The 234,535-nt window shown below is 33.6% G+C and overlaps 5 protein-coding genes, 1 long non-coding RNA gene and 1 pseudogene across 35 annotated transcripts; 5 read left to right on the top strand and 2 right to left on the bottom strand.

Moving 5' to 3' along the window:
- The first annotated feature begins 12,430 nt into the window (after nt 1–12,430).
- Nucleotides 12,431–132,235, top strand: LOC127880227 (uncharacterized). 30 transcript variants are annotated; one of them, XR_008049476.1, is made up of 4 exons: nt 12,431–12,657; nt 42,235–42,318; nt 42,739–43,089; nt 43,770–43,890. XR_008049476.1 is itself a non-coding variant. In XM_052427528.1 (3 exons), exon 3 carries the CDS (start codon nt 24,101–24,103, stop codon nt 25,031–25,033), a length of 933 nt encoding a protein of 310 aa, XP_052283488.1. In that variant the 5' UTR covers nt 12,486–12,657; nt 22,802–22,888; nt 24,052–24,100; the 3' UTR covers nt 25,034–26,396. The 30 variants fall into 30 exon arrangements, 18 of the variants coding, with proteins under 18 accessions (XP_052283482.1, XP_052283488.1, XP_052283485.1 ...); XR_008049469.1 differs by having other exon boundaries at nt 12,431–12,704; XR_008049474.1 differs by lacking the exon at nt 12,431–12,657 and adding an exon at nt 17,413–17,619.
- Nucleotides 51,071–65,325, top strand: LOC127880238 (fibronectin-like). Its single transcript, XM_052427550.1, has 6 exons — nt 51,071–51,473; nt 52,775–52,902; nt 57,084–57,131; nt 58,021–58,371; nt 63,170–63,271; nt 64,619–65,325. Coding segments are annotated over exons 2-6 (510 nt in total). The 5' UTR covers nt 51,071–51,473; nt 52,775–52,895; the 3' UTR covers nt 64,621–65,325.
- LOC127880239 (uncharacterized) lies at nt 109,906–111,003 on the top strand. Its single transcript, XR_008049481.1, has 2 exons — nt 109,906–110,049; nt 110,206–111,003. It is a non-coding gene; the product is annotated as an uncharacterized LOC127880239 (long non-coding RNA).
- On the top strand, nt 111,327–120,233 carry LOC127880231 (putative nuclease HARBI1; annotated as a pseudogene).
- LOC127880236 (uncharacterized) lies at nt 118,740–122,791 on the bottom strand. Its single transcript, XM_052427546.1, has 6 exons — nt 122,410–122,791; nt 121,934–121,993; nt 120,400–120,438; nt 119,878–119,910; nt 119,534–119,645; nt 118,740–119,242 (listed from the first exon to the last, which is right to left on the bottom strand). Exons 1-6 carry the CDS (start codon nt 122,630–122,632, stop codon nt 119,116–119,118), a joined length of 594 nt encoding a protein of 197 aa, XP_052283506.1. The 5' UTR covers nt 122,633–122,791; the 3' UTR covers nt 118,740–119,115.
- A 45,962-nt stretch (nt 132,236–178,197) lies between the features above and the next one.
- LOC127880234 (uncharacterized) lies at nt 178,198–184,042 on the bottom strand. The gene is made up of 5 exons (XM_052427541.1): nt 183,985–184,042; nt 181,994–182,048; nt 181,194–181,544; nt 180,351–180,505; nt 178,198–178,525 (listed from the first exon to the last, which is right to left on the bottom strand). Exons 2-5 carry the CDS (start codon nt 182,040–182,042, stop codon nt 178,364–178,366), a joined length of 717 nt encoding a protein of 238 aa, XP_052283501.1. The 5' UTR covers nt 182,043–182,048; nt 183,985–184,042; the 3' UTR covers nt 178,198–178,363.
- Nucleotides 184,043–205,653: 21,611 nt separating this feature from the next.
- On the top strand, nt 205,654–222,411 carry LOC127880226 (WD repeat-containing protein 41-like). Its single transcript, XM_052427515.1, has 14 exons — nt 205,654–205,722; nt 205,852–205,913; nt 207,925–208,043; nt 208,772–208,940; nt 209,142–209,204; nt 210,474–210,588; nt 210,886–210,951; nt 211,249–211,341; nt 213,578–213,732; nt 215,937–216,061; nt 216,609–216,743; nt 217,329–217,410; nt 218,607–218,675; nt 222,219–222,411. Exons 2-14 carry the CDS (start codon nt 205,860–205,862, stop codon nt 222,288–222,290), a joined length of 1,317 nt encoding a protein of 438 aa, XP_052283475.1. The 5' UTR covers nt 205,654–205,722; nt 205,852–205,859; the 3' UTR covers nt 222,291–222,411.
- The last annotated feature ends 12,124 nt before the right edge of the window (nt 222,412–234,535 follow it).

Genomic DNA, 234,535 nt, shown 5'->3' with positions numbered 1-234,535 from the left:
TTATTAGCGGTTCTCGCATCGGTCAATGATAACCGCTGTCGTCACACCAGATCTTGTAGTAAATCTGTTATAGCTCGACAACATTACCAAGATGCTCCGGAACTCATCATACGTAGCGAATATTTATTCTCGGATTTTTCGTGTTGTACTCAATTAATAACTAAGGAACAGAAAGAGATTATGATATTGTTATTCCATTACGACAAGATTAACAATAATCATTAAGAGGCAGGTAATTCTTAACGAGCTATACGTGTTCGTTACTTATTTCGATGAAATATTTTATAGAATTAAATTTTGTAGTCAACCTAAGCAGGCAATAAAGAAAAACGACCATCACATTCCCAATTGAATTAATAAATGATAGCACTTTCGCAAGACATTATCACGTAATTTGTTATAAATGCAGGGGTTAAAGCTGTGAATCATTTATATCTCATACTTAAACTCCCATCCATCCCACTCACGTCTGGATCCGGTCCGGTGAGATGCGCATAACACGGTTATATATTTATGTGTCAACATTATTATATGATTGTTAAGATATGGATAACGAAGGAGTTGAAATTGCAGAATATTCAGTTGCAAAAACAACAGCTTAACTGATCAACAATGCATTGAGTTGATGAATATCGTTTTAAAGGGGCCTTTTTACAGATTTTGGCATGTATTGAAGTTTGTCATTAAATGCTTTATATGGATAAATTTTAACATTGGATTTAAAAAGCTTCATTAAAAACCAACAAGAATACACTTTAAGAAAGAAAAAAATTACCCCTCAACTGGGCTCGAACCACTGACCCCTGCAGTAAAAGTCTATCGCTTAGACCACTCGGTCATTCGTGTTAATTCAATGAATAATGTATTTTATACTTTATATAAGCAATCCTCGTAGTATTACACAATATAACGACAACAACAGAACTCTCCGAATTATTCCATCGTTTCGCGTCGCAACGCTTTATAATTTTCAGGTTTTTAATCGTCAAAAGATGCAAATAATGGGGGTTTTAGAGCATGGTAAATGTTAAGTATTACTGTTTCCATACAAATATCATAACTACAAGGAAACTTCGCGAATCTGAAACATTTTTTTATTTTGTCAATTTAACAAAATGTGAAAAGGCCCTTTTAAGAGGTAGATTTATCAATAACAAGGCAATCTGCAGAAAAATTAGTTCATGCTTGACCATTTACTTTGCATCATAATTTAGAAATAAAGTACCGGTATATCAATTTATTTCCGATATGTTTTCCCTTGGCACAAATAACAGTCACGCAAAATTCACTTGAACAATACACTTAGTATTTGCATTCAAATACTGTGCAAGCTTTATTAGTTGTGTTACATTAAAGGGAATTTTTCACAGATTTCGACATGTATTGAAGTTTGTCATTAAATGTTTTATATTGATAAATGTAAACAATTGGATCTAAAAAGCTCCAGTAAAATAAAACAAGAATGAAAGAAAAAAATAACCCATATTTTTCTCTAGCCACTGACCCCCGGAGTAAATGTCTATCGCTTACACCATTAGGCCATCCGTGCGCATACAATGAGTGGGTGGTGTATTTTATACTTAATATAAGCAATCCTCGTAGTATCACAAAATATAACGTCAACAACAGAACTCTCAAAATTTTTCAATCGTTTCGCGTTGCAACGCTTTATAATTTTCCGATTTTTAAATCGTCAAAAGATGCCTATAATGGATATTTCAGAGCATGGTAAATGTTCAGTATTACTGTTTCCTTTGCAAATAGCAGAACTACAACGAAAATTAGCGAGTATGGAGCATTTTTTTAAATTTTGTCAATTTACCAAAACGTGAAAAGGCCCCTTTAACAATCGTTTACCCGTTATTGCGTGGATTGACCGATCCACGCATTTAAAATTCCAATCACAACGAATAAGCATTGCCAATGTGTACATTGTTATATACCGACGTATAACCCACAACGGATATTTGACTTTGATTTGTCAGATCTAACACAAGCATGATGTTATCCTTTTGTACACGGATATGTGACGTTGTCACAGTGACTTTACTTCTTAATATGCAATCCCCACGCAGCGTTGTCGTTCCATGCTCTGACATACAATATCTGCCATCACAAGAATATCCTACCAGATTTGGTAGGATTTTATTTTTTCGTTTAAACATTTTAGTATGAAAAGTAATATTATTTTCTGTTATAGTTTGAAAAATGTGTATAAGTTTAGATTCTTTATAAATCATAAATTACATAAATGAAGAATAACATATAAAAATGGTACAATTATTGTACGACGTTGATAGGTTATGAAGGCAGGGATTTGATCCAGCTATTCTGTACGACGTTGATAGGTTATGAAGGCAGGGATTTGATCCAGATATGCTGGTTCCAGTCAAATCTCTGTGCGGAGGTTGCTTGATATGATGGCTTACACCGTCATAACACTCGATTTACAAGTGTTTATTACAACAGCAAGGGCCTACGTGTTCGTCCTTTGACATCCTGAACATGCGTCAGGATAAGATACAAATCTACAAGATACTCATATTTCGATGATGAATTATATACACTTCGAGATTTTTCTATCCCACCGCTTTTCAAACTTAAATACCTAAATTATAACTTAAAATGTTTAATACAAATTTCACTTTTGATTATTTGACTACATTACGGGCAAGCTCACGATAAAATCATTCATCAGTGACCATCGGACGCTTCGCACGTGGGTATGTATGGTTTCATCTTTTTGCAGGTGGAAATGGTGAAACGCAATATCATTCTAAATTTATTTAAATTTCATCATTTAAGTTGAGTTTTTACACCAGGAAAACATCATATTAATGTAAAACAAATGTTTGGGTCATTTGAATATTCAAAAGCACAACTGCACATTTGGGCAAATTGTAGGCTTCCTACCCAACGTAAGCGTCCGATCGTCAAGGATGAATGATATTATGATTAACTGAGATATTAAAGTTTGAAAAATGTTATGTTAGAAAAGTTACCAAGTGTATATAAACACACAACACAAATTGATTGATGAGTCCATTTGAGCAAGGATGTACCTCTTGACCTAAGAGATTATTTTTCACCACTTACATTGCATATCTTCATTTTAGGGCCTCTAAGGATATACGATTCAGTACTTCATGTATACATGTGTCGTTCAAGGTAAACCAATGGTTTTGCTAGTTTGTTTCATTTTCATGAATGCTCGAACGTAGAAGAGCTGCCGTTTAAAAATTGAAGCAGATGATGTTGTTTAAATGTTATGCTTTTTTATTTGATTACTAAACTGATAAATTTTTACTTACACTTGTTAAAAGAACTTACGTCTGCACATGATGCAACTTGAACTTCATATACATGTATATTTAAATCCTTTTACTTGTGATTTTGAGTGATACATATTCAACATTTTATATCATTAGAGGTCATTTTTTTCCTACAATATATTAACCTCTATTACCGTCAATTGCCTTTTATAATGATGTTGTTTCATGAAGTGCCAAAACGTACGATCTTTATACGTACGCAATGAAGGGTTTTAATTTAACCTCTAACAACATAAACTTTTAATACAAAATGTGAACAATCTTACACATTTATGTATCAAATAATAATATTTAAATGACTAAATGTATATAGCTTCTGATAATCAGTTTTGGAGGAATGGCTTTTAATTTTATAATACGTGAAATGTTTTTTTTAACTTATTGCTATTTTTTTAACAATTGATATTTCAGACTGACTGGACTGACTCAACGGAAGGGATCCCTTAAAGTGCAGCTCCGTTACTGTCAGAAACGAACTCCAAACTCCATCTTAACCCGTTTTATACGTCTGAGCCTAGCATGATTTTGCTTGTTTTTGTTCCATTTAATACCGGGCGATTTTGTAATAAAGCCTAAACAGTTATGCACAATAATCTGCCAGTCAAAACATTAACCCATGGACATAACGATGAACATAACAGGATATAAACACGTAAAAAGATGTTTTTCCCTGTATGCTATTAAAACTATATATTGGGAATGAAGTACCGGAACTTATCGACGGATATCAACTAGTGATATACGACCTTCTGGGTACCGTTTTACTAAGCAACTTACGCAAGTCTTAGACTTACGCACATATTTTTAAATAATTGAATTTCGTTTATTTTAGATTGATGCAAATTAATTTTTACTTTCAATGTAACATTATATTTTGAATTTCATGAAAACATACCATATGTCAATGTAGCAAGAATTTGAAGGAACTATACAGCAATTAAAATATGTGCGTAAGTCTACGAATTGCGTAATTAGCTTAGTAAAACGATATCCCGGTCCTTAGCGCCACCTCGGATATAGCATTGGCTCATGTTTAAATGCATCTTCCTTCCTGGCCCTGTTAAGTTGTCACACATTTTTATATTTATTAAACATATGTTTAATTACTGAACGTTTGCATGCAATCTTTACAATGTGTGTATTCATCATTTAGTAAATAAAAACCACCAACTTGGTACCGTTTTACTAAGCTAAGGACCGGGTGTTTTGAAATTTCATTGATAATTCTTCATGGTGAGTTGGTTTTATATGTTTTTTCTAACAAATTTCACGATATTTTAAAAATCAGGCATTGTAGTGAGATTTAGCGAAGATTTACAAATGTACATACACATACAACCACAACCTATTTGGAAACTTTAGGACCTTTATAAGTTGAGACATGGTAGAGTGTTTTTTTTTAAAGCATATGAATGTATTGTGCCTGTGTGACGAGCAAAATTCAACCCAATTATTCGCAAACGACATCAAACGATTGCGTTCAACATATACTAGTTGCTGCATGCGAGGACACATTGAAATCTTGCAGATCTATAAGACAATTTTGTATTTTTCCAAAAGAGATGGAGCCAATGCCAAGAAGGTGGAGCTAAGGACATGAGGTGGCGCAAATGCTCAATACATGAATCATCACATGACTTACATTTGATAGATCATATTCTTGTTTCAGATTTATTTTTATTTTTTCAACGTAAAAAATTAAACCCAAATCTATACAGAACATATACACATTCTATAACAATCTAGATGTAATTATGTAAATATGTGAATAGATAAGTAACCAACTCAATTAAGAAGTAAATAACCGGAAAACATATTGTACGATATAAATCCAAAATACATAGTATTCCATAAATCCATTAACTAAATTCTCAACATTTTCAAAAGATGTTCTCTGCAACAATTTTGTAAATACAAAATCAAAATTCACGAAATAATAAAACGATATAACTTCTTCTTAAAACGGTGAGTTTTGTTCCCTCTTAAAATTAATAATTTACTAAAAAGCAAAGGTAAACAAATCTTAAATAGACTAACATATGCCATTCTTGCCTTCTAATATCTGCAAAACAAAGGATAGCTTCGGCTCTTAGCGTTACCTTTTTGTTTATTGGACTCAATATATACTTAATATATTCTTAATATCACTTGAATATATAGAGAATACTAGGTAAACGTTGAATACAGAGAAGTTTATGTTGCGAGGCTTAGAACGCCGGAAGCGCGAGCCTTGGCGAGCGCTTTCGGTGTTCGAGCCGAGCAACATAAACTTCTCTGTATTCAACGCTAATCCCAATTTGATTTTTTTTCAACGTGACATTTAACATAAATAGATCTAATAACCTTAACAATAATTTTAATTCAGTCATAAAAGCGCTTAAAATCTAACAAATGTAACCATGCGTAGTGATATACATGTATTTGTTCTGGTACGCAAAATAGTCTTTAAAAAATTCACACACAAACTGTAAAACAAGTAAAAATATCACCATATGCCTACATTCAATTTTACGCAGTATGCGAATTTTAACACATTACGACCGCGAAAAGAAGATTTTACTTTACTATAATTCATTTTATTTCCGAAAGAAAATGATCAAAATACAATATGGCGGCGATTGCTCCTGACAAAATGCTGTCGATGTCAACATACATGTACACCATCAACGACCTAGTTCTGGCTACCTTTAAATGTCGCTTTTTAAGATTTTTGACTGGCGCGACTTTGTACAGGTCTGTCAATACTAAATAAAGTGTACACTGAAGTTTCTTTAGCTATCGACGACCTTGACAATTTTGACGAGTAAACAGACAATTGCAGCGACTGACACTTTATTTTACAAAATATACAGGGCAATACGTTTTCCGACTTCGGACGACGAATTTAAGGACGCGCAGAACGTGTTTTTTTTAATAATGTTATGGGTATGCCGTGTGTGATCCGATGCATCAATGGCGCCCATGTTAAAATCATTTCCCCGAGAACAGGGAACGACAAAAGTACAAACAAAAATCAAAACACGTAAGAACTAGTATCTTACCTTTAATAATCCTTTAAAATCCATCTAATAATCCATTTAACTCAATAATTGACGATTTTGCCTCTAGGGTCTTTAATAATTATTTCAGCATATTTAAATAAAGACCCTTATGCCATTCTATCACTTTATTCAAATGAGTTTATGAACGCGATAAACTTTCTTCTTCGTCACACGCTACGTCATGTGCTCTACATTACTGCTGTTCAAATGAACCGGAGCAGTTTATCTAATAATAGCCGTTGGTAAACTCGGTTGCATTTGCAGATTTCTGCATACAAACATAATTATGTTTAAACTTGCACAATGTTTTATTTATCATTGGTAAATGCCCTTATTGTACAAGAAAATAATTTAATATATAAATACACAAAGAATGGAAAACATTCCAGTACACAACAGATAAATGAGTAGAAAATACCCGTGTACAAAATGGGACGTTCCCAATTCAAGTGTGGTGCTATTTTTACCATCTTATACTTTACACAGCTCTATGCCTAACGTGAATTAAATAGGAAAGCAAACATAGCAGATTATTCATGAACTGTGCGATATGTGTATGGCTTGTTGTACATTCTTAATATTTAAGTTAAATGTCAAAAGTATATGGTTTGGTTATCAACAATGCACATTACACGAAAGAAGGAAAATGTGATCAATTGACAATTCAGATATGTCGACATACAGTACATGTAGAAAACACGTGAAATAAGTCGCGTTTATAATAAATCGTCAAAAAAAAATTGGGAAAATGACGCAATAAGTATGTCATTTTATGACGCCATCAATCAGCTGATTCATTATACGAATGGCGAAAAATTATGTCATATGACTAGATTTAAAGGTTGAAACAGGGACCTATACAATTTGTTTCTGAAAAATCATTCAGTGGTAAATATAAATAAAAAAATAAAACACAAATCGTGTAATTTTATATTTTATTTCAACATTTCTTTTGGTGAATATTTCATAAATATATTTTTCTGCAAAATATGCACATTTTCTTCTAATGGGTGACCTTAAAATTCGATCAATGAACCAAACAATATCGACCTAATTTTAGCGCATATCGCATGACGTCATTTAAAAAGTAGTCCGTGCACGCGACAGGTATATTCCACAGTGTTGAATACAAGCAAGTATATTCCACAACGTGTTATACCGTCAATGTCGCGGTGAACATGGGATAAAAGGTGCAATTACCTTTGAAAGGAGTAGTAAAACATTTATCAGTTATTTATCAAAATCATCACGTAATAAAGGCATGACAACCGAGTAGCTGGGCTTCCTGTAACTGTAGTATACAGTTCTCATGTTTTTCCTACTTAATGATAGAAAAGTACAACACAGTACTTGCACTCTATTAAATAATAACATTATTATAAACAGCATAATCACGTGCTAACTTCTGCATATTTGCGAATCTTTTGCCTGTGATGAAACATTCATTTTTTTAGTTAAATATGTCGGAAATATGAATCACTTCTTCGCAAAAACAAACGATAAATACATATAGATATAGACTCACAGACAAATTGTCGTTGCTGTAAACAATGGAAACATCTTGCACAATATGGCACATTTAATAATACTGGTATAGTAAGTATGGCTTTTTGTTCACGCAAAGAAAAATATGCTCGTGAAAAAAAATCACACAAAATGTGATTTTAAGTAACACATCGAGTTTTGTATATTCTATTTAATTGTATAATAAGCGGAAACACTTTTGTTACTGAATTCGATTATCCTTGTTTGTTGTAATCTATACCACTATGGGACGCATTGTTCCGCATAAACCGTACTTCTTTGCATGCCCGTGCCTACCACTCTTTATCATACTTCCCCAATGAGTGACATAATATCGAAAGATAACTAAACCTTACTCTAACTCTTTTGGAAGTTAGCCTGTAAGCATACGTTGCTTGCCATTATTAACTACATTTGGAGACTTTTTTTGACGCAACACGTATTTAAATCAATATAGCTCCCTTATTTTGGAACGGATTTAATTGAAATTGAACAACAATAAAATACCTTACATAACAAATTTAAAAAAAATCACTGAAAAAGTAAAATTCTCAAAACAAACATCGTAAAATAATAATGTGAAATGTAAAACACATTAACTTTCACGTCTTAATGACCAACAGGATTGAAACATTATATGAGCCATATTGTTTTTCTAATTAATGTTATGTTTTCCTGTTGTAAAAACCCACCTAGAATGATGAAATTGAAATTAAATTGGAATTATATAGCGCGCTGTACTACACTTGATGACTTTTCGAAGGCAGCATTTTTCAAACCTAAATATCTCAGTTATGAGTAAATATTTTGAGTTAAATTGGTGCATGTGATAATTTGACCACAATATGTACAAGCAAACGATGAATTCATTCACCCGTGATGATCGGATGCTTCTGCAAGTGGGGAAGGTAGACTGCAAAATGCCGGTTGCGCTCCAGAAATTTTATATGAGACATATTGGTTTTTTAATTAATTTTATTTTTTCCTGATGTATCAACCCACCTTAAATGAAGAAATAGAAATCATATTTGAATCATATAGCGTTTCACCATTTTCATGAAACTTCACCTACCACACGTGTAATGGATGAATGATTTTTATCATAATCTTGCACAGAATATAGTCAAATAATCATTTGTGAAATTTTAAACGAAACAATTAACTCATTTCTGAGATATTCAGGGTTGAAAATTGTTGCGTTAGAAAAGTATCAAAGTGTATAAGGCGTCTCAGGGCCGTACCCAGGATTTTTTTTACTGGGGGGCCCATCCGGGGAGGGTTTGGAAGGGGTCCCCCCTCCATATACATGTATATATACTTTTTTTTAATGTGGCACTTTGCAAGGTGAATTTTAATGCTTATAAAAATCGTATTTTGTGATATAAATTTATGGAATACAACAAGTAAATCAGCACATTTCGGAAGTCTTAAGCTTTAAGCTATACACATTGGTGTGAATTCACAACAATATTAAAAGCTTCAGATTTCTGAAACTTACAGGTTTAAACTAATGACGATTATCCATATCAACTCTCTAATTGCTTCCACCATTCTTTTTACAAATCAATAATGTCACAGGTATTTTTCATCTGATTTTTTTAAAAAGACCTTGTCTTTTAATGGAAAAAATTGCGCGAAACACATTATTTTTGGGCGAAATAATGAAAGTCTTAAATAATCAATTACACATATTTAACTGTTTTCAAACAAATTCAAGGCCACATATAATTTAATTATACAATATTTTTCTACACTGGATCAGGTTAACTTATATAATGAGATCGATTTGTTGTTTCATTTTTCCTTTTTATTACCAATGAGCCATTAATAGCATGACATTACTCAATTATTTTAAATACAGAATTCTGCCAAATTCTTATCTGTTGCTCGGAACATTTATTAATCTGTTTTTCTTTTTAACAAACATGTTAACTATCTCTTCGTAGTCTTTTTCAGTGATTTCCTTTCAAAAAATATAAATACTCAGTTGTAATACCTTTGTCAGTGTTTTTGTTCCCGTTCAAATTCAGGGCCCAATTCCCAATGTAAAAAAAGCATATATTATTCCCGATTGGAACCTAAAAATTTCCAATAAAAGGTTTTACAAAAATCAAACTTTCAGAGGGGAAAAATGCGTCCAGGGGAAAGCGCCTTCTCAAAGAAGGAAAAAAAAAACCTGCGTCAGCAATTTTCAGACAAAGTCTACGACCTCCTATAGCAGTTGCTTCCATTCCATGCTATTCTTTCCTTGACTAATCAAAATACATGTTACATCAACCATCGATAGATAAGGCATTCATGATCACAATGGGGGACTGATCGGGGATGTGTGTACAAGGCGATAAGAAAACATTGCCTAGGGGCTTTTCTCCATTCGCGAGCGCTAATCCCCTTGTTTATCAGGGACTATAACACATAGCTGCTCTTTTGTATTGAAGGAAAGTGTACTGTGGGCCCTTTATTAAAAAAAAATCATAGTTCGACAGCCAGCTGGGGGGGGGGGCCCGGGCCCCTGGGCCCAAGGCCTGGGTACTGGCCTGCGTCTCTCCACTCAGACAGAAAGTAACGTCAAACATGATGACCAGACCCACCATTGCAAATGTAAGGGTCAGCCCAGGACGGTCATAAATTGTTTGGAGTTTTTGTATTTCAACCAGGAAATATTCATAGCATAACGCACAAAAATCGATTATTTTCTAAGGAAAACATTCGTTAGTAACTTTATAATACATTCATGCGAGTGAAAAATTCGTGCGTGTGAAGACAACATCATTTCATCTGGCTGGTAAGATTGTCCATGATTGTATCACATCATGAACATTGAAATTGAGCATTTGATATTAAATGGTTACCTAGCGACATTGTAAGTTCACACTACCCTGGGGGCTCTGTTCACACAAACCCGTATTTAAGGAAGAACGCAGCGTTCTTCCTTACTAATGATGGTCGAAGTACGTCACTACTTAAATATAGGACGCGCTTGGTGTCGACACAATAAGTAGCTTTCCTGTTAGACTATTGCCCGTAAAACGCTAAATCCCCTTTTCCGGCACATATGAGCATCGCTGGCGGTCATCATATCGGACAGGTAGTGTTTCATAGTGGTGCTTTGGTTAAACCGCACAGCACAAGTCCACGCCAAATGCAATATCTTCCAGTACATAATTAATGCACACTTTGACTTCGTAAATCTTATACAATAAATAATTCAAATGGCGTGCTGAGACACACTACTGGTTCTCGCGTACTGCAGACCCAGGCGCAGAAGGACATCATAGTTTCAGAAATAAAGACACATAGTATGGTTATGATTGCGATAATGCTCTCGGTGTTTGTTTACAATAATAAGCATGACCCCCCCCCCTCAAGTTCTGCATGATCATCGTACATCGTAATATTTTTATTATGATCGTCATCAGCATAATAATATCATCTTTGTTCATTTGTAAAATCATTATCATTTGAGTTATGTTCTATTTTGGGTCGGTTCTTTTAATCTGAAAATACCTGTTTCAATGTCAATTTGCGCACACAGATCACACCTTATCAAGTTTTTCAAGTATTCAGTAATACCACAGTATTAAAACATGGCGATTTAGGTCAAATGCGCCTGTTTATCGAAACAACGTAGATAACGCCTTATAGTGATCTTGATAATACGACGCCGCTGCTAGCACTGAAGCTGCTATGATGATTATGTTGACAGTGATTAATTATATGATGATGATGACGCATGCTTATATGGCTGCTTATGCATTTGATATTGTCTGAAATGGATAAAATACATGTAATATATGATAAAATGTACTGAATTGGTGTGGCATTTGTGTGCTGGGAAACAAGTTACTTCATACGAAGATCAATTAAGCTATCTCTCATATTTAACTTTCGTTGCAGCCCTATGCCACTATATATCGATCAAAATTGCAAATACGAAATAACATTTCAATTAAAATTAAAATCAAACAAAGTAAATGCGAATTGTCGTTTATCCTGTCACATGCCTTTAAATCAGCCCGATAACCAGGTAACCTAATATCCCAAAAGATATTAGGCTAAATCACCACGTGACCTCGAATATCAGTCAGTTGCTGTCCGCGCATGCGCACGCCTGTACTATTTTCTATTTATAAAATATACTTGTTTTCAATTAAAAAAAATACAGCATACGTGTTAAGTACTGTTTGTTTAAAAAGTATTATTTTAACATCATAATTTAGTCTTTGTGTATTGAATTAATAACGATTGACTCGATTTCTGTGTTGTTTAACAAGACGGAAGCTAGCCTGAGCGTTTTGCATGACGTGACGTCACATTTTTTTGCTGCGGCGTTTTATTTCCCATATTAAATATTTAAACACAAAATGCTGGAAAACTATATATTTTAGAAACATTTCAACGAATGTTGTAAATGTGACAGGATGAATAAAATAATAGGTTGGTGACGTGGATGGAGAATGGTTATCTGCTCGTCGGAGGATCTTATTGGGTTCGCCTTCGGCTCACCCGATAACTTCCTCCGTCTTGCCAGATAACCATTCTCCATCCACGTCACCAACCTATTATTCTCTATGTATTGACTACCTTGAACCACATTAACTGAATGCAACTGATAACGGTTTTTCAGACATTCAGAAACATGCAAGGATGGCTAGAGGCGTAGTGTAGATGAAATGAAATATGTTGAATCCATTAACAGTTAAACGTATACTTAGGCAACGCTTATTTAATGATAAAGTGTTAAACTGAAGGATCTCAAAGTAAGTACGTATATATTCGGAACAGTGTTAGCTAAAAGGATCTCAAAGTAAGTACGTATATATTAGGAAATTAGGATAGATTTAATACTCACCAACACTTGGTTTACCATTATCATTATATACCACGAAATTTCTGATTCTCATTCGCGCAGCAATAACAAACAAAAATGTAGTTTGATTTCAATAATCTCTTCAAAATATGGAAGGTAGGTTAGTATAAAGGCTAAAATGCTTTTTGTTGACCTTTTTTTTTATACACGTGCTATTTCCCACTTTGTCAAGATTATCCCATGAAATGCAGATATTTCAAAATCACTATTTAGAATCATTTCTTTAGTTACTTTTTACTTTCATTTCTTCATAAAGCTATGCCCGAACTTTGTAAAAATAAATATAACATCACTAATTAATTTATCGAGCATGATCTAATGTAACAGAAACCTTTCAAGTTTTAAGACGATGTTCAATATTGACTGAAAATGCTCAACGTGCTTACACATTTTTATAATTGCTCTGCTTAATTACATCTGTACTCGCATACAAATATATGTGAGGTTTCACAAGGCCACTTGGTTGTTATGACTGATACCACACAATGACACCGGCCATTTATATACAAACATACATTTGGCCATGGAATCGTTTTGTATTGTTTGAATGGGCATGACACCTGTTGCAATCGATTTGAGGATTGTCGCCCTCTGAATTAACGATTGTATAACAGTAAAAGACAGCCACACTATTTTAAGACAAACACTATTATCATAGTATGCTGTTGTTTTTCATGAATACCCTCAATCTCAATACTATTATGCAACATTTCTTAAAAATATCAACACATTTAGTTAAACATTAGAATGAGAACAAGTATTATCCTATTATGCTATTGTACTTTATAAATACCCTCAATCTCAATTATATTTAAGAACCTTTCTTAAAAAATATCAACATATTTAGTTTAAATCTAGAATGAGAAAAATTAATCATCTTTGAATGTCAAACTCCTCACAGTGGTTACTTCCACATGCGGGTAAACGGTAAAGGGTTAGGGTAAGATAGATTTAAATAGAGCATACAGTCTGAAAGGGCTGCGCTCTGAACCAGTCAAATCTGTTCGCAAATGAGCTGGTTGAATGTCTCTCACATAACGATTTATCAACAAAGTTTTATCAATTTATTAAGACAAACAATGCAGCAATGCAAACAACGTTTTACTAAGTCTAAACAACTCTTTTAAACGTTCACAAACTATTCCAGTTAAATGTACTTAAATTCCAATATGCCCACTCGTTGCTAAGGTGGCAGGTTGCAACCTGTGTTTTATCGAGAGTCATAGTCTCTATTAAATGCCTGTGTATTGTGTAAACAGTTTTGCGATAACACATATGCTTATCTCCTCGCGCCAAAGGGACATATTCTTGAGATCACGTGATGTTGATAGCAAAGCTAATCTCGTAACGTTTAACCCATTTATGCCTAGCTCTAGAAAAAAGGCTTTGACAAACAACGTAGACCCAAATGAGACGTGTATCTGGGCTTCCTGTTACTGTAGTCTACAGTTCTCATGTTTTTCCTGCTTAATAATAACATAGTATAACACAGTACTTGCACTCTGTTCAATAATACAATTATTATTAACAGCAAGATAAATCTATTTAAATTATTATAAATAGCATAAGCACGTGCTAACTTCTGCATACTTGTGCACCTTTTGCCTATGATGAAACACTCATTTTTAGTTAAATATGTCGGTAATATGAATCGCCTACTTCGCAAAAACAACCAATAAATACATATAGATATAGACACACGACATAAGACATATGAATTTTTGTTCACGTACCCCCCCCCCCCCAACAAAAAACAACACAAATATGCTCGTAAAAAATCTCATAACAAGATGTGTTTGTGATACACTTTGGCCCCCTCCATATATTTGACCTTTGAACTTGAAGTTGCTTTCTTCAATATTGCAAAAGCTATGGCCAATGTTAAAGTTGGACGCAAAAGTCAAACCAACAAACAGACAGGGCAAAACAATATGTCCCCCATTATAGACTTGGGGACATAAAAATGTGATTTTAAGTAACACATCGAGTTTTGTATATTCTATTTAATTGTATAATAAGCGGAAACACTTTTGTTACTGAATTCGAATATCCTTGTTTGTTGCAATCTATACCACTATGGGACGCATTGTTCCGCATAAAACGTACTTCTGTGCTTGTCCGTGCATACCACTCTTTATCATACTTCCCCAATGAGTGACATAATATCGAAAGATAAATAAACCTTACTCTTACACTTTTAGAAGATAACCTGTAAGCTTATATAATGCTTGCCATTAACTACACTTGGAGACTTTTCTAACGCAACACGTATTCAAATCAATATAGCTCCCTTATTTTTGAACGGATTTTGTTGAAATTTGGACTCAGACATACTTAACACATATCTAATAACCCAAGTAAATTTAATTGAAATTGATCAACAATAAAATACCTAACGTAACAAATTAAAAAAAGTCATTGAACAAGTAAAATTCTCAAATCGTACATCGTAAAATAATAATTAAATGTAAAACGCATTAACTTACACGTCTTAATGACCAACAGGATTGTAACATTGCGCCCATACGAGCCATATTGATTTTCTAATTAATGTAATATGTTTTCCTGGTGTAAAAATCCACATAGAATGATGAAATTGAAATTAAATTGGAATTATATAGCGCGCTGTACCACACTTGAGGACTTTTCGAACGCAGCATTTTTCAAACTTAAATTTCTCAGTTATGAGTAAATATTTTGAGTTACAATTGTACATGCGATCATTTCACCACAATATGTACAAACAAACGATGACATTATTCATCCGTGATGATCGGATGCTTCTGCAAGTGGAGAAGGTAGACTGCAACATAAATTTTATAGAAGACACATTGATTATTAAATTAATTTTATGTTTTCGTGGTGTATCAACCCACGTAAAATGATGAAATTGAAATTAAATTTGAATCATATCGCGTTTCACCATTTTCACATGCAAAAAGATGAAACTACACCTACCGCACGTGTCATGAATGAATGATTTTATCGTTATCTTGCACAGAATATAGTCAAATAATCTTTTGTGAAATTTTAAGTGAAAATCTTAACATATTACTGAGATATTAAAGTTTGAAAAGCGTTGCGTTAGAAAAGTCTCCAAGTGTATAAGGTGTCTCTCCACTCAGAAATAAAGTAACGTCAAACATGATGACCAGACCCACCGTGGTAAATGTAAGGTTCAGCCCAGGACGGTGATTCATAATTTTATTTTTTTTTCAATCAGGGACAATTCCTAGCATAACGCAACAAAATCGATTATTTTCTTCGCAAAATATTCGTTAGTTACTTTATAATACACACATGCGAGTGAAAAATTCATGCGTGTGAAAACTACATCATTTCATCTGGCTGGTAAGATTGAAACAGTTCATGAAAATTGAACTTGAGCATTTGATATTATATGGTTACCTAGCGACATTGTAAGTTCACACAACCTTGGGGGCTCTGTTCACACAAAATCGTATTTAAGGAAGAAGGCAGCGCTACCTTACTAATGGTGGTCGTAGTACGTCACTCCTTATATACATGTATAGGACGCGCTTGGCGTCGACACAATATGTAGCTTTCCGGTTAGACTATTGCCTGTAAAACGCACTTCTCACCTCCGCAACCTGGGCTCAATCCCCACTCCCGGCGCATATGAGCTTGACTGGCGGTCATCATATCGGACAGGTAATGTATCATAGTGGTGCTTTGGTTAAATCGTACAGCACAAGTCCACGCCTAATGCATTATCATCCAGTATAAACTTAAAATCGCGTTATCTGAAATTTGCATAATTAATGCAAACTTTGACTTAGCGTTCGTAAATCTTATACAATACTTAGGTTGGCACGCTGAGACGCACTACTGGTCCTCACGTAATGCAGACCAAGGTGCAGAAGGACATCATAGATTTCGAAATAAAGACACATATTTTGGTAATGATTACGATAATGCTCTCGGTGTTTGTTTACAATTATAACACTAACACGAGTTGTAGTGTTCAATGAGCATGATCCTTCCTCAAGTTCTACATGATCATCGTACTATTTTTATTATGATCGTCATCAGCATAACAATATCATCATTGGTCATTTGTAAGATCATTATCATCTGATTTATCTTCTATGTTGGGTCGGTACTTTTAATATGAAAATACCTGTTTCAATGTCAATTTGCGCACACAGGTCACACCTTATCAAGTTTTTCAAGTATTCAGTAATACCACATGTATTGAAACATGGTGATTTAGGTCAAATGCGCCTGTTCATCGAAAAACGTAGATATCGCCTTAAAGTGATTTTGAGAATACGATGCCGCTGCTAGCGCGGAAGCTGCTATGATGATTATGCTGACAGTGATTAATTTAATGATGATGATGACGCATGCTTATATGGCTGCTTATAAATTTGATATTGTCTGAAATGGGTAAAATAATATTTTAAAAATGTACTGAATTGGTGTGGCATTTGTGTGCTGGGAAACAAGTTGCATCATACGAAGGTCAATTGAGCTATCTCTCGTTTTTAAGTTTCGTTGCAGCCCTCGGTCACTATCGATCAAAATTGCAAATACGAAATAACATTTCACTTAAAATGAAAATTTAACAAAGTAAATGCGACTTGTCGTGTATTCACTACCTTGGGGCCTTAACCACATTATCTGAATGCAATTGATAACGGGTTATCATACATTCAGAAACATACAAGGACGGCTAGAGACGTACTGTAGATGAAATGAAATATGTTGAATCCATTAACAGTTTAACGTTTCATTTGGCAACGCTTATTTAAAAATAAAGTGTAATGCTAAATTATCTCAAAGTAAGTACGTATATATTCGGGAAAGTGTAAGGCTAAATGATCTCAAAGTAAGTACGTATTTATTAGGATAGATATAATACTCACCATTGCTTGGTGTGACTTAATAATAATTTACTACGAAATTTCTGATTCTTATTCAACAGCGCCAAACAACAAAATCAGTTAGTTTTCAATAATCTCTTTTCAAATATGGAAGGTATGTTAGAAGGTAGGCTAATTTGTTTTTTTATTGACCTTTTTTTATACAAGTGTTACTTCCCACTTTGTCAAGATATGCCATGAAATGCAAAAATTTCAAAATCACTATTTAGAATAAGTTTTTTAGTTACTTTTAACATTTTTATGCTCATAAAGCTATGATCGAACTTTGTAAAAATGAATATAAAAACGCAAATTAATTTATTGAATATGATCGAATGTAACAGAAACCTTTTACGTTTTAAAACACTGTGACTGAAAATGCTCAACGTGGCTTACAATTTTTAAAATTGCTCTGCTAAATTACAACTGTACTCGCATACAAATATATATGTGGGGTTTTACACGGCCACTTGGCTGTTGGGACTGATACCACACAATGGCATCGATATACAAACATAAATGTTGCCATGGAATCGTTTTGTATTGTTTGCATGGGCATGACACCTGTTGCAATCGATTTTAGAATTGCCGCCCTCTGTATCAATGATTGTACAACATGTTAAAGACAACAAAATTTTAAGACAAACACTATTATCATAGTATGCTGTTGTACTAAATGAATACCCTCAATCTCAATTATATTATGCAACATTTCTTAAAAATATCAACACATTTCCGTTAAAATTTAGAATGAGAACAAGTATTATCATATTATGCTATTGTACTATATGAATACCATCGGGGCCGTCCATAAAGTATGTCACGCTCCAGGTGGGGGGGGGGGGTGTAAGAAAGTGTGTCAGCTTGTGACATGGGGGAGGGGGTGGGTCAGGCCATGTGTGATGTCACACATTTATTAAACAATATTTCTAATTTATTTATTGTTTCTTTAGTAGAATTTAAAAATAATTTTCTAAAAATTTGTGAAACATTTGAATTAGTTTTGTGTCAAAATAAGACGCATTGCGTATCTCCTGAATGTGTTGTTCGATTTTTCAATAGACACCTTGGCACAACCTCCACGCAGATTTCATTAGTAAATGACAAAATAATTTATTGGACTGTTCCATTTTTAAGATAGTAAAAGGTTGAAAGAAAATCTAAATTATAATTTCGTTTTTATTAGAGATTTACACATGAATAAATATTCATTGATGTCAGTAGTAACTATGGATGAACACTTCACTTCACCATGCATGGATGATGTCCACAGTGAACATTTTTGAATTAAACATGTTGTTATTCGATGAAAAACTGTGACAACGGTTGACAATTAACTATTCTAGTATCAAAGTCATTTTAATAATGTGGAAGTTATTTTCTGTTAAATTTTAATACGGTTTAATAGTGAATTGTGTTTGTGATTAAATTTGAAAAAGGTATTAATTAAAAAATATGTTCGAAAGTGTGAGTTTGTGACGTACTTTGGGGGGGGGGGGTCAAAGATTTTGTGACAGTTTGTGACATGGGTGGAGGGGGGATTAAAAATGGTAAAAAAAGCGTGACATACTTTAAGGACGGCCCCATCAATCTTAATTATATTAAAGAACCTCTCCTAAAATATATCAACACATTTAGTTTAAATTTAGAATGAGAAAAAATAATCAGCTTTGAATGTTGTCCTAACAGTGGCTACTTCCTCGTGCGGGTAAACGGTTAAGGGGCTGCGCTCGGAACCAATAAAATCTCTTCGCAAATGAGCAGGTTTAATGTCTCTCACATAACGATTTATCAACCAAGTGTAATCAATTTATTTAAAAAACAATGAAGCAATGCAAACAACGTTTAACTAAGTCTAACAACTCTTTTAAACGTTCACAAACAATGTCCAGTTCTAAGTGCTTAAATTCCTGTATGTCGACTCGTTGCTAAGGTGACAGGTTGCAACCTGTGTTTTATCGAGAGTCATAGTCTCTATTAAATGCCTGTGTATTGTGTAAACAGTTTTGCGATAACACATATGCTTATCTCCTCACGCCAAAGGGACATATTCTTGAGATCATGTGATGTTGATAGCAAAGCTTATGTCTTAACGTTTGATGTCATTTTGCACAATTTCACGTTCTGCATGAGCTCAAATACATAGCTGTCCTAACAATCGACCAGTTTGGAATGTAAGTTTGTGACTAAATTATATATTCAAATTAGATGACTGGTATAAGAGCACACAATTTGATATTTATTGTGAACACAACAAAATATGAAACTAAAATTTTGAGACCTTAAACCATTCGTTTAAATGAGAATATTATACATTTAGCGTTAGATGTGTGATTGGTTAAACACAATGTTACGTGCACCGAGACTAAATTACTTATATTCCAAATTATGCATTTTATGTACTTAAGTCATGAATGACAGTACATCTTCTACTAATGATGTTGCAAGTTTTCTCCACGTGAACAATTCATATCACTTTTCATCTGAGTTTAAATAATACGCTATAAACACGTTTTGAGGTCGGTCTATTAAGTGCCAATTTTACTTTCGGGTTATTTTCAATCGAAACGGACATAACACGCGTGTTATCTGGACATTCAAAGCTTTCTGTATCGGGCTTTAGATAAAAGTCAGTTGATCATCACTTTATCACTACCTAGCTTACATTCTAGATTGTGTATAAGAATGTCATGTTAAATTAGTTTCAATCGTTCTTGAATATATTATTTAAATGTTTGTACAGTGAAAACGTTATATGCACTTTTGCATAGTGGAGTATTTTGATTTGGTCATTGAGTAAAATATTATACGCATACTTTTTAAAAGACTATCTAGATCTACATGGTTGCTTGTCGTATATTACATTTATTCGTTTTAAGGATTTTAAAATAATTTATATTACAACGCAACATTCATTATTTTGTATAAGAAAGTGTCCATATGTGCGTAAAACTTACTTTTGTCTTTTTGTTTGAATAAGAATTCACGTAAAACTGTTTTGTGTTCAGATTTCTATTATTACGCAAAATTGGGCTAAACATGGCCGTTCCGTAAATGCAATTATTAAATAATATTGAATGCAAAACTTAATTACTAACCTCGGAAACGCCGGCAATTGTGGCAACCACGTTTTAGTGGAAGATGTTCGTTTATGGGTAGCCCTTTCGTTTTCCTTACCAGTAAAATTGCATTTTTCCTTTGAAGGACATGTTTGTCGTTTAAAAAAATGTAAATTTGTCATCAGACGTCTTATTGACTGCTGTACAGATATACGCATGACTATAATGTTGCTTCGAATGGCGTTCGAACCTTGGCCCCCTAAACCAATCTGCTAAGGCGTTACCTCTAGACCATTTCGCTATAGATTATCATTCGTGATTTTTCATGATATGTTAAGTCACAATTTGTCAACAATAAAAACCAACAACTTAACTCTCTATTCTTTCCCAACGGTTAGAATTAAACACGCAAACTTTTTTTTTTACCAATTTAAGTCGATGATTCTGCCTATCTCGGCACTGTACTATCAAGTGGCGGGTCATTTATACAAACTACTCAAACTTTATCAGATAAAGGCTTAAAGGCTATGGAGTCGCTTTTTGCAATCACTTAAGACATGCATGTTCCTGTTAAAATAATGTTAAGTTTGTTCGATTCTTATGTTACTTCAATACTGCGTTATGCTTGTGAGGTTCGGGGGTTTGTAAATGATGATGATATTGAAAGAGTTCATAGTAGATTTTTGAAACGAATACATGGTGTCAAAATGAGTACCCCTAATTCAGCTGTTTACGGGGAACTAGGGAGATACCCATTATATATAAATCGCTATGTACGAATTATAAAACATTTCAAAAAATTGTTTACTGTTAAACAAACTAATTGTATATTATATAGCACACTATGTTACATGAGAAATGGTGATGAAAATATAATACGATGTAACAATTAGATTACCAAAGTACGGAACTTGCTTCAAAACACTTATTTTGTAGATGTTTGGATGTATCCAGAATCAGTTAATGCAAATGTAGTTATTCCTATATTTTTCAAATAGACTAATTGACGTGCACATAGGTTTGTGGATAAATGATTTAAATGTTAAAAGTTCATAAACATTATACAAAGAATTGAAACATCGATTTGAACTAATGTTTACCTTAACATAATCCAAAACTTTAATTAAAGAAAATACATATCAAAATTAAGACTTTCGTCCCACATGTTAATAAATTGAATCTGGGAGACATATAAATATTCCAAAAAACGAACGCAAATGTAATATATGTTACTCAGGTGCTATTTAAGACGAATACCATTTTGTAATTGTATGTCCTCTTTATACAGATATAAGAAAAATGTATATTGACAAATTCTATTATAACCGACCTAGTAAGCATAACTTTATTCTTTTGTTAACGAATACTAAAACCAATGTCCTAAATAAACTCGCGATATATTGTTATAATGCTTTACTATGAGAACCGATAAATTGAATGCAAGCGTTGAGTAATATGATGGCCGAAGTGCATTTTAAACACCTTTTCATGTACTATTTTGGTCACTTTCGCATTGCTATGCATGTGCTTATTGCTTATATATTGTCAGTTTTGTATATGTAACGATGAACTGGACATGTTCAAGTTATATGAATAAACTTTCTGTTCTGTTCTGTTTAATTTACTTATTAAACTTAAAGGTATTAAAGCGAGTATGTACGATTTAAATGTCACCAGGTTGCTATTAAACTAACGTATGAATATGGCAGAAAAATGTTGAATACAATTTATTATCAATCTTTATATGCTAACATCAATCAAATATTGATGACTTCAATGAAACTAATAACGACACGTTAGCGCTGATATCGATTAGTTTACTCGCATTTGTTGTAGAAAACTATTAGTCTATGTGTCGTACGAAAATGGGGATTTCTTAATACAACTTTTCTTTCTTTTATTATTTGGTACTACTTCTGATGAAATTCTATTGTAGAATGTAAGCACATTCAACATTCCTTGCTGCGTAGCTTACCCGATATTTGATAGCAAATGAGCAAAATGGGGGTTGGGGGTCAATCATTGAGATTTGTAAACTAAATTCTAAAGTTAGAGGTAGGCATGCTCATATGCGAATTTTATATTCAAGATTGCATACCACCAATCTCCACGCAGAGCTGCCGTCCCATGCCCTCAATACAATCTCTGCCATCACAAAACAATCCTACCAGATTTGGTAGGATTTTTTTTTTAAAGTTTATTTTGTTGTTTTTGTTTATATTATGCAAACTAGTATTAGTTTATTTTATATTTTGAAAATAGTGTATAAGTTTGGATTAATAATAAGACATAAATTACCTTAATTAAAAAAGTAAAAAAAACGGTAAAATTATTGTACCCTTAGGCTGGGCTATCATCACGTAGTTGGTTATGAAGACAGGGATTTGATCCTTCTATGCTGATTCCAGTCAAATGTCTGCATTGAGGTTGGCATGACACATTCCATTGTTTTTCACATGGCCTTTTTTCCGAATGATCTCATTATGCAATTACAAAACAACAGCCCTTGTTATGAAACTAAACGTTTGAAATGATATTCAATAAATGTGTCCATATTTATTAGAACTGTTAATCTCGCAAGTACGATTTTATTGTTTGGCTGAAACCGGAAAGTGCTACCTAATGTGCTGTTTGAACAGATCACAGAATAATGTCGATGCCCCAAAGCGTATAAAATCATGCTTTAAAAAGCAAAATAGATTATCAAACACTATTTCACATGATGGTTGAATACTGGTAGCTTTGTTTGGTGATATTTCAATTATGTCTTATCAACAAGTAGAGCACTACATTTTTATTGGTGACATTCTAAACAATTAATGCGACTGTTGCATTATTTTTTTAATATTAAAGCTTGAAAAAACAGAACATGAAGAAACGATGAAATGATTGTATTTTACTTACTTTGCATATTTATATCATATGGATAAATTGCATTTATTTATTCGGGCATACTGGCGTGAACAGTTCTTAACATGTGATTGCATGTTAGCAAAGGTGAAAACCTTAGATAGAAAGCTATTTCTAAACTATAGATGTGGCAAAACAACTTTAAAAAACGCGAGTGTCAAACAATCTAAGACTTTCTTCTCACATAGAATACATGAAGGTTAAGACGCTATGAAACGATTTAATTTAAATGTCTGTTGTAATGAGTTTGTTTAAAAGTGTACAACTCTTACCTTTATTAGGAGTTATGATGTATATGAAACGGTACCGAGAACAAAATGAGTATTAAAAACGTGTACTAGATGACCACTGCAAAATTATTACAAACTTAAATTGCTATTATAATTGATTACTGTTGCATTCTGATAATCTTTGCACTTTGTGTTTTAGGTATATTATAATCGCTCCTGCAACATTTAACACCTGGACAAAACGTCTCATGATGAAGAAATGGTTTTTAAGGATTTTGATAGCGTGCCTTCTTTCATGTCTGATGTCGTTTGGGATGTTTTTTTATTATCAGAAGGATGATTTGTCTAGCATCAGAGCTACATTCTTTAAATTTGACAATAACAACCTGATGTGTTCAGTGCTTAAAGAAAGGAACACTAAGATCAAATACTGCAATGGATCAATTCCAGTACTGCAGCGCGATGTGCGGCATTTTAAGAGGTGGTCAGTTTACAAGGCGAGGCTTACACACAGCGAGTATGAGGCACAAATGGGTGTGATACGACAAATCCAAACGGTATGTGAGACGAACAGCATACCATTTTTCTTCTACGGAGGGTCACTGATTGGTTCGTATCGGCATTTTGGGCCGGTGCCATGGGACGATGACATAGATATACTATTGAATGTAAGCGACAAACAGAAGCTCAGAGACAGCGTTCGTGGTTCGACGGAATATACGCTGCTGGAGTTCAAAGAAAATCTCTGGAAGTTTTTTAAAACCAACCGCAGTAAATCGCTTGAAACTAATAAAAATTACATGTGGCCATTTATTGATGTACTATTTTACGGAGACGACGGGAAGAATTTAACGCTCCTCTGGGACAATGTTGTACCATATCCGACCTTTTATAAAACCGACGTTCTGCCATTGTGGTACATGCCGTTTGACACGCTCGTCGTGCCTGTTCCGAGAAAGCCGGAAATAGTGGTAAAAATCGTGCACGGGGATATCAGTTTGTGCGTTTCCGGGTTTTGGAATCACCAAAACGAAGAGCCGCTTTTAAAGGAACTGAGGTTACCGTGTACGGCGTTGTACTTAATATACCCGTTCGTACATCGGACTATGCATAACGACCTCATTAAAGAAGAACTTCGAATTGGCAATCAAATACATATGACGATTGTTAGGACAGCTTGAAAGACTGTTTACGTACACGAATGCATGACTTTATAGACGTATTTAACAAATACTCAATTCCTGCACAAGCTAATCAGGGGCGACACGTTCCGCCTAAACTGGATTTTTGCTAAGAAGAGACTTTCTCGAACCGAACAATATAATAAAAGCGGAAAGTGTCGTTCCTGTTTAGCCTGTGCGGACTGCACAGGCTAATCTGGGACGACACTTTACGCACATGCATTAAACCCCCTTTTCACATGACACGGCTCATATAATCGAGTTTCAATCCACCAAGGCGGTGATCATAACCGTAATAATGTTTTTAGTATTTTAATTGTTGTGCTCTATGAATTTTATAAGCTATATATTTTTTCACTTGTCTTGAGTAAAAAAACAAGCGTATGTTGAAACATTTTTTCTCTTGATAATATTTCTGTTTCAGTATTCCTATGTTGTAAAGAGCCACTAAGGCCAAAGGAATTTAGTGATATAAGTTGAAACACTATTCGTATGATACCTACATTTTGAAGATGGTGAATTAACCTTATGAAACAGCTTCCGTTTCTGTTTTAAACACACATAAATATACGTTGTCAGTAAATTTACGTTGTCAGCATTTTAAGTTGTATTGTTAAAATACTTTTATTGAATGAGATTTCAAACGATAGTTTATTATTGAGTGTATGGGGTTAGTATTTTGTGGGTGATTTATTTAAATATGGTATAATTGAGTGGCTATCATTGTCAGATCTTTATTTTTCGATGTTTTAAACGGTCAAAACCCCTTCTTGTATCACTGAGCTATGTTAAATAAAGATATCTTTAAAATGAAATCGCTAAGAATATTATCTTTACACGTGCGTAAGAAAATGTAATCTTTCAAACTGGTGAGATAAAATATTTGTAAGGAGTGAAAATGTTTCTCGGGGATTTTTTCTGTCTATATTAAACATGTATGATCACATAGATAGTTGAATGTGCAAAAAATGAGCATCGCTCTGTGAAAAGGGGGTTAAATACATGTGCGTAAAGTGTCGTACCAGATTAGCTTGTGCATTTCGCACAGGCTAATCAGGGACGACATTTTCCGCTTTGATGGTATTTTTCGATTAAAGAACGTCTCTTCTTAGCAAAAATGCAGTTTAGGACTGCGCGGGCTAATCTGGGAGGATACTTTACGCACATACATTAAACCCCATTTTCATAGAGCACGGCACAAATAAATTGCGATTTAATATGAATGTTTAGTCAAAATAATGTATGTGTACGAGAACGTTTGTACTAGACAGAGTCTACATAGACCTTCAGTGTGTGTTTTGAACGAAGTTGTACCATATTTAACGCTTATAAGGTATCAAATATATTTGCCGAGTTCAGTCAATCTAGTATTTGTTTTAGATTTCATTAGCATTTGTGAAATATATTAGTCTAAATAAACAACTTCTCATAACAAACGTACACCATTCTTTAGGGTTTAAACAATTAAAGCGTTCAAGCTTGTAAAGTATTAACCAATAAATGTACAGTATCGGAAAAAAGTGTCACCGTAATTAGCTCACTAATCTCCCTCTAGATTTAAATCATATGTTAATTCGTTAGATAAGCCATCTAATACGCATTTAAATTTTATCCTTATGGGGTCAAAATTCGTACAAATTCAATATAGTTGAAAGTTTTATAACAAACAGTTCACTTAACTGGAATTTGTCGTTTATACACTCCGCTGTTAGTGCGTGTGAAACATAAGTTAAGGAAACGAAACTGAATTTTGGATCACTTTAGCGACGAGTATGATAACATGTCGAATTCCACGAGCTACATTGATGCATTGACTGAAACCTTCCTCGCTTGGTTTCACAATGATATTCTGCCGGTGTGCAGCGTCATCTTCGACCTCGCTGTCATCATCGTCGGCGTGATATTGAACGTGCTACTAATGGTAACATTCAGGAAAAGAGGGTTGTTCCAAGAACCGAGTTCCCACTTTATGGTGTTTTTCAGCATAGCTGATTTTGCGAGCTACATACTCTTGCTGTTTCCTAACATCGTGACAGCGATCGCAAAAGAATGGTTACTGTCACAACCAGTGTGCGAGATACATGGCGCCGTTTTGTTTTTGCTAGTTTCAGTCAACTTTGGAATTGTGAATATATTGGCGATCGAACGGTGCATCAAATTATGTAAACAAAAAGGGAACCTGTACGACAAGATTTTTGAGCGTGCTAGAAACAGAAATATATTGATTTGCATAGTTGTCGTTTTATCTGCGGTCATCGCATTTCTGCCTGTCACTGGAATCGGCCATATTGAATACGACTATTATCACCTAGGTGGGAAACTTGACTACTCGAAAACCCCTTCATTTCTTATTACTCATTTTCTACTTACAATAATCGTTTCCCTTGTCACGGTCACGGTGTGCTATTCGTTGATTTTTGAGCACCGAAGAAGAACTATTCAACGTAACAGAAAAAGCGAATCAGGCAGAGATGGTAATGTAGCCTTCGCAGAAGCAAAAGGCAATACTTCCGTTCGTCATTCGTCTACAAACGAATCACTCGCTGTCATCACCGAAGTAGAAGATGAAGTTTTTCGGGAAGATGATCAGTCACTCGTTGAAAGGAGTACGGATGCAAAACCAACTTCAAAAGCTCCCAAGAAACGCTCGTCTATTGCGTCGAGTCGACGGAAATCCGTCTTTCAGGAAGTATTTAGCGACGACGCGGAAAACCCAATCTTCCACTTGGCGATAACGTACCTTGCCCTCTGGGGAACTTTATTTGCCTGCTTTCTTCCGTATATGATTATTTGCTTCATCGGGGTTTACGACAGCGTGCCGCTGTGGGGAGGCTTCTATACCATATCCTTGCTTGTCCTTCATGTCAGTTTTGCTCTGAAACCGATCGTGTACCTGGGTCACAACCGGAACTACCGCGCGCTCACCACGGAGAACATCCCCGAAAGTTTCCGAAAGCGGGCGAGATCCGTGAGGAATTCCATCTCGAGTGTAGGCGGAAAGATGGAAGATTTCCTGTTCAAGTCCAAGGCCAACAGACAGTTAAGTGCGACAGTTGCTGCTCATAAGGCGCTACTGAAATGGAAGGGCAAAGCCGCTGTAATATCCTTGAATCACGCGAACGGATCTCCTGGAAGTGGAGAATCTACAGAAATGATGGGAAGAGGAATGAACAAGTTGCAGAGCAAGCCGATCACTCCTTCCGAAGTAAATATTATAAAATCTCCATTGAGTTTTGATAAACAAGATGCAAGGCAACGTTCTGGGCTTCCAGGAATGATAGAAGGAGAAAAACTATGAACTTGAACATCTTTTTTTTTATAGATCTGGTTATATATTTCGTATAAAAAAGAGTGTAATTGATTTTTAACGACTTTGTTTTACAAAGATATTCAAACATATTTACATCATTCGTTCATACTTTTTGAAACTGATTATATCGGTGTGCATTTAATATTCTGTTGTTTTCTTTTTATATTAATAATAAAATCTTGGCCATTTCACTTAGTGACAAAATATTCACGGCTTTATATACTGGCAGTAAAGGTTCAGCATGAAATAACTTATCCTATGCTACCGTGATTTTGTCGTTAATATGTTTTGTTTATCTAAACTAGACTACAGAAGGAAGTACTGAACCAAATCGCAATAATCCTTTTCATCGATAATCAGAGTGTTATCATTTGTTGACTTGTGATTGACCCCAATAGTATTTATGATATTTATTTTACACTGTATTGATGAATAGTATATAAATATAAAGCAATGAAACAAAAATTCCAACTGTAAGGATCATTCATCTTTCTTCATTAGTTAATGAGTGGATATTCGTTTATCAATGTGTTTACTAGATTTGAGCAGAATTTGACACCGTGATTTAAATTATTTATAATAAAATGTAATTTAATTTTATAGGGAAATTCGACAGTAAAAGAGCATGGCTTTTTCTCCAATATCTACGGCGTTGTTTTATGGTCCTATGCGAATCATATTTCTATAAATACTGACGGCTTGAAAATGCAACGCGATATTTTGAATATTAAATAGAGCAACAGGTATTGTTTTTTTTTCATTTGCAGAGCATTACAACATTACGAATAAAGAGTTTAAAATGATTTTCTTAGGCCATGCAGAGTACATGAACTATTCTTTAAAGTAAAACAAGATTTCAATACTTTCTAAGACGACGCCTTCAATATTTTAGGTTTAAATAAGACCTGGGCTTGCGGTCAATGTATATTCCAAATCATCGCCTTATGTTAAGCTTTGCAAGCTATGTATGAGAAAAATCTTATTTCAAGATAAAACAAAGGAGACTGTGTGACTATTACGGTGTTCGATAATTTCACATACGAACATATTCAATTGCCATTCTGAATAACAAATTACATGAAATTTAATTAATAACCCTTACAATCGATTTACCGCAAACTTCAAGTACAGTACATTTAAAATAATATCATACCTGTTCGTACATAGGCTGGTTGTTATTTTTTACCCTTAAAACCACAAAATATGAGTGTCGGCGATATGTTACGTTTCTCTGAAATGAGCATGTAACATTTAACACCTATGCCGTAAATTCGATTGGTTTGTACCGAATGGTTGTCAAGTGATAAGTATATGTTGCTTGATGACCATAACGTTGATTATTCCATCAAATCGGTTGACTATTCTGAAATGCCTGTTTACTATTTTAAATTACCTGTTAAGTATTCTGATAAGCCTGTTGACTATTCCGATATGACCGTTGACTATTCCATCACTCAGTTTGACTGTTTTAACATGCTTGCCAATTGTGACCTTCTCGTTGATTCATTTTATTTTTACTGACGAATGCATTATTTTTACACCTGCCTAAAGGTTATAATAAGAATGCTATCGAACATTAGGATAGGATAATATCATGAAAATGGTTTAGTATTGTTATAAGGCATACGAATTCCATGTTGTTCACGTGTATTTATTAAATCAGGCCTTAGTTCTCCAAAGGCGATCTCCACTATCACTTTGAATAGCAGGCTCTTCTCCCGACATCCTGTTTGTTACTAAACCATTCTTCGCTAGGAAAACACATCATGTATGTGTATAGGTACAAGTTCGTTGGATCCATCACCAACAACAACTAATTGCCAGCGGACAAGATTTAGATGCTCCGATATTGACGCTAATGATTTCATTATAGAGCTGGAAAATGGCTTTACAACTTATGATATGACTTAACACCAAGTGTTCGTGAACGATACATTTCAAACAATAGATGTAACAGCACATTTATGGTATAACACGGATTATGCTAAGCGCCGGTAGGGTAGTCAACATACTATATATGCGAGCTTCGTGTCATTATCATGAAAATAAAAATAAAATATTTGCACAATTCCAAGCTCTCCCTTCTTAGTGCGAAGAGGGATGATCAATTAATTATATATATTTTAAACTTAAATGGGAAGGTATGTAAAGTCAGAAGGTTGAATAAAGTTCATATGGATCCCGTGTATGACATACTCTCTCAAATAGTTTGAAATGACCCACCCACCAAATAAAGGTTGAAAAAACATGAATGTCATATATGTTTACAATTTTACAAAACATTTTGAACCTCATATATGAGGCTCATACTAATTCTAAAAAATGGGCGCTGCCCGATATCATACTTCTCAATGCAATAAGACATTTTACTTCAGAGTTAACTTGAATCAAATATCAACATGTATTAACACGAGTATCGCGAATATAAACCTGCTGGATTCTCGTAAGTTCTAAGCTAGGTTTCTTTACATCTTTATTGCTGTAAGAATTACAATATCACTTAACATGTTCAACGTACTTAGATATTGTATCGAAGGCATTAGGCATGTTATTCAAATCTAGCGAGGAATACGCCACAGTTCAAAAGTATATTTGGTAACAATGTATATTCAGAAGAAGTTAAATTTCGGAAGACGTAAAGCAGCATAAAACTTTAATATAATTGTCATTTACTCATCCGAAGATCTGTGTTGGGGTTTGTAATAGTTATGTCCCTTATCAAATTTATAATGTATTCAACAGTTCAATACTGTTAAACTATTGGGTTATTAATTTTAAACTTTGAACATACTTTCTCTTTTTCATCACCTACCAGATTAGATAATGAATCGCGAATTACTTTGCTGGTTTTAAAATTACTTATGCAATTGATTCTGAGGGAATAGTGATGTATTACAAAGCCGTTGTATTTCCAAACTGCTTAGGTTATTTCACTTGCAAAACGAGATACAGCTGTTTAATAATCTCCAGCAACAGGTATTACTGTCCTTATGACTCAATTTTGTGACGATATAGTGTAATTTTTAAACTACATTGCGTATTTTTCTTGAAACTTTGCATATATTGTTAAATTTAATTGCGAAACCAGTTTTGTATTTGAATAAACATATGTCTTTGTAAACTTTTCAATATCACCAACTTTTCACTCTTTCCTGGAATATTTCGAATCAATACGATTTTTATAAGTATATGATAACTGACCTTATGGTAATGGTGTTTATAGTAGCGGTGATGATGGTGTTACACTTAGTAGTACTTCTATTAGTTTGAATAAGTTACTGTTATGAATGGTACAGTTATTATTGTTATCTAGTTTAAAAAAATAAAGTGAGTGTTTTGTTTTTCTTTTATATGCATTATCATTATTATTATAACAAGGTATTCGTATAAATAATTGTACAAAAAGAATAAATGTTAACGATTTTGTTGCATGAAACAATATGTTTAATGCAACAGGAATTAAATGTATACTTTCTACAGTATTTCAAATAGAATTTTAATAAACTTTGGTGCTCTAGGTTATCGACGGTAAAAATCATAATACGAAACCTATTTATATCCCCAAAACGTGTGTGCAATTTCATCAAAAGAATACGGCTAATACAAGTTAGTGTATGTGTAAGTTGAATTGTATTTCATTATGTGTTTTCTTTAGGTCAGTATGTAATAACAATTACGTTTCTATTGCATCGTCACTCACAAGTGTAAAGACAACTTGTCATATAGACAATAATTTACCTAAAACGGCAAAACCACATGCGCAGCAAGGCAACACAACGCTATTTAATCTGTAAATTTCAGACGAAACATTCCTTGTGGATGGGTAAAGCAAATATTCTAGGTGTCTGATAAAAGCGCCTCTGTGTTAAAACGAGTTTAGTTTGACCCGGAGTTTCATGTTTGGTATCATTTTTATCAAAACTTGCCTTCTGTGATAACGATCAAGCAACCCGCCATATCATTCTTAAATTAGATAAATTCAATATTGTTGTCATCCTTATACAGTTTTTATAAATGTCTTGGACTATTGAGATGTGTAGGTGGGTAGGTGGGTATGAAAATATTTTGCAATTACGGACCATTTTAACCAAATTTACAATCGCCATCCAGATGAAAATCAGACTGCTCGAGAAACAGGCAAAGTTTTAGCATTTGTTTGTCATTTACAGAGAACATTGCATTCAAGAAGAAAGTCGATGGTCAGATTAACAAGCATTGTGCAAGCCATCTGGCAGAAAAAGCATAACACAATCGTGTCATCCTTAAAGCAATTACATACATTAATTTCTTCGGATAATGTTTGATATAATAAAAGATATAAATTCAGAATAAAGTGTATTACTAATACAGGTGTATGGCAAGCGGTTCGACGCATAATCCCAAGAAACTAGGGTTTTCATGAGAACCTAGGTTCTCGTGAGAACTATGGTTCCAAAATGAAATCTTAGGTTCTCCTGAAAACTTTGGATATCCTAGAGAACGACGCGAAAAGCTGTCAAGAGTCTAAGTTCTTGTGAAAACCTTGGATATCAAACGAGAACTTTGGTTCCCAACATTAGAACCTAGGTTCTCATGAAAAACCTAGTTTTTAATGGGAACCTCAGTTCTATGTGTCTATGTGCGTCGTCTCGCCGAGAACTAAGGTTTTCAAATGAGAACCTATGTTCTCATGAAAAACGTAGTTTCTCATGAGAACCTAGGTTCTCGAGCGTAAACTAAGGTTTTCAAATGAATGCTTGTTTGAGCACAAAGAATATTTGTATAGATGTATATATAATTATTTTCTGTATGCACTGGATAAAACGTGTTTAGACTATTTTAAATATACATGCACATAACGCTAATGAGTAATTTATACACTTTAAACTATAATGAGCAACACGTGATATTTGTCTACGAACACAGCTGTTATATGACTCGCAAGCTAAGTGAGCATTGCATCCAGGATTTACTTAAAATCAGTTTTAATGGTCGAAAAAAACAACCCAATACACCATAGCGTCACTTCTACACTCGTTGTTTAAGCCTGCCTTCAGTGTAAAACTATAATTGCATTCAGGCTTGCGAAGGGCTATTCTTTTTTTTCTTCTCTATTATTATTCGTTTGTGATCGTATCTCGCAAGCCAATCGTCAGGATCTTTCTTAAGCGTCGGCAGGTGTTTATGGAGACCTGGATTTTCTCCATGTTAATGATGGCGGTCTTCCTGTTCTGGTAAAAAAGTAGTATTTGCTTCGCGATTCCCAACGTGGATTGTGAGAATCAGCCTAGCTCAACTGATAACACTGTTTAAACACTTTTCAAATAACTGATTAGCATTGCAATATTATCAGTAAGGGGTTTATCTTGCTGTTGCACTCAATTTGCCACACGCAATATGTGGTACGATACATGCGATTGTGTCTTATTACACAACTTGAAAGAATAATTCTGGATTTCTGATTTTTGGTATGTTTATTTATGTTATTTTATTAAAAAAACATTGTATTTTTATTCGTTTTATGAAGAAGGCACACTCAGTGTTATGATCAATTCTGACATATTAATCGAACGCGGATCACGTAGTTCACGTTTTTATCGATATGTTATCGAGATGTTTATTTTGATATCAAATCAACAATTTTGATATTTGAACTTAAGAAATTTAATTGCAAGCAGTGTGTCAAATACAAATACCGACACATAAATAAATGGCTAACACAAACAAGAGATGTGTTTGTCAGAAACACAATGCCCACCATCTGCGCCGCTTTGCTACATGTTTTTTTTACCTTTGACCTTGAAGGATGAGCTTGACCTTTCACCACTCAAAATGTGCAGATCCACGAGATACACATGCATTCATAAATATCAAGTTGCTATGTGAAGGGTCATAGAAGTTATGAGCATTTTTCGAAACCTTAACGCGAAACCTAAACGCAAAGTGTGACGGAAGGACAGACGGACAGACAGACGGACAGACGGACGGACGGTCCGATCACTATATGCCCTCCTTCGGGGGCATAAAAATACGCAGCAACATAATGTATATGATAATGGCGTTATTAGACAAGATTATCCAGGGCTGAATTGTTAGACATTTTTGGAATGAGGAGTAAATTAATAAGTGTATAAGTTAATTTCATACAGTAAATATAAATTTATACTGTTTTGTAATTGATGTGTAACCTTTGAAAAATGTTAAGCGATGAATAAAAAAACTATTCATCGCTCATCTTTCACAATAAAACAAGAAAACACAGTCGTTTCTTATTGACATATGATATTTTAATACACAATTCTATAACTTTAATTCGATGAACGCACATATGTGTGAACTAAAATTTGTTCGAAAAAAACAACTGACAATTGTTTGTGAAGGGTATTTTACTGTTATTTTTGTATCTATAACTCACATATAATAACCATTAATCTGTTAGAACCTAATAGCATAAGCTTACACCTTCTGATTTTAAAAGTGTTTTATTTGAAGGGACTTGTTTAGAGATGTTCTTATTACCAAAAAGTTGATTTAAAAGGTTTACTAAAAAATCTGTATCTATAATGTTAGCAAAGTCCTCACTTATTCTAATAGAAATGAAACAACTTTGAATAAAAAATATTCTTTATCTCAGACTTAAAACACTAACCTTAGGTAGATTAAGCTGCACACTGTGAGGATCATATCTGGTGTAATAACCGTAGACGTATTTTTCAAAATGATACATAGTTTTGGGGCGAATCCAGGATTTCTGGTTGGGGGTGGGGCGGGCGGGACATGGAATGATTTGCTGGGGTTCTACCCTGGTGGGTGCAGGGAAGCTCCACGATTTAAGTTATTTTGGAGGCTTTGACAACTACCTCTAAAGCCTAATGTACTTTCATCAAAGTACTTTCTTATAATGCCAAAAAGTGAATAGTTAATACGTAATACTGATGGATATAGCCGGAAGAAAAGCTGTTGTGTACAAAAAAGATGATAAATGAGTTTAAATAGGTGATTTAAATCTAGTTAAGTGTGAAACATCAAATGAATGGACTTTACTTTGGCGATTTTAGGGGGGGGGGGCGTACGCCGCGTCCGCCTCCTTTGATCCGCCTATGCTAAGTCTATAAACGAGTTGTATTTTGATCCAATTTCCAATTATGATTATTTAATCAGATGTCTTTTCTCCTGATTAGACATAATGCATACATTCTTTTTTTCTTTAAATCTATAACGATTATTTTGAAAATCTTAATTTTATCAAACTTAAACATGATGCGATAAAGTTGGTGATATAATTATTCGGATTTTTTTTTACCAGTGATCGATTGTACATGTAGGTAAATAATATGTGATTCAGTTTAAGCGACTAAAGCAGATTTCATACCAGTCAAATCGATCATGATCGCAATTTCGTGAAGTGCAGACAATTTTTAAATGGTGCATACGAAATATTGAATCTTTTTTTTCAATTTGTAGCGTTAAAGCTTATCGCAACATTGATCAATTTCAGGTGGACCTGGATTATAAACGATCGAGCATCGCATACAATATGACGAGAAGAGGCCCCATTGTTTTTATACTTACCGCCCTCTCGTTTTTGGCCGTTTTCTTCTTTATTTACTACAATTACGTATCCAACTTAAATAATGAATTTAAACGTAAACTATCAAATGACAACAATGGCATAAAATTATGTTTGTTGCTGAAAGAAAAAAATCCGTCAATCAAACAATGCAATGGATCATTACCTGGAATCCCACGAGATGGGCAGAGTATTGATAGCTCATCTGTTTTCAGGGCGAAACTTAACCAAATTGAGTATGAGGCACAGATGGGTGTTATCAGACAATTTCAAACGGTCTGTGAGACAAACAATTTATCATATTTCTTCTACGGGGGTTCACTGATTGGCTCGTATCGGCATTTCGGGATGGTGCCATGGGACGATGACATCGATATTCTATTGAATGTCAGCGACAAACAGAAGCTCAGAGACAGCGTTCGTGGTTCGACGGAATATACGCTGCTGGAGTTCAAAGAAAATCTCTGGAAGTTTTTTAAAACCAACCGCAGTAAGTCGCTTGAAACTAATAAAAATTACATGTGGCCATTTATTGATGTACTTTTTTACGGAGACGACGGGAAGAATTTAACGCTCCTCTGGGACAATGTTGTACCATATCCGACCTTTTATAAAACCGACGTTCTGCCATTGTGGTACATGCCTTTTGAAACGCTCGTCGTGCCTGTTCCGAGAAAGCCGGAAATAGTGGTAAAAATCGTGCACGGGGATATCAGTTTGTGCGTCTCCGGTTTTTGGAATCACAAAAACGAAGAGCCGCTGTTGAAGGAACTGACGAAACCGTGTACGGCGTTGTACTCAATATACCCGTTCGTACATCGGACTCAGTATAATGACCTCATTAACGAAGAGCTTCGAATTGGCAATCAAATACATATGACGATTGTAAGAACAGCGTAAAAGACTGTTTACGTACACGAATGCACGTCTTAATAGATTTATTACTCAATTCCTTCACTTGTGTACTTGTGAGCATGCATATACTCGGGTTTAAATCACCAAGGCGGTGATCACAACCGTAATATTGTTTATGTTCAATGTTATGTTGTAAGCATTCTATAAGTATTTTTTCAACTTGTCTGAAGTAAAAAAAAAAACTAAAGTATGTTGACACGTTTTTTTCTCTTGATAATATATCTGTTTCATTATTCCGATATTGTATAGAGCAAATATGGACAAATAAATTTAGTGCTGTAATTTGGAACACTATTCGTATGATACCAACATTTGGAAGATGGTTAATTTACCTTATGAAACAGCTGCCGTTTCTGTTTCGAACACACATACTAGTACATACACGTTGTCAACATTTTAAGATTTATTGTTAAAAATACTTTAATTGAATGAGATTTCAAACCATTGTTTATAATCGAATGTTTTTGGTTAGTATTTTCTGGATCAGTTTATTTAAATATGGTATAATTAAGTGGAAATCATTGTCGGATATTTATTATCTCATACATAAAATGGACAAAACCCCTTCTTGCATCACTGAAATATCTTGAATAAATATATCTTTAAATGAAATCGCAAAGAATTTTATCTTAAAACGTGCGTCAGAAAATGTTATCTTTCAAACTGGTGAGATAAAATATTTGTAAGGTGTGAATGTCTTGCGGATTTTCGATATATCTAGCAAACCAGTGATTGAAATATCACAGGAAAATAATCTGAACGTCAGATAATCATATTCGGATTGTGTTAGGTGTTTTACATTTTATCAAAGCGATTAAGCTTATGACTTAATAATGTATTGAATTTAATAAAAATCATACTTCAAAAACGCGAAAAAATTGTATAAGTTTATTATGTGTTTCTTATGAATTTTTGTAAACATAGATGTAACTTAGATCCCTAAATTATATCGTATAGAATGCATGACGCAATATAATATTTGCAGATGGCTGATATGTTAAGTCCAAAGTCTTTTAATCAGATGCGACAATTGTCGTTTTCCTTCCTTTTATAAAAGTTGTTTTGCTGCTTATAGTATTGTCATCTTTCTCCATGTGACGAAATCTATTAATGTATGAAAGTTTAGGACAGCAATAAAAAAAAGCCAAACATGTTTACAGGTCCGTAAAAAATATTGTCATTATCAATATAATAACTGTTCAATTACTGTTTTTTTTATTGACTTTATTTCAAAAATAGTTTGAAAACAGTTTGAAGGGTGGCGCCTAAAGGATAGAACCTTTAATTAAAATCTGAATGCATTCCAGTGTTTTATCAATTAAGTAATGAAGTAAAAGTTCTTGTTTAATGTTGTTCACCGTTCCTTTGTGGAGATGACGTAACTGCTTCTTTATGTTCAAGCATCCTTAAACGTTATACCTGAACACTCATGTCTTGGAAAACTGACAAGGAACCTTCGATTATCAACAACAAATGGCTTTATAATGTCTGTTTTTGAATGAAAACTACTCACTGTCAATGAACGCCAATCAAATTGTATACGTTTTGAATTGATGATAGTTTGCAAACCAAATCGGTTAAGTTAAAGCTTTTTAGGTTGATTTTATTATTTCGAATACCGTGGAAATTTACAGACAAATCTGCGTTTGAACCGCGAAGGTTCTGCGTTAAGAAGGTGAACAGAATTCGATGAATTGTGATTGTTCGATGAGTTATTAGACAATCTCTTTTTGTAACAAAAAATACCTTTAAAAATAAATAAACTCACATTTTTACATTAGACAATTCTTGGTTTGACTTGTACGAGTTGACATCATGGCGATTTCATCTCATACAGATTCCGTACGTTTTAAAAATCACTTAAGTACTCAATTTCGTGTTTGATTTCACAATGAGTGTCTTAGGTTGAGCAAAAACACACCAAAGAATTTAACCGAACATTTGAAACACATTGCCGACTAATTGCGAACTAATCTCAAACCAACAAGCCGTATGTTCGACTACGCAAAGTCCAGTATTATATCAAAAGCCGACCAATGTCCAACAAATCGACGATCGGTACCCGACAACTATTACAAGGCATTTCTTTCAGGTCGAAGCTCTCAATGGTCGGATAGTTTTCTTTTAGCCTTACTTACGGATGCCGAAACGAAAGTGTTATCTTAAATTAGAGTGGATTGTGCATACAAACGTTTTCATCCGAATTACATCATTTAACTCATGGCGCTATAAAAAATATTTTGCATACCGAAAATTTCAGCCATTCTTTCATATGATCAATTAACGTCATTACGACGCGGACTTTGCGTGTGATTGTTTACTTCAATAGAAGTTAGTCCCACGTACTGCGTGTACATGTGCAGGTACCAATAAGTAGTATCCAAGAAATTCACGACATCATAAACACAATTCCAGTTGTAACAACGAGTACTTATACTCAACCTGTGTTTTCGATTATTTCCTGGCCTGTTCCACTACCGTTGAAAAAATGAAATCGTTGTATTTATCAGTTTGTATATTTGATATTTTATTGACTAAAAATGATAGGTAAAACATTTAATTGTGTTTGTACAAAAGACCTAATGAATTATTTTATATCACTGTATATTGGGCTTAAATAGGTTCTGATGAATCTAGATCAATCTATCTATAGGTCAGACGGTGCAGACAATCCTCTTGATATGTTTTATTAAATGAAACAAATGTGATTACAACTTAAGTGGTTCTAGATATAAAAAGGCCTACTTCGATAGTTTTTTTAATGCAATAACGCAATATAGTCTTAAATTTTTAATAATGCAATAATAAACGTAGAATAAAGAATAACTGTTTATTCATTTGGTTTCAATATATTTATTAAGAAATGTGTTTATAGCATCAGTTACAAACATTTTTAGTTTATAGGAATGGAACGTTAGCTAAGCTATTGGGTTGCTTTCCTCGGTTATACATTTACAAATATACTGACGGTCATTGTATTTTAAACACTAAACAATCAATCATAATTCGGGGTTGAACAAGTGTGTGAGTATAATTGGAATCAAAGTTGTTTTAAAAATGTTGAATTAGTATAGTAAGTCAAAAATATTGATGTCATTATAATCAAAGAAAATACTTGTAACAAATGTTGAAACAAAGGGAACCGATAGTTATACCATTCTGAACCTTCGATGAAAATATGGATTGCATCAAACACAGCAAAATTATATATAAGGGAAAGATTATCATCAGATTATCCATACAGAAATGTGCGGCGTGATATATCAGTGTATTGTTCTATAGTTCTCACTCAAGTTAATCATAAAGTTGCATGTAAGGGACAGACCAGTAAAAAGTGAAAAGTGTCTTCTATATTTCCGTATTGACAAAGTTGCGATGAAACCAGATTTCTATCATATGCATGTTTGTTAAAAGAACAACTGTTACAGTTAATTCTAAGACGTGTGTGCCGTACGTGCTGTCTTTGCGTGACATAATAAAACAATGAATTACTACGAGGTGTGTAAAAGTCAAGTGCCTGTTTGTTCATTTAACATCGCATATGAATGCAAAATGTTCACATTTAGCAATTCGTGATGTGTGTTTATTCTTTCAAAGCTGATACTTTTAATAACAGTTTAAAGAAGTTTTTGTTGAGTTCAGGGTCTCTATAACCATGGCAAGATTTACTAATACAATGCTTATAATCGTTGTTTATGGCCTGTCGATTTTTGTGTTGTTGATTTAACTGAAATGCTTTTTATATTTGTTATAAACAGCGGTCATTATTTCAGTACCAACAGACTAGCGCATCTCTTTCAGATCTACAATATGAGTATTGAAACGTAAAAACGACACTAAGGAATCATGAAAAATAACAATGCGCGAGCCTTTAAATACGTACTCAATTACTTTTACAAAAAACGAAATTAAATACAGATCAGGATTTCAGTTGGATTGATCACATATGAACGGCAAAGCATTGATTATTAAAACTGAATAAAAGGCTAGAAAAATGTCACATTGAGAACATATTTTAACTCATTTATATGAAGACAAAAAAAATGAATCACAACAATCTAATACCAATGAAGTTTTAATGTGTCCCAACATTCGGATTAAAAACTTTGTTTTGGATAAAAGATTAAGATGGTATTATGCAAATGAAAACTAGACTAGGGCTATTGTGTTTGAACGATTAGTTAAAATATTTAAAATCTTAAAGGAAATGGATATATTTTTAACAAAAATTCGTTTCTAGCTAACATAAGCGGAAGGCTTACATACCAATTCATCCAACTCTTGTCGTGTTAAAAAGATATGTACCGTGTAATTCATAGATCATTAAATGTGTCCAAAGATGCAACAATTTCAAAACGCCCACCACCTTTCACTAAGCTCTCAGTGGACACGATATGTATCGATCATAGAAGTGCAATGGAACAAAAGCCTATAAAGTGTGCTCGAAACCTGAAGCGCACCAATATTGCATTAACGTAGTTTATTTTCACTGAGGCATATTTGCAACAACGCAAACTATGCAAACAGGCGTACTTTTTGTTGATCTAGCCAAGTTGTTTCGATCACAAGAATTCCCTAAGTCTTGTCTGCTATTCTTTTATTAATGGCTAATGATCAATTGCCTATAAAGCACGGGCCACCACACAATTTACAACATTAAAACATATCCTAATTTTACATCTTTGGTCTCTGACTTGAATTATCACAATTGAGCATTTACAATTTAAAGCAGTCTAACCGAAATCTGAACATCAAACTTTTCCCTTGAAGATTATTTTTACAAATGAGGACATTTTTTACAACATAGACATTACAAAACGATTACAAAAACAAAAACGGCCTATTACTTGGGTCCCCGATTGCGATTGCGCAATTCACTTTAAACCACATTGAGGTTTAGCAAAATATTCAAAGCCTGAACGCAGACCCAGGTAATCGAAATAACACGCATAAATATAATCGAAAAATACAAAAATTATAAAGCAATAAAGGTGAAAATAAAAACGTTTAAATTGCATTTTAATTACTTAATGGTGTAATATTCACTAGAGCAATATAAAAACAAACGTCTGCAATTGACAGGATTTCAGAACCTACATTCATCTTTATACAGGAAGAAGTAGTATACGATGGTGAAAAAATACCTGATAAGTGATAACACATATTGGATGTATATTTACATATATTCATATTCATATATGAATAATCAAAAGCAATGCGCTGCAAATTGAACTATCTGTTTATTTAATTAAACGGTTAGCTATTGGTGAAATATGGATATTCATTCAAAAAATAAAAACATGCAATTTTTGTGAAATAAAGAACAAAAATATAAGTAAATTATACAAGTGTATTTCTCTCATAGTTTATGTATCGGTATTGATTAACGTCAGCGAAATAATATAGTTCAACCTTGTTCTTTTTCAGATTCTAATGAGTATGACAACACGCTTGCTGATATATAAAATCCTGCGGGAAAATGTTATACGTCTTTTTAATGAAACATTCAAAGTAGGCTTTGCTTATTATTTATCTTCAATTTATACATCTAAGGGTTTTATAGTCCATATCATTGTGTGTAGCAATGTGCGTTTGTTGGCGTAGTTTTTGTGAGTGTTTAACAACTAGCCATATGATTGGAAGAAAGACTTTACCATGGCTTGAAGTTTGGATGCAGTTGAATTAAATACAGAACATAGAAATATAATAGTGCTTTTCGTACATCTACTTATTCTTGTTATAAATTAGCTTATTTAATATTGATAAAAGAGTACCAATAAATTCAACACATGGGTCAGTACCCGATTAAACATTTGTTTGCACAAACGTTTTATCCAAGTCCGAGACTACTTAATAACTACCAGACAAATACACAATTATTTACATTAAATGGAATAACAACAAAAAACAATGTCCGTGAATTTATTCCAGTCCGACTAGTATCTTACCCGTATGTCGATGAAAAGACTAGTTCAATCAGAATGACGTCAACGTCAGTGCGTATTACGGAGATGATTGTGGAGATGATCAACCCGACAACACTGAACATTGATTGGTGTCCCGTGCTAAAAGGCGACAGTCTACGAGGTTATAAAATCCGTTATGCAATGAAGGACATATCGTCTTATAATGAAATATTTGTAACGCCGGGCATATCTAACTATACACTAAGTGGCCTAAGACAAAATACAGAATACGTAATTAGTGTAAATTCTGTAGACGAAAACGAGGTCATCATTCGAAACTGCGGCTTCGGGATACATAAAACGGATGTACTAGAAGGTAATCATGTAACATTCAGTGTCTAATATATATGTTAGATACGTGTACAATTGTTATTTGAAATAAACGGAAGTGTATAGGTTCGTGGTTATCTTGGCTAAAATAGAAGGCACTAGCGGTTATGTATATATAGTGTTCGTTTTGATGAGTGATATCAAAAATTAATGATGTATTGTAACAGCACAACTCCGTATGCGTAACGCAAATTGAAAACATATTGTCAAATAAGCAGGGATTTATCAGATAATCTAATTTAATTTCATCTTAAATAAAAAAGATGCTTATATGCTATTGTAAACAAGTCAGGAAATAAATCGTTAAGAATATATATGTGACACGCAATTTTATTAGATTAATGTTATTTACACGTGTAGAACGAGCTACACCGATAAATAATGGATAATGTATCCATTCAATTATAATATTTAATCTCATTTAGTTAAATCTGTTTATACGATTTAAATCCAGTATACGTATCCAATGCAATTTGCGTATTCATGCGGTATTGTTCGCAATATTCTTTTATGTCAACTACCTTCTCTGATATTTTTTTTATATTTTTTTTACAAAAGAAATAAATTTTACCACGAGTTTGTATAGGATTTGATGGAAACTAATAAAATTATTATCTTTAAACTTTCCACTAAATCTATGATTGCATTGAATTATTCTGGTTTCAGACGAGAGCCGGCGACGTCACGAGTCCCCATATGTCACTGCTATAGCGGCCGTTCTTTTGCTGTTGCTAGCTTTGGTGGTTCCAATAACATTTCTTTTTGTGCGCAAATGTGAACCTTGTATTATTTTATTGCACCTTTTGACAGATTCATGATATATTTTAATTTTCAAAATTATTTGTCACATATTCTAAAATACAACAGATATTAATAACTTAACGCAGGTATAATTGTGCACGAATAGAAGTAGTCTAGAATATGAGCAGCCGAATGTTTATGTTGTCACACATTTGAAGCGTATTAGTTTTCTTCGAGCCCTAATGGGTGCCCATTTCGTTGAAAGTGCATGATCTGTTTCGATGAAATTGTTTAATTTTGAAGTCCTTTAATGTGGTAGTAAAATATGTATTAAAAAAAAGTGTCTGAACAGGTTTCTCTTTAAAATCCGTGTTGTATAAGTACTAATACTACTGGTAGTATTAGTTTTAACATATTTATTAAAGCGCGATTGCATCTATATCCAAAACGCAAAAAGCTGTTTGAATGCTATTGAGTCCTTTAGAAATTGGGAGATCTTCAAAACTCTTCAATTGTGGGAATATAATTCCTTTCCTCCCAGTCGACAGGCGGACATCATATCGACTACGCCACAGCGACAAAGGACTACGCCACAGCGACAAAGTATTATAATTATAGCTACAACTTAATGAAATGCCTAAGTGTTTTAAATTAGATATTGCCTTATTCTCATAGCTTGCTAACGTAATTAGAATTTAAGTGAATGAAGTTGGGGGAACTTCTGGCATAGTGGTGGGGATTCAAGTCTGTTCTATATCAGTTTTGCGTTTAATAAAGTGTTTTAAGATATAGGTTTGATGAATTCCGTTAAAAAGTGTTCTTACTTTACATGATTTTCATATTTTTGTATTTTTCGACTCTGCGTGTTAAACTTATATTTTCTTGCATGTTTATGAAACTATAGAGGTCCATGAAGGTGCATAAATAAATAAATATAAATAAATAAATATATATATATTTCGACAAACTTATGTATAAATATATATATATATATATATATATATATATATATATATATATATATATATATATATATATATATTTATTCATAAGTTTGTCGAAGTGCTGACAACTAATAATCAATTGATAAATAATACTTTATGCACGTTTCAATAAAAAAAATTCACATCGATAGCAAATTAAAATTGTTAGTTAAAAAAAAGAAAATAATTGCACCGTTTTAGAGCTAATTCTTAGGGCATGGGTTCTGTTAGCATAATTGTGCCAGCTAAGTCAGCCCGAAACGTTCAAAGGCCGATGTCCGTTTTTGGTTTGCGGGCTGACTGAGTGGCAAAGTGCCGTTGCACCCTAGTAGGGAAGAGCTGGCTCCCATACGAACAGTGAACTCTAGCTGCGGGCACTATTATATAAGCACGTTTAAATTGCATTTGGTAATAACCCCTTAATGACGACCTGAGAGGTTGATATAAATTATAAAAAGCAACAATTTATGTAAAGTGTAATAGTGTATGTTAAGTGTATGCTTAAATAAAAAAATATTAGAAAGATAGTTTTCAACATAAATTGTATTTAATCAATATTTTTTGTTTGTTTTAAATCATGTTGGTATATCAAATAACAGTGATCCCTCTAATTATGTAAGTGACAAACCAACGTCCAGTTTTCATGTTCATATACATCAGAGACTTGACACCATGCGGTCAACCAGTGTGCCCAACAGACGGACAGATGAAATCGCCATGATGGATAAGCCATGAGAGTAAACCCCTTATTCGTGATGATTCTTATCATTTACTTTTCCTATTCTGTGTTTGTGTGTGTTTGAGTGTTCCTTTTGCATTTGCAATTATGTTATGTATACAATATTGTTGTTTTTCATATTTACTAGATATCATTTTGAGTCATTAAATATGTGATAATTCATATGTATTCATGTGCCAGAAATAAAGAGGCATAAAATTTGGAATAATTCAAATTGGTATTTTTAAATAAAACAAGGGACATGGGGAATGTACTTTGTAACAAGTGATATAAAGTATTATCAACACAGAAAATGAAATGTCAGCCGAGGCGTAAGCAAAGTTGAGCGTTTTCCATATGATTAGCTTACTATACGATTCTCAAACAGTTAAACCAAATTTACAGCATTTTTATCGATGTGACGTAAACAATACAGAAACTACGAAAACCTTCGTAAAAAAATAGAACGTTTATGTAAAAAGTTAAAATACAAACAAAGGCAAAATCCCAGTAAACGTTATTTCTGTGACTCAATAAATAAAACACGTATCCATTGCTTACCGCAGCACTTGCGAAAGAGGTCGTACCTCGGACGTTTCTTATAAACTCTACTGAGGTCCCTTATTATAACCGAAACTGACAAAACACTTTGTTAAAATTAGTTTTGGTTAAAATGAAAAAGAAACTAGGAATACGTTAAAAAAGTAGGTACTTTAAGAGTTAACTTCAATAAAAATATGTTTAACATATTGTATGTATCGTTCGTGGTTGAATGTCATCACACTCAGCACCTGTCAATACAAAAAACATGTATCAGGGGAATTACAAAGTATTATGCGTTTTCGACAAAGCATCAATTATCCCGCAAGAAGTATCGGTTATTTGAAAGTCATAAACATGTGATTGGTCGTTTTGAAGTATAACCGGCTTAAATAGATTCCATATGATTAATATCGATAGTTGACAAAATATTATCAAACCATTCGCGAAGCGATATTTTTCATATCACTATGATACTAGTTCTAAGTAATATTTAGATCGAAGCCATGTGTTTATGAAACGCTCTAAAATTAATTTCCTACGAACCGACACCTGGTGTCGTTAGACATATTTTTAGAACTGTGAACTTCTCTAGTCACATAGGGTATCATGTCCATTTGAACTAAGTATGCGTTATTTAGGTTTCGTAATTTGTCTTATTCGTAATGAACAGTTCTTTGCATTGCATTGAGCTGGCTTGGTCCTCGCTTTATTACTCTTTAAACTATAGACAATTGGAAAAAATATATATGTCACGAATCCTAAGATTATTTGTATGGAACTGTTAAACTTTTATTTCGACAGAGCATCGTTGTTAAACTGACTTTCTGAATTCATGTGAAAAGCAGAATTTTGTGTATACCCTTGATTAAGCAGCTTTAATAATACATATTAGTCCAACAGACAACAGACTTAGTCGTAAAACCTTGATATTTTCAGGGAAATTATTCCGTTTCCTTTATGGACGAACAATGGAAATTAATCGTTAAAATGGTCGGACTGTCAGTTTTATTATGCCAATTTTACAGTGTATGACTAGATATTCGTGGAATTAAGTGCCGAAAATGATGCAATCTTGAACGCCTTACATTGGCAGTTATGTTCTCTGTAGCTAACCGAATTAAGCAAAATTACAGGTCCGTGTATAATAATAGGTGACAGCTAAGAACAAGATTTGCTTTCAGTGCGTTCTAGTATATCTCTAACATAATATAAACATCTCTATATCTTGGTTATGTATCGAAGAATATTGCACACCGGGTACAGAACCTATATTCTATTTTAATCATTCATTTGAACGTGCATTCTTATTAAATTTAAAATCGTCTATGCTGTCTTCTGCGTGTTGTTAAACGAATCTAAAATAAACAGATGTGGAACAACATTTATACAGTTTCATTGAAAGCCATATTAAGTATATAAAAGCGCTCTGACATGTATTTCCCTGGCAAAACCAGAACCTCGTGCATTTTGAAATATTTTGAGAACTCTTCCCGACGGGATGTGTCGAGTCACATGGCGGATATCGTTTCCATTCTATTTCATTCTTTGACATCTTTTGTTGTATATTAATGTCTTATTTTAGCTCCCTTCTTGTGACCTTACCTACATAAGTAACTTGTGACATAAACTTCATAAGTAACTTGTTACCTTAACTACCGGTACATAAGGAACGTATGATCTAAAGTACATAAGTAACTTGTGATTTGAACTTCATAGGTTACCTGTAAACAAATCTACATAAGTAATTTGGTACCTAAACGACATAAATAACTTGTGACCTAAACTACATTAGTAACTTGAGACCTTAAGTACACATGTAACTTGTGACCTAAACTACATAAGCATCTTGTGACCTAGACTACATAAATAACTTTTTACCTAATTTACATAAGTAAATTGTAACCTAAACGACATAAGCAATGTGGGAACTAAACTACATAAGTAACTTGGGACCTATACTACATAAGTACCTATACTACATAAGTAACTTGGGACCTAAACTACATAAGTAACTTGTGGCCTGAACTAAATAATAAACTTGTGACCTAAACTACAGAAGTAACTTGTTACCTAAACTACATATTACCTGTGACCTTCACTACATGTTAAGTAACTTGTGACCTAAACTCCATACGTAACTTGTGACTTGAACTAAATAAGTAACTTGTGACCTAAACCACTTTTTACATAAACTTCATAAGTAACTTGTGTCCTAAACTATATAAATAACTTGTGACCTAAACTACATACGCAACTTGTGACTTAAACTAAATAAGTAACTTGTGACCTAAACTACATAAGTAACTTGTGACCTGAACTGATTAAGTAACTTGTGGCCTAAACTACATAAGTTACTTGTTACCTACAATGTTTTGTCTTTAATTACGACGTCATCATTTATATGCAGCATTATTATTAATGAGCATATGTGTAAAGGAAAACGTTATTATGTGTTATTTAATTTATATAACCTCTAGGCGGCATAAATGCTTGTCTAATGCTTATAATGAACTTGATTTACATCTCGAGATTAATCCTATTGTGGTTAATAGTTCTGAAAATTAATTTAAGTTTAAAATATATCAGCTGTATTCGATTGTTGTGTTTGCTTCGTGTTTGAAAAAACTATAAAGATATTGACGTGGTATACAGATATGTCTTAAGATGGCGTTCTCAGATTACCTATGATTGCATTCATAAACTCCAATGGCTTCATCGTCGCTTCGTAGTTAATCAATACAACCATCAAGTTGTTTACATTAAACCATTCAAAAAAGCCTTAAAAGGTGAAACTTACCGACATTTTATATTATTTAAATGCTGTTATTAAGGAAGCTTTATAACCAAACATTCAAGACGACATTCAGTCTAGACCAAATAATACCCTATTGGTGTAGCAAATATACATAAACAAAAGTATGGTTTCATGGTGAAACTATATAAACAGAATGCAGGGTTGGTGCCGTGATAGAACAAATTTAATCGTTGAGGCTCAGATACGCTTTCTCATTCGCGACAAATAGATCTATCTGGTATTATATTCATTTATGTTGTACATGAACTAAGTTAATTAAAAAACAATAATATCGAACAGCATATAGCTATACGTTAAACGATTAGTGTTTCAACTAAATTCGCTCGAATACTGCGTATTTTTCGATAAAATGGTTCTGTCAAACTTCCTATCCAGTGATTCGTGTCGTAAACATGTACTTCAAGACGCTAAATTCATATCAGTCTTAATTGTAAATAAACTACCGGCATTAATAAAATGACATTTTGTTCCGTTAACATCATCATTCAGTTTAGTTGTTTACACACTATACGCAATCGTGTCAAAAATTTAAATGAAATTCTTATGAATATATAAGGTTTTTCTGTGCTTTTTAATGGACTTAATGAGTAGGATTTCAACTTTAGTTTACTGATAATACGTATTTAGTTGAATTTTTGAGAATAATTCTAGAAATAATTTTTTTTTTAGAAATCACTCGCACAATCAAGTTCATTTGTTCACAATGGGGTGGAAATATTGTTCACAAAATGAATATGTAAATGTTTGGCAATGATCTGGATAATTTGTTAAATGTGATAAGGCATACATTATTCAATTGATTAGTTAAATTCATCTTTGATCAAAGAAATGCATACTGAAACCGCTCGAGCACAGATTGTCAAGTGCTGACAGTGAATGACTTTTACTCCCAGAGTCAATGGTTCGATACATGTTGAGGATTACCCTTTTTCTTTCTTTAATTGTATTCTTGTTTTTGTACTGCAGTTATTTAAATATTATGTGTACCTTTATCAATTTTAAACATTTAATGACAATGCAAGCCAATATCTGTTAAGAGGTCCCTTTAACCTTTTGGCAGCACAATTATGACATGCTTTAATGTATTAAATACGTTTTAACCAATATCTAGTAATCAACACTTACGGTAGTGCTGTATCGGACAAAACATAGAAATATGGTTTATATTTAAGGCAAATAGCCTTTATTCAGTGATGTTGAAGATATATAGTTTTGTCTGATAAACAAAGGATAGTACACCTTCAGATATATCCATTTTCAACCGGACTTCTTTTTCAGATTATTCATTAAAAAAAATCTGCTGTCGAATGTTTCTCGTTAGGACGAACTGCCACAATTAATTCATATAATAAACGTTATAGAAAAACTGTAAGGATTATCCACAAATCGTTGTGTTTTTTTTTTACTGAATCTTTCTACTGTATACTGTTTAATGAAACAAAACAACTAGTACGCTTTTATTCACACATTTTAATTACATTTAACATTTAAATATTTTAATAATTATTAATTTCTTAATACTGAACGCAAGTTACAATTATGATCATTTTCAATCTCATAAACCATAACTATTTTCATATTGCTCTGGAATTCATATGTCGCTTTTTTATAGAACATTCTGTAACCAATAAGTTGGTCCGCAAACACGACTTGGTAAGCATTTCATAATATGAGAATAATGGCATAACTCATTATATGTATTGTTAAGATCTGATTAACGTACGAACATAGCTCAATCAAATAAATAATTCGTCGTCGTGTAGTAATATTTAAAATACAAATTGTATTTTTTTAATAACGATTGAACATTTGTTTTCAAAACACCGTTAAAATTATGTCATTGCAGAGACGTAAAACAAAGCATTACTGATGATTACCTGCACCCAATACACTTTATATGCATTCATTAATTAATATAATAATACAATAATGAATTGACAAATGCTTGTTTTCTTACTGCAGTAGTTGTTAATTATGCGTCTACGCAGGAAAAAGTACTTGTTATTCAAGTCAAGTTGGTTTTCGTCAGTCCGATCTATTAGCAAACGCTTGTCTCTGAATGTTATTAGTTGGAATAACACAAAATCGTGTTTTCGGCAAATTGCTCTAGCATCGCATCTTTTTAACTTATTCTGACGAGGAATTGTACCGTACTGTATGCGCTGAACAAATAAAATATGCAATGTTTTTACATATGTATTAACCTGTGCGTATTGGATGACCAAAATAACTTTTCCGGAATATAAAACGTTCCTTGAATGGAATGTTTTAAACCATAGCAGAAAAATACTGCATCAAGCAATATACTTCCAGGATTCAACTGTGAAGAGAAGCGTTCAAATCGATATGTCTGTTTCTAAAATAGAAACGCGCAAGCACAGAAGAAAACATTAGTGGTTAGATTGTCAGTTGATATGTTTAACATATCTTGCTGCAAGGAGATTTATACAACAATTTAGGTATTTAAAACTTAACATACCAATATTTACAGAATATAAAGTGGTGCACAGACTGGATATTTCAGTGAAATCGTTTTACAAAGATTGTACTTTCTTCTACTTTCCTGCAAGGTAATTATACACATCAAATGTATTTATTTATGTTTGCATGACATTTATTTGAGACTATTGTCATAAACTTGTTCAATAAATATCAAAGTCATCAAAGATATGTACTTTTAGTCAATGAACACAAAAATACCTAACCATGGTCATTTTGTCGATATAAATCATCACAGAAACATACATAAACAGCTTCAAAGCAAACAGCTCATTAGTAATGTTATGTATATTAAGGGTTTATCATCTAAAAGATTTCTTTGTGAAAAGCATGTAACAAATAAGTATGAACATCAAAATGCGTGCAGATTTATTTTCAAATGACACATAGAAGGCAAACGCGTAATAAGACGCTGCATAGCGAAATAAGCATTCGGTTTGAGGAATGAAACATCCCTGGAAACTAATCAAGGTGCTAATTATAGAATGCACACTAGATGGTTGTGTCAGACCACGCTGTTTGAATGACTACATTCTTTTTAACAGTTCGAAATACAAAAAGGAATATATGAATGCATTACATTGAATATCAACCCCGATTGCAGCTTCAGTATCATTCTGAAAACATATGTCGGTTCAGGCTTTTAACCATGTTAACAATAAAGGCAAGTTCAAACCAGTAGATTAAGAATATACAAAGACCGGTGAATTGAATGAATATATTCACAGACATAATTTCATTTATAAAAGAAGTAGTATAATATTCACGATTCCAAATAATGTGCCTTTAATCGATTCAGTACATGTAGTGTCATATTATTCAGTTATTTTCCGTCCCAGGCCTGATATGTCTCCCTATATGACACCAGTTTGTCAAATTTTAACTGACGGTGCACATTAAATGCACACACAAACCCGCATCAGATTGGCATTGAATGAATGCGTCTTTCCCCAGAGATTACATGTTTTATATAGACTACATAACACAAATGTCAGGCATTAAATAGGATACTGCAACATTTTCTACGTCCAGACAAAATTTACGTTAACATTTCCATTCTGTATAAAAAATTTAAAGCAATCTTTTAAATAATATCATGTGAATGAGTAATATCGGAAAACATAGATCATGTGAAAAATAGTGGAAAATATTAAACATTTGTCTAAGAAAGTACTTTAATACTTTATTTATAGAAATATAAAATGGACTTTCTTAGATGAACTTGTCATCTGCATCCGGTATCAAAACAATGTAACATAACAAAATGTTGCCCGCTTGTTAAAACAAAGTGGTAAACAGTTCATAATGTATAATAATCAAAATGTTTATAGCGAAATAAGTAATATTATTTATGTTACTATTTCACACACAGGATGCTGAACAGGGACAGATATGACTACATTTAAAGACTAAACAATAGCATTTTTCCGTTCGAAGACAGACGTGTATGAATTCTGTAGTGCTGTAAATTGAATGCAGTTGGACTCCTAAGGATGAAAGGTAAACATAAATGAACGTTCTTGTAAATAGCCTAATGTAATAGATTAAAGAACATGAATCTATCATCCGTGCTGTAAATCAGATCAACGGTTACGTTCGTTTTAATACAGTATATGAAGCCTACTTATTTGTTATGGCGAAAGAAGAAAATCTTCTAAAACCATGTCAAAACACTAACTTTTAAATTAATTAACAGTCTAACAATGTATTGTAATTGTATTGAGAAAGCTTCATTCAATGAGAAAGTGGACTTGAACAGAATTTAAAGCGATCATTTGGCATGCATTCAAATCATGTTGGAAATAACATATCATCTATGAAATGCTGCTAATATAGTTTTGCTTCATGCAATATACAATCCGCAAATTTCACGTGCGCTTCTTGAGTCTTGAAAAGTTTGTCATGTGATTCAGTTAAAGGATATAAGTGTTAAATGCATTTGGATTGAACTATGACGTTTGTGCGTTTAAGATGTATTTTGTTATAATGATGTGCTTTATAAGGTTTTGAAAAGATCAATTGGCATTAAGAAAACGTGACATGCATTCTTAAAGAGATATTTTCAGAGATTTTGGCAAGTATTGAAATTTGTAATTAAATGCTTTATATTGATAAATGTAAACATTTGATATAAAAGAAACTCCAGTAAAACAAAACAAGAAGAAAATTAAACATAGATAAAAGGAAACCCTTATCTGGGCGCGAACCATTTACCCCTGGAGAAAAAGTCTAACGCTGCGACCAATCGGCCATCCGTGCTCATTTAATCAATGAGGTAATTTTTACTTTAAATAAGCAAACCTCGTAGTGTCACAAAATATAACGCAAAAAAAAGAACTCTCCAAATTATTCAATTGTTTCGCATTGCAACGCTTTATAATGTTCATGTTTTAAAATCGTAAAAAGATGCATGTAATGGGTATTTAAGAGCATGGTAAATGTTTAGTATAACTGTTTCCTCACAAATACCATAACTACAACAAAAATTTGCGAATCTAAACCTTTTTCTTTCAGTTTTGTCAAATTATCAAAACGTGAAAAGGCCGCTTTAAATGATAAATACGTCACGTTTAGTTGGTTGATGAAAAGGTATATAAATCAACTGCTAAAGCCGATTCGTATAATAGATAATAGATAATAGGGATGAAGCTGTAAAAGTCAATGTATCAATTGTATCCTGTTCGGATTAACCCCACGGATGCGAAAATGTGTACGCATTAAATGGGTATTCCACTAAGACCCGATTCCCCACGATGTGTCCCGATTTCCAATATTTTGAGGTCGGGGACATTCGTAACTGAATCGGCGAAGGTCCAAACTCATTTGTAGCTAGTCGCGGGCGAGTCGTGAGGTCCCAAAAAATCGCGGCCAGTTTTCAAACGTGTTTAAAATTTGACCAAGACCTCCAAGACTAAATTTAATCGCAGTTAACTCGTAACAGTGTCTTAGTGAGTTCTTGGGCGTCGTAATGGAATCTTAGGTAATTCGTGACTCAATCGAGATATCGGTGATCACGTGATCTGTCTACGAATCATTTACGACTTTGTCAAGACTCTCAAGAGTTCACCCCGATTGAGTTGCGAGCCCGCTAAGATTCTCGCGATTTAGTAACGAAACAGTTACGATTTTGTAAAGAATGATAAAGAAATAATATTTTTCCATCATGTTTTGTTGTCGAATAACTCACAGTAAGAAGTATAGATGCGTAGAAATTAAATCACGAATGCGGAGCACGAAAGCTTTGATAACACGAATCTATACTCCTTACTGTGGGTAATTCGACAACAAGCCATCATAGAAAAATATTATTTCTATTCTTACACGATTCTGATTGATTTGCTTCAAGCTTTTGGACGTGAACTATATTTTTCAATACTCCGCCCTTCTTAGTACAAAGTTCACTATTTAGTGACGTCATTGAATTGTACAAACATTTGACGTCGTTTTCATTCATAAATATTTTGCAAATTACGTCACTTTCATTGAGAACAACACTCATAGAAACTAAATGACGTCACACGTGTTAATTCTTCTGAAAAGCTGACATGCTATAAATGTTTTGTTAATTACGTTTCTTAACAAACAAATTCTTAGCAGGCGTGGTCATGCCACTTATCACCAAATATACAATTTGTTGTTTCATTACATTTATATACGTGCTACATTTCTTTAAGAGCGGGATTAAAGCACGTGCATTTTACTGCAATATTTTCTTTATTTATTCGGAACTATTTTCGAAACATTAAGTTCCGCCCATTATTTATTGCAGAATAACCCACACTTTTTTTCCTTCTTTGTCTATAGAAAACAAGTCGCGTGCCGTGTTAGAATCAATATCAGTAGATATTTGCGCCGATTTCATGGGTGCGTTCGGTGAGGTCCTAGCTTAGTCGTGACCGATCTGCATCGTTCGTAGTACAGTCGCAGTAGATTCTTACACATCGTAGTGAAGTCGCGACCCTATTCGCAAGACTTCAACCGAACCCCAATCGTACCACTGTCGTAACTGAATCGCAGACTTTCTCGAGTCTTCCCGATTCAATAAATGTGAGAAATCGTAGCGAAGCGTGGGCTTGTTTTCGTAGTGGAATAGGGCCATAACACAATTTTACGAAAATAAAGATGCTGTTCCACTCCATACACAAACGTTGTTGAGTAGAGCTAGACTCAGTAGAGATTTGAGGTATTTGAATGTCATTTAGAAAGGTTACTTTCGTCAATGTACTAGGAGAATAATTGGCCGACTGATATTCACACTTACGACGGATATCGATCCTGAATGTAAACTTGTAAAGTTGAAAAACCCTGCAATGTTTGTTTTTGTCGACATTGTGAAACTATAATTTGAAAACAAATTTGCATTTGCTTTCTAAGTATGCAACAATAAACATGCTGATTTAATTTACAATCTTGTCATACAGAGATATTATGTGTGTTTTAACTGTGTTTGCATTGCAATTTTAAGCAAATTTTGGAGTGCAGAAAGAAATGTTCTTTCTAAAGATCACATTAACTGCGCAAGGTTAGGTTCTCTTATTTTAAAGGGATCTTTTCACGCTTTGGTAAAATGACAACATTGAAAAAAGTTGTTTCAGATTCGCAAATTTTCGTTTTAGTTATGATATTTGTGAGGAAACAGTATTACTGAATATTTACCATAGTCCAATATAGCCATTATATGTATCTTTTGACGATTTGAAAACCTAAAAATTATAAAGCGTTGCAACGCGAAACGATTGAATAATTTGGAGAGTTCTGTTGTTGTCGTTTAAATTTACGAAACTACGAAGATTGCTTATATAAGGTATACAATTCTTCATTTGTGTATACACGGCGGAATAGCCGAGAGGACTAATTTTACTTCAGACTAGCTCCAGGACTCCGGCGGTCACTGGTTCGAGCCCTGCTACCGGCTACTTTTTTTCGTTTTTTAATTTTATTCTTAATTTTTACTGGAGCTTTTAAGATCCAATGTTTAAATTTATCAATATAAAGCATTTAATGACAAACTTCAAAATATGCCAAAATCTGTGAAAAGGCTCCTTTAAGCGTTCTGAAAGTAGTTCTGTTATTTTAAACCTTGCTTTTGTGTTTTTAAAAACAAATAAATATAAAATAGGGAATGGTTTATATAGCATTATAGTATTATGCTAGCTTCTTAAAAATTATTATAAATGCTTTATATGCATATGGTTTTTACACAGACTACTTGAAAAGTAGGGTAGCATTCAACCTTGGAATTCATACAAAGCATAATGTTTTCTCTCTACAAATGTGTTTTTATATCGTTCAAAGTACACTATTATTACCCTACTGTGTTGTAAAAGAACTTATAGCTAATGGACACTAAAAAGACACAATAAACTGCAAATAGTTTCACCGGCACCTTTACAGACTTATTTGTCTTATTTTACGTATTTGTCTTATAGTCGCCAGCTAGATCGTACAAAAGTAATCTATAGAAAAGGAGCCATCCTATATCAAATTTTGATTATCCTCTAACAAACAATACCTTTGTTCAGCGTAGGTTAATACAATTTCATGCATTCCTTTATAGAAACACATTTTTTATTGTTGGTTGACAATAATTATTTTCTTTACATATTTCCCAATACCAATTAGTTGAATAAATTGTCAAGAAGTACTACGAAAGCTTCTTTTGATAATGTTTTTGATTTCAGATTTTGATGACAATGACAACACGGAAGTCGATATGTCCAATCAATCAGGTAAAACGCTTTTGTCGTGTTGTATATATGATCTGAGCAATTATTATCAAGTTCTATCATTTTAATTGTTTTTAAGATATTCTATGGATTTATACTGAACTTATCAACGTGTGTATTTGTGGAAATACAACGTAAGCGTGAGCATTTTTTAGTTATTTGTATATAAAGAAAAAATTGTACATTAGTATTTATAAGCAACATGAGGTACCGGTTGAATGCAATGCAATGAGGGACTACTGAAACCCCAGAAACATGTCCAGGAGAAAAATGTTTTTAAAACAAGCTTGTACTTGGCCTTAAGCAATTGACTAATATTTTGCCATTAAATATAGGTCGAAACATAGTAAACATTAAGCACAGCAATGGTTAAATCTGGGTTCAAATTAGTGTTATGGTCAGAACGAAGCATTTAAAGGAACATAACGATATTAGCGCTTGGTCAACTATCACATTGTGCATAGCAAAAGTCGATAAATACGAAATAAACATAACTGACAACAAACACCCAAAACAAAGAAACATAGAAATAATGAAACTCCAATAAAAGTATAATAGGAGAAAAGTTTGTTACCATACGATTGCCCTTTACCTAAACCTTAGATGATTGCAAATACAAGAAAGGTGACAAAAACACAAAACAACATTTAACATGAAACTGGTTTAAGCTCGGTAACCGAATGCGAACGGTAAGTGTTGGATTTTTCTACTGGTTAAGCTGCCCGCAAAATATCACAACTATGCCATAAATACTCTTTTAACAAAACATCCATACTTGACAACATGTACATTACACAAAATACGTAACTCAACTAAATGATTGCTCAAGTTATACGTTTTCACAAGGCCGTTCTTTCAATTGTTAATCGTAATTTCCATGAATATGTTCCAGAGAGACTCGTCTCTGACACGGATGTCGAGATTCAGACCAGCCCAAGTAGAATGAATCCCACGTCGGTGCGTTTTGAGGGTATGTTGGTAGAGATTATCAACCCGACAACACTGACCATTGATTGGTGTCCCGTGCTCAATAGCGACAGTTTACGAGGTTACAAAATACGTTATGCCATGAAAGACATGTCCTCCTATAATGAGAGATTTGTTTCGCCAGGTATATCAAACTATACAATAACTGGCTTAAGACCAAATACAGAATACGTTATAAGTGTATATGCTGTAGACGAAAACGAGGCGATACTTCGAAACTGTGGCTTCGGAACACATAAAACTGATGAAATCGAAGGTAAATAAGCAAAATTATTTTGTTATTGTGTTATTTATATTTAGTATTTTATTTGTGTTAGTAATTAACGAAGTGACCGTTTAAATGTATTTTTTCTATGTTCGACATAACTTTAATATTCGTTGACTGTTGTCATGCAGCCATTATCCAAAAAAAGCCATACTGTTGCTAACATCGAATTCAAATAATTAACGGCAGTGTCAACATATATTGTTAAACTTGTTACGCCCACGCTTTTAAAAGCGTGTGTATATTGTTTTGGTCACCATCTTTCTGTCCGTCCGTTCGGCCACTATCTCCTCCTACACTATTAGCACTAGAACCATGAAACTTACACGCATGATAGCTATGACCTTATGTGCGACGGTGACGGCGATGGAATTTTGATTTGACCCCTGGGTTAAAAGTTGTGGGTAAATAAAATGGTTAAATGGGCAAAATACAACATGCGACGAACATGATAATAACTTTTGACCCAGGGCTCAGGTCAAAATTCCATATAATGCACCGTCGCACATATGCTAATAGCTACCATGTGTGTAAGTTTCCAGGTTCTAGTGCTTATAGTGTAGGAGGAGATAGTGTCCGGCCATGCCCACCCAAAACTTTAAAATGGGTAAAATAAACCTCATTTTACCAACAACATGCGACGCACATGATAATAACATTTGACCCAGGGTCAGATAAAAATTCCATAGTGTGCACCGTCGCACATATGTTCATAGCTACCATGTGTGTACCTTTCAAGGTTCTAGTGCTAAACGTGTAGAATGAGATAGTGGCCAACCACGCCCACCCAAAATGTTGTTATAACATAATTTCTTCATTTATTCATCAATTGACTTCAAATTAATACTGAAGTTATGACAACACGGTTTTTCTCGACCATCCATTTCATCATTACCCACCCCAGGGCTCCGCCCACTTTGGTGGTAAAGATCCCGAGCTATTTCAGCATAATTAAAATCCAAGCCAGTTTGGTGGTCCAGACCACGAACTTTTTCTTCATAATTAAAATCCAAGCCCGTTTGGTGGCCGAGACCCCGAGCTATTTCAGCATAATCAAAATCCAAGACAGTTTAGTGGTCAAGATCCTGAACTATTTTAGCATAATTAAATTCCAAGCTAGTTTGGTGGTCAAGACCCCGAGCTTTTTCAGCAGAATTAAAATCCAAGCCAGTTAGGTTTTCAAGATCCTGAACTATTTCGACATGATTTAAATCCAAGCCAGTTTGATGGTCAAGACTCCGAGCTTTTTCATCATAATTAAAATACATGTCAATTTGGTGGTCAAGACCCGAGCTGTTCAAGCAAAATTAAAATCCAAGGCAGTTTGGTTGTCAACACCTTCAAGCAATTTCAGCATAATACAAAATGAAAACCAATACGGCGGTCATGACCCCGAGCTATTTCAGCATAATTTAAATCCAAGCCAGTTTGGTGGTTATGACCACTAGCTATTTCTGCATAATAAAAATCCAAGCCAGTTAAGTGGTCGAGACCCCCAGCTATTTCAACATAATTATAATCCAAGCCAGTTTGGTGGTCGAGGCCCTGAGCTATTTCAGCTATATGAAAATCAAAGCTAGTTTGGTGGTCCAGACCCCGGACTATTTCAGCAAAATAAAATTCAAGCCGGTTTAGTGGTCGAGACCCCGAGCTATTTCAGAATAATTAAAATCCAAGACAGTTAGGTTGTCAAGACCCCGATTTATTTCAGCAAAATTAAAATACAAGCCGTTTTGGTTGTCAAGACCCCGAGCTATTAAGCAAAATTAAAATCCAAGCCAGTTTGTTGGTTAAGACCCATTTCGGCATAATTAAAATCCAATCTAGTTTGGTGGTCAAGACCCCCAGCAATTTCAGCATAATTAAAGTCCAAACCAGTTCAGGGGTCAAGAACCCGGAATATTTCGGATTAATTAAAATCCAAGCCAGCTAGGTTGTCAACATCCAAAACTATTCTGACATAATTAAAATCCATGCCAGTTTGGTGGTCAAGACTCCGACCTTTTTCAGCACAATTAAAATCCATGCCAGTTTGGTGGTCGAGACCCCGAGCTATTTCAGCATAATTAAAATCCAAGCCAGTTAACTGGTCGAGATCCCCAGCCATTTCAACATAATTAAAATCCAAGCCAGTTTGGTGGTCGACACCTCGAGGTATTCCAGTGTTATGAAGAGCCAAGCCAGTTTGGTGGTCAAGACCCCGAGCTATTTCTGCAAAATAAAATACAAGCCGGTTTGGTGGTCGAGAACCAGAGCTTTTTCAGCATAATTAAAAATCCAAGTCAGTTTGTAGGTTAAGACCTCGAGCTATTTCAGCATAATTAAAAATCCAAGCCAGTTAACTGGTCGAGATCCCCAGCCATTTCAACATAATTAAAATCCAAGCCAGTTTGGTGGTCGACATCTCGAGGTATTCCAGTGTTATGAAGAGCCAAGCCAGTTCGGTGGTCAAGACCCCGAGCTATTTCTGCAAAATTAAATACAAGCCGGTTTGGTGGTCGAGACCCAGAGCTTTTTCAGCATAATTAAAAATCCAAGCCAGTTTGTAGGTTAAGACCTCGAGCTATTTCAGCATAATTAAAATTCAATATAGTTTGGTGGTCAAGACCCCCAGCTATTTCAGCATAACTAAAATCCAAACCAGTTTTGGGGTCAAGAACCCGAGCTTTTTCGGCATAATTAAAATCCAAGCCAGTTATGTTGTCAACATCCCAAACTATTTTGACATAATTAAAATCCAAGACAGTTTGGCGGTCAAGACTCCGACCTTTTTCAGCACAATTTAAACCATGTCAGTTTAGTGATCGAGACCCCGAGCTATTTCAGCATAATTAAAATCCAAGCCAGTTTAGTGGTCATGACCCCAAGCTATTTCAGCATACTAAAAATCCAAGCCAGTTAAGTGGTTGAGATCCCAAGCCATTTCAGCATAATACAAATCCAAGTCAGTTTGTTGGTCGAGATCCTGAGTTATTTCAGCATTATGAGAATCCAAGCAAGTTTGGTTGTCAAGACCCCGAGCTATTTCAGCAAAATAAAATGCAAGCCAGTTTGGAGGTCGAGACCCCGAGCTATTTCAGCATAATAAAAATTCAATCTAGTTTGGTGGTCAAGACCCCCAGCTATTTCAGCATAATTAACATCCAAGCCAGTTTGGAAGTAAAGAACGCGAGCTATTTCGGCATAATTAAAATCCAAGCCAGTTACGTTGTCAGCTTGCCGAACTATTTCGACATAATTAAAATCCAAGCCAGTTTAGTGGTCAAGATTCCGACCTTTTTCAGAATAATTAAAATACATGCCAGTTTGGTGGTCGAGACCCCGAGCTATTTCAGCACGATTAAAATCCAAGCAAGTTCGGTTGTCAAGACCCCGAGCTATTTCAGCATTATTAAAGTCCAAACCAGTTTGAGGGTCAAGTACTCGAGTTATTTCAGTATTATTAAAGTCCAAGCCAGTTTTGGGGCAAAGAACCCGAGCTATTTCGACATAATTAAATCCAAGCCAGTTTGGTGGTCAAGACTATGAGCTTTTTCCGCATAATTAAAATCCATGCCAATTTGTGGTCAAGATCCCGAGCTATTTAAGCAAAAATAAAATCCAAGCCAGTTTGGTTGTCAACACCCCCAAGCTATTTCGGCATAATAAAAATCAAAGCCAATACGTCGGTATGTGCGACAGTGCACTATAGACATTTTTATCTGACCCCTGGGTAAAAAGTTATGGTGATTGGGGAGGGGCCGGGTCAGAGATTTTCACTCATTTTACTAACAACATGCGGCTTGGGGATTCGCGTCGCGCATGGCCACTATCTCCTCCTACACTATTACCACTAGAATCTTGAAACTTACATACGTGGTAGCTATGAACATATGTGAGATAGTGCACTATTTGGAATTTTGATCTTACCCCTGAGTCTAAAGTTATGGGGATTGTGGTGGGGCCGGGTCAGAGATTTTCACTCATTTTTGTAGGTTATTTTACATTAACTTCTTCTTCATTTGTACACCGATTTACTTCAAATTGATACTGAACACCTCTTATGACAATACGGTCAATCTCAACTATGCATGACCCCATTACCAACCCTGGGGCGCCCCGCCCACATAGACTACGCTCACCCAAAATTTTATTTTAACATTACTCCTTTATTTATTCACCAATTGACTTTAAATTAATACGGAACAGCTCTCAAGACAACACGGTCTATCTCGACCATCTATATCCACATTACCCACCCAGGACCACGCCCACATAGGCCCACATAGGCCACACCCACCCATAATTGTCTTGCAATATAACTTCTTTATTTCTAGACCGATTCATTTCTAATTGATACGGAATTTCTCTTATGACAATACGGTCAATCTCAACTATGCATGCCCCCATTACCAACCCTGGGGCGCCCCGCCTACATACACCACAACCACCCACAATTTTTGTTTTAACACAACTTCATCACATATTTCTTCATAATGAACATCTTTTACGACAACACGGTCTATCTCGATCACCCATGTCCACATTACCCACCCCGGGCTCCATCAACATTGGCCTTTCCCACCCAAAATTACCTTTTAATATAACATCTATGCGGCGTGGGGATATGCGTCGGCCTCTGCCGCGCCATTTCTAGTTTGTGTTTGTATTTACCATTCATAACGATTGTACAATACATATTTTGTGTTACGTATGTTGTTATCTGTATTGGACTTAAAATGCGTAAATATAGTTTTGATGTTCATATAACTTCTTTATACAAATACGCTGATTCTCCTGTACGTTACAGGGACGGCAAATGCCGGCCCCATGCCTTATATTGCTGCGTTGATAGCGGTCGTATTGCTTACCACAGCCATAGTGGTGCCCCTATCCATCCTCTTCACGGCATGTAAGTCAAACACCAGTTTTCCTGTTAGGCTTCGATAGTGCATATTATTTATAGTTGAATTAAGAGGGAATCTTTAACATGTACTTTTATAAGAAGTCCTTTAAGAACAATAAGTAACGGATTAGAAATACTCGTTCCATTTAAAGTTGTATGAAACGTAGCTTTATGCCGTAAATATATTTTATCAGCATGTTTCATACATGTGACGTTGAACTGTCTAATGTTTGCATCATTCAAATAATATTGCCCACTTGTGTTTTATCTACATTTACTTTAAGTTTTCTATGTGATTTAAGTTACCTACATGAAAGTTACATACTTACTGTTCAATGTGTTTCATGTAATAATATACATATATAAAACGCATCAACACCTTCATTTTCCAGACTGGAATGTAAATAGAATTTTCTTGATTCAAATCACAGAGTTCATTTAACAGTTCTAGTCTAAGTTAATCGTAGAAAGAAACAAAGCTTCTGCGTTTGGACAACTTGAAAAACAGGGCTTGGCAGTTAGCAATCTTCACTTGAAGATAACTGCGTGGCAATCTGAATTTAATTAATGCTCGCAATAGCACATCCACATGCACAAACTTAATGTTCATTCAATATTGAACGTTCAATCGCGTTTTGTAATTTAAAAGTTTATACTGCAACATAATCAACTCATGGCCTTGTAATAAGTTTCAACATATACAACAATTGGTCGTTGGTTACAGATACATACATTTTGTAATAAAAATATCTCACCTGCATAATACATGTTCAATTGTCTATTGTATACATACTGTTTTGAATAGGCGAACGGGCGTTTGCATTAAATAACAAACTACCAGACGCTCTGGTTTTATGTTTTATATTTCGCACGTTGATATCGTTTACCTCCAAGTTAAAACCATTAAATGTACTCAATGTCGAATAATATGGGTAAGGTTTTATTTAAACAAATGAATTGACCAGCCTTCCTTGAATCATATATTAAGCAAATACTGGCAGAATCGGAATCAACAATTGATACCAGAGAAAATATATCTCATAAACTGTCTTTTTAAAACGTATTATATTGTTATCAAAGAATGAATGTCAGTAACAATTAGTTAAAAGAATCGATATAAAAAGTGTATTCGGTATCTTCATTATTTTGCAAAGACTTTTGTGCATGAATTGAACAGTTCGTAAAATGAATTTAAAAAATGTGTCATGTGTCAGCGATCTACCATAAGTTCTTAATACATTATAATTGAGTATTGCTATGTAATCTTGATTAATTTATCACACTTGATTGCTTGATTGAACACCAACATGCACATATAATGTTGGTTAATTCATACACATATTTTTGTTCCAGGAGCCGTTTACTGCCTTGAGCTTCACCAAAAGTGGCCCTACTAAATATTAAAATCTCAAGGGAAACAACGTTCATTTTTAACGCGAAGGAGAGAATTTCAATCAACAAAAGTGTAGTATTACAGAAAGCAAAGAACGTCATAATCAGCGACCATGGTCGCTGACAATTAATTCTTCACGCACTTTTGTTTGAAAACAAAATTGCATATTAATAAATCCCATACATAAATAGGGCGGCAAATAAAAATCGATGTGTGTTATAATGTTATTATGTGTGTTATAAACATGAAGGACTTAAACGATATCACACCAGGTATCAATCTTAAGCATGTAAAAGATTACTCGTCTGATGTTTTATTGTGTTAATGTATTACTTTAACTGCTTATGTACATTTAATTAAACTTAGATTCTGTACATTATGAGTGTTACGGTTGTCAACAATGCAACCTCGAATGGGCTTTTTGTGTAATTCTTTCCCTAGTAGATTTAATTTATCTTTACACGTGTAGATGTGGGCTGGTGAATATCGCTGTAGAATCGCTACACTGAGTAAAAACCCAATCCATGCTGTTCCAACAATCTTCGTATAGTATAACTTGGTGTTGTCCTATCTTCAATCAGGTTCGTTTACGTTAGGTAATGTGGTGTATGTACTGGTCTGTAGTGATTAACTATATGTCATTGTCGACACCTTATTCTTTTCTGATATTATTTATGGGTATTCTATAATCATAATACAAATTAATGTATTGATTATTTTATAAATGTCATAAATCATGTTTTTACATATGTTCTATTTTGTAAGATCGTCTTTGTAATGCTATCAAAGGACGTTAACGCACGTATGTATTGTTTTTATCTTCGTCACTGTTTAATGTGGTGTAGTTATAAAGCACAAGACAGATACTTTATTTGCAAAATAATCATTATTTATTATTACTGACATGAACTATTCATATTCGTTAAATGCATAACACGTTACGGATTTAGTATATGGTACAATGGTTATTTTAGTAAAAACTGTGTATCGAAACGTGTTTTCGGCCCCAGTTAATCTCACTTTTTATCATACCACCGCCTTGATATCTGCCTGATATAACGTTGCCTGATATATATTTTTTTATCATAGTCAAAAGGAAGTTCTTATATCAGTCAATGTTTGGAGTAACGTGGAATTTGCAATAAAGTCAACTATTTCTATCAACATAAATCAGGTTCAACAAAACAAACAATTTGATACCAAGAACGTACATATTTTATTCTAGTTTAAAGTCATAAATCACAAAAACGTTTATTAAAAAAAAAATCACCACAGCCCGCAATACGGAAGTTAAATGACGTCATCAATGAGACAATACATCTTAAATATCGATATAGTCATTGCACTCGCAAGTGTTGCACAGAAAGTCAAGACAAATGATAACTGTATGCTAATCCTCAACTATTTAAAGAAACGATTTAACACGCTTATGTCAATATTGACACCATCATCAAAATGTCAATTTCAATACATATCTCCAAAATGGCGTCTCCAAACTATTTGGTGAAGTGTATTCTTCGATTAAATTTGTCGCTGCAGTCCATTCCTAATCTCCAATTCAAGATGTTTAAAATTAAAGCGGGTGTACTCTTCCAATTCGTAGTGCAAATAACTCTTTTTTCCATACGATGTTAAAAATAAGCGATTTTTCGTGTCGTCCTTTCGAACGCCGTTGCTACATGTGTGTCAACGTGTAAAAGCCGGATCAGCAAAATCAGCGTACATTTTAAATATACAAAATGGATTGTCTTGCAGATTTTTACGAAAGTGTGGTATAATAAATAGAAAAACAGGTCACTGTCCCATCGTTTTGTAAAATATCAGGCTCGGTACGAATAAAATAACGGCTCGGCAAGCCTCGCCGATATATTATTCTAAGCCTCGCCTGATATATTACAAAACGATGGGACAGTAACCTGTTATTCTCTATATATTCATTTGTTTCCAATGTCCTAAATATCAGAATCCCCCAAATGTCAATAGCCGATCTATTTTTACATAATAATTGCTTATATATAACCATTCCGAGAAAAAAAAAATCAAAACTCGTATGTATGTTTTTTTTTTTTGCTATACCATGACTAAAGTGTCAATAGGGTAACAACTGTACTACAATATGGCATAATTGATTGTCAAAGATCATAAACTTTACATAATGAATTAAAAAAATATGTCTGTTTTCTAGCTGTTGATTATAATTTCGCAAGCAACAACTCAACAACCATATTCGTGAAAACTGAAATATCAATGAAAATGTGTTTCGAGGCTTTTGTTTCGTTTTCATCTGTAAACTATAGAGGGACTTGAGAGGGGGATCAGGCAGGCGGATAAAATACTATCACTCTAATCCGGAAATCCCATCTATACAAGAGTTTAATCATGGCCCTTTGCACGCCCGGTTTAGAAGGTTCCCATAGTACATAGGTGAACAGTTTTTATGTGGTGAATTTCCTGTGTTTAATGCATTAAGGTCGGAATGTTGTACATAAAACAAAACTGTACTCATTTAAATATTAGACGGTTTGAATGTAAATAATGCAACCAGTCGGATGTCCGTTAATGGTTATCACATAACCAAAAATAATAAAGTCACATTTACATTAATTTTAACTTCAATCCCACAATAACCTGTTATTGTCAGTATATATGTCAGTTAACTATTGCTGAAGAACTTTTAACGTCGATTTGTTTTATTCTTATTAGACTAACATCGTTTCCGGACAGAACTAATGTTGCTAATTATTTTACTTACCTCGCTGTGAAATGAAATATGTTTTACAACATTGTAGAAATAATGTTCTGCCTTAAACAATTAAAGCTAAGCTAAAAGTAGTTCAGATCGGGACTTCTTTTATCATCAGCGAGAACGCATGTGTGCTGTCTTTATGAGAAAGGCAATGAATCAAAAGATATAATGATCCAAATACAACTTTTCAATAATTTGCGCTTTTCGAAGAAAACAGTTCCGTTAGTTAGAATTTTTTAGTTATGGGATTTTGCACTGCGGTTTCTATGATAAATATTGTAAATATCAAAACGAAAAATAACTCATTCTGGTATCCTGGATTATATAAAGCAAATTTTACCATTGATTCGGACGATCTCCTAGCAATACGTAAACTGTCTCTTCTTGTATTTATTATCAGCTCAGCTGCTTTAGCGATGGCGATGTTACCACTGATTGGGCCTCTGGTGTATTTGTTCGAAACGTCAGTTGAAGCTATTTTCTTCAGCCTTTGAGTTACCGTTGGTAAAGTTGCTTTATCTGCGTAGGCGACTTATACAATCACATGTTGCTTTCAAATGTACAATCAAGATATATCTATACACTCACGAGTGGGTATTTATTTAATATTTGTATTTTGGTATCACTTGTGAGTTTAATTTTAGTATCCTAAAGTGGATTTTATTAAGACAAATATTATTCTGAATAACAAATATCAAAATATAATTATATTTTATTTAGTTACAATATGATTATAAATATTAAGTACATTTTACGACGTAAATTGTCCTGTTTAAGATTCACGCGTATTTAACAAATCTTGATCGAAAAAACAGAGCGTGCCATTGTCGACAAAAGACTTTGATTTTATATAAAATGATCCAACCTACATCGCATCTTAAATAACAATTTAAACATAGGATTCAATACACTTTGTGGTGAAGGAAATTGTGGTTCAAATAAATATTTAAAACAAACTTCCGGAGACCGTTTTATTTAAAAACTCATCAAGTTCATCTTTCCGTAACGACATCACAAAAAGTCATATGTCTTATCGGTATATTTACAATCGAAGCTCGATATTGTTGAATGTAGAGGTCGTTTTAGAACGATAACAATCGAGTGATATACATGTATGAACTAACGTGATTATTTCTTACTCTAATACATAATTATATCGGTCCCAGTATTGGTCTTGTTGCGTAATCTTGACAATAACAGTTGTTTTTCCCCTCCAAAGAAACAAGTGCTTAGATTGTGCGAGAATATTTATAATATTCTCTATGAAAGTGAACTTTTACATATAATGTAAAATTACATTCACTAAATAATGCATGATAATTTAAGTATTAGTCAAATGGTGGACACATTTTGGTTTAATAAAAACTTTTACACTGTTTTTGTTCATGTTCTTAAATTAATGATTTTGTTGCATAATATACAATATAAAATGTGTTGCCTAAATTGCTATTTTCGTGATTTATTACGCTATAAGATCAGTTTTACGTTAAATCAATTATCCAAGCCAAGTTGGTACGCAAACAACGTCAACACAGTAGTAATTTTATACATAGTGGTATTGTCATGTATTCTGTCAATTATACATAACATTTACAATTAATAATTTGTTTTCGTATTAATATCAATTTAAGTGTAAGACTTTGGCAAATTAACAATTATTGGTCTGGTTTATTCAGGTTCATTCTGACGTATCCGGTATATGAATCTGTTGACATAATCTTACCAAACAATCTTTTTTCAATATCGATAGCTATATATATAATTTAGCCTCCCATAACTACAATATGTAGATTAATTGCAGCTGCTGCATATACTCTCGTTTGTATTGCTAATGCGTCGAAGCGGTTAAAATACAATTACCTAGCGTCTCCCGTAATTGTGTTTTTGATTTATTAGCACAATTTCGACCGCCTTATATCATATAGAATATAGCACACGTGGCATTCTCCTAAACACGTTGTTGATTTGAATAATTGCGATCAATAAAACAGGGTAAATCGACATCCTCATTCAAAAAGATACCTCAGTGTACCTAGAAAGTATGATCGAACTTTTTATCACCATTCGGCATAGTATTCAGTTTTCATCAATCTTGATGAATAACAGAAAAGCAAACATTATTTCACAAAATAAGATCAGTGTAATTCAAACCGTGAATACAAGTGTTGCAAATCAATATTTATTAAGCTAAGGGAGTTAAACACAAGCGCCGAAACAAAGTGTTAGTTACGATCTGGGTCTTATAGACATGTAGCAAGGGAAATATAGATCGATGTAAACTTAAGTAAAATTCTATATGCCCGATCCATAAATCTTGCTCGATTACCAATCCCGGGAATAACCGAGGTATCTACATTACAAATACACAATCTCCACGCAGAGTTGTCGTTCCTTGCTCTCACATACAACTCTGCGAAAGGCTCAGCCCTCCATTTTGTCTATAAAAGAGATAAAACCGAACAAACGCATTCAACGTATATTTGATTGGATATTTAAGATCGTATGCATTAAATTAAGAAATATGACTTTTAAATGTACGATAAATCGTGCAAAAACTTGAGTTTTAATGCAACTCTTTGGAACTAATTTATTGCCCATTTATGCAGATGGAATCATTCCACGCACTTCACAAATGTAAACAACTGAACATATTTTTTTGAGTGACGTTAGGAATTGCTTCGACGTGTGTATGTATGTTGGTTTCTTAACATGAAAAAACCATATCAATTTTATAATAATGAATTAAGACTGATATAAGATATCATGGTATGAGATGGTTTTCTTTAATGCAGTGAATGCAATGTAACCGTCGTGCAAGAGATTGTTTAGTATTCTGTAACCTCAATGATGAACGCTTTGAATGATCATGAAATAAATGAGACGCTTTCATAACAATAGTCCGTTCTGAGCCCAACACAGAGGTGAATGTAATGTAACCGTAGTGCAAGAGATTGTACAAATACAATGTAAACGATATTTTCCAGTATAATTTACAAACGCTTTACGATTGGGCACAAGCGTTTAATAAAATTGACGAATCTCGGCCACGATTTCGCCAAGGCTATTCAGCAGTCGACATTTTTTTTCTTCACGCAATGATTATAAAATATCTCACTAAAACAAAGGGCCGGTTTTATTGTTTATATGTTGATTTTTTATAAATGCTTTTTTTTAAAATTAATCACATTGAATTATTTAAATGTATTGAAAAAAAGGTTACATGGCAAGTTCCTCTACCTTTTTAAATAAGTGTATAATTACTTATAGTAATGTGTTAAGATGTATTTCTCAGGAAGGGGGTGTCCTCGAATTCATATACAACAGAGTTCTTCCCCTTCAACATTGGTACCAGACAGGGAGACACAACAAGTTCAACTATCTTCGATTTATTTAGTAATGAATTAGCTGCCCTTTTTAACAAATGTGGATCTGGTATTTTTATTAATAAAAAATACCTAATGTTTTATGTTTTATGTGTGCAGATGATATAGAAAACTGTTCAAAGGTTACAGCAACAATTAAATGTAATAGATACATATTGCGAAAGAAATGGAATGGAAGTCAATTTAAATAAAACCGAAATCATCCTCTTTCGTAAAGGTGGTATCTAACATATGCGAACGTTGGTATTTCAGGAGACAAAAGGTTGAAACAACATCTAATTAAAAGTACATGAGATTCGTGTTTACCCCTTTCTCATCATGGTCAGTAGCTCTAAATAAGTAGCCGTGCAAGCACAGAAAACTATTTCGTTCAATAGTTACGTGTCGAAAATCATATGATTACTTTACCCCCAATGCATATGTTTTAAATATTCGACTCAATGATAACATTGATTTAGTGTTATGGCTCTCAGGTCTGGGGCAATAAATTTAAGCAAAAAAAAAATCTGTTCATAATCTCTTTTGTAAAAAATATGTGCAGTTAAATAAAAACTTTTACACCTGTATTGTATTCTGAGAATATTGACGACTATCTATATGTATTTCGTACTATACTAACTGTATTAGGTAATTGCGCAAATTACTGCAAATGCCCAATAATCGTTATCCTAGAAACTGTTATATAATGCTTGTATCCTAAGACTATATCGGTAGGGACTGTTGGGCCACTAAACTAAAAATTATTCTGTTTACAACCGGATCGTGTTACGCCTGGATAAATCAAGAAATATGCGATATCACCTTCTTCATTAATACATTCAAACAACATATTATCGACTGTCGTACACATAGCCGGCATGACTCGATACAAAATTCAAGTCGATGTTATCATTATTAATACTTTAAAACGCATCTTGATCCCGAGAGATACTTTTCCCTGAATATCCAAACAAAATGTAAACACTGCTTTGCTAAATTCCGCAGTGGTAATAAGAAACTCAATGCTGAAATTGGTACACATTTCAACTTACCATTTGAATCACGATTATGTACAAAATGTTCAAATGGTGGCATCGAAATAATTGATTGTCAATGCCACGCATTTTGTATTGCGATAAGTATTATTATATAAGGAATTTACATTTATATTCGTGATATTCATTTGCAGAGACATTAGCCGATTTTTACAACATCATGTCTTTGAAAAATTGTAACACTAGTAGTTTTGTATCTCTCACAGACCATTAACACTTTACTAAATAAACTAATATGTATAACTGATGAGCTTGATATGAGTACTCGTGCTTTGTAGTAAATCTTTAATTTAAACTTAACTTTATAAATTTTACAGTGGCGAGTGCGTTATTGCCTGATATTCGATTAAAATGTGTTATTACTCAGTCATGTCAGTTGATCTTCTGATTTTGTGAGAAATTAGTGGATAAGTGCTTTGAAACAGATCTTATCAAAACATCTATAACCCATAGTTATTTAATGAGATTTCGTGAGATTCTTTTTTGAAAATCCATTAAAACATAGTTTATATCCCATTCATCTAAACAACACACTGTTAGCTGATTATCTACCTCTCTGAATATAAAGCCAGAGACAACATTTTTTGTTAAGAAATGTTTATAATTAAAAGCTGGTGTAATACTGCTCTTCTCTTTTGAAAAATAATGAAACAGATTTGAGGTCTGGCGATTAAAAGCTTAAACAATAATTAAATGACTTGCAAATAAAACAATAAAAGAATATCACATTTAAGGTCTTATCGTCTGTCTCTTATTTTTTATTCTAATCGACGCACTTACCGAAATTGTCAGTTTTGACGTTTGTTCGGTCCTCAAAGGAATCTGACTAATAGCTGCTGTCAGAATAAAATTCATTGGACTATACAAGTAAAGACATCTTGGTCTGTGGAAAGAGAATAAACGCGTGGCCTTGCTTGGTATATAGTCAATCACCATATTTCAGCACCACTTGTCATAACCCTTGTCATGCTTTCAAAAGATCGGATGCAACAGTATTATCTACACAATCTACACAAAGTATTTATTAAAAATGTTGTCAAGATGCAGTGAGCGATCGAAAGCTTTTGCTTTGCAAATGACTCTCTCTCGCCTGTTCGGAGTTTGGTTACACATGAGTTAACAAATGGGTTCAGCAAATGTTGTTGTTGGAAGATTTGTTTAACTCGTTGTTACAGCATATAACTTTGACAGCTTTATGTGAACAAACCCTTCTTTGTCACACATTATTGTTTTGCACATGCTTTGTTAGCGAAAGACTACCTAACAAGTCATTCTAAGTCCGGTGCAGGAATGCATTCAACAGAGTAGGAAAAATGCCTCACATTTTGTAAAGGAAGACGCCAGTTTATGGTAGATTCGAACGATGTTCAAACAGTATTAAATATCATGATATTTACAATGTTACACCAGTTTATTCAAAACATAACCACATAATTACATTGAAAGAATACAGATATGCTTTGATATTTGATGCGTTATCCATCGCACAATTTGATAATGAAATGTTTATGGCTTAGAATAAAATAACAATCAAACCGCAGTTTGTATATTACACTAGTTTATTTAATTTCAAAACATCACTGCGATTAAACAAACATAAAATAATAACTGTTAGACCCTAACCGTTTAAAAATAAATGTGTGTTTCAAGGCGAAACACATATTGCAATAATGATGATATATTTATAATTTAAAAAATAGTTTATATATAATACGAACCCCAGCTGTCCGTATTAATTATTTGTATTTACTTGGTGATAGAGTCGCATAGGAAAACTAAATATTTCCCAATAGCATATTGTTACGTTATTATCAATACATGACATAATGACAGATTGTATGCATTGGCAGCGTGTCTAGAAAATCTCATCTGTTTGGCAGGAATGATACATACGTATTATAACCCTAATGATGTTATGTAAGTGTTGCCCTGAATAGCAATATTTCCCAGCATTGAATGATGCTAATTGAAGTATCAATGTCATAACAATCAAACAAACCACAGACTTTGGACGTTTGACGGCGACCCAAGACGCGGTTGAATCTTCAAGGACGCTAACGGAACTTGATGATCCATTTTGCCAACCTCAATCATATTGTGTGTCCCACTCCTTTTTTTGTTCGAGGATAACTTTTTGTCTAAGTGTGTTGTAAGTGTTCAATGAGCCACAATTGTTTCAGTTTCATCAGCCTGTTAGTGTAGATCTATTCTAAACAGCTTTCTACTTTTGTGCATGTATCGGGCATTTTATACATCGAGAACTGGCGTTCGTATTGACCTGGAAGCAGTCTTTCACTGCTAGTGTACTGTGAAACCAGCCCATAACCTCTTTCAAGGGATTACTAAGGTGCCTTAATTCCTGTCAACGACCCTAAGAGTTTTTGAGTAAAATTACAAATAATTAAAACTTCTGTCACATTCATAGTCTGCATTCTGATTTGATAGTTTGATCACGTGACCGGTTTTGCAGTTTCCGATAAACCCACTTCGTATATCAATGTAAACATGTATATTCATGGCGCTGGTCATAAACAAGTTGCCAAAATGACGTTATGCTTTGCGCGAAACTTAATGGCTGTGTTTTGTATCGGTCAATAGCGAAATTACGTTATATGTTTGCGGGAAATTCAACGATATACCCGTTTGACGGAGATGAATTGAAACTGAAAATATATTCATACGCTAGAATAAAAAGGACTTTCATGGCCCTTTCCATGATAGAATTTCAGCTTTAAGATCATTTTGTATAATTATTATAAGAATTAAATAGCATATTTCAGCAATCGGCGTTTATATAAATTAGGCGTAATTTTCCCGACAGTTCATACACCGATGAAATGCAGAAAAATGCTATTCAATTCTTAACTAAACGACTCTATCAAGCAAAAAAAATGTATACATTGAATAATCTTGGTTTACTCTCAGTGAAAATGCTAATGTTGCAGTAGTGAAGCATAAAACTCGTCAGAAAAAAATGTGGATATCGTGATGTCACCGATAGTTAACGCATGAACGCAAATGAGATTCTTTTGACGTTGCTTTCACGCGAAAAAAGAGATAGCAGGACCACGGTCGTGATTATTGATGGAATACGGATTGCTTTTGAAACAAAACAATTTGCGTCCTTACTACTCCATACTTAGAGTCTTAAAAATATGTACTGGCTTTGTCGTGCAGATGACGCCATTCAGTGTGACTGTATGACTGTATGACTGTTAACGGGACGAAACATTCATCTGTCTTCAAGTTAATAAATATAATCATTTTAATTATTTCGTTCATTTATTCGCCTATTAGGGAACACCATCTGCATAGAATATGGACATGCAATTATACTCTAGACAATCAAATATTGTTTATCGCAAAATTAACCACTTGCCACAAGTTGTGTACCAAAGGATAGCTGTAAGATTTATCATCTCCGGCAACTGCAACTCATATTTCAATGCCTTCCTGTTGTGTTTCAGTTGATGTGACAATAAGGTTTCCAAGGAGAGAATGCACTAACTTTTTGAATTAGTTTATTTCCTTTGCATAAAATAAAATGAATTGTGTGACTTTATTACAAACATGCCCAAAAGAAAGCAACCTTATTTGATATTCTGTTCTACACTTTATTGCCTTTTTGTTTCTCGAAACAATCACTTCAGTTTCTGTTCAGACTCAGAATATACCGTTTAGTTAATTGTATTGTGTTAAATGGGCGTAAGGTAACGCTGATATGTCGGTTACTATTGCGAAAACTTCTGATATATAATGGGCGACTTTTTATACAAACCATCATTTCAGTGTTATTTACGTAGTCTTGAGAAACTTTTTCATAACATAAATGAATCATGTTGTATATTTGAATTGTTATTGACTATCCAAATGCTTTAGTTTTAAACAGTTAGCTATCGTCTATTTGTTGTGTTGTTTTCGATTTCATTAACGCATAAGAAACTTGATATTAGCCAACGTTCATACACAATCCGCTTGAAGATTCATTATTATGATATGCAAAACGTTATTTTATTATCAGAGCATCATCAATACATGTTTTACTGATTCATGCAAATCAGAAGAGTAGAGATCGTATTGCTCTTTAATAACACAATTTGTTTCACATGAATATTCATTTAATCCTATAATCTAAATAACATTGAACAGAACACAAGAACTTATTTCAGCGCGATTCGGATCTGACATGTGCATTCATTGTCAAAAGAGACATAACAGTTAATAGCTGTGTATGAAGTGATGGGAGAATCATGTTTTATCAGACAGACATACAGACATACAGAATTTAATAAAAACACAAACAGTGCGAATAATTGATTTGTCACATGAAACTAGTAACTTGTGGAATTTATATACATATGGGTTGATACGAAATTTATGGCTTATATATTTCTAACTGAGTGAAACAGCGGCATATACATTAACAACGGTAGTCATCTTCTTAAACAAAATGCGCTATAATACTATTCACAAACATATACATATCGCATAATTTAACTTTGAATAAATGTTACTTGAGTCTCATCATTGGAATCAAGCATATCGATTTTCTGTGTTGTTGATTTAATCATTTTTGAATGTTAATATCGTCGTTCATGAGTCTATTGGTCATATTTAAAGGCAATAGTATATAAAAAAAAGCGTTATTGAGTATTGGTATGGATATTTTACAAAAGAAGAAAGCCACGATGCTAAAATACAAAAATATGATGATTTCACGTGTTATAATCACTGATCATAGTAAAAGTGTGTCTCTTATTGCATCTGTAGAATAAAATTTAATGAACATAAAGAGTGACCCCTAAGAATGGACATAAACAATACGATTCTTTCAGATCGCGAGTTCATCCATATATAATATATACTTGCCCTAACACAGTATCTCGTTATAAATTAGGTAAATTAAGTAGCTAAAGTAATTGTATTTCGGAAATAACATAGGTGAGTTTTTGGTTATACGACAAAGCTTGATTGTAAATGACCTAAGTTGTTTTATTTTTAATATTTAATTATGGTGGTAACAAATACGATATTGTTACAAGAAACAAATGCGCAATATATTAATTTAAATACAGCAAAATCTTGTTCTTCACAACGTGTTTTAAACAGTTATACGCAGTATATGCTTTTAACATCGTTTCTTCAAGGTCAAAGTCTTTACAAACAGTCCTTCTCGACAGCGGTAGGTGAATTTTGTTTTAACTGTTCACACTTTCACTTTCTTATCCAAAATGTAATAGTACAATTTCATCAACATTTTACGTATAAACTGTATTGAAACAATTACGTGATGATTTCTCTGGATTGATAAAAAAATCTCTTAAATCTCAATTATTCCGTTTGACATATACACAGTTAAACTCCTTCTGCAGTGTACATCATATTGTTTCGCGTAAAAGTACTTTACTCAACATATTCAGACCCAGGAATGAATAAATATGTTAAATACGTCGTAAACCTGTAATGGACGGACGAAGATTAATATCATCCACCAGAAAGTGTGTACAGTGAATTTCCAATTATGGTAATGTTTTCTACCGTCAAAGTTCAAAATATCAAATAAAAAGCCATTCAACAAACCTGTGCTTTGTTTCATCACCAGCAATTTTTATTTTTAACAATGATTACAGCATCTTAATCATAGCATGCCTCAGTAAATTTATTCCTTTATCTATCAATTTCTTAAATGAAAGTCGATATATCTGCATATATATACTTTTTACACTTCATTCACTTGTTATTTCATTAATTACATAAATGCTGATCTCAAACTTTTCTTAAACTAATGCAGGATTTATTGATATACATTAAATAATGTTGTACATGTAAGTTAGTTTTTCTAACACATGGAACCGTCTGCAATTCGCTAATTAAAGTAAAGCATCTTACATGACTTCGAAAAATTGAACTCCACATAGGTATTAAGACTCGAGAGCAATACATTCTTGGTAAATAACCTTGTCCAACCCAGGATATATATATCACATTATGCAACGCACGATCATATATATATATATATATGCGTTTTAATGTATGGTGTTTTGTCATTTAAAGTAATTATGAGGCAATTATAATTGAAATACAATACTTTAATAACCCACATTATTAACCAAATACGCTCGAGATCTACCCAAATACGCTTGAGATATATATATATATATATATATATATATATATATATATATATATATATATATATATATATATATATATGTGTGTGTGTGTGGGATACGCACAATTATAACGCCAACATGAACACATAAAAGAGAAATAGGCCATATACTATAAAATGTATGTTAAATCTAAGGATCATCAACTATTGTACTTATATAACTAACGGGTTACATCCGTTTTTACATGACGTTGATATTTTGTCAAATAAAAAATCAGAATTAAAAAATGCGGTTTTAAATAACATAGTCAATTTTAGATATTATTCTAAAGATTTTTAGTTATCGTTAATGAGCTTATTTACAGTGCGGCAAATTCTAAGTATGCCCATATTTGTACATTAAAAGGTATCAATGTATTATTTAAAATGTTTTCGTGCTCTATTGAACGGAACATGGCAATTTGTCTCTTACAAATAAGCTCGAACTGTCAGTTCTATTATGTCTTATCAGAGTGAATGACCGAATGTTTATGGAAATTTTGTGGCGATATTATGTCTGCTTGAACGAGTTTCTGCGGGGTTTGATGTTTTTATGCAGACAAAATGTACGTATATTTATAAGTCAAGGTTACAAATAAAAAGGACCATGTATATTTGCTCAAGTAAGTGAAAGGAAAATTCCTAAATTGTACCGTTGTCCACACAGTAATTCTTTGACATGAAATAGACATTAGCATACTCCACTTTTAATATTTCAAACAATTTTGTACAGACAATCATATAATATTCGTATAATGTAATACATCATTTGATGATAAATATCTCACATAAATAAGCATTTTAAAGTTTTATTTAATAACATAGTACTAGTTTGAAAAAGGTATATTATTTCTAAATTTCTGGTGACAATGCATCAAACATATTTGCGTCTGTAATGTAATCACTCAAACTTATTTCTGAGAATGTAAATTGACCTTATCGCTCATATAAGTGAACATGCTCAAAAGTGTATTTCGTTTAAAAAACAAACATTATGCTGTGTGTGCGGCATCCAGACTAGAATACTTCATAGTTTAAAGGAATTTGTTTGCAAACGTGCCTGTATTTGTTGATTTGTCATCACTTTATATTTTAGAACCAAATCTATACTATTTAAATAAAATAAGATCAAAATCAAACTTGAATTACATTGTTTATTGGCCTTTATTATTTTGCTTAAATCACTATTATGTTTTACAAATCTTAAGGGTTTATCGATAAAATACATGAACATAGAATAACAACCCGCGTGATTCTTTGGTAGGTCTTGTGACGGCCAATGACGAAAAAACCATTACATTATATAAATTAGATCATGGATGCAAACAAAACTGTTGTTAATTTCTAATTAAATCAAGATTCGACAACTGTTACCCTCTGCGTAATAGCCTATCTAACACAAATCAGAATAATCTATTTATTGTTAAAAAAATACAGCAGCACGTGACGTGACATAAGAAGGTCACCTCCTTTCGATCACAGCACTGAGCTTTACGTTCTCCTATTGTATATACGTATTTTCGTAATGTGTTTAAATGATGACGGAAATAACTTACATATTATTTATTGTTATAAATATCAAAGTACAAACTGTACTCGGCATCTTGTAAAAAAATAAAAATAAACCTCATGTTTGCTTGTGTATAAAATCTTTATATAAAACCAAACATTTTTAAATAAACCTATCGTTTTCTGGTTTCTATGGTGACATGTTTCTTAACTTTTTCTATAATTGAAACCCACATAGAGCCACAAATAAATTCACGTTAAAGATGTTAAAACAAAGTGTTATTATGTACTTACTGCCTGATAACATGTACTTACTGCCCAATAATAGCTGTATGAATATAATAAAGTAATTGGAAATAGTTTACTTCTTACAAAGTCGTTAAATCAAACTGTTTACACATTACTTTGCACAGCATTGTATGTCTTCTCATAGAATTCGATAACGTGAGTGCATTACGCAATACATGTTTTTCATTGCAGCATTTGATCGTCTGCTACTGGTGTTAATGCATGTGATCCATAAGCAAATGTGTGCCTTTTATTATACAAATTGGATACGCACAAGATGTTATCCTCCAAACATAATAATAAAATCATATGTATGGATGAATCTGCCTATAACTTAGATAATAATTTACAAACCAGCTTAAAAGTAAACTAGGTTTAAATAGAAATAAATGATATATAATGCTGAACAAATATTAGGATAGTATATGTTTTACCCCCACAAACACAGACAACCTCTTTGTGTATTTTGTCAACTGTAAAGTATTGGTCTGAAAATAATGTATCATACTTATTTATCCGTCGATTTTCGTTCATATAAATCATTGTACTATACAATTTCGATGCATTATCATATGCTTTATCAATAAGATAATACATCGGTTAATTATGTATTGTGATTGCAGCTGTTGCACATTATTCCGTAATGAACAATTCAATTCAGCGGTTTTAATGACTATTGCTTGTGTGTAAATGGTATTTATTGGTATTATGTATTTTGTATATATAGATTAAACAATATTTTGTTTCTTAAATGAAATGACATTATTATCAGTAAGCTATCGGAATCAATAACTACGGAATATCTCACGTTATTCTGTATGATTTGTCACTATTCATAAACCAGACAACGGAAAACCCATTTTTCGGCATAGCTGTTTAAAGTCACCTTTGACCTTACCTGACCTTTGTTAGTGTCCAATAAATTCAAATAAAATTTCCCGCGGCTAGACACGAATGAATACACTTCATTTATTCCATTGGCTGATTTGAGCATACCACCAGAACATTGGAAACATGACAGCGACTTGTAACACTGTTTAACTGCGTGTTCAGCAACAATTTTATCTCTAACGAAAGGCTTGATAACTTTAACAGTTTTACACTCAACTCTGACATCAATACAGTTTGTGCGTGCACCTTTTATTTCAGAGGATTGCCAGCGCCAGAGCATTTGTACTTAAAGGCTATGTTCTCATATTAAGTGATTACTTCCATATTCCTGTCTGTGCACTAGTATATTTAAGTTCATAAAAGTATCGTTTTTTCCATATCCTGATATTCGTTTTGGCAAAACAATTTTAAATTAATTTCGAAATTGAACATTTAATATGTAAAAGTATAAAGATTTAAACCCCGCAAGGTATCAGGGTCAGTTCGCGGCCAGTAAAATTACCGATATATCATATAGACGCTATCGCGTGAACTAGGAATTTTCTGAACTGTTAATCGAATCAAATTGCAATGCCCGAAAAACCACTATAGCAGGTTTGTTCGAAGAATGCGCGTATAAATATTTAAAATATGTACGGTTGACTCATATTTTGAATTTCATTTCCATTCTTCTTTTGGTTTTCTGTTTTGTGTCTATAGGTTTATGGTCAGCAATATGTAATAATGTAAAATAAGCCGCGAAAACTCCGCATACTATCCCGTACTGCGCGTGATGTAGCTAAGAACTGCACAGAAAAAGACATTCGCTATCTTTGATCTCATTCATTGAACTCTTTACCATTAACCAACTCAAACCACAATCAACGCCGTATATCTTTTTTAAAATGATATTTCTTGTTGCATTATGTAGTCTTGCTTGAAATGTTGCTTGAACACATGATATACACGAATAGCCAATTGCAATCAGAAGCGGAGAAAGTTGTGAAAAATGTGAAAGGTAAAACACTGGGAGCAAGTCAAACACGACAAGGCCTATTAGCAATTTAGTTGCTGTAAATTGCCTACATGCGCATCTCTGTCAAAATAAGTTATTACATACGCGCACTAAACGATTGTTCAAAACACAACCCACTGCAATTCATCAAATAAAATCAGTAATTTAATACCCCGCATATATTTATAAGTTTTCTCTCTCTTTCTCTGTGTTAATATGGTAGACGTTTTCGCTGACGGACAATAGCCAATAGATTAGATTACAAATGTGATTCGCCAACACCTTTATAGCTCAATAATGTTAACATAGTTTGTGTTTATGCTTCCAATTTGTATAATTGATTGTATTCACCACATTAATGCGTAAAGAAGGGCATTGTGGATATATGCTATGAAGAATAATACATTTATTCGCACAATCAATTGGATGTAATTGGGACGAAACTAGCCTTTGCACAAACACGTCCTGGCTATTTTGATATATTGATTTTATTATTGGCTTTAATTAATTAAAAATGTGCACATACGTGGTTATTAAGTTTAATAAACATATTTACAATACCTGGTCAATCATACTAATTTCAGAATCTTATTCTCTTTCATTTTCAACCGTATAGTGTACTTTTTATATGATTAGGCAAAACTGCATCGATGTTGATTTTCGATAGCCAGATTTTGCTGATATGGAGATCTTTCTCGAACTGTTGATAGATCGTTAATAAACATGCAAGACAAAAAATGACCTTAGACTAATGTCATACCGACTGTTTCACCAAGATGGTGTATTAGCCGGCTTCTGTTTATAGAGTCTTGTTTCGATTAAGTTTCTCTCAACTAAATCAAGAACAAAGGTTCCAAATGAAACCATATAACCACCGGTATAGGATTGCAATTTTTCACCAAATATGCTTGCATGTTTTCCTAAATTAAGTCGGCATATAGTTGTCGCATTTTTCCTCTGAATGCGTGTCCGGATGTCTGTCCGACAATTCTCACAACAGTTAAAACTTTGTCATATGCACATGTATTTATGGATTTTAAAATAGCTTGGAACACATTTAAGCCATCACAAGACGACGTGTTACATGTACCACCCGAATCCCTAAACTTCATTTCATGGTCACACTTTGACGTCAAAGTTCAAATAAGGCCATAAAACAGCTTGAACATTGATACAAAAAATAATTTGGTATTACCTGTGCTCTATGGATGTCTCGTTTTTACGCAATATTCAATAATTGTATGGTGTGTTTTTTTCAGTTGTGTACTTACCTATTTTGATACATAGTTCTTTTCTTATTATTTTGTAAATACATACATTCCATAAAAACGTAAATGCAACTAATATTATTAAGTCATAATCTGGCGTCTATAAAGGACATTCTCAATACAAACTGTTTTATCATAAAGATGTTAGTTAAAAAAGAGGAGTGGACGATTTATCACGAAAACATATAATCTCTGGTTTAATATTGATTTTTTCTTGGAAAGTTCTTAAAACAGGATTGAACTGTAAATTGTTATACTTACTTAGTAAAATACATTTTTTTCAAGAAATTTTTGTATAGTTTGCAATTTAGTTATTTTTTATTTATTTATGTGTTTGAATAGACGGAACACACGGAACACATTCCGTATTCTTTAAACCTTGCTGTTTAAAAATTCAAAATCTTGAAAAAAGATAACGTATCAAAAAGGAATGAACCCGAACGTCGAAAAAACATATTCTCTTCAATCCTTTCATAAATTTCCAATGTGTATCCGGGTAATAAAATGCAAAAACATCCATATTTTATAGATCTTGTTTCAGATATTATATAACAGACATTTATATATAAAACCGTCATAAAACGTCACACGAAAACAAGTTGTTACAATTTGTTTACCAAAAGATATGTGTGATAAAATTATTCCACACTTTAAATGATATATGCTTTCGTTTTTTAATTATTATCTTACATGTATGTGCAATAGAATATTGCAAGTTTTGACAGTTTTTCTGTCCTCAGAAGAACATTCTATACGATTGCTGTCCATATAACATTTTTTAGAGAGATGCCTTTAATGAAACTCCGTTTGTATACATCAATGTCTGACCTAGAGTTTTGTTCGTATTGGAATTGATCGTGAACTTGTTACACCACGTTGGTTGCAAAACGTTGAGCCGAAAAACATCAACAATTTCCAATATCGATAAATCTCAATAATTATGATTGCATTAAAATGCAGTCCTGTATGTTGATGATTATGATTATGCATCCAAGACTTTGTTATTGGTATTTTTACATCGCTCATTACGGCGTCTTCGTGAGTTGCATAAGGATGATTATGGTTTAACTAAAAAGGATTACTTTTGATATTTATATTTACTCTATTTCCCGTGTCCCATAAAGATCGTATGATCTTTGATAAATTGAATTACAACTAAATTTAATAAAATTATCATGTATTAATGAAAAGGTTAGTTGTAACTTTCCTTTAATGCAAAGCTACATTTAGCATGAATTAGTAAAAAAATTCTCTCTTACTATTGATTCTTGGGAATCATTATTCCTTATATATTATTTGAGCAGAAGTTCTAATCTGCCTTTAATGAGGTTTTCATAAATACACTTGCTTATTAAGTATGACACACATGTTGTTCACAATATTGCAGTTTCGCACAGTACAGGGGACTTGAGTTCATTTACCTTTTTTGAAAGTTTAAGTTCTATTCATGTTCATAATGCTGTTATGTTTTGCGTTTAAATATGTAACATTGATTTAATTGAACAAACAGTTAATAGTAGTAAATGTACACTTAAAACTTCAAACAATATTAAGTAAGAGTGCTGCAAAAATATTTGTGAAAAATTTATATATTCCTTAATGAAATTTGGCAATCAGCTAGTGATAGCGGAGCCATTAAAGACAATTTTTCAGTATTTAAGTATTATAATAATAAACTTCGAAACGCTTTTACAATTAAACATTCAGTGTTCGGTATTTGAATACGCGTGTTAATAAAATATCGCATTAAGTTGGTGGAATGAATTTCATCTATGTGATTTTTAGTTAGTTATTAAAATGTTTATAGTGATAATCATACTTGATGCCACTGGCCAATCCGCCTGATCAAAGTTTGACTTTTAAAGTAACATTACTACTCAAAATCAACAAAAATTTCGTACAACATTTCGTAAAATAAAGCTTAACAATTAAAAATCATTGTTCGTTATGGCAATTGCCGAAATTTTTACACCAGATGTGGTCTGGTAACATAGATGTTTGTGGATAGAAAATGCTCGTTTTTATTATGGTTTTAACATGGTACCATTTAAGTTTTCGTGTGTCGTATGGATAGATATATTCGCAGGAAATTAGCATGGAATTTATTGTTGTAAAAAATCTACGTAATCATACCACATCTAGCGTTGAAATTGTGATTTTGCTATAAGGAACACTGATTGTTTAGGTGTTAACTTTATTTTACGAAATACTTTCCGTTGATTTTGAGCGTTATAGAGACTTCAATCATTTATTTTAGTGTAGCAATTGACGGAAACGTTTCTGCTTGTTGTTTGTTTTGAACGCTTAGTAAATACATGTTGTTTATATTATTTAAGACAACAATAAATCGTACTTTCTCGGCAACATTCTGAAATTTTTAACAATTAATTTCAGTGATAAATCCGTACGAAAAAATATGTGGTAATTAACGTGATTTTGAGTTGCGTAACTTATTATTTATATATACATGTATATATATTAATATAATATTGTAAATGAACTTCTAAGTACCATCTACGTATTACATATTATTCAGAAATATGCCTTCTTAATTGGATAATTTTAGTACTACTGAAATTATTCTTATATTTATCTAACTTTGATAAACCTGAATCTATTATTTCTAATTGATTCATTGAACTCAGCAAGTTGCTCAAATATTTTATTGTCCATTTGTATAATAATGATCACGTTATATGTTACAATGCCGTTAAGGTGACTTATAGGCCTATAAGGCCGGGTGTTCTTTTATGCATTGTATATATGTCTGTCAACACCTTGAACGTAAACACATGTCACTATAATAAAAGATTATCTTATCTTATCTTATCTTATACAATATTTGTGTTTGAAACAGGTTGCACCTAACTAATATAAAAATGATGCGCACGTTAGTTTAAAAAAAAATCAAATGATTGGAAACTGCATGTAACAATAAAAATAAAAGATTGATGGAGATTTATTGATAAACTGTAGTTTGTGCTTATACAGATAGCATTTACGAAGTGCAAGTAGAAAACTTTTTTTTCAGTAAAATACTTCGAAACGTTTTCCTACACCATTGCCATGACGATGGATTGTACAAACCGATTTACTGACGAAGTGTCTAAAGACACAAATCCGTATAAAGGCATGATATTACTGAAATCTTAAAACCTAGTGTTTATATGTTAGGTAAGCGCTGTATTACATATTTTGTGTTGCATGGCATGTTGAGATATTGAAATATCCCTTTATCTTAAAGTCAATAATTAACAATAATAAAAAACAAGAACACCAACATCTGCCTCTTAAATAATCCGTATACTCTGTATGGTTTGTAAATCGTTGTGTTATTGGCTTTTTATCAGTTAACAAATGAACCATCCAACAGTAGAGTTATCAAGAGTAACACTTCTTCCACGTTTTGTTCTATTAATTATTATTATTAGCCTCGCTTTTAATCGAAATAAAGCGGTAAAATTATTACCCGCTTCTTCGGAGATGTACATGTCTTCGCGTCGATACAAACAATACGTCTACGAGAATGTTGATTGGCAGCTTATCGTTAATGATGCCGATTCAAAAAATGAAGCATAAGGCCACAATACTGTGGCAGTTTCTTGGTTTCTATTTTCAAGTGTTTGTTTTTTCATCATTTGTTGTTGTTGTTTTTTTACTTTTCAATTACATGTATACCGGTAAGGATTTATTATCCATTGTTAAAATGCAAAATTGCCTAAATAATGGTTTGACAAGAGAGTTAACAATCCATTTCTGAATAGACTAATCATCTTAAAATCAACGCGTGTTAATGATCGCTGTCGCTTTTAACGTTTGTTTCATCAGCTCACATAAAGGTCTTTTACTACAATTCATCAGTATGGCAACAAATGAAAGCCAACGACGTCACGTTTCCCAGTATAACCCTGCCATAGCGGCCGTGCAATTGCTGTTAATAGCGTCCTTGATATTTTCAATCTATTTACTCTTGTGCACCTTTGTGGACCCAACAGCAAAAGTCTGGAAAATACATTGCAAAATTTCATTGCGTGATTAAGTGAAATACATGCAGTATACGTGTTTGCTTCGGGGTTAAACCGTGAATTATATTTCTGATCAATTATAATATAAAAAAGGTGAAACTCATTACAAGGAGGGAAATTTTTATTGGTAGTCTTTTATTCAAAGCGAATATTGTTCGCAATCTTTCATATTTATAATTATTCACAGTCATAATTAATTATTTTATTGAAAAACTTCATGTTTGTAAATGTTTAAAATAATTATAAGACCAATGGAATATATATATATATATATATATAATAAACTGAGCTTAACCTGGGAATGAACCCGCGAACTAGCTTGTTACCATAACGCCATGCAGGTTTTCAACAATGTAAGGGTAGTTAAAACCACATTTGGGTAATACCCGTTTTTGCTTAGTTGTCGACGAAAAATGATACAAACCCCATATTTTTTAAGATTTTGATTGACGTTTATTTTTAGACGAGCATGTTTTTGACATTTTAGTCGGGTTTGTTATTTTGCTTGTGTAGACACATTTCATACCTATTTTTGAATCTTTGAAAAAAGTATTTTTTGCTTAACCTCTCGCGTACACAATGCAGGACAATACATGCACTGTGCGATAACAATCACATATTAGTTAAGATGTTGTCACTTCATCGAAACGTTAAGGGGGTGATGCTAGTGGCCGTTGGTTTCAGGCTACGACCCGACAGTTTGAAATAATGTTGATTGACACAGCTTAAGTTTTACTCTTTCCTGATATATTTCGCCTTAATATGCTTTTTCAAAGTTCGGCTCACCCGATAAGATCCTCCGACGAGCCAGATAACCATTCTCAATCCACGTCACCAACCTATTTTTCTATTAATCGTACATAAAACATTCGTACATAAGGCATTTTTCAACGTTTATTTACATTGTAAAAGAGTTCAACTGGAGAGTTTCGCTGGAATTATGACGTCATTTCGTAAAAAATGACGTCATTTTGTAAAAAATGACGTCTTTTCACAGAAAAATACTGACTGACGAATATTTGAGGTCACGTGGTTAACTAGCCTAATATCTTTTGGGTTATTAGGTTACCTGGTTATCAGGCTGACTTAAGGCATGTGACAGGATAAAGAGAGATAAATTTAATAATATCGTAAACAATAACAAAGTTAAATTGCAATACATATGGCAATTTAAGAGTATTGTTGGTTGCAACATTTAATAAGCAATTATGTATGAAGCCTGTATATCTACGTGAGTGATTTATTGTCTGTAGTTTTGCTTATAGTTGTTTTAATCTAATAACGTCTTTAAACATGAAAATGTGTATGGTCAGTATCATTTACATATGTTTTTCACAAAGAGGAACACTTTTATAAAAAAAATATAAGTGTGAAATATATGTTTTATCAAATAAGTAAATTTGTATTAATTAGTAAATTAAATATGCTTACCTTATTATACAAATAACTGATCTTCTGATAGAAATGATAAATAAATTATATGTATGTCTAAGAATATAAAATGAGTAAGAATTCATAATTGGGCAATAAAAAACTAAAATATATTTATCTTATAATTTACACGAATTATTTTCAAAAGTACTGCACCTAATTTTTAGTTTATGAATAAGCCCATGTATTATTATCAACCATTTCAAACCAAGTGTTTGCATTTATAGAACATTCGATAATATTTGCTACTGAACGTTTACTGATACAAGTGCAGCTCAAGCCATTTATCAAACATGCAATTTGAGAGTGTGGCCCGTGTGATTAAATTTGAACCTAAATGAATCATCAATTAAAATACTTTAAAATTGTTATTGAGGTTCTGATTGACACGCAGGATTAAGTCACTGATTAAAAATTCATTAAGCAATGTATTTTTTGTGAAAGGTAACGGGCATAATTACCACAAGCGCTACAATATGGTTTCAAGATCATTTACTTTCTTGATCAGTAGTATCCATGTTTCTATCATGATATGCAAATAACGAGAAACTCATCATAACGGTGTGTGATCTTCATTTTCAATAGAAAGGGATTCTGTGATATTCATTCATGCTCTTAGTACGTGTGGATTGCGACAAACTATCAACGACCAAAACGAATTGGTGACGTACTTCAGATGCTGTGAAAGCATGTGCGTGGTTTATCAATGTCTAAAATCTATTGTGTAAGTTACTGATCCCGGGCTGTGTCCATTCCAAAGTCACTGTTATTGTTAAAGCATCAATACATTTTCATTCAGCAAGACGACTGTTTCATTCAGGATACATTTGTATATCGCTCCATAAACATTATTTTAAACTGATATACCAACGTCAGATATGATACAGGAAGATTCGCCATACATGTACATCCCTTGATGATACTGTCATATGTGTACATGGTTGAAATGTTATCACTTATGCAAAATAAGCTCCGTAACATACACAGACCTTCGTTCTCTACTTAAGTTGTTCTTTGCTAAATTAATAAGAACATGAGGCTCAACACTTCACACGTTAGCTAGAATGACAATTTTCTGTTACTAGCACACCACGATTTACACAGAGAACCGTGTGAAGCAAACTAACACACTACTTCAACAAAGTAAAATAAAGTTTTAAATTGACAAAAAAAAAATATGGTAACGACCAGAAAATTTTCGTTTTAAGGTTACAAATCATTGTTAAGGTGTTTACAATTATATCATATTGCCCTTCGAAACATTATGTAAAAAAGGTACATTTTTTGTAAATGTCACTGGATGTATTTGTTTTTCTGATTACACAATAGCATTCTGTAAGTCAAGAAAATCATCTTTAAATCTCCAGATATATCATATCTGGATTCAGCATTATACATAGGTATTTATATCTGCAAGTACAAGACCGCTATTAAAAAATCTAATTACATCAACACACAATGATAGATATTCACATAATACTCATATCATGAATACATGGCTAAAACATTTTTGTAATGGCAGCAACTGTTATAGATTATACATTATTCAGAGAAGAGTGAAAAGAATAAATAATTTTCAATCATGCTGTTCGTCTACTACAGGTGTTCTTACCTGTGAAAAAAGCAACCAATTTGCTCATATCGTGTGTGTGAATAATGACTACCAAGCATTGGTCTAAAAATACTCTTCATGCTGAATTAATCGTCGATTATCTTTCATATAAGTCACACTGCCAAAGCATTTCGCTGCTGTTCAAATGCTTTATCAATAACGAAGTATATACGTTAATAACTTGTTTTGAGATTGCAGCTGTTGCAACTTACTACGTAATGAGTTATGCGTATAAGAGGTTTTTAATGACTGCTGAATGTGTTTATATGGACTTCACTGAATGGTGTTTTGTTGGTGTCTTTTATGCTGAATATACAAATTTAACAATAAAAAAATGTTTAACTTAATTGTATTTTATTTGCATATCAATTATTATTTATGTCATTTTTTCTTTTAAGCACTGCTTATGTTGAACAACCAAACTTATTAAATTACATATGTATGATGTCCGAATTAGTAATTTCGGAATATGCCACGTTATTGTATTAATCAACCGGGCGGCATATGGCAAAACATATTTCTGCAACATGAACTCGTGTTCAAGACAAATATTTTTATAATAAAATTGAAATTGATATCACTTGAAAAATAGGAAAAGCAAATTGAAATCAGTATCGGCGAAAGTTGTGGAAAAACTGTCAACCGTACAACACTGGTAGCACTCAGTGGCTTCAAATGTAACGAGCCATGTAAGCACGCTACGGTATGCTTAAAGAATATCAGGTTTTTTTTCAAACAGTCATACTTATAACATATGCTAACAAAAAAAAATTAAATAAAAAAAATAATTCACTGCAATCCGTGGACTAAAATCAGAAATTAAACAGCAAGACGTTCTCTTTCTATCGGTAAGCGTGGTATTCATGTTCGCGAACGGACGGTAGCAAACAAATTAAAATGCAAATGGGATTCATCGTAGCCTTTCTATTATGTGATGAACAATGTTACTATTTCCGATAAGTATCTTATTAATATCGTCATTGTCAAAATACAAACAGATAAAATAGTCAATGAATACGTATGCTGTTCTTCGAACAAACAAAAAATATATGATACGAGGAAACTAGCATTTGCACAAACGCAGTCTTTCATTTCTTACAAATTGGCTCTTATATTGCTTTAAATTGATTGACATATGAACACACGTGGTTATTTTAGTTGCATTACACATTACTTATGTGTGGTGCGTAATGCTATTTCGAGAATCGTATGTTCTTTCAATTTAAATTGTTAAGTTCACTTTTAATATGATTAGGCATTAGTGCATCGATGTGAATTTACCATTGAGAGTATTCGCTATTGAGATTGAGAACTGTCTCGAGCTGCAAATTAACCTTTTAAAAACATGCAAGATAAAAACATATTATGGCCTTAGGCTTCAGTCAAACCCTCTGTTTCCCCGAGATGATGTTTTAGCCGGCTTCTTTTTATAGAGCCTTATTTCGATTGATGTTTCTCTAAATTTAAATAAAAATTAAAGGTTTCACAGGAAAACTTATAACCACTGGTTTAATATTGAAATACTGTCCGCACAAACAATTCTGTAATAGTGTCATGAATTCTATACTTGTGACATTATCAGAAGTATAAAAAAAATCTACAAATGTGACTTAATTTTCGGTTTGGAAAGTTTAAAGAAGAACCAAAACACTGTTAAGCTGACTAACACAAAAATATTCGAATTCTTTCAACATGGAAACATGCTTAAAATTGTATCAGAGGTGAAAGTAACATGTATGTGTCGCATTCGGAATTAAATGCGCTTATGGATTAATGAAGTATAACATGATTAAAGGAGGCATCATATAGTAGGTCCCTCTGTTCAAAGGTCTGGATTTCCGTTCGAAAATTCTTGCCCCAGCCATAAATTTATAATAAATTGCTGGGTTTTCAAATATATTGGCACACATTTTTGGAATTAAAAGACGACATGTGACGTGCACAACCCATCTGCCTAAATCAAAGTACAAGGTCAAATTTAGACGTCAATGGTCAAATAAGGTCAGGAAACAGCTAAAAATTGAGACAAGAAATGGAAATGGGTATCATCCATGCCCTTCTCGTTTAACAGATAAGATTTAATAATGTTTTGCTGTTTGTTTCACTTTTGTACTACCTCGCTTTTGATTCGGATTTTATTATTTTATATATAAACATACTCTACAAGTATTCATGTATAAATAATTTGCATATCAGAAGATGTTAACAGGTGTAAGTTTTCTTTATCTGGCGTCTATTTAATATTGAATTCTTCTTGGAAAACCGATGGTGTAATATTGAATTCTTCTTGGTAAATGCTGACAAAAACGTATTGCGGTTAACATTGAAATAATAACTACGGCCCAATAAACTTTGCTAGTTTTAAGTTTGTAATTCATATTATATTTTAATAAATTTGTTTGAATGTTAAAACACTGACCTTTTCTGGTTGCACGTTGTTTGAATAAAAGTATAATTTATATGAATGTTCGTCTCTATGAATGCGATTTTAACAAAAATAGCATTTTTTTATTTTCCATTTGTTAATCCTGTTTGAAAAGTTGCGAAATATTCAGTATCAGACGTGAATAAATAAGAACGTCGAAAATTAATATTACCTCTAATATTGTAGTAAATTACCAACATTTACTTATGGCGTACAATGTAAAAAGCCGGCATATTTTATATATAATGGTTTGAACATTATTTATAATACAAACGTGAATTTAATAAAATCACTGTCGGCGCTGAAGGCCTGGGGCTAGATTTAGTGTGACGGAAAATGCATTTAGGGTGTATTTTCCGAATTTCTCCCTTTGTACGAATTTATACGGATAGACTCTAGCGGTTGAGTGCAGAAGCTCAGAGACTGTTAGAAAAGACAATAATTGTGTATATACTACAGTGTACATAAACGGTCGAGGACTACACGATACTGGTGGTGGGAACGATAACCTTTTGTTCAACTCTACGGATCAGTTAGAGGTTCGTATACATAGGTGAAGATATACAGCAACAACAACATGGCTGCAAAAACGGTTATGGTTGGCGTCAAATAAATCACAATCAATAGCCTAACATAGCTTTCTATCACATAATTAACAGTTCTGGAAAACACTCATACTTCCATTGTAATGTGTATACAAAAGAAACTCCACGTTCACTGATAAAGAACGGAGTATAGATTATGTATTTTGTCTCAGGTAGAACTTTTCGCGCTCGATTTGCGCGATCAATCTGCGCAGCGAAATACCATATTCGGTTACTTCGTTTATTTATTTCCGAGAATAATCGTGAATATTTATTGTGTTGTTTTTGTTTCATTTTCTTTTTTTCTGGAATTTAACGATAAATAAAATAACACTTTTTTAAAATATGTTTATAAATACCAAATATAATGTCTGCAAATATTGTCTTAGATTAATTCTTCATCTTGTCTCCGTAAACACTCGTATCTTTGCGGCCTAGACCGTCAAGTGAGGAACTTATTCTCGCATGAATATATAAACAATAAAAACTATATCGTAGTCAATACTTAGCAATTTTGCTTTTATAATATTTTTTTAAAACTTTGTATGACACTGTCATGTTATAAAGTGATGTTCTGTATTTACAAGTCGGGTTATTGAGATCTGCGAAGAACAACTTTTATTGCACATAAATTAAGTGGTAATTCGGAGTTTTGGGAATATGGTTTTTGGCAGCCAGCCAATTCGGATAGGCTCAGAAATTGATGTCATTACTATGGCTTTGGGGCTACGCCCCAGGCCAAAAACCGCGGAAACTTCACGCGGAAACAAGTGTCAACAATTATTCGCCACAAGCAATGCACTATTTCATTCAATGTGCGCAAAAAAATGTTGTCAGTTGCGACAGTTTCTCTGTCCCATGAAGAATAATTTTCAAGATTTGCTGCCAAAATAATTCTATAGAGAAAAAATTGTCATCAAACTAGGTGTGGTAAATCGTTGTCTGATCTGGGTCTTAGTTCATATCTGGTTTCTCATCTGTATTCAACGTGAAGGAATAACGTAAAGGTAAACAATATTGTTCATATGTAAAGTTAGCGCTTAATAACATATTTCCGGTCGCATGCCATGTTCCGATATTGCAAAATCCCTTTATCTTAAAGTCAAAAATTATGAAACGATAATGAGTACAAAACAAACAAAACACCAACACCCGTGTTTTAATTACTCCGTATAAACTTTATGGTTTACACGTCTTTCTTTTATCAGCTTGTTCAAATATATCTTAAAATCTGAATGATTGACATGTATTTTACGGAGAAATCAACAAATCGATTGTTTAACAATATTAATTGAATGATTCCCGTGATAATTGGTAAAAGGTCCTGGTCTAGTACTTGACTCAGAATACCAAATGTAGGTCCTCATCGTTAGAGTTAGTTAGGTAGAAGATTGAAAAGTTTGCACTGTCCACATGTTTGAATACCGATTGCTGGGGCTAAACGTAGTAGACGATAATTATGTTATGTAATAAACTAAATATTAAAACCCTGGTCTTTTGAAGTTACATGACATTTTAAACGCCATTTGGTTACTGAAATCTGTTTTAACAGTTTGACAATCGGGACATGTCGAGTTTTGGCTATATAGGCATCACTTGAACAAACTTGGTTGAGGACCGCTGTACGATGCCTCATACCAAAGGTATGGGGCGTGAAGTTTCAGCAAAGAGTTGTGAGTTATAATGTCACGTATCTACATGTATAGTGTTATATATCTGATTTGTACAATCTTAGTAGAAAACCACTATATTATGTCCAGTACCAAATATCAAAGCTCAAGAACATGTGGTTTCAATGAAGATTTTAATTCAATATGATTTATAGTTATATACATAAATAGTGTGTGTGTGTGTGCGGGGGGGGGGGGGGGGGGGGGGGGCAAGTTTTGACCTAGGGCATCAATAGAAAGTAATAAGTAGAGGGCCACTTTAAGATTTTATCTACCAAATATAAGCTGCAAATGCTTTGCTTAAAAAACAACTTATATATTTATGTCTGATTTAAGGATAAAATTGAGGATGCATTCCTCATTGGGCGAAATAAAATCTGTATCTTATTTATTTAATAATATGCTTAGTTAAACATTTCAAAATTTAGAAATCCTGCACTCAATTTTAGTAAATGAATAAACCTCTGTATTCTCAGCCTTTTTGAACCACTGAGTTTAAAAGCATATCAAATGAATTATAACTTACGATTTCAATGCAACTAATAAGCGTGCAGCTCGGATCATTTACAAAACCTGTTTTATCAACAATTGCAGCCGATGTGTAAGCAACGTTTGACTAAATTGAAAGCCAAAATGAATCGTCGATTGAAAATACTCATTGAATACGATAAAACACAACATCGATGGTTAATACTTGTATAGAGAGAGTATTGGACATGGAAAAATTCGCTTCTTTATACAAACTTCATTTTTATTGTAAAGAATTTCACATATTGAGATACGTTTTATTGCGTAAAAATAATTAATAACCTATAAAAATTGGCAACATGTAGATATTATATAGGCTAAGATAGATCATATACCATTTAATTAAACCACACACATGGAGTACACAAGTTAAATGTAAAGAAAGTTTTTTTAAAATAATTTTTATGTCACCATAAAAAACGGCATTGTTTAAATATTGCAACCACATAATTGGAATTTAATTTTTTTCTGTCAGATAGAATTCTGCGAAACTGCTCAAATATGTTCATCTACGTATTGTCATCATAAAACACAAATAAAAAAGGGGGTCACCGCACTTTTAACAGAGATTTTTTGTTTTAATTATCCATACCGTCTAGACGTTAAATTTCATCAAATACAGCAATAAGACAAAACCCAAGTACCGGTACATAGATTGTTAGAAATATGCATAGACATTAGAAATTGTTTACAATTTTAACTGGGATCACACCAGCTTACCAAAAGACATTACTAAAAAAATAATTTTTAATCACAAACATAATACCATACAGTATCAAACTCGACCTGAATCATTAATAACTTACATTTTCACAGATTTCGGCATGTTTTGAAGTATGTGTTTAAATGCTTTAAATTTTTAAATGTAAACAACGTGACTAAAGAGCTCCAGTATAAAACAAGAATGAAATTAAAGAAAGAAAAAAAAACGTAAAAAAAGTTAACCCCACCCGGGATCGAACCACTGACAATTGTATTATGAACCAACTCGGTCATTTCTGATGATACTGATAACAAAACTATTTAGTTGCGATAATAGCATCATCGGTGTTGCTATAAATATATCCTCGGTTAAATAAACTGCCGCAACACCCCTTAAACGTAAACTATCAAATGAAAATTACGGCATATGTTCGTTACTGAAAGAAAAAAATCCTACAATCACATTATGCAATGGATCATTTCCTGAAATCCCACGAGATGTGCAAAGTATTCATAGCTCATCTGTTTTCAAGGCGAAACTAAACCAGAGTGAGTATGAGGCACAAATGGGTATGATACGACAATTCCAAACAGTCTGTGAGACCGATGGTATTGCATATTTCTTTTATGGAGGGTCTCTGATTGGCTCGTATCGACATTTCGGGATGGTGCCATGGGACGATGACATAGATATACTATTGAATGTAAGCGACAAACAGAGGTTGCGAGATGGTTCGAAAGAGTATACTCTGTTAGAATTCAAAGAAAATTTATTGACATATTTAAAAGCAAACAGAAGTGAATTTCTCGAGAATAATAGAAATTACATGTGGCCATTTATTGATATATTCTTTTTAATGACGATGGGCACACGTTGTCACTTCTCTGGGACAGTGACCCTTTACCGACATTTATTTAAAACGACGTGTTTCCGTTGTCGTTCGTGCCCTTCGAAATATTTTTTGTTCCAGTTCCGAGGAAACCTGAAATAGTTCTTAAAGCAGTTTATGGTGATATTAGTCTGTGCGTCTCGAATATTTGGAGTCACCAGCACGAAGAGCAACTGAATATAGAAAAAGTTCCGTGTTCGAATTTGTACTCCATATACCCGTTTATATATCGGACAGAGAATAATGGTACAATACGAGAGGACCTGCGAATTAAAAACGAAACCTACATGATTCTTGAAAGAATGGTATGACAGAATACGTAAATTTTTGAAACAATATATATATATATATATATATATATATATATATATATATATATATATATATATATATATATATATATATATATATATATATATATATTTTACCATGCATTTAGGTAACAATTAATTTACAAATGTTCGTTTTTGTTTATTTATGTTTTATTAAGAATAATTGTTTTGAAAATTATACTCTGCACATTTTTTTGCACGTGCATCTATATACAAGTATTAATCATCAATGTTGTTTTTTATCATTTTAAATGAGTAAACAAGTTAAAAGGCAACATTATAGAAATAACAAAGAAACATAGTTTTAAAATATTTTGTGTTATGTTTGTTTTTAAGGAAGTGGCTAGAGGTACGGATCCGTATCTCTAGAATCTGGTTCTAGAGATACGGACCTGTATCTCTAGCCAAACCACTAGGTTTTTGCTATAGGTAAGGACCTCCCATTATCACATATTGTGTGCCCTTTTTCAAAGTTAAATTGTTCCACACTTATGTAAGATCGATAACAACAAAGTATGTACCATAATTTTAAATGAAATGCACTTTATACGTTCAGCGGGACTCGTTTGTTTGCATTGTTCAGGTAAGCGATAATGACCGTGGAACACAGGTTATGGTGAATATAAGTATAATATATTACTGCTACTGTAGTGAAAGCGTTGTCGTCTCCCGGATGGGAGAGCTTTCATATCATAAAATAACTTAAATTATTTGTATGAATTGCTTATTATTTAGAACTTCAAGATATTAAAATGAACAAAGGCAAACATTACACGCGGTAAGGCCTTACAACTTCGGTCGTTTGCACGTGCATGCACTTAGCGTGTCAAACTGTCAAACATCTACCGAACTGAAACAATGTCTGTTTTCCACGAGTTAGTAATTGCCTTTATAGAAGTTACTTTTTACAAACAATTTAAGCTAAGTGTGAACATTTTAAGTGTCTTTAATAGGACCGACAATGTCTTTAATGTGCTTTATAAAGTGCGTTAGCGCATTTTTGGAAATGTTAATTACCTTTAATTAATATTCAATTATGGCTTCCGTCTCTTTTCGAGTCGGGAAAAATTTCCCTCTTTTCTAAGTCTGCAAAGTAAATTAGAACAATATCAAAGCGCTAACAAAATTCAAATGTACAAACGCAGTTCGCGTAGTATGCAGCTGCTAAAAGTAGGTGTCCAAATAGAGTGTTCAAGGAAGAAATAAAACATTGGGAATTAGCATACAGTTGCATAAATGGCGGGAAGCAGTTTAAGGCACGCGGAACCGGTGCTCGCAACCGAAGGTAAGTGTCACTTACTGAAATTGTCGGATACTTTATAGGATAGGTGCCATACGGCATATGATATGTTGATATTATATGATATGACGATGTTGATATGTTAGATGTAATATTATATGATGATCATTTGACATGACGTGATGATACTAATGTTGTATGATATGTTATGATGTGATGTGACAATGATATGTGTCATACGTTATTTTCGTGCGCAATTGGATTTTCAATTTTATGTTGTATGTAACGGGATCTTCATAAATTGTCGTATGACAGATTATTAAATTCTGATTAATTAATGGCTCTATGCGTCCATCTATTATCTGTCTTCATATCATATTGCTTAACTTACGAATATTATTTCTACCATTTTTCTAGTTCAGTGAGCGCTAAGCGCTAATACTCTCTGATTCATGAGACACGTAAATAACTAAGTCGACGTAAATCAGCCCATTTTATTCTCTGAAATAATAATCTATGAACAACTCTGTATAATATTATCAAAACAACAAATATTTCTTATCAGTTTATGTATTAAATATTCCTATAACTTCATAAATTAAATGCATGATGTGAACTTCAAAATGGAAAATGTGATTACAAAAATGATTAGTGCTCTGGGAAAACGGGGCTTAACGCAAGTAGGTAAAACTGTTAGCGATTGTATAGCTTGTTATCAGAAAATAAACTGCTCAATTCCTTACATAAAAATTAGCGTTTCTAAAATTATACAATAACGATTAAAAATTTTGTTTATTAAAATTAATTAAAACTATGTTAATTAGGATTAATTAAAAAAATTCGGGTGGTGTCGGATGAATGTCTGAAACCCGTATTTTCCACCAGGTTGTCATACGTTATTTTCCGATATTTTCGTGCGCAATTGGATTTTCCATTTTATTCAAATATAATTCCACCGTGTTGTGTATATCGGGATCTTAATTAATTGTCGTATGACAACAAATTATTTAATTCTTAATAAAAACTAGTTCTATCCGTTCTTCGATTGTCTGTCTTAAAGGGATCTTTTCACGCTTTGGTAAATTGACACAATTGACAAAAGTTGTTTCAGATTCGCAAATTTTCGTTTTAGTTATGATATTTGTGAGGAAACAGTAATACTGAACATTCACCATGGTCTAATATAGCCATTATATGCATCTTTTGACGATTTTAAAACTTAAAAATTATAAAGCGTTGCAACGCGAAACGATTGAATAATTTGGAGAGTTCTGTTTTTGTCGTTAAATTTTGTGAAACTACGAAGATTGCTTATATTTGGTATAAAATACGTCCAGCATGTGTACTCGGCGGAATAGCTCAGTAGGCTAAAGCGTTTTTACTTCAGGACTCTGGCAGGACTCCAGGGGTCACTGGTTCGAAACCTGGTCCGGGCAATGTTCTTTTCCTTTTTTTAATTTTATTCTCGATTTTTTACTGGAGCTTTTACGATCCAATGTTTACATTTATCGATATAAAGCATTTAATGAATAAGTTAAAAAATGCCAAAATCTGTGAAAAGGCCCCTTTAACATCATATTCCTTAATTTACGAATATTATTTCTACCATTTTCTAGTTCAGTGAGCGCTAAGCGCTAATACTCTCGGGTGCATGAGAGACTTAAATAACTTAGTCGGTGTAAAACAGCCCATTTTATTATCTGAAATAATATCAGAACAACTCTGTATAATACATCTAAACAACATGCATATTTAATATCAGTTTATGTATTAAATATTCATATAACTTCAAGTAAATGCATGAAGTGAACTTCAAAATGGAAAATGTGATTACAAAAATGATAAGTGCTCTGGGAAAACGGGGCTTAACGCAAGTGCGTAAAACTGTAAGCGATTTGATATATTGTTATCAGAAAATTAACTGTACAATTCCTTACATAAAATTAAGCGTTTCTAATGGTATACAATAACTATTTAAAATTGTGTTAATTGAAATTAATGTTAACTATGGTAATTAGGATTAATTAAAATCATTAAATTAGATAATTCATTATTTTATGAAATTGTAATGTTTGATTGGATTACATATGGCATAACAATGATATAACACGATGATGATATGTTATGATATGACATGACGATGGCGACGATTATATGATATGACTTGACGATGATATGATGATGGTGATATGGTATAACATGACCATGATATGACTTGACGATGATATGATGATGGTGATATGGTATAACATGACCATGATATGACTTGACGATGATATGATGATGGTGATATGGTATAACATGACCATGATATGACTTGACGATGATATGATATTACAGTGGTGAAATGATATGATAAGGCGATGATGTGATATTATGGTGATGTGATAATAACGAGTTTATGCTATGATGTGATATGATATATGTCAGACTATAACTGAACGCTCTCCCATCCGTGAGACGACAACGCTTTCACTTAAGTAGCAGTAATAGATTATACTATATACCATTTACCGGTGTTTCTTGGTTATTATCGCTGTTTTTAATGAGTGAACACGTACAAAGGCAACAATATAGAGATAACAGAGAAAAACATGGTGTAAAATACTTTATTTTTATTAAGTTATCGGACTTTACTTTGCATACGTGTACAAACTATAAATGTACAGGCACCTAAACACTGAACGGAGAGTAAACAATCAAAGCAGCAAACGTGAATACATCATGAAACCTTACCCTTTATATAAACATAACTTCAATTTGAAAATAAATGATTCTTTTGTGAAACAGACACTTATTCAAGGGAACACACAGTTCACAGATTCGGCATCCCCACTATAAATTTAAGTTACAAAATAAGCATCCTTAAGTGCTAAATTATGTCCAGGGTGTTGCCGAAAATAAATTATTGCTTTATGTCTTAATCGGTGGTAAAATATAGCGTGTTTATAGTAATCTAACACTCAAATTTAAATGTATTCTCAATCGATGATTCAGTTTGGTTTCAATTAAGTCAAACGTGGCATTCACATGGCTGCAATTGTTGATAAAACAGGTTTTATAAATGATCCTATCGGAGCTGCAAGGTTATCAGTTGCGTTGAATTCATAAATTATTATTCATTTGCTGTGCTTTAAAACTCATGGGTTAAAAAGGCTGATAATACGGAGGGTTATTCATTTAGTGAAATTTAGTGCAGGATTTCTGAATATTGAAAACATAAACTATGCACATTATTAAATTTATAAATTGCAGTTTTTATTTCGCCCATATGAGGAATGCATCCTCAATTTTATTATTGAATCGGACATTAATATATAAGATGTTTTGTGAGCAAAGCATTTGAAGCTTATATCTCAAGTCTTAAAGTGAACCTTTACTAATTAACGTTTCAAGTAATGCCCCGGGGTCAAAGACTGGCCACGCTACACACACAGTATTTATTTAAATACATCATAAAGCATATTTAATTATAATCTTCTCTGAAACCAAATGCTTTAGAGCTTTGATATTTTGTATGGGTTTTCGTTTTTCGTAATTTCGATGCAATTTTTTAGAACGTTTCCATGTTAACATTATTTGAATATTTTTTTGTGTCTGCTTAACAATGTTTTAGTCTTTAAAAAAAAACAACTGTCCGAACCAAGTTCATGAGTATAGAATTCATAACACTATTACCGTATTGTTTGTGCGGACTGCAAATTGGATCCCTGCTTAAATTGAAATACATTTTAAGATATATTGAACAATACTTGGTAAATAGGATTGGCGTCAAGAATTTCTTAAAAAATATTGCAATACTAAACCTGTTGTTATATGTTTTCATGTGAAATCTAATATTTTTGATTAAGATTAGAGAAACCGGCTAATAAATCATCTCGGGAAATCAATCGGTATGATTTAAGTCTAAGGTCATAGTATTTTTTTTATCTTGCATGTTTATAAAAAAAAAATTTACAGCTCAAGAAAGTTCTCAAACTCAATAGCGAAAACTGTAAATTCACTTCGATGCAATAATGCATACTAATATTAAAAAAGAACTTAACAATTTAAAATGAAAGAGAATACGCATCTTAAAATAGCATGAGGCACCATACATAAGTAATGTTTTATGCAACTTCAATAACAAGGTATGTACATGTGTCAATCAATTTAAAGCAATTTGTGAACCAATTTATAAGAATAGCAAGGCTGTTTTTGTGCAAATGCTAGTTTCGTCTCAAAAGCATCATATATTGTGTTGTTCGAAGAACTGCATACGTCTTCAGTGACTATATCTACAATCCCGCTCTGTTTTTTTTGCAATGACGATATTAGTATGGTACCTATTGGAAATATTTTATATATTTAAGACTTAAATGTGAACGTACGCAAGCTAAAAGGTTGAATGAAGTTCATATGGATCCCGTGGATGACTAACCCTCTAATATAGTTTAAAATGACACCCTTCCCAATAAAGGTTGAAACATATGAATGTCATATATGTTTACAATTTTACCAAACATTTTGAACCTCATACATGAGGCTCATACTTATCTGAAAAATTGGCGTTTCCCGATATAATACTTCTCAATGGCAATAAGGTATTTTGCTTCAGAGTTAACTTGAATTAATTATCAATTAAGTATTAACACGAGTATCGCGAATATAAACCTGCTGGATTCTCGTAAGTTTTAAGGCTTCTTTACATCTTAATTGCTGTAAGAATTATACTATCACTGAACATGTTCAACATACTTAGACATTGTATCGAAGGCATTAGTCATTTTTTAAAAATCCAGCGAGGAATACGCCACCGTTCAAAAAGTATATTTTGTTACAATGAATATTCAGAAGAAATTAAGTTCAATTTCGAAGAAAGTTAAGCAGCATAAAACTTTTCTATAATTGCCGTTTACTCATCTGCACCCGATTGTATAAACAGTTAAACCGGCGGTTAAGGATGTTCGATCGTTTCCACTTTACGGTAATTGATTCTCTATATCGTGAAAATTAAAAACCTTTATATATCTTCGCGGTTTCAAAATATTAGGTTGGAATAAACGAGTGAAAATTCTAGTTTTACTGTTTTGTTTAAATTTTCGGCATTTACATATTTTCGAGATTTACTGCAATGAAACCAAGCGTTCGATTGCTTGACGTCACTTCGTGATCGACATCGATGAAACGCTTGCTTATGCTGTAAATGTTATTTTCTGTGCAAATACAAGCGTCTATTGATAACGAAACTATAATTTGTCAACAATGAGAATCAGATACTTGGCTTAATAATTTTCATTTAAAATGTCTAATTTGGATATAATTCGGAATACAAAACGAAACTTAAAAGTTTTTTTTTTTAAAACGTTCCAAAGAACAATATGGATTTCAATAGAAATACTATTTTCTATTTTCTATAGTACTATTTCCACCGACAATCAAGATTTCCGGTATGACCACTGTTATTTTGACGATTTTTCTATCGGATCGTCGGTAAGCGTGACCACATGTGTCAACAGCGATGTCAGTTGGAAAATTAGTAGACGTGTCGTTGAACTCGACACATTGGCCGAATCGCTTTCAGCATGCAGTTCTTGCCAAGTGCCCATGAATTTACTTAACACAGTAGGAAGCACGGATTTCGGACAGGCATGTGTTTTGGAAATACAGTGTAGCAATTGTGGTGCAATAAATAATGTGGCTACTGGACGGAAACATGACAGAGTTTATGACATGAACACAAAGCTTGCATTGGGTAAGACTTTGTTTGTCTTTTTGGTACATTGGTGCATTATATCATGATTTATTGTCTAAATTACTGATACTTTTGAATACATTCAGATAGTTATCTCAAAGTACATGTAATTCCTGTGTAGTCTACATGCATACATTTTTTTATATTGTACTTGCTATATTTTTCCTTCATATTTTGTCTGGTTAATCATTTACTGCCAGTAAACACAATTACAGTAGAATGGGAATGGTTCATTGGTTGTCCTTAGTTAAACATGTATATTTTAAAGTGACATAAGTTTATTTTCTTTCTGGAGCCCTATTTATTAATACCGGTAGTAAAAATGAAATTTTTCAAGTTTACAAAACATAAATATTCTCAATTCGTCAAATACATATTGATTTTGAAAATAAAGGGCTTAAATTAATCATTATTCATGTGTATGTATATCTCTAGGTCTTATAAAATGATGTAACATTTGTAAATTATTGACATTATTTCATATTATTTTATTCCGCATAAGCATATTCTAGCATTGTGGATTGTACACTGTTCTGTCATTTACTGCAATCTGTTTCAGGTAAATCATAAACTGGGTGTTTCACCTGGGACTTTCACATAATTACTGGCCCTTCCCCGTGACCTTCAGCACAAAAAAAGAAAGGCTATAGCTGATGCTCGTGCAGCAAAACAGCGACGCATAAGACTCGAAACTGGAACGGTATTTTTAATTATGGGCATTTTATTTTTAAAACACAGTATTCTTCATGTGTATGCCCCAAATTGGCGACTTAGTTTTCGCACTGTCCGTGGGTCGGTCAGTCAGTCCGTCATACTTTTCGTGCCTGCTCTCTAATTCAAGTAGTTTTGATCCGATCTTCACCAGACTTGGTCAGAAGCTGTGTCTAGACCAAGTTCGAACATAGCCATTTGGGATCCTGGGTTTCTTACAATTGTATGGATTATTTTTTATATTGTTACAAAGTTGGAGTTTGGGGCATCCGTGTCGTGTGGACACATTTCTTGTTTGAGATTGTTTCAATAGATTCATCAATTATATATGCAAAGTAGTAGGAACATTTAAAAGCATATGCTAATGTTTGTAAATTGATTATTGTAAAAGCATTAATGTGCTGTGTAATCATTTCTTTAAATAAAAATCGGAAATAACCCATGAAGGTGCAAGCACATTTTCCAATTTGAAATTCTGTTTTCCTGTTCAGGCATTCAAAGAACAGTGCAAGAAGTACGAGCGCGACCAACATACAGTTCAAACATAGAGGACCGAGATGTTGAAGTTACAACTTTACCCCCACCTGTACCCAAGCCTGGTCCAGCAGGGCTAGACACTACTGGGAAGGAATTTGTTTTCTTTGATTTGGAAACAAGAGGGTTAGGTAAAGTTTATTTTTAACATATTCCTTATTCACAGTGTTGCACATACAAAAGTTTATCTTGGTCCAATTCAGGCATTTAGGTACTCTAAATCTCCAAAATTAATCTTCTATTAAAAAATATACATATTTACTTACATGTTTTACATAATTCAACCTGCTACTGCTGAGTAACTCAATGTGAGATATCGTGTGAATTGTTGGTCAACCTAGCATATGATTGAATTTCAACAAGAGTTATGTTCAGACTAATTTCTCATTTTGCTTTCATATAATAAATCATTCTTAATCTTTATTGATAAAATGATAGATGCAATGTTACATTACCCACAACTGGCTATAGTATATTATTGTGCATCATTTACGAATTTAAACACTCTTCTCTTCGCTTCTTCAGATTTATCAATAAATAAGAAGCCAAAAACTTACTTTGATATATCCATGAATCGAAGAAAAGAGCGTTTCAATTTTCATAATAACAGTTATTATGCCCCCCTCGGAAGAGAGAGTTAATATTGTTTTGCTGGATAATGGTCTGTCGGTAGATCATTTAGTTTCCGATCAATAATTTGTCAACTTTCTCACGGATTGGCTTTTTACTTTCCATGTGCATAGGGATTGGACAGTATATAACACCAATTTAAATTATGGTCACTTAGTCAAAGGTCAAGGTCACAATAAGTGTGGAAATTGTTTCCGATCAATAACCCTTCAACTGAAAAACTCTCTTAAACCACAATGCATAGAGAATGGATGTGAAGGAACCTCTTCTACGATTGTTTAAATTAAGCTTCAAAATAAGTCCTGTCCTGGGGAGGGGGGGGGGGTGGCAATGTTTTTCCCTTTTATGTTTATTGTAAACACTGCAAAAGTATTTTAAGAAGTTTACATTGTACTTGGGCGAGCGACCCAAGGCTCTCTGATTAATGGAGCTAAAATGGATTTTGTGCAATTTCTATGTAAAATTTTTGTTTTGTTTTTTCAGAGCGTACTTCTCACATAATTCAGATAGCTGCAGTGCATTCAACTGGTCAGTTTTCAACATATGTGATGCCTGAGAAGAAGATGTCCTTGAAAGCGTCAGAAATAACTGGAGTGACAGTTGTTGGCGACTCTATGCTTGTCAAGGGACAAACAGTAACAGCTGTCCCCATCAAATCTGCATTGACAAGTTTTATAACATTCTTACAGAAATTTTCACAAGTTATTTTAGTTGGGCGTAATATAGAGTGTATTTGATTGTAAAGTGTTGCTCCATGCTGTCCATACTTGTGGAAAAATGTTTGAGTTTCAGCAAAATATTTGTGGCTTTTTAGATACTTAAAAATGTTAAAGGAAATATTACCAAATATGAAATCATACAAGCGGGAACATTTAGTTAAAGACGTTAATGGTGAATTATACATGGCACATGGCGCTCTACAGGATGTTTTAGCTTTACAAAAGTTAGTGAACTCTGTTCCTCTTGACCAAAATACTGTAAACAAATATTCATTCAGTTATGACTGAGCAGTATTAGCATACAATGTGTAACTAAATGTTGCTTCCAACATCAAATCTTTGCAAACCATGATTGATACAAAAGTTATAAGTCAAGGTGTTACAAGGAAAGTTGCAGGAAGTGGATTGCAACTTAAACATTTGAGTATTGAATCAAAAAGAAAAGGACTGAGTGGTTTGAGGAGCCCCCTGTCAGAGGTTACAAACGGACAAATCAGAGTAACAAAATCAGAGAAAATAATATGTGCAATAGCGAGTTATTTGTTGCCTGACATCTAACCAATTGTAATTTGCATCTTGTATATAGATTAGCAATGAAATCTAATAGCTGTTTCATAATTGTTTTTCCTTCTCGATGTTGTGATTCTTATGTCAGTTGTATTTCTCATGTTTCACCTAAGTTGTAAGATATTTTTGGCAGTGCATCAAACCACAGATGGTGTGTGAAACATAATTTCCCCGCTTATTGTATTCAATGTTGTTTTTATCTCCACTGGCCAAAGGCCAGCAGGGCTTATGACATGATCCTGTGTCCGTCGTGCGTGCATGCGTTAACTTTTCCTTTAAACATCTTCTTCTCCTAAACTACTGGTCCAATTCTGAGGAAATTTCTTCAGGAATGTTTCTGGGGTGAACCTCTTTCAATTTTGTTCAAATTATGCCCCTGGGGTCAAATTTGACCCTGCCCCGGGGTCACACAATTGAACATATGCTTATATAGAGTCTATTTTGTGAAAACTACAAATATTCTCGTCCATAACCATTGGGCATAGGGCTACCAAATTTGTTATGTAGTGGCATCTTAAACTTCCTGTACCAAGCTTGTTCAAATTATGCCCCTGGGGTCAAGTTTGATCCTGCCCAAAGGGTCACAAAATTGAACACATGCTTATTTTAGTTATATAAAAACTTTGTGAAAACTTTAAAATACTCTTGTCCTTAACTCTAGGACTTAGGGCTACCACATTTTGTATGTAGTGAGATATAGCAGTCCTCTACAAAGTTTGCTCAAATTATGTCCCTGAGGTTAAATTTGACCCAGCCCAGGTGGTCACAAAAGTGTACATGTGCTTAAATAGGGCCAATATTTAAGTATTTGCACATGCGTAGAATATTTGTTTCAGACTTTTTTCAGCAGTGGAGCGATACAGGGCCATCATGGCCCTCTTGTCTTTAGAAACACATCTCACAGTTCTAAAATAATAATTTTAAAATAATACGTATGTTCAATTTACAACCCACAACATGGGTAACAGGTGGGTGGGGTAATTTAAGATGTTTTTTTAAATTTCACCATTGTTTTTTCATTTGTTACATCTGAAATATTTTCATAACAATGAACATTATAAATATTTCTACGTGTATCACATTCCAGTTGATAATTTGATTGTTATGGAGCAGTTATTATATAGATATGTTTTAATTACTATTACAATGTTAGTCATTTTATTTTTGAAATTAAGTCCATATTAAAATGTCTGTAGCAAAAAAAAAATCCACGGTGACCTATCAATTTCTTTACTTCATTTTAATGCTAAGCTAGTTTCCTTGAATTATTGAGAACCTGAAATGAATATGAATATTACATCAACAGAAATTTGTATCTGTATTGCATGTTATCTATTTTGAACTGTGCAATAAAAAATTCAAAACAAACAAAAAACTAGTCATACTTATTTGCAGGGGTTTTTTTAGAGAAAGGGGAAGACGCTGGACGCTGGGTGAAAGGGGAAAAAAGAGTGCGAAAGAGACATATTAGGGGAAAAATAAAAACTGTTCATTTCAATGTCTATAACTCATCAAAAGAGGCTTGTCTCTGTCCTTTTTTTTTCTTAAACACATTTAACACGTATTAAAGTCAAAGTCCTTAATTAAGTTGCAGGTGTAGATCTAATTATGGGAAATGTTTTCAACTATATTTCTGTACTGGGGCCCGAGACGATGTCAATTTTGTGATTTCAAATTCATGATGAATGGGTTGACGATCTTGATCTGTTACAGTATTGGAAGGGAAAGGAGCGGCAACTGCCGATTGTCTACTTTCACTTTCACAATGTTTGATGTTGATTACCTCAGAATCCTGCTGGGTTATAACGGTTTTCGATGACTCTTTCTTAAAAAATGCCTCGATGCGTTCAGTATCTTCCGAGTCCGATTGTTTTATTTTGTTTGTGTAAGAACGCCAAATGTGAGACATTTTTTTCTGTTTTCACGTTTATATCTTGGCTTGCACATAGCCCGGATGAAAATTCGACTGGTTTCCGGTAATTTATTGATGAAACACCCTTCTCGCGCAAGACCGGTATCCAGTAAAATAGTCACATGATTATTACAATTAGTTGCCCAGTTTACATGACGTAAGTTAAGAGCTATATTTAGAATAACTGGGATTCCCAGATTTTTTGTGTTCGTCTGGAGAGAGAAAGAAAGATCGTTGTACATGGTGCAAATTGGATAATTGTCGAATGCCCAAAGGAAAAATAAACATTTCTTTAAGAGAAAATATTATATTTTGGTGAAAAATGATATTTTTGGTGGGGAAATTGTATTTTGAGGGGAAAAATTCTGGTAGGGGAAGACGCCGAATATCGGCGTCACTTTCTTAGTAAAAAACCCCCCCTGATTTGTCATTATTTTTTTCGATTTCCAATATTTTTGGTTTTAAAAGTGTTCAGTATGATAATACAAATGTTACAGTTGCTAATCTAATACAATCTCAATATTACTATGCCATTTTAAATGTATTACACACAAACATTTTAACGTACCTCCAATTTTATGCCCCGCAAAAATGACCTTTTTTCAAACGCACATGGCATTAAAAAACCTTCGTTATCTCAAAATTATTCACGGTGACCTCCCTTTTTATACGCCCGTATAAAATACGGGACGTATTATGTGAAACCCCTTGGCGGGCGGGCGGGCGGCGGGCGGGCGGCGGGCGGCGGGCGGAAGGCATCACTTTGTCCGGACTCTAATTCAAATTGTATTCATCCGATCTTCACCAAACTTGGTCAGCAGTTGCATCTAGTTGATATCTAGGCCAAGTTCGAATATGGGTCATGCCGGGTCAAAAACTAGGTCATAGGGTCAATAAGTGCATTTTCAAAGGGGCCACTTTGTCCGGACTCTATTTCAAATTGTATTCATCCGATCTTCACCAAACTTGGTCAGCAGTTGCATCTAGTTGATATATAGGCCAAGTTCGAATATGGGTCATGCCGGGTCAAAAACTAGGTCATAGGGTCAATTAGTGCATTTTCAACGGCGCCACATTGTCCGGACTCTAATTCAAATTGTATTCATCCGATCTTCACCAAACTTGGTCAGTAGTTGCATCTAGTTGATATCTAGGTCAAGTCCGAATATGGGTCATGCTGGGTCAAAAACTAGGTCAAAGGGTCAATTAGTGCATTTTACTTTGTCCGGACTCTAATTCAAATTGTATAAATCTTATCTTCACCAAACTTGGTCAGTAGTTGCATCTAGTTGATATCTAGGCCAAGTTCGAATATGGGTCATGCCAGGTAAAAAACTAGGTCATAGGGTCAATTAGTCCATTTTCAACAGCGCCACTTTGTCCGGACTCTTATTCAAATTGTATTCATCCGATCTTTACCAAACTTGGTCAGTAGTTGCATCTAGTTGATATCTAGGTCAAGTTCGAATATGGGTCATGTCGGGTCAAGAACTAGGTCATAGGGTCAATTAGTGCATTTTCAACGGCGCCACTTTGTCCGGACTCTAATTCAAATTGTATTCATCCGAAACTTTTAAACAACTTTTTATCCTGCGTCAAAGTGGTATGGGGGTCTAAACAATTATGATTTAAATATTGTGTTTTAGAGAACAAATGAGACTAAGTGTACACTTATTGATATCAATGCATATATATGAATATATCAGTTATATAAGTTGTTGTTGTTTTTTTTTGCTTATTTCCAAAACAAATACATCAATCATCAGTGTATCATCTCCAATGGCACACGAATCGGGCGTATATTGCTCCGTCATGCGGCGCTCTTGTTTATTTTATATTTGTTTCAGATACAGATCCATTAATCACCATACAAAAACTTATAGCATTCCGGATATTTTGAAAATTTTCACAAAACGATCGAACATCCTTAACCACATACCGGCGGTTAGAAGTCGGTAACATGTTGGTTACTGGTCGGTAAGCGTTTGTATAAAATTTGGTTAGGTATACCGATCGGTTAAAACCCAGTTAAAACATAGACTACCCTGCTTCCCTAGGTGGGTAAGTTCAAGTAACCGAGAGGTAACTTACACAAAATGGCCGCGGCGCGCGACATTATGGACGCTGACCATAATGACCTAGACAATTTCGACGTGTAAACAGACAATTGACAGATTTCGACGACGATGAACTACGGAGACGGTACAGATTTTCGACGGCAAGCATCGACAAACTAGAAGACATGATAGGACATAGACTACAACGACGTACCAGACGCAACCAACCCTTGACACCGCGGCAACAGATAATGATAGCTCTTAGGTTTTACGCATCGGGGAACTTCCTTCAATTGATAGGGGATTCTTTTGGGGTAGATGTTGCCACGATGTCAAGGGTTGTGACGGCAGTGACTAACGCTTTATTCGACCTTAAAGACAGGGCAATAAGATTTCCGACCTCGACGGACGAACTTTAGGAAGCGCAGGACGGTTTCTATGCTCAGGGGTGAGAATGCACATTTGTAAAAAAAGAGGAAAAATTTTACCTGGGGGCCAGGGGGCTGGAAGGCCCCCGGTCAGGTTCAGGGCGAAGCCCTGACCAGGGGCCCAGGGGGCCGGAGGCCCCCGGAAGCTCCAGGAAAATAGCATTTTAGATAGCCAAGGAATTCACTATCCTGGCTTCATATTTAAATATACAACTCAATTTCAGCAATGAATAAATACTGTTATCTTGAGTCACTTTCATAACAATGTAATTTCATGAGCACTAAGAGTCCATGATAACTAAATATAGTTAACATAAATTGTTAGTAAAAAGTGACAAAATACTTTGTGGTTTTTCAACTTTTAATTTTATACTTTTTAACATAATTATACATAGCACAAACAATATAGAAAGAACTAATTTGGATCCTTCTTTTGTTATAGTATATATGATTATAAATGGACTAGATTTTAAGTATATTAATCTCAGATACATGTAACTAAATTTAAATATGATAATTATGTATTTAAAAAAATGTAATTACTAAAAGGTTATGACCAGCTTATTATTATTAACATTAAAATTGAAATTATTGAATAGAATAACAAATAATACTCAAACAGTTTTTAACTTAGACTTGTTGACTAGTAGATATGAGTCTAAACATGTATGTTTTCACAGAGGAAACATATCATTAAAACTATATCACTTTGACTAGACATGGGAAAACAACAAGCATCTTTAGAAAACATAGCATCATTGCACAAGGAATAACTGAACAAAACACATATTATCAGAGAACAATAAACCAAACAAAGTTCATGTTTTGGCTTGATTCTAGCATTCATGATTTCATTTTAAAATAAAGTTTACACAATATGCAAGAACTGAAGTTAAATTATCAACAGATCTGCTTTATCAATAATTTGACATGTACTCATAAAATGAAACCCATGGCAGCTTAATAAGTGAAAAGGGAAAAAAACATGCATGTTATTGAAAAACTAAAAATGCAACACTGACCAGTAAAATTACAAACTTATGACATAACTGTTGTAAAAAGTACAGGTTACTCTTGAAGCTTTATCAAAGTACATGTTACACAGAAGCAACTAAAAAAGAATATGAATACAATCACAAATGTTCACTTCAAAATTCAAACACATTTCCTACAGACAAACTTGGGCTTATTTTTTTAATTTCCTTCTTTTGTCATTTAAACACTCAAGTTTTGCCTTCAACTGTCTTTTCTTGGCACGGTGTGCTTCCAAGTCCAGATGGCTTAAGTAGCTTTCTTTCTCTCTGTCAACTAGCTTGGACTTCATAGCAGTCTTACTCGAAACAGTTTTTCCAACAACACCAATTTTTCCAAGCCTGTCATCTTTCGCTTGTTTGGCTTTCAGTCTTGTTTTCTGCACTCTGGCTGCTGCTGATCTTAACTTAATGGCCATGTGCTTGTCTACTGGGTCTGTCAGAGGATTTCTCCGTCTAAACATTTTGATAGCTGTTGTATTCCTCGATTTCAGTGCATATTTCACTGTCTGAATTGCGCTGTATGTAGTTATGTTCAGACTTGCCGTTTTGCTGCCGATAACATCTCCCATTACGTTGAAACTCGATTCAACCATGGGTCCATGAAAAATTGATAACGCAGCAAACACCACTTTGCACAAGGTCGGATATTTTCCGTTCTTTTCAACTGCATGCCACCATACAACAACATCTTCCGAACTGAGTACAACAGAGCTATCAATACTGTAGTCTTTAATTTCTCTAAGAATTGTATCTTGCTCTCCTTCATTCAACATGAATTCAAAATAATTTACAAGACCCTGAAGTCCTTTAACACCTTTTGAGTGGTGCCGAATCAAAGGATCAATGCATGACAATGCTCGCAACAGTGGACTATTTAAGGGCAGTTTTGTCTGCATTGTGACAGCACAGCTTATGTAAGCCGAAGCTGCTGATTCAAGAAATTTCTGTATCACTTTATCTTCCTTGTCGCTTGCACGTACTAATGTTTTGACCTTATGTCCACAATACATGTCTTCAAGTTTCATTAATCCATTGGTGTTGTCCTCCAACTTCAATTCCTGCAATTGCTTAGCAGTTTTGTCCACTAAAAACTCTGATTTAATGAAACAAGCCAGGAATTTTCTGAATGTTTCCAGTTGCATATCATGCAGTCGATGAACTAACACTCCACTGGACTGAAATGTCATCACATAGCACTTTAGTGTAGGAAGTGCTTCCTGGTAAAAGGCGAGCAACAACTCAGTTTTCTTCTCAGTATGAAATAACTTGGCTACTATTCTTTTCTTTCTGGATTTGCCAAAGTCAGTCATTTTCTTTTTTCGAAGCTGCGAGTGCAATTCTTGCAGTCTGTTTAGTCCTTCTGTTGTTACACCTTTTCGTTTGTAAATGTCACACACTTTACTATGGTACACAGTCAATTCCTCTTTCACAAGAAAAGCATAGTAAAAAACTACATATGCGTCAATCATAACCTCTGTGCTCAGGGCCAAGTCATAGGCTGCAAGCCATCTGTGTTCAATAAATCGTTCTGGTTTTGTAAATTTGAGGCCAAGAATTTCACAAACCTCGGTCATTATCTCACAAAGATCACTCGACCATTTAAAGTCATTATACACGTCTGTGAACATATCTTCAAGATAGCCCTCAAATGGCTGGCAGAATTTCTTGCAGCTGTTGTGTAGATGGTGACATGAATCGCCGTCAATATTCAACAAATGTGGAGCTTTATGTTCCCTGAGCCTTGCTTCCACACCCGATTTACTTCCCCTCATTACATTGCAAGAGTCCATGAGTACTGAAACTAGATTTTTCCATGGAATTTCATTCTCTTCCAATAAATTCACAAGGATACCGTAAATGGACTCCGAGTCAACTTTTACTAGTTCTACAGATTTCCAATGTTCGCACACTACAGAATTTCCATCATAGAAAGAAACTAGCACAGTAAGGACATGCTTGTTACTTTTAGAAGTGCTCTCATCTATGTTCAAGGAGAATGGTCGAGCACGGAGTCTGTGTACAAGTTTTTCTTTAAAGCCCTCGGCTAGTCCATGCGTTGTTTTGTAGGAAGCTGTTGTACGATCCATAGACAGCTGTGACAGTGCTTTTGGATCATCAGCAAGGGCCTTGGCAAGCTCAACCAAGACTGGTGCATATGCGAATGGCATAGAATGCTCACTCATCACTCCCAATAACATCGCCTGAAAAAGAAATTATTAATTTCAGATACAGCAATACTAACAGTGTTACTATGCTCAAGAAATGGTAATTGAAACATGTATTTTTTAATGTTGAAAAAATGTCATTTAATGAGATCATTTGAAAGGCAAAACAGTGCTTTTTGCTAAAGATATTTCAACTGGGTATGTGTTGATGTTTTGTCACGAACCAAAATATGATAAATTATATTTTTTAATGTTGCTGTGATTTGTGTAAACAAATAATTATATATCACATGTGCACAGAAAGTATAAATATTGCCAAGTTTAAAATGGAACAAACAATTCTTTTAAAATAACGCACTAAACTTACTTCCGCATTTGAAACTCTGTCACACATTGGAGTCAATGGTTTTGGGTGTGGTCTTGAAGTTGCATCATCTTGGGCTGATGTAGAAGCTTGTGGGCCTGAATCAGCGATGAACTGTTTCATAACAGAATCAACCCTGAAATAAGTGAAATTTAACATTAAATTTAGTCATATTTTTACTGTCTAAATATTGACAGTAAATGTCATCATTGTCATCCTACACCGTTTGCAGAGCTCCAGATAAGGATTTGTGAAATTAGTAAAGGTACTGCCACTGACAGAAAGAAAAGGAGTAACGCTTAAAATCAATTATTACCTGTACTACCATATCCAAAAATACAGGTACATGTTTATATGACAACAAAGTGTTGTTTTAAACCGCTTTCGGTTAAGCCGGCATTCAATTGCACGCAGACATATTGTTTTTGGCAGATTTACAAGTTACAGGAAATCACGCGACAGAATAGATGCGTAAATCTTCATGAAAAAGGCGTATTTACGGCTGTACGGCCCTTATCTGGAGCTCTGCAGTTTGCTAAAAATATTTGAGTAATTTCCAAACAAAAACAGTAGTAGACATACTGTGGTGAATAATTTCCAATATTTTATGTTTCAATATTCTCTTAAGTAATAATAGTTCCGTGTTTACAAAAAAATTGGCGGTACTCAAATTTTCTGCATAAATTTCAAGACTCACACAATTTTTGTCAATTACGAAAATTACCTGTAATTGGAGTATCTTTGCTTCAAAATGTCCATGTGCTTCGACGATTTAATGTGGTCTTCCAGTGCAACGCAACCGCGACTTCCATAATTTATTTGTTTATGGCAAAGCTTGCACATCGCAATTCCTGCACAGTTCAGTTTGACGAAATCACCACCTAATGAAACTTTCCGCGTGTCTCCACCGATTGTCACATCAATTTCTTTTTCAAGCCATTTGAAATTGAATTTGTTTTTTACAGATTTATCACATTCTTTAACTTTATGGGCGTCTTTTAAGTTTATAACATCCATTTTTTTGCCAAATCGCAAGACGATGTTCTCAGTAATCCGCCATCTTGAATCGAAATGATAAATGCAGAAGAGACGCGAATAGTGATTGGACGAGCGAGATATACGATGCTTTATCATTGGCCGATATGAAATCTCGTGTAAACTGATGCTTATGTAGAAAATTTACCGAATGGACGCTGGCTGACAATCGATATCGTCGGTGGCTGACGATTGAAAAATATTTGGGGTTACCCCCCCCCCCCCCCCCCCAATAATTTCTCCTCGAATTTACATCGATCTCAAAAACGGTCTTGGGCACTTAAAAATCCGCGGAATTCCGCGGATCCGCGGAAAATTCTCACCCCTGTATAATAATAATGCTCTACGTGGTATGCCGTGTTTGATCGGGTGCATCGACGGCACCCATGTCAAAATTCTTTCTCCGGGTGGAGAATCTGAACACACATATGTTAACAGAAAACGGCAGCATAGCATCAATGTTCAAGCAACATGTGACCACAAAGGTACTGCAACTAGCTCATTCTTAAAATTTAGGCATTCACTTGTCAAAAGACCGAATTGAATAAACAACTGCGCTGCATCAGTCGATTGAAAATCTTATCGAAAGTAATCATTATTGTATAAATTAGTATTTTCACCTCAAAAATACACAAAAAACAATCGAAATAGTATCTTACCTTTCATTTTGCTATAAAATCCATAAATAATCCATTAAAAATCACTGACGATTTTGCATTCAGGGTCTCTATTAATTATTTAAGCATAGTTAAATACAGACCCTAATGCCATCCTATCACAGCTCCAAGAAATATTCAAATGTGTAAACTTATGAACATGATTAACTTTCTACTACGTCACACTCCAACGTCATGTGCATCACTGCTGTGAGTGGCCTATGAGTGGTTGAGATGGTGAGGCACATTGCAGGGTAACTGCCTATCTGTAATTCACTCAGTTAGTTTTCTTCCCAAGTATCAAAAAAGTAAATTTTCTGTAGCTCGCATTTATTGTTTGACCATGACATGGTATTCAATTTCTTTTTCATATTTATATAATCAAACTGTAAAGTATATCACAATGTATTGAACCCCTAATTACATTTTTCAATTTAAAAAAAAAGCAATGCAAAAAATGATTGGAATTAAGAATTTATTACATGTATATGCATCAGTGGTGTCTTTCACACGTAGTTAAGTTTTAATTTTGTTTTATCAACGTTCATTCAATATGGACACCATGCTTGATTATTATTTCAATTGTGAAAATTATACGTTGTGTATTTCTCTACAAACAACATAAACAAACAGTATTTTTAGGACGATTCACCAGCATTAACGCCGCCTGGCCCGGCTCTTGTCATGACGCTCATGTGTTCAGGGTGTCCGAGCTTTGTCGGAACATGGAAGCCAACCATCAAGGTAATTTTTAATGATGTCATTTTTAATCATCATTTATTTAAAAGCCGTGTCCGGCTACCTAATCTAATCGTCACAGCGCTTAACTTTTCCTGATTCTAAATATCACATTAATACCTAAACCAAAACACGTTATTTCCTGCTTTATGTGTACTTAATGCTCTCAAGGCTACTATTTTGATATCCCTGCATAAACATGGTTTGTCATCCTTATTTGATAGAAATAACAGGATAGACGTTGACATTTGTATTGTAGCTGTTGTCATGGTTTTCAATTAAAATGCAGATTTTCAACGAGGTGTCCTACTCGGAGACTCGGGTTACCCGTGCAGACCTTTCCTTATGACACCGTACGCAAATCCAGGTTATTTTATTATAAATCAAACATACTGGTACTGTTGTACCGGTCTTGCTAATTATGCGAATGATACATGTTTTGTAAGATATAGTATTGTTTTACGCAAGTAATTCTCTAAGAAAAGCGTTAATGACGTATCGAAACTATTGAAATTATACGCCAATGTCTAAGGGGTTTATTTAGTGAATGTACGTGTATATAAGTTTCAATAATATTAAATCATAACATGTCAATTGAATTTTTAAAATGAATTTGTAACATATGCAAACAATTGTGCTTCTTTACATGCAGGCAATGAAGCGGAAGAAAAGTTTAATCGGTCCCACATGGGTACTCGAAACCTCATTGAAAGAGTGTTCGGTATGTGGAAGCGGAAGTTTCACATACTTCACTCAGAGGTAAGCATATGTTCAATCAAGTAAACAGTTGTTTGTATAAAACATTTCCTAGTCATTTATGAAATATCGGTACATAAATGCGCTCTATAAATCAAATTATATTTACTGTTTAAGCACACAAAATAATGACACATGTTTAATGTTAATTTTATGATTAGAATTCAACTGTGAATCTCTCAACAAATTAACAATAATATGCATTAAAGACATGTCAACTAACAGCATTATCGTTGCATGTAAGCATATTTGTAATTATTTTATGAGCAGATCAGAATGAAGCCCGAGAAATGTTCGAGGATCATTGTTGTTTGTGCCATATTGCACAACATATCTCTTCTGTGGAAGGAGCCAGATGTCCCCGATGCCGTTCTCGACGAGCAGCCACCGCCTGAACAGTTTCATGGACAGATGGACGGACGCGGCGTGAGAGCGCATATCACACGCACATACTTTATATGAGGTAAGTAGTTATGAGTTAGAACAAACATAAAAACAATCAGATTGTATGTATTTAAATAGTGTACACCATTTTAACATTGGCAAATTTAAATACAACAAAACACGTCTTAGTCCCCCAAGCATTTAAGCCATCTTCTGCAGCATTGCAGAGAAACATAAAAACAATCAGATTGTATGTATTTAAATAGTGTACAACATATTAACATTGGCAAATTTAACACAACAAAAAACACGTCTTAGTCCCCCAAGCATCTAAGGCATCTTCTGCAGCATTACCTCTGCCAGACGAGAACACTTTGTCCAACACTCAAGTTGTGCCTCTTGTACCTCTATGCATTTTCGGTAATACCGCATTTGTAGTTCTTTTAAAGTTGTTGGTCTGCAATAATATAATTATCTATGTTGTACATTGTGGTTTTGAAAATTGTGAAAATTCTGAAAAACTTTCATTAATTCAAAAATGCGCCCGCAGCCGAGTGTTGGCACCCGTTATGCGGTTCCCTTGTTATTTATCATTTCTGCACCCATAGATTTCTTCGCAATCAATTCAGAAGTCAGTAATACAGTATAGATACATAATCAAACGTATGATTCTGGATAGTTTTAAGTTACGTCCTATAAATATAATTCCAATTATTAATAACTAATGAAGACTATAAAATAAATATACGTTTCTTTTGATATGTTTCCAGGTCGAAACTTCTTCCGCTCAGGTTCTGGTGCTGGAGCGTCAACTTCGGACCCATAACCTGCATTGCAGTTTTCTTGAGCTGGAGCTTCGTCTGAAATTGTTTTGCAGATAATAAATAGGTGGCTTTATATGTAATGACTGCTGTGTGTTGCTCATGCAGTTACAAGCAGTTTACATGACATCATACTCTGGGAATGTTCATTTTATTAATTAACTTGAAACACAGTTAGCAATTTTAACACTGAATCATAACTTGTTAATTACAACAATAATTCCATTTATGTTTGCTTTTAAATATGACGATTATAATGATGCATATCTACCTGCAATCTTCACAACAGGAGTTTGTGGCAAACCTGTAAATGATAAATATGAACAAATATTTAATTAGTCATTGTAGTGTTTTGTTACGTTATAACAGTAATTGTTGTCGTTGTAGTTGAAGATGGTCAATAATAAGTAATAACATTTGTGGTAAAAATAGTGGTATATAGTAGTAGTTGTATTTGTTGTAGTAGTTGTATTTGAAGTAGTAATAGTAGTAGTAGTAGTAGTAGTAGTAGTAGTAGTAGTAGTAGTAGTAGTAGTAGTAGTAGTACTTAGTAGAAGTAGTAATAGTAGTAGTAATAGCAGAAACAGTAGAAGAAGTAATATAAGTAGTTGGAGTTGTCGTAACATAAGTAGTAGCAGTAGAAGAATAGGCAACAGCAGGTGTAATATACAGCATGTATTATTATCAAAAGAGGGCTTTCATTTAATATTGCGTTAATGAACAGACAAATGAGTAAACATGTGCTGTTGTTGTTTTTATGCTGTTTTAGATTACATAATAGCAATTGCAATACCTCCTTTATGGACAGCAGTAACTGTTGTACTCGGAGTACCTGTAAGAAACGAGTGTTAATTAAATATTTGTGAAATAAATAAATTTATTTCCCTGTGACGTACCCCAACCAGTTTTCTATACTTTTGGATTAGTCCATAACATATTGTGTATGTGTTTTTTTAAATTCTGAATTCAAGTATGTCTATATCAAAAAGACAACGACATCCCTTTAAAACTTTCGTATTATCTTTTGATCATGTTAAATAAAGACTTGTTAATAAGTATCGCTACGCTCATTCGAAAGATGAATACACGTCTGTTTATAGTTTTTTGCTTATCCGTAATTACCCGTGTAATGTTATGAGACGTTCCAATGCTTATATTGTGCGACTTCACTTCAGTTATTGCAATGTGTGTACGGTCAGTGACATGTGTCTACGGACGTTTTACAATTCACCAAATTATACCCTCACGGATTTAAGGTAGTGCACCTCTAATGATTTCCCGCGATTTCTTCGAAGGTTGAAGAGCCTACTATTAGGTGCCGTAGCCTAGTGGTTAAGGCGATAGACTAGAAATCTTTTGGGATATTCCCGCGCAGGTTCGAATCCTGCCGACGACGTATACTTTTTTGCGACGCGTTTTATTTATTTTCTAACGTAATTTGATTTAATATGGCATATAAGCTATATTTATTGTTAAATATGTTGCAATTTTTATGCACATTTTTCAATTATTAAAATTAAAACAACGTTATGGCGAAATTGGGTGATTTACTGTTGAAAATACGAACCATGCATGTTGCATTTTTATTTTTATTTCAAAAAGTAAACGGTAAATCTGTCTAGTTCTTGGTATTTTTGCTGTATATAGTGTTTCTATAAAAACTAAGTTTAAAATATGACTTAAATGATACTATTTTGAATTTTATGACACTTTGTTTTTAACCGACCCAATTTTTACTTGGCTGAAATCACTTACATTTCATGGTGCTCTTCCATAGATAAAAATTTGTAAAAAATAAATGTCTGTAAAAGAATACTTATTTCATCTTGTTTAAACTTTAAACACCTTTACAGCATCTGTACACACCAACTGCATGCCCATATTTGGAAATTTGAATGAATTATGGAACTTTTATATACCCCAGGGGTGAAAATAAACTGGACAAAAGCCGAGCGTGGGGGTGGTATTGAAAAAATCGGTATATTTTTTTAAAAAGCATGGAAAGCCTACCTACAAATTTGCATGTAGTTCAGTGAAATGATGCTGATTAAGAAAATGATTAATTAGATTATATTTGGATATGTGCCCATTAGAGGTGCACTACCTTAAAGTGCATCGTAGATATGGTTAAGTGCATATTATACAGATAAAGAGTACATGTATTCGTCATAAAGTGGATTAAAAAAAACACACTTTTACATGGACATTAGAGTGATAAAAACTAAACAGCAATCGACAGTTCAAAATGTATTTCGGATATGAGGTACAAATCAGGAAATAGGAAATAAATGAAATTGCAAACGGATATTATGAATAGAAAAACAAACCTTCCCACAAAATGATCTGCACATGGCTGTCTTCTACTGGAACTGAAGTTGAAGTTGGAGCTGCAAGGACATTAACCCATTGTGTTCATCTTATCAAAGCTTTTGTTTGTGTAGAAAATGTGTAAATGTAATTTTTCAAAATAACAAACATGTAATGCAGTATATGCACATCTGCGAAAGAATATATCTATTGGCAGAATAAGAGATGTCAAAATATCATAAAAGAAGCTAAATAAAGTCTTGTATTATCACAAAATGGGAACAGACATGTACAATCTAGTTAAGGAAACCAAAGTAAATGAAAACATTTCTGTAACACTATGATAATGTGGTATTGTTGGATACATATCGACAAAGACAGTCACATTTGTGCCAAACAAAAAAACTTAATTACAAACAAAGAAAGTGAATATACGGAAACAACATACCATTTTAAATATCAAAGACAATGTAAACATTAAAAAGCTAATTTTTACCAGAAATGCAGCTCTTACAATTTGAAGCCCCAGGTATTCCACTAAAGGAGGCTAGGCCAGACATCATGTCCACTATCCCCTGGCTTGTTACAGACATTTCTGGAAGAGGTGGACCATCCCCTGTCTGGGTCAAGCTTTTTTTTTCATCGGTGAACTCACGTATGGCCTTTTTCACCTTTAGTATACATTTATTTATATAAATTGTCATATTTTGTAATTTCATTATTATGTATGTTATGTTTATTGATATAGTTAATTCAGTTATTCAAGGGACAATGCAGCGACAGGACACGTTTAAATAAACTTGCATCAATTTAAACAAATATTAAATTAATAATTTCATAATATTTTGTACAACATGACCATTTTTGACTGTATACAATTCATTATCAATTATTCAAATAAATATATTGTTTTTAAATATGTTTTTTGTTGTTTTACAATTTGATCCATACACTTTTAATCAATCCATAAATATTAGAATAATCAAAAAAATATATCCATTAATGCATCGATAATCCTAAATAGAATATTAAACATAGTAAAAGCGTTTGTCAAAACAATCAGTGGTGAAGAGGTAGAGGATAAAATATTGCTTCAAGAGGTCCCTGGTTCGAGCCACAGATAGGGCGCATTGTTTCAGTTGTCCATTTTCACTGTTATCATAAATATTTGAAAATATTTTAAATATTAAATATTTGTTAATTAATCCATTTAATGACATTAGTTAATCATCTGTTAACAAGTCCCTTTAAGTTGCATTTTTGATAAGTATTTTAAGTAGGTTGATTGGATAATGAAAAATGTTGTTAAATGTCATATAGACGAACAATACTATTTGGATATGTAGTTACATTACATACCATGTTCGTCCACCTCTGTTTAATTTGATCAATCGTTCGCGGCCCATTGCCCACTGCATTAACGCGGTCCCTGATCTCCGCCCACACTTTATCCTGAATTGCCTTGGTGTTAGGATTACTTCCACCGCTGGCATGTTTAGCGGTGAGTCGCTTGAAATGAGTTTCCATGCACTTTTGCAGGACTTCGTTCTCCCGATAAGAAAACTGCCTCGACCGCCTAATTTTACCGGTACTATCGCTACAGTCACTGTCAGCCATTTTGTTTGTTTACGAAATCGCCGTCTGACACATCGCGCGGAAAATACGTCATTAGAAAATGCATCATGGGATTGTTTTCGGTAACTTTAACCAGCGTTTATACAATACGGTGCTGAAGATCTGTGTTTGCGTTGGCATAGTTATGTCTCTCATCAAATTAAGATTCTATTCCAAAGTTTAATACTTCTAAACTAATTTGGTTATTAATTTTAAACTTTGAACATACTTTTCCTTTTCATCACCTACACGATAAGATATTAAATCGCGAATTACTTTGCTTTTGTTTTTATATAGTACATGTATGTAATGGCATTGCTTATGCTTTTGATTTTGAGAGTATAGTGATGTATTTAAAAGCCATTTTATTTACAAACTGCTCAAGTTATTTCACTTGTTTAACGGATACAACTGTTAAACAAACTCAAGCAACATGTATTATTATACTTATAACTCAATTTTGTATCTCGACAAGGTCTTATGACGATTTATATTGTTCTTGAAACTGTGAATGTATTGTTAAATTGAATTACCAAAGCAGTTTTATATTTGAATAAACATATGTCTTTGTTAACTATCAAACATCACCCACTTTTCACTCTTTTCTGGTATATTTGGCCTAAATAAAATCTTTTATAAGTACGTTATAACTGACCTCATAGTATGATGGTAATTGTAGCGATGATGATGATATTAAACTAAGTATTAATACAATTAGTTTGAATATGTTACTGTTATTAATGGTAAGGTAATAATTGTTATTATCTAGTTTAAAGAAAGTAAGTTTTGGTTTTGGTTTTCTTGGTATTACCACAGGTGGGTAGCGTGTGGCTATGATATTAATTAGTGAAAACATCATTTTGAATGATAAATTATCATATTATAACGAAAAATTAACTTTTCTGAAAAAAAATATTACACTATCAAATATATATATAACAAGGTATGCAACTCAAAATCAGCCCAAAACGGGGTGCATCGTTTTGAACAGCCATATCTTCATCAATTTTGCAGCGATTTTCACGATCTTGGTCTCATTCAACGCAGAAATGAATTTACTTTCTGGAAATGTATATGTTTTGCATTTTTTTTACAAATGCTGCGTCAACTTCTAAGAAATAACACGATACACAACTCGCATGACCCAGTTGACAGTGATCATGCTGTCTTTAAGACTGAAATCTTCACGGAGTAAAGGGCAACTTCCCTACAAAGTTCATGTAGTTCGATACCATAATTCAATAAAACGTATGAAAAAACATTATTACCGTTCTTGTCGTTACATTCTGCATCAAGACTAACTGTCCAGCGCCGTTTGAAACCTTTGTTTACATAAATTTCAACTAACTGACATTTTAAACATACGAGTGATTTCATTGGTCCAATGCGGAGGTGTGTCTTTACAACTGGAGATTTCATTCATAAAGAATGCATGATCACTGTCAACTGGGTCATGCGAGTTGTGTATCGTGTTATTTCTTAAAAGTTGACCCAGCATTTGTAAAAATATTGCATGACATATACATTTCCAGAAAGGAAATTCATTTCTGCGTTGAATGAGACCAAGATCGTGAAAATCGCTGCAAAATTGATGAAGATATGGCTGTTCAAAGCGATGCACCCCGTATTGGGCTGATTTTGAGTTGCATACCTTGTGATATATATATTTGATAGTGAAATGTTTTTTTTCAGAAAAGTTAATATTTCGTTATAATATGATAATTTATCATTCAAAATGATGTTTTCACTAATTAATATCATAGCCACACGCTACCCACCTGTGGGTATTACCATTATTTTTATAACAAGGTATTTGTATAAGTACTTGTACAAAAAAGGAAAAAAAATGTTTTAGATTGTTTTTGCATGAAACATTATATATAATGAAACATCAATGAAACGGATACTTTCAACAGTATTTTCCAATAGGATTTTTATAAAATTTAATGCGGTAGGTTATCGACGGTAAAAAATCATAATACGAAACAATTGCATATCTAAAAAAAAAACGCATTGTCGCAATGTCACCAAAACAATTCGGCTTATTATAATTTAGTCTATGTGTAAGTTGAATGGCATTGAATTATTTGTGTAAGTTTGATCACATTTTAATAAAAATGACGTTTCTATTTCATCGTCACGAAAATTGTTTAAACATAGTGACGGCGGAGCCATTTCGAGGGTACTTTACTTATACAATACTTGACATAAAATAGCATAACTCAAATTCGCATCCAGGCAACACAGCGCTATTTCAGTTGTTAATTTCAGACGATTCAGAATTTTTTTTTGGGCGGGCCTCTCTGTTAAAACGAGTTTAGTTTGACCTGGAGTTTAATGTTTGGCAACATTATTATCAGGACTTGTCGTCGGTGTTAACGAAAAAAGAAGCAGCCATATCATTCTAAAATGAAACCAATTAAATCTTCTTGCCTTGAAGAGCTCAAACCTCTTTCGTTTTTAGTTGTTCGCGTAGCGAACAGCTTATGTCGTTGACGAAAATTTTAAGTCAGTTTAATGTTATATACAGAAAGCCTTCTACCCGCCTCTACCACATATGCCGTATCCGCGCGAGAAAGAGTTGTATCATTTATGAAAGAGGTTTGGGCTCTTCAACTATATTCATTCACAAATGGAAACATTATGTGAATATCGTGTTGAATGGAATATTTTTGAACGTAGCTTATATAGAAAAGAATCAATAAACAATGTTTGTATTATACGTATGGCGAAAAGGAGATTGTTTATGAATGATTAACATAGTCCGCTATCTGCTTTGTCTAAATGACGTAGTAGAGGTCATTCATTATCTGAGGCTATTAATAGATTCGGGAAAACAACGCAATAGTTTAAGGTTACGCTTGTTTATATTATCAATTTATAAAACGTTGAACATGAGTTCAACAATAACTTCAGGGATACGACAGACAACAACAAAAATGCTTCATAATCGCTAAAACCGAATAAAAAAAACAATTAGATATAAAAAGAATTATCTGTTTCGTAACCTCGCTCATGCTTCTACAGCGGGTTAAATTTGATATTTCTGGGAAACGTGTTTTTGTTCGCAACTGATATCGGCGATCTTTTGTATTTTGTATTTACGGGTGCTAACAACGCAATAGTAAAAGGTTAAGCTTGTTTATATTCACAGTTCTCAATTCATAAAACGTCGAACATGAGTTCACATATTACTACAGGTATACTATAGACAACCTCAAAAATGCGTTATACTCGCTAAAATCGAATATTAAAAAACAACTAAATATAACAAGAACATCGTTTAAAAAGCTAGTCGGCGTAAATACTGACTTTGAAATAAAGTTTGCAATTTAGGTTTGTAAATAAATAAATTGAAAACAAAAGTTTAACTAATGTGTTATTTTTTCAAATGTAAGTCTTATGTTCATCGCATGAAATGTGTGTTATGATTGTCAAACCACACATTTGTGTAAGTAGATGAAAAATTATACTAAGGGATTGCACATCATATGTGTCCTCACATGCCTTATTATGAGTATATTTCTTCACTATCGAAATATATCGTATGTTAATATTTGATTTAAACGCAGTTTTCTTTCGACACATTTAAATTACACTTTCATAGCCGCCTCATGCGAAAATGGGTCTTATGCGTTTCGACCAGCGTATCTTAAACCTACATGTGCATTTGCGCAGTCTAGCCAGAGGCGAAGCTGTTCGCTATAAAATCACTCAATGTGTTATGGTCTCATTATATATTTCCTGACCAGACTGAGAGATGCGCAGGGTGAGTGTGGAATATATATGATGGGCCCATATGGAAAAAGACCCATGTTCGCATGACGAGGGTCATTAAAAAATCTCATTGCGAATTGTAAATGGCACATTTTAGAACAATGCTTTCGATACAAAATTGAATTCAAAAAAGCAAACTTGTAGATAAGGGAAGCCTATCCAGGCGTTCAGGAACGATTTCCAGACGTGCTGACCGAGCACGGCAAACATAGTGGTTGGATATTTAAACGCTTTAACTATTATCGTGTCACTTTACTATTTCTGTATTTTTTTCTCATCTTGATAGCAAAACTGTGTTTATCGATAGTTCCCGGACGATTTAGTGAACGAGTGCTGGTCCTGGAATTCTGCGTAATGGATTTTAACGTGTAATTGTAACTAGGCCACAATTTGTGTCGTTTGAACATACATAGAGTTGTCCGGAATTCCTTACACTGAACAGTGCTACATCCTTTGCGCTGAGCACAGACACAGTGATGTATCCAAAGTTCAGAGGTTTTATCTCGAATCAGCCTATAAAATATTCGAAATTATTCACGCGTGTCTGCTGGCGTTATGTACATGTCATTTAAGGTGAAAAGCTGGGTAAAACAGTGACGCCGAAAAAGCGCATTAGTGCTCTATACCTATGTTTAATTCAGAGTTGTTGACACCGTGTGAACTGCTAGGGTAACAAGCAATGCATAAACAACAAAGTACGGGCTGTTTTTATGACTACCTAATTCGTGAGTAAAAAGTATTGCTCGCAGATTTATTTTTTATTTATTTTTATCAATTATCTTATTGTATACTTTGAATTTGTATATGGTGGCAATAATCAAAAGTTTTGTACAGGGAATTTTCATCATGAAATTATATCTTTAGTGAGCTAGGTATTCGATTTTCCCAAAATATTCATTTAATATGATGGTGATTGCAAATTGTCTTGATATTCAGTTCTCATTACCATTTTCATCATACTTTCTATGCTTTCAGAACGTCCAAAAATTAGCCATGTTGTTATTTTGTCTAAGTTATCTCTATGAAATAAATAGGATGATAAAAAGTGCACACAAATCTCGACCCGTGCGTTATGACATACTCTTAATAAATTTGAATGCTGTGTGTTCATTTCAAACTTGCGATTAATTTTGAAAAATGAGTTGCGTCTTAAATTTTGCGATAGCGAACAATTTCAGTGCCGTCAGCGCTTTGATATAAATGTCTTGGGCTATTAAAATGTATAGGAGAGTATGTAAATATATTTGCAATCACGGACCATTTTAACCAAATTAACAACCGCCATCCAAACGAAAAATCAGACTGCTCGTGAAACAGGCAAAGTTCTAGCCTTTGTTAGTCACTGGAAGAGACCATAGCATTCAAGAAGAAAGTAGATGGTCAGATTAACAAGCATTGTGCAGTCCATCTGGCATAAAAAAGCATAACACAATCGTGCCATCCTTAAGGCAATTACATGCCAGAACGTTTGCAGTAATTTCTTCGGTTTATGCTTGAAACAATGAAATATACAAATCAAAATAAAACGTATTGTTTAAACAGGTACGTTGACAAAAAAATTGAACAGAAATACCCCGATAACATGCTTGGTTTCTACATCGTCAAGGTTTCATCGATCGATAGCAGCAGTTTATCACTAAATAAATCAATTATAAGGTATTACGGTCTTAGTCGTAGGTCGATGTGGTATTCTTCGATCGATTGGATAATACACTTGTCAGCAATTTCAGGAATAAATCCTTAATATTAAGGATCGGTATTCGATTGATAGGAAAAAAGACAAACAAGTGTTAATTGTGCTCGTTTGATCACAAATAATATTTGTATAGACTTTTTGTATACAGAATTATTTTCTGTATGAACTGGATAAAACACATTTAAACTATTTTAAATATACAGGCACAGAAAGTTAATGAGTAGCTTATACACTTTAAATTATTTTGGGCGACATGTGATATTTTAATACGAACACAATTGTTATATATCATAAGCATTGAAACATTAATGACTCGCAAGTATATTGTCAAGCGAGGTGAGTATTGAATCCAGTATTTAATTAAAATCAGTTTCATTGTACACCATAGCGTCACTTTTACATTCCTTGTCTAAGCATGCTTTTATTGTAAACCTATAATTGCATTCAGACTTGCGAAGGGCGTGTGCTATTCATTGCGATCGTCTCAGCTTTAACCGGCTGCTGATATTTTTTCACCATGATTCTTCGTTTGTGATCGTATCTCGCCAGCCAAACGTCAGGATCTTTCTTGAGCTTCGGCAGGAGTTTATGAAGACCTGAATTTTCTTCATGTTAATGACGGTGGTCTTTCCGTTTGCTGGTAAAAAAGTAGTATTTGCTTCGCGATTCCCTACGTGGATTGTGAGAATCAGTCTAGCTCAACTGATAACATTGTTTAAACACTACATTGTATTTAAATAACGGATTAGGATTGAAATATTATCAGTAAGGGGTTTATCTTGGTGTTGCACTCAATTTGCCTCATGCAATTTATGTTACGATACATGAGAGTGTGTGTCTTATTAAACAACTGAAAGTATTATGCAGGATTTCTGATTTTTGGTATGTTTGTTTATGTTTTCCCCCCAAAATATTGCAATTTAATACGTCTAATGAATAAGGCACACTCAGTGTTATGATGAATTTTGCCATAAATATAATAATTAAGCGAACGCGGATCACAGAGTTCACATTTTTAATCGATATGACGTTATCGAGATGTTTAATTTGATATTAGATCAACAATTTCGATATTTAAACTTAAAATATTAAATTGCAAGCCGTGTGTAAAATATAAATACCGACACACAAATAAATGGATAACACAAATACCGCAGCAATATAATTTTTATTATAATAACGTAATTAGACAAGATTATACAGGGCTGAATTGTTAGGCATTATGGTTATAACGATTAATTAATAAGTGTGTAAGTTAATTTCATACAGTAAATATACATTAACATAGTTTTTGAATTGATTTGTTACATTTGAAAAATGTTAAGCGATGAACACGAAGAATATTAATCGCTCATCTTTCGCGATAAAACAAGAAAACACAGTCGTTTCTTATTGACATATGATATTTTAATACACAATTATACATGTTTAAGTGATGAACGTACATATGTGCGAACTGAAATTTGTTAGAAAAAAGCTTACAATTGGTTGTGAAAGGTATTTTATTGTTTTTTTTTTATCTAACACTCACATATAACAACCATAAAATATGTCAAAACAAAATAGGGTCAGCATGAAGCTGAGAAGCTGATGATATAATAAGTGTTTTCTTCAAAGAGACTTGTTTAAAGAGTTTCTTTAAAAAAAGGCATTTAATGGGTTTACTAAGAAATCTTTATCGATAATGTGTTGCAAAGTTCTAATAAGCAGACACAAAAGTTGAATACAAATATTTCTTATTCCGGACTTAAAACACTGACCTCAGGTAGATTAAGCTACAAGCTGAGAGAATCATAGCTGGTGTTATAGCCCTCGATGTATTTTCCAAAATAATACATAGTCTTTAAACGATGTATATTTTTATCCAATTTCGAATTTTGATTATTTGTTAAATACCTAATATATTAAACATTTGCTTAGTCAAATGTTATTAATCCTTGTTAAACATAATGCATACATTATTTTTTTCTTTAAATCTATAACGATTATTTTGATAATCAGGATTTTATAAAACTTAAACATGATGCGATAAAGTTGGTGATATAATTATTCAGATTTTGTTTTACCAGTGATCGATTGTACATGTAGATAAACAATATTTGATCCAGTCAAAGCGATTAAAGCAGATTTCATACCAGTCGAATCGATCAATATCGTAAATTCGTTAAGTGCAGACATTTTTTAAATGGTAATACGAAGTATTGAATCTTTCTTTTTCAATTTGTAGCGTTAAAGCTTATCGCAACATTGATCAATTTCAGGTGGACCTGGATTATAAACGATCGAGCATCGCATACAATATGACGAGAAGAGGCCCCAGTGTTTTTATACTTGCCACCCTCTCGTTTTTGGCCGTTTCTTTATTTATTTATTACAATTACGTATCCGACTTAAATACTAAATTTAAACGTAAACTATCAAATGAAAATAACGGCATATGTTCATTGCTGAAAGAACAAAATCCGACAATCACACTATGCAATGGATCATTTCCTGAAATCCCACGAGATGTGCAGAGTATTCATAGCTCATCTGTTTTCAAGGTGAAACTAAACCAAAGTGAGTATGATGCACAAATGGGTATGATAAGACAATTTAAAACAGTCTGTGAGACAAATGACATTACATATTTCTTCTATGGGGGGTCACTGATTGGCTCGTATCGGCATTTCGGGATGGTGCCATGGGACGATGACATCGATATATTATTGAATGTCAGCGACAAACAGAGGTTTCGAGATAGCGTCCTAGGTTCGAAAGAATTTACTCTGTTAGAATTCAAAGAAAATTTATGGAAATATTTTAAAACAAACAGAAGTGAATTACTTGAGAATAATAGAAATTACATGTGGCCATTTATTGATATATTGTTTTATTATGACGATGGACAAACGTTGTCACTTCTCTGGGACACTGTTGACCCTTTACCGACATTTAATAAAAACGACGTGTTTCCGTTGTCGTTCATGCCCTTTGACATATTTGTTGTTCCAGTCCCGAAGAAACCTGAAATAGTTCTTAAAATAGTACATGGTGATATTAGTCTTTGCGTCTCGAATATTTGGAGTCACCAACACGAAGAGCCACTGAAGAATACAGAAAAAGTTCCGTGTTCGACTTTGTACTCCATATACCCGTTTGTACACAGGGCAGATAATAATGGCACAATACGAGAGGAGCTGCGAATTAAAAACGAAACCTACATGGTTATTGAAAGAATAGTATGACAAAATGCTTACATTAAAAAAAAAAATATATATATATATATATATATATATATATATATATATATATATATATACATATATATATATATATATATATATATATATATATATATATATATATATATATATATATATATATATATATATATATATATATATATAGATATATAGATGGATAGATATTTAAGAAATAGAAAACCGAAGGCTGAGGTCCATATACTATTTGGGGCTGCCTGGCTGGTCACTATTCTGCCATTGGGCCTGAAGTGAGGTTTTCTAATTCTTATAGTATACCGAACATTTTTGTGCAGATAAATGTCAATAGAAATTATAAAAATTAATAACACAATGTAAATTCCATAAATATTTATCAGTTACTATTAAGTGCGCGCGTTGTCTCCCTGCGAAACATGGACACGGAAAATTTTATTACAGACAACATGTTTCTTAACATTGACCATAAATATAGCATTGAGTTTTTGTATTTTTCAAGATGTGATTAATAATACAAGACACACCCTTGTGACCTGCCAAACGAATCGTGCGTTTACCCTAAGTATATATATCAGAAATCTCTTCGTTATGAAACTTGCACAAATGTTAAAAATACACGTTCTTGAGGGCTCTATTAAATGCGCGCGCATCTTTACAGGGCATTATTTAAAATAGCGCCCGCTGACTATGCGCGCACATCTTTACAGGGCACTATTAAAAAAAGCGGACCTGTGAAGTTTATATACGCAAAGAAAAAAACACATTTATGTGAGGTATAATATATATAAATGTAAATATAAATAAATAAATAAATAAATAAATAAATATAAATAAATAAATAAATAAATATAAATAAATAAAATAATAAATATATATCACCCTGCATTTAGGTAACAATTAATTTACACATGTTCGTTTCTGGTGGTTATTTATGTTTTATTACGAATACTTGAAAATTATACTCTGCAACATATTTTTTGCACGTATACAAGTGAAAAATACAAAAACTAAATGCTATATTTATGATCAATGTTTAGAAACATGTTGTCTGTAATAAAAACAGATAATTTAATATAAAATGTATCTCAATATGTGAAATTCTTATAATAAAAATGAATTTTGTATAAAGAAGCGAATTTTTCCGTGTCCAATTCTCTCTCTATACAAGTATTAATCATCGATGTTTAGTTTTATCGTATTCAATGAGTATTCTCAATTGGCCAATTATTTTGGGTTTCAATTTAGTCAAACGTCGCTTACACATCGGCTGCAATTGTTGATAAATCAGGTTTTGTAAATGATCCGAGCTGCACGCTTTTTAGTTGCATTGAAATCGTAAGTTATAATTCATTTGATATGCTTTTAAACTCAGTGGTTCAAAAAGGCTGATAATAGAGAGGTTTATTCATTTACTGAAATTGAGTGCAGGGTTTCTAAATTTTGAAATGATTAACTGTGCACATTATTAAATAAATAAGATACAGTTTTTATTTCGCCCAATGAGGAATGCATTCTCAATTTTATTCTTAAATCGGACATAAATATATAAGTTGTTTTGTGAGCAAAGCATTTGCAGCTTATATTTTGTAGGTAAAATCTTAAAGTGGCCCTCTACTTATTACTTTCAATTGGTGCCCTGGATCAAAACTTACCCCGCCCCCTACACACACTATTATTTATATAACTATAAAACATATTGAATTAAAATCTTCTTTGAAACCACATGTTCTTGAGCTTTGATATTTGGTACTGGACATAATATAGTGGTTTTCTACTAAGATCGTACAAATCATATATATAACACTGTAGATACGTGACAATAAAAGTTGTTCTTTGCAGATCTCAATAACCCGACTTGTAAATACAGAACATCACTTTATAACATGACATTGTCATACAAAGTTTCAAAAAAGTATTATTGAAGCAAATTTGCTAAGCATTGACTACGATATAGTTTGTATTGTTTATATATTCATGCGATAATAAGTTCCTCACCTGACGGTCTAGGCCGCAAAGAAACGGGTGTTTACGGAGACAAGATGAAGAGTTAATCTGAGACAATGTTTGCAGACATTATATTTGGTATTTATAAACATACTTTAAAATAGTGTTATTTTATTTTGCGTTAACACGACATTCCAGAAAAAAAGAAAATGAAACAAAAACAACACAATAAATATTCACGATCATTCTCGGAAATAAATAAACGAAGTAACCTAATATGGTATTTCGCTGCGCAGATCGATCGCGCAAATCGAGTGCGAAAAGTTCTACCTGAGACAAAATGCATAATCTATACTCCGTTCTTTATCAGTGAAAGTGGATTTTTTTTTGTATACACATTACAAAGGAAGTATGAGTGTTTTCCAGAACTGTAAATTATGTGATAAGAAGCTATTTTAGGCTATTGATTTTGATTTATTTGACGCCAACAATAACCGTTTTTCAGCCATGTTGATGTTGTTGTTGTATATCTTCACCGCCTATATAAAATTGTACGCCCTGACGCCCTGTTATTGACAGTATATTAAATAAAACAAAAGTTATTGCTTTATTGTGTACACAACTGCTTGTAATAGCAAGTTAACACTACATGTACAATTTATTATTAATTCTGGTCCTTTGAACATAAACACTCCTTAAAATTATCGGATTTTGATTTTTACTCATCAATTAAAAAATTCATGAGTGAAATACCCCTCGGCTGAAAATTTTTATCTGGAGCTCTGCATATATATCATGTGCAATTACGAAAAACACTAGAATGTATGAAGATATCAAAGATAATAATATGGACTTGTTCTCGAAAAAGGATTTGCCATTTATTGCGTTTTGGAATTTTCTGCAGGGTTTTTAATTCGTAGTTTATAAAATATTTTGTTTAGTCTTGCAAGTATGTTTTCCACGAATGTTCTTTGAGTACATGGTGTGTTATTTGTATTAGTTAAAGATTTAATATGCATGGGTATGCTTTTGAGTAATGTGTAGTACATCAGGAAAATACTTGAAGGTATTCTGTATATGTAATATATATTTAATATCAAAACAATAGAAGTCCTTAATTCTATAGTCGTATAACTGGTCGACATATATAATGTTATAGAAAAACGCCTTATTGTTTGAAGTTATGTCTTTATTGTTTCATAAAATAGTTTTACTGTTGGTTTGGGTTTATATATTATGAGTAACATTACTCCATGCGGATAGAACATTAGATAGAAACATGTTTTCGTTAGCAACTTCATGTAAAATATTTTTGCTGATGTTACATTCAAAAAGTTAGGAATCGCCATATTATTTTAGAATTTTCTGGTAGAATAGTCAACGTGGGATCCTCCTGCTATGTATGTATGTATCCATGTATATGTGTGTAATACTTTATGTGAATAAAAGTTGAGAGTACTTTAATAAATTTTTAAGTCTTTTAACAAAAACCTTGTATCTCTTGCAGGATAATGCTATTTAGCTCTTAAACCCTTTGATATCACTCTGTTCCAGCAAGAAGAAATAGATAAAACATTTAAAAAAATGAAATTGGAAGTACATGTACAAGAATCTTTTGTCTGATGTTCAATTTGAACACACAGTATTTCATGTTTGCAGCCTACATATTATTTCTAACATAACCTGAATTTCCATTAATGCGTTGTCCAAAATTTTACAGGGTCTGTGTACCCATATTGAATACAATGCTACCAGTTTGTAGCCCATATTTAGTACAATGCTGCCCGTATGTAGCCCATATTGAGTAAAAGGGCTACCCGTATTTTGCCCATATTGAGTAAAAGGGCTGCCTGTAAGTAGCCCATATTGAGTAAAAGGGATGCCCATGTTGGACCTATATGGGTCCCATGTGGGCACCTATATGGGTCCCATGTGGGCACCTATATGGGCCCCATGTGGGCTGCCAACATGGGACCCAGATGGGTGGTGCAACCGGGCTCCCTATGGGTCCCATCTGGGATGCCCCATATACTTTCATGGGGCAGCCCAGATGGGACCCATGTGGAGCCCGGTTGCACTCCCCATCTGGTTCCCATATTGGCAGCCCACATGGGGCCCATATAGGTGCCCACATGGGACCCATATGGGTCCTATATAGATTGTTTGCTGGGATGTAGACGAACCTCTAACAGATCCGTAGAGTTGAATAAAAGGTTATCGTTCCCACCACCAGTATCGTGTAGTCCTCCACCGTCTATGTACACTGTAGTAAATACACAAATATTGTCTTTTCTTACAGTCTCTGAGCTTCTGCACTCAACCGCTAGGGTCTATCCATATAAATTCGTACAAAGGGAGAAATTCGGACAATATACCCTAAATGCATTTTCCGTCACACTAAATCTAGCCCCAGGCCTTCAGCGCCGACAGTGCTTTTATTAAATTCACGTTTATATTATAAATACTGTTCAAACCATTATATATAAAATATGCAGGCTTTTTACATTGTACGCCACAAGTAAATGTTGGTAATTTACTACAATATTGAATATAATATTACTTTTCGACGTTCTTATTTATTCACGTCTGATACTGAATATTTTGCAACTTTTCAAACAGGATTAACAAATGGAAAATAACATAAATGCTATTTTTGTTAAAATTGCATTCATAGAGACGAACTCATAAATTATACTTTTATTCAAACAACGTGCAACCAGAAAAGGTCAGTGTTTTTACATTTAACAAATTAATTAAAATATAACATGAATTACAAACTTAAAACTAGCAAAGTTTATTGGGCCGTAGTTATTATTTCAATGTTAACGGCAATACGTTTTTGTCAGCATTTACCAAGAAGAATTCAATATTAAACCATCGATTTTCCAAGAAGAATTCAATATTAAATAGACGCCAGATAAAGAAAACTTACACATGTTAACATCTTCTGATATGCAAATTATTTATACATGAATACTTGTAGAGTATGTTTATATATAAAATAATAAAATCCGAATCAAAAGCGAGGTAGTACAAAAGTGAAACAAACAGCAAAACATTATTGAGTCTTATCTGTAAAACGAGAAGGGCATGGATGATACCCATTTCCATTTCTTGTCTCAATTTTTAGCTGTTTCCTTACCTTATTTGACCATTGACGTCTAAGTTTGACCTTGTACTTTGATTTAGGCAGATGGGTTGAGCACGTCACATGTCGTCTTTTAATCGTAAAAATGTGTGCCAATTTATTGGAAAACCCAGCCATATATTATAAATTTATGGCTGGGGCAAGAATTTTCGAACGGAAATTCAGACCTTTGAACAGAGGGACCTACTATATGATGCCTCTTTTAATCATAATATACTTCATTAATCCATAAGCACATTTAATTCCGAATGCGACACATACATCTTACTTTCACCTCTGATACAATTTTAAGCATGTTTCCATGTTGAAAGAATTCGAATATTTTGTGTTAGTCAGCTTAACAGTGTTTTGGTTCTTCTTCAAACTTTCCAAACCAAAAATGAAGTCACATTTGTAGATTTTTTTTAAATTTTATACTTCTGATAATGTCACAAGTATAGAATTCATTACACTATTACAGAATTGTTTGTGCGGACAGTATTTATGCAAATACGATCCTTGCTTTAATTGTTTGGAATAATTTTCAAGATATATCAAACAATACTTCGTAAATAGGACTGGTGTCAAGCATTTCTAAAAAAAATATTGCAAGATTAAACCAGTGGTTATATGTTTTCCTGTGAAACCTTTAATTTAAATTTAGAGAAACATCAATCGAAATAAGGCTCAATAAAAAGTAGCCGGCTAATACATCATCTCGGAGAAACAGTGGGTATGACTGAAGCCTAAGGTCATAATATGTTTTTATCTTGCATGTTTTTAAAAGATCAATTTACAGCTCGAGAAAGTTCTCAATCTCAATAGCGAATGCTCTCAATAGTAAATTCACATCGATTCACTAAAGCCTTATCATATTAAAAGTGAACTTAACAATTTAAATTGAAAGAACACACGATTCTCGAAATAGCATTACGCACCACACATAAGTAATGTGTTATGCAACTAAAATAACCACGTGTGTTCATATGTCAAGCAATATAAGAGCCAATTTGTAAGAATAGAAAGACTGCGTTTGTGCAAATGCAAGTTTCCTCGTATCATATATGTTGTTTTTGTTTGTTCGAAGAACTGCATACGTATTCATTGACTATTTTGTCTCTTTGTATTTTGACAATGACGATATTAATATGATATTTATTGGAAATAGTAACATTTTTATCACATAAAAGAAAGGCTACGATGAATCCCATTTGCATTTTAATTTGTTTGCTACCGTCCGTTCGCGAACATGAATACCACGCTTACCGATAGAAAGAGAACGTCTTGCTGTTTAATTTCTGATTTTAGTCCATGGATTGCAGTGAATTATTTTTTTACAATCATTTGTTAGCATATGTTATAAGTATGACTTTTTGAAAAAAAATTACCTCACATTCTTTAAGCATACCGTAAAGTGCTTACATGGCTCGTTACATTTGAGGCCACTGAGTCCTACCAGTGTTGTACGGTTGACAGTTTTTCCACAACTTTCGCCGATACTGATTTCAATTGGCTTTTCCTATTTTTCAAGTGATATCAATTTCAATTTTATTATAAAAATATTTGTCTTGAACGCGAGTTCATGTTGCAGAAATATGTTTTGCCATATTGCGCCCGGTTGATTAATACAATAACGTGGCATATTCCGAAATTGCGTATTCGGACATCATACATATGTAATTTAATAAGTTTGGTTGTTCAACATTTGCAGTGATTAAAAGAAAAAATGACATAAATAATAATTGATATGCAAATAAAATACAATTCAGTTAAACAATTTTTTATTGTTAAATTTGTATATTCAGCATAAAAACACCAACAAAACACCATTCAGTGAAGTCCATATAAACACATTCAGCAGTCAATAAAAACCTCTTATATGCATAACTCATTACGTAGTTAGTTGCAACAGCTGCAATCTCAAAACAAGTTATTTACGTATAAACTTCGTTATTGATAAAACATTTGAACAGCAGCGAAATGCTTTGGCAGTGTGACTTATATGAAAGATAATCGACGATTAATTCAGCATGAAGAGTATTTTTAGACCAATGCTTGGTAGTCATTATTCACACACACGATAAAGATGATTTGCTTGACTTACAGAATGCTATTGTGTAATCAGAAAAACAAATACATCCAGTGCCATTTACAAAAATGTACCTTTTTTACATAATGTTTTGAAGGGTAATATGATATAATTGTAAACACCTTAACAGTGATTTGTAACCTTAAAACGAAAATTTTCTGGTCGTTACCATATTTTTTTTGTGTCAATTTAAAACTTTATTTTACTTTGTTGAAGCAGTGTGCTAGTTTTCTTCACACGGTTCTCTGTGTAAATCGTGGTGAGCTAGTAACAGAAAATTGTCATTCTAGCTAACGTGTGAAGTGTTGAGCCTCATGTTCTTATTAATTTAGCAAAGAACAACTTAGCGAACGATGGTCTGTGTAGGTAACGGAGCTTATTTGGCATAAGTGATATCATTTCATCCCCGTACACATATGACAGTATTATCAAGGGATTTACATGTATGGCGAATCTTCCTGTATCATACATGACGTTGGTATATCAGTTTAAAAGAATCTTTATGGAGCGATATACAAATGTATCCTGAATGAAACAGTCGTCTTGCTGAATGAAAATGTATTGATGCTTTAACAATAACAGTAACTTTGGAATGGACACAGTCCGGATCAGTAACTTACACAATAGATATTAGACATTGAAAAACCACGCACATGCTTTCACAGCATCTGAAGTACGTCCACCAATTCGTTTTGGTCGTTGATAGTTTGTCGCAATCCACACGTACTAAGAGCATGAATGAATATCACAGAATCCCTTTCTATTGAATATGAAGATCACACACCGTTATGATGAGTTTCTCGTTATTTGCATATCACGATAGAAACATGGATACTACTGATCAAGAAAGTAAATGATCTTGAGACCATTTTGTAGCGCTTGTGGTTATTATGCCCGTTACCTTTCACAAAAAATACATTGTTTAATGAATTTTTAATCAGTGACTTAATCCTGCGTGTCAATCAGAACGAACCTCAATAACAATTTGAAAGCTTTTTAATTGACGATTCATTTAGGTTCAAATTTAATCAGATAGGCCACACTCTCAAATTGCATGTTTGATCAATGGCTTGAGCTGCACGTTTATCAGTAAACGTTCAGTAGCAAATATTATCGAATGTTCTATAAATGCAAACACTTGGTTTGAAATGGTTGATAATATTACATGGGCTTATTCATAAACTAAAAATTGAGTGCAGTACTTTTGAAAATAATTCGTGTAAATTATTAGATAAATATAGTTTAGTTTTTTATTGCCCAATTATGAATTCTTATTCATTTTTTATTCTTAGACATACATATAATTTATTTATCATTTCTATCAGAAGATCAGTTATTTGTATAAAAAGGTAAGCATATTTAATTTACAAATTAATACATATTCACTTATTTGATGAAACATATATTTAACACTTATATTTGTTTTATTAAGTGTTCCTCTTTGTGAAAAAAAAACTTGTAAATGCGCTTCAGTATACACACATAATTGCTGCATGAAAATGATACTGACCATACACATTTTCACATTTAAAGAAGTTATTAGATTAAAACAACCATAAGTAAAACTACAGACAATATATCACTTACGTAGATATACAGGCTTCATACATAATTGCTTATTAAATGTTGCAACCAACAATAATCTTAAATTGCATACGTATTGCAATTTAACTTTGTTATTGTTTACGATATGATTTAATTTATCTCTCTTTATCCTGTCACATGCCTTTAAATCAGCCCGATAACCGGGTAACCTAATAAGCCAAAAGATATTAGGCTAGTTGACCACGTGACCTCAAATATTCGTCAGTCGCTCTGTTTTACTGTGAAATTAGGTCATTTTTTTACGAAATGACGTCATTAATCCAGCGAAACTCTCCAGTTGAACTCTTTTACAATGTAAATAAACGGTGAAAAAGACATTATGTACGAATGTTTTTAAAATTGACACGATAAATAGAAAAATAGGTTGGTGACGTGGATAGAGAATGGTTATCTGGCTCGTCGGAGGATCTTATCGGGTGAGCCGAACTTTGAAAAAAGCATATTAAGCGAAATATATCAGGAAAGAGTAAAACTTGTGCTGTGTCAATCAACATTATTTCAAACTGTCGGGTCGTAGCCTGAAACCAACAGACCACTAGCATCACCCCCTCAACGTTTCGATGAAGTGACAACAGCTTTACTAATATGTGATTGTTATCGCACAGTGCATGTATTGTCCTGCATTGTGTACGCGAGAGGTCATTTTCATTATAGATACTTGTTCACAGTTAAGCAAAAAATACTTTTTTCAAAGATTCAAAAATAGGTATGAAATGCTTCTACACAAGCAAAATAACAAACCCGACTAAAATGTCAAAAACATGCTCGTCTATAAATAAACGTCAATCAAAATCTTTAAAAAATATTATGGGGTTTGTTTCCTTTTTTGTCGACAACTAAGCAAAAACGGGTATTACCCAAATGTGGTTTTAACTACCCTTACATTGTTGAAAACCTGCATGGCGTAATAGTAACAAGCTAGTTCGCGGGTTCATTCCCAGGTCAGGCTCAGTTTATTTTTATATATATATTTTCCATTGGTCTTATAATTATTTAAAACATTTACAAAACATTGAAGTTTGTTAATAAAATAATTAATTATAACTATGAATAATTATAAATATGAAAGATTGCGAACAATTCGCTTTGAATAAATGACTCACTAATAAAAATTTCCCTCCTTATAATTATTTTGGAGTTTCATCTTTTTTATATTATAACTGATCAGAAATATAATTCAAGTTTAACACCGAAGCAAACACGTATACTGCATGTATTTTACTTAATCACACAATGAAGTTTTGCAATGTATTTTCCAGACTTTTGCTGTTGGGTCCACAAAGGTGCACAATAGTAAATAGATTGAAAATATCAAGGACGCTATTAACAGCAATTGCACGGCCGCTATGGCAGGGTTATACTGGGAAACGTGACGTCGTTGGCTCTCATTTGTTACCATACTAATGTATTGTAGTAAAAGACCTTTATGTGAGCTGATGAAACAAACGTTAAAAGCGACAGCGATCATTAACACGCGTTGATTTTAAGATGATTAGTCTATCAGAAATGGATTGTTATCTCTCTTGTCAAAACATTATTTAGGCAATTTTGCATTTAAACAAAGGATAATAAATCCTTACCGGTATACATGTAATTGAAAAGTTAAAACATAACAACAATAAATGAACACAAAAACAAACACTTGAAGATAGAAACAAAGCAACTGCCACCGTATTGTGGCTTTATGTTTAATTTTTTGTATCGGCATCATTAACGATAAGCTGCAAATCAACATTCTCGTAGACGTATTATTTGTATCGACGCGAAGACATGTACATCTCCAAAGAAGCGGGTAATAATTTTACCGCTTTATTTCGATTAAAAGCGAGGCTAATAATAATAATAATAATAGAACAAAACGTGGAACGTGGAAGAAGTGTTACTCTTGATAAATCTACTGTTGGATGGTTTATTTGTTTACTGATAAAAAGCCATAACACAACGACTTACAAACCATACAGAGTATACGGATTATTTAAGAGGCAGATGTTGATGTTCTTGTTTTTTATTATTGTTTCATAATTATTGACTTTAAGATAAAGGGATATTTCAATATCTCAACATGCCATGCAACACAAAATATGTAATACAGCGCTTACCTAACATATAAACACTAGGTTTTTAGATTTCAGTAATATCATGCCTTCTATACGGATGTGTGTCATTAGACACTTCGTCAGTAAATCGGTTTGTACAATCGATCGTTATGTCAATGGTGTGGGTAAACGTTTCGAAGTATTTTACTGAAAAAAAAGTTTTCTACTTGCACTTCGTAAATGCTATCTGTATAAGCACCAAACTACAGTTTATCAATAATTCTCTATCAATCTTTTATTTTATTGTTACATGCAGTTTCCAATCATTTGATTTTTTTAAACTAACGTGCGCATCATTTTTTATAAAGTTAGGTGCAACCTGTTTCAAACACAAATATTGTATATATAAATAATAAGTTTCGCAACTCAAAATCACGTTAATTACCACATATTTTTTCTTACGGATTTGTCACTGAAATTATTGTTAAAAATTTCAGAATGTTGTCGAGAAAGTACGATTTATTGTTGTCTTAAATAATAAATTAACTAAGTGTTCAAAAAAACAACAAGCAGAAACGTTTTAGTCAATTGCTACACTACAATAAATGATTAAAGTCTCTATAACGCTCAAAATCAACGAAAAGTATTTCGTAAAATAAAGTTAACACCTAAACAATCAGTGTTCCTTATAGCAATAGCCACAATTTCAACGCTAGATGTGGTATGATTACGTAGATTTGTGACCACAATAAATTCCATGCTAATTTCCTGCGTAATTTCCTGCAATATATCTATTCATACGACACACGAACACTTTAATGGTACCATGTTAAAACCATAATAAAAACGAGCATTATGTATCCACAAACATCTATTTTACCTAGCCACATCTGGTGTTTGCCATAACGAACAATGATTTTAATTGTTTAACTTTATTTTTCAAAATATTGTACGAAATTTTTTTTGATTTTGAGTAGTAATGTTACTTTAAAAGTCAGACTTTGATCAGGCGGATTGGCCTGTGGCATCAAGTATGATTGTCACTATAAACATTTTAATAACTAAAAATCACATAGATGAAATTCATTCCACTCACTTAATGCGATATTTTATTAACACGCGTATTCAAATACCGAACACTGATTGTTTAATTGTAAAAGCGTTTCGAAGTTTATTATTATAATACTTAAATACTGAAAGATTGTCATAAATGGCTCCGCTATCACTAGTTGATTGCCAAATTGCATTAAGGAATATATAATTGTTTCAGAAATATTTTTGCAGCACTCTTACTTAATATTGTTTGAAGTTTTAAGTGTACATTTACTACTATTGGCTGTTTGTTCAATTAAATCAATGTTACATATTTAAACGCAAAACATAACAGCATTTTGAACATAAATAGAACTTAAACTCTCAACATAGGTAAATGAACTCAAGTCCCCTGTACTATACGAAACTGCAATATTGTGAACAACATGTGTGTCATACTCAATAAGCAAGTGTATTTATGAAAACCTCATTAAAGGCAGATTAGAACTTCTGCTCAAATAATATATAAGGAATAATGATTCTCAAGAATCAATAGCAAGAGACAACTTTTAACTAATTCATGCTAAATGTAGCCTTGCATTAAAGGAATGTTACCACTAACCTTTACATTACATAGTACTACACATATATTAGGATATTGAACATAACAGTAAAAATTTACCTAATATCATTAGTATTGAAATTAGAAAAATAAAACACGATAATTTTATTAAATTTAATTGTAATTCAATTAATCAATTGTTAAACACTTCTCTGAGGAAGATCATACGATCTTTATGGGACACGGGAAATAGAGTAAATATAAATATCAAAAGTAATCCTTTTAAGTTAAACCATATCATCCTTATGCAACTCACGAAGACGCCGTAATGAGCAATGTAAAAAGACCAATAACAAAGAGATTTATCGATTATGGAAATTTTTGATGTTTTTCGGCTTAACGTTTTGCAACTAACGTGGTGTAACAAGTTCACGATCAATTCCAATACGAACAAAACTCTAGGTCAGACATTGATGTATACAAACGGAGTTTAATGAAAAAGGCATCTCTCTAAAGTGTTATATGGACAGCAATCGTATAGAATATTCTTCTGAGGACAGAAAAACTGTCAAAACTGACAATATTCTATAGCAAATACATGTAAGATAATAATTTAAAAAAAAAACCGAAAGAATATATCATTTAAAGTGTGGAATAATTTTATCACACATATATTTTGGTAAACAAATTGTTACAACTTGTTTTCGTGTGACGTTTTATGACGGTTATATATATATATATATATATATATATATATATATATATGTGTGTGTGTTAAATAATATCTGAAACAAGATCTATAAAATATGGATGTTTTTGCATTTTATTACACATTGGTAATATATGAAAGGATTGAAGAAAATATGTTTTTTCGACGTTCGTGTTCATACATTTTAGATACGTTATCTTTTTTTATTTACGCGCCAAGATTTTGAATTTTTAAACAGCAAGGTTTTAAGAATTCGGAATGTGTTTCGTGTGTTCCGTCTATTCAAACACATAATTAAAAAAAATAACTAAATTGCAAACTAAACCAACATTTCTTGAAAAAAATGTATTTCACTAAAGTAAGTATAACAATTTACAGTTCAATCCTATTGTAAGAAGTTTCCAAGAAAAATTCAATATTAAACCAGAGATTATATGTTTTCGTGATAAATCGTCCACTCCTCTTTTTTAATTAACATCTTTATAATAAAACAGTTTGTATTGAGAATGTCTTTTATAGACGCCAGATTATGAATGTATAATATTAGTTGCGTTTACGTTTTTATAGAATGAATGTATTTACAAAATAATTAAAAAAAGAACTATGAATCAAAATAGGTAAGTGCACAACTAAAAAACACAATCAATACAATTATTGAATATTGCGTATAAACGAGACATCCATATAGCACAGGTAATACCAAATTATTAGTTGTATTCATTTTCAAGCTGTTTTATGGCCTAATTTGAGCTTTGACGTCAAAGTGTGACCTTGAACTGAAGTTTAGGGATTCGGGTGGTACATGTAACACGTCGTCTTGTGATGGCTTAAATGTGTACCAAGCTATTTTAAAATCCATAAATACATGTGTATATGACAAAGTTATAACTTTTGGGAGAATTGTCGGACAGACATCCGGACACGCATTCAGAGGAAAAGTGCGACAACTATATGTCGACTTAATTTAGGAAAACATGCAAGCATATTTGGTGAAAAATTGCAATCCTATACCGGTGGTTATATGGTTTCATTTGGAACCTTTATTCTTGATTTAGTTGAGATAAACATTAATCGAAACAAGACTCTGTAAACAGAAGCCGGTTAATACACCATCTTGGTGAAACAGTCGGTATGACATTAGTCTAAGGTAATTTTTTGTCTTGCATGTTTATTAACGATCTATCAACAGTTCGAGAAAGATCTCCATATTAGCAAAATCTGGCTATCGGAAATCAACATCGATGCAGTAATAAATAATAATATTAAAAGTACACTCAAAGGTTAAAAATGAAAGAGAATAAGATTCTGAAATTAGTATGATTGACCAGGTTTTGTAAATATGTGTATTAAATAGCAACGTATGGGCACCTTTTCAATCAATTTAAGCCAATAATAAAATCAATATATCAAAACAGCAAGGAAGTGTTTGTGAAAAGGCTAGTTTTGTCCTAATAACATCCAATTGATTGTGCGAATAAATGTATTATTCTTCATAGCATATATTCACAATGCCCTTTTTTATGTGTTAATGTGGTGAATATAGTCAATTATACAAATTGGAAGCATAAACACAAACTATGTTAACATTATTGAGCTATAAAGGTGTTTATGAATCACATTTGTAATCTAATCTATTGGCTATTGTACGTCAGCGAAAACGTCTACCATACTAACAGAGAGAGAGAGAGAGAGAGAGAGAGAGAGAGAGAGAGAGAGAGAGAGAGAGAGAGAGAGAGAGAGAGAGAGAGAGAGAGAGAGAGAGAGAGAGAGAGAGAGAGAGAGAGAGAGAGAGAGAGAGAGAGAGAGAGAGAGAGAGAGAGAGAGAGAGAGAGAGAGAGAGAGAGAGAGAGAGAGAGAGAGAAAACTTATTCATATACGGGGTATTAAATTAATGATTTTATTTGATGAATTGCAGTGAGTTGTTTTTTAAACAATCGTTTATTGCGCGTATGTAATAACTTAATTTGACAGAGATGCGTATATAGGCAATTTACAGCAACTAAATTGCTAATAGGCCTCGTCGTGTTTGACTTGCTCCCAGTATTTACCTTTCACATTTTTCACAACTTTCTCCGATTCTGATTGCAATTGGCTATTCGTATATATCTTGAGTTCAAGCAACATTTCAAGCAAGACTACATAATGCAACAAGAAATATCTTTAAAAAAAGATAAACGGCGTTGATTGTGGTTGGAGTTGGTGAAAGGTAAAGAGTTCAATGAATAAGATCAAAGATAGCGAATGTCTTTTTTGTGCAGTTCTTTGCTGCATCACGCGTAGTACGGGATAGTATGCGGAGTTTTCGCGGCCTATTTTACATTATTACATATTGCTGACCATGACCATAAACCTATAGACACAAAACAGAAAACCAAAAGAAGAATGGAAATGATAATAAAACATATGAGTCAACCGGCCACACGCGAAGTATCCGTACATATTTTAAATATTTATACGCGCATTCTTCGAACAAACATGCAATAGTGGTTTGTCGGGCATTGCTATTTGATTCGATTAACAGTTCAGAAAATTCCAGTTCACCTAGTTCACGCGATAGCGTCTATTTGATATATCGATTATTTTACTGGCCGCGAACTGACCCTGATATCTTGCGGGTTTTAAAACTTTATACTTTTACATGTACAATGTTCAATTTCGAAATTAATTTAAAATGGTTTGACCAAAACAAATATCAGATATGGAAAAACGATACTTTTATGAACTTAATTATACTAGTACACAGACAGGAATATTGAAGTAATCACTAAATATGAGAACATAGCCTTTAAGTACAAACGCTCTGACGCTGGCAATCCTCTGAAAATAAAAGGTGCACGTACAAACTCTATTGATGTTGAGAGTTGAGTGTAAAACTGTTATATCTATCAAGCCTTTTCGTTAGAGATAAAATTGCTGCTGAACACGCAGTTTAACAGTGTTACAAGTCGCTGTCATGTTTCGAATGTTCTGGTGGTATGCTCAAATCAGCCAATGGAATAAATGAAGTGTATTCATTCGTGTCTAGCCGCGGGAAATTTTATTTGAATTTTATTGGACACTAACAAAGGTCAGGTAAGGTCAAAAGTGACGTTAAACAGCTGTGCCGAAAAATGGGTTTTTCCGTTGTCTGGTTTATGAATAGTGACTAATCACACAGAATAACGTGACATATTCCGTAGTTGTTGATTCCGATAGCTTACTGATAATAATGTAATTTCATTTAAGAGACAAAAAATTGTTTAATCTGTATAAACAAAATACAGAATACCAAAAAATACCATTTACACACAAGCAATAGTCATCCAAACCGCTGAATTGAATTGCTCATTACGGAATAATGTGCAACAGCTGCAATCACAATACATAATTAACCGATGTTTTATCTTATTGATAAAGCATATGATAATGCATCGAAATCGTATAATACTGTGATTGATATGAACGAAAATCGACGGATAAATAAGTATGATGCATTATTTTCAGACAAATACTTTACAGTTGACAAAATACACAAAGAGGTTGTCTGTGTTTGTGGGGGTAAAAATATACTATCCTAATATTTGTTCAGCATTATATCTTATTTATTTCTATTTAAAGTTAGTTCACTTTTAAGCTAGTTTGTAAATTGTTATCTTAGTTATAGGCAGATTCATCCACACATATTATTTTATTATTATGTTTGGAGGATAACATATCAATATCTTGTGCGTATCCAATTTGTATAATAAAAGGCACACATTTGCTTATTGATCACACGTATTATCACCAGTAGCAGACGATCAATTGCTGCAATGAAAAACATGTATTGAGTAATGCACTCACGTTATCGAATTCTATGAGTAGACATACATTTATGTGCAAAGTAATGTGTAAACAGTTGGATTTACCGACTTTGTAAAAAGTAAACTATTTCCAATTACTTTATTATGTTCATACAGCTATTATTGGGCAGTAAGTACATATTATCGGACAGTAAGAACATAATATCACTTTGTTTTAACATCTTTAACGTGTATTTATTTGTGGCTCTATGTGGGTTTCAATTATAGAAAAAGTTAAGAAACATGTAACCATAGAAACCAGAAAACAATAGTTTTATTTATAAATGTGTTGGTTTTATATGAAGATTTTATACACAAGCAAACATGAGGTTTATTTTTATTTTTTTACAAGATGCCGAGTACAGTTTGTACTTTGATATTTATCACAATAAATAATATGTAAGTTATTTCCGTTATCATTTAAACACATTACGAAAATACGTATGTACAATAGGAGAACATAAAGCTCAGTGCTGTGATCGAATGGAGATGACCTTCTTATGTCACGTGCTGCTGTATTTTTTCACAATAAATAGATTTTTCTGATTTGTGTTAGATAGGCTATTACGCAGGGGGTAACAGTTGTCAAATCTGGATTTAATTAGAAATTTACAACAGTTTTGTTTGCATCGATGATCTTTCTTATATAATGTAATGGTTTCTTCGTCATTGGGCGTCACAAGACCTTCCAAAGGAGCACGCGGGTTGTTCTTCTATGTTCATTATTTTATCGATAAACCATTAAGATTTGTAAAACATAATGGTGATTTAAGCAAAATGATAAAGGCCAATAAACAATGTAATTCAAGTTTGATTTGATCTTATTTTATTGAAATAGTATAGTTTTGGAACTAAAATATAAAGTGATGACAAATCAACAAATACAGGCACGTTTGCAAACAAATTCCTTAAAACTATGAAGTTTTCTTGTCTGGATGCCGCACACACAGCATAATGTTTGTTTTTTAAACGAAATTCACTTCTGAACATGTTCACTTATATGAGCGATAAGGTCAATTTACATGCTCAGAAATAAGTTTAGTGATTACATTACAGACGCATATATGTTTGATGCATTGTCACCAGAAATTTAGAAATAATATACCTTTTTCAAACTAGTACTATGTTATTGAATACAACTTAAAAAGGTTTATTTATGTGATATATTTATCACCAAATGATTTATTACAATATACGAGTATTTTATGATTGTCTGTACAAAATTGTCTGAAATATTAAAAGTGAGGTATGTTAGTGTCTATTTCATGTCAAAGAATTACTTTGTGGACAACGGTACAATTTAAGAATTTTCCTTTTACTTACTTGAGTAAATATACATGGTCCTTTTTATTTGCAACCTTGACTTATAAATATACGTACATTTTTTTCTGCATAAAAACATCCAACCCCGCAGAAACTCGTTCAAGCAGACATAATATCGCCACGAAATTTCCATAAACATTCGGTCATTCACTCCGATAAGACATAATAGAACTGACAGTTCGAGCTTATTTGTAAGACACAAATTGCCATGTTCCGTTCAATAGAGCACGAAAACATTTTAAATAATACATTGATGCCTTTTAATGTACAAATATGGCCATACTTAGAATTGGCCGCACTGTAAATGAGCTCATTAACGATAACTAAAAATCTTAAGAAAAATATCTAAAATTGACTATTTTATTAAAAACCGCATTTTTTAATTCTGATTTTTTTATTTGACAAAATATCAACGTCATGTAAAAACGGATGTAACTCGTTAGTTATATAAGTACAATAGTTGATGATCCTTAGATTTAACATACATTTTATAGTATGTAGCCTATTTCTCTTTTCTGTTTTCATGTTGGCGTTATAATTGTGCGTATCCCACATATATATATATATATATATATATATATATATAATATATATATATATATATATATATATATATATATATATATATATATATATATATATATATATATATATATATATATATCTCAGGCGTATTTGGGTAGATCTCGAGCGTATTCGGTTAATAATGTGGGTTATTAAAGTATTGTATTTCAATTATAATTGCCTCATAATTACTTTAAAAGACAAAACACCATACATTAAAACGTATATATATATATATGATCGTGCGTTTCATAATTTGATATTATATATATATATATATCCTGGGTTGGACAAGGTTATTTACCAAGAATGTATTGCTCTCGAGTCTTATTCCTACGTGGAGTTTAATTTTGCGAAGTCGTGTAAGATGCTTTACTATAATTAGCGAATTGCAGACGGTTCCATGTGTTAGGAAAAACTAACTTACATGTACAACGTTATTAAATGTATATCAATAAATCCTGCATTAGTTTTAGAAAAGTTTGAGATCAGCATTTTTGAAATTAATGAAATAACAAGTGAATGAAGTGTAAAAAGTACATACATATGCAGATATATCGACTTTCATTTAAGAAATTGACAGATAAAGGAATAAATTTACTGACCCATGCTATGATGAAGATACTGTAATCATTGTTGAAAATAAAAATAGCTGGTGATGAAACAAAGCATAGGTTTGTTGCATGGCTTTTTATTTGATATTTTGAACTTTGACGGTAGAAAACATTACCATAATTGGAAATTCCCTGTACACACTTTCTGGTGGGTGATATTAATCGTCGTCCGTACATTAAAGGTTTACGACGTATTTAACATATTTATTCATTCCTGGGTCTGAATATGTTGAGTTAGTACATTCACGCAAAACAATATGATGTACACTGCAGAAGGAGTTTAACTGTGTATATGTCAAACGGAATAATTAAGATTTAAGAGATTTTTTATTAATCCAGAGAAATCATCAAGTAATTGTGTCAATACAGTTTATACGTTGAATGTGGATAAAAATGTACTATTACATTATGGATAAGAAAGTGAAAGTGTGAACAGTTAAAACAAAATTCACCTACCGCTGTCGAGAAGGACTGTTTGTAAAGACTTTGACCTTGAAGAAACGATGTTAAAAGCAAATACTGCGTATAACTGTTTTAAACACGTTGTGAAGAACAGGATTTTGCTGTATTTAAGTTAATATATTGCGCATTTGTTTCTTGTAATAATATCGTATTTGTTACCACCATAATTAAAAATTAAAAATAAAACAACTTAGGTCATTCACAATTAAGCTTTGTCGTATAGCAAAAAAACACACCTATGTTATTTCCGAAATACAATTACTTGAGCTACTTAATTTACCTTATTTATAACGAGATACTGTGTTAGGGCAAGTATATATTATATATGGATGAACTCGCGATCTGAAAGAATCGTATTGTTTATGTCCATTCTTAGGGGTCACTCTTTATGTTCATTAAATTTTATTCTACAGATGCAATAAGAGACACACTTTTACTATGATCAGTGATTATAACACGTGAAATCATCATATTTTTGTATTTTAGCATTGTGGCTTTCTTCTTTTGTAAAATATCCATACCAATACTCAATAACGCTTTTTTATATACTATTGCCTTTAAATATGACCTATAGACTCATAAATGACGATATTTACATTCAAATATGATTAAATCAACAATACAGATAATCGATATGCTTGATTTCATTGATGTGACTCAAGTAACATTTATTCAAAGTTTATATTATGCGATATGCATATGTTTGTGAATAGTATTATAGCGCATCTTGTTTAAGAAGATGACTACCGTTGTTAATGTATATGCCGCTGTTTCACTCAGTTAAAATATAAGCCATAAATTTCATATCAACCCATCTGTATATGAATTCAACAAGTTACTAGTTTCATGTGACAAATCAATAATTCGTACGGTTTGTGTATTTATTAAATTATGTATGTCTGTATATCTGTCTGATTAAACATGATTCTCCCATCACTTCATACACAGCTATTAACTGCTATGTCTCTTTTGACAATGAATGCACATGTCAGATCCGAATCGCGCTGAAATAAGTTCTAGTGTTCTGTTCAATGTTATTTAGATTAAAGGATTTAATGAATATTCATGTGAAACAAATTGTGTTCTTAAAGAGCAATACGATCTCTACTCTTCTGATTTGCATGAATCAGTAAAACATGTATTGATGATGCTCTGTTAATAAAATAACGTTTTGCATATCATAATAATGAATCTTCAAGCGGATTGCGTATGAACGTTGGCTTATATCAAGTTTCTTATGCGTTAATGAAATCGAAAACAACACAACAAATAGACGATAGCTAACTGTTTAAAACTAAAGCATTAGGATGGTGTATAACAATTCAAATATACAACATGCATAATTTATGTTATGAAAAAGTTTCTCAAGGCTACGTAAATAACACTGAAATGATGGTTTGTATAAAAAGTCGCCCATTATATATCAGAAGTTTTGGCAATAGTAACCGACATATCAGCGTTACCTTACGCCTGTTTAACACAATACAATTAACTAAACAGTATATTCTGAGTCTGAACAGAAACTGAAGTGATTGTTTCGAGAAACAAAAATGCAATTAAGTGTAGAACATAATATCAAATAAGGTTGCTTTCTTTTATGCATATTTGTAATAAAGTCACACAATTCATTTTATTTTATGCAAAGGAAATAAACTAATTCAAAAAGTTGGTGCATTCTCTCCTTGGAAACCTTATTGTTACATCAACTGAAACACAACAGGGAGGAATTGAAATATGAGTTGCAGTTGCCGGAGATGATAAATCTTACAGCCATCCTTTGGTACACAACTTAGGGCAAGTGGTTAATTTTGCGATAAACACTATTTGATTGTCTAGAGTATAATTGCATGCCCATAGTCTACGCAGATGGTGTTCCCAATAATAAATGATAAAAACGAAATAATTAAAATGATAATATTTATTAACTTGAAGACAGATGAATGTTTCGTCCCGTTAACAGTCATACAGTCATACAGTCACACTGAATGGCGTCATCTGCACGACAAAGCCAGTACATATTTTTAAGACTCTAAGTATGGAGTAGTAAGAACGCAAATTTTTTTGTTTCAAAAGCAATCCGTATTCCATCCATAATCACGACCGTGGCCCTGCTATCTCTTTTTTCGCGTGAACGCAACGTCAAAAGAATCTCATTTGCGTTCATGCGTTAACTATCGGTGACATCACGATATCCACATTTTGTTCTGACGAGTCTTATGCTTCACTACTGCAACATTAGCATTTTCACTGAGAATAAACCAAGATTATTCAATGTATACATTTTCTTTTGCTTGAAGGCGTCGTTAAGTTAAGAATTAAATAGCATTTTTCTGCATTTCATCGGTGTATGAACTGTCGGGAAAATTACGCCTAAATTATATAAACGCCGATTGCTGAAAAATGCTATTCAATTCTTATAATAATTATACAAAATGATCTTAAAGCTGAAATTCTATCGTGGTAAGGGCCATAAAGGTCCTTTTTAATCTAGCGTATGAATATATTTTCAGTTTCAATTCATCTCCGTCAAACGGGTATATCGTTGAATTTCGCGCAAACATATAACGTAATTTCGCTATTGACCAATACAAAACAACGCCATTAAGTTTCGCGCAAAGCATAACGTCATTTTGGCAACTTGTTTATGACCAACGCCATGAATATACATGTTTAAATTTGAATACAAAGTGGGTTTATCGGAAACTGCAAAACCGGTCACATGATCAAACTATCAAATCAGAATGCAGAATATGAATGTGACAGAAGTTTTAATTATTTGTAATTTTACTCAAAAGCTCTAAGGGTCGTAGACAGGAATTAAGGCACCTTAGTAATCCCTTGAAAGAGGTTATGGGTTGGTTTCACAGTACACTAGCAGTGAAAGACTAGTTCCAGGCCAATACGAACGCAAGTTCTCGATGTATAAAATGCCCGATAGATGCAAAAAAGTAGAAAGCTGTTCAGAATAGATCTACACTAAGAGGCTGATGAAACAATTGTGGCTCATTGAACACTTACAACACACTTAGACAGAAAGTTATCCTCGAACAAAAAAGGAGTGGGACACACAATATGATTGAGGTTGGCAAAATGGATCATCAAGTTCCGATAGCGTCCTTGAAGATTCAACCGAGTCTTGGGTCGCCGTCAAACGTCCAAAGTCTGTGGTTTGTTTGATTGTTATGACATTGATATTTAAATAAGTATCATTCAATGCTGGGAAATTTTGCTATTCAGGGCAACACTTACATAACATCATTAGGGTTATAATACGTATGTATCATTCCTGCCAAACAGATGAGATTTTCTAGACACGCTGTCAATGCATACAATCTGTCATTATGTCATGTATTGATAATAACGAAACAATATGCTATTGGGAAATATTTAGTTTTCTTATGCGACTTTATCACCAAGTAAATACAAATAATTTATACGGACAGCTGGGGTTCGTATTATATATAACCTATTTTTAAAATTATAAATATATCATCATTATTACAATATGTGTTTCGCCTTGAAACACACTTTTATTTTAAAACGGTAAGGGTCTAACAGTTATTATTTTATGATATTTCAATCGCAGTGATGTTTTGAAATTAAATAAACCAGTGTAATACACACACTGCGGTTTGATTGCTATTTTATTCTCAGACATACAAAATTCATTATCAAATTGTGCGATGGATAACGCATCAAATATCAAAGCATCTATGTATCTTTTCAATGTAAGTATGTGATTATGTTTTGAATAAACTGGTGTAACATTTTAAATATCATGATATTTAATACTGTTTGAACATCGTTCGAATCTACCATAAACTGGCGTCTTCCTTTACAAAATGTGAGGCATGTTTCCTACTCTGTTGAATGCATTCCTGCACCGGACTTAGAATGACTTGTAAAGTAGTCTTTCGCTAACAAAGCATGTGCAAAACAAAAATTTGTGACAAAGCAGGGTTTGTTCACATAAAGCCGTGGACGTAATATGCTGTAACAATAAGTTAAACAAATCTTTTTACAACAACATTTGCTGAACCCATTTGTTAACTCGTGTGTAACCAAACTCCGAACAGGCGAGAGAGAGTCATTTGCAAAGCAAAAGCTTTCGATCGCTCACTGCATCTTGACAACATTTTTAATAAATACTTTGTGTAGATTGTGTCGATAATACTGTTGCCTCTGATCTTTTGAAAGCATGACAAGGTTTATGACAAGTGGTGCTGAAATATGGTGTTTGACTATATACCAAGCAAGGCTACGCGTTTATTCTCTTTCCACAGACCAAGATGTCTTTACTTGTATAGCCCAATGAATTTTATTCTGACAGCAGCTATTAGTCAGATTCCTTTGAGGACCGAACAAACGTCAAAACTGACAACTTCGGTAAGTGCGTCGATTAGAATAAAAATAACAGACAGACGATAAGACCTTAAATGTGATATTCTTTTATTGTTTATTTTGCAAGTCATTAAATTATTGTTAAAGCTTTTAATCGCAAGACCTCAAATCTGTTCCATTATTTTTCAAAAGAGAAGAGCAGTATTACACCAGCCTTTAATTATAAACATTTCTAAACAAAATATGTTGTCTCTGGCTTTATATTCAGAGAGGTAGATCATCAGCTAACAGTGTGTTGTTTAGATGCATGGAATATAAAGTATGTTTTAATGGATTTTCAAGAAAGAATCTCACGAAATCTCATTAAATAACTATGGGTTATGGTTATAACTTATAGATGTTTTGATAATATCTGTTTCAAAGCACTTATCTACTAATTTCTCACAAAATCAGAAGATCAACTGACATGACTGAGTAATAACACATTTTAATCGAATATCAGGCAATAACGCACTCGCCACTGTAACTAAAAATAAGTCATCATCTTTAGTGAGTTCAACAATTTACACCTTTATTATTTTCCGGGGATATGCTTTAATGAGGTTGAATCTGTATAATCTTTGTTTTATTTATTTTGAGTAGACGTAAATACACATACACACGCTTGTGGTTGTTTGTGCGCATATAATTGAAACATAGTTTAACATTCACTTCTGTTTTTAAACTTGCGCAATCATAAGTGATATTTATATTAAGTTTTCTTTTCAGGAAAGCTAGTACGGAAACCAAAAGTTTGTTTTCGATAAAAAGGTCGCTGACTAAATACCTTTTTATAACTAAATTGGCATTTTCCTGCAGAATATTAAATTTTGCCACTCAGCCGAACCTAGCATAACTGTTTACACATTGAAAGAAGTTTAAATTAAAGATTTACTACAAAGCACGAGTACTCATATCAAGCTCATCAGTTATACATAGTAGTTTATTTAGTAAAGTGTTTATGGTCTGTGAGAGATACAAAAGGTAACAAGTTAATTTCCTACAAGTGTTACAATTATTCGAAGACATGATGTTGTAAAAATCGGCTAATGTCTCTGCAAATGAATATCACGAACATAAATTCCTTATATAACAATACTTATCGCAATACAAAATGCGTGGTATTGACAATCAATTATTTCGATGCCACCATTTGAACATTTTGTTAATAATCGTGATTCAAATGGTAAGTTGAACTGTGTACCAATTTCAACATTGAGTTTCTTATTACCACTGCGGAATTTAGCAAAGCAGTGTTTACATTTTGTTTGGATATTCAGGGAAAAGTATCTCTTGGGATCAAGATGCGTTTTAAAGTATTAATAATGATAACATCGACTTGACTTTTGTATCGAGTCATGCCGACTATGTGTACGACAGTCGATAATATGTTGTTTGAATGTATTAATGAAGAAGGTGATATCGCATATTTCTTGATTTATCCAGGCGTAACACAATCCGGTTGTAAACAGAATAATTTTTAGTTTAGTGGCCCAACAGTCCCTACCGATATCGTCTTAGGATACAAGCATTATATAACAGTTTCTAGGATAACGATTATTGGGCATTTGCAGTAATTTGCGCAAATACCTTATACAGTTAGAATAGTACGAAATACATATAGATAGTCGTCAATATTCTCAGAATGCAATACAGGTGTAAAAGTTTGTATTTAACTTCACATATTTTTTACAAAAGAGATTATGAACAGATTCTTTTTTTGCTTAAATTTATTGCCCCAGACCTGAGAGCCATAACACTATATCAATGTTATCATTGAGTCGAATATTTAAAACATATGCATTGGGGGTAAAGTAATCATATGATTTTTGACACGTAACTATTGAACGAAATAGTTTTCTGTGCTTGCACGGTTACTTATTTAGACCTACTGACTATGATGAGAAAGGGTTAAACACGAATCTCATGTACTTTTAATAAGATGTTGTTTCAACCTTTTGTCTCCGCAAATACCAACGTTCGCAATATGTTAGATACCACCTTTACGAAACAGGATGATTTCGGTTTTGTTAAAATTGACTTCCATTCCATTTCTTTCGCAATATGTATCTATTACATTTAATTGTTGTTGTAACCTTTGAACAGTTTTCTTTATCATCTGCACACATTAAACATAAAACGTAAGGTATTTTTTATTAATAAGAATACTAGATCCACATTTGTTTAAAAGGGCAGATAATTCATCACTAAATAAATCGAAGATAGTTGAACCTGTTGTGTCTCCCTGTCTGGTACCAATGTTGAAGGGGAAGAACTCTGTTGTTGTATAAGAATTCGAGGACATCCCCCTCCCTGAGAAATAAATCTTTACACATTACTATTAGTTATTATACACTAATTTAAAAATGTAGAGGAACTTGCCATGTAACCTCTTTTTCGAGACATTTAAATAATTCAATGTGATTAATTTTAAAAAAAGCCTTTATAAAATAATCAACATATAAACAATAAAACCGGCCCTTTGTTTCAGTAAGATATTTTATAAGCATTGCGTGAAGAAAAAAAATATTGTCAACTGCTGAATAGCCATGGCGAAATCGTGGCCAAGATTCGTCAATTTTATTAAACGCTTGTGCCCAATCGTAAAGGCGTTTGTAAATGATACTGGAAAATATCGTTTACATTGTATTTGTAATGTAGATTCCTCGGTTATTTCCGGGATCGGTAATCGAGCAAGATTTATGGATCGGGCATATAGAATTTTACTAAAGTTTACATCCATATTTCCCTTGCTGCATGTCCATAAGACCCAAATCGTAACTAACAATTTGTTTCGGCGCTTGTGTTTAACTCCCTAAGCTTAATAAATATTGATTTGCAACACTTGTATTCACGGTTTGAATGACACTGATCTAGTTTTGTGAAATTATGTTTGTTTTTCTGTTATTCATCAAGATTGATGACAACAAAACTGAATACTATGCCGAATGGTGATAAAAAGTTCGATCATACTTTCTTGGTACACTGAGGTATCTTTTTGAATGAGGATGTCGATTTACCCTGTTTTATTGATCGCAATTATTCAAATCAACAACGTGTTAAGGAGAATGCCACGTGTGCTATATTCTATATGATATAAGGCGGTCGAAATTGTGCTAATAAATCAAAAACACAATTACGGGAGACGCTAGGTAATTGTATTTTAACCGCTTCGACGCATTAGCAATACAAACGAGAGTATATGCAGCAGCTGCAATTAATCTACATATTGTAGTTATGGGAGGCTAAATTATATATATAGCTATCGATATTGAAAAAAGATTGTTTGGTAAGATTATGTCAACAGATTCATATACCGGATACGTCAGAATGAACCTGAATAAACCAGACCAATAATTGTTAATTTGCCAAAGTCTTACACTTAAATTGATATTAATACGAAAACAAATTATTAATTGTAAATGTTATGTATAATTGACAGAATACATGACAATACCACTATGTATAAAATTACTACTGTGTTGACGTTGTTTGCGTTCCAACTTGGCTTGGATAATTGATTTAACGTAAAACGGATCTTATAGCGTAATAAATCACGAAAATAGCAATTTAGGCAACACATTTTATATTGTATATTATGCAACAAAATCATTAATTTAAGAACATGAACAAAAACAGTGTAAAAGTTTTTATTAAACCAAAATGTGTCCACCATTTGACTAATACTTAAATTATCATGATACATTATTTAGTGAATGTAATTTTACATTTTATGTAAAAGTTCACTTTCATAGAGAATATTATAAATATTCTCGCACAATCTAAGCACTTGTTTCTTTTGAGGGGAAAAACAACTGTTATTGTCAAGATTACGCAACAAGACCCATTCTGGGACCGATATAATTATGTATTAGAGTAAGAAATAATCGCGTTAGTTCATACATGTGTATCACTCGATTGTTATCGTTCTAAAACGACCTCTACATTCAACAATATCGAGCTTCGACTGTAAATATACCGATAAGACATATGACTTTTTGTGATGTCGTTACGGAAAGATGAACTTGATGAGTTTTTAAATTAAACGGTCTCCGGAAGTTTGTTTAAAATATTCTTTTGAACCACAATTTCCTTAACCACAAAGTGTATTGAATCCTATGTTTACATTGTTATTTAAGATGCGATGTAGGTTGGATCATTTTATATAAAATCAAAGTCTTTGTCGACAATGGCACGCTCTGTTTTATCGATCAAGATTTGTTAAATACGCGTGAATCTGAAACAGGACAATTTACGTCGTAGAATGTATTAATATTTATAATCATAAACTAAATAAAATATAATTATATTTTGATATTTGTTATTCAGAATAATATTTGTCTTAATAAAATCCACTTTAGGATACTAAAATTAAACTCACAAGTGATACCAAAATACAAATATTAAATAAATACCCACTCGTGAGTGTATAGATATATCTTGATTGTACATTTGAAAGCAACATGTGATTGTATAAGTCGCCTACGCAGATAAAGCAACTTTACCAACGGTAACTCAAAGGCTGAAGAAAATAGCTTCAACTGACGTTTCGAACAAATACACCAGAGACCCAATCAGTGGTAACATTGCCATCGCTAAAGCAGCTGAGCTGATAATAAATACAAGAAGAGACAGTTTACGTATTTCTAGGAGATCGTCCGAATCAATGGTAAAATTTGCTTTATATAATCCAGGATACCAGAATGAGTTATTTTTCTTTGTGATATTTACAATATTTATCATAGAAACCGCAGTGCAAAATCCTATAACTAAAAAATTCTAACTAACGGAACTGTTTTCTTCGAAAAGCGCAAATTATTGAAAAAGTTGCATTTTGATCATTATATCTTTTGATTCATTGCCTTTCTCATAAAGACAGCACACATGCGTTCTCGCTGATGATAAAAGAAGTCCCGATCCGAACTACTTTTAGCAAAGCTTTAATTGTTTAAGGCAGAACATTATTTCTACAATGTTGTAAAACATATTTCATTTCACAGCGAGTTAAGTAAAATAATTAGCAACAAAGAGCGTAGTTCTGTCCGGAAACGATGTTAGTCTAATAAGAATAAAACAAATTGACGTTAAAAGTTCTTCAGCAATAGTTAACTGACATATATACTGACAATCACAGGTTATTGTGGGATTGAAGTTAAAATTAATGTAAATGTGACTTTATTATTTTTGGTTATGTGATAACCATTAACGGACATCCGACTGGTTGCATTATTTACATTCAAACCGTCTAATATTTAAATGAGTACAGTTTTGTTTTATGTATAACATTCCGACCTTAATGCATTAAACACAGGAAATTCACCACATACAAACTTTTCACCTATGTACTATGGGAACCTTCTAAACCGGGCGTACAAAGGGCCATGATTAAACTCTTGTATAGATGGGATTTCCGGATTAGAGCGATAGTATTTTATCCGCCTGCCTGATCCCCCCTCTCAAGTCCTTCTATAGTTTACAGATGAAAACGAAACAAAAGCATCGAATCACAGTTTCATTGATATTTCAGTTATCACGAATATGGTTGTTGAGTTGTTGCTTGCCACATTATAATCAACAGCTAGAAAACAGACATAGTTTTTAAATTCGTTATATAAAGTTTATGATCTTTGACAATCAATTTTGCAATATTGTAGTACAGTTGTTACCCTATTGACACAATAGTCATGGTATATAAAAAAACAACACATAAATACGAGTTTTGAGTTTTTTTCTCGGAATGGTTATATATAATCAATTATTACATAAAAATAGATCGGCTATTGAGATTTGGGGGATTCTGATATTTAGGACATTGGAAACAAATGAATATAAAATGAGATTAACTGGGGCCGAAAACACGTTTCGATACACAATTTTTACTTAAATAACCATTGTACCATAGACTAAATGCGTAACGTGTTATGCATTTAACGAATATGAATAGTTCATGTCAGTAATAATAAATAATGATTATTTTGCAAATAAAGTATCTGTCTTGTGCTTTATAACTACAACACATTAAACAATGACAAAGATAAAAACAATACATACGTGCGTTAACGTCCTTTGATAACATTACAAAGACGATCTTACAAAATAGAACATATGTAAAAACATGATTTATGACATTTATAAAATAATCAATACATTAATCTGTATTATTATTATTGAATACCCATAAATAATATCAGAAAAATATAAGGTGTCGACAATCTTTAGTTCTCAACTTCGATAAGTGACATATAGTTAATCACTACAGACCAGTACATACACCACATTACCTGACGTAAACGAATCTGATTGAAGATAGGACAACACCAAGTTATACTATACGAAGATTGTTGGAACAGAATGGATTGGGTTTTTACTCAGTGTAGCGACTCTACAGCGATATACTTACCAGCCCACATCTACACGTGTAAAGATAAATTAAATCTACAAGGGAAAGAATTACACAAAAAGCACAATCGAGGTTGCATCGTTGACAGCCGAGACACTCATAATGTACAGAATCTAAGTTTAATTAAATGTTCATTAGCAGTTAAAGTAATACATTAACAAAATAAAACATCAGACGAGTAATCTTTTACATGCTTAAGATTGATACCTGGTGTGATATCGTTTAAGTCCTTCATATTTATAACACATCGATTTTTATTTGCTGCGCCCTATTTATGTATGGGATTGATTAATATGCAATTTTGTTTTCAAACAAAAGTGTGTGAAGAATTAATTGTCAGCGACCATGGTCGCTGATTATGACGTTCTTTGTACTTTAATACACTTTTGTTGATTGAAATTCTCTACTTCGCGTTAAAAATGAACGTTGTTTCCCTTGAGATTTTAATATTTAGTAGGGCCATTTTGGTGAAGCTAAAGGCAGTAAACGGCTCCTGGAACAAAAATGTGTGTATGAATTAACCAACATTATATGTGCATGTTGGTGTTCAATCAAGCAATCAAGTGTGATAAATTACTCAAGATTACATAGTAATACTTAATTATAATGTATTAAGAACTTATGGTAGATCGCTGACACATGACACTATTTTTTGAATTCATTTTACGAACTGCTCAAATCATGCACAAAAGTCCTTTTTTTCAATTTGTCCAAAAGCAGAAGTTTTTTCGCTTTCTACGATTAACTTAGACTAGAACTGTTAAATGAACTTTGTGATTTGCATCAAGAAAATTCTATTTTCATTCCAGTCTGAAATAAGAAATTGTTGATGCGTTATATATATGTACATTATTACATGAACACATTGAACAGTAAGTATGCAACTTTCATGTAGGTAGCTTAAATCACATAGAAAACTTAAAGTAAATGTAGATAAAACACAAGTGGGCAATATTATTTGAATGATGCAAACATTAAACAGTTCAACGTCACATGTATGAAACATGCTGATAAAAAAAAATTTACGGCATAAAGCTACGTTTCATACAACTTTAAATGGAACGAGTATTTCTAGTCCGTTACTGATTGTTCTTAAGGGACTTCTTATAAAAATACATGTTAAAGATTCCATCTTAATTCAACTATAAATATTAATATACACTATCGAAGCCTAACAGGAAAACTGGTGTTTGACTTACATGCCGTGATGAGGATGGATAGGGGCACCACTATGACTGTGGTAAGCAATACGACCGCTATCACCGCAGCAATATAAGGCATGGAGCCAGCATTTGCCGTCCCTGTAACGAACAAGAGAATCAGCGTATTTGTATGAAGAAGTTATATGAACATCAAAACTTTATTTACGCAATTTAAGTCCAATACAGATCACAACATACGTAACACAAAATATTTATTGTACAATCGTTATGAATGGTAAATACAAACATAAACTAGAAATGGCGCGGCAGAGACCGACGCATATCCCCACGCCGCATAGATGTTATATTAAAAGGCAATTTTGGGTGGGCAAGGCCAATGTTGATGGGGCCCGGGGTGGATAATGTGGACATGGGTGGTCGAGATAGACTGTGTTGTCGTAAGAGATGTTCATTATTAAGAAGTATGTGAAGAAATTGTGCTAAAACAAAAATTGTGGGTGGTTGTGGTGTATGTGGGCGGGGCGCCCCAGAGTTGGTAATGGGGGCATGCATAGTTGAGATTGACCGTATTGTCATAAGAGAAATTCCGTATCAATTAAAGGTGAATCGGTGTAGAAATAAAGAAGTGATATTGAAAGACAATTTGGGTGGGTGTGGCCTATGTGGGCGTGGTCCTGGGTGGGTAATGTGAATATGGATGGTCGAGATAGACCGTGTTGTCTTAAGAGATGTACAGTATTAATTTGAAGTCAATTGGTGAATAAATAAAGGAGTAATTTAAAAAAAAAATTTGGGTGAGCGTAGTCTGTGTGGGCGGGGCACCCAAGGGTTGGTAATGGGGTCATGCATAGTTGAGATTGACCGTATTGTCATAAGAGATGTTCAGTATCAATTTGAAGTAAATCGGTGTACGAATGAAGAAGTTAATGAGTGAAAATCTCTGACCCGGCCCCACCACAATCCCCATAACTTTAGATCCAGGGGTCAGATCGAAATTCCAAATAGTGCACTGTCGCACATATGTTCATAGCTACCACGTATGTCAGTTTCAAGGTTCTAGTGGTAATAGTGTAGGAGGAGATAGTGGCCATGCGCGGCGCGTATCCCAAAGCCGCATGTTGTTAGTAAAATGAGTGAAAATCTCTGACCCGGCCCTTCCCAAATCCCCATAACTTTTGACCCAGGGGTCAGATAAAAATTCCCTATAGTGCACTGTCGCACATACCGACGTATTGGCTTTGATTTTTATTATGCCGAAATAGCTTGGGGGTGTTGACAACCAAACTGGCTTGGATTTTAATTTTGCTTAAGTAACTCGGGGTCTTGACCACCAAATTTGCATGGATTTTAATTATGCGGAAAAAAGCTCATAGTCTTGACCACCAAACTGGCTTGGATTTAATCATGTCGAAATAGTTTGGGATGTTGACAACCTAACTGGCTTGGATTTTAATTATGCCAAAATAGCTCGGGTTCTTGGCCCCAAAACTGGCTTTGACTTTAATAATGCTGAAATAGCTCGAGTACTTGACCCTCAAACTGGCTTGGACTTTAATAATGCTGAAATAGCTCGGGGTCTTGACAACCGAACTTGCTTGGATTTTAATCGTGCTGGTATAGCTCGGGGTCTCGACCACCAAACTGGCATAGATTTTAATTATTCTGAAAAAGGTTGGAGACTTGACCACTAAACTGGCTTGGATTTTAATTATGTCGAAAAAGTTCGGGATGCTGACAACCTAACTGGCTTGGATTTTAATTATGCCGAAATCGCTCGCGTTCTTTACTTCCAAACTGGCTTGGACTTTAATTTTGCTGAAATAGCTGGGGGTTTTGACCACCAAAATAGATTGAATTTTAATTATGCTGAAATAGCTCGGGGTCTCGACCTTTAAACTGGCTTGCATTTTATTTTGCTGAAATAGCTCGGGGGTCTTAACAACCAAACTTGCTTGGATTCTCATAATGCTGAAATAACTTAGGATCTTGACCAACAAACTGACTGGGATTTGTATTATGCTGAAATGGCTTGGTATCTCAACCACTTAACTGTCTTAGATTTTTAGTATGCTGAAATAGCTCGGGATCATGACCACCAAACTGGCTTGGATTTTAATTATGCTGAAAAAGCTCGGGGTCTCGACCACCAAACTGGCATGGATTTTAATTGTGCTGAAAAAGGTGGGGTCTTGACCGCCAAACTGGCTTGGATTTTAATTATGTCAAACTAGTTCGGGATGTTGACAACATAACTGGCTTGGATTTTAATTATGCCGAGATAGCTCGGGTTCTTAACCCCCAAACTTGTTTGGATTTTAGTAATGCTGAAATAGCTGGGGGTCTTGACGACAAAACTATAACGAATATTAAAGTTATGTCGAACATAGAAAAAATACATTTAAACGGTCACTTCGTCAATTACTAACACAAATAAAAAACTAAATATAAATAACACAATAACAAAATAATTTTGCTGATTTACCTTCAATTTCATCAGTTTTATGTGTTCCGAAGCCACAGTTTCGAAGGATCGCCTCGTTTTCGTCTACAGCATATACACTTATAACGTATTCTGTATTTGGTCTTAAACCAGTTATTGTATAGTTTGATATACCTGGCGAAACAAATATCTCATTATAGGAGGACATGTCTTTCATGGCATAACGTACTTTGTAACCTCGGAAACTGTCGCTATTGAGCACGGGACACCAATCAATGGTCAGTGTTGTCGGATTTATACTCTCTACCAACATACCCTCAAAACGCACCGACAAAGGATTCATTCTACTTGGGCTGGTCTGAATCTCGACATCCGTGTCAGAGATGAATCTCTCTGGAACATATTCATGAAAATTACGATTAACAATTAAAAGAACGGCCTTGTGAAAACGTATAACTTGAGACAATCATTTAGTTAAGTTACGTATTTTGTGTAATGTACATGTTGTCAAGTATGGATTCTTTTGTTAAAAGAGTATTTACGACATAGTTGTGATATTTTGCTGGCAGCTTAACCAGTAGAAAAATCCAACACAAACCGTTCGCATTCGGTTACCGAGCTTCAACCAGTTTTATGTTAAGTGTTGTTTTGTGTTTTTGTCACCTTTCTTGTATTTGCAATCGTCTCAGGTTTTGGTAAAGTGCAATCGTATGGTAACACACTCTTCTGCTATTATACTTTTACTGGAGTTTCATCATTTCTATGTTTCTTTGTTTTGGGTTTTTGTTGTCAATTATGTATATTTCGTGTTTATCGACTTTTGCTATGCCCAATGTGATAGTTGACCAAGCGCTAATCTCGTTATATTCCTTTAAATGCTTTGTTCTGACCGTGACACTGTGTTGAACCCAGATTTAACCATTGCTGTGCTTAATGTTTGCTATGTTTCGACCTATATTTAATGGCAAAATATTGGTTAATTGCTTAAGGCCAAGTACAAGCTTTTTTTAAAAACATTTTTCTCCTGAACATATTTATGGGGTTTCAGTAGTCCCTCGTTGCATTGCATTCATACGGTACCTCATGTTGCTTATAAATACTTATATACAATTATTTCTTTAAATACAAATAACTTAAAAATGCTCACGCTTACGTTGTATTTCCACAAATACACACGTTGATAATTTCAGTATAAATCCATAGAATATCTTAAAAACAATTGAAATGATAAATAATTGCTCAGATCACATATACAACACGCAAAAAGTGTTTTACCTGATTGATTGAACATATCGACTTCCGTGTTGTCATTGTCATCAAAATCTGAAATCAAAAACATTATCAAAAGAAGCTTTCGTAGTACCTCTTGCCAATTTATTCAACTTATTGGTATTGGGAAATATGTAAAGAAAATAATTATTGTCAACCAACAATAAAAAATGTGTTTCTATTAGATGATAAAGGAATGCATGAAATTGTATTAATCCACGCTGAACAAAGGTATTGTTTGTTATAAGATAATCAAAATTCGATATAGGATGGCTCCTAGTATAGATTACTTTTGTACGATCTAGATGGCGACTATAAGACAAAAACGTAAAATAAGACAAATTAGTCTGTAAAGGTGCCGGTGAAACCATTTGCAGTTTATTGTGTCTTTTTAGTGTCCATTAGCTATAAAATCTTTTACTATACAGTAGGGTAATAATAGTGTACTTTGAACGATATAAAAACACATTTGTAGAGAGAAAACATTGTGCATTGTATGAATTCCAAGGTTGAATGCTACCGTACTTTTCAAGTAGTCTGTGTAAAAAGCATAGGCATATAAAGCATGTATAGTAATTTTAAAGAAACTAACATAAAACTATAATGCTATATTAACCATTCCCTATTTTATATTTATTTGTTTTTAAAAACACAAAACAAGGTTTAAAATAACAGAACTACTTTTAGAACGCTTTAAATAAGAGAACCTAACATTGCGCAGTTAATGCGATCTTTAGAAAGAAAATTTCTTTCTGCACTCCGAAATTTGCTTAAAATTGCAATGCAAACGCAGTTAAAACACACATAATATCGCTGTTTGACAAGATTCTAAATTAAACCAGCATGTCAATTGTTGCATACTTAGAAAGCAAATGAAAATTGGTTTTCAAATTATCGTTTCACAATATCGACAAAAACAAACATCGCAGGGTTTTCCAACTTCGAAAAGTTTACATTAAGGATCGATATCCTTTGTAAGTGTGAATATCAGTCGGCCAATAATTCTCCTAGTACATTGACGAAAGTAACCTTTTGTCCTTTCTAAATGACATTCAAATACCTCAAATCTCTTCTGAGTCTAGCTCTTCTCAACAACGTTTGTGTATGGAGTGGAACAGCATCTTTATTTTCGTAAAATTGTGTTATGGCCCTATTCAACTACGAAAACAAGCCCACGATTCGCTACGATTTCTCAAATTTATTGAATCAGGAAGACTCGTGACAGTCTGCGATTCAGTTACGACAGAAGAACGATTGAGTTACGACGAATCGTGGGGTTCGGTTAAAGTCTTGCGAATTGGGTCGCGACTTCACTAAGATGTGTAAGAATCTACTGCGACTGTACTACGAACGATGACGATCGGTCACGACTAAGCTAGGACCTCACCGAACGCACCCATGAATTCGGCGCCAATATCTACTGATATTGATTCTAACACGGCACGCGACTTGTTTTCTATAGACAAAGAATGAAATAAAGTGTGGGTTATTCTGCAATAAATTATGGGCGGAGCTTGATGTTTCGAAAAAAGTTCCGAATAAATAAAAAAAATATTGCAGTAAAATACACGACGTGCTTAAATCCCGCTCTTAAAGAAATGTAAAAAATGTAACACGTATATAAATGTAATGAAACAACAAATGATTTGAATGCAAGTGATCGCTTTAAATTCTGTTTAAGTCCACTTTTTCATTTAATGAAGCTTTCTCAATACAATTACAATACATTGTTAGACTGTTAATTGATTCATAAGTTAGGGTTTTGACATGATTTTAGATTTTCTTCTTTCGCCATAACAACTAAGTAGGCTTCATATACTGTATTCTGTATTAAAACGAGCTTTACCGTTGATCTGATTTACAGCACGGATGATAGATTCATGTTCTTTAATCTATAACATTAGGCTATTTACATGAACGTTCATTTATGTTTACCTTTCATCCTTAGGAGTCCAACTGCATTCAATTTACAGCACTACAGAATTCATACACGTCTGTCTTCGAACGGAAAAATGCTATTGTTTAGTCTTTAAATGTAGTCATTTATGTCCCTGTTCAGCATCCTGTGTGTGAAACAGTAACATAAATAATATTACTTATTTCGCTATAAACATTTGGATTATTATACATTATGAACTGTTTACCACTTTGATTTAACAAGCGGGCAACATCTTGTTATGTTACATTGTTTTGATACCGGATGCAAATGACAAGTTCATCTAAGAAAGTCCATTTTATATTTCTATAAATAAAGTATTAAAGTACTTTCTTAGACAAATGTTTAATATTTTCCACTATTTTTCACATGATCTAGGTTTTCCGATATTACTCATTCACATGATATTATTTAAAAGATTGCTTTAATTTTTTTATACAGAATGGAAGTGTTGTTGAACGTAAATTTTGTCTGGACGTAGAAAATGTTGCAGTGTCCTATTTAATGCCTGACATTTGTGTTATGTAATCTATATAAAACATGTTATCTCTGGGGAAAGACGCATTCATTCAATGTCAATCTGATGCGTGTTTGTGTGTGCATTTAGTGTGCACCGTCAGTTAAAATTTGACAAACTGGTGTCATATAGGGAGACATATCAGGCCTGGGACGAAAACTAACTGAATAATATGACAATACATGTACTGAATCCATTAAAGGCACATTACATTAAAGGCATGGAATCGTGAATATTATACCACGTCTTTTATAAATGAAATAATGTCTGCGAATATATTCATTTAATTCACCGGTCTTTGTATATTCTTAATCTACTGGTTTGAACTTGCCTTTATTGTTAACATGGTTAAAAGCCTGAACCGATATATGTTTTCAGTATGATACTGAAGGTGCTTTCGGGGTTGATATTCAATGTAATGCATTCATATATACCTTTTTGTATTTCGAACTGTAAAAGAGAATGTGGTCATTCAAACAGCGTGGTCTGACACAACCATCTAGTGTGCATTCTCTAATTAGCAACTTGATTAGTTTCCAGGGATGTTTTATTCCTCAAACCGAATGCTTATTTCGCAATAGGTTGAATGCAGCGTCTTATTTCGCGTTTGCCTTCTATGTGTCATTTGAAAATAAATCTGCACGCATTTTGATATTCATACCTATTTGTTACAGGCTTTTCACAAAGAAATCTTTTAGATAATAAACCCTTAATATACATAACTTTACTAATGGGCTGTTTGCTTTGAAGCTGTTTATGTATGTTTCTGTGATTATTTATATCGACAAAATGACCATGGTAATGTATTTTTTGTGTTCATTGACTTAAAGTACATATCTTTGATGACTTTGATATTAATTGAACAAGTTTATGACAAAAGTCTCAAATAAATGTAATGCAAACATAAATTAATACATTTGACGTGTATAATTATACCTTGCAGTAAAGTAGACGGAAGTACAATCTTTGTAAAACGATTTCGCTGGAATATCCAGTCTGTGCACCACTTTATATTCTGTAAAAATTGATATGTTAAGTTTTAAATACCTAAATTGTTGTATAAATCTCCTTGCAGCAAGATATGTAAAACATATCAACTGACAATCTAACCACTAATGTTTTCTTCTGTGCTTGCGCGTTTCTATTTTAGAAACAGACATATCGATTTGAACGCTTCTCTTCACAGTTGAATCATGGAAGTATATTGCTTGATGCAGTGTATTTTTCTGCTATGGTTTAAACATTCCATTCAAGGAACGTTTTATATTCCGGAATAGTCATTTTCGTCATCAGGAAAATATGTAAAAACATTGCATATTTTATTTGTTCAGCGCATACAGAACGATACAATTCCTCATCAGAATAAGTTACAAAGATGCAATGCTAGAAGAATTTGCCGAAAACACGATTTTGTGTTATTTCAAAGCTAATAACATTCAGAGGCAAGCGTTTGCTAATAGATCGGACTGACGAAAACCAATTTGACTTGAATACTTTTTTTTCTGCGTAGACGCATAATTAACAAGTACTGCAATACGAAAACAAGTATTTGTCAATTCATTATTGTATAATTATAATAATTAATGAATGCATATAAAGTGTATCGGGTGCAGGTAATCGTCAGTAATGCTTTGTTTTACGTCTCTGCAATGACATAATTTAAATAGTGTTTTGAAAACAAATGTTCAATCGTTATTAAATAAACACAATTTGTATTTTAAATATTAATACACGACGACGAATTATTTATTTCATTGAGCTGTGTTCTTACGTTAATGAGATCTTAAAAATACAAATAATGAGTTATGCCATTATTCTCATATTATGAAATGCTTACTAAGTCGTTTTTGCGGACCAACTTATTTGTTACAGAATGTTTTATAAAAAGCGACATATGCAAGCCAGAGCAATATGAAAATAGTTATGGGTTATGAGATTGAAAATGATCATAATTGTAACTTGCGTTCAATATTAAGAAATGAATAATTATTAACATATTTAAATGTTAAATGTAATTAAAATGTGTGAGTATAAGCGTACTAGTTGTTTTGTTTCATTAAACAGTATACAGTAGAAAGATTCAGTAAAAAACACACAACGATTTGGGGATAATCCTTACAGTATTTCTATAGCGTTTATTATATGAATTAATTGAGGTACAGTTCGTCCTAACGAGAAACATTCGACAGCAGATTTTTTTAAATGAATAATCTGAAAAAGAAGTCCGGTTGAAAATGGATATATCTGAAGCTGTACTATCCTTTGTTAATCAGACAAAACTATATATCTTCAACATCACTGAATAAAGGCTATTTGCCTTAAATATAAACCATATGTCTATGTTTTTTCTGATACAGCACTACCGTTATTGTTGATCACTGGATATTGGTCAAAACGTATTTAAAACATTATAATGTAAGGAAAGTTTCCTTGCTTGACATTTGTATCACTACCGGAAACAGTTGACATTGTGAAAATGTAAACATTATTAACATTTATAACACATCGACAGAAAATACCTGGATAGCCTACCGAGGAAGCCAGCTGAATCCACCTGAAATCACCATCGTTTATCCTTTATTTAGCAAATATTGCTATTTGTTAGTCTGTCACTGTCTTTTGTCAAACACTAAACTCCGCGTTCGTTTGATTGTCAATTTCATGTCGCGTAGGTTTTTCTGCACACTTAAACTTTAAAAAGTTGCAGAAGTTAATTTTGTGAATGTAATTATATTCATCCCCTTTATGATCCATAACTTTAAATGTTTACTTTTTAATCGGTAAAAGACATTGTTATTCAGCGTCTTTGAAAGTGACCGCCATGTAAAGTTCAGGCGCGAACAATTTTTCGTCTGTGAGCTAGGTCTCGGCGTCTGATCAGTATTAACATTATTGTTTTTATAATTTAACAGTAATCCTTTGAGAGTATTTGGATGTTTCGCCGAGATACAGCCTAGTAATTTGTTGCATTATACAAATATAAATATTTATATGAACAGATGTTAATTCTCATGGGGCGGAGTTTCTACTGTCTCACCTATTCATACGCCTTACCACTTGTTAAGTTCGGCGATTGTTTGTTTCACATATCTATGTTCAGCTGAATATTTGTAAATACTGCTTTTCATTAAAGCTGTTCATTTGACCAAAGAGCTGTATATGATGTATTGAGTTTTGATTGTAATATTATTTAAGGAATGGACCTGAGCACACTTTGTTTTTAAAAGCCGAGGTTTTCATTGGTTCATTTTGTCACGTGGTAACTGAGTCGGTATTTATGAATACGGACTCAGAATTCAGTCTCAGCATCTTTTTTCTGGAGTTCTCACCTCCTTAAGACAACCAACAATTACGGTAAAACATTACATACACTTATTATACAAAATTTACAGGATGGGAAATAGAAAGTTCAGACAAATGAGAGCTCCTCCGTTTACTATTTAATATTAACGCTTCAGTACAGTAAATGTAATTATTATGTAATAACTACAGTTAAGAAGATCCCGGTGCATAGGCTCGGTCCTTCCTCGTCCATTGTGTCCACTTATATTCAGGGACGCCCGCTTGGCATATTGTATTATCTATATGCAAATTATATATAGAGAATTATAACAAACACAGTATTAAATTGTTGAAACTTTTATTTGGCTTCGTTGTCGATGAACCCGAGGGATTGAAACTCCGGATCGGGGTCAACTATAATCAAAGGGATGGCTAATACTGATGCGTACAAGAATACAATTAAAGAAATAAAAAAGGTAATCCTAAACATGTATCGAACCATTGACTCTGGGAGTAAAAGTCTTTCACTGTCAGCACTTGACAATCTGTGCTAAAGCGGTTTCAGTATGTATTTCTTTGATCAAATATGAATTTAACTAATCAATTAAACAATGTATGCCTTATCACATATAACAAATTATCCAGATTATAACAAACATGTACATATTCATTTTGTGAACAATATTTCCACCCCATTGTGAACAAATGAACTGGATTGTGTGAGTGATTTCTAAAAATATATATATTAATACTAGAATTATTCTCAAAAATTCAACTAATTACGTATTATCAGTAAACTAAAGTGGAAATCTTACTCATTTAGTCCATTAAAAAGCACAGAAAACTTTATATATTCATAAGAATTTCATTTAAATTTTTGACACGATTGCGTATAGTGTGTAAACAACTAAACTGAATGATGATGATAACGGAACAAAATGTCAGCTTTCCGACACGCTTTCCTTAATGCCATGGTTAATCCAATTTTTATAACAATTAATTTGACAACTTTTATCCGATGTTTATAACAAAAACGTTAAAACGATATGCACTTCCACTTCTATCTTCCATGTCTTTATTGAAACTTAGTTTAAACCACACTATTGTATTGTATTCCTATCGAAATATACATTTATGCATGATAAACACACACTCCAAAATACGTATTTAACACATAGTTTACTGCTAAAAAACACCACGTCCGACATGTCCTTACAGAGTTTAGATAAAACTTTTGTGTTTTGTCACAGAAATGACGTCACACGATGTGCTACGTATATTTCTATTTTCGGTGCGTGTAATGTGACGTCATTAAATGGCTCGAAGTAGTCCGGCTAGTATGGTAATACGGAATCGGAAACAGCGAGTAGCATAATACGGGATTTTTTATTTCAACGATCGATACAACCTGTATTTTGTTAAAAGCATTAAATAGGTATATATTAAAAGATAGATCTATGTGCCGCGAATGAGAAAGCTTATCTGAGCCTCAACGATTAAACTTGTTCCATCACGGCACCAGCCCTGCATTCTGTTTATATAGTTTCACCACGAAACCATACTTTTGTTTATGTATATTTGCTACACCAATAGGGTATTATTTGGTCTAGACTGAATGTCGGCTTGAATGTTTTGTTATAAAGCTTCCTAAACAACAGCATTTAAATAATATAAAATGTCGGTAATTTTCCCCTTATAAAGCTTTTTTGAATGGTTTAATGTAAACATCTTGATGGTTGTATTGATTAACTACGAAAAAACGATGAAGCCATTGGAGTTTATGAATACAATCATAGGTAATCTGAGAACGCTTAAGACATATCTGTATACCACGTCAATATCTTTATAGTTTTTTCTAACACGAAGCAAAAACAGCAATCGGAACACAGCTGATATGTTTTAACATAAATTATTTTTCAGAACTATTAACCACAATAGAATTAATCTCGAGATGTAGATCAAGTTCATTATAAGCATTAAACAAGCATTTATGCCGCGTAGAGGTTGTATAAATTAAATTACACATAATAATGTTTTCCTTTAGCCATTAATAATAATGCTGCAAATATATGATAACGTCGTAATTAAAGACAAAACATTGTAGGTAACAAGTAACTAATGTAGTTTAAGGCCACAAGTTACTTAATCAGTTCAGGTCACAAGTTACTTATGTAGTTTAGGTCACAAGTTACTTATTTAGTTTATGTCACAAGTTGCGTATGTAGTTTAGGTCACAAGTTTTTTATATAATTTAGGACACAAGTTACTTATGTAGTTTATGTAAAAAGTTACTTAATATGTAGTTTAGGTTCCAAGTTACGTATGTAGTTAATGTCCCAAGTTTCTGATGTTGTTTAAGTCACAAGTTACTAATTTGGTTTAGGGCACAAGTTACGTATGTAGTTTAGGTCACAAGTTACTTATGTAGTATAGGTCCCAAGTTACTTATGTAGTTTAGTTCCCACGTTACTTATGTCGTTAAGGTTACAATTTACTTATGTAGCTTAGGTGACAAGTTATTTATGTAGTCTAGGTCACAAGATGCTTATGTAGTTTAGGTCACAAGTTACATGTGTACTTAAGGTCTCAAGTTACTAATGCAGTTTAGGTCACACGTTATTTATGTAGTTTAGGTACCAAATAACTTATGTAGATTCGTTATCAAGTAACTTATGAAGTTCAAATCACAAGTTACTTATGTACTTTTGATCATACGTTACTTATGTACCGGTAGTTAAGGTAACAAGTTACTTATGAAGTTTATGTCACAAGTTACTTATGTAGTTTAGGTCACAAAAAGGGAGCTAAAACAAGACATTAAAACAACAAATGTCAAAGAATGGAATAGAATGGAAACGATACCCGCCATGTGACTCGAGAAATCCCGTCGGGAAGAGTTCTTAAAATATTTCAAAATGCACTTAATATGGCTTTCAATGAAACTGTATTAATGTTGTTCCAAATCTGTTTATTTTAGATTCGTTTAACAACACGCAGAAGACAACATAGACGATTTTGAATTTAATAAGAATGCTTGTTCAAATGAATGATTAAAATAGAATATAGGTTCTGTACCCGTTGTGCAATATTCTTCGATACATAACCAAGATATAGAGATGTTTATATTATGTTAGAGATTTACTAGAACGCACTGAAAGCAAATCTTGTTCTTAGCTGTCACCTTTTATCATACACGGACCTGTAATTTTGCTTAATTCGGTGAGCTACAGAGAACATAACTGCCAAGGAAAGGCGTTCAAGTATGCATCATTTTTCGGCACTTAATTCCACGAATATCTAGTCATACACTGTAAAAATGGCATAATAAAACTGACAGTCCGACCATTTTAACGATTAATTTCAATTGTTCGTCCATAAAGGAAACGGAATAATTTTCCTGAAAATATCGAGGCTGTATGTTTTACGACTAAGTCTGTTGTCTGTTGGACTAATATGTAATATGAAAGCTGCTTAATCAAGGGTATACACAAAATTCTGCTTTTTACAGGTATTCAGAAAGTCAGTATAACAACGATGCTCTATATCGAGAGTCAAAATAAAAGTTTAACAGTTCCATACAAATAATCTTAGGATTCATGACATATATCTTTTTTCCTATTGTCTATATTTTTAAGAGTAATAAAGCGAGGACCAAGCCAGCTCAATGCAATGCATTTTCATTAAGAATAAGACAAATTACGAAACCTAAATAACGCATAATTAGTTCAAATGGACATGATACCCTATGTGACTAGAGAAGTTCACAGTTCTAAAAATATGTCTAACGACACCAGGTTTCGGTTCGTAGGAAATTAATTTTGGAGCGTTTCATAAACACATGGCTTCGATCCAAATATTACTTAGAACTAGTATCATAGTGATATCAAAAATATCGCTTCGCGAATGGTTTGATAATATTTTGTCAACTATCGATATTAATCATATAGAATCTTTTTAAGCCGGTTATACTTCAAAACGACCAATCACATGTTTATGACTTTCAAATAACCGATGCTTCTTGCGGGATCATTTATGCTTTGTCGCAAACGCATAATACTTTGTAATTCCCCTGATACATGTTTTTGTATTGACAGGTGCTGAGTGTGAGATCATTCAACCACGAACGATACATACAAGATGTTAAATATATTTTTATTGAAGTTAACTCTTAAAGTACTTACTTTTTTAACGTATTTCTAGTTTCTTTTTCATTGTTAACCAAAACTAATTTTAACAAAGTGTTTTGTCAGTTTCGGTTATAATAAGGGACCTCAGTAAAGTTGATAAGAAACGTCCGAGGTACGACCTCTTTCGCAAGTGCTGTGGTAAGCAATTTATACGTGTTTTATTTATTGAGTCAACGAAATAACGTTTTCTGGGATTTTGCCTTTGTTTGTATTTAAACTTTTTACATAGACGTTCTCAGTTTACGAACGTTTTCGTAGTTTCTGCATTGTTTACTTCACATCGATACATATGCTGTAAAGTTGGTTTAACTATTTGAGAATCGTATATTAAGCTAATAATAGGGAAAACGCTCAACTTTGCTTACGCCTCGGCTAAAATTTTATTTTCTGTGTTGATAATATTTTATATCACTTGTTACAAAGTACAATCCCCATGTCCCTTGTTTTATTTAAAAATACTAATTTGAATTATTTCAAATTTTATACATCTTTATTTCTTGCACATGAATACATATTAATTATCACATATTTAATGACTCAAAATGATATCTAGTTAATATGAAAAACAACAATATAGTATACATAACATAATTGCAAACGCAAAAGGAACACTCAAACACACACAAACACAGTATAGGAAGAGTAAATGATAATTATCATCACGAATAAGGGGTTTACTCTCATGGCTTATCCATCATCGCGATTTCATGTGTCCGTCTGTTGGGCACACTGGTTGACCGCATGGTGTCAAGTCTCTGTTGTATATGAACATGAAAACTGGACGTTGGTTTGTCACTTACATAATTAGATGGATCACTGTTATTTGATATACCAACATGATTCTAAAACAAACAAGAAAATATTGATTAAATTCAATAATGTTGAAAACTATCTTTCACATATTTTTCAATCAAGCATACACTTAACATACACTATTACACTTTACATAAATTGTTGCTTTTTATAATTCATATCAACTTCTCATGTCGTCATTAAGGGTTATTACCAAATGCAATTTTAGCGTGCTTATATAATAGTGCCCGCAGCTAGAATTCACTTTTCGTATGGGAGCCAGCTCTTCCCTACTAGGCTGCAACGGCACTTTGTCACCCAGTCAGCCCTCAAACCAAAAACAGACCTCGGCCTTCAACTTCAGTCCTTTGAACGTTTCGGGCTGACTGGTCTGGCACAATTATGCACAATAATGCTAACAGAACCCATGCCCTAAGAATAAGCTCTAAAACGGTGCAATTATTTTCTTCTTTTTTAAACTAAAAAATTCAATTTGCTATCGATGTGATTTATCTATATATATTTATTTATGCACCTTCACTGACCTCTATAGTTTCATAAACATGCAAGAAAATATAAGTTTAACACGCAGAGTCGAAAAAGAATAAAAATATGAAAATCATGTAAAGTAAGAACACTTTTTAACGGAATTCATTAAACCTATATCTTAAAACACTTTATTAAACGCAAAACTGATATAGAATAGACTTGAATCCCCACCACCATGCCAGAAGTCCCTCCAACTTAATTAACTTAAATTCTAATTACGTTAGCAAGCTATGAGAATAAGGAAATATCTAATTAAAAGCACTTCGGCATTTTATTAAGGTGTAGCTATAATAATAATACTTTGTCGCTGTGGCGTAGTCGATATGATGTCCGCCAAGCGACTGGGAGGTCAGGGGTTATATTCCCACAATTAAAAGAGTTTTGATCTCCCAATTTCTAAAGGACTCAATAGCATTCAAAACGCTTTTTGCGTTTTGGATATAGATGCAATCGCGCTTTAATAAATATGTTAAAACTAATACTACTAGTAGAATTAGTACTTCTACAACACGGATTTTAAAGAGAGACCTGTTCAGACACTTTTTCAATACATATTTTACTACCACATTAAAGGACTTCAATTCAAACAATTTCATCGAAATGGGCACCCATTAGGGCTAGTCCATATAAACGGACTCCCAGAACCTTTGATAATTTTTGTTATGGCGGCTCTGGCAGCAACCTACGAATGTTATCCTTTGCATGCACCCTATAAAACACGACGATGTTTGAACACACTTTTCTCGCTGACATGTTTATGTTTAAATTTGAAACAGTGTATTCTGTATCGAATGCCACATCGTTATCGACTTTATAGGCTGAAGCACATAACCCGACGTGCAAAGTATTGGTGTACTGCGACCTAACCAATAATGGCTCAATTTTCTAATATGGCTGATACAGCGTGCAAAACAAAACCTAAGTCAATAAAATCAATTATTTCTTGCTTTAATGGTACCATTTAGATAAGTTTGTGGCTTAGATAGGTAAACTTTAATAAGTTCTTTCAGTTTCAGTGTTCCTTAACCCTTGCATTGTTGATAACATTTTGCACCCATGGACAAGAGAGAGCGCATTGCAACTCTCAGCCTAAGCTGAGAGTTGAATTATTGCAACTACCATTAGGGCTCGAAGAAAACTAATATGCTCCAAATGTATGACAACATAAACATTCGGCTGCTCATATTCTAGACTACTTATATTCGTGCACAATTATACCTGCGTTAAATTAATTATATCTGTCGTATTTAAGAATATGTGACAAATAATTTTGAAAGTTAAAATCTATCCTGAATCTGTCAAAAGGTACAATAAAATAATATTTACCTTTTCCCTCGACAATGTATTTCGCAGTGTGTTGATACAAGGTTCACATTTGCGCACTAAAAGAAATGTTATTGGAACCACCAAAGCTAGCAACAGCAAAAGAACGGCCGCTATAGCGGTGACATATGGGGACTCGTGACGTCGCCGGCTCTCGTCTGAAACCAGAATATTTCAATGCAATCATAGATTTAGTGGAAAGTTTAAAGATAATAATTATTATTAGTTTCCATCAAATCCTTATACAAACTCGAGGTAAAATTAATTTCTTTTGTAAAAAATTAAAAAAAAAATTATCAAAGAAGGTAGTTGACATAAAAGAATATTGCTAACAAAACCGCATGCATACGCAAATTGCTTTGGATACGTATACTGGATTTTAATCATATAAACATTTTTAACTAAATGAGATTATATATTATAATTGAATTGATACGTGATCCATTATTTATCGGTGTAGTTCGTTCTACACGTGTAAATAACATAAATCTAATAAAATTGCGTGTCACATATATCTTCTTAACGATTTATTTCCTGACTTGTTTACAATAGCATATAAGCATCTTTTTTATTTAAGATGAAATTAAACTATGACAAGAGTATCTGATCAATCCCTGCTTATTTGACAATATGTTTTCAATTTGCGTTACGCATGCGGAGTTGTGCTGTTACAATACATCATTAATATTTGATATCACTCATCAACACGAACACTATATATACATAACCGCTAGTGCCTTCTATTTTAGCCAAGATAACCACGAACCTATACACTTCCGTTTATTTGAAATAACAATTGTACACGTATCTTACATATATATTAGACACTGAATGTTACATGCTTACCTTCTAGTACATCCGTTTTATGTATACCGAAGCCGCAGTTTCGAATGATGACCTCGTTTTCGTCTACAGCATTTACACTAATAACGTATTCTGTATTTGGTCTTAGGCCACTTAGTGTATAGTTAGATATGCCCGGCGTTACAAATATTTCATTATAAGACGATATGTCCTTCATTGCATAACGGATTTTGTAACCTCGTAGACTGTCGCCTTTTAGCACGGGACACCAATCAATGTTCAGTGTTGTCGGGTTGATCATCTCCACAATCATCTCCGTAATACGCACTGACGTTGACGTCATTCTGATTGAACTAGTCTTTACATCGACATCCGGGTAAGATACTTGTCGGACTGGAATAAATTCACGAACATTGTTTTTTGTTAATATTCCATTTAATGTAAATAATTGTGTAATTGTCTGGTACTTATTAAGTAGTCTCGGGCTAAGATAAAACGTTTGTGCAACAATTTTTTAAATCGGGTACTGACCCATGTGTTGAATTTATTGGTACTCTTTTATCAATATTAAATAAGCTAAATTATAACAGGAATAAGTAGAAGTACGAAAAGCACTATTATATTTCTATGTTCTATATTTAATTAAACTGCATCCAAACTTCAAGCCATGGTAAAGTCTTTCTTCCAATCATATGGCTAGTTGTTAAACACTCACAAAAACTACGCCAACAAATGCACATTGCTACACACAATGATATGGACTATCAAACCCTTAGATGTATCAATTGAAGATAAATAATAAGAAAAGCCTACTTTGAATGTTTCATCAAAAAGACGTATACCATTTTCCTGCAGGATTTTATATATCAGCAAGCGTGATGTCATACTCATTAGAATCTGAAAAAGAACGAGGTTGAACTATATTATTTCGCTGTCGTTAATCAATACAAATACATAAACTATGAGAGAAATGCACTTGTATAATTTACTTATATTTTTCTTCTTTATTTCACAAAAATTGCATGTCTTTATTTTTTGAATGAATATCCATATTTCACCAATAGCTAACCGTTTAATGAATTAAACAGATATTTCAATTTGCAGCGCATTGCTTTTGATTATTCATATATGTATATGAATATATGTAAATATACATCCAATATGTGTTATCACTTATCAGGTATTTTTTCACCATAATATACGACTTCTTCCTGTATAAAGATGAATGTAGGTTCTGAAATCCTGTCAATTGCAGACGTTTGTTTTTATATTGCTCTAGTGAATATTACACCATTAAGTTATTAAAATGCAATTTAAACGTATTTATTTTCACCTTTATTGCTTTATAATTTTTGTATTTTTCGATTATATTTATGCGTGTTATTTCGATTACCTGGGTCTGCGTTCAGGCTTTGAATATTTTGCTAAACCTCAATGTGGTTTAAAGTGAATGGCGCAATCGCAATCGGGGACCCAAGTAATAGGCCGTATTTGTTTTTGTAATCGTTTCGTAATGTCTTTGTTGTAAAAAATGTCCTCATTTGTAAAAGTAATCTTCAAGGGAAAAGTTTGATGTTCAGATTTCGGTTAGACTGCTTTAAATTGTAAATGATCTATTGTGATAATTCAAGTCAGAGACCACAGATGTAAAATTAGGATATGTTTTAATGTTGTAAATTGTGTGGTGGCCCGTGCTTTATAGGCATTGGTCATTAGCCATAAATAAAAGAATAGTAGACAAGACTTGGGAAATTCTTTTGATCGAAACAACTTGGATAGATCAACAAAAAGTACGCCTGTTTGCATAGTTTGTGTTGTTGCAAATGTGTCTCAGTGAAAAAAAACTACGTTAATGCAATATTGGTGCGCTTAATGTTTCGAGCACACTTTATAGGCTTTTGTTCCATTACACTTCTCTGATTGATACATATAGTGTCCACTGAGAGCTTCGTGAAAGGTGGTGGGCGTTTTGATCTAAAATTGTTGCATCTTTAGCCACATTTATTGATCTATGAATGACACGGTACATATCTTTTTAACACGACAAGAGTTGGATGAATTGGTATGTCAGCCTTCCGCTTATGTTAGCCGGAATTGATTTTTTTTTTTTAATATATCAATTTCCTTAAAGATTTTAAATATTTTAACTAATCGTTCAAACACAATTATAGCCAAAGTCTAGTTTTCATTTGCATAATACCATATTAATCTTTCATCCAAAACAAAGTTTTTAATCCGAATGTTGGGACACATTAAAACTTCCTTGGTATTAGATTGTCGTGATTAATTTTTTTTGTCTTCATATAAATGAGTTTAAATCTGTTCTCAATGTGACATTTTTCTAGCCTTTTAATCAGTTTTAATAATCAATGCTTTGTCGTTCATATGTGATCAATTCAACTTTAATCCTGATTTGTATTTAATGTCGTGTTTTGTAAAAGTAATTGAGTACGTATTTAAAGGCTCGCGCATTGTAATTTTTCATGATTCCTTAATATCGTTTTTAAGTTTCAATACTCATATTGTAGATCTGAAAGAGATGCGCTAGTCTGTTTGTACTGAAATAATGACCGTTGTTTATAACAAATATAAAAAGCATTTCAGTTAAATCAACAACACCAAAATCGACAGACCATAAACAACGATTATAAGCATTGTATTAGTAAATCTTGCCATGGTTATAGAGACCCTGAACTCAACAAAAACTTCTTTAAACTGTTATTAAAAGTATCAGCTTTGAAAGAATAAACATTCATCACGAATTGCTAAATGTGAACATTTTGCATTCATATGCGATGTTAAATGAACAAACAGGCACTTGACTTTTACACACCTCGTAGTAATCCGTTGCTTTATTTTGGCACGCAAAGACAGCACGCACTGCACACACGTCTTAGAATTAACTGTAACAGTTGTTCTTTTAACAAACATGCATATGATAGAAATCTGGTTTCATCGCCACTTTGTCAATACGGAAATATAAAAGACACTTTTCACTTTTTACTGGTCTGTCCCTTACATGCAACTTTATGATTAACTTGAATGAGAACTGTAGAACAATACACTGATATATCACTCCGCACATTACTGTATGGATAATCTGATGATAATCTTTCCCTTATAGATAATTTTGCTGTGTTTGATGCATATTTTCATCGAAGGCTAAAGAAGGTTCAGAATGGTATAACTATCGGTTCCCTTTGTTTCAACATTTGTTACAAGTGTTTTCTTTGATTATAATGACATCAACATTTTTGACTTACTACACTAATTCAACATTTTTAAAACAACTTTAATTCCAATTATACTCCCACACTTGTTTAACCCCGAATAATGATTGATTGTTTAGTGTTTAAAATACAATGACCGTCAGTATATTTGTAAATATATAACCGAGGAAAGCAACCCAATAGCTTAGCTAACGTTCCATTCCTATAAACTAAAAATGTTTGTAACTGATGCTGTAAAAACATTACTTAATAAATATATTGAAACCAAATGAATAAACAGTTATTCTTTATTTTACGTTTATTATTGTATTATTAAAAAAATTCAAGAATATATTGCGTTATTGCATTAAAAAAACTATCGAAGTTGGCCTTTTTATATCTAGAACCACTTAAAGTGTAGTCACATTTGTTTCATTTAATACAACATATCAAGAGGATTGTCTGCACCGTCTGACCTATAGATAGATTGATCTAGATTCATCAGAACCTATTTAAGCCCAATATACAGTAATATAAATAATTTCATTAGGTCTTTTGTACAAACACAATGAAATGTTTTACCTATCATTTTTAGTCAATAAAATATCAAATATACAAACTGATGAGTACAACGATTTCATTTTTTCAACGGTAGTGATACAGGCCAGGAAATAATAAAAAACACAGGTTGAGTATAAGTACTCGTTGTTGCAACTGGAATTGTGTTTATGATGTCGTGCATTTCTTGGATACTACTTATTGGTACCTGCACATGTACAAGCAGTACGTGCATTGGGACTAACTTCTATTGGAGAAAACAATCACACACAAAGTCCGCATCGTAATGACGTTAATTGATCACATGAAAGAATGGCTGAAATTTTCGGTATGCAAAATATATTTTATAGCGCCATAAGTAAAATGATGTAATTCGGATGAAAACGTCTGTATGCACAATCCACTCTAATTTAAGATAACACTTTCGTTTCGGCATCCGTAAGTAAGGCTAAAAGAAAACTATCCGACCATTGAGAGCTTCGACCTGAAAGAAATGCCTTGTAATAGTTGTCGGGTACCGGTCGTCGATTTGTTGGACATTGGTCGGCTTTTGATATAATACTGGACTTTGCGTAGTCGAACATAAGGCTTGTTGGTTTGAGATTAGTTCGCAATTAGTCGGCAATGTGTTTCAAATGTTCGGTTAAATGCTTTGGTGTATTTTTGCTCAACCTAAGACACTCATTGTGAAATCAAACACGAAATTGAGTACTTAAGTGATTTTTAAAACGTTACGGAATCTGTATGAGATGGCATCGCCATGATGTCAACTCGTACAAGTCAAACCAATAATTGTCTTATGTAAAAATGTGAGTTTATTTATTTTTTAAAGTATTTTTTGTTACAAAAAGAGATTGTCTAATAACTCATCGAACAATCACAATTCATCGAATTTTGTTCACCTTCTTAACGCAGAACCGTCGCGGTTCAAACGCAGATTTGTCTGAATTTCCACGGTATTCGAAATAATAAAATCAACCTAAAAAGCTTTAACTTAACCGATTTGGTTTGCAAACTATCATCAATTCAAAACGTATACAATTTAATTGGCGTTCATTGACAGTGAGTAATTTACATTCAAAAACAGACATTATAAAGCCATTCGTTGTTGATCATCGAGGGTTCCTTGTCAGTTTTCCCAGACATGTGTGTTCAGATATAACGTTTAAGGATGCTTGAAAATGAAGAAGCAGTTACATCATCTCCACAAAGGAATGGTGAACAACATTAAACAAGAACTTTTACTTCATTACTGATAAATTGATAGAACACTGGAATGCATTCAGATTTTAATTAAAGGTTCTATCCTTTAGGCGACACCCTTCAAACTTTTTTCAAACTATTTTTGAACTAACGTCAATAAAAAACAGTAATTAAACAGTTACTATATTGATAATGGCAATATTTTTTACGGACTTGTAAACATATTTGGCATTGTTTTTATTGCTGTCCTAAACTTTCATACATTAATAGATTTCGTCACATGGAGAAAGATCACAATACTATTCGAAGCAAAACAACTTTTATAAAAGGAAGGAAAACGACAATTGTCGCATCTGATTAAAAGACTTTGGACTAAACATATCAGCCATCTGCAAATATTATATTGCGTCATGCATTTTATACGATATAATTTAGGGATCTAAGTTACATCTATGTTTACAAAAATTCATAAGAAACACATAATAAACTTATACAATTTTTTCGCGTTTTTGAAGTATGATTTTTATTAAATTCAATACATTATTAAGTCATAAGCTTAATCGCTTTGATAAAATGTAAAACACCTAACACAATCCGAATATGATTATCTGACGTTCAGATTATTTTCCTGGGATATTTCAATCACTGGTTTGCTAGATATATCACCCATGTACATTTTAATGTAACCCATATCAAATAATAATGCAAAAGAACATACTTGCATTCTCACATTTGTAACAAATGAATTACTCGTTGTAATATTTTACACGCATCACAGGCCACGTATATTTGACAATCTTATAATTAAACATGTCTTGCAATTATGCCATAATTTTGAACGTTAATATCTTACGGTGTATTACCTTTTTACGATTGATGTTTTGGCATAAAATCGTTTAACCTTTAACCAGGAATCGTTACATATTCGCAATGATACAAAGATGGATTTTCTAACACCTGAGATGAAAATTATGTTCTATAATGCGTATCAATTATTCATTATGGATGTGTCATATGACAAAATGCAAATACTATGGACATAAACAGAATATAAAAACTGCAAAAATGGTTTTAACAGTAATATTACGCAATGATTTAAATATAAATTATTATGATTGATCACAAAAAATTCAATGGCTTTCTTTTGAAAACAGATGTTAATATTTCACAAGTATAATTATTTACAAATCGCTTCATAATTTAACGCCCACATATATCGACGACTTATAAAGCTGGTCAAATATAATATTTACTCTATAAAATCGATATCAAACAATGATTTGACGCATATAACACCTCACTCAAAACTTTAAAAAAAAGTCGTTTGGTTACTCTGGTATGGAAATATGGAACCACATACCGGTAAGTATTCGAAAATCTCTCACTCTCACCACTTTCAAACATAGCCTTCAAAATATTTCCTTATTGAGGCGCAAAATGAGCCTCACGCGTAGAAACATTTTCTGTCTTTCGCTTATTCAAAAGTCAAATACTCCATAAGTGTCGTAATGAGTACTGTAGATTTAATTTCTGCAAACAAAAAATATACAAATTGCTTTTGCTAAATATTTATTTCGCAATGAGGTGGTTTAATCTATTCTTCATAACAGTTGTGTGATTCCATGTCCTATTATGAACACTGGTCATGAATGTTGTTGTCTGTTATTATAATATTTGTGCATATCAGCCACTTTCTTTCAATCGTACACTATTTCAAGAATAATGTATTTCACGTTTCTAAACTCTGACTTTGTACAATAATGTACGCGGCGATTCTTGTTAACATCTTGTTATTGTTATTTGTCATCTTAATTAAGATATGGTAATTGAATGTGTGTGTATATATGTGTGTATGTATGAGTGTGTGTGCGTGCATTCGTGCGAGTTTGTGTATATGGGTAAATGTAATCAACAAGAAAGTAATATTCTAAAATACTTTCTGTAAATAAATAATTGTTCCTTGAGACCATTTCAATATTGAAGAGAAATTAATAATATAAGAGAAGTCATGTAATAGACTTGCTTTTTATGACACTTCTATTACACTGTCCGTCAAAGTCTTACTTATGTATTTATTAATTGTGTTAATTCAGTTATTTGTATACCCATTGTGAGTAGTATATATATATTCTAATCAATAAATATATACATGTTCGCATGATAACGCAAAAATGCATTATACATATCATAGTTGTTTGAAGGCCTAATTGAAAATAAGATTGCCATTGTTAAACTGTTTGCATGACTTTGATTTAATGTGTTGTCTTCATGAGTTACCTTCGGAAAATAAAAAGATTATTCTTACTAGTATTATTATGATTATTATTATTATTATTTTTTTAATGGATATTGTTTTTATTAAAATAAGAAACTGAAGGTGTCGTGTTACTAGTAAGTCGACGCTAAGATATGAGACATTTTTTAACAATTACCTAGATCATTAATTATATGATATCACATATTCCCTTGTATCTAACGAAATGCCGCTAAATGCATACATTCCTTTACTCTAAAATAACATCTGCAAAATACAACAATACAATCTTACCAGTAATAATTCCTTTCGCTGCACGAACGTATTTTCTTGTTCCGCTATTATCATAAGTAAAATGATGAAAATCAAAATCTTTTTCTGCACATTTAGTCCCCTTTACACATTTCAAAATATCATCTTAACACAACTGCTTTCCTAAGCGTTTGCGCGTGTCTCAAACAGGAACAAATATATCGATTGTAACGCTTCGCAGTGAACACGTTACAGTATTCAAGTTGCACCAGTATCTTCCTGATATTAGGTTTTAAATCCATCGATATTCAGTTCAAAATACTTAACCAATAACAGCGTGATCTATTTCAAAATTGGTGTTTATGAACATCATAAAAATGCAATGTGTTTCCTTTGTTTTTCGTTTATCTCATTCTGTGCCATCAAATTAATAACTTGTTTTATAAAACGCCGTGGTATATGGTTCAACGTTGTTGTTTAGACCGTTATTAGTCGTAGTAATATGATACGTGTACGTAACAGCCCATAAAACAGAACGTTTTATTGACTTGGCAATTTCATCACAGTCTTATGTTTGCGTGTCATTCATAAATCGGGCCATCAATCGGTCACGCAATGAAATTACGTCATCACTTCGGTATATGCTTGTATAACACAGTGTTGTTTTTAAATCAAACTTAAAGACATCACATGCTGTTGTCTTCTGAAGTGTGCGATTGTTATAATATGATATGTGCTTTGGTCACTGTCTAACGAATATTAAATTCGACGACTCTTAAAATTATACGAAACTGTTATTTTGCTGTCAAATTATTTCAAATCAACGAAAAGAGTAGTATTCACTAAAGGGCACTCAATTCACTACCTGCATAATCAGATACAACCATTTGGATCCTATAGACGTTTATCTCAGAGATGTTATTTATGTCCGTCAAAACCACGTTGCAGAAAAACTGGTTTTACCTATAAGTTAAAGGAACTTGTTCAAGAAGTAAGTGAGTAATGTATGTGACAAGTGTCTTTATACATCAGAATCAAATGCACAGAAACATTATTAAATTACCAACACATGCCAGCTGACTTGATTTGGCCTTAGGCTTTAAGAGTATTTATAATCAACATGGCAATTTCAATTTTAATTACTTTTCTGAAAAAGTTTTGCCTACTTTGTTATGTAACGGATAAATGTTAACACATATCGATTTTTTTTTGCAACAATGTGACCGTAACGTAACATTTTCGTACAAGTCTATTAAATTGACTTAAGGCATAGTAGACAGTTTTGAATAGGTTAAAGTATACAAGAGACAAAAAGTTGTTACCAGTTATATGAACAAATGCTTTTATGAGTTAATTTGAGTGTTTGCTTAAATAAGAAGGCACTTGTTATGTTCAAAATGTTGGCACTAAGAAATTTAAGAAAATATTATTTTTGTGTGTGCAAGATTTATAATGATGAATAAATCAAAGTTTAGAAAGCACAATTAAATCGCTAATAAAAAACAAAATTAAATTTATTTTATACATAATGCACATATACATTCACAGGTATCGTAAAACGTTATGACACGATTTAATGAATGCTTTGCATTTTTAACCAGAGGGATGCTTTGGTAAAATTGCAGTACGCTGATACACATCCCGTTTTATTTCGTATGCGTTTGGTACATTTTCTCAGAACTGAGTGTACGTGTTGTATTAGACAAAAGATATAGCGTGGCGCGTGGGATGTCAATAAGTGAAGAAAGCAATTAGCGTTGACCCTCTGTTAAGTTCCCAAGCGAAAAGCCTGTTCACTGATTATTGAGAGCTTTTAATTACTTCTGACACTTTTATTCTTTTGTGGATAAACTTATATCATATAACAAAATCAGTAAACACATGCAATTGAGTCCATACATAACATCCCGTCCGCGAGTTTTGTAAAACAGGAAGAGACATATATTACATATCACCATAATTAAAAAACGCAAATTATGTATTCACTACAGTACAGTACAGAACATACTAATTGCTTATCAGGCTTAATTATCAGACACGACATCACATTCTGCCTAAACTTGATTTTTGCTAAGAAGAGAATTTCTGTGAACGAAAAACACCATTTAAGCGAAAATTGTATATATATAAATATAAATAAATAATAAATAACTAGGTGGTTGCTAGGATGGTGAAACAAAGAAGTTTTGTTTTTATACAAAACCAGAATGTTTCACCGGTTCGCGTATTTGCCCAGTCCCTGTGATCTTTTGTTATTGCCCACTCCCTGTGATCAGTTATTAATTAAAACAATTAGCTTTGCATTATTGGCAATAAATGTTGTAGTAAATGTAATCGGCACAAATGCAGTACTTATTTACACTAATTTACACAAAAAATCACCACTTTGCAAGATATTCTGACAACAAAAATATATACATTAATCCGTAAAATAACTTCTCCTCCCATAAGCGAAAAAAAAACGTATTACATACTAGTCGCCGCACTTAAGTGCGACGCCAACAACGTCAAAATGCTATGGAGATAACGTCATATCAATGATGACGTCATAACGTCACTAGATAGTAAATGAAATTAAACATTTAGATGAATGTTCACACTATGAACCAAAATTTAAAATATTTCCATTTTATAAGCTATTTTCGAACAATATTTCAGCTAGGTTAGCAAAAGAACAACATTTTATACATGTATTAAACCCCAATTAAATTTCATTTAATGTTTATTGACGTTATGACGTCATAATTGATGAGTAGTTAAATAATAATTAAATTGAAATGCTGTATAGGTTATTGCTGTTAAGTTAGATTTGTGAGGTTTTGATGTTACTTTTTATTTAAACTTTGTTTTATACATAACCATGGGACAACTGCGAGGGCTCTTTATAATCAGTTGATACAGGTACGCTTTGCTGTGAGAGTCCCAAGGCGAAAACTCCCGTTTTATTATTTTTTAATATTTGTTTTTTATGTGTGTGTAACGTCTTGTACTGTATGGGAAATAACCAGTTGCCTAAGAGGCAATTGTCTATTTTGCACTAGATTCTTTGCCATTAATAATGGACCAATACCATTGTAAGTCTTCTCTCTTGTTGGTGCAGATGGGTGATGTTTCGCTGCTTTTATGTTGAATAATATAAAAAACGTGTCTGCACTTTATCACGCAATTACACTTCGAAATGAATCATGTTCGCTCAGTATCATCCGAGTAGTGCGAAAAGGTATTAGTAGTTTGAGGATCGAAATGGTTTGACTATGTACGGAAATTAATGAGGAAACAAAAAGTGTATTGTTTGTTTTTTCTCAGGTAATAGGAGACAACATAGTTAAGTCAAAGACAATAGTAATCAACTGAATTAACACAACGTAGCTTAAATCATGTTAATTCCATCTGCTTTTATAAACAGTATGTGTTCTCTATTATTGCAAACAAAACCTATTATTTTTTAAGTGACAGATAAAGGCGTGCGGAAAGTAAGCAGAGTAAAAGTGCGTTGAGATGAAGCACTTTTAGCAGATTTCCAGATTTCTAAGACTACAGAAGTGCGACAGAATATGGCCATCTGTAAGGTGCAAGTGAAACAAATAAAAGAGAATAAAAAAAGAAGTGAATAAAAAAAAGTCAAAACGAATAAATAACGACCAAAATATTTATAAAGCCACTTGTGCACAATAACCCAATATTTTAAGTTGTATTAGACCCATAACTGATGCCCCTGGCCGTCATCGAAATTTTAGGCACGCCCTCATTTGGGATTATCATGCTTCTTGCTGGATCATCGGTAATTGTTTCTCACTGGGAACTATTTTTGTAGGAATGTCGTTAACAAGTATGCAAACAAATCGATCTGGGTCAGAAAAAAAGCATTGATGAATTAGGACACGAGTTGACAGTTTTGTCGATCAAACGCGTTATAAATTCAAACAATAAATATACGTGAAAAAGTACCTTAAGAAATTAGAAAACGTAATTGTAAAACAAATCAGGTTAATTCAATTTCAAAAATCTCCAACTCAACAGTAAAATGTTAATGATAATTCGCGTGTTTAAATGCATGGTTTTAAAGTTTTCATTTAATTAAAAAACAACAACAACACAAGTGTTCTTATTAATTTAAGTAAACAAGTTGTTCCATTACATGCTCTTTGTCATACAGTACCTTTATCAGCATTCATATACCAAACAAAAACGTTGAATAAGAATGTTGAATTAATGCAAAACAGTTAGATATTGTTTCTATATTCTGCAATTAAATCAAAAGCACGCAGTACATATCAATATTGGCTTAGGTTATTATGCCGTAAATAAAATTAATTTGACAAAATGATAAACAATTGTTTAATAAATATTATATGGAAATCATTCAACATATGCTATCGATGTTATCAATGTAAGCTATCTGACGAAGGCTACCTCAGAACGAAATATTGGCACGAAATGCACACTACCCGATCTATTAAAACATCAACTTGATGAGTTTTTCAAGCGCTGTGAGTTAATGGAAAAGATTACAGACTACAATTATAAATGATTTAAGTCTGAAGCTTTGTGTAGGAATTTACATTAGTAAGTGTTTTACTGTCATTACATTGTGGTATGTTTCGCTTAACAAATGTCTTTTAATATTTAAATATATACTGACACGAGAAAACTAAACGGAAAAAAGATGCAAAAACTGTAACGATTCCCTTCAGGATTTTAGGTGTAGCACACACATGTGGTGAAGATTCATAAATAATCAACTCTTGTCCTTTGGGAGCTGAAGTGGGACTGAACGCTTCCTGTAATTGCTTTCTTCAATATTCGCATAGACAGAAGAAACGCACTGTACGGTACATAATTGAATAAATAAGGAAGTAATCATCGCAAATGTATCAACCGACCTTTACTGAACCGGCGAAAACGTACAGTGAATGAGAAATCGTGGACTCATAATGAGAATATCAAACTGATAACGATGACAGTATCTACCCAGCTATAATGATTTATGAATGCCCTTAATGCGCCCTGCTTAGATATAGGAAGTATAAAGAGCCATCAAATATTTGATGACTTAATGTACCGCTACAATAAGAACTACAATAAATGGTAGGTGAATGTTATTTTGATTCAAACACAATGCGCTTGTAATTTGTAATCAATGCTGATCATAAAAAATCAAACGACATTATAATTAAACTCTAGGATATTTGCTTTCTTGACAAAATTACGTTGAATTTAAGCATTCTGGTAAGCGAATAATTGCTATTTAATTTAATATATTTAAATTTTTTATGTTACAACATGATTCACATACACATTATAGTAAATTAATTGCTGTAACTTCACCATTTTACGTCCCATCGTATGTGACTTCTTTACATTTAAAAACAATAACCTTCCAAAAATATTCTTTATTAATAACATACATTTTATCTATCTATATTATATATCAGTCATCGTATATCAATTTGATGTGTTTGTTACGTACTGATGTATAACGTACTGATTTTAAGTGTTCTGTAAACAATGATCACTATTTTAAAATAATTATATTTTCTCACTGAACTGGCTACATTTTTCAATCAATCTGGGTCAAATATTTGCATGGTCAACAGTACATAACCTATGTGCAGACGAATGTACACTTATCACTTGATCATCCCTAGTACTGGGCGCCCACTTATCACTTGATCATCCCTAGTACTGGGCGCCCACTTATCACTTGATCATCCCTAGTACTGGGCGCCTTCATCTCAGCACAGACGAATGTACACTTATCACTTGATCATCCCTAGTACTGGGCGCCTTCATTCTAGCACAGACGAATGTACACTTATCACTTGATCATCCCTAGTACTGGGCGCCTTCATCTCAGCATTAATCTAAACTTCCATAGAATACATTTCAGTGCTCAGCGTTTGAAATATTAGAGGAACTGTTTCCCTAAATCATATGTTAGTGACATACTACTTTTACTGGATAAAAGTAAGCTATTTTTCTCTAAGCCTTACGTTTTACATTAATGCATTTCAGCGTTCAACTCTTCAGACATTTGAGAAACTATTTTACTAACTTCATTGCTCCCTAAAAGTTGTCATACTTGTATCCTTATTGGATCATTACAGAGGCGTATCCAGAAAATTTTCAGATGGGGGGGCTCAACAGGGGAGGGTGCGGGAGGGTATCCCCTTCCGTCGTCGATTTTTTTTTTGAAATTGCACCTTGAAATGATGCGATTTCCTGCTATCTAATCAGCATTTTGCATGATAAAAGTGCATGTGAAACAAATAAGAACATGAGTTCACACATCAAGTGTGACAGACACACGGACAGACAGACACACAGGGGTAAATCAAATGTCTCTCAAACCACTAAATTGGTGGGAGACATTATTTTTATCCATAACTTTTTTAACGGTGTAAGATGGGTGGACCTCCTATTTAACCTTGTTGGATGTCCTACTACATCAACTTAGGTACAACATTAAAATCTTTATGTCCATGTCCCTATGAAGGAAAGCAGGCACACAGCGGAAAACCTGTCCTGACCCATTGATGATCTTAGTTTTGTCTTAACAAGTCCTTGGGCACTGATACTCCTTTCACACTCGCATGATGTGACAGGGAACACACATGATATGGACAAAACAGTGTAAATGGTGGGGTACAGCTGGGAATCACAATGTGCATCAGAGCCCTGAAGGGAAGTAGGTGGGTTGGGTACACCTTTCCACCTAGCCTGCCATATAAAGTGCAACTCGGCAGGGAGGGACTGAGGGGAAGGGAGATCATCATTGAACCATTAATGATTATCTGATACATTGTCCCGAAAAATGGTTAATTATTTACCAACGGATTACACCCTGTTAAATTATTCACATGAAGCTGAACAGAAGACATTTCAATATCAGCACATAAGACATTTGAGGGACCCTGTAATTTAATTTGTCTGAGTCCAATGTATCTATCTCTTTTGGCCTTAGTTATCATTAACTCATTTATTGGCACGAACACATGTCTCATTATTTCATGTATTTATTGCCACAGTTCAACCAGTAATATTCTACTCAGAATTCAAACCGAACAAAACCCATGCAATTGCTCGGCAAGTAAGACATGTTTATTGTCATGGACACTAGAATGGGAATCAGCATAAGCCAATGAATTATGTGTGTGCGGCCTTTGTAATAACTTATTGCTGAATTATGTTGGTGCGGCCTGTAGTAATAACTTAGTGCAGTTCTTATTCATGCTTTCCTTTTCCGGTGTATTATCGGTTTTTCGTGCTTCAGGTGCACGTTTGTAAGAATATTCCATCTCCACACGGGAGGTTTTCCCGAAATATAAGCGCACGATCTGAGTACAAGTGTCTTCAAAGAGTGTCTGGTTTACTATATCTATTTAAAATAACTTGCACATTGTAATACCGCCTTCATTTATTTACTCGGTGATGGAATCAACAGAACCAAAAAGAATACCAGAAAAGAAAAAAGCCTTAATATATATAAGATTTTTCGTACGATTGGAACAGCCTGACATTCACCAAAGACCCTTTCTTTATATATATTTTATTTTGTTTTAACTAAAATCTTCTCAAGCGTTAATTATTGTTTAAATGATTTTATAAGAACTAAATGATAAGATAATACACAATTCCAAAAGTTAAACAATATCTTTTTTTTTAGTTTCGCTTAATAACAAAAATGGTTATTTTCATTATACTAAATGTTAAAATATATTTCATTGCAAGAGAATTTTAAACGATAATGACGTACCAAAGCTAGTAGCATATTTACCAAGTGGGAACATACGACGGTCACAGTGTTCTCAAATCAGTGCGCAGAATGCACCGAGAGATCACCTAATTAAAAGCATCACCGTGTGCACATTCCCAAATGCCCCACCACTGCACATCCCCAAATGCGATGTTAGTCAAAGGGGATAGTCACGTGATACTTTCTATGAAATTTCTAAACTGGATCACACAAGTACAGATCAAGCTTGGACCTCGCTGTCGGAAGGTTTGAAAGATCAGTAAGTAAACTTAAACTTAAGGCAGTTCTAATACTTTTTAATTCTAATTTCCCCAAACTAAATATTGACGGACTGACAGACTGACAGACAGACTGACGGAGCGCAAACCATAAGTACCGGTAGAGGACAAACAATATTCAGTGAACAAAGAGCCTTCTAAGTTCACTGGGACCTACAACATTGTATACATGTATACTAATAGTTGCTTAATATTCAGTTTTAATTTAATTTATTACATTTTTCTCAAAATTGTCTCCCCTTTCCAATAAACATGTAAAGGTGAAATAAACTCGATTAAAGAGAATTCGTTTGTTTGCAGATGTTTAGTTGACATTTTGCATGCATCGGTACCAAACCGTTGCTACAACAACAAATGAATATTCTTAACATATCATACATAAATCTTGAAATCCTTTTAAAAGAAGCATGCTTTACTTTGCGTGGTGAATGACGCGGTAAGGCAAACATATTCAAAAATATAAGTTATACATTTTAATAACTCGTTAAGAGTTCTTTTTTAAATCAACAACAACAACAATAGCAACGCAACGATACTAAAATATAACGAACGACACACGGCATTTTCGCGCTAAGTTATGATAAGAACAGTTGCTAAGATAATTGAATTACTTTGGTCATTGACGAGTGTCATTTTGAAATGTCGAACGCGACACACAATCTTAAACTCGCCACGCCACAATGATAAACGACAGTATATTGGGAATATATTGCATTGCGTTAAAAATAGTGGTGAGTCGTTTGTCATTGTCGTGAATCGTATCGAATGTCGTGTTTGGCTTTCTAAGATTGTGAAAATAAAATTAACGTTTTCTTCAGAAAAATAAGGCTCTGGATAAAGGAATACCTGGCAGTATTTGGTGTGTTAATTAGAAAAGAATAAACGTACAAAAAGTATTGGATAAGTTATAAGCACTCAACTATCATTAGCCAAATATTTTGCTTCGTACTTTTGTGTAGGAATTACATTACTCGAACTCAAACATGTGTTGAAACTATTCATTAAATGTCACTTATGTGGTTGCATATAATCACAATTGTTTGATTAAATAATATCTGACATAATATGAAAATAATTATGTGTATTAAACTTTGTTTAAATAAACAAATAACTTTTACATTAAATCTGATAACAAGTACAGAAACAACTTTTGCGGGTGAGTATTTGATCTCCTAAATGCAACATAACGTCTAAATACTACATAATTATATTCTTTTTAAGAATCGCCATCCTCTGCCTAACACATACCTATTTGTAGAGCGACATATGGCGCCTTCCTTAAATGGCTTCAGGTTATTTTCATCAGAGTGGTTCTTGTCATCAGCAAGCAAAATACCAATCGAATGCTCGTTGTCATCAGTGTAGCTTATGCAATTACTCGTATTATCATCAGTACAGCCTGTGTCATCATGGCAGCCCTATTAATTTGCGCAGCCTAAGTCATCAGTACAGCCCTTGTCATCAGTGATGCCCTTGTAATTAGTAAAGCCCTTGTCATCTGTAAGGCCCTTGTCAATAGCGCATCCCTTGTCATCAGTTAGACTTATTTCATAAGTGCAATCCTTGTCATGAGTAAGCATTATGTCATCAGTGCTATTTTTGTCACAAGTGCAGCTCTTGTCATCATTGCGGTTAATGATATCAATGCAGCCCTTTTCATCAGCGAGGGTTTTGTCATCAGTGCAAGTATTGACATCAGTTAGTCCCTTGTCAGCAGTGAGTCCCTTGTCAGCAGTGCGGCTGTTGTCATCAGTAAGACCATAGACATCAGTAGGGCCCTTATCATCTAAGCAGCCTTTGAGATCAGTTAGGCACTTGTCATAATTGAGACCCCTGTCAGCATCAGTTCAGCCCGTATCATTAGTGAGACCCTTATCCTCATTTTTGCAGCCCTTGTTATCATTGAGGCCCCTGTCATAATCAATGCAGCCATTGTTGCCTGTGCATTCCTTGTCATCAGGAAAGAGGTCATCAGTAAGGCCCTTTTCTTCATCAGTAAGGTTCAAATTGCAGACATTGTCATCAGTGAAGTGCTTGTCATCTGTGCAGCCAATGTCATCAGTGACGTCATTGTCATCAGCGATGCCCTTTTCATTATAGCGGACCTTGCATCATTGCGGCACTTGTCATTTGTGCAGCTCTTGTCATCACTGCAACGCTTGTCATCAGTGCAGCCCTTGTCATATGTGCAGCCCTGTCATATGTGCAACCCTTGTCATATGTGCAGCCTTGTCATATGTGCAGCCATTGTCATATGTGCAGCCATTTTCTCATAATCAATGCAGCCCTTGCCATATGTGCAGCCCTTGTCATATGTGCAGCCCTTGTCATATGTGTAGCCTTGTCATATGTGCAGCCTTTGTCATATGTGCAGCCCTTGTCATATGTGCAGCCTTTGTCATATGTGCAGCCCTTGTCATATGTGCAACCCTTGTCTCATAATCAATGCAGCCCTTGTCATATGTGCAGCCCTTGTCATATGTGCAGCCATTGTCTCATAATCAATGCAGCCCTTGCCATATGTGCAGTCCTTGTCATATATGCAGCTCTTGCCATATGTGCAGCTCTTGTCATCAGTGCATTTATTGTCATCAGTGCATCCATTGTCATATGTGAAGCCCTTGTCATATGGGCAGCCCTTGTCATATGTGCTGCCCTTGTCATATGTGCAGCCGTTGTCATATGTGCAGCCATTGTCTCATACTATCAATGCAGCCCTTGTCATATGTGCAGCCATTGTCTTATGTGCAGCCATTGTCTCATAATCAATGCAGCCCTTGTCATATGTGTAGCCCTTGTCATATGTACAGCCCTTATCATATGTGCAGCCTTGTCTTATGTGCAGCCCTTGTCATATGTGCAGCCCTTGTCATCAGAGCAGCCATTGTCTCATAATCAATGCAGTCCTTGTCACATGTGCAGCCCTTGTCATATGTGCAGCCGTTGTCATATGTGCAGCCGTTGTCATATGTGCAGCCGTTGTCATATGTGCAGCCGTTGTCATATGTGCAGCCCTTGTCATATGTGCAGCCCTTGTCATATGTTCAGCCCTTGTCATATGTGCAACCCTTGCCATATGTGCAGCACTTGTCATATGTGCAGCCTTGTCTTATGTGCAGCCCTTGTCATATCTGCAGCCCTTGTCATCAGAGCAGCCATTGTCTCATAATCAATGCAGTCCTTGTCACATGTGCAGCCCTTGTCATATGTGCAGCCCTTGTCATATGTGCAGCCCTTGTCATATCTTGTCATATGTGCATCCCTTGTCATATGTGCAGCCCTTTTCATATGTGCAGCCCTTGTCATATGTGCAGCCCTTGTCTCATAATCAATGCAGCCCTTGTCAAATGTGCAGCCCTTGTCATATGTGCATCCATTGTCTCATAATCAATGCAGCCCTTGTCATATATGCAGCCATTGTCTCATAATCAATGCAGCCCTTGTCATATGTGCAGCCCTTGTCTAATAATTAATGCAGCCCTTGCCATATGTGCAACCCTTGCCATATGTGCAGCCCTTGTCATATGTGCAGCCCTTGTCATATGTGCAGCCCTTGCCATCAGTGCAGCCCTCATAAACAATGCAGCTCGTGTCATCTGTGCAGTTCTTGTAGTGAATGCAGCCCGTTACATCATTGCAGCCCGTGTCATCATTGCAGCCCTTCTAGTCATTGCAGCCATCGTCATCTGTGCAGCCCTTGTCATCTGTGAAGCTCTTGTCATCAGAGCAGCCCTTGTCATCAGTGCATCCATTGTCATCAGTGCATCCCTTGTCATATGTGAAGCCCTATTCATATGTGCAGCCTTTGTCATTAGTGCAGCCATTTTCATTAGTGAGATTCTTTCAATCACTATTGCAGCCATTTTGATCAGTGAAATCCTTATTATCCTTGCAGTACTTGTAATATTTGCAGCCATTTCACTAGAGAAGTCACTGACATCAGTAAGGCCTTTTTCATTATTGCAGCCCTTGTCATTAGGACAACCCTTTTGATCGGTGCAGCCTTTGTAATTATTGCATCCCGTGTAATCAGTGCAGCCCTTGTCATTTATGCAGCCCTTGCAATCAGTAAGGATTTGCCAGCTGTGCAGCCCTTGTTATCAGGGAGGCCTTTGTCATCATGATTGCAGCCCTTGTCGTCAGAGGCCATCTTGTCATCATAGCAGTTTTCATCATTGCAACCCTTGTCGTCAGTACAGCCCTTGTCATCAGTGTGACCTTTGCCATCAGTGATGCTCTTTTCACCATCATTGCAGCCCTTTTCGTATATGCAGCCTTTTTCATCAGTAAGGCATTTGTCATCATTGCAGCACTTGTCATTGGTGCGGCCCTTGTCATATATGCAGCACTTGTCATCAGTACAGACCTTGGAATAATTGCAACACGTGTCATCCGTTAGGCCATTTTCGTCAGTGCATCACTTGTCATCAGTGAAGCCCTTGTCATTTATGCATCCCTTGACATATCTGCAAACCTTATTTTCCGGGAGATATCTATCATGGGTTCACTGTCAGATATATTTAATAGTAACGTTGGTTTATTTCAGGGGGAGATAACCTCGTCCATATTGTTTTCACTCTTTATTAATGACATCGAATTAAGTCTGCAAAATGGAATAAACGCCGGCACGACATTAGAACAAATATCTATCTATCTCTTATTATTCGCAGACGACGCGGTCTTATTTTCTGAAACACAAGAGGGTCTACAAGAGTCATTATACAATTTAGAAACCTACTGCGATAAATGGAATTTAACAGTAAACATTGAAAAAACAATGGTCATGGTATTCCGAAAAGGGGGTTCAATCAGTAAAGCATTCAAATGGACTTATAAAGGTCAAGAACTAGAAATTGTGAACAATTTTAATTACCTTGGAATTGTCATGTCATGTGGCGGATCGTCTGTGCCCGCAACAAATACACTATATGGCAAAGCATTAAAAGCAATGCATTCTTTGTTCAACCTAACGAAAGATATGGACGTACCCATAAACATTATGTTTAATTTATTTGACGCATATGTATCATCCATTTTAAACTATAACTGCGAAGTTTGGGGATCCATCAAAGCGGAAAATATTAAACGCGCTCACCGTAAATTCTGTAAAATACTATTGAACGTTAAAATGTCAACAAATTCACTATCGCTATATGCCGAAGCTGGTCGATTTCCCTTGCATATCGACAGATATGTCAAGATGGTTAAATATTTTTTGAAATTACATACTGTGAAACAGGAAAATTGTATTCTTAAACAAGTTTTTTTTTTACAAAGATTAGAAATTGAACGTAAAAGTAATGCTAACAATTGGTCATCGAAAATACGGGACATTCTTAACCAAACCGGTTTCACCGATGTATGGCTATTCCCCGAATCTGTTAACAATGATCACTTCATGCCGTTATTCAAAAACAGATTACGAGACCAGTATATTACCAACTGGGATGTCAGTGCGACGTCGTGTAGCTCAATGATCCTATATAAGGAACTCAACCGGTTTTTGAAAGATCATCGAATCTTGATATTGTTGACAACAAAAAACATAGGAACATTATTGCAAAATTACGTTTGTCCTCTCACAAATTATTCATAGAAACGGGCAGACACCAGAATATTGACAGAGATCAACGCAAATGTATATTATGTAACCTAAATGACATCGAGGATGAATTTCACTTTGTTCTTAAATGTCCTTATTATAATGATGTTAGGAATGCATTAATTCCGAAATATTATAGAATCCGACCAAATATGTTCAAGTTTATTAAACTACTTAATAGCTCAAACAAAACTGTATTAAGAAAGCTAGCCATGTATTGTTTAACATGCTTTAAAATAAGAGAAAATGTCATATATATGTAGTGTTAAATAGAAATACATTTTTTACAAAAAAATAAGGTCAGAAATATGTAATTATACCTATATTTGTAAACCTATATGCATAACATTGCGTGACTACTGTGTATTAAACCCATCCATGTACCATTCTCACGAAATATGTTCACGAAATATGTTTATTTCGTGTTTATTTAGATTATTTATTCTTTAAAATGATGTGTGTTTTTGTGTGTACTTCAACGCATGCTGTTATTTATATGTATGTTAATGACGATGAGCTTCACATACTTAAGTAAAAAAAACTATTTTGTTCTGTTCTGTTCTATCATATGTGTCATACGTTTTCCGAAGCGCAACAAAATCCCGCTATTGGCTCTAAAACTAACATTCCCCTTGGCGGACACTTTTTTCAACGGATCGACATCTGGAAATCTGTCATAAATAATAAAAACAAATATTTAACTGTTTCATTACGATTGTTCAATTAGAATAGCCTACCTGTGCTCATATGGTAAATGTTGATGACATACAATAAAATGCGATTTTAAAAGGTAATTTATTCATTTCCCTGTTCGCCTGACACTGCACTATTTGGGTCGTGTTTTTCATCACCGTAAAACAATGCTGTGTTATCACCGTGTATCGATAGTCCATTATGACTTCCACCTAGGATTAAGTGACCGAGTACTGACCCTGAAATTCTGATATAGATTTTTAACGTGTTATTGTAAATGGGAAAAATGTTTATGTGCCGTATGATCATGCAGAAAGTAGTCTGGAATTCCTAATATTATATAGAGTAACATACTTAACGCTGTACACCGACGCAGTGATGTGGCCAAAGCTTTGGGGGATTTCTCTCGAATCAGCATATTCAATATTCGAATTTATTCAATCGGGTCTGCGTCTGAATAATCAGGAGCGTCGCGTAATAAACATGTAACTGGCAGCATACCTAACTGGCTTAAGCGTCAGATCGCACGGATGAATTATTTTAACGTGAGATTGCACAGAATATAGTCAAATGATCCAGGTGCAATGTTTAATTAAAATATTCACCCATAACTGAGATATTCAAGTTTGAAAATGGTTGCGCTAGAAAAGTCCAAAAGTGGGTGTTGCGTTAGAAAAGTCCATAAGTGTATTTATGATTGTTGACATAATACCGTTTTTGAAATTTTGGAAAAAGCTTTCTGTTGCGTATACCATTATATTTATAGATACATTGTTTATAAAACACACAGCAATGAACAATCACGACTATTTGAATATTGCAAATATATAGATAAAACCTCACGCTGGACATAAAATTAAAGGGGGTTTCCTTTTTTCATTAATCCTTGTTTTACATTTAAACATTATACGGAACAAGTTTTGTCTTTATTGAAATGGCATTTATAGCGAGCGTATACGACTTTCATGAAAAATGTATATAATGTTAATCTTAAACCAATATGAAAGAGAATTGTTAAATAAAGTATCAGAACTTTCTTATAGTTACACATGATAAAATGTTGTTAACTGCAATTAAATTCAAACGACCCCGAAACGTTACGTCGTTTTTGTTGTAGACTTAGTCTTATTTATAAGACGTGCAAAGAATTTAGAGATACTTTTTATATGGGCTAAATTCATTGAAACTCCAAATATTACCAAAATAAAAATTAGCTTATTATTTGAGAGCGTCAACAAGTTGGACTAGTTGTAGACAATAACTTTACCTTGTATCGATGTGTAGTTTGAAGGAATCTGCACAGAAAAGCGATTTTCAAATAGTGTACAGCCAACACTTTCATATGATATATAATAGACAAAATATACTCCGTTAGCACACTGTGTTATTACTTTACGCACGGACTCTAGATGAGATACGCTCCGTGCTTTACGTGCTTCCTTTAGCGTTGGTCTACATGGTATGGCAGATACTAAAACGCGGACCAGTCTGCGGACGATATAGATTATATAGTGATCTGCGGACCATAAAGACAAAGAAGGATAATATCGAATCATATTTTATAATAATATACAGTTCCTTCATAGCATCAATGAAAAATTTTAGACATTTTTTTTTAATTTCACATATCAGTTGTTTTAACTTAAAGATGCTTAAGATGAACTTTAACTCAAAATCGCTGGATAAAATATATCGTTTAAGTGGTGTTATGCATTACAATGGTAGAATCTAGTTTCAAAGTTTCAACCAAAAATTAATAGTCAACAAAATTGGCTGAAACTTTCAACTGTCGCAGTGGTGAAGTGGATGAGGTATCTGCCTTTTTCGATTCCCACTCGGGGAACGTTTCATTAACTCCTCTATAGACATCAAATAATGGTTTTTTCTAGGAAACGGACTCGAAAATGTCCATAACTGCCTATAATACTCGAAAGAGCGGTAGGCAGTAAATAGTTTTTTTTATTATTAAAAAAAAATAGAATTTAAAAATATTGCGTTTGAATGCAACCTTAATACAACGTTGCAGCAACGTTTGGAAAAAAACGTCAGGAAAAAAGCCAGGAAAACTTTCATATACACCATTGGTACAACCAAACTACAACGTTTGAATGCAACCTAAATGCAACGTTGCAGCAATGTTTGGGTGCCCACTGGGTATGTACTCTTTGTATATATCGTCCGCAGATTCCTTCTTTGTATATATGGTCCGCAGATTCCTTCTTTGTATATGTACTGTTTGCGCAAATTGCAACCTACATTAATATTCTATAGTTATATATTCCTGCTTGTCATTGTGTTTATTATGATTCTTTTATGATTGTGATTCTTTACTGTATTGTTACTAAACCATTAAATCTACTTATGTTGGTGTTTATGAAAAACAATGTGAATTTCCTACAATAAAAGCAAAATAACTTTTTACTTTCAAATATTCAAGTACAAAAACATAACAAGTGAACAATTGCAAAACCATTGTTCACTTACAATCCATATCGTCTTCCCATTTCCTTCTTTGTTCATGATTCGATATAATCCTTCTTTGCCTATATCGTCCGCAGATTCAACATTCCTTCTTTGTCTATATGGTCCGCAGATCACTATATAATCTATAGCGTCTGCAGATTGGTCCGCGTTTTAGTGCGACCCACTAAATCGTACAAAGACCGTATTTTTTAATATTCAAATAGCAGTTACCGCCCTTAGTTTTAAAATTGACACTCATTATAATTTGTGCGAACTGGTTTATATACGTTAAATGATATTTAAGTATATGTTCTCAATTTAATACAATCTTATTTCATGCATGAATCAACTATTTCTTATTTCGAAACGTTTGAGATATTGATATCGTAATTTAAAATGCGTTTTATTTATCGCATTGTGATTTAATTACAGTTTCGACCATGTCAATGTTGAAGAGACTTTGGTCGAGCACAGAGAAAAACGAGAAACGAAATGTAACATTATGATTATTAAAGTATTAATGTGTAAAATGTGTTCTTTATGATAACATATCTTTATGCATTCTGTTACTGGTAAATGCTGTGTAATATTCACATTGTTTAAAACATTTATCATGCAAAATTTCTATTAACATAGGACTCTTTTTACAATTTTGTTGCTTAGCTCAGGCTTCCTGAAAAGTCCCCAAAAATGCCTGTCAACCGGACAGGCTGATGGAAAAGTTAGCCTGTCTGGACAAAAATTCACCTGACCGAACAGCATGAGTTTATAATTGAAAAATTAAGTAAAGTTTAACTCATATTTAGTGCAATGTGCAGCCTGGGTATAAGTAAACTTGATAAAGTAAAACAAAACACTTGCATGTTCTAGTGATTACAGTGTATCATGGACAACAGCTTTAAATTTTAGTCAGACTCAAAGGAAGAAAAATATTTTTATAGGGATCAGATGCATGTAATAGGCTTTTTTTTATCAGATTTATGTCTGGGGACAAGAAGGCCTCACATCAAAATGCTTAATTTACGGAGATTTTCAGGGGATTGAAAATGCTTAATTTACAAAGATTTTCAGGGGATTGAAAAGAATCGTGTTTAACTAACGAGTTTCACTCGCACATTTCAACAAGTCTCTGCTCATGTGCATTCTTGGTTCCGAAGTAAACTGTGATGTTTCCATAATCCTGTTTAAATGTTTACAGTTTCGCTTCATATTGATTGTTTTGATATGGCACGGTAATATGTCAGACCAATGAAATTGATGTTGTCGAAAAAACAACAAAGGGAGAGCACTCTTAAGAACTAGTGACACGTTAGTGTTCTTCATGACAAAAAGGCTAGAAATTAATGGGGGAGTTTTCTTTCTTTGGCAAGTATTTGACTTTTCGGTTTTTAGTCATAATTTATTTTGCCTGGCACATGGACCGGCGATATTAGAAACTTCGCCGGACCATAAAAAATTTTGCCGGACAAGACCGGCGGTCCGGCCTTTTCAGGAAGCCTGTTAGCTGATTAAATAAATTGTAGACCTCTAAGTCTAAATACCCACACATGCAAACAATACAAAACCAGTGTATTTTATGAAACAATGTGAATTGATGTTAAATATTATGCAATGAGACTTTTTAAACATTTTTTTACTACAAAAACATATCTATACTGATATCAAGAAAACAATCATTAATTTATTAAACAACTGCATTAGCATGTCTATCTGTAGTATCGGCCCTCTTTATGAATACAAACTAATTTTGAAAGTTAACAAATACAAAAATACCCATGTGTTGTATGTCAATCTATAGTTAAATGTGTATTATTGGACACAACACCGAAAACTGCATTTAAATGTCATTGTTTTGACAAAGTACAATAGTTCTCATTATATCGACCCTTCTAATTGGTTGCTAAGGTGTGTTGCTATGTGCATGTGCTTGTTCAAAAAATAGTATCTTAATGGAAAAACAAAACTCTTGCTCATGTTGTTCTTAAAATATTTTTAATTTTTTTGAAAAAATAAGCAGCATAAAAAATATTTGATAAATCAACTATAAATCCATAAATAAACTTAACATAATTGTATCTTACGTTATTTAAAATTCATAGCATCACCCTGGAATAAACATGACCTACTTTCCAATGGACACCGGATACCATGTGAAGGATCATTGTAATAGTCATGGATAACCATCAAATACATCAAAACTTCTAACTATTGAAAAACATACACTTTCCAGCACTTTTTTTTTTTAAAGCGAGGATACTATGAGGAGAGACCATACTATGAGAATAAGGGATGGTTTAATTGAATTTGTCAAGGCTTTACTTTGCTGTTATGTGAACTCCTTCCTTTAAATTAACAAAGCTGAAAATGTTGTATTATTAATGAGATATATATAAGAGCAATATAATCTGAGAAAGCCTGATTAAAAGTTTTATCTGGGATTGGGAGTTTGCTATTTTCAATCACTGTTATTCTATATGCATTTTTTGTAATCAATTCTTTTCTCAGAAAGAAGACCATGTAGAAGAGATAAAGGAAGTGCAGCCATATAATCCGTTCACAGAACTGCTCTTCCTAGAGCATCACAAGGATATTGTGAATCTGCTAATAAAGATCGATTCAAAAAGGTAATATTGAAAAGGTTGAATTTGGATATCATAGCACTTTTCAAACAGTCTTACTGTAATCATGATACTTTTCCACTCTAAAACAAATTCATACATGTAACTATGAAACCAAAAATGTTAATTCAAGAAAATGTTAGTTCAAGATTTAGAAATTTACTCTTGTATAATGGTCACGTTAATCAAATGTTGTTTTACTGCTATTAAACTCCTAACGACCAAGTTTACATTACCAACACATTTACTCATAATTGTTATTAGACCAAAATACTGGGTTTATATGCAGTCTGAACAAATCTGACCTGAAAAGTTGGGATTTTAAAAACGTGTAAATGTCTTTTGAACATGAATAAGTTATTGACTGTACAGCAGAACATTCTTTCACTCGCATATAACAATTATTATATTGCTTTTCTTGGTACAAAATCTTCTTAGTTCTGTTCATGTTTTTAAATTCCTCAAGAATTAACCAATCATACCAATATCGCCAGCCAAATCATGGTTGTTATAAGGAAGTTTGTAAAAAGTGTACTTTACCTTGATTGACACATGGAATTTACCTAAGTCTCTGGGGTTATCTATTTCAATTCTCATATAATTGACTTCATGCTTTTATAAATATTCAAAGATTAATGTAACACAAGTACCTATAAATGTAAAATGTTCCTGGCATATAGAGATGAGTATAGTTCTGAATACGTGCTATTTTATTTAGATATGTTTTTTTCCAGATGTGTCACAGCAGCTGATGACTGCCTTGCAATAGTGTGGGATATACAGTTTGGTTATAGACTAGTGACCCTTTGTGGCCATTCTCGACCCATAACACACATGATGCAACTTCCAAGCCATTCACATACACATAGACTTGTTACAAGCTCATCGGATAAACAAATACGGGTAATGCAGTTTATTTTTCACAAACTAAGTTGCGTCAATAATTTGTTTTCATTTTGCAAGGTATTTTGGTTTGCTAAAGATCAATTTTTTGTTGTTGCTGTTTATTAAAAACAATTAAAATCTATGAATTGCTTTTTAAATTGTCTTATATATGCTTAAACGAGATTGTTTAGTCACTAATATTGTTATTAAATTGTACAGATATGGGACTTAGATACAGGCGACTGCCTAGATGTCTTAACAGAGCATCAGACATCTGTGCGGGTAATTAGTTTGACTTCATTATTATAAATAAATATCTTTGTACTTTCTGCAAACATGTATATGACGTAAGCATTCACAGCTCTAATTAATTAAATTTGATTCATTGCTTGAACAGTTCTTTCTCTCCAAAATAACAATATAATGATTTTTATGCCCCCTTTTTGAAGAAAAGGTGGCATATAGTGATCAGACTGTCTGTCTGTCTTTACGTCACATTTTGCGTTTAGGTTTCGAAAAGCTCATAACTTCTATGTCTCTTGAGATATAACCTTCATATTTGGTATGCATGTGTAAATGGACAAGGCCTTTTCATGCGCACACAATTTTTACCCATGTGACCTTGACCTTGAACTTAGGGTCCGCGTTAAGGTTTCGAAATCTGCGTTTAGGTTTCGAAAAATGCTCACAACTTCTATGTCCCTTGAGATTTAACCTTCATATTTGGTATGCATGTGAATATGGACAAGGCCTTTCCATACGCACAATTTTTTTACCCCTTTGACCTTGACCTTGAACGTAGGATCTGCGTTTATGTTTCGAAATCTGCATTTAGGTTTCGAAAAATGCTCATAACTTCTATGTCCCTTGAGATATAACCTTCATATTTGGTATGCATGTGTATATGGACTAGGCCTTTCCATTCGCACAAACATTTTAACCCCTGTGACCTTGAACTTAGGGTCCGCGTTTAGGTTTCGAAATCTGCGTTTAGGTTTCGAAAATGCTCATAACTTCTATGTCCCTTGAGATATAACCTTCATATTTGGTATGCATGTGTATTTGGACAAGGCCTTTCCATACCCACACACATTTTTAGCCCTGTGACTTTGACCTTGAACTTAGGGTCCGCGTTTAGGTTTCGAAATCTGCGTTTAGGTTTTAAAAAATGCTCATAACTTCTATGTCCTTTTAGATATAACCTTCATATTTGGTATGCATGTGTATACGGAGAAGGCCTTTCCATACGCACACAAATTTTGACCCCTGTGACCTTGACCTTGAACTTAGGGTCCGCATTTAGGTTTCGAAATCTGTGTTTAGGTTTCGAAAAAAGCTCATAACTTCTATCAAGCATTTATTGGGGGCATAAGTCATCCTATGGTGACAGCACTTGTTTGTGATAAAAAACGTTTGTTAGACGTATTATAGTGTTGTGTACAGTTCACATTTATGTATATTTGACGTTTTTTCTATAATACATTCCGCTAACATTACAACTTGTTATGAATTTACTATAATGATGAAAATGCTTTGCTGCATTTTTTTCAGTGCCTGCTTTTGCTTGAAAACACTAAAAGTTTCTGTTCAGGGGGAGAGAACCTATGTCTCTGGTCAAATAAAGGGACATTATTGACAACATGGACAGGGCAGGCAGAGGAAGAAAGTAAGATATTGTGCAAGTGACTGAAAACAGTGTGTTTCTGTATTTTGTTCAAACCAATTCAGGTCATTTATTTCAGCCACGATGGCTAGTTCTATATGGCTGAGTATAACATAAAGATAACAAAAAAAGAATGTGTATCTTATCAACAGTTATTGTTTTCATAAATATATTTTTGCAAAGGTTGGGTGCAAGAATGTATATCTCACATATAAGAATTTTAAGATGCATGTAGGAATATTTTGTGATTTCAGAAATGTATTTTTTTTAAATTAGTATGGATTTTATATTTGATTTCAGAAAACATTAATTTCATGCTGCAAATAAAGAATGCCAGACTTATAACTGCCAGTGAAAAAAACCTTGGTATGTTATTTTATTATTGCATGTAAGTTTGAGCGTGGGTAATGATGTGTCCTATTTAGTCTATAATAATAATAATACTAATAATACCTAATATTTCGTCACTCTATTCTTCATTTAGTCATTTAGCAGTTTAGTATAGGGTACATATGTATTTAAATTTTGCTATCTATTTAATCGGATCCATATTGTGCTATCATAATGTTTTAATATATGTGAGAAAAACACAACCATCTATGTATTATTTTGAAACTTTGTTATGTTCTCATGATTTATGGCTGTTTATTTTCTGTGTTTTAGCTGTGTTTGTTATTGGCGCGGATGGTGCTCTCAGTTTAATAAAGCAACTGCCACCTCACAGGGAACCAGTGAAAAGTCTTATTAACATTCAAGGTTAGTCATTTCTTTAACCATGATCCAGTAGAGGGCTTTATTGATCAGATTCTTATAGCTATAAATGCAAATGTTAAATGCACTACGTAAACATTCTAAACAAAGTATTTGTTAAATGTATGTGCTTTTTAAAAACAATAATGTATTTAATATTTATAATTATTCTAAAGGTATTGACATTTTTTATGTGTTAGATGTTGTTGAAGAACATGTTTTTATGTATCTGCCATTGAGCAGAGATGCAGATGACATGAATTGATAGTAAGTACTTTACCATATGTTGTCAGGACTGTATCATTGTTAGTAATTACTATGCCTACACGACAGACTTAATTGTTAAGAGATCGACAAGGCTGTTGACAAAACTACTTCGATTCTCACATTATGTGACCAAAATTATGTAACTGCATGACAAAGTTTTAGCTCACCTGAGCACAATGTGCTCATGGTGAGCTTTTGTGATCGTCTTTTGTCCGTCATGTGTAGTGCTGCGTCAACATTTGCCTCGTTTACTCTCTAGAGGCCACATTTATTGTCCAATCTTCATGAAATTTGGTCAGAAGATTGGTTTCAATGATATCATGGATGAGTTTGAAAATGGTTACGTTTGCTTGAAAGACATGGCTGCCAATGGGTGGGGCATTTTACCTTATATGGCTATACATGTATATGGCTATAGTAAAATCTTGTTAACACTCTAGAGGCCACATTTATTGTCTGATCTTCAAAAAACTTATTCAGAAGATTCATACCAATAACATCTTGGATGAGTTCGAAAATGATGTCGGTTGGTTGAAAAACATGGCCACCAGGGGGCGGGGCATTTTTCCTTCTATGGCTATAGTAAAACCTTGTTAACACTCTAGAGGCCACATTAATTTTCCAACCTTCATGAAACTTGCTCAGAAGATTTGTCCCAATGATATCTTGAATGAGTTCAAAAATGGTAACTTTTGCTCGAAAAACATGGCTGCCAAGGGTGGGGCATTTTTCTTTATATGGCTATATATGGCTATAGTAAAATCTTGTTAACACTCTAGAGGCTACATTTATTGTCCAATCTTCATGAAACTTGGTCAGAATGATTATCCCAATAATATCTTGGACGAGTTTGAAAATGATGCCGGTTGGTTGAAAAACATGGCCCCAAGGGGGCGGGGCATTTTTCCTAAAATGGCTTTAGTAAAACCTTGTTAACACTCTACATGTAGAGGCCACATTTATTTTCCGATAATCATGAATCTTGGTCAGAAGATTTGTCCCAATGATATCTTGGATAAGTTTGAAAATGGTAACCTTTGCTTGAAAAACATTGCTGCCAAGGGGCGGGACATTTTTCCTAAAATGGCTATAGTAAAATCTTGTTCACACTCTAGAGGCCACATTTATAATCCGATCTTCATAAAACTCAGTTTGAAGATTCATCCCAATAATATCTTGGATGAGTTCGAAAATGATGTCGGTTGGTTCAAAAACATGGCCACCACGGTGGGCGGGGCATTTTTCCTTATATGGCTTTAGTAAAACCTTGTTAACACTCTAGAGGTCACTTTTATTTTCCGATCATCATGAAACTTGGTCAGAAAATTTGTCCCAATGATATCTTGGATGAGTTCGAAAATGGTTTTGGTTGCTTGAAAAACATGGCCACCAGGGGGGGGGGGGCATTTTTCCATATATGGCTATATACGGCTATACATGTAGTAAAACCTTGTTAACACTCTAGAGGCCACATTTATTGTCCAATCTTCATGAAATTTGTTCAGAAGATTGGTCTCAATGATATTTTGGATAAGGTCAAAAATAATTATGTTTGCTTGAAAAACATGGCTTCCAAGGGGGGGGGGGCATTTTTTCTTATATGGCTATAGTAAAATCTTGTTAACACTCTAGAGGCCACATTTATTTTCCAATCATCATGAAACTTGGTCAGAAGATTCATCCCGATAATATCTTGGACAAGTTAAAAAATAATGCCGGTTGGTTGAATAACATGACTGCCAGGGGGCGGGGCATTTTTCCTTATATGGCTACAGTAAAACCTCGTTAACACTCTAGAGGCCACATTTATTTTCCGATCTTCATTAAAATTGGTCAGAAGATTTGTCCCAATAATATCTTGTTATCTCAGGTGAGCGACTTTGGGCCTTTCACAGTGTTATTCATTTGAAGCAGACAATGCAGAATATTATAAATTGCAGTTTCATTATATTTGTTGAGTGCTTTGTCTATCCAGAGGACGTTTTTGCCAGCGCATCACTAGATGGCACTATCAAACTTTGGCGAACGGACAGTCTGCTGTCGCACAGGTCCTTCAATGTTGTTAGTGAGCCCGAGGGACCTAATAAAACATTCCCATACAGCGTGCAATGTATGATGTGTTTACACGAGGTAATACATACACATGTAGCAATAATTTTAACAAATGGTAAAACATTGTAATAATTTCGATAAAATCACAATTGTCAGACATGGTAGATCAAATTGTATGTAATAGAATTTGGTTTGTTTTCTACGTAGGACAGATATATTATTTCTACATGTGTGCATTTTGAGCAGGAATATTTGTGTGTTCGCCAAAAGTGCACATTGCTGTTTTGGTCAATGCAAATCAAAATACTGTATTAATTGTTATGCGTTTTATCCTGTTCTTTTCTAATCTTTCACATTGTGTTTATGGAAATAAGATATGTGCTGAAGTGATTTCTAAGCATATTTCAGAATCATGTACATGTAGTTATGCCCTTTTGCTGATACACACATTGAGCACACTTTAGGACAGAGACTCCTTTTTATTCACTCTGCATCAATCTTGCTTAGATCAACTATAACCATTAGATTGCAAGTTTGAAAACTATCCATATCATTAGAGCACGGAGTGTATACTGATGTAATCTAGAGTCCGTGCATTAGAGTTATTGCCACTTGTTAATACAAATGCACTATTAATTAAACAATGGGCACTTTTAGGACGCAAACTGAATTGTTAATCTTAATTAAATAGTATAAACCACCAGCTATCCTTAGTTTGTCTATGACCTAAGATTTTTCATTACTATGCATTTCTAATATTGAAGTGAATTTTTTTCTTACTCATTTGCATAGAATGTTAAAAAATGCTGTATTTTCTATGACTGCATCACAAACGATGACCTGCCTTCTGCACTGCCAAATTCCTTAGAATGTGTATCCCCATTCATCTAACAATAATTACAATTAAAGTGCACCTTACCCCGTATGCAGACACCTAATTATTATTTAGAGTCCATAATTAGTAAACCTGATACAAGCGTATCGTCTTCAACACTTGCAGTTCACCTTCAAACGTTTTTTGCATTCGGGCTCAATTATAAAACTCCTCGGGATGATTGCTAGCGATCAATTGGGATAGCGATTCGTCTTTCATACTTGCATGTTTTCAACATATTATTTTCAGGAATAGTAGATACAGTTGACTCTCGTTATCTCGAAGTCGGCGGGAACAAGAAAAAATATCGAGATAACGAGAGTTCGAGATATTCGATTAGGCGTTTTCAAAGAAATATGAGACGAAAATTTACCTTGTTTTTAACATCTAAATACCAGCTAAGAGGTCTAACTAAAGCCGTCACCGTGTGGAATAATACTCTCTACCTGATATATACGCGTTTTTACGAGGCACGATTAATTTTGCTATTTAAATGCTTTAAATGACGCTTTAAGTATAACATAATTGCATGCGGTTATAATATTTCTAAACTGTCGAGAAATCATCCGGTAATGTTGCTATTTAAAGTTATGATGCAATTGACGTCCAATCAAGACGAGGGTTTTCCATCTGATCATGCGTAAATCACGTTCCGGAATACTGAACTGTACATGTACATTTTGTAGTTTGAAATGCAAAGTTCAATCGATTATTAGTAAAAATATAACTCAATGCATTTTGGAATATTGTTTGTAAAAACAATTAGTATTTCGGCCTTTCGGCAGGCTGTATATTAATTGCAGTTAATTGATGTTAAAGTGACAGTTAAAGTGACAGACCTTACTCAAGTGTTAATGGCTAACGACATTACACACGTGTGATTATTGATGCAATTAACGGATCGATTTCCTACCGCACAGTATCGGGAGCAGCCGGGCGGAGCGGAACGGTGAAGTATCAAAGGAAAAATTTCCCACCTTTTGCTGACACTGGAACAGTTATTCGCACTTCGAGATAAACCACAGTAAAAACATGTAAAATCGGGACTCGGGACAAAGTTTTATATCGAGATATCGAATTATTCGACATAACGAAAATCGACATATGCGATGTTTATTTATATAGATAAAGAAGGAAAAAAGTTGGGACATTGAGCTTACTTCGACATATCGAGAATATTGAGATATCCGATGTCGAGATAACGAGAGTGGACTGTATATAATAAAACTGATTTCAACATAAAAAGAATTGAGCTGCACTGTCTAGATTTAATCCTGTTCAAAGTCGCCATTAGTAATATCAATTCAACAAGTAACTGCTGAACCAAGATTTCCAAGCACTTGCATTATACATCAAATAAGATGAATTCGAAATAATGTAGGGATATAATTGATATTTTATATTTCAGCGTTACTTATGTGCAGCTATTGGGACTGGATTTGCTATTTATGACACCGATATCGGTGAAGAGATATTACACAAGACCAACGCTCATCATTCCAAGATAAACCATATTACGTTTGCATGTGATGGGTATGTTACGTGGATTGAAAGAAAAATTGTGTTTGTTACTCCTTTTTTGAAATGACGTTCATGGTGTTTAGCCAAAGGGTTTAAAACAGTTGTGTTGTTTAGTGTACCACGATTGCTACTTTGACAATGTATTAACAGGGGATTTAACTTTGTTTTCAGAATTAACTCCTCTGTAAGAGAGTATTTTCCCTTGTATAAGAAAACCTGCGTGTTGTTTTTGAAATAATTTCATGAATATCATTTATTCTAAATATTCATTTAAAATGTTAATGTTTTATTAGGTAACTCGGCCTCATTTATATGCTTATCATGAAATATATGCGCATAAATTATGTGCTTATCGCATGTATTTTTAAGGGCTTCTTCCATTCACGGTAAGCAAAACTAGTCTACTGTTAAACAAAGTGGGGTTACTCTTAAATCTAATTACCAGAAGCCCCGTACGTACGTGCGAAACGGTGGCTTATCGTTATTCGTACGGTCCATTTTTGGTAAAATGTCCGAGGTTTAACATTGATCTCCCCAATGCCTTCATTTATTCTCTTAGCCTATTCCTGTGCACGGGTGCCGTGGATGGTTCCATCCGGCTGTGGAGCTGCGAGGATATCATTCGGGACAGTCTTGTCGGAAGCCGCGGAGAGGCGGCCAAGATCCTCCATCAGACCGGCTCAAACACGAGCAGGCATGTGCATATACCTTGGAAGTTATTGAAATTACTTCAAAATGTAATAGCGTTATTTATCACCACAGATAAGCCTTAAAGCACGGGCCTTGAATCTGACCAATTGTTTCAATGACATGTAAAGAGACTTGTGTGCAGCCTGAAAATCTGAAATAAGTCACACCATTTTCACAGATTCGAAATTTAGATGTAAACATTATATTTAAACAATTGAAACAACACCCCTGACTAAAATTATGGGGTTATTCATCCAATTCGGTTAAAAGAATGCAGCCTTTATTACGCACTTTATTGATAAGTTGCAATTTAATTGTATAATTAACGTACCTGAAGCGTTTAAAATACCTTGTTCATATCTATAGCAAATAATGTTTTATTTTAGACGAGTCCAAATATTATTTTTTTGGTTTAATCATTTAAATGACGTTAATGAAAGATTGCTCAATGACAAAGCGTTGTAACTTACAAAAAATACCTTTTCTTTTACTGAGTATATTTAATAGTAAATCAAGTTTCTGTGTATGCAGTCGGATATGCAATTGACAAATATGATTTTACCTGCAGACTCCTTTCTTTGTTAAATAGATTTTATGACATATGGCCACACATGGATGAACTGAAAGTTTCCCTGGTGGGTGAATGCCTGGCACACGATGGGCCAGTACAGGTACGTGTAAACTCGGCCAAATAATGGAGCATTGCAAGCACATGTTAACCTTGTCAACTCAGGATTTTACTTCTACTGCTGCTGCTGCTACTGCCGCTACTTCTACTACTACTACTAATTCTACTGCTACTGCTACTACTACTACTACTACTACTACTACTACTACTACTACTACTACTACTACTACTACTACTACTACTACTACTACTACTACTACTACTACTACTACTACTACTACTTCTACTACTACAACTACTACTACTACTACTACTACTACTACTACTACTACTACTACTACCACTACCACTACTACTACTACGACGACGTCGTCGACGACGCCGTCGACGACGCCGACGACGACGACTACTATTACGACTACGACTTCTACTACTACGACAACTACGACGATTATTTTAGTATTAGAAACAGCGCCTCCTCAAAGTCTTGGCCAGTTAGATATCGCTTTATAACAAACATATGGACTTGCAATACAAAGAGTATTGTAGTAACGAAATAAGCGTATCATGTATGAAAATAAGTGTTCGAAGCGATCGTTTATTTAGCGACTTGGTAATTGCATCAATAAAACATATGACAATCCTACTATTATTAATTGAGTAAAATACACCTACAATATCACGATGTTTAAAGGCAATAGCACGTGCAGGAAATGAATCAGACTAAAATTATTTTGCTTTTAAGACCCATCCCATCGGTCCTTCCCAAATGTGTCTGTTAAGAAATTAAATAATTTTATAATGCAATATAGTTAAATGTAAAAGCAAATTAGGTGTGGCCATCATTTTTAAAGTAGATTTATACAATTTTAATGTAAGCACTTCATTTTTATATACATGGACAAATATTTTTACAAGGACGATTGTAGTCAAGGATAGGAATGTTGAAATTAAAGATTATAATCATTATTCAAATGGTAAATGAACTTTATAGCGACAAGATTATTCCTAGCCCTACATGTAACACGCTTTTATATAGATTATGTATTTAAGTAATGGAATGCTCTTATCTAAAATTAATCAGCAAAGAATGATGTGGTAATAATATTTAATGCTAAAATGCCGACACAACTGCAGTTTCGAATTCTTCTGCCGACCTTTTTTGACATGAGATTTCATTGAAACACTGGTGGCAGAATTCTAGTGCAACAAGTGATAACAATAACGCTTTTATTTCAGGCATTATTGAATAGCGATGAAGAGAGTTTAGTGTCCTGCGGCGTCGACGGGCTTGTAATTGTTTGGAAGGTACATTAAACTTGTATACGTGCAATTGAGCCACGCGGTTCTAAACATTGTTACACAGGACCTAATTTAATACATTTAAAATAATTGCTTTTCTGCATTACACTTTCACTATACCCGGAGAGAACGCCCACTTTGACTTTTTTTCGGCGTAGCTGTATTAAGCCAGCTTTTCACCTCACCTGACCTTTGTAAGTGTCCAATAAAATTCAAATAAAATTTCCCGCGGCTAGGTACGAATGAATACACTTTATTTATTCCATTGGCTGATTTGAGTATACCACCAGAACATTGGAAACATATCCGCGTCTTTGTAACATTGTTCTACTGCATGAATTTTTTTTATCTCTAATGAAAAGGCTTAATAGATAGAACAGTTTTACACTCAATTCCCGACATAAATACAGTTTGTGCGTGCACCTTTTATTTTCATAGAATTACCAGCGCAAAAGCGTTTATACTTAAGGGCTATGTTCTCAAATTTAGTACTTACTTCCATATTCTGTCAACATGTAAACTAGTAAAAGTATAAAGAGCAGTGGAAGCGAGGCCTCACTTTAATGGATTGCATTTCAACCCGCGAGGTATAGAGTTTATATACAGGTCATCACCGGAGTTCGCGGCCAGTAAAATAATCGTTATATAATATAGACGCTATCCGTGAACTAGGTGACCTGGAATTTTCTTTTGACCAGAAATATTACGGTATGTCAATAATAGATTCTTAATGTGTTTTCAACAATACAATGATAAATATTATTTTTAATTAATTTAGCAATAATTATTCCACCATATTGACTAATGTATTAAGCATGAGCGCGGTGATTCTCGATACTGTTAATAATCAAATCAAATGGCAATGCCCGACAAACCACTAAAACAGGTTTGTTCGAAGAACGCGCCTATAAATACGGATACTTCGTGTGTGGCCGGTTGACTCATATGTTTTAATTTTACTTCTATTCTGCTTTTGGTTTTCTGTTTCGTTTCTATAGGTTTATGACCAGCAATATGTAATAATGTTAAATAAGCCGCGAAAACTCCGCATAACATCCCGTACTGCGTGTGATGCAGCTAAGAACTGCACAGAAACAGACATTCGCTATCTTTGATCTCATTCATTGAACTATCAACGCCGTATATCTTTTTAGCTCACCTGAGCACAACGTGCTCATGGTGAGCTTTTGTAATCGCCTTTGTCCGTCGTCAGTTGTCCGTCGTGCGTTGTGCGACGTCAACATTTGCCTTGTTCATTCTCTAGAGGCCACATTTATTGTCCAATCTTTATGAAATTTAGTCAGAAGATTGGTTTTAATGATGTCTTGGAAGAGTTTGAAAATGGTTACGTTTGCTTGAAAAACATGGCTGCCAAGGGGCGGGGCATTTTTCCTAATATGGCTATAGTAAAATCTTGTTTACACTCTAAAGGCCACATTTATTGTCAGATCTTCATGAAACTTGGTCAGAAGATTCATCCCAATAATATCTTGGACGAGTTCGAAAATGATGCCGGTTGGTTGAAAAACATGACCACCACAGGGGCGGGGCATTTTCCCTTATATGGCTATAGTAAAACCTTGTTAACACTCTAGAGGCCACATTTATTTTCCGATCTTCATGAAACTTGCTCATAAGATTTGTCCCACTTATATCTTTGATTAGTTCAAAAATGGTAACCTTTGCTTGAAAAACATGGCTGCCAAGGGGCGTGGCAGTTTTCCTTATATGGCTTTAAATGGCTATAGTAAAATCTTTTTAACACTCTAGAGGCCACATTTATTGTCCAATCTTGATGAAACTGGGTCAGAAGATTTATCCCAATAATATCTTGGACGACTTCGAAAATGATGCCGGTTGGTTAAAAATCATGGCCGCCAGGGGGCGGGGCATTTTTCCTAATATGGCTATTGTAAAACCTTGTTAAGACACTAGAGGCCACATTTATTGTCCAATCTTGATGAAATATGGTCAGAAGATTTGTCTTAATGATATCTTGGATGAGTTCGAAAATGGTTACGTTTGCTTGAATAACATGGCCGCCAAGGGGCGGGGCATTTTTCCTTATATGGCTAAATAAGGCTATAGTTACATCTTGTTAACACTCTAGAGGCCACATTTATAGTCCGATCTTCATGAAACTCTGTCAGAAGATTCATCCCAAAAATATCTTGGTCGAGTTCAAAAATGATGCCGGTTGGTTGAAAAACATGACCACCACAGGGGAGGGGCTATTTTTCTTATATGGCTATAGTAAAACCTTGTTAACACTCTAAAGGTCACATTTATTTTCCGATCATCATGAAACTTGGTCAAAAGATTTGTCACAATGATATCTTGGATGAGTTCGAAAATGGTTTTGGTTGCTTTAAAAACATGGCCACCAGGGGCGGGGCATTTTTCCTTATATTGCTCTATACGGCTCTAGTAAAACCTTGTTAACACTCTTGAGGTCACATTTATTGTCTAATCTTCATGAAATTTGGTCAGAAGATTGGTCTCAATGATATCTTGGATGAGTTCGAAAATAATTATGTTTGCTTGAAAAAAGGCTTTCAAGAGGCGGGGCATTTTTCCTTATATGGCTATAGTAAAATCTTGTTAACACTTTAGAGGCCACATTTACTGTCCGATCTTCATGAAACTTGGTCAGAAGATTTATCGCAATAATATCTTGGATGAGTTCAAAAATGATGCCGGCTGGTTGAAAAACATGGCTGCCAGGGTGCGGGGCATTTTTCCTTATATGGCTATAGTAAAACCTTGTTAACACTCTAGAGGCCACATTTATTTTCCGATGTTCGTGAAACTTGGTCAGAAGATTCGTCCCAATAATATCTTGTTATCTCAGGTGAGCGACTTTGGGCCTTTCAGGCCCTCTTGTTTAAAGATATTTCTTGTTATTGATGAATTTGAACAAACATGATGTCTCTGAATAATAAAATTTTCAGTAAATGTGGAATAACTTTACGTTGACCACAGTTTGTAATACAATTAAAAACGAATAAATATATATATATATTTTATTATATTTTTAATAACAACTATCAAATAAAGAGATTTTACTAAAAATAAGTTTCATCTAAGTTCACGTATTATATTTCTTAATTGTATACAGTTGCCTTACTTATCTTGCTTAATGAGATTCAAAAATGTGTTTCATATTTGGCTGTGATATAAAAACTCTTTATCAAACTGCGCACGGGGATATTTAATTAAAAGGCAAAATGCCATACACAAGCATGACCTGTTCAAATCGATACGTTCATAATAATGTTGAACCTGAGATGCAAATACGGATTTGAGTCAAGGTTATTGTCAAAGTCTGTGTTTATCTTTGAAACTACACAACTTTGAAATACATCAATAGATACTGAATTCAAGACCGCTTATTTGATTGGTACGGTCAAGATTAATTTCAATAATTGTTAAATGTCCTTAAAATTTCAAAATTGCATTTATTGTTTGCTGAGCATTAGTTGCTTTTTACGGAAATTCAGTGTTTAATAGTTATTTGTAATCTTCGATTTCCATATTTAATCATTTCAGAATGAGAATATTCAAATGACGAAACGGAACCACGTTTTACAGACCTTGTCACCATGCGACGGGATAGTTTGAATAAACATTGGGCTTGTACTTCTTGTATGCTGCGATCTATTAGTTTTAAACTACATTTAGTTGTTTGTACTATTTACTGTTATTATTATGTTTTGTTAAAAGTATTAAATTGTGCAATAAACATGGTTCATTTAGTTAAAAATGGTCTGTTTATTTAGTGAGTGTCATAACATTTTCGATTGTTTTTATTTAGAATTACAAAGTAAACCTCATCCTATTATATTTCGTCTGACTTAGTTAATAAAACTTTTAAGGTATTAACAATGAATAATTTTCGTGGTATACGGTATACATACACAGTAAAACTGTTAATATTTGTACACAACAACAGTTGCCATATTTTTTATTCCAACGAACTGTAAAAAGCTGCCGATGTCCATGACAAGTAAAAAGACCATTTTTTTTGCTTGAAATCGATATAACCGATTTAAATAACATCTTTCACTTAAATAAAAACATACACGAGACAAAAACTTAACTATAAATGATTTAAACAGGTAAACGTGTTAGGACTTGACATTTACCACTTACTTCTATTATATAGACTATAATATAAAGTGAAAATGAAGCTTTTTCAACAGGCCATTATGATTATCCTCACTTTGACCTAAGTACTAAATTTCAATGCAATTAGACACGGAAGAAAAAACATGACAAAACAAAAACCGATCGTTAAAACTGGGGTTACGTCTTTGTAACGGTCGTAACAGCAGAACGTATGTGTTTAAAACCGGTTTTAGGTAGCCATACTCTCGCACTTAGTCCAGATGTATAACTATAAAACTAGAGTGTTAATTAAAACTCTCAGCATCACAATTCAAATCAAACTGAAAAAAGGAAATACGCGAGAATGCTTTTGAATTTAATTCCAATAACTTTCCAAGACACGATAAAATGAAAGCAAAGCGAAACGAAACAAAAACACACAATAAACAACTGCATATCGTCTTTAGTTGTGAGATTGAGAAATATTCACATCGTCGGTCTGTAGAACCAATGGAAATCTAACTAATGATTTTAAACATCCAAACTTCCCTTATGTGTTGTGTCTTAAAACTAATATAACATTATGTTGGTGTCTTTACTTCGGAAAGCTATAATACTATTTTTGTCCAGACAAACGTCATTTAAAGTCCGGAAAAATGGCATATAACCGACGTTTAGGTGTATAGTGTTAAAGATTTTTGTTTGGGGACATGTTACTGATGAAGAATCTAAATGATGCCGGGCTGGCATCTTTGGGTTTTGAGAAATCCAAGATGGCATACAAAATAGCCGCCGCTTTTAGCATGTGATTCTATATGGTGATACAATCATGACTTTGGATCTTTTCAGCCTAACATAGGATTATGCTATGAAGAATAATGGTTTTGGAAATGAATCATTCGAAAAATAAAATCCCAGATAATACGCAAGAAGGCAGCCAATCTGGTCGGTTATGCAAATAATTGCAGTTTAAATTAATTCGCAATTTCACGCTATACAAACAGAACTAATTGTATTTCTGAATGACATTTATTAAAGGCCATTAAATTTTATACATTAAAATCCATACAATTTATTATTTTACCTATACATGAAGAGGTTACAGACAAGGAGACTAAGAAACCATAATTTACCTACAAAATAACTGCGTAATACACTAGGTGCGAACATCATAAGCACAAATGATGTACACCCGTTTGATTTACATCGGTAAGCATGGACTATGATTTTTAATTATGTTCCTTATGCATAAAATAACAGTTTACACTAGTTACTTCCATTTGATAAGTAAAAAATGTGCTTAAAGATTAGTTGTGGGGTCAATGGGAACGCTGTAGGCCAACAGTGAGTTGGAGGAGCTGCTTGACTAAATCTTGACTGAATCTCCAAACACCCATAAGTGGGAAGAAATATCCACAGATTGCACTGGCATAACGAATAGTGACAGAGAAATTGTTCCGCAAAGTATTCACTGAAAACAATTTTCAGACATTTGATGCTGTAGAAATTTATCTTACCAACATAGCATTTGCTAGTCGTGGGTCTAACGTGTGGGGTTATTGTTTGATTAAGGCAGTATTTTTTATAATGATGTATGTTCGAGAAGAAAGAGATGATTGGCCGCTGCACCTGGCATCAGTTAAGCTCATGTTACCATTGATCTTTGTCGTTTCACACCCAGATTGTTCGAGATACGGCATGTAATTATTATCTTAAGTCAATGGAGAAAATGCCTGAAAGCGCACAAGAAAAGTGCTTAAAGGGTGATCATGTCGTGGGACATTTTCCGGGGTTATGGAATGCCTTATAGAGCGACATGTTTATTGAAGCAGCTTTTATGACACATGGTCATGGCAAAAAGGAAATACTTCTGATACTCTCAAGGTTTTGAGTTTGAGCGTTCATATTTGCAGCAGGATCGAAGACGATGAAATTTTTTTAGTGCTAATTAAGTGGACAGTGAAGAACAACACAAACAAGAAAAGCGGTGTAGAATTTATGCGGACGCTAAGGATAAAGCAAGTATTCGGAGAAAGTTTACAATGTTTTGATCCATTGAAACCAATCAAGCATCCACCCATTCTAGTGAACACTATGGCTGCAACAATAGCAACAACGCCTGCTTAGGTTGATCAAGCGACAGATATTGGTAAAAACCCAAACGATGGAATTTGAAAATTCATGGCCGCACACTGTTTATGGGTCAATATCTAAAAGGTTCAAACTCAGATTTTATGTAGAAAGCACATTAGGGTTGCAGACATTTAACTGTATGTCACCAATCTAATTTATTCAAGAGTGATTTGCTTACAAGCTAGATCTAGTGAAATTGAAAATCAAGAACTGGCCAAAATACCTACTGGTATGTCAAGTGAAATAGGGGAACTCATAACAGAACAATCCAAATAGGTGCTGACGAATCAATTAAAATTAGAAGTGTCGGATTGGCACATTGAACACCTGATAAAATGTTCAGGAATAGATGGATCTGCCGTCCTGTATGCCATTCAATGGCCTTAAGACGGAAAGGTACATAACTATATTGACAACTTTAAGTCTTATATAAGACAAAATCTGAAGGAAAGTGATGTCTGCTTAGTGTTTGATCGATACATGAAGTTCAGCACCAAGAGTGTGACGAGATCAGGTAGACAATCCAACGTATCAAGGGTGTACAAACTAACGTGTGACATGTCACTACCACCAAATAAGGTTATACTAGGTGTCACTGAGAACAAACAACAGCTATCTCTACGATTTGTTAAGCTTTATGAACAAATAAAGAATTTCACCTATTGTGAACTTAAACATACAAGTTGGTTGTTACAGGAGAGCATGATACGCCTACTGAAATATGTAAAGGTGTTATAATCAATCGAGCTCATTTAGAAAAAGCCAACGAAGAACCGTACGTAATTATGATAAGAAAAATGTTTGATGCTGTAGAAGTTAAACACACTGGCATTTCGGTGGTAGCTGAATATACAGACGTGTTTGTTTTGTTGATATATTTCTATTTTTTCCTTAAAATTTAATTATTAGTCATCTAGGAAACACCGGTGAGAGAAAGAGCAGTAATGGAAAAACTGCCAAAAATAATAGAAATATCGCGAATGACTCGATGTCTCAGGATGCGTCACGGCAGCTTGGAATTTTGGTATCGATAATTCTTAATTCAGATGCTGAACGCAGGCAACTCAATCAGACTGTAAGGCGATATTACAGCTTGTTTGAAAGAAGTGATGGGATTTGTCTCCACATGCTATGGAAAGCCTGGCACAGAGGAAATGTCTATTAAAAGACAAATCCAATTGGCAGCCAGGGGGGGGGGGGGGGCAGGTCAGGTGAGCCGATGCCATCGCTACCAAGCTTGCCGCCAACCACGGGCAACCATATGCAAACACGTATTAGACGCAGACCCCAACCCAGACCTGAATCCATCTGATTATGGTTGGCGAAAAGACGAGGCGTCAACACCCTTTCACACATTACAATACCATCAAATGTAACTTAAGATACACTCAATGCGCTTAAATTGAAAAAAATGTGGGTGATCATGCGATAATCGATGTTCAACACTGGGTAATATTGATCAAACAAAACGTTATCTTTAGTAAACTTTGTTTGTCGATGAGAAAGGAACGATTGAGAATAATACTGCTATTGTGTTATGCTATTATTGGTATGAAGGACACATATGGAAACTGAACAAATATTTGCATTTGAGCATCACTTTATGCTAGAAAACAACTCACATCATGAGCTAAGCTATTATACATACCACTTTATACCATGATGTCTGAAAAATGTTACCTTTGAATGACTTTGGTGAACAAATGTTGAATTATAGATGTAATGGGGTTTCAATTGATGTATAATGTGCTTTATGACATCTATGAAACCGATGTATTTTAATAACACCAAACATACCCTTTACGAAGTTGCTGTTACTGTACAGACATATAATATAACTTGTCTCCAATTTTCAGGATACGGTCGATATGTTCTTGTTATACTATACTCTGCACGTGTATTATTGAAATTCATTTTATCGAACACTTATAAAACAGTTAATTGCTACTTAATTGTATAATTTTTCAATATTCACTATTCTTATGAGCACATGCTGATATGTTCTTTGTTATAGGAGCAATTTTTGAGAAGCCAATTTGTTTCTGGCGGCCATTTTGGACGCCATCTTCATTTTATAAACGTAAAACACGTTTGCACTTCTTTATATATATTTAACATGTTTATTAATATCAAAATAAATTTTTGATACATATCATGAATCATATGTTTATATTTAAACACAACTAACCGAAAATGGCCCCCATCTGGGACGCCATTTTGAATTTTTCAAAACACCCAAAGATACCAGCCCGGCATTATGTCCTCTAACGAAAACCCATTTAACACTGACTTATCGTCTCAATTTTGAGTTAAGTGAACAATGGCCACTTTTCTGCCGGACTGTTAACTGAGATCACAATCATTCAATGATGACTTCTATTAACGACATTGAACAGTAAACTCGATTCAATTGTAACGCTATCAAATGAACGCGAAATGCATTTGATGATGCTATGTTTATCCGAGAGGATAATCACGTGACAGACAAGATGGCGATTTCCATGCCGAAACAGGCATTATTCACCGTTTAGTCTGCTCTATTACTTTTGTTTAATTTTAAAATGCCGCTTTCTTTCCAGCCCTATCATTGAGAAAGTGATTAGGGTTTACTTGATATTAATATTCGTTTTTTTTTACGGTGATTACGTCGGGCTTAGGGACGTGGTTTTAAGGACGATCACGGGTCGCATTTTAGAATAATAGAATAAAGCATAATCTAGTAGTGCATGTAAAAACATAATTTAAGTATTGGTCTTGAAGTTGAATTAATACTTTTTTCCTTTCTTTTGTTTCGTCTTTGACAGGGTCAAATGTTATCAGGATAATGTAGGTATTTCTTGACGATCTGTAATTGAAACGAATACAACTTTTAATTTATATGAATTAATCTTGTCTAATTTCTAATATATGATTTTGTTTTATAAATAATTTGATATCCTGATATAAAAAAACAAAACAACAAATGTATGATTACGAGTTCTTTTTATCAACCGTTATTTCTATGATAAACAATGCATTGTTGAAATCAACAAGAACGATTTCCTTATTTTCACAACACGATTTAAAAATATCAAGAATTTGACTCATTTGTATTCATAATTATATTTCTTAATATAAAACAATATTTTCTGATTTCAGAAAATCCATTTATTGATTTCAAGAATTTGGATGATTGATAAAAAAATGTCTCAAAAATCATAGATAATGCGCGACACATAAGAACATTTTTTTGATATAGACGCTTTCCCAGAAAAACGCATACGTCATTCAATGGCGTAAAAATGCTTACACAGAACACGGAAAAAGTGCAATTCCACTTAATAATGAAGGCCACATTTGTAAGAATTGAATGATATCCATCAATAGTTCACTATATTGGGAAGTTTAAATAACATGTAAATAACAGGATGTCACATTGCTGATAAATAAATACACTCGTCTGGTGTTGTTCTTATTGTTCTGCTGGACGCACTTAATCAATAACGAGAACGTTGACCTTCAGCTGGAAGATTTCATTATCACAGACGTCAAGTGTCTTCAACACATTGATGACTTTGAGCAAAACATTAACGGAGGACAGTTGGTGTGTCTTTTAGTTTCATTCTGATTAGCATTTTCACAATCTACTACTTCAGAGGCTCATTTTATACACTTTCTTATTTAAATCTTACCCAGGGTATGTGATCCGATGAAATTTATTAATGCTAAACACGAAATCAAGTGTGCTTTTAGACCTTCAGTATTCGTAGATTGCTAATATAAAATGATTTATAAACGTCTTAAAGATCGTCCAAGTAACAAGCTCAATTTCAATATTTGTGTTCTGATCAAGAAGTTTTACACATTATTTGTCAATGCTTTTACCAAGATGCTTGATGTCTTGTATGGCACTTAACAAATCTAGCACCAGTCAGTCTTCATGTGATATTATGAATCATTTAAAGGCTATCACGTTCATCGGAAATTGACCCGGTATTAGTGCTTAAACGTTGCTCTTTGTGTCCAAGATGGCTGATTGTGGGCGGAATTTATATTGGCACAGCAGTCTGTATCTGGACCTGCCTGGAAACAAACAGTATATCCGTCATTGTGTTTGTTTGACAGGAAGCAATTTTTGTTATTCCCTCTACACAACAAATTCAAAGACCAATACATTTAACACTTGTTTACTGCACCTAGTTATTAAAGTTATACAATTGTTTTGGTTGAACCACATACGGTAAGAAAACGTGATTGGCATGTTTGAATTTGTAATCACAAGTATATTGTTGTTTTAAAGGCTATTGGCGGACCCACGTTAAATTTGTACAATTGAAGATGAGAACATCATTTTCACAACTTAAAATAAAGATGGAAATGGCAGGAATGTGAATATAAAGCAAAAAAAGGATTTCAAATTTGCATTTATTAAAAACGCACTGCAATTTGAGGGCATAAGAATATTTGGAGGATATATTCGGTCTTAACATGGATAAGGTTGCCGTTTGCTCGACTGGATATATCCGGACGCAGCAATGCAAGGTTTCATTGAGGGAAAGAGGAAAATAAATCGTCTGCATTTAAACCGGCTGGAACTGGATTACTGCCATCACTTAATTGACTAAAACAGTCGACTCCCTTAAGTACATTTCGATTCGATATGCAACCTGTTACATTCAACGAGGAAAAATGAAAAGGTCATAGTGGAAGTCATTGGCGGAATGGGCGCATCATCGGAACAACTATTTACTATCATTGTCACCATAATTGTTATTTGAAATAGTTGTACTATCAGCCAATTAAATATCGCTTGTATCGCTAGATAGTTGACCGAAAATAGAAAGAGTTTCATCATAGTAATGGAGTGTTCTTATCTCGAATTGATCAGCATGCTTTGGGTAAGATACTCAAGCTTAAAACGGCGACGAAAATGCAATCTAAAATTCTTCCGCCGACTATTTTTGGCATCGTATTATAATTGGATTTGCACCACCGTTAGCCAAATGCTCGAGCAACAAGTAATAAATAACATTAACATTTGTATTTCAGGCGTTTTGAATAGCGATGAAGAGGGGCGTCGACGGACTTTTAATTGTTTGGAAGGTGTGCAAGACCAGCAGTGCCATGCTGTTTTATAGATAATAGTTACACGGGACAGTTAGAGCTCCAGATAAGAGGCGTATTTGCGTATTTACGCATTGAAAAAAATAGAAAAAAACGCATTAAAAATCGGCCAACTACGTAACAAAACGCAATAAAAAAGTAAGTATTTTAAATCAATTAAAGTGCGTAACCAGTTTTACCAATAATCCAGTTGAGTTTTTAGTGTAAGTTAACCTTTGAATCAAAAGTAGCCTCTAAACCTATAAGTTCGTGCACCTTAAACTTCAAAGTCATATATTTCATGAAAAAATCATTAGACAATAACTAAACTTGATATATACTTTATGATTTATCTTTTGTTTAACAAATAACGAGTGAAATATGTTAGTTGACAGACAATAATGATGGAGTTACGTACCTTTTAACATTCATGTATATCGTTGTCTGCGTCACACAGAATTACCCTATAATTGCACCGATTTTGATGACGTCACAGCGAGGCCCTGAGATGTGTTTTTAATAACCGACATATGTTTTTGTGAATATGTGTTTATTTGTATTAAACATGTGTTTTTTTAGATGAATTTCGTTAATACACTGTATTGAAAATAATGGTTGAAACAAAACTGGTCTTCATTAAAACGAAATATGAACTGTGATAACTGTATTCAGAGGTCTAGATAAAGTGTATTTACTAACGGAATATAGCTTAATAAAATTCTATTCACAATTGGGGCACAAAAGGCTGTCACCCCTTCTAATGGCAGTTGTTTTGTGACAAAATCTCAAATTGACGCAGCGAGAATCTTTATCGCAATAGGCCGGTCACGATCTTAACGTATGGGGTAAAATTTTCCGCAAACAGCATACTTTAACCGTATTGTATTGCAAAGTTCAGAGTGCACAACACAAATTCGAGACGGGCCTCCAAGGGAAACGACTCTTACAACATTTTACGATCAAAACATTGACAAACATAGCCGTCTGATGAAGGAAATGTGCAGATTTTAAACATCTTTTAAGGCTATTTCTTTGGAACGAGGTCAGAAAAACGAACATTATATCATATTTATTGTTTTTTCATCATGATTGTTAACTTATCGGCTGTGGAAATTCTCACGTTAAAAACTGAACAGTTTACGGGCACGTGCGTTCGAATGTTGCTTAGAAGTTTACGTCATAAAAGAGTACACGATCTTATAGGGCTGCACGAAGTTATAGGAATAGAGGATACGTCAAACAAAATAAGCTTGGAAATAAAAATGGCGGCACATCATGTTTGTGGATCAAAAAAGGGACGTTTTAAGCGACCAGCGGCTCCTGCGGGAATAATTTTAAAGAAATTCGTTCATATAGTCATTTTAAATTCATTCTGTTTGCATTTAATAATATAAATAACAAATAATAATATTTCTAGATTAAACAAGCCATTTACTTTGTCAGTTTTCTATGGAAATGGAAAATACCCCTTAGTATTCCTAAATACCCTTTATGGCTGAAACAAAGGAGTAAAATACGCTTTAACAATAATATCAGGGGGTGAAATACCCTTTAGACTAAATCCTTATCTGGAGCTCTGCACGGGACCTTGTTTTATGCATTTTAAATTTCTTTTCTGCAAGTAACGTTCACAATACATGGAGAGCATTTACATTTGGGTATCTTTCAAATTTATGCATTTAAACTAACATGATGTCTCTGAAAAATCAAATTTCCAGCAAATCTAGAGTTTTAGTGACCACATGTTCTAAATATTATTAAAAACTAATACATGTTTGTTAGCTTTTAACTATTAAAGCATAAGCTGCGACCAAGAAATAGCTTACAGACCAAGTCACACTGCGACAGGAGAGTTTGAACATACATTGGGCTGGTACTTCTCGTATGCATCGATCCTTTAGTGATAAACTTCAATTATTGTTTGTACTATTGAGTGCTATTATTATCAGGTCACCGCCTTGGAACGGTCAAACACAGCATAGACTTTGGGTTTGAAATCGTTTTGTTAAGGCGCCCAACAATTGCACTTGGCCCAGATTTATTAAAGTAACATATATTTGTTTACTCATTTAAATTTCACATGTCAGCGTAACATTCAAACCAAACTGAAGACAATAAGCGAGAAAACTATTGAATTTAATTCCAGTTTAATAAAATAATGTTTGTTTGCTTATCCCTGATAATGACAGAGCACTAGTCAGTAAATTTCCAAAACACGATGAAATGAAAAAACAAACACACAAACAAACAAAACAACAACTTGCCACTGCATATCGTGTTTCAGCTATAAGAATCGGAATTATGCCATCATATAGTGAAATATTCAGATCATCGTCCTACAGAATCAGAATGAAATCTATCTTATGGTTATACCAGCTACATTAATGTGTTGGATAACTGTTTAAAATATGACTTTACAAATTATTTTGGTGTCTATAGTTAGGAAAAGTATTAAAATCTTTATGTCGAGACAAACTATAATTAACTGAAAGCACAAACATTACTCGATGACTTCTATCAACGACATTGAATATTATATTCAATTCGATTGTTACGCTATCAAATGAACGTAAAATGTAACCGATGGCGTTACGTTTACACGAGTGGGTAATCACTTGATTACGATGTCCATGCCGAGACAAATATAACATACCCTTTTATACCATGGAATACTTTTTTAATGCCGCTAACGTTCCAACAATATGAGCAAGAAAGTGATGAGCGTTTATTTCGTATTAATATTCGCTATACAAATCGGTTTATAAAATCAAAGCGCTGTAGGCGCTGAAGGCCTGGGGCTAGGTTTGGTGTGACGTAAAATGCATTTAGGATGTTTTGTCCGAATTTCTCCCTTTGTCCGAATTTATACGGATTGACCCTAGCGGTTTGGTGCAGAAGCTCAGAAACTGCAAGAAAAGACAATAGTTGTGTATATACTACAGTGTACATAGACGGTGGAGGACAACACGATACTGGTTGTGGGAACGATAATCTTTTGTTCAACTCTAGAGATCTGGTAGAGGTTCGTCTTCATAGGCGGTGAAGATATACAACAACAACATGGCCGCAAAAAAACTGTTATTGTTGGCGTCAAATAAATACCTCTCAATAGCCTAAAATTGTTTTCTATTACATAATTAACAGATCAAGAAAACACTCATACTTCCTTTGTAATGTGTATACAAAAGAAAATCCACTTTAGCCCAAGTCTCACTTTTTCCGGTAGAGCCCCGGTCCATCCCGGTTAGCTAACGCCGCTCGACCGGCGAGGACCGGGATAATACGTAGCGTAGACATTTTTTTAACGCAGTCGCACCATTTTCCGGTGCCGCCCCGGTTAAAGCCGGTCAACAGCCCGGCAGAGTCACTGTCAACCCGGACTGGCTACGGTTTATTCCGGTCAAGTCCCGGTTGTCGCCGGTAGTGCCCCGGTGAAAGCCGGCAGTGTCCCGGCATAGCTTCGGTTGTCGCCGGTAGTGCCCCGGTGAAAGCCGGTAGCGTCCCGGCAGAGCCCGGTATACCGTAACACCGCCGGCACTCACCGTGTCTATACCGGCATCAGATACCGGCAGAGCTACGGCAACGCCCCGGTTTCACCCCGGTCGTCGCCGGTAATGCCTCGGCGGAGCCCCCATAGATGCCGGTGGCATTCCGGCAGAGCGCCGGTTTTCTTATGTACCGTTGCTATAACGGGACTCTAGCGGCATTCATTAAAATGAAAGAAAAGAAAATTGTATGAAAAAGTTAACGCTTTCTGCGCAGATTGAGGGTGTTGACATGTTGATTTCCTTTTCATATCTTTCTTCGCATATTTCTAAGTATTGTGGTATTCTGCATTGATCATTTAAGTTTAAATACAATTCACCGTACACTAATTTTTTGTTGACATATTCAGTTTTGAACCCCCCAAATTATTTTCCTCCATTTTTTGTGAACCATTAATTAACAAAATCCACTCTCATTCATCCAAATGTTGAACAAACAACACTTTTTTAGTATGTATTAATTATAGATAAATGCATAATATATACAAATATGATAGTTTATAACATTTTACAAAAGGAATAAAGAAACAAGTGCTGTTTGTAAAACAGTCATGCCCCCCATATGGGCTGTCAGTTGTAGTGGCAGCCATTGTGTGAATAAGTTTTTGTCACTGTGAGCTTGACCTTTAACCAAGTGACCTGAAAATTAATAGGGGTTATCTGCCAGTCATGATCAATGTATCTATAAGGTTTCATGATCCTAGGCGTAAGCATTCTTGAGTTATTATCCGGAAACCATTTTACTATTTCGAGTCACTGTGACCTTGACCTTTGACCTAATGACCAGAAAATCAATAGAGATCATCTGCCAGTCATGATCAATGTTCCTATGAATATTCATGATCCTAGGCGTAAGCATTCTTGAGTTTTCATCCGGAAACCATTTTACGGTTTCGAGTCACTGTGACCTTGACCTTTGACATAGTGACCTGAAATTCAATAGGGGTCATCTGCCAGTCATGATCAATGTACCTATGAAGTGTCATGATCCTAAGCGTA

The sequence above is a fragment of the Dreissena polymorpha genome, chromosome 4 (assembly GCF_020536995.1).
Source record: "Dreissena polymorpha isolate Duluth1 chromosome 4, UMN_Dpol_1.0, whole genome shotgun sequence".
Taxonomy (NCBI): domain Eukaryota; kingdom Metazoa; phylum Mollusca; class Bivalvia; order Myida; family Dreissenidae; genus Dreissena; species Dreissena polymorpha.
Note: the sequence above shows the minus strand (reverse complement) of the source record. Positions and strands in the feature narration are given on the sequence as shown.

What these genes read in the sequence shown, in the direction of transcription:
- LOC127880227 (XM_052427516.1), top strand. Translation starts at nt 20,409, where the DNA reads ATGCACTTTTGCATAGTGGAGTATTTTGATTTGGTCATTGA. An exon ending in TATTTTGATTTGGTCATTGA is followed by an intron (nt 20,450 to 22,801) that starts GTAAAATATTAT and finishes TTTATATTCAAG; the next exon opens with ATTGCATACCACCAATCTCC. An exon ending in AAACAATCCTACCAGATTTG is followed by an intron (nt 22,889 to 24,051) that starts GTAGGATTTTTT and finishes TTTGTGTTTTAG; the next exon opens with GTATATTATAATCGCTCCTG.
- LOC127880238 (XM_052427550.1), top strand. An exon ending in CGATATGTCCAATCAATCAG is followed by an intron (nt 57,132 to 58,020) that starts GTAAAACGCTTT and finishes AATATGTTCCAG; the next exon opens with AGAGACTCGTCTCTGACACG. An exon ending in TAAAACTGATGAAATCGAAG is followed by an intron (nt 58,372 to 63,169) that starts GTAAATAAGCAA and finishes TGTACGTTACAG; the next exon opens with GGACGGCAAATGCCGGCCCC.
- LOC127880236 (XM_052427546.1), bottom strand. Translation starts at nt 122,632, where the DNA reads ATGAAATTACAAAATATGACAATTTATATAAATAAATGTATACTAAAG. An exon ending in TACTGCTGTCCATAAAGGAG is followed by an intron (nt 119,911 to 120,399) that starts GTATTGCAATTG and finishes TATCATTTACAG; the next exon opens with GTTTGCCACAAACTCCTGTT. An exon ending in TCCTGTTGTGAAGATTGCAG is followed by an intron (nt 119,646 to 119,877) that starts GTAGATATGCAT and finishes AAACAATTTCAG; the next exon opens with ACGAAGCTCCAGCTCAAGAA.
- LOC127880234 (XM_052427541.1), bottom strand. Translation starts at nt 182,042, where the DNA reads ATGAGTATGACATCACGCTTGCTGATATATAAAATCCTGCAGGAAAAT. An exon ending in TAAAACGGATGTACTAGAAG is followed by an intron (nt 180,506 to 181,193) that starts GTAAGCATGTAA and finishes TTCTGGTTTCAG; the next exon opens with ACGAGAGCCGGCGACGTCAC. An exon ending in ATACATTGTCGAGGGAAAAG is followed by an intron (nt 178,526 to 180,350) that starts GTAAATATTATT and finishes TGTTTGTTTTAG; the next exon opens with AATCATGTTGGTATATCAAA.
- LOC127880226 (XM_052427515.1), top strand. Translation starts at nt 205,860, where the DNA reads ATGTCAATGTTGAAGAGACTTTGGTCGAGCACAGAGAAAAACGAGAAA. An exon ending in CATCGGATAAACAAATACGG is followed by an intron (nt 208,941 to 209,141) that starts GTAATGCAGTTT and finishes TAAATTGTACAG; the next exon opens with ATATGGGACTTAGATACAGG. An exon ending in TGCCAGTGAAAAAAACCTTG is followed by an intron (nt 210,952 to 211,248) that starts GTATGTTATTTT and finishes TCTGTGTTTTAG; the next exon opens with CTGTGTTTGTTATTGGCGCG.